At 42.4% G+C, this 288,358-nt stretch overlaps 1 protein-coding gene, 2 long non-coding RNA genes and 1 pseudogene across 3 annotated transcripts in view; 2 read left to right on the forward strand and 2 right to left on the reverse strand.

Annotated features, from left to right (window-relative positions):
• The first annotated feature begins 21,967 nt into the window (after window positions 1-21,967).
• PHLPP1 (PH domain and leucine rich repeat protein phosphatase 1) lies at window positions 21,968-234,479 on the forward strand. Its single transcript, XM_042961325.1, has 17 exons — window positions 21,968-23,597; window positions 125,810-126,006; window positions 132,608-132,733; window positions 152,634-152,800; window positions 178,795-178,941; window positions 179,767-179,997; window positions 183,991-184,193; window positions 186,002-186,062; window positions 188,894-188,989; window positions 192,325-192,480; window positions 202,179-202,379; window positions 205,853-206,015; window positions 216,215-216,345; window positions 221,159-221,263; window positions 228,798-228,992; window positions 231,260-231,488; window positions 232,368-234,479. The coding sequence occupies exons 1-17, from the start codon at window positions 22,058-22,060 to the stop codon at window positions 233,514-233,516; spliced, it is 5,097 nt and encodes a 1,698-aa protein (XP_042817259.1). The 5' UTR covers window positions 21,968-22,057; the 3' UTR covers window positions 233,517-234,479.
• LOC122232308 lies at window positions 211,769-221,237 on the reverse strand. Its single transcript, XR_006209641.1, has 4 exons — window positions 221,081-221,237; window positions 219,903-220,000; window positions 217,444-217,587; window positions 211,769-212,903 (listed from the first exon to the last, which is right to left on the reverse strand). It is a non-coding gene; the product is annotated as an uncharacterized LOC122232308 (long non-coding RNA).
• Window positions 234,480-239,617: 5,138 nt separating the features above from the next.
• Window positions 239,618-241,663, forward strand: LOC122232401 (annotated as a pseudogene).
• A 34,178-nt stretch (window positions 241,664-275,841) lies between these two features.
• LOC102968846 overlaps window positions 275,842-288,358 on the reverse strand; it is a 16,025-nt gene continuing 3,508 nt past the window's right edge. The window contains exons 2-4 of the long non-coding RNA XR_006209940.1: window positions 280,442-280,605; window positions 276,931-277,022; window positions 275,842-276,464 (exon numbers count right to left, since the gene is read on the reverse strand). This is a non-coding gene — a long non-coding RNA (uncharacterized LOC102968846). The remainder of the gene's footprint in view (window positions 276,465-276,930; window positions 277,023-280,441; window positions 280,606-288,358) is intronic.

A 288,358-nucleotide genomic window follows, 5' to 3' on the forward strand; every position in this document is an offset into this window, starting at 1 on the left:
TTGTATTTTGGGGGGTAACTACCCAATAGCGTGATTCCTAGATCATAGGGTAGTTTTTTTTTTTTAATTTTTTGAGGAACCTCCGTAGTGTCTTCCACAGTGACTGTACCAGTTTGCATTCCCAGCAATAGTGCAAGAGGGCTCCTTTTTCTCCATATCCTTGCCAATACTTGTTATTTCTTGTGTTTTTTGATTTTAGCTGTATTAGTTTTCTTGGATTGATGTAACAAAGAAAATACTACCAACTGGGTGGCTTAAAATGACGGAAATTGATTCTCTCGCAGTTCTGGAGGCTGGAAGTCTGACATCAATATGCTGGCGAGGCTCCAGGGAAGAACCTTTCTTGCCTCTTCCCAGTTTCTGGTGGTTGCTTACATCCTCGGTGTTCCTCAGCTCAGAGCTGCACTATTCCAATCTCTGCTTCCGTAGTCACTTGCCATTCTCCCTATGCCTCCCTATATGTGTCCTGTCCTCTTCTTGTAAGGACACCAGTCACATTAGATTAGGGTTCATTCTAGTGCATTATGACCTTGTCTTAGTTAATTACATCTGCAAAGACCCTATTTCCAAATAAGGTCCCTGTCTGAAGTTCTCGATAGACATGACTTTGGGGAACATGGTTCAATGTACTACAAATGCTATGAAGGAAAATAAAGCAGGGTGAAGGGATAAGAGTGAAGAGGTGCTATTTGAATAGGGACAGGTCATTCGGGGGCAGGCCTACATGAGTGAAGGAGAGGCATGTTGCCATTCATCCAGGGGAGTAGCCCCCCGTGGGGGAGACATCACAGCAGTGCAGCCATCCAGAACTGGAGCTTGTTTGGTGGCTTCAAAGGACAGTGGAGAGAGCTGTGTGGCTGGGGAGAATGGGCCAGCAAGGGATGACAAGGTGGGGAGCCGGAGAGGTAGCCAGGAGCAAGATCGCTTGTGGCCTGATAGACTAAGATGAGGATTTTGGAATCTGCCTATCTCCTGGGAATTTAGTGAGGCTAAAGGAGGTATGATTTCTTACCCACTGAGGACCTGCTGAAAGGCACGTGGAAATTCCAGCTCTCCTCCCCCTTGCTTCCCTTGCCCTCCTAGCCCTAAGACGGCACATTAAGAAAGTTCTCTCTCTGGGTTTGGTGTGACTGTCATCTCCAACTGAGTTCTTTTCTGCTTAACTGGTCATCTGATGAAGGATCTAACATTTTCCATCATTGAAGGGACAGCATTTTAGGGCTTGTGTCGGATAAACTCCAGCAAGTAACTTTTCCTAAGGAGGACACTTGGTAAACCAGGACACCTGCAGAGCAAGGTTAGCTAGTTGGGTTGGAAATAAACCTCTTGTCCTGTAGTCTGTCCTCACCCCTGGTCATCTCTGAAGCCCTTCCATAAACACTGGAGGAACATGGCTTAGATTCTAGACCAGTCTCTTATGTCTTTTATTTCCAAAGTGGCCCTGTGATTGATCTAAGTTAACGGACTTCAGATGTTCACATAACAGTTAAACCTCATCATTGTACTTTTCGTTTGAAAGACATTTTAATGCGCAAAAAGAAGTGTGAGACGGTATTACGTACGAATACATTGCCCACAGGTGGATCGTCCTTCTATCCCCAGGACTGTTTATCAGGCATCATAGATGTTTGCAAATTTCTTTTTTTTTTTTTATGTTTATTTCTTTTTGAAAGAGAGGCGTAAGCAGGGGAGGGGCAGAGAGAGAGAGAAAGAGAAGGGGACAGAGGATCTGAAGCAGACTGCAGTGACAGCTTCTCTGCCGACAGCAGTGAACCCGATGTGGGGTTTGAACTCACCAGCCACAAGGTCACGACCTGAGCCGAAGTCGGACACCCAACTGAGTCACCCGGGTGCCCCTAAATGTTTGTAAATCTCTAATTGAGCGGTGTCAATTTCATCACTCCTCCGTTTGTGTTTAAAATATGCATTTCACCTCCGGCCTGGCTGGAAGGAACATATGAGGTATTGCTAATCAACCCTCGTGCTGCTAATTTAGAAGGTGTTGACTCTGGGATTCATGTTTCTCGTTGTTAAAAAGGCTCCAACATCCAACGGGACCACCAAAGCACACAAAGACCTCAGCCTGACTGCATCCCAGAAGAAGAAGCAGAGGACATCTGAGTACACTGCTTTCCCACGAGTCAGGACCAGCCACGCCCCCTCCCCCAAATATGCATACATTTTAGCTCTTTACTGCTTTACAGAAGTTTCTGTGATCTGTGTGGGAAAGCAGCCATGTAACAGTGGCACTGTGGGGCACTCCCCAACTTCTGATCCTGCGGGCTCGGGAAATCCTGCTCTGCCCCCCGAAGAGTAATCTGGTTGACGCTTCGGTGGGAAACTGCTAAATACACCTGCACAAAAGTGTTTGCTAACCAGGCTGTTTGGGGTTCTGTTAATGGACTTGTGTGAGCTTTTTGGATTCCAAATCAACACCGTTCTTTTAACCATTCGTCCCTCCGATGTGTCTGAGGTGGCAATGTCTGGGAGGCAGCAATGTGGGAAAACAGACACATGCAAATGGGAAATTTCGGTGTCGTGGTGGGCTTTTGAAAAATACAAAACTAGACTTTCTGTTCGTCTTGCCTCCGTTTGGAGAGTGTGGACGTGTGTAGGAAATTTATACTAGAAAGAGAAAATGTTTATGAGAGGTTAGGGAACATTTGCTACCAATTGTACTTTTAGTCCTGAAGCCAAGCACTCAATTTCACTCAGCAAAATGAAATAGTCAAATCTTTCTTGAGATTTAACATAATATTTGGTATTTTGAATGTAGCCTTTGACACGCCATTTTGTTTGTTTTCTCGTGCTTCCTTCTTGTTTGGGGTCTCAGTAACGCCGCAGCCAATGACAGGCAGCTGATCACCCGGGAAATGCAGCCAAAAGGAAGATCCTAGCCAAGCCATGAACTTTAGTCCAAATGCTCATCTCTGACACAGACAATGCCAGCCCTTGTGTGGAAAAAAAAAAACCCACAACAACCAGGGACAGAGCTTTGTATGGGAATGGTAATGACAATATGCCCTAAGATCCACTTTCTTATTAATGCAGGGTTTGTGCGACGGCACCATGAAAGACAACTGTGTATTTACTGAAAACAGGGTCACAGTCATTGTATGGTGTCCTGGAAAAATACAAGGTCATTCCAAAACCCAAAACCTTTTTTAATTTAAGGCTTATTATAGGGTGTGAACTTAATCCTTAGATTACAATACCCTCTTTAGAAATTTTTCATTGTTTATTCTAATGGTCTGGGCCTCTTTGACCCTCTGAGTACTTGACCTTAATCATTCCCTTTCCCTCCCCATTGAAACTCCTATGTTCCTTGGTTTTCTCTGCTGCTCTCATAATGGAGCCTTTTTTCTCTCCTGACACTCTAAATGGCACTTAGGACATGTTTATCTTCAAGACCTCTCTTTTACTGCTCAGCACCATTTTTCCTATAGAGCTCATTCTCTTCTAGTCTAAATAATTACAAAATCTCTATTGCGAACCTCGTCCTGCCTCCCAAGCTCCCATCTCTTGTTTTTGATGGCCTGAACATCTTGCCTCTGCTGCAAATGATACTTGATTTTAAACCCAATTTATTTCTCCTCTTCCCTCCGTCCAACAAAACATATGGTCCCTCTGATATTTTTATTAAAACAATTTTTTTTAATGTTCCTTTATTTTTGAGAGAGAGAGAGAGAGAGAGAGGCAGCACAAGTGGAGAAGGGGCAGGGGGAAAGGGAGACACGGAATCCGAAACAGGCTCCAGGCTCTGAGCTGGTAGCACAGAGCCCGATGCAGGGCTCGAACCCACGAACCGCAAGATCATGACCTGAGCGGAAGTCAGACGCCTAACCTACTGAGCCACCCAGGTGCCTCTGGTCCTTCTGATTTTTAAAAATTTAATTTTTGTTTTCATCAGTGTTATTCATAAACAGCCAAATAGTTTTACTTCATAAACTGGCAGTTCCCTGCTCCCCCATTTTCTTCTCCCTAAAAGACAAATGCTTTCAAACATTTTAACTATTTATTTTGGTATTTCTTCCTCATCAAAAAATAACCTAAGTTGCTACTTCTTGCGTTTTTCCATTGGAGGCATTATAAATCTTACCATTAGTATCACACGCTTACACTCTCTGTCCAGGCATCCTCCCTGAAGACTGAAATCACAATTTTGGTTAGATCAATTTTCAACTATTTTTTGGACGATGTCATATTGCTGAGTAACGTCATATTTTTAAGACTACTCATCCTATCTTTTTTTTTTAATGTTTTATTTATTCTTGGTAGAGAGAGAGAGAGAGAGAGAGAGAGCATGAGCAGGGGAGGGGCAGAGCAAGAGAGGGACACAGAATTCAAAGCAGGCTCCAGGCTCTGAGCTGTCATCACAGAGCCTGACATGGGACTCGAACTCACAAGCCGTGAGATCATGACCTGAGCCAAAGTCGGACACTCAACTGACTGAGCCACCCAGGCACCCCATCACCCTATCTTATTTTAAAATGTTTATTTATTTATTTTTGAGAGAGAGAGAGAGCAGGGGAGGTGCAGAGAGAGAGAATCCCAAGCAGGCTCTGCACTATAAGCACAGAGCCTGATGTGGGGCTTGAACCCACAAACCTTGAGGTCATGAAACCAAGAGTCAGATGCCCAACCGACTGAGCCACCCAGGCACCCTGACTTGTCCTATCTCTTAAAACTTGGTTTCCCCTGAAGTTAATAGTTGTCTTGGTTTGGGGACGCCTGGGTGGCTCAGTTGGTTGAGTGTCTGACTTCAGCTCAGGTCATAATCTCCAGGGTCATGAGTTTGAGCCCCCTGTAGGGCTCTCTGCTGTCAGCACAGAGCCCACTTCACATCCTCTGTCCCCTTCTCTCTGCCCTCCCTGCTCAAAAATAAATAAACATTAAAAAAAAAAAAAAAAGAATTGTCTTGGTTTTTCATTCACTTGGTTGTCTTAATTACCATGAATTACCCAAACTCTTTCCCGGGAGAGCAAGTATCTTCTCATTGTGTTGAAACCCACCAGGAAATTTACTAATTTTATCTCCGGAGGAGGCTTCTGAACTTCTTCACCCTGGACAGGCTGCCCTCCGGGACTTTTTGGTACAGCTGCTGGTATGGAGTTTCCCTTGACCGTCAACCTGGGGATCTTCTTCCCCTCCCCTGAGCTGGGGTCTTATGTTTTCCAGATCCTCTAACTTCCCTATTTCTTGGTACATACATCTCTTCATTTCACTATAGCGCATTCTTCAGGAGGTTCCTGAGAAAGAGAAAATGGTAGATAAAGTTTGCAGGACTTTGCATATCTGAGAAAGTATCATGACTCTGTTTTGCCTTTGTTCATTCGTTCATTCATTCGTTGCTTCCTTCCTTCCTTCCTTCCTATCTATCCTGAGTTATAATTAGTCATTTGACTAATGCTAAGATGGGAGTCATTTCCCTTTGGAAATATGAAGGCATTACTGTCTGCTGCTTTGCTCCTGAGAAGTCTGAAGCAATTCTGATTCCTCAGACTTTGAATATAACTTTTCCCACACTATAGAACCTTTAGGAGTTTTTTTTTTTTTCTTTGTACTTAATGTCTTGAAATCTCATGATGATGCACCTCAATCTAGATCTATTTTTTCAATCTACCATGCTGGGTACTGGATGGGCCCCAGAAATCTAGAAATTGACGTTCTTTGATTCTAGAAAAGTGTCCTTTATGATTTCTATTCTCTGGTATTTGGATATTAACCCTTCTCTAATTTTCTTCTCTGTTTTTTTTTTCTATTTCCTCTACTTTTCTGCCAAGCTTTCTTTCGAAGTTTTCATTTCCTTTGTCCTATTTTAATGTAAAAATCTCTTTCTTGTTTGCGGTTTCTTTTTTATGCCTTCTTGTTCTTGGTTCACACAGGCAATATTTTCTCTTCTCTGATGACACCCAGGAGTCCTTTTTAAAAAGTCTGTTTCCTTTGAGTTGCTCTTTTCAGCTTGCTTCCGTTTTCTTGCGAAAGTTTTCCCTCGGGTTTGATTCTCGGCTGTGCCTTCCTCCACCTGTGTGCACACAGCTCCTCCATGGTGGACTTTGCTGCAGAGCAACCTGGCTGGGAGTCGGTGGGTATTCTGGGGGACGTTTGCCAGTTGCCCCTGCAAAGATCTTTCACGAAGATGATAAGTTCGGCTGCCAGAGCCCCGGGCAGGGGCTTTGTGAGAATCAAGAAAAGGCAGCTTCTCTGAGAGTCAGCTCTGCAGAAGCAGGGCTTGTTGATTAGATAGTACCTTCTGCAGAACGAGGAAGAGGTGCACCTGCCTCTGGGCACAGCCCTGCACCAGGGCACACGGCCGGTGAGCGAAGCAGGAGCTGGATTTCAGGCTCACTCACTCCTTCAGCCAGGTGCCCTGTGCAGGGCTGACCATGTCCCACTGCATGTGATAGTTTGGGGCCTGGAGGAACAGGACTGGGAGGACGTGTAAAACTTCACCCTAATCCCCACTTCAATCGTGCTACTAAGCTTGTTCCACATCCCAGAACTCTATTTAATCTATTTCCAGGGAATAAACTCTGAAGAACAATTAGTCCCACTCCTGGTGAAGTGCACAGGAGATCTAAATGCTATCACTGCTTCCTGAATAGACTGGCAGTGTCTTCTTTTTAAATCCAACATTTATTCCTTCCAAGGAGAGCCTGGTGTCACCAGCTCTTGTGTTTTTAGGAAGTTCTTCATTGCAAAGTATGGTGCTTCTCAGATTTCCCCACTGCTGGTTTAGGGTTCAGTTTCTTAGTTCTGCTAACTCAGTTACCACGCATCCCTTAGGTGTTCAGCTTCCAAAATTTTATTTTAGTGCTTTGCTTCTTCCTATCTGTCCCTACCTATCTGTCTGTCTATTTCTCTATCTTTCTATTATTTATCTATCATCATTAAAGTCCACTACCACTTTAGTGGGATTTCTTGAGAGATGAGTATTAAATGAGTATTTTTAGTCTGCTTTCTTGTGCCAGAAATTGATCTTGTTTTTACTATGTTGTATATAAGGTAATTTTGTGACTGTTTTTTTTTTTTTTCTCTCAATAGTTTCTTCCTTATATTTGTCCTCTTCCATTTCTTCTTGGTCTTTTCATGGTTTCCACCCAGGTTGAGCATGCGGTGACCAGTTTCTGGGGCAAATGTACATGCGGATGGTTGTACTGTTAGACAGCTGCACTGTATTGTTAAATCATGCTGCACATAGTCAGTGTAGATGATGTATTTGTCTTATACACCCGACTACCTGGCCAGTTTGCTGACTTTTGCACTGTCCTTGAATGACTTGGACTTTGTCACTCTTTGAAATGGGCATAGAAAAAGCATTGCACTTCTGTATTTGCACACTGGAAAGAGAAGACATCGTGTACCTACTAATGGGTACAAGTGCACTGAGGTGCCCTTGATGGCTTTTACCGAGAAGTCACAAAGGGGCCAAACTTTATTTTGGCCACAAGCAGGAGGATTTCAGATTTTCTGTTAGTGAACTTGGTCATCCAGCATGATGAATGGAACCAAGGGATCACAGACTTTTATGGATGAGAGAGTGAAATCCAGAGAGGTAAGTATCACACAGTAAATCAGCTATAAGCTCTGCTGGGCCCCTTCCCTTTGGCATGACCAGTCTAGTCTCCCAGGACTCAGCATAAGCTCATTTCTCCTCTGGGTAGGCTTCTTCACTCCCAACCTTCCTCTCTCGGCTGATCAGGGGTCTTCACCAGATGCTGCCGAAACAACCAGTGTTTACCTCCGTTACTGAAGAGAACATTGTTTTCCCAGACGATGTGGGTCAATTCTTATTCTTTGGCTCCCTTCAGATGATAACACCCTTCTGCCGAAACATCCTTCTTTTAGACAATTACATTACTACACAGTTGGCGAGGCGGCCGTATACCTTAATCACCTGGATTATTGAGCTGGGGTAGTTTTGGGGTCTCCGTAGCAATATATTTACACCTTAGTACAGGCTATTTCTACAAATTTCAATGACTCTTTATTTGCAGAGACTTTGTCCTCAAAGTTCGTGAGTGAAAGAGCCAAATCAGAACTGCCTATGTCCTGGTGATGTCACTTATCTATTTCCCAGATTTGTTGGGAGAATCAGGTGAGATGATGTACGTGAAAACACTTTGTCAACAGAAATGTGCTATAAGGATGCAAGGCATTATTTTTGGAGTACATCTTATTCTTTGTCTATAGTCCAGACTGAAAAAAAAAAAAAGTTAGATGGATTAGAAAATGAACTGTAATTGGAAAAAAAGTTCTATAATTTAATTGACCTTTAGATATAAATTTAATGCAAGCTGACTTACTATGTACACAAAAGAACAACAGCTAGAGCTTTGTTAGTTATTTTTTCCTTCTTCCATTTTTTTGCAGTGGGCTTGAGATTTTTTCATCCGAAAATGTCTGCTCCCTCCCAATATTAATGAAAAAAATCAGGCTTGTTTGTGTTCAGTCCTACATAGAAATTATGTTCATTTTGAAACAATAGTTAATTTAAAATAGAACTGATGTATACTCAAATACCCTAAAATACTCTAATACTTATTTTTGAAATTCTAGTGGTTCTCTGTCCCTGAGTCTTTTAAAATGCTAGATTATGAGTCTCCAACCTTTTTTAAAAAATGTAAACACACTAACATTTCCTTTTTCTCCCTGTGTTTTGGTATCACTATTAATTATAAATCTCATCAATCATATCTGATTAATAGTATTTATGTACTTACATTTGAGGAGGGGAAAATATGAGATCTTCCATGCTATTATCCTTCAGTGCACTTTGCCTGATTCAGATCTAACATGAATTGATTTCACAGTTAGGTTTTTACACGTTCAAGCACCAGAGGAAAAGCAGGTCATAATTCTAGATGATGTATGTTAATATGAAAGTGTCAACTTTCAGAACACGGAAAAGGCATAATTAGGAAAGAATTTTTCGTTCTTTGCAGTATTCTGGGGGCAGAAAGCCCTCTTCTAATTGTCAGATTTTGAGTTTTTCCTATTTTTCAATTTTAAAAACTATATCGTACTCCAATCCAGTGAAGGAAGCACCTACTTCCTTGTGTCCTCCTTCCCTCCTGCCTTCCCCGCCTCAATTCCTCTCTCACTTACCAGCTGGCATTATTCTAAAGGACAGAACTGAATTCCAGTTGGAAGTTGATTCCTGTTGGAGAGCTGGGCATACAGTTTTACAGGAGCAGTGCTTGTTGCTAGCTGGGCATTTTCCCTTCCAAAGTTGTAAGATCCATATGGATGATGTGGTCATCGCTGTATTCTTCATACTTATCACAGTGCCTGGTATCAAACTTCCCAGAATGAGTTAATCAATATAGCTGCTGTCGTCACAATTTAGGGAATCGTATTGTATTGCCCAAAGTCAATAAATACAATTCATTTTGAGTCCAGATCTGTAGGTTCACATGGTGCTCAAACAAGGAGAAACAGGGGCACCCCGGTGGCTCAGTCGGTTGGGCATCCGGCTCTTGATTTCAGTTCAGGTCATGATCTCATGGTTGTGAGATGCAGCCTCTGTGCCTCAGGTTTCACATGGCATGGAGCCTGCTTGGGATTCTCTCTTTCCCTGTCCCTCTCTCTCTGCCCTTCCCTGACTCACACTGTCTCTCTCTCTCTCTGTGTCAAAATAAATAAAGAAACATTTGAGAAAAACACAAGGAGAAACAAGTCCTGGTCCATGTGCTTTTGTACAGAAAATTTCTCTTTCAGAAAAAAATGTGGAAATTAAGATTCATGGACAAAATTGCAAGGTGAATACCATTCGACTTTCTCTTCAGATTTTGCTGCCTATTTGGGCGTTGTCTCCAGATATTCCACCAGTTTTGTTTTTCCCTGGGTCTGCCTACCTTACCCAACGCTCCACCTGTCTCCTATCTCACCCACCCAGAGCCCAGAGTCGTATGTAATTACAGTGTTAAGTAAATCCAACTTTCCCATGTCTTAAAGACAAAACCTTTTATTAAAGGATTATCTGTAAAGTACTCATATCACACAGATCTACCTATGGGAAAAATTGTAGTTGCTTTACAATCTTTCTATCGCTTGGCATTGTCTCTTAATTTTAGCCATTTTTTTAAAAAGTTTATTTATTTTGAGAGAGAGAGAGAGAGAGAGAGCACGCACAAGCAGGGGAGGGGCACACGCAGCGTTGAGCCTGATGCAGGGCTCGATCCCACAACCCTGGGAAGGTGACCTGAACTGACATCAAGAGTCAGACACTCAACTGACTGAGCTACCGAGGAACCCCAATTTCAGCCGTTCTAAAGTATGTAGTTTTGATTCACATTTTCCAGATGAGTAATCCTGGGGGGCACCTTTTCACATGCTAGTTGACTTTTTGCTTATCTTCTTTTGTTAAGTGCCTACTTAAGCGGTTTGTTGTTTAGCCTGTTATTTTTGAACAGATTGTCTCTTTCGTATTGATTTGTAGGAGTTCCTTTTACATTCTGAATATAAATCCTTTGTCTCCCCAAGGTCTGTGGTTTGTACTCTCACTCTCTTGATGATGCCTTTGGATGAGCAGACGTTCTTTTGTGTTTTAAAAGCTTTGCCTATCACAAGGTCATTTTCAGAAGTTTTGTTATTTTAACTTTCATATTTAGATCTAAGATCCATCTCAGATTAAATTTTTGGTATGCTGCCCCATAGCATTTTAATTATAGCCTAAGAATAATGAGCTCTCTCTGTCTTTCTCAAAGACCTTGGTCCTCCCATCTATTACTTTATCTGAATATAGTCACTGCAACTCCGTCTAGGTAACTGGAGAAGCTAAGGAGATGTTCTAGGGAAGGAAAGCCTTTCTTCTCAAGTCCTCTCTCTTAACTGCCCACTGTTGCAGGTTTGAGTCTAGGTTCCAGGGGAATTCTTATTCACAAGCATGAGGCCACTGTGCAAAAATTGTAACTTGTTTAGAAGTTGGGGAAAAGTCAGAGACTAGATTTTCTGTTCCAAAACAAAAATGAGCCAAAGTTAAAGAGACAAGGAAGACTTTATTTAAGGCTCTATTAATAAGGTAATATAAAACAAGTAATATAAAAGAAGTTCAGCCTGAGCTCACCTCCACTAAAGGAGGGGACAGAAGAGTTTTTAAGGGCTGAGATGAGCAAATGAGAGAGTACTGGAGGATGTTAGGCCACCTGTATTTGCAAATGGAATTTTCCAAAGGAACAATAAATTTCTTACCTTTTTTTACCATAGGAGGTCGTTTTGCAACTTGGAGCAAGCCCCCCCGCTCCCCACCTCCGCCCCCACTGAAATTAGGCTCTTTCCTTCCCATAGAGACTAGGAGATAACTCCACTCTCTCCTTCAATGACATTTCAAAGAGATGACTCACAGATCCTTGAGAAAAACATTTCTGGGTTGAAAAACTCACAGGAGGGTTTAGGAAAAGATTGACATACATCTTAGAGGGGTAGAGAAGCAACAGTTTTGAATGTTCTAAAGAAGAACTCTAAATTGGGGCACCTGGGTGGCTCAGTTGGTTGAGCGACTGACTTCGGCTCAGGTCATGATCTCACGATTTGTGAGTTCGAGCCCCGCGTCGGGCTCTGTGCTGACCGCTCAGAGCCTGGAGCCTGCTTCGGATTCTGTGTCTCCCTCTCTCTCTGCCCCTCCCCTGCTCATGCTCTGTCTCTCTCTGTCTCAGAAATAAAACATTAAAAGAAAAAAAAAAAAAAAAGAAGAGCTCTAAATAAAGGGAGGCTGGGGGCCTGCAGTCAGAAAGAAGCCTGTCTCAAGTTTAGTTCAGCGGAGGGAATCATTAAGGTTGTCCTGGTCACCTTCTGGTCAGGGACCTGGTAAAGATACTATTAATAAACGCGTGCTGGAGTTACCACCTGCTGCCTATGCCGACTGCTTTACCTGCCTGCAAGTTGGATGGGCTTTGCGGGAGCCCCGCCCAGCTGGGGAGCTGCTCTGGGAGTTGATGGTTGTCAGGACTGGACTCCAGATGCTGGGTGTGCGTTTGAGACCTGTGTCCCCAGGTGTAGAACGAAAGACCCTCCGGTCCTCTTTGGTTCTGAACTGGACGCCATTGGCCAGATGTGTTTGCCTGGAGTGAGGACTGAGGGCCTCAGTGGGTGGCACCGTGGAGGTCTGTGTCCTTCTCCGAAGCCCTACCGCCTTACCTGGGCTTGTCAAAACAGCCACGTCCATGGGAATCTCAGGAGCATAGGTGGGGCTTGAGCCTGTTTTTTCCTGTTTCAGCTCCGCTCTGTCTCCTGCACTTTCTCCCTGCCAACTTTGTCACTCATCTCGGGGCCTAGCGAAGTTTTACCTCTTGTGCAAGAGAGGTAGTGAATCTGGGTATTTGCCAAACGGAATCTGTGTATTTGGGGAAGGGAAGCAGTAAGCGAATCAATGAGGAGAAGTAAGAGAGATAGTTCTGGTTGTTCCAGGAGCCTGGCATGAGCCACATGGTCAGGCTGGGGTTGTGCCTGGATGGGAGAAGACGAAGGTAACTTACACTCTGGTCCTGTTTCCTCCAAACTCCAGACAGGCCAGTTCTGGACGGTTTATCTTTGCATTACTTACTTTAAACCAAAATATGGGGGGGGGGGGGGGCGGCTCTTGGGGGAGAAGCCCCAAAAAACCCAAATACCCAAACACTCCTGGGATTTCTAGGAGTGTTTCATTTGACTGTCAAAAGAAAGTATGGTGGTTGGGGAGGGGTGGGAAGAGGGGGGTGTCAGGGCTCCCCCTTGCTGCTAAGTCAGATGCTTAATTGACTGAGCCATCTGGGCGTCCCTCCTGGGGCTCATTTTTTAATCACGTTCAAAGTGATTGGCTCTGCCAATCAGGCTTGGCCCCGCCCGCCACCTGGGTCCAGTACGGGTTTTGTTTTGTTTTGTTTTGTTTTTTTAAGTACTCATTTTTAACGTAACAATACAGAGGAGTGAGGGGCAATTTTGAGAAAGAAACAATAGCGAGGCATCTGGGTGGCTCAGTGGTTACGCGTGGTCATTGGACTCTTGGTTTCAGCTCAGGTCATGATAATACAGTTCATGGGTTCAAGCCCGTGTCGGGCTCCTCAGCTGGCAGCACGGAGCCTGCTTGGATTCTCTCTCTCCTGTCTCTCTGCACCCCAACCCCCTTCCCAGCTCATGCTGTCTCTGTCTCTCTCAAAATAAATAAATAAACTTAAAAAAAAATGAAATGCTGCTAAATTGTGGTAGAAAGATGGGGAGATCAGAAAAGATGACTATGGTGAAATAGGCTATCACCATATTCTTATTTCCACAAGGAAGAACGGTACAAAAAATAGCATAAAAACACTGAGGGCCAGTAGTGTCCTGAACCCAATCATTAATTCACTTTTCACAGAGCTCTTAAATAAATTATGGTTCTCCAAAATGATGCATTTTTTATTTAGAAATTAAAAATTGTGGTGAGTTTTTTTTTCTTTTAGTAACATGGAAAAGTATTTATGGGATAGTTTTGAATGAGAAAAGCAGGATAAAAAAAATTGTAGCTACATTATGATCTCTACTACATTAAAATGCATTTAAAAATCTGAGAGGAGGGGCGCCTGGGTGGCTCAGTCGGTTAAGCGTCCGACTTCAGCTCAGGTCACGATCTCGTGGTCCGCGGGTTCGAGCCCCGCGTCAGGCTCTGGGCTGATGGCTCGGAGCCTGGAGCCTGTTTCGGATTCTGTGTCTCCCTCTCTCTCTGCACCTCCCCCGTTCATGCTCTGTCTCTCTCTGTCTCAAAAATAAATAAACTTTAAAAAATAAAAAATAAAAAATAAAAAAAAAATAAAAATCTGAGAGGAAATATGTGAAAATAAGTAGGAGTCATTGGATTGTTTCGTTCTCCTTTGCGTCCTTACAGTTTTCAGTATTGTCCAGACTTTCTATAATGAACTCTTAGAATTAATATTCAGGGATCTTAAATTAGGTTTATAGCTTATTGATTGTTTTAAATTATAAATAACATTTTATTTTATTATTTAAAATTTTTTTAATGTTTATTTATTTTGGGGAGACAGAGAAGACAGCATGAGCAGGGGAGGGGCAGAGAGAGAGGGAGGCACAGAATCCCAGGCAGGCTCCAGGCTCTGAGCTGTCAGCACAGAGCCCGACGTGGGGCTTGAACTCACCAACCAGGAGATCATGACTTGAGCCATCCAGGTGCCCTTATAAATAACATTTTAAATGAATTAAATAAGTGATGGGAAACTTAACATAAGTTTAAACTCTTAATTGTGGACAAAATGTAGAAATTCAGATTGTAACAAAAACCTCACAGTTGATTTTTTTTTTTGGAAAAAAACACCTTTGTTATGAAGTATAATATGAATAGGATAGTATATAAAACACAAAAGTACAACTGAACACATTTTCTAAAAAGAGGGACCTAGATAACCCAAGACAGAACACTATCAGCCTCAGAAGTCACCCTAGGCCCCTTCCCATTGCTCCTGCCTAGTGGTTTTGTGCCATTACTGCCTTTTCCTTTTGTTTAAGTTTTACCACATAAACTGCCTCCCTAAAAAGATATAGATTTGTTTAGCTTATTCTTGAACTTGATATAAATGGAGTCATATGGTAAGCATTCTGCCATGCCTGGCTTCTTTAATCAACATGCTACGATTCATTCATATTGCTTAGCATTGTGATCATTTATTCACTTTTGTTGCTGTGTGGGTATTTCAGTGTAGACTATACTACCACTGATTCATCCGTTCTACTGTTGATGGACCCAAGTTCTGGTGTCACTGACTGCAGCTGCTGTCAATATCCTTGTCAGTGTCTCCCGCTACACATGTGCTCACTGGGACTGACGTTCTGTGCCCTGACCTTACTTTGTGCTGAGATTTCTAGCCATCTGTGACTATACAAGAAAAAACTGGTAAAGACCCTGGAGTTTGGGAATCCGAAGCCATGGATCTTGTTGTCATAGACTGGTTCCTACTGATGACAAATTCCGATTTCAAAGGACTGACAGCCCAGCAGTTTTCTTAAATGTCAGAATAAACCTGCTGTTATTTTCAATGCATTAAAACTTTTTTAAAATGGCAAGAATAAGTCTTAAAAGGCTCCCCCCACACACAAATTAATAGCATCTAAATGTGAAGCTCTCTGCTTTTTGACTAACAAAAACATTTGCCAATGTTCCAAATTAGACAATTTTGTTTTTAGCCAGAATCAGAAATATATATTTTTTTGAGCCAGAAGAGACTTTAGAGACACTGTCTAGTCCAGTCCCTTCATTTCATAAATCAGTAACTGAAACCTCCTTGAGGTTGGAGGTCTTCCTTAGGTCATACTTAACTAGTTTGTATAGGGACTAGAATGAGGACTTCGGACTTCCAACCTTAGACATTATTGAACTCCTCTAAAATGTTACACGTAGCTACCTTTCAATTATGGAATGTGTAGAAGGCTGAGAATGTTACTCTGCCATTGTCACCATCATTATATCCAAACTTACTCATACACCCCACTGAGCATGTCTACTTGATTTTCCTGGCACCCCATTGTTACCACCGAGGTATGGTAAGATCACACGCATTATATGGTACTGGTGCAGTGGTTACATTTTGTAGTATTTTGATCTACATGGCAACAGATCGTTACAAATTGTTGAATTCTGCAAGGTGATAGCTCTGCACTTACCTAACCACATATTATGGGCTACAGAATGGAAGAGCGCTAGAGAGAACTCTTTGCAAGCTCTAGTGCTGTGATTACCAAAGGCTAGTCTGAGATCTGGCACTGGTTTGCCATGGTATTTTTCTTGATTTATGGTAACACGAGGAAAAAAAGGACAAAGTAAGGAATTTTCCATAAAGGGAATTTTGTTTGATTTGAAGAGACTACCTCTTTGTTCATGCTGAGACTTGTCATTCCTATGTTTTTCTCTGTGTTAAAGTGCACTTTCTTTAATAGTATTTTTATGGTATTTATAGTTTAAAAATATTTTCTAGGGCAATGCTTACAACTCTTTTATTCGCTATTATGTACTCAGACCTAGCTTAGTGCCTGATGTAGGAGACCCAGTGAATATTTAAATGAATGAGTAAAAGGTTGAAATCCCTAGTTTGGTCATCAATCTTTGGGGGTGGTGGGATTTTACGAATCCCTGAAATTTAGAAGTCTGATAAATTTCAGACTGTGTCTCCTAGGGAGCACTACAAAACACCTAGTGTACTAGAGTGTCCCCACCCCAAATTGGTAACTACTTGGTTCGTGAGAGGGTGACCGTATTTCGAAATAGGGTCTTTGCAGATGCAAAGTTAGGATGAGACCATAATGGGTCCTGGTCCAATGACTGTTACCCTTATAAGAAGAGGAGTTTGGACGCAGAGACACAGGGAGAAGGCCATGCAATGACAGGTGCCAGAAAACAGAGATTGGAGGATGCACCTCCAAGCCAAGCAGGGCTATAACTGGGAGAAGCTGGAACCGGGAGGCAAGAAAGGAGGCCCCCAGAGCCTTCAGAGCAAGCTTGGTCCTGCTGACACCTTGACTTTGGACTTCCAGACTCCAGAACTATGATAGAATAAACTTGTTGTTTTATGCCATCTAGTTCAAGGTACTTTGTTATGACAGCCCTAAGAAACAACTATATCTAGGAGTCCAGACTGGTGGGTGTGATGGGAAGTAAGGGGAAAAAGGTAAGATTTCTAGGAATTGATTGTGTGTTCCAAAATCACTCTGTTTTGGGACAACAAAAGAGAATACCCATGTTACTTTTTTAGGGTATAATTAATGGCTATAAATATAGGGAAATCATTATCTGGAGACTACTTTTCTATTTTTAGTCATGGAAGATTTAGGGGAAATGCTTTGGGATGATTTTGGAAAGACTTTTTTTTCTTTCTTTCTTTTTTTTTTTTTTTTGTTAGACAGGAATCTTGATGGAAAGAGATCTTAGGCATATGGGACAGACTAGAATCCAAAATGAGTTTCTAAAAAGCTGAGTGTAAATCGATTTTTAAAATTAATATATTGTAAATGTGTAAATATTATAAAGGCCCACTATTTAAACAATTGTATAATGAATTCCTATGTAAGATAAAGAACAAAGAATGCTTTGGGAAGAAATATTTTTACACTAATATGTAACTAATCTATGTAGATTTCCGTATTTCCCATTTGCCTGAAACAAGAACTGTTTATATAAAAGAAAAGAGTAGGTCGAGGCAGCCGGGTGGCTCAGTTGTTTAAGCGTCCAACTTTGGCTCAGGTCATGGTTCCTGACCTGAACTCATGGTTCCTGAGTTCCAGCCCTGCATGAGGCTCTCTGCTGTCAACACCTGGAGACTGCTTCAGATCTTCTGTCCCCGCTCCACTCCCCAACCTTCCCCTGCTTGTGGGCATGCACTCTCTCAAAAATAAATAAAATTAAAAAAAAAAAAAGAGTAAGTCAATTTTAGCTAAAGATTTAAAAAGAATGATAATGCTTTTATATAAGCTTCCTTAGGGCAGGTATTTTTGTCTAAACTAGTTACTCAGGGTAAATGGTACCTACACATACGATTTCAATAAATCTGTTCCAGAAGTGTCCCAGGTGATTTACATTGTTCCTGGAAGAGGGGGGCTTACAAGGTCTCTATTTCTTGGTCTAACACTTCATTGTTGTGCTGTAATATAACACATTTGTTTATTTCTGTGAGGCAGGATGTGAGATATAAGGAAAAGACAAAGAATCACGGGACTTAAAACGGTGCACTAAAATCTGAAAATCTATCAAGTGTATTTATAAAGTGGACTGCCTAAGATGACAGTGACAATCTAAGTTCTTGATAGAGTTCAAATGGTAAATTTTGTGAGGGAGGGGTAAGGCTTTAGAGGGAACAGAAGGTATCTTCCTGCCAGTGAGCAGGGAACATACGAATTCAGTTTAGCCACCTGGGGCCCATTTAGTGCACTAGAGCAGTAATTTGCTAAATGGGTCCCTCATAGTAAAATAGAATGAGTAAATAGTGAGCAATTTAGGCATGGTAAACCACTAGTAGCTCAAGGGATATAAGAATGTGAAACTATAATTAGATCCCTTGTTCATAATGTACTAACTAAATGTATTACATTGTATATTGCATCTTTCTGAGTTTATTTCTGGACACAGCTGAGCCCTTAACAATTCAGACGGAAACCATCCCAGCTATCAATTCATGCTTCCATTAAAATTCCAACTGCTTATATTAGAAAAAAATTCCAAAGATGGTTTCTTTTATCTTGGATCTAAGGATGCAAACAGGATTAACCTAGATGCAAAACACAGCAAGTCAGTTATAAATCACACAGCATAAAATAAACTGTGGCTGTAAATTGAAAATTATGTTCTCTTTTTCTATACTTAGCTGTGAAAATATTTTAACAAGTTGGCATCAGGGTTTGCAACTTTTACATCTGTTGTTTCTTTTCAGGATTATCTTTTAGCATTTTAAGATGTGATTCTTTGCAAAGTGTGGCTTGTCAGAAATGTGGTATTAGATCGTAATTTGGAACACCTTAAAAAGGGTAGGGGGCATTCATGAGTTATGCGGTTTCAGGATACTGGCCTATTCTCCACTGTACTTTTAGTAGGAGAAGCTGCTATTTCATGGGTGTCTGGAAAACATTTGTCCTTCACTGAAATCCTTTTCTTATTCGAAGAAATCATATAGTGTGGGTTGGCTCAGATGGTCTGGATGATGTTCCATGATACTACCAAGTTCTAAGCACAAGTTTCATTGCCCTTATCTATTCATTGCCCTTGTCTATTATTTCAACTATGAGGTTCCAGTTGATCTAGTGGTTAAGGGGACTGTCTACTCATTACGAACTCCCATTTTCTTTCTGTCTCTCCTCTCACCCCCAAGTTTAGTAACTTTATTGAAGGTTTGGAGGTGGAACAAGGGATGGATCACACTGTGAACCCTTATTCTTCTGTTCTTCCCTCACCTCTGATTTTTATTACGCTGGGTACAATGGAATATGGCATCTTTCAGACTATAGGCACTGTGCAGGAAATCGTTTAGCTATGTAAGAATTATATTCTACCTTCTTTCTCTTCCCTGCCCTATCCCCCAACACAGGATTTTTTGTTTTGTTTTGTAGGCTGGAATGTATATCTTTTTTTCTTTATGCTGAGATACTTTAACCTTATTCATTATTTCCCTCCTCTTCCCAAATCGGTAATTCCTCACAGCTGTAGGGCAGGAGTGTATGATGACTCCCAACCCCTCCCACCTCCAGTACTTTGGACACTAAATTCTCTGAGCTATGCCTTTTCTTTAAAATTTTCCCCCTTGAAAAGGAGGTGTTTTGGTTATAAATACCTTCAAAGATTAAACAAAATTCCTAGAGGATAAAAAGGCAGTGATTGCATAAAGCTGAATGACAGGAACCAGAGCTAGATTAAGTACGGTACTACAATTTCTTAGGGTGCAAATGGACATTAGGCCAATAGTGACCGTATTTATGATTAGAATAAACGTTTCCTGAGTTTGTTATACTAGCTAAACAAATATACCTCTAGAAAGCAGCTAGCTATATGGGAGTTAATATACATTTCTTCAATAGCAAAAATTAAACAGGTTTGTAGGAAATCCACTAAGGAACTAATGAATATAAAGACTGAAGACTGTGTAAACAGTCTATGTTTTAGCATTGAAATTTAACATGCCTTTTGTTTTTTAATCATATTAAATACAAGATAAATTAAAATACCATTCTTTTCATTTCTAGAACAGTTTGTGTTAGGAGCTACTCAAGGCAACATATGGATTAGTGTAGTTGAAATTTGTCTTCAGTATCATTACCTTTTTTCTGCCTCTTTGCTTTCTTTCAGAGACAGATCCTTCAGCAAGTACCCAGTTTCATTACGAAAAAATTCATCCAACGGTAGTCTCTTTGTCTGACTTCCTGGACAAGGTCAGTTCCCCTTGTATTTTTTGTCTTTTCCCATGGCACCTTGTATTTTTCCCTTTTCTAGATCGCTCTCACTTGTTGACTTTCTTTGTAATCTATATGCTCTGTGAAGGCAAGGGCAGTGTCTGATTTTTTTTTAGTTGCTTAACAGTGACTAGTATATAATATGTTTATAGTTTTTATTAAATTAATTGACATGACTATCTTATTTCTTTTGGGAGAATGTGCATTCTCCCTATTTTTAAAAACATGGAACTTGGTTCTGTTGATTGAAATGAAATGCAATAAAAATTAGTTTCATGAGGCCAAGGGGTAAGACTTCAAAAGAAAGATATAGAAAATAATTCTCAAGACTTTCCAGCATCAAGAGAAATATTTATTTTCATCCTGGTAGCTTCCTCCATTCCTCTTCAGTGAAACAGTGTAGGTAACCTAAGTATGGCTTTACTTGCCCTTACCAATTTCTATTATTTCAGCGACAAGTTCCAGCTGATTGTTTTAAAAGATTTTTTTTTTTTTTTAAGTTTTAAATAATCTCTATACCCAAGATGGGGCTCAAACTCACAGCCCGGAGATCAAGAGTCTCATGCTCCCTTGACTGACCCAGACAGGTGCCCCTGATCTCCCTCTTTTCTCTCCTTGCTTGTTTGCCCCCACCCCCTAATGTCCCTCCAGGTTTACTAACCTTATTGAAGTTAAGGGAGGCCCTGGATAGAGGCAGTTGACAAGTCTCACATGTGAAAATTTATAAAAATAAATCTGGGGGAATGGTAATTCAATTACAAATGTTTACTAAATTCTTTTGAATAGCAACCTGTTCTGGTCTAGCCTACAATATTGTTTAAATCGATGAGAAAATGCAACTTTTCAGACCACAACTAAACATTGTAGGAGCAGAAAACGTTTTTTTTTTTTCTTAATGTTTTAAGAAAAACCAAGGTAAGACGTAAGAGGGAACACACAGGACCGATCTCATATCCCACGTCTCCAGTCCATTTCTTCTCCTTTCCACTGCTTTGCGTTGTCGTTAAGTTACTTCAAACTTTAAGGTCAATGGGAAAAAACAAGACAGCAGCCCTTTGCCTTTTCCTTCCCGCATATGGCTGTGGAAGAGGATAGGCTCCAGGTTGCACGATTTCGAAAACGCGTATTCAACAATTGCCCATTGGACTTTGTCTTCCCCTGGACTTGAAAAAGTGGGGAAAGTGAGGTTGGCCACTTTTATGGCCAGTTATCCTGTGGTGCTGTGGGCGTGTTTTTGCATCTCATACAATGGGTGGAAGTGAGAACCAAGGAACTGGGACCTTCGTACCGGTTAGCGTCCCTCAAAGCCCTCACTTTAAATTAGCAGGGAAAACGAAAGTCTTCTGGGGAGCGGGAATGGGCGGGTTGGGCACAAATTAATGAACAAGAACATTCCCGGGCACAGAGTTTAACAGCAGAGGGCACAATACCCACTGCCCATAGCCGGCGGCTGGCTGAAGGAGGGGCATAAAATAAGGAACTCTGGGGCCTGTGGTTCGCCCTGTTTCCTTCGGCTTGTTCGTTCCAGCACTAGAACTACAACTCCCAAAGTGCAGCGCGCGTCTGTGTGTGTGTGTCTCCTCTCTCTCTCTCTCTCCCTCCCCCCCAGCCGGCCTCTCTCCCAGGCATCGCAGGCACCTCCCGGGATACTGCCCCCGCCCCCGCCCCGCCCTCGTACGCACGCGTCACGTTTGTTTACCCTGAAGCCCCGCCTCTCCGCCGTCCTCCAGCTCTCTCCACTTCTCCCAGGAATGCCGTCATGCTAATGATGCATATTCATGAGGCCCTCGTGGAGCTCCCGCCCTGCCCGCCGCCCGCCTTCCCGCTCCCGGCGCGTGATTAATATTCAATGAGCCCAGCTACGCGGCTGGTTCGCCCCGGCAAAGTGGGGGGAGCGGGCGGGGCCTGCGCTCCAGAGCCCGCGACCCGGGCGGGGAGGGCGTGTGTGGGGGGGCGGTGGCGGCTAGGCGGGCGGGCGCGCGGAATGGAACACCGAGACACCGACGGAATGCTCCGAATTGCCACATAATCCCCTGGAACGGCCGCGCGGAACGCCATTGGCTTCTCCCTTCTCCCCGCGCCGCCGTCTCCCACCTTCGCCTCATCGCCTCCCTCTCCTCCCGCTGCCTCCGGAGCTGGGGGGGAAGCGCGAAGCCCCACTGCAATGGAGCCCGCCGCCGCGGCTACGGCGCAGCGACTCCCAGAGACCAGCAGGGAGGACCGAGCTCCGGCTCCCGCGGCGGCGGCGGCTTTGGCGGCTCTGGCGGCAGCGGCCGGGGGCGGCCGGAGCCCGGAGCCCGCGCAGACCTCGGCAGCCCCGACCGGCGGGGCGCGGGAAGAGGCCCCCGGCGAGGCGCAGCCGGGGCCACCGCCGGGCCGGGCGGGAGGCACGGGTCGCCGGCGGCGGCGCGGCGCGCCCCAGCCCACCGCCGGCGGGGCTGCCCCGGTGCCCGGGGCCGGCAGCGGCGCCAACTCCCTCCTGCTGAGGAGAGGGCGGCTGAAGAGGAATCTGTCCGCGGCCGCCGCCGCCTCGTCGTCCTCCTCGTCGTCGTCGGCGGCGGCGGCGGCCGCTGCCGCCTCGCACTGCCCCGGCGCCGCCGGCCTCTCTGCCTCCTGTTCGGCCTCGGCGTCCCTGTGCACCCGGAGCCTGGACAGGAAGACGCTGCTCCTGAAGCACCGGCAGATGCTGCAGCTGCAGCCGTCGGACCGGGACTGGGTGAGGCACCAGCTCCAGCGGGGCTGCGTGCATGTCTTCGACCGCCACCTGGCCTCGACCTACCTGCGCCCGGTGCTCTGCACGCTGGACACCACGGCCGGCGAGGTGGCCGCCCGCCTGCTGCAGGTGGGCCACAAAGGCGGCGGCGTGGTGAAGGTGCTAGGCAAGGGGCCCGGACCCGCGGCCGGCGCGGAGCGGCTCCCCGACGTCGGCCCCCGGCTCGCGCCTGCCGAACCCCGGGACTTTGGGCCGCCGCCGGGGAGGAGCGGGCTGGCTGCCGTCGGGGGCCCGCCGCGCGCGCCTCCCGCGGACCTGCAGCTGCGGGGCGGCCCGGGCGGGTGGGCACGCCGTTCCTCCCGCGCCAGCCCCGCGCCGTCTGACTCCAGCCCGGGGGAGCCGGGCGCCCCGCAGTCCCTGGACGGCGCAGCCGCGGGCCCGACCTCCGACACGGAGAGCTTCAGCCTGAGCCCCAGCGCCGAGAGCGTGTCCGACCGGCTGGACCCCTACAGCAGCGGCAGCGGCTCGTCGTCGTCGTCCGAGGAGCTCGAGGCTGATCCGGCCCCGTCGGGAGCTCCGGGCCAGCCCCGCCTGCCCGGCCGCTCTGCGCCGTCCCGGCCCGGAGCGGGCGGCCGGCCGCCTTCCCCGACGGCCTCTCCGCCTCCGCTGCAGACGAAAGCGCCGAGGGCGGCCGATGGCCCGGGAGGGGCCGCCCGGGACCGGCCGAGGGAGGAAAAGGCGGCTGCAGCCTCCGCCCTCGGCCGCCCCCAGTCGACCCCGGGTGGGAACGGGGCGGCCCCGGAGAAAGCGCCTCCGCCGCCCACCCTGTACGTGCAGCTCCACGGGGAGACCACCCGGCGCCTGGAGGCGGACGAGAAGCCATTGCAGATTCAAAATGACTACCTCTTCCAACTGGGATTTGGGGAGTTGTGGAGGGTGCAGGAGGAAGGCATGGACTCGGAGATTGGCTGCCTCATCCGCTTCTATGCAGGTAAGGGAATCATCTGTATGTTGACGTGCGGGCTGTAAACGCTTCCAGATCCCGAGGAGTTGAGTGCCAGCCAGGAGTAAACGCGGGTCCTCGGGAGTCTTTGTTGCTTCTTTGCAGCTTTCACGGACCATCTGTGTAGTAGTATGTCGAGCAGTTTTAAGACCTGAGACTTGCCGTCAGTCTTGAGGGCTCAGAGGTTGGGAAGCGATGTGGAAACGGTGGCACAGCCACCAGAAAGTACAGGTGGCAGGTACTTCTGAGAACGGCGGTAGGACTTGATGTTAACAGGGAGGGCACTTCCTTCAAGCCTCCCCTCCTGGGCACGTTGGGTTGGAGGCGGTTTGGGATTGCAGGTAAACGGTCTCGTGCACACAATACCGACGGGGGCGGGGGGGGGGGGGGACATGAGCAACAGAAATGCTCTAGGTCACTCTTTGTGCAGTTGTCCCCGTTTGCCATTCTCGCATGACTCCCAGGAGCTCCTTTCTCGTCATCCGGTTCAGCTGTCATGCTGTCATGCTTATTTGCCCACTTTAGTCCTCGCTGGCAGATAGGACCCCTCTTCGTGAGACTTTTTCTCCAGAGCTTTTTCTGCTTTATTTCGGTTTCACCTGCAAGTTTGATTCTCCCATCAAAAGTGATGTGTCATTTCTTTTTCTCATTTCTGACTTACAGCCTTTCTAGCTAGATCTGACCATGACTGTGTGACTGGCCGCAGGGATCACAATAATACTTGAAGTGGTTACCATACCTTGAGATGTGATCTAAAATCTTCCTCATTCATTGATTCTTTTTCTTTCCTTTTTTTTTTTTTTCCAGTTCCAGCTTAAAACTTTTTTACTTTTCTCTTTATTTTTTTTCCAGCTTTTGGAGATACGACTGACGTGTTAGATCTAATTCTTACTAGGGGTGACTAATGTTTCTCTTTTGATTAAAGACTTGGCAGATACCAAATTAGGGAGCTATACATCCTGGGTGTTATATTTGAGGTTCATATTTGTTTGCATCTTTGCATGTTTCCTTTATTTTCCTTTCCGATTATGTTCTTAGTGATGAGAAATTTTATTTAAAATAAAGTTAGCGTAATAAAATTAGAAGACTTAACTCTTCCCCAGCTTTACAATTCTAGCGTATAGGTGCTGGTGGAAAAGTAATCCTATTTGTAACGTGATTAATCTGTTGCCATTCTTTCTAATTTAATGTTTTTTGGTCCAACTGGTGTCTTAGTGGCAGTTGAGTCAATGAATAAATCTTTACTCCCACACTGAAATATGCAAGACCAGGAGCATTCCGGTGAGGTGTCTTTTTAAGTTTCACTGAAGTTTTAATATAACTGAGGTGGATTTCTGATGGATTTTTGTCTTCTAAAGAAAACCGTATCATGATATTATAGCATTTGTGGTATCTGAAGATAACATCTCAACTGAAAGACATGGCTTTAAAAGTTTATGGCCTAGAAAATCAGTGATTTTTTTTTTTTTTTTTTTTTTTTAATGTAGGAACAACAAGTGCATCCTTATCTCCTGGAGCTCATGTGTTTTGTAAAATACTGTTATTTTACAAAAGCATTAACTGGTAATCACACTTGGAGTGAGAATACTAACATGAGAATGATAAATGCCCTTATCACCAAGCCAATTACATGGAATGAAATATATAGAGAGGAGGGGATATGTAGAATAAACAGTACTGAACATTTTATACATAAAAAGCTCTGTGTCTCTTGTCCTTGTGTTGATCATGATAAATGTCTATGGGAAAGGTTTTGGGTGTCCTAGTCATGAAATTTAAATCTTTGATTCCCTTAATTACCTCTTCAAGTGTGTCTAAAATATTCTAAGTGATCTACAGTGGTTTTTGTTTTTTTTAAGCTTATCAATCTAGAAGTGACAAATTTTCTTTCTGGTTAAGTCAAATTTCTGGTGTGGGCATTTTGATCTTTTTTGTTTATGAAAAGCAGCAGTTTCTTGCTTCATTTCTGTGTACACAACATAAATACATATATACTTCTGTGCATGTGCTTGTCAGAATGGCTAATAAAATGGGGCGTCACACGCGGTATCCAACCTGTCCTTGAATATGAAGCCTGTGTACAGGTGTCCCAAAAGCAAGATGCTTGTTATAGAGGTGTCTGGTTGTTTGTTTTTTACACAGAGTTGAGCCTATTTTGAATCCAAGGTAATACATAAAATGTCTCTGTTGATATGCATTTGCCACAGAACTAAATTGCGCTGATGGTACTTGAACTTTTGCAAGGAAGTTTAGTTATTGATGAACAAAAGGGCCTTGTTATAAGGTGGTCTTACTTATTATGGGAACACCGTCAGGACTTCACAGGCAAATGAGGGTTTGTGCCTCGCTGGAGGAGATTCCTAGAAATTACCCTGGCAGTCGAATGAATGTAGTAGGACACCCAACAAGAACGTGTTACATTTTGGTAGTATTTTTTATCCTTAGGAAAAAGAGAATTAAAGTTTATTTTAGATAAAGGTGTTGCATGCCACATTTGTTTTTATAATTCTAGGTATGACTTTTAAATTTCTTGCTGTGTATCTTTTTGTTTAGGTGTGTAGTTGGAGTTAAGGATAGATTAGGAAGTTGCCTTTGAAGCATTTTGAATACTTTCCTGTATTTAAATTGAACTCATTATCTGCTATCTAGTTATCTAGTCAGCTACTTTTTTTTTTTTTTTGAGAAGTTCTTGTTCAACAGAGAACTTTCATTCTTTTGAAGGTCACCTTTCAATGGAATTTTAGTATTTATAACTTGACTCAAGTTATTCTTCAAAGTCTTTGAAAGGCATTCACAGTTGCTTTGAATATTTAATACTTATTTGGGTAAAGTAAAATGGAAGTCTTTAATGAGGTATAAGGTGTTGGACGAAAGGTGCTATCTAATTACAGAGTTGTTAATGAAAACTTAGTTTGAAAATTGTATCTTTCAAGCATTCTTTAAGCTGCTGATTTAAAATATGACAAAATTTAAGTGGCTGTATATGAAGTTACTGGTCTTAAGTATTTTAAGTATGTTAACATTTAATTTCCTCTTAAAGTTAACTATCTTAAATTTTCCTTGGAAGAGAGTAATTTTAGGTTAAAAAGTTTAAAAATTTATGTGGCTTGACGTAAGTTATGGACTTCAAAACATTAATGAGCTTTGTGTTTTGGACTCCCCAGGGAGTCTGAGTGATTGGCCAAGGGCAGTGTTAAACTATATATTTTTTGACTCTGTTCTGCCACCTTTTAGATTTAGTGGTTTAGCTATTTCAGTTCCAATTGTAATAGTGGGAAAGGGTGTTGGCAGAATGGAGAGCACACCCACTGTGCCTAGTGAAATCTTGGACAAGATGTTTTTATGGGACTTTTGGGATTGCTCAGGAGAACAATCTCCTAACCCCTCATATTTCTTCTCTTTTTCTCTTTTGGGAATGGTCAAACCTTACATGGTTTCCTGCATGGAAACTGAGAAGGGGTGGTTCAGCATTAAGCTGTAATATTGACCAGCAGGCTCTTATTACTATAATTACAGCAGTATTGAGTAACGTGCTATGAACATGTGACACCAATGTGTGCTTGAACAGTCCTTTCAATTTTAAGAACAAAGGGTTTAACTTTAATTTTGTTGTTTTAGATTTACATTTTATATTTGTTTTTGGTATAAACTGTATGCTATCTTTTCCTTCGTAACTGTGGTTTGAGAACATCTATTAATATGTTGGGTTTTATCATCTTCACAAATTTTAAAGGGCTTTCACATGAATTATCTTATTTGTCCTTTCAAAAACATTATTAGGGAGGAGTCGATGTCAATCCTCTTTTCAGAGAGAGAAACATGCACAGCGAGGTTTGCCTCTTGCTTGTGGTTTTTCAGTCCTTGGCAGAGCTGAGTATATAGAGAGCTGGGCTATTCTGTTTTGCAATTCATATCACTTTCCATGAATCGATGCTGAATTTCATTTACACTTGAATTTTTCAGTTGGTTAGAAGCATTCAGAAAATATGCTATTTTTGTTGGTAATGAGGTGATATTATCCTCTAGTCCAAAGTGGTATTCCTTATGAAATATTGATGGTCTTATTTTTTTTTATCATGCTGCCTTTAAACACCCAGAGTACCAAGACTGGCAAATTAGTAGGCAATACAGAAACAGTACTAAAGTGTTGTCAATATTCTGGTTGCAAACAATGATACTTGCATTTAAGTTGCTAGGAAATGAAGTTTACTTAATGACTTAATTTTTTTATCTGACCATGCCTTATCTGTTAAACAGTAAATCTTCATGGGGTCTAGAAAATTAACACTTCATCTGAAAAGTGGATAACTTTTCAGGGTGGAGGTGTGACAGACAATTCAGTTCCTTTAAAATATAGCCTTACTTGTAAAGTATTGAAAATATACATCATAAAAGGTTTGCTTAAGTCTTTTTAGAATAGAATTACTGGTACTTTAGTGATAGTGCTTTTTTGGTGTTACTATGCTATTGTTATGATTATTTTTATAATTCATACATTATATAGAGCTAGAGAGTAAGCTCTTCTCCCTGAATTTCATTGTTGCTTCTGAAACTTCTAAAATGTGTGTCTTTTGTGCTGGGTGAAATAATGCAGGGAGAGGAGATGTGTGTAAGTTAGTTTGTAAGGTTTCCGGGTTAAAAGTTGTATCTTTTTGTTGCTATGAGATTGTTAAATCAACCACCTTAAATGATTGGTTACCTCAAGGTCATTATTTTTTAAAGTGTAAAGTGTTTTGGTTTCTTGCTCTTTTTTTTTTTTTTTTTTTTTTTCGAGAGTCCTGCATTTGATTTATTGGTAACATAACAGTCATTGACATTCTTTATGATCCAAGCCTGGTGTAATACTTGGCATTTTAGTTTAAACATTTGTTGAATTGAATTTGTGGAATTTTGTTAAGCAGCTGGTGGTGCATGCCCTGATTCTTCAGCCTTCCATCCTGTTTGGGTCCCCGGGGATGCGTTAAACACACAGACACGCGGAGGCATTTCTCCCATGGCAGCAGATTTTAGATGTGCCACATACTATTAATATCTACTCTTTCACGTGAGTGAAGCTCTGTGTGGATTTTAAGAGAGCAGTTCTCTCTCCCAAGTTTTCTTAGAGTTAACAGGTGTTTTTTTTTTCCCCCCTTCTTTTCAAAGGCATCTCTTACCTCAACTTTGAGATGAACTTAATGAGACGTCTGTCAAATGAGGCATCTTAGATTTAATGATTTTGTTACGTGCCAGGGTTGAACACAATTCAGTTTATCTGGACAGGAGACGGGTTTAATTGTTGTACTGTGAAAGTCAGGAGATCTTGAAGCCGCTCAGGAGAAAAGCTTTTTCCTTTAAAAAAGATGCCTGACATTTTGAAAAAGGGAAGTTACCAAAATGTCTGGGAAAATGAAGCCTTTAAAAAAAAAAAAAAAAAGAATCCCACCTTCTAAAACCCACTCCACCTCTTTAATCCCAGGCATCTGGTGCAGCCCTGGTAATGAGGGCCTTTGAATCTGGCCTCCTGTCCCTGTGCTTCTGGGGCAAACCCTTTTTTATACTTACCTTTGGTTTTCTAAAGATAGTATAATTAAAACAAAAAATTTGACCATGTGGATTCTTTAGACATATTAGGTATTTACAACCTAAGTCTGTGGTGACTGGTTGTGTTTTGATTTGTATGAGACTTCAACTCTAGGCTTTGGGAATTTTTGATAAATTTGAAGCTCAGAGATCTGGAAAGAATAGATTTTAGTGATATTTGGATTAAAAAACGTTAGGATATTTGGCTAACTATGAAATAGCAACTCCTCTAGGTTGAGTGATACCGTACTTTAGAATCCAGCATGATGACAGTTAGGGGATTACTGAAGTGTTATTACACTTTGATTTGGAGGTAGAATGGTTTTGTTGTATGCCTCGTGTGTAACATACGCCTGGTGTACCTTTCAGTATGTTTAATGAAACAAAGCATAACCTTCCAAGAAAGCCAGGTTCTTGCTGAAACAGTTGTTTCCCTGTTGTATTTTTACATTTGAGATTGCCTTAATACATTGTAAAATGTGTTTAAAGGTAAAATATCTTGTTCGGGTACAAGTCCGGGAGCTTCTGAGTTTGGAGACTCGAGGTGCTATTAGAAAAGGAGTGGAAAAGTCTATTTGTAGGTTGTACACATTTTGTAAGTTTGTAAATATCAGTATTTTGGCAAAAAAGACCCCAAAATTCAGAACTTTTGGCATATACTTTCCCAAATGAAATTAGTGTCATTTCCAGTTATATGAAAGCATTCAGTTGAAGACTGAGCACAATTTGAAATAATTTTGCTTTAGACCATTTAAATAAGGAGTGAAAAGTCTTTTAGAACTTTGAGGTTTGAGATGATTTGAATTGGTTGATTTTTCTTTTTAGCTTTGTTTTTTTTTTTCCCCTGCATTCTTTTCAAGCAGGAAGAGTTTTGTATTTTTTGCTATTCCTACCGACTCATACATTTGTTAAAAAATTAGAGAATGAATCTTTTCATATACCCTCCGTTAACAACATGTTAGAATATTTGGGCTTTCTTTTCAAATATGAGGCATGTTTTTGAATATAGTGATAATATGATCTGTACTTGTTTTCATTGCCTATTCAAGAATTACTTTGATTTTTACAGTCCGTTCACTCCTGACACGTAGTCCAAAGAATGAAATTTTATGCACAGAACCAGTTTGGTTTTTTATTTTGTCAATGATGAGAAATATATTCCTTAGGAGTTCTGTCTTTTTCCCATTCATATATCTTGAGAGCTTGTATGCTGGTGTCTTCGTCCTGAATGGGTGCTACATTATGGTTCTTGAGTTGGGCTGATGTGTCCTGGGGTCGGGTGAAAGTATCCTTGTTTGTTTGTTTTTCAAAAATAACTTTTGGGAAAAAATTATATGGTTTTATCTCACACTGTGAGAAAAGAAGGTGTATAGTTTAAGGAAATTAGTCTGAAAGTTGGTCTGACTTTGGGTATTCATTTTCTTAACCTATCCTGGGCGTTGCTTTCCTGATGATGAGGTTGCAGTGGAGTAAGCGTAAGATCTTTCTCAACTCTTAACATACTGGGGCTCCATTCGAGAACCTTTTCTTCCCATTAGGAAGGCTAAAAGTTGTAGTTGTTTTGTTTTATAAGACCTGCCCATGGGCTTAAAAGAGTCAAATCTCCTGCATTTTGTCAGGGAGAAAGGAATCGACTTGGACCTCATATATGCAAGATAGCCTGAGGTTGACAGCCAAAGGAGACCACCTTTTTGGTATAGATTCGGACAAATGACAGCATAGGTAATGTTTGGTTCATTCTCTCTCCCCGTCAGCCTTACCTCCCAACCTAGACCTCAGCGTGCTGGAGATGATTTAAAGAAATACATCCTTTTAAAAGTTAGAGTTGTTGTTGTTGTTTTTTTTTAATGTTTTATTTTTGAGAGAGAGAGACAGACAGACAGAGACAGAGCACGAGTGGGGGAGGGGCAGAGGCAGACACAGACTCCGAAGCAGGCTCCATCCAGGCTCCGAGCTGTCAGCACCCAGCACCCACAGATGGAGAGCTCCTGACCTAAGCTGAAGTTGGATGCTTAAGTGACTGAGCCACTCAGGCACCCCTAGAGTTTTTTCTTAAGTTGGCATATAAAGCAATAATAATCATAATTCAGCTTATCAAGTTTACTGTAACGATAACTCTGTATTTGAGGTATTCAGATGTACAAAACTTACCGGATCGTTAGCTTTAATTTTTGCTGAGGTGTGTGCCTGTCTCCTTGTGCCTAGAGTCTCGGGAGAAAAAGCACTTAAAGAAAATGGAATTTTTGTGTTGTTATTTTGATTAGATGATAGACTTTAGGATCCCACAGAGATCCTAAGCAAGTCCGTAGAGGTTAAGTGTCTGGTCCAAGATCATTGATCAAGTAAGTCATTCTCAGAATTAGGAATAGCACTCATGATTTGGATTATCTGTCCATTGTTCTTTTTCTCACCGTACTGCCTGCTTACGAATTTATGGTCTTTGGATCCTCCTTATATTTAGTATTCAAAATGAAAGTGAAGAAAAATGGAGTGTACTTACCACATTTGGTAATTTGGCTTCTCTGTGACTTCAAGGTGTTTCTGGTTTCATTTCATTGTCATCAGTGCTTTTGAGAGGCTGCCCATCACTTGGACAGACATAAGGGTGGGGGGCTTTTAATGGAGCTGTTGGATATCTTAATTGCATAGAGGGAAATTAGAATGTTACCCTTTGGGGGATTTAATGATAGAACTTTAAAGTTGACAGACGGTTGGCTGAGAGGACTTCCAGTACTAGAAAATCAGAAAAGCGATGGTGATTTGTCTAGTACTTTGAAATTGAAATTGTTACAATGGAACTGTAAAAAGAAATCATTGGCTTTTAAAAAATATTTGGGAAAAATTTTAAAAAGAGATTTTGAAGAAAAATTCTCATTTAAATATGTTCATTGGAAAGATTCAGTGTTCGTTATATTCTTTATTTCAACGAAATTTCTAAAGATGCCTTCTCACAATGAAAAGAGCGTAGCTTATTCGGGTACACACACTCAGTTCTACTTTTGTCTCATATAAAGAAAAACCAAAACAACTGACTTCAGTAATCTTTGGGCTTTTGTCGTTTGTTGGTTTTGGAAGTCTTTATCATGAAATCTCCTGTTTTGAATATCTCCTTTCTCTCCCTAAAAGAGGGGGAGAGGGAGAAGAACAGAGAAAGAAATTCCTGCTCCTGTTAGCAAAAAGACAGTTTGTGAATATTTTTAGGGGTATGAGAAAGATTTCCTTCTATATTAGGCTCTATTTTAATTTAAGCATTTACCTTAAGCAAAAGTTTTAGCTTTCCTTATAGGGAAGTTAATCTACTGAGTCAATTAATTCCTCAAAGATGACTGTTCATTTTTAATATGAGGAAGGGAACTTTTTAAAGTGCAGAAGTACAAAAGGGCGAAAATACATTGCATCTGACATGTAGAATATGTACTCCAGATGCTGAAACAGAGGAGAAATTTCTCTTGATGGTCTCTTGGAGAGGTGGTATGGCCGGGGGCAGCTGACATTCAGTTTTATGTAATAATGATCTCTCCTTATGGGAGGAAGTAAATTCTGTAATTGAAGGACACTCATTCTCTTATCCATGCCCCACACATGCGTTCTGCATTGAATGTTGAGGCAGGATGTTCATGGGAGGTGGTAGTCATATTTACCGATGGGAGGGAGGGGTAGGTGGGTGGGGTAAATACACTTGGGAGAAAAAAATCTTGATTTGAAAAAATTTGCCATTCTTAATTACGTGGATCATTTTTTTCACATCTTAATTGTAACTTATTTATGTTGTGAGTGGCTTATTTATATCCCTTTGCTCACTTTTTATTTGATATTTGCCTTTTTCCTACTGGTCTATAGATTGGTTTTGGGGGGTATATTTAGGGAAACTAGCTTTATTTTGTAAGTCACTAATATTTTCTTTATCCGTTACACTTTTATGTCGGTCTTTTCCTCTAGATATTCAGGGTTCTGTGTCATGCTTAAAAAGACTCCCTATCCTAGGATTAAAAAATGAAATTTCCTGTATTTTCCTGTGGTATCTTACAGTTCTATTTTCTCTGCTGAAAATTTTAATCGGTTTAAGAAAGATAGGAAGTAGGGAAGAAATTGTGTCAATACTTTTTATTGAATAGTTGAGTTATTTCTTCACTGATTTAAATGCCACTTTTCCTCAGTTTGTCTTTTAACTGAGATTAGAATCTATGATATAGGACAGTTTAGGTTTAGAAGCTATTTTGAATTTGTTGAAGAAAATAGGGAGAAAGAGAAGGATGCTTATCTGATTTCCACTACATTTCTTTTTTACTCCCTAATTTCCCAGTAGCAGATTGTGACCATTACTTCCAGGACTCATGTGCTTCTGGAATATGGATCTGTCAGGATTCTCTTTTCCTGTGGATACTTTGTCATCCTGAAGTAGCTGGGATGGGAGTGGGGTCAGCTGGAATATAAAATGCTGATGTAGTGGCGCCTGGGTGGCACAGTCGGTTAAGCGTCCGACTTCGGCCAGGTCACAATCTCGCGGTCCGTGAGTTCGAGCCCTGCGTCAGGCTCTGGGCTGATGGCTCGGAGCCTGGAGCCTGGAGCCTGTTTCCGATTCTGTGTCTCCCTCTCTCTCTGCCCCTCCCCCGTTCATGCTCTGTCTCTCTCTGTCCCAAAAATAAATAAAAAACGTTGAAAAAAAATTTAATAAAAAAAAAAATGCTGATGTATAGACACATGTATAGATACACATGTATATATGTGTGTCTACAAATGTATGTGTAAGTATTTGTATAATATACATTATATACATTGCAATATACACATTGCATTAGGGAGCATTCAGGTGCTTATTTATGCTGAAGAGATTCCTTTTTTTTTTCCTTCTGAAGAATTTCTGGGGACTACTCTGAAGGTCACTGTGGAGCACATAGGATTTATCTTTTGAATATAGAAAAAGGAAGACTAGCATGTTTATCAAAATCAGTAACAGCTCTGCCAGTGGTGCTTTGAGGTTTTCCTGAGTTGGACTGAGAAGGGGTTTCTGTAGGTGGCCATGAATTGAGATGACAAGGACATAATGTCAAATAACTCTGAGCTGAAAATGGTGTAACGGGACCAGTGTCCTAATGGCAGTCCTGGCACGTTAGTGCTATAGGTAAATGAAGTCCCCGGAAAGATGAAATAGTTTTAGTGGGTCCTAAATGTCAAACCTAGACAAGTCAAGTTGGAACATCTACCACCTGAGCAGGCTCTCATGCTCTAGTGACCAGTTCTTGGTCATGGGACCACAAGACAAAAATTGTACTACCATTGCATTTCGTGGCCTTATCAGACCCTCTTTGTTGGAGAGCTGAGATTCTTCTCTGTAGGCTTTTAGCTGTATTACCCAAGTTCAAAGTTGTCTTAGCTGGAGTGGATTCCGGACTTGAACCCATGAATATTTAAGGAGAAAATCTCCAGACCCATTGCCCTAAAATACTAAACGAAATAATGATGCCGTTGCCAAACTTATTTAGGTGTTTACAAGTAACATTTCTTCCACAATGACAAACCAGATGGCATTTTTTTTTAATTTGAAGAAACAAGTGCAAAGAATTAAACTTCCTCAGCATAATTGTATCCTACTATATATAATGTTCACAAAATTGAATAATATTTTGTTATTTAGGAAACGTTTATATCCTTACTACATACTAGGCAGTGTTTTAAGTCCTTTGTATATATTAGCTAATTTAATTGTCATAACAACCCTACGAGGTAGACCGTGTTATTACTTCAGTATTACAGATAGAGGAACTGAGTCACAGAGCTGTTTAGTAACTTGTCTGGATTTGTACAGTGAGTAAAGCACAGGCAATATTCAAGTCCAGGCATCTGACCCCGGAATCAACTCCTTAGTACCCACCTTGTTTTGCTGAATGTGGAGAACTTGTCCCTGATGACCTTCTGGGGCCAGCTTGAGCATATCATTGTTCAGGAAACACGGATTTTGAAATAGTTAAGGCTGGACTTGGGTTCTGCATCTGCTGCTGCCCCTAGGGCTCCATTGGCTTCTTTCCTTCTCTGTTGAAAGAGGCAATACCTTAGTGTCCCATGAGGTTGTTGAGCAGATCAACTGAAATCTGTGGAAGTGCCTGACACAGCGGTACCGGCTGTTATGAACCGAGCCCTAGTCTTGGGTGGGAGGAGTGCTGACTGGGGACTAGCCACCTGGGTTTGGCTGTGGGCTTCTTTACTTGATGGGAAGCCTGTAACGAGCCCCTTAACCTCCTCAAGCCTCATTAGAGAAAGAGGAGGAGAAAAGTGATAAAATAACTCAGTCTCAGAGAACTTTGTGAGGTTCAGATTTGGTGATACATGTGGAGGTGCTTTGTAAACTGTGATAAGCTACACAAATATAGTGTGGTTCTATTATTTTTAGCAACGGTGAACTGCCACAAACGTTAATTAGACTTAATTAGGGCCCATTAAGGAAGATGGGGGACCCTGGTGCTCAGTGACAGTGGCAGACCATACACTTTTCACCCGTCCATCCGTCCGTCCAGCCATCCAGTAATTATCTACCAGGTCAGAAGTGCTTTGGAATCAAAGATGACTGATTTGAATTTTCTAGGATCCCTTGACATGCTTTCCATCTTGAGAGGATGTTTCTGGAAACAGCAATCCCGCCAGCATTTCCACACAAAGGTGAAAAGCGTTCTGGTGGAGGCAGTGTTCCCAGATGACTGTCGTAGCAGTGAGCGAGGAAGGCTCCTGACTCCACTGTGTGAGGCCCCAGCGGGTCCTTGAGCCAAGTCTTGAAGGACCCGAAGGACTAGGCTGTTGTCTTAATTCTGGGACCCTGAATTGTTTGAGGAGCAGCCATAAATTACTGGTTCAAGGTCCAGTCAGACTGAGTTTATCCTCTAAGATTTACTAAGTACCTTTCCATCTAGGCATCTGGGCCTGTTTATCCACTTGAATTATTTGGGCTCCATTTGGTATCAGAGTTTGTGAGGATATAAATTCTGGGTTAAGCAAATATGAATTTTGCTTTTCTGAAAAGGAAATGCAAATGTGCACATACTTGATGTTGCCCTGAAGCCTGGTGCAGGGGTCCTGCAGTACATTTGAAAGACATTCTCTTATTTCTTATTTTAAGGCCTGTGAGGGTTTTGCTTTCCTCAGATTTATTGGAATTATGGGAAATGTGATTATCTTTTGGAGTCGGTTTTTTCTTTTTAATTTTTATTCTTTAAAATTTATTTATTTATTTATTTATTTATTTATTTATTTATTTATTTATTTAACTAGGTTCCACACCCAACGTGAGGCTTGAACTCACGACCCTGAGATTAAGAATCGCACGTTCTACCAACTGAGCCAGCCAGGTACCCCCGGAGGCAGTTACTTTCTTTTACTTTAGTGACACATAGTAGACTGCATTAATGTAAAATTTGGACGATGATGAGTTGGTCATTATCTGAGAATGTTATTTTTCACTGTGCTCAGTCTCCACTGATGAAGGAACTTTTTAAAAGACTTCTTGTGTGGACTAGGAGGAAACACAGTTCTGAAGTGTTCATGTAAGCAAAAGCAACATTAGCTCTTGAATCCATGGCTGGAAAGCTTGTACTATGCATATGGCAAGTTAAATCTTTACTAATGGCCTGTTATAAATTTTGTTTTAAATAGAAGGGAAATAAATGTCTCTATGGAATATTGTCTCATGTAGTAATGTGAATGGCATCACTGGAAAAAAGGTCTTCAGTTGCTTTTTGGTTTTGTTTTTATTTTTATTGAAAAAAAATTTTTTTTAATGTTTTATTTATTCTTGAGACAGAGAGAGACAGAGCGTGAGCAGGGGAGGCAGAGGGAGAGACACACACAGAATCCGAAGCAGGCTCCAGCCTCTGAGCTGTCAGCACAGAGCCTGACGTGGGGTTCCAGCTCACAGACCGCAAGATCATGACCTGAGCTGAAGTCGGACGCTTAACCGACAGAGCCACCCAGGCGCACGTGTTTTGTTTTTAAATTATGATGAAGACCGTGGTAAAAAAAAAAAAAAAAAAAAAAGTTATTCAGATCCTGTCTGAAATAAGTCATGTTTCTAATTCAAATGAAAATACGAATTCATACTCATCAACATCGAGGTTAATCACCTGCCAATGTGTATTTTCCACTGTCATTAGCACCTTTTTGCCCTCTGTGACACAGGTTTACAGAGACTTCAGTTATCTCATTGGAGTAATATCAACACCTGCCAAGCTGATTTTATGGGGGATATTAACAGAACCATTACGTTACCATCAGTGTAATCAGAAGGATAATAGTTACTGGTCCTTGTGATTATAAAGCAGGTGCTCAAAATCCCTTGCTCTGTAACCAAAGCAGTAAGAGGGACTTAGTGTTTTTAACCACAGTCTGACTGGTATTGTCTTAGTAATACATGGTGACAAAAGTTCTGTAAACAGATTATGTTGGAACTTCAGAGGATAATGTCATTCTGAAGATACCACGTAAAAGTCCATTTCCAGAAGTAGGGTTTGTCCTGTAGTTAGTACAGTCAGAATGCTTGTTTTCTACCCTGAAACTGGTGTGCAGCTTCTAATAGAGAATTGGGACCTGTCATTGCTTCCTGCTTTTGGAGATATGTGTAAGGTCTCCCACCTCCACCCCTTCCCCACAACTGAGCAACAAAACAAAAATGATCGCTAGCCTTCCTGGTTCTAAGAAACTGACAGATTAACGCCAGTCGCCTCAACCTTCAAATAATGCTGGTGGATAAAGGAAAGTGTTGTTCATTTGTCTTTAAGGTACTCTCATAAGCACAACTATGCGTACCCCTTTGTACAGTATCTTTTTACTTGTAGAAACATTTGTGATATTGGAGTAGACTTAACCAGAGGTGTCTGTGAATAGTTACTGAGTCAGAATCTAGTGAATGTGATAATTGAAGAAATCCCTGCTACCTATAGCTTTGCCAGGCTTCACGGGTCTAAACTGGGTGACAACTGCATGGCTATCTGAGGGGGAGGGCATAGAATTGGAGCATTGGAAGGGACCCTGGCATCTAGTCCAGTTTCTTTCCTAGCCTGGAAATCTGTACTTTCCTGATTGATGGTCATCTGGCCTGTGTTGTGGACTGCCTACTAGGTACTTTATTCCAGGATCATGTTGAGTGAAGCTTTGCTCCTCGAGCTGTGACCTATGGGCTAGCATCATCAGCATCTCCCAGGAGTGTGTTACAAATGCAGAATCTTAGGCCCCACCTCAGACCTCGAAGAAGTGCTAGCATTGGGGGCGCCTGGGTGGCTCGGTTGGTTGAGTGTCTGACTCTTGATTTCAGCTCAGGTTGTGATCCCAGGGTCGTGGGTTCGAGCCCGGTGTCGGGCTCTCTGCTGAGCGGGGAGCCTCTGCTTGGGATTCTCTGTTTCTCTCTGCTCCCTCTCCCTCCCCTTCCCCCCCCTTCCTCCCCACTCCCCTCTCTAAAAAAAGAAAAAAAAAAGTGCCGGCATCGGATGAATTGGGAGTGGGAGAGATTCGTATTGCAGGAAGGAAATCATTGGGAGCTTGTGTGGTTTAGAGAGATACTGAGAGCAGCAGAGGGAGAAAAGGAGTCGTGCGAAGATGTTATCCTCAGACTCAGTGGCTAATTGGCTGTTTCGGTGAAAGAAGCTCAAAGATGTCGCGTGTGCAGTTTGATGAGAGAATTGTGTCAATTCATGACAGTAGTTCATATCACTAGTTCAGTAAGGCTGAAGGACCACGTGCTAGAGTTAGGGGTTGGTGATGTGAGAATGAACGAAGGTGTGTCTTCTGTTAATATTTACAAATATTTATCAGATGAGGACTGATTTTTGCAGAGGATGAGTTTGAAATGGTAGTACATGTGAAAGTGACTAAAGCCATCATTTAGCTGATTGAAGCACCAGGCTCACCACCCAGCTCCCCGAGTTCAGTGGAACTTCTTTGGTTTCTGCCGCTTACAGTATGTGCAGTAATTTTCAGGAAGGTGATATAAACAGTATTTATTTACTTGGTTTTCTTATGACTTTTTTTTTCACATTCAATCAAAATAAATGCTAGTGCTGGCTGTGGCTGTGGGCAAAAGTGAACAGGTCTAAAAAGAATGTTTATATTAAATTTATGAAGCTCTCAGGATGAACGCCTTTTGAATGTAAGACTTTCCTATATGGGGGTGTGTGTGTGTAAATTACATTAACAATTGTAATAACACTTGAAATACCTTAATGAAGACATTTACATATGGCCAAGGGAACACAGAAACCCTGTAAACAGCTCTCCCTGGAAGTAGAATGCTTTGGAAGGCTCCATGGGAAGGATTCCTTTTGTGAATGGGGGATGAGCATTGCACGACAAGGGTGTGTCAGGAACTAAAGCATGGATGAAAGGGCACCCTGTGCGTAGGTCCAGTAGTGAAGTGTTTGGTGATGAGGTTAAAGTGGTAGGAGGGGAGACTGAAAAGGAGGTTGGGGCCAGATGATGAACGGCCTCACATGCCAAGGATTTGACTTGATAAGCAGTGGGAGCTACTGAGCACTTTAAGGGTGTGTGTGGGTAACACAGGTTTGTATTCTAGGTCGTTAACTGGCAGCTAGCTGGAGGATGGATTGGAGAGGGAGCAACTAGAAACGTGGATACTGCCTTAGCTGGGCCTTTCGTAAACATTTTAACGCACTGTGTGACCAGCTGGAGATCCAAAGGAAGAATGGTGTCGCCTCAAGGAGTTCAGCGAGAGAGAAATAATTGCAATACACAATACGTCACTTTTGAGGTTTGCGCGGCGTGGTTACCAAATAGGAAACTAACCTGGTCTGCTGCAGTTGGGTGGGTGGAGAGGATTTTGAATATTGGGAAGAGTAGACTAGCAATGGGAGTTGATGGGATAGGGCATTCCTGGTAGGGCAACCAAGGGGCTCCCTGGGAGCTAGATGAGAAGGATCTGGACTAGGTCAGTGCAGACGAAGAACTGCGGAGTGGGAATTGCTTAGAATGTAGAATTCTTGGGTCTTATTGAATGATTATATTTTGGGGAGAAGGAGTAGTACAGGATTTATTATTCATTCCAGAACTCATTTGAGTATGTCTTCCACGTCAGGAAGTGGGTCACTGTATCCCATGTCAGGGATATAGTGTGCGTAAGACGGACAGGGTTTGTGTGTCAGGATCACTTGGAGGTTTCTGGTTTGACTGTAATCCCATCACCCAACAGGCAGAACACGGGAGCAGGAATTGGCTTGGGGGAGGGGGGAGTTGGTGGATTGATTAGATCTGGATGTGTTAAACTTAAGGTGCCTGAGGACATTCAGGTATGTCTGGAGAGAGCTCAGGGAGCATCTGTTGTAGGCATTCATTGACGTGTTTGGATTGAGTGATGGTGCTCGGCAGTGGATGGGGTGAGGAGAGGGCTGAGGAAGCAACTCTGAGGAGTGCCTCTGTTAAAACCTGGGAGTGGACTATGTTGACTCAAAGACTTCAGATATAAAAGACACCTACTGTATGACTGTATTTATATGAGGGTCACTTAACAGGCAAAACGAATTTTTGGTGCTAAGTGATAATAAATAGTTGTTTCCTTTCAGGGGGATATTGATGGGCAGGGGCTTGAGCCATCTGCTGTTGGTAAGTTCTTTGTAGTTTTCTGAGTTTTAGTTCCTGGTATTTGAATGTACCATTATGGTTTGCGTGCTTTACTCGATGTAAGTTAAGCCTCAGCAGAAAGAAGGGAAGTGGTTCCGAAGGAAGAGGCTTGAACATAGTTTCTATCCTAAAGGGAAAGAGACCGGGGAAGGCTAAGGATGATGCATGAGTTGGAGAGGGAAAAATAAAGGAAAGTCCTGAAGGAAATAAAAGGGGTGATATCATGAACACCGATGGAAGAGTTAGCTGTGGGTGGTAGAGGGCCATCTATTTCTTTGAGTCTGGGTAAAGAATAAAGATTCATTTAAGTGAGAGTTCAGGAAGCTGGGCCTTAGTGTTCTTAATGAATTGGCAGGTAGGGGAAAAAGTCAAGTCTTGGTATTTCTTGTAATATGCACCTTACTATACTGGGCTGGGTTGGGAGGGTGTTAGTGAACCAGAGGTGCAGGAAATGATCACCAAACTTGGCTTTGCAAGTTTGATAGTGCTTGTATCGGGCAGGTTTGTTTGTTTTGCACAGTTTTGGTTCCCCCTGCTCCCAATCTGTAAGAGAGAGAGTGTGTGTGTGTGTGTGTGTGTGTGTGTGTGTGTGTGTGTGTTGTGGGAGAGAGGGTAAGTGTATAGATATAATGGTCAGAAACCTTCAGAAAAGTTGGAAGTACTAAATGACAAAGCGGGGATTGTATCTTCTGTTATGTCCCCATTTCCATTCTGCTCATAAAGTCACTCGTGGTGTAATAAAACTTCTGAGATAGGTTTTTTTTTTTTTCCTTCCTCGTCACCTATAAGATTATACTTGCAGAGATGAGAGCTGGTTCTGAAGACACATTTTCCATTCCTAGATTGTCAAAGTGACTTGTGGCTTGAATCTGAACATAAAGTGAGCATGAAGACATGATAAATGATAAGACTGGATAGGTATAAACCAGATTGTATAGGGGACAATTATTGTTAAGTAATAAATATTGTTAAGAAACCATATCAAAACTATCATTTTTCTTCTTGTTAATTGTAGCAAGCATAATTTTTGCTTGCTTTTTTGTGTTCAGTCTTGAGCTAGATGCTGAGATTTCAAATTGTGGTTAACCAACAGTTCGGTTGTTCTTAAGAATATAATTCCCAGATATTTACTTTAATCTCTAGGTCATCTGGTTATTTTTATATTCCAGTTGCAAAGTTGGTTTCTATAACTTTTTAATAAAGATGTTGGGGTGCCTGGGTGGCTCAGTCGGTTAAGTGTACGACTTTGGCTCAGGTCATGATTTCGTGGTTCATGAGTTCGAATCCCGCATCAGGCTCTGTGCTGACAGCTCAGAGCTTGGACCCTGTTTGGGATTCTGTGTCTCCTCCTCTTTCTGCCCCCCCCCCCCGCCTCCCGGCCCTCATGCTCTGTCTCTCTTTAAAAATTCATAAACATTAAAAAAATTAATAAAAAAATAAAAATGTCCTGAGAATAGAATAGAAACTCTTGAGAGAGAATCATAATTGTTAACTCTTCATATCAAACACGGTGAATTACCAAACAGCAGTAATATTGGGAGAAAGAAGAACCATTGCTTTTGATTTGGAGAACCTGGTGGAAATGGCAGCAGAGTTGTTTTTATGGGTTTTTTTGTTGTTTTTTTATTTGCTTGGGAATTTTCTATTTTGGGGGTTGGCAGTTGTATATTTATGTTTAAAATTCACTGATCATTGTAATAGAAACTTTTTATGGGATACTTTTTTTTTTTCTCTCAGTCAATTCAAACGGTTGCAAAGTGCTTGCTTCCCAAGGCATGAAGTACTTTGAAGGCTGGGGGAAAAATGAATTGGACAGATCCTCTGCCTTTTTAGAAACTTCAGCCAGATTGCACAAGGACACAGATGATCATAAAACAGAGCATAGTAAGACAGCACAGGGAGAAGGCTCCCTCCTTTCCTCCTTGCAAATAATTCTTGAAACTTGTGCCCACTACATGCCTGTCTTTAACAAGATGGACATGATCCTTGCTCTTGTGACTTCATAGCAAGGAGGAGACTTGTCAAACACATACCTATATAAATAACTGTGGTATTTGCCATTAAGGAAAAATATAGTTTTTGTTGTTGTTGTTGTTGTTTGCAGTGAATCCTGGTTCACTCAGGTTTAAGCTGAGACCTGAAGGATGAATAGTGGTTTGAGGGTTTGGGGTATAGGGTACGGTGAAGAGTGTTCCAGATGGGGAAACAGTGTATGTGAAGGCCATGAGGTGGAGAGCCCAGCATATTTAAGGGCCTTGAGGAAGGACCGCTGTGAGTCTGGTATAGTGAGTGGGATTGAGAGTATCAATAGGCAAGGCTGGAGAACAGGCCGGATCATGGGTGCATGTGGTCTGGGGTCAACTTTTGGTAAGTTGAGTGCTTTGGTCATCATAGTTTTTTCTTCCCACTTAAATACAAAATATGTAGATATGCATATCTGGCTGCAAAGGCCTTTTAGACCATAGTTAGTGTTTTGGAATTGATTTTAAGAATAATAGGAAACCATTCCATTGGGTTCTCAAAAGATATTTAGCTCTCCTTCTAGGATAGGTGTCAAATGATAACTATCATTTTGTAACTTTCCTTTGTCTTATCAGTAGGAAGGATAAAGGGAGGATAAAAGTGACTCTGTCTTTTCTGTATTTAAGTCTTCTATCAGGATACACCAAGAACGGCCAGTTTGTCAGCTTTCCTGTGTACCCTCCCTACATGTGCTTTCTTTCTCTTTCTAGCTTTCCCTGTGGCCACTCACTTCCTTGCCCTGCTATACTGACTCTGCACTGAGAAATTTATGTGCTTTCAGGAAGACATTCAGTGAGATTTTACCTGTTTAGGATTTTTTTTTTTTTTTTGTACACTTTTTATCCATAAATGAGAAGAAAGGTCCTGGGGTCATTTGTGCACAAAGTCAAATTTTCAATTAAGGGCAGGCTCATGAGTTTCTTTATAGGTGTTAGTGAAACTATTACTTTCTCCCATTTTTTTTTCTCTTGGTCATCTTTATCTTTTGCATTATTTTCCCACTTTTGATGAGATCAAGTGATAGTAAAACAGAAAACAGGTAAAAACAGGTTTTTAATTGAGGGTTTTTGTTGTTAGGGAAATTTCAAAAACATTTTAAAAAGTAGGCAAGATAGTGTGATGAACTTTTGTGTACTTTCTGCCCAGCATTAGCAATTACCTACTTGTTTTATCTGGAGTCTCTTCCTTCTGCCTTGATTGTTTTGAAGCAGATTCTAGGCATCTTCTCATTTCATCTTAAGTATCTCTAAAGTATAAGCACTCTGTTTTAAAAACAACCATGGCACTAATTTTGTTAAAAAATTAATATTCCTATCTTTCAACAAATACCCAGTGCTCAAATTTCCAACTGTCTTAAATTTTTAGTTTGAATTATGATTGAAATGTGGTCAATACGTTGTGATTGGTTTTTATGTTTTTTACATTTCTTTAACTTTAAATTTCTTCCCCCCTGAAGCCTCCCCCTTTCACTCTCTTCCTCTTACAATTTAATTGTGGAAAAAACCAGGTTATTTGTCCTCTAGAGTTTCCTGCAGTTTAGATTTTTGTGACTACATCTCTGTGGCATTAACAGGAGTATATTTAAAGTTTGGGTATATACTTTTGATTTTTTTTTTTCTCCTTTTGAGTTTTGCTTAACTTTAGCTTGATCAAGAGAGTGAAGTGGGGTCTTTTGGAGGACTTAGAAAAAAGGTGCTAAACTAGTGCCTGTTGAGCCATATGTGGCTCACAGAGCTGTTTTGTTTGGTGGCTGCTGTTTGAAATATTTTTAAATTAATTGCCACCAGCTAAATACTATAAAGTTTCACATAAATATCAAGATTTCTTCATCCTCTCCTCCTCCTCCTCCCCCTCCTCCTCCTCCTCCCCCTCCTCCCCCTCCTCCCCCTCCTCCCCCTCCTCCTCCTCCTCCTCCTCCTCCTCCTCCTCCCCCTCCTCCTCCTCCTCCTCCTCCTCCCCCCCCTCCCCCCTCCCCTCCCCTCCCCCCTCCCCTCCCCTCCCCTCCCCTCCCCTCCCCTCCCCTCTTCTTTTCTTCTTTTTTAGTCCGGAGATGCGGGCATACTAGGCGTCTATGGCAATGTCCACGGGTATAGCAGATGAGTGGTGGCAGCTCACTTCAGAGAGTGCTGTCCTTTCCACCATAACCCACGTGCTCCACTCATGGTTTCCTGCCTGGCCCCAGTGGATTGGTGGGTTTGTGAACCCCAACTTAGAGAAACAGGCATTGCTTTCATCTGTGTGGTATTAAATTCTACACATGGTGGTTTACTTCTGATTTTTTTGCTACACGTTTTACTGTTCAGCTGGTGTTTGGGCTATTTTACTGTCTAACAATTGATGTTTGTTCAGATAATGGTCAGAGTGCCAGCTGATGTTCCCATTGTGCTTTGTGTATCCATCATAAGACTTGTTCAGTGCATTGTCTGAATCTATTCTCATGCCCCTGTGAAAACTGCTGTTTACAGTTTTAGAATCGAACAGAATGCTTGGCACATAGTAGGTGCTCAATGAATTCTTATTGAATGCGTGACAGAGGAAAGAAACCCAAAACTACCCCATAGAGAAAACACAGGAAGGGAAAAGAATCTAGCAATGCACATCCGTGTTTCACATTTCATTGATGTTATTAGTATCCTCTGTTTCTTCCATGGGCATGTATTATCAAGCGTGACTGTAACTGTGGTGTGTGCAGTGTTCCACACTGTACAATATTAGAAATAACTTCGACAGATGTACAAATATTTATCTCATTAATAACATGAAATCGGTGATAGATTTCTTAGCAAGAGATTTCAATTTCTTTGTGTTTGGAGAACACGCTAGTTCCGCTTTCCTATTTTGCCTTAAGAATTTGGAGTTTAATTCCTCCTTTGGTTTTTGTCCAGTCTTAACACGGGCAGGGAGCAAGTGTGGAGAAGTTAAGGAGTACAGCACGGACAGAGCTGTAGTTTGTCTGTGAAGGTAGTTTAGGAAGTTGAAGGTAGTTTAGGAAATGTACCTGGTATAATTTGACAATGTTTTTATAGCTGGCATTTGGATATTACCAAAAACAATAGTTGAAAAATACTTTTGGCTGGCTCAGTCAGTAGAACATGTGACTCTTGATCTTGGAGCTGTGAGTTCAAGCCCCGTTGGGCATAAGGCTTACTTAAGAAAGAAAGAGGGGTGCCTGGGTGGCTCAGTCGGCTAAGATTCTGACTCTTGGTTTCAGCTCAGGTCATGATCTCAGGGTTTGTGGGTTTGAGCCCTGTGTTGGGTTCTGCACTGACATCATGGACCCTGCTTGGGATTCTCTCTCTTGTTCTCGCTCACTCTCTGCCTTCCCAGCTCTCTCTCTCAAAATAAATAAATAAACTTAAAAAAATAAAGAGGAAAAAAATAATGCTTTTATATTTTAGAGTTTAATCTTATTTGTGTTGTAACAATGCAAACTTAAAAAATTATAACTGAGAGGGTTTTTTTTTTTTTGGGGGGGGGTATGTTAAGCCTGTCTGAACTTTTCCTTGCTTATTGACAGACAGCCCTTTTAAAAGAGTGTGGGTGAGGTCAGGTTCTGTACACTTTGACCCCAAGAGAATATTTAATTATCATGAGTAGAAAACAAAACCCCCAAAACAAAAAAATAAATACGTGTTACTGGTAGCATGTTCTAGCACAGTCGAAATTCATTTTTCTTGGTGATAACGTTAGAGGAGGTAGTTTGGGTGACCCTAAACTATCAATAAACTGAGATGTCTCTGAGAAATCTGGCTCATTTTGCACATTTTTAATTGTGACCTGGAAAGAACAAATGGTCCTGTTCAAAGTAAGGAGTTTCCGTTTTAAAGACCTTCAGTGGCATTTGTGGGAGAAATGATAAACTCCTATTGAAAACATCTGGTACCTGCACGTGGAGCATTACGGGGACATAGAGGGTTTTGTTTGGATGATTTTAATAATAGCAACAACGGCAATGCTAGCCCTCTACTAACAAGAGGCTTTATTTACATTTTTAGAAGCAACTTCAACATTGAAATGATGATCATCACTGGACCAAAGCTGTGAGGAATTCTGATTAAAAGAAAATTTCTTAATGTTACCGTTGCCCTTTTTAGTTACTGTATTAAAAAAAGTTGGTAAATGTTAGCTAAGGTTTCTTTTCTACATAAAGATAAAAGGGAAATTATGAGTCTTTACAGTTTAGAGGATCTGATCTATGTTGAAGATTTGAAGCTGAAATACTGGGCTCATTTTAAATGAGCTGGGTCAGAGATAGACTGGGTCAGAGATAGACGACTGGGTCAGAGGGGTTAAATCTGGACAGCTGACTGCTGGCTTCCATTCTGGGCCTCTGAGGGGAAGACTAATGCATGCTTAATGGATTGTTATATGTTAATAAGTAGAGGAAGATAGTTGGAAGAAAAATTGGGATTTTCCCGGATGTTAGTATTCACTCCCCGGCTGTTAAATAGTTACGTTTTATTTATGCAATTTGATTTTCTCTTCTACCTATTGCCTGTAACAGCCTTTGAAGATTGTTAAGATGAACACTACTTGAACAATGTGCTTTAAATAGCAATTAATTTCGTTCGATTTTGCCCAAATAATTTTAGCTTTGTGGCACTGTTTTGTTTAAAATAAAATTGTTGTGAGCTACTTTAAGCCTGAAGACAAGTTGGGAGTAATAAATATAAGGAACACCTGTATTACTGTCACTCAGCTTTGTTGAATCTAACATTTTGCTGTATTTGATTCACATGTGGTTGTTCTTTTTTTTATGCGGTTACCTGTGTATGTCTTACAATCTCAGCAACCTGACGCCTGTTTTGTGATACTCATTCCTGCACATATTCTGTCTTTTCATATTATTATGCGTGGTGGGTTCAAATTAAAAAAAAAATTTGCTGGTGTATAGAATGCAATTTGTTTTTGTGTTTTGATATTAAATCTAGCAAACTTGCTGAGCTTTTTTTGTTGTTGTGGTTTTAATAGTTTGTATATTGTTTGAATTATTTTGTATGGTCAACCATTTACCTTACAAATAGTGGTGGTATTATTTCTTTCAGGTCTTATACATGTGATTTCTTTTTCTTGTCACACTGGCTAAGACTTCCAATACGGTGTTGAAAGAAAGTGGTAACTTAATTTGAATTTTGAATTCATTTTGCCATTTAATTTGATTAAGTTATGAGTTGATAACCTTTATATGGTTAAGAGTGTTATGAAGTTTGTTTTCTAAATCATGAAAAATTTATTATTTTCTGTATCTAAACATCTTATGATATTCTTTTTTCCTCCCTTTTATCTATGGAATGTGATGCATTATATATTTAGCTTTTTCTGATGTTAAATGATCCATGAATTCTTGAAATTTTAGAAGTTACCTTGAATTTTATTAGCTAATATTTTATTAAGTAGTGTTTTATTTATGTTTTACAAGTAGAATTAACTTGAACTTCTCTTTTTGAAGTGTTTTTGTTTGTTTTTGTTTTCTATTTTGGTTTCAAAGTTATACTGGCCTCAAAAGGTGAATTGGGAGTGATCCCTTAAAAAAATTTTTTTTTGGAATGGTTTGTGTAAGATAGGAGTTACCAGTTTGTCCCCTGAATGCTGGTGGAACTTGCTTAAACCTCTGGACCTGATAGCTTTTAGACTGGTGTTTCAATTTATCTAATGGCTATAGCTAGATTCAGGTTTTCTGATTCTTGTTGGCTTAGTTTTGGGAAGATACTGTATATTTTTGTGGGAAATCTTCCATGTCTGTATTTCCAACATTACTGAAATCTCTGCCAGATTTGCAGTGTTTCCTTTGTATGTGCCTTCTCTTTATTGTTGGTCTAACCATGGATTTGTAACTCTTATTTGTGTTTTGGAAGAATCAGCATTAGGTTTTGCTGAAACTTCTGTTCCCTTCCCCCATATTTAATTAATGTATGTCCTTATTTTAAATTCTGTCAATTGGTTTTTTAGAAGTTTCATTTTATTCCTAACTAAAGTCAGATGCTTAGCTAATTAATTTTCAGCCCTTTTCTAGGACCATTTGTTTTAGTTTGGGCTGTTGTAACAGGTACCATAGACGGGGCATCTAAAGAACAGAAGTGTATTTCTCACAGTTCTGGAAACTAGAAATCTGAGAGAAGGGTGCCAGCATGGCAAGGGTCTGGTGAGAACTCTCTTCTAGGTGACAGACTTGAATTCATGTGTCCTTATATATCAGAAGGGAGAGGGAGCTCTCTGGGTCTCTTTTATTAGGGCACTAATCCCATTCATGAGGGCTCCACCCTCATAATATGACCACCTCCAAAGGCCCCATCTCTTAATTCCATTACATTGGGGATTAGGTTTGAATACATGAATGGGTGGGGAGATACATACATGGTCTATAGGAGACCATAAATATTTCCTTAATACCACTTTATTGGCATCCCATAAATTTTAATGAACTGCTTTGGTTTCCATTGATATGCAGTTCAGTTCTAAATATTTTTTAATGTGATTTTTTTTTTTTTTAAATTTCATGAGCTATTCGTTGTTAACTTTATGGCATAATTGACAATTATGCCATGGGCAGTGCTTGTATGACACTGATTTGTTGGGATTTATTGAGGTTGACTTTGTGGCCTGGTGTTTTTTTTGTTTGTTTGTTTGGTTTTGTTTGTTTGTTTTTTTTTTTTTGAGAGAGTGAGTGAGCACAGGCAGGAGAGCTGCAAAGCCAAAGAGGGGCAGATGGGGAGGGGCAGAGGGAGGGCCGGAGAAGGAGAGAGAATGTTAAGCAAACTCCATGCCTAGCCCAGCACTGGAGCCCCACACGGGACAGGGGCTCACATGGGGCTCGATCTCAGGAACCCTTCACAAACCTGTGAAATCATGACCTGACCTGAAATCAAGAGATGCTCAGCTGACTGAGCTGCCCAGGTGCCCTGGCCTGGTGCCTTTTTACAGTTGTTCCATGTCTGCTTGAGAAGCAGGTGTAGTCTAATTTCTGGGTGCTGCACTGAAATCTGTGTTCATTCGATCATGCTTGTTAGTTACGTCATTCAAACCTTCCATAACCTTACTAGTTTTTGAGCGTTCAGTCTATTGATGGTATGTTAAAATCTTTCTCAGTGATTGCGAATTCATTAAATTTCTCCTTTAATTCAGCTGATATTTCCTTTATATATTTTGAGACTGTTGATAAATTGTTGTTAAAATCAGAATTTTAATCTTTCTCTCATTACCTAGTAACTTTTTATTTCTAAAAAGGACTTTTGCCTTAAAGGACATTTTATTTGATGTTAATGTGATCACACTAGCTTTCCTTAACATTCTTTCTGTATTGCTATTCTTGTCCTTCTTCTAAATATCATATAGCAGGCTTAAAGTGTAACCTGAGAATCTTAAATTAAGTCTGTTTATTTACATTTTAGTCCATTTATTTGCTTTTAATTTTATGCTCCCTCTCCTATTTAGATTTGATATTCTTTTTCCTTGATAGGGTTTTCTTTAGTTCTCATTTTACTTTTTGTTTATCTGGAAGTTTTAGATGTGTTTCATTATTTTAGTGGTTACCTTAAAATATTTAACTTGAACATGTGACCTAAAAAGTCTGTAGTTAATCACCATTCCAAAGCAGTATTTCTTTTTTTGTGTATTTTTGAGGGCAAGAGTATGGGGGAGGGGCAGAGAAAGAGGAGGACAGAGGATACAAAGCAGGCTCTGTGCTGACAGCAGAGAGCCCAACAGGGGGCTTGAACTCACGAACTGTGAGATCATGACCTGAACCAAAGTTGGGCACTTAACAGAGCCACCCAGGCACCCCCCACCCCACCCCCAAGCAGTATTTCTTTGCAACAAACAAAAGCCCCAAAGACTTTAGACTACTTTAATTCTGATAACCTTTCTCTTGTTCTTCATGTTAACTTTTGACTGGTATCTTTGTTCTTATTTTTACTCCTGAAATTAGACATTATTTTATTTAGTTAGCACATGCTTAGATTTACCCACAGACATACTGGTACTCTCTATAAATATGTAAGTTTTTGTAACCTCATATGATCAAACTCCAAACGTTTGGGGTTTACCAAAAAAAGGACAGACTTACTGCCCCCCCCCCCCCGTTATAAAAAATGGTACATAGTTCTTGTCAAAAAAATATTTGTTGCGATTTGGAAAAGTATATAGGAGAAAGAATAAGTTTCTGGAAATTCCAAGGTAACACTTAATACTTGGGTTAACTATTTAGCTTCTTCCTTTCAACTTCACTCTTTCCTTCCGGTTTCCGTCTTTCCCAGTTTCTGTCTTTCCCATTGTATTAGCTTCCCAGGGCTGCCATGACAAAATACCACAGACTGCATGCCTTAACCTACAGTGATCTTGGTTTTTTTTCTCACAGTTCTTGGCGAAGTCCAAGATCAGGCGGTCGGCAGGTTTGGTTTCTCCCGAGACCCTTCTCCTTGGCTTGCAGATGGCTGTCTTCTTGCCGTGTCCTCACATGGTCCCTCCTCTGTGCACTTGGAACCCTAGTGTGCCTTTGCCCAGATTTCCTCCTATGAGGGTACCAGTCAGATTGGATTACGGCCCAGCTCCAAAGCCTCATTTTAACTCAGTCACCATTTTAAAGGTCCTATCTCCAAATACAGTCACATTCTAAGGTACTGGGGCCTTAAAGTGTCAACATGTGAGTTATGGGGGAACACAGTTCAGCCCATAATACCCACCTTCCAGCTTCTTTCTTTTGGCAAATGATTTGTCGATTGCCCCTTGTGCAGATGTGGGTTCACTGGGACTGTAGTAGTGAATGAGACAGAAGTAGTTCATATCATCATGAAGCTTATTTTATAGTCTTACGCACATCTAGAATAATTTCTCTCCCTCCCCACTCTCATCCATTTTCTACCTGTCTCCCTACCCCTTTCCTCCATACATACACATGCACGCACTGTACTTGTTTTGTGATCATTCCTGAAACGACTACCTTTTGCATAGAGGAAAAAGCCTTTACGGTCTTGAAAACCTAGCACTTAATATTTTTATAGTTTTTTAAGAGCTTTGCTGAGATTCAAATTGTCTCTAGATTTCTAACTACTGACGTTTTGTCCTTTATATTTATGCTCCTCCTTCTTTTTCCTTTATTTCCAGCTTCTTATGCCACTTGTCACTGTTGTGTAAAGACTGGATTCTATAGTTTCATTGGTCGTGACGATGAATGTCTTAGGTTGTTAGAAGCTACTGGGAATTCTTCTCTCTTTTGCAATTCATTAATGCGTTTACTTTTTGCTGCATCTCAAAAAAGCTCTCTCCCCCACCCTCCTTTTGGAGGTGTAGGTGTCCAATCACCCCATTTTGGGTGGAGGGCCCGGGCCGAAGAATATAAAGAACGAGAAAATGAAAGGATTCAAGTACAGTAGAGGGGGGAAAAGAGACAAATCTGTGGAGTTGATTGTGTGTCTGTCTACTGTACATACTATTTCTTGGGTACCCCCGATTCCTCAGGTGCCCAACGCGAGAGGTGAGAGCTGCATCTTGCTTTTAAATACCAGCTTAACTGCCATTTGATTTTCGAGTATGGCAGCTCAGATGCAGATACTCCAGAGTGAATCTTGGGTTGATTCTTAGAACAGCTGCACCTCTGAGATGTGTAACAAGTTTTTCATAAGCCTAATAGGCAGGATTGTTCTGGAAACATTTGCTTTTATTATTATTGTTTTAAAAATAAGTATGAAGCATGGAGTGTGCTTGTGGGAGGAAGGAGGTAGTCCACTTTCCTTGTCTGACCACTGCTTCCAAAATAATGTATTTGGGGCGCCTGGGTGGCTCAGTCGGTTGAGCGTCCGACTTCAGCTCAGGTCGTGATCTCGCGGTCTGTGAGTTTGAGCCCCGCATCGGGCTCTGTGCTGACAGCTCAGAGCCTGGAGCCTGTTTCGGATTCTGTGTCTCCCTCTCTCTCTGCTTCTCCCCCTGCTTGTGCTCTATCTCTCTCAAAAATAAATAAACATTAAAAAAATAATAATGTACTTGTATGAGACTCTATAAAGTAGTAAAGCTTGAAGTTACCTCAGAATTTGACCTCTAGGTAAGAGATAATTTGGACTTCTTAAAAGGGTGGATTAAATTATTATATCTAGCCAACTTCCTCCTGAAATGTTTGTCTAAGAGCAAGAACAACATCAACTCAAGGGGAGAAAGGGGGAGCAGTAGGGGACAGTCATCTGGCCTTGTTAGTGCAGTCCAGCTCCTTGGGAAAGGCTTTCATTTGTGTGCTGCCTAATTATACTGTAAAATAAAAGACTGAATCCATTAACTAGCCAGGCCCTTTGTGTAGCTCCTGAATTCCTTTAATTTAGCGGCTGCATAGAAGCTTTATTCAGAGCATTCATAGTCCTGTACTATCTTTCCTGTCTAGATGCCAGGTCCTATTCATGGTGTTCTCACTGCAGGAAGTTCTCACATTCATTTGAGGGTGGATGAAGGCTGGGGAGGGGGGCGGGAGGGCAGAGATGGGGGGAGGCAAGGACTGTGTGGATCTTTTTCCCCCTCCATTTCCTGCTCTGCTCCTTAAAAACAAAACAAAACCAAACCCCAAACAAAAAGCGAACTCAAGAAGATAGCTATAAGGGAAATTCTCAAGTGACTCAATGGATTGATAACTCCTGGTAAATCACAGAAAAGTTGTGTCTGCCTCTGGCATCTATTTACAAATAGTACTAAAACACCCAGAAAAAAACATTTCGGGTCAGATGAGGGTAGGAGGCATTGGGATAATAGATGGCAGTCTGTTCCAAAGGATTTACTTCTTTTAACTGAATGTGTTTTAAAGGACTTTTTTGGGGGCGGGGGGAGGTATAGAATAGTTCTTAAGGTTGTATTAGCACTCAAGTGGGGAGTTGACACAGAGATACAGGAGAGGAGTTCAAGTGAACATCTTAAAATCTAAACAGGAACATAAAGAGGCCAGGGGCTGCTTTATATCCCCTCCTTCTGTAGCATTTTTAAAAATAAGTATGACTTTAGGTCTGGTTTCTAAAATGTGACCTTTTACTAATAGATGCCGAATTGTTGCTTATGTTTCCAATTTTCTAAATAAGTATGCACGCAAGGAAGGCAACTGAAATGACCTGAATTTTGGTTTGTTTTGTTTTGGGATGCTGGTGGTGGTGGGAAATAAATAGAGGGACGATGAATGTAGGTGGACTCTTGAGGGTAAATAGTGCACCAGTTTTGAATTGCCAGGATATTACCTTGATTAATGATGGTTCTGTAGCCCAAGGAAGTTCGATGTTATTGAGTTTTGTTTGCCTAGAAACCTTGGTAAATGGAATGGAGTTCTCAGGGGGTGGTCAATGTTAGATTCTATTCTGGTTACACATTTAGTGTCTTTCAGGCCTTTTGAGCATGTGGTATTATTTTAAGTTTCTGATCTCTCACTGTCTCAATAGACCCTTACTGAAGCTGGCCGTGCAATTAAAAAACGAAACAAAATCAAATAACCCCTCGACAACCCGTGATCTCTGTCAGATCGTCAGTAGAAAACAGGAGTGAATGGGTGGATAGAAAATAAAGGAAAGTGAAGAATGTAGTTTCATGTTGTGCTGTGTTTTGTATTGTGAAGTACATTTTAAAAAATTGTTAACACAGGGAGCCTTAGTGGCTGGCTCAGTCAGTTGAGCGTCTGACTCTTGATCTCAGCCCAAGTCGTGATCCCAGGATCATAGGGTTAAGCTCCGAATTAGGCTCCTCATGGAGCGTGGAGCCTACTTAAAATTCTCTCTCCCTCTGTCTCTCTTCACCACTCATGTGTGCTCTCTCTCTCTCTTAAAAAAAAAAAATCGAACACACAGGAAAAATAGCTATTTAATATGATAGGAAGAAGTCCTGACATGTGGAGTCCTTGACTGGATGTGTAGGAAACCACGTAATAGAATGGAATCAAGACAAAGAATTGAATGAACATTCATTAGTTTCCATAGAAATAATTCAAGAGTTTTCATTTTTGTTTTTTGTGGTAAGGTGGGAATGATGATGCGTAGTAATGTTTTATGACGTTTAAGTATGTAATTAGGAAGTTGTCTTTTCCCTCTATGGGAACTGATAACAAACAGGTTTCTGGTTAAATTTGAAATAAGTGTTATACCAGAGATTTTCCAGTATACTAGTGTATAGGTATTGAAATAATTTATGAAAGAGAGCCAGGTTGTATTTTCATGTGGTATATTCCCAAGCATTTTTGTTTCCATGCCTTAGGAAAATAATTTTTGAGATAAGTTCATCATGTTTAAATTACCCTTTTCTGCATTACCTTTTTCTTTATCATTATTTGTATTTGCTAATAAATGTTATAATTCGTGAGAAATTTTATCTCCGCTAATTTGTATACCCTTTATAGCTATTCATGCTGTGATGGTTTTCTTTTAGGATATGTGCTTAAGTCTTAGACTTAAACCTCATAAAGTGTGGCTTTTGGGGGTACTAAGTGGGCACCCTACCACTACTGCTTTCTGTTGGCTTTCCAGTCTGATGATGGGGATGGGGGGGGGTACCAAAAGCTCTCTTTTATCCATTGTTGTATCCCCACTGCCCAGAGCAGACACCCCAGTAGGAGTGGTGATTTTGTTTTTATATTCATTTTCACTCATCCTTTGTTTTAAATTTAGAAAAATTAAGACATAAGTGGGAAGACATAGTTAAAACTTTTTTTCTGTTTAATCTGAAGCGGTCCTGTTGAAAGATTTTTTTCATGGGACAATTGTCTTTATTGTTACTTTTTTCAGTTGTTTTTAAAGATGTCTAGAAATCAGTTCAACTTAGTAAGCACCCGTGAGCCAGGCACTTAGGAAATAGAAGTGAAAGAGAACATGGTTTCTCCCATTTTGAGTGGAATGTTTTCATATTAATGCCGGGGTTTTTCCAGATTTTTCTTTATTTCATTTCATTGAAGTTATAGTTTTTGTCACAGTGAATTGTTCAATTTCCAATGTAAAGTGGGAAGATTTTGTCACCTTCAGGAATAATTGTCTAGAACAGTGGTTCTCAAGCAGAATATAGGTGTCCCCCAGAGGATGTTTGGCAACCTCTGGAGAAGTACTGGCTGCCAGTACTTGGGGGTGGGAGGAGGCTTAAACCAGTGGCATCTAGTGAGTAGAGGCCAAGGTTGCTGCTAACCTTCTATAATGCACAGGACAGCCCCCAACAACAAAGAGTTATCTGTCTCTAAATGTCAACAGTGTTGAAGTTAAGAAGCCCTGATCTAGCAAATGCCTAGAAAGAGAAAATGAAGAGCTCTGAAGTAATCCCACAAAATATGCCTGTCTACCAAGAACTTTGAAGGAAAAAGCTCTTACAGGGAGAACACTGAGATTCCCAAGACCTTAAAAAAATGCCCCCCAAAATACAAAATAATAATAATTGGAAATAATAATAATAATAATAATTGGAAAAATAGTGCCGTATGAGGTAACTTACATTTTTTAACAGCTCTTTTTCTACTGAAGGAGAGTTGACACACGATGTTCTATTAGTGTCAGGTGAGCAACGTAGTGATTCAACAAATTCATGTGTTCTGCTGTGCTCACAAGTGCAGCCACCATCTGTCCTTGAGGTACCTCCGTTAAACTAAAACCGCCTACAGAGTTGGAACTTGTTTTTATTTTTTCTCCCACATGTATGTACCTTCTGTTTATTCCAGGTGTTGTTAGGCACTGTGGACAGGATATAAACATGTAAAAGACTGGACGCCTTCTGCCCAAAACCTCACGTGGGTATCGTAGCCGTGCTCTGATAGGTGTATGTGCCAGATGCTGTGGGAATAGCCAAGAAGGAATGAACGTCTCCGTTGGCAGATACGCCATTTTCATAGAAGACGTGACCTTCGACTGATGAAATTATGTTTCATGTGTGAAGCAGATAGTGGGATTTTGCCAGGTGAAGAGAGTAGGGATACTGATGTCATTTTTGGAGGAGGGGGAAGCTTATGAAGGCCCTGAAGCACTGAACGACTGCGCAGAGTTTGGGAAAAGTGGTTAGTGTTATGCGACTGGACTGAGGTCGAAGACCGTGTTGGAGGGGATGGAAGGAGACAGGTTGGAGTCGGCAAAGTGGGAGTGGGATGTGAAGGACCCCGTCTGCTATGTTATGTAGCGTGTGGGCTTGAGTTTGTAGGCATGAGGGAACCTTGTAGGTGAGTGACACAGTATTCGTTGTAGAAGGCTTACTTTAGGGCAAGGGTGTCTGGGTGGCTCAGTGGGTTAAGCGTCTGACTCTTGATTTGGGCTCAGGTCATGATCCCACGGTCATGAGATCGAGCTCCCTGTCAGGCATCTCCGTGCTGAGCATGGGGCTGCTTGGGATTCTCTCTCTCCCTCTCTCTCTCTGCCCCTCTCCTGCTCATTCTCTCTCTCCCTCTCTCTCCCTCTCTCTCCCTCTCTCTCCCTCTCTCTCTCTGCCCCTCCCCTGCTCATTCTCTCACTCTCAAAATACCTTTTTTTTTTTTTTTTTTTTAAAGAGAGATTACTTTAGGGCAGTATGAGAGGGATAGAAGCAAGGAGGCCATTTAGAAGATTGGCTGTTTAAGTTCATTTGAGAAAGAATGAGGCAATGGGAAAGGGGGATAAAGGGGGCCAAGTTCAGAGCTGCTTAGAAAAAGAACCTTCAGGATGATGAGGATTTAAGAGAAAAAAAAAAAAGAGACTGGATTCTCACTCCTATGGAAATGAAGACTATAAAAGAAGAAAGTTTGTGAGACGGTGCCTGGTGTTAAGGTATTCTACCTGCTTCCACTTACACCCGAAGCCCAGAAAGGTCAAGAATCCTCTTGAAGTTCATACAGGTAGGTTTGTGGTCAGGTGAGCATGCAACTCTGGGCTTTTCCCACAATATACTGCCGAGCATGGCCGTATGGGCTGTGTACTGCACAACCTCAGGGGCCCCAGTCACAGAGATGAGGCTGTAAGTGCTAGAGTTCGGTGCTCCATAGTACTTCCTCCTTATGCTGAAAACACAAGGGGCCTGGCTGCTTTCAATAAAATTTCAGTAAAATGCACTTTTATTTAATCCTTACAATAGCATGTTTAGATGGGTATAATTACTGTAAAGAAACTGTGAGATGTTAGGAAGTCTGTGAGCTCCATTTTGGATTTGTTGAGCTTGTTGACCACAGTAGTGTATTTGGAGTCGATCTCTTACTGAAGAAGAGAAAAGACATTGTTAGGGTCTTATAATTTAACTGACCCATATAGATACTGTTTTGGAATTAAGGAGGAACCGCTTAGCAAATTTATTCTTAGATGAAGCAAGGTTTGTTTTATGGTGGAAGCTCTCTTAATTGACGTCACTGTCTACACTTTGCAGCATTGACTGCTCCTCACTAGTGTTTGAGGCTGGGAGGCTGTTTTCTGGTTTGCCTGTGCGATTCTGCCGTGTTGGTTGAGTTGAATATTATAGCGGCTCCATTTTCCAAATATGTCCGGGGTTTGACGTCTCTCCGCCGCTCCTTAGTTGGAGCTCCTTAGTTGAAGTCTGGTCGTCTCTGCCCTGGATTTATGATGAGCTTCCTAGCCCCCTGTCTCCCTGCTTGCACTCTCCCAACCAGAACGATCCTGATAGAATGAAAGTCAGTACATGGCACTCTTCTCAAAACCCTCCAGTGGTTTCCGTCTCAGAGGAAAAGCCAAAGTCCTTACTGATTTCCAGGACAGTGCTTGGCTTGTAGTGGGCTCTCAGCATTTGCTGAACAAATGAATGGCTCCCACTTTAAAGAAACAGAAACTGAATGTTTTAGAGAGTGCATTGTTAAGTGTGGTTTATGTAAGAACCATGAGTTTATACTTGGCTCTACATCAAAAGATTGATAAATGAGTACACATTTATGTCTTATGTTAAAGTGTAATTGCTTAAGGTATTTATGTTTTCATTTGAAATGTTTTATCATTTTCATAGGCTCTTTTTCAAGTATTAGTCAAGGGAATCTAACTCATATAAGAAGTCTTCTACAATGTGGTGTGTATGAAGAGTTTGATTAGAGGAAAATAACTGAGGGCTTGTTTTAAGAACAGTAATTACAATAACCATATTTATTGAACCCTTGCAGTGTTCTGTAGGCTGCATGGGCTCTTGGCACACTTTGTTGGCCTCTAGTCCTGTTCCTGATGGAGGTGTGAATCCTCTTTTCACTGCTACCAAGAATTTGATCAGGTTGCTGTCAGGAAATGTGTGTAGCTGTGTTCAGGGGCTGTGCTAAGGGTTGGGGCTTTCAAAGGTCATTAGTTACTGATTGCAGTATAAACATTGAAACAGGGCACGCCATACCCACATTGCCAGCTGTCTGGATGAACTTCACCTTACTGGGCATATGGCATTGTGTACTGAAACAATTAGATTAGTGAAAGAGTAGTTTCTTCAAGTTAAAGTTTGGCTTTTTTTTTCTCTCTGCAACTTTGCTTGGAGAAAGTGACTGCTTTTGGTTTCTCTTCAAGTCCACTCTTCTGGAGCTGGGCGCTGTCTCCTGTTCTTGATTCCCAAGGAACCAAGCAAAAGCCTTTTGTTACCTTCCTGTAACGAGCCCTTCAGCCAGCCGGCTCCCCCGGTTCTGTCCTAACCACTGCAGCTGTTCTGAATGGCTTTCTCCGGGGGAGCATGCCCATCGTCCTCTGTCTAGAGACTGGCCTCTCGCTTGTGCCGAGTTGCTTGCTCAGCTGTCCCTGTTCTGTGGAATTCCTTTCATCCTAGCGCAGCAGGCATCCCCCTCACCTGTCTTGTCGCTCCCGCCGACTGTGCGTGAGGCCAGGGGGCTGTTGGCAGGCATAGAAACGTTGGGGCATGGGGCGCCTGGGTGGCGCAGTCGGTTAAGCGTCCGACTTCAGCCAGGTCACGATCTCGCGGTCCGCGGGTTCGAGCCCCGCGTCAGGCTCTGGGCTGATGGCTCGGAGCCTGGAGCCTGTTTCGGATTCTGTGTCTCCCTCTCTCTCTGCCCCTCCCCCGTTCATGCTCTGTCTCTCTCTGTCCCAAAAATAAATAAAAAACGTTGAAAAAAAAAGTTAAAAAAAAAAAAAAGAAACGTTGGGGCAGCAGTAGGGCACATAGGGTGCACACTGGAACCTGTGCCAGGGTCCTGTCTATAAATTTGGCTGCTCCTGGAGGTGCACAGGCTGCTGCCTCTAACCTTTGCTGAACTCTTTCCCTACCAGGTGTTACACAAACACATAAACAAATAAAATGTGTTTGGCTGTCAAAGAAGACTTTCTGATGAGAGGGAGCGCACTGTGTTTTGCCTTTAAGCTAAGAGAGGGTCATAGTGCCTGGGGGGCTGTGGTGGAATCACCTACTCTGGATCCACCGTGTCAAAAAGTAGTGCGGCTCTGACAGAGGTCAGAAGACAGGAAAGCTCAGCTATTGCAGCAAAGGGTGATGGAAGTCGTTTCCCTTCTGATTTGCTGAAGGGTAACTGAATGCCACGCACAGTGTACCAGATTCCACCAATAGTAATTAAGAGAGGAAAAATACAACTTGAGATTTTAATGTTTATAATGTGTGATAGAAAGCACCAAATGTAGACTTTCTTGGATCCCTCATATGTGTCACTAGGCCCAGAATATTCTCGAAATTAACACTTGACAAAGTTTTGTTTTCGTGTGAGATAGATAATAGCATTTTGAAATAACTGACGTAGTGAAACAAGCTAACAAGTGGTTTTTTTTTTTTTTTGAAGGCTATTAAGGTTTAGATGTTTTATATTCCTTTCTTTGTTGTCTTCTGGATACATGATCATTCTAAATCCTTTAATTCTGTGTAGATCTAGAAAAGCTGAAAACTACTGCACTAGTGAGAATGTCCAAAATCTGATCCTGTCACGCTTTGTTAGCTCATTGGCTCATTCTTTTCCTTTCTTCAGGTTCTTAACTAATACCAGCCTTCTATGTAGGTAACTCCTTTCCCTTCAAAGACCCCATGGGGCATGAAGAAGGAAAAGTTTATATACAACATTGCTTTACAGTGTGCTGGCAAGATAGTTTGTAACTACTTTTATTTGTTTAAAGTGGGCGTTTACTGCTGGGGTTTTCTTAGAAGGTATATTCTCTGAAAGTCTGTCTTCCTATTTTCCCTTAACCAATTCTTTTTTGCCACTTCTTTACATCTGGGTAGGGAAAATGGAAACATGATTTGTGAGAATATTTTTTTTCCTTCTATTTGTAGTCACTGGGAACTCAGATTAGTGTTTCCTTTTTAATTTTTTTTTATTTTTTAAAATGAAATGTATTAGACTAGCTTATGTTATACTAAAAAATAACTCCTAAATGAGATAGTGGCTTAAAATAATAAAGGTTTTGGGGCGCCTGGGTGGCGCAGTCGGTTAAGCGTCCGACTTCAGCCAGGTCACGATCTCGCGGTCCGTGAGTTTGAGCCCCGCGTCAGGCTCTGGGCTGATGGCTCGGAGCCTGGAGCCTGTTTCCGATTCTGTGTCTCCCTCTCTCTCTGCCCCTCCCCCGTTCATGCTCTTTCTCTGTCCCAAAAATAAATAAAAAACGTTGAAAAAAAAAATTTAAAAAAAAAATAATAAAGGTTTAATTCCTGCTCATATTATATGTGTTTGTTGTGGATTAGCAGTGTGTAAGGTTGGGGGTGGGATCTCTACATCATTATTACTCAGGGATCCAGGCTGATGGAACAAACATGGTCTGGAACCAGTGGCCATGCAACAGGGAGAAGAGAGCTCTAGAGGGATTCAGCTCCCATGGCTGCAGTGACATGACCCATCTGACCACACAGGGGCCAAGAAGTTAATCCTATGTGCCCAGAAGAGGAGGCCCACACCACTCAGAATGCCTTTTTGCTGCAAGCAATGGGCAGCCTGAATTAAGCAAGCTTAAATCATAAGGGAATTTAGGATTTCACAACACTGAGAATCCAAAAGTTGATGGGGTTCAGACCCCAGGTAGTGTGATCAGAGTTCAGTGCTATCATCAAGGAACTGAGTCCTGTCTGTCTCTCACTTCTGCCATCCTCAACCTGGAGCTTGCTCTCAGGCAGTTCCTGATAGGACTTCCGGACACGATAGTCTGTAGAAGAAGAGGCCCAGGAAGAAACTGGTACTTTTTCACAGGAGATCTTTCCCAGAATCTCCCAGCTGGATTTCTTGTTTCATTGGGAAGACTGCTACATGTCCATTCTAAACCAGATACCGTGGTTGGTTTAGAAATCACAGTCTACGTGTTGGAGCTAGGACTGGGTCAGCGTTACCCTGAAGCACATGGCTGTCAGCAGAAGTGGATCCTTAAGCAAAAGTGGGGTTCAGCGAAGAAGGGGAATGTGCAATGAGCTACCACAGCGTGTGCCACATTCTTTGCAGTCAGTATACATACGGTTGAGGCTTTTGTCCCTGGAGGTGGTGAGAGATCTGGGTGAAAGGTGGTACATAAATGGGAGACTTGAGTGGACAAGGGGTAACCTTGACTTCAAGACCTCTTCCTCAGATAGTTCCGCAGATGCAGCCTATGACTGTTTCCTTTTGTTTTGTTTTTTACAAAAGTCAACACTGTATGCATAAAGCTACAGTAAGTGCCAGATAATGCATTACAGGAAATACAAGACTCGGATGCATCGTCTGCCTAAACAAAAGGAAACCTACACGAAACACACCAGAAATGGGCCATTGCTTCTCTTATCTCTCCAACAGTTGGGTTTTGGCTTGGATGAGATAAAACTCAAGTGTGAATTTAATTAGCTTTTATTTCATTTCCTGCTCTCTATTAAAGATGTATTAGTAATGTTGTAGTGATTTGTTCTGCCGTGTTTCAAATAAGGCTTGGTGTTTCTTTGAAGTTTTGAAGAAGTGGTGTTCCAATTTCTTATCTCTCTAGTGCAGGCTACACTTGTGATAGGGCGACCCATTTGTATGGGGTGGCCGCATTTAACTTCTGAAACCTTTGTTTCTCTTCTGTTCCCACAGAGTTGAGCTTCGGTCTTCTGTGTGGCACCTGAGGCACTCGGAAAGGGTGCCGTTGCCTGAAACTTGCAAGGGGCTGCTAGAGGTGTGCTCTGTCTCTTCATAGCTTTGTGTTTGCTGTTTCTCCTTCTAATTCTGTAGCAGGACTGCCCCGCGCTTCCTCTGTCGGCGGAGAATACCTGACTGCATCTGTGCGCTGGGCTGCCCAGTGCTTTTTCCCAGCTTTGCATTTTAGCTTTGAGCCCTCCTTCCGGGCTTGCTCTTTTACCTGCTTACAGACCTGTATGAACAGCTCACCTCTGAGTATTTCCTGCCAAAGCCTTTTCATCTTGCCTTTTTGGCTCTGGACCCTTAAGGTATTTGTTTTATGAGCAAGGCTGTTTCGTTTTTGTGTTTAGGGTTTGAAAGAAGTGTTCAACTAGTTTTCCTCCATGGAAAGTTCCAGATTATGGACACTTCCAAATAAATCCTTACAGATAATGGAATGGTGGGGACAGCTCACATTTTGACCCACTGAGCTGTTTTCTGCATGTGTAAGATGCCTTTTTCTCTAAGTATTTGAAAAATACAAAGAAAATTTATTACACTTTGGATGGTAAAATTATTTGATTATAGTGGTAAACTCTTTTTTTTTTTTAACTTTTAGGGTATATTTAGCAAAGTAAATCATACCGTTGGCATCCAATATTTTAATAACATAGCTTTTAAAAACAGGGGAAAAAAGAGTGGAATACCTCATTCATGGCCAGGAAACTGACGTTTTGAAGATGAGGAAATGGGTACAGGGAGGCCAAGTAACTTGATGAAGATTATGTGGCAAGTAAGTGGGCAACCTTTTGTGCTCAACCTTGCTATTATGACATTAGTTTCTCCTTAGTCTTTTCCTTTAGCATTTCGTTTCCCTTCAATATAGTGTGCATTTCTCGTTTTAAAAAAGTGAGGGGAAGGTTAGAACTATATATTTGTTTTTTCTTTTAGGCTAGTGACTATTAGACTTTTTTCTTTATTTTTAAAGATAAAAGCAAAATCTTTATTCCCCAGTGCATTTTTGGGTAGTTACAGAAGCCCATAATTACTGACCAAAGAGGGGGAAAATCTCGTTTCTTTTTGCTGAAGTAGAGCCTCTGGCATCTTAACTTTCTAGGTATTATTTGGTGACTTGGTCTGAGGCAGAGATGAAGCATCTTGTTAAGCTTATTACTTTCCTCAGTAAACCCATTGCAGAAAAGAAAATTTGAGATAATGACCATACTTGGACTTTGCATGTAGAAAACCCTTACCAATAGCATGAACTATTTCCCTGAGATTTAGAAGGAAGGAAGGAAGGAAGGAAGGAAGGAAGGAAGGAAGGAAGGAAGGAAGGAAGGAAGGAAAGCTCTTCATTTCTGAAAATTCTTCAGTTTTAAGAATGAAACCTTATTATTTTCACATGAAAACCAAATGCAAATTAGCTTCTTTTCACATGGTGATTTCAGTGATGGGAGGGTTGTAAGGTTAAGTCCCTGTGCAGAATGGAGGCTCTTGTTGAATCCAAATCTTTCCAAACCAAGAAAAAAGGAAAATTTGTGTCTGATGTATGTGTATGTATATATACATACACACATACACACACACACATAAATATATATATTTACAGAAGCAACGGTGATGTTTGTATGTCAAAATAGGATTTATATGGGAATGTTTATTGGTAGAATTTGTCAGTCTATTTTGTGGGAATTATAGAAGTTGTAGCAAACAGTTCTCAAGATAACTTATCACTGCTTTTTTTTTTTTTTCCCAGTCACATAAAGACCGAAAAGTGATTTAGTAGATGTGAAATTCACATCAAAGGTCTGAGTGCTTGTAATGGTGTGGAGTCTATCAAATGGGCATGTCATTTCATAAGAAGATTGCTGTCGAAAAAGGCAAAGCTAAAACGAATTGTTTTGAGACCTCAAATAATAAAAAAGTTGGGAAGATGTTTTCTTTGAAAGCTTAAAAAAATTGCCATTCACCTGTAAAAGTAAAAGCACTTTTGGTTCTTAGGCCACTTTCTACTCTTTGAGATTCTGCTGTGTTTGCAACTAAAATGTTTTGAGTTTATTTACAAACCTATTTCTTTGAAAATGCAACAGAGTGAGAGTGCATGGAGAAGAGAGAGATGGGAAGAATTAGAGTTAGCTCCACTGGTTATGTTCTCATTTGTATCTTTGGCTTACACAAAGATTTTGTGAAAATCTCTTGGACATAGGAAATATTTTTAATGTCAAGATCTTCCTTGAAATGTAATCTTCTGATACGCTTACTTTCCCTTGACTATGCATTGTTGGCTCGGATCAAGAAGTGATTAAAAAGGACTAATTCTATACTTTGCTTGCAAACCCACAAATGTATTGTATACTGGTTTTGGAGGTCACTTTCTTTTACCCTTATGTACAGACCCAACTTCTACTTGTTGGTTACTTGGATCTTTTATGGCTTAAGTATTTGTCTATTACCCCCCCCCCCCCCCCCACCAGACTACTTTCCTTTTGGAGTCTATAAAAAAAGGATGGGTCGAACTAGTAATTTTCCCAATCTGGTTTTTAAAAGCGAACCATTTCAGGTACATGTGTTCAAAGTGAACAGCCTTCAAAATATTCAAAATAGTGAAATAATTGGGAAATCCATACAATTAATTGTTCAAAAATTTCCTCTACCCTTTCTGATGCTTTTACCCTGCCTGGTCATTAGAATTTTAGGTTGTCAACAGTCTAGCCTCTCAAATATATAAATCTAAATAGTAAAATGATGTTATTTTTCCTTTGTTAGAAATTTCAGCTTTATCTTTCAGTTTAATTATGTTTTTGATGTTGCTTCAAACCTATTATGTATATACTTATACGTGTGTTAGGAACATCAGTGTAATTCTGAAACATATTAGAAACTTGAGAAGGTGGGATGAAACTGGGATTATCCATCCTACCCAAAGTGATCTTAACTGGTTCAGAATTGGTGATGTTACAGAGTTTCTATAACTGGTGACTTGACTGATACACTTGAGAGTAGATTTTTTCTTGGGCATTGAAATCGTTACTATACAGTTTGTCCTTCTTCCCTCTTTCTCTTTAGCTCTCTTTAACTTTGGGAAATTGAAACCCAAACCAAAGAAAATAAAACCAGTACAAACTGAGAATGAAACATTGTTAATAACTAAGTTCAGCTTAGCTTAAGTAGATACAATGATTCATCTAGCTTTATAGTCTTCTAGTTGTTGCCAGACCTGAACCTTTTTGCCATGGGTTTCATACTTGTCTGTTTCTATTAAAAATGATAGTAGCACCTCCAGATAGTTGCAGTCTGGCATTTCCAGGGGCTGGATGCTAGTGGTCCCAGGATTTACAGTGTTTGAGGAGCATAGTGTTTAATTAAAAAAAAAAAAAATTTTTTTTTAATCTTTATTTTTGAAAGAGAGAGAGAGACAGAGTGTGAGCGGGGGAGGAACAGAGAGAAAGGAAGACACAGAATCCAAAGCAGGCTCCAGGCTCTGAGCTGTCAGCACAAAGCCTGACACAGGGCTCGAACTCACGAACCGTGAGATCATAACCTGAGCTGAAGTCGGACGCTCAACTGAGCCATCCAGATGCGCCCATAGTGTTTAATTTTTAAAAATTATTTGTCCTCATTTTAAAAATGAGATTATTGCTGGTGTCTCTCTAAAGGAAGCAGAGAGTCTGGCAAAACCAAGCCCACATTCCTGCGTGTAGCGGAGCATAGCTGCTTTCTTTAGAGGATATACATCATCTCCTGATGGCCAGTTACACTGGCCCCTTCAGTTTATATTGCCTGGCCCCATAGGCATTTTCAGCTTGCAGTTCTGCAGATTTCTTGCTACAGGTGCTTCCCCATTTTTATGGCAGTAGATTTTCTGCCTTTATTGCTGCTGATTCTGTGCTTACTGTGGCTTGTGAACTGGTGGGGGAAAAAAACCATGATTTTGGGAGCCAGATATAATTGGTTCCGAATCCTAATTTTACCATTTACTTACCTGGACATAAGTAACAAGTTTTACATGTTTTAGACAAGTTTTGCAGCATCCCCCTAAGCTTCAGATTCCTGGTGTATGTAATGGGTATAATTCCCACCCCATGGGGTGGTTGTGGCCCTCAGTGTAATGTTCTCTTACCCTCTTCTGTTTTTCTTCTGCTACTTCCATTCTCCTCCAGTAATATGTTTTGTATTATTTAAAATTTTTACATTGTAAACTAGGTAACACCATTTAATCGTGTAAGAAATCCAGAATTATGGGAAAAGCAGGCTGAATATAAAAAAAGATAAGTAGTCTTTTTTTATTATTAGTCATCTGCTTCGTAAAAGTTGATGAAATTTGCACAGTGACATCCATTCCAAGGCAATTTTCATGAGGACGGGCTGCATATCTCTGGATTCTCTGGAGATGAATAAATCTTAAGTTAAAACTTTAAAAGCAGTACAGCATTTCTTTTAATATTCAAAGTATGGTGATTGTTAAGTAGTACAATTTTCAAAGCAAGGTGCTAAAAGAATATGAGAATTGAGAATATGAGGCTATCAGCAACATATAAAAAATATAGGCATTCTACAAATTTGAAATAGAAATACTGAATCTATATTTCTGTAAGCATGTTTTTAAAGATGGAGAAAACAGAAAAGTGCCCTGGACTCTGTTTTTATTTATAATCAGATGATCTAAGATCTAACAAAGATCTAATAGTTTTCATTTAGTGTGTGATTACTTAAGTGATAGCATTTATTATCTTTAATAGCAATTAATATTGATTTTCCCTTTATAAATTATAGATGCTATGAGAGTATTCTGACCAGCTAAATAGACACCTGCCTTTATTCTGGAAAATTAATTATCTGTGTTTGCAAAGCGGTGGCTTTGATGTACTTTGAGTCTAGCCCAGCATACTCTTTGACAGTGGAAGAGACGGACTGGACTGGGTATTGAGGGTCGCACAAGGAATGATGGGCTCACCCTGAGCTAAGACTTGGGTCTTCTCCATTCAGTTTACATTCTTTCTGTAACTCTTTAGTAACTTTAAAAAAAAGTGTCTTTCTAGACACCATTTCTGTTCTCTTGATGTTACAAGACTTTCATGTAGATTCATACTTTGAAATCAAAATTTAAACATTAGAGCAGTTCTTCCATTTTGTGACTGGGCTTTAGAATTGATCCAAGTAGGATATACATTGCTCAGGGGAAGTATCTGGTGTGCATCTGTAATCTGTTTGAAAATGCTGAAACTCTGTTTCTTACTTTGCTATAAAGGTTGTGGGAGAGGTGTCTGTGGGGAGGAGTTCTTCTTGTTTTTACCCTGGAAATATACATTGTAAAATAAGATGATCTAAAACAGCTGTTACTTTTTAATGCCCTTTAATACCACTTTGCAGCTAAATCCACAAAACCTACCAGCCCAAGATTCCACTAAGCCAATTAAAATTTCTATCCAGAAATTTTCCCGCTGTGACGTAGTTACTCATTTTTTGTTCTCTAACAGTTGGTTCTGCCTCCGGGATATGCACGTGCTCGCACATTGCCTGGGGCAGCACCACCCTGTGTGGACACAGTTGGACCAAAGTGGTTGCAGTAACTTGCCTGCCACCCTCCTCCACTGCTCTGAGCATTCTTTTCTGTCCACAACTCTGTGTGCTTCTCAAGTCGTTACGGTGTAATGGCCTGTAACTGTGCTCTCTCACCTCCTCTGGAATTCAGGAGGAAGATCACGAGTGATTTCCATGTAGATTGTAAGCGGGGCCCTGGACATCAGCCGTGGCTTCTGCCCTTCGGGGTGGTACACACATCTTGCCCACCGGAGGTCCTGGGCACGGCTCGTTCAGCCTCTTACTGCCTGTACCGAACCGGCTCTCCCCACCTCACCCAAGCTCTTTGGCAGGAAGAAGGAAGGTGGAGGCTGCTACCTGACTGCCTTTTCTGCCCCATCCCCCCTCAGATCTGACCCTTTCTCACTCTGCAGAGTCACCCAGGCTTTGGCACTGCGACACTGTTGTCTGGGGGCTCTGTGCTTTTCTCTTCTGCATGTCCTTCCCTACCTACCCCCCCCCCCCCCAACTCTTGATAGCACGCCTCTGTTTCCTCCAAATATGAGTGGCACTGAGATGCTTTTCCAACTGAGTAGATCTAGATTCTGTCCTTTCAGTGCATAAACATTTAATCGTTCAAATAGCTTCAAAACAAAACAAAATCACTTTCACCTTCAGCTGCTGGTCTGTCCTCTATCCCTCTATTTTTTGCTTGTTTTTAAATAAGCACATCCTTTTTAACTCTTCTTTCTTCTCAAGTCTCCTATGTTCTCAGCCTCATCCAATCTGAGTTCTGCCTCTGTCTTGTTATATAAGTAATTTTCTTGAAGATCAACAAAATGGGCGTGGTAATAATACTTGTAGGGTTGTTGGGAGGATTAAACGAATTAGTACTTGTGAAACTCTTGGAACAATGTGCTTGATATGTGGTAATGTTAGCTTTCGTTATTATTATCTGCCACGTCCACAAATGTCATTGTCCCATGTCTTCTTTAATTACTGACTACATTTGACACAGAAGATCATCTCATCCTTTTAAAATGCTTTTCCTGGGGTGCCCGGTGTCTCAGTCGGTTAAGTGGCCGACTTTGGCTCAGGTCATGATCTCAGGGTTTGTGGGTTCAAGCCTCGTGTCCAGCTCTGTGCTGACAGCTCAGAGCCTGGAGCCTGCCTTGGATTCTGTGTTTCCCTTTATCTCTGCCCCCCCTCCCCTCAAAAATAAACAAACATTAAAAAAGGTGCTTTTCCCTTCCCATGGCTGCTATGACACTTTACTATTCTTGTTCTTTTCTAGTGTCATTGACCATTTTTAGCTTCTTCATTAACTTCTGTTTCACTTGTCCTTTAAATGTAAATATTTCTCAAGGATCTCTCCATCTAAGTGTCCTTCCCTCAAATTGCTGTTTGTGCATTTTGATTAATGCTATTACATTCTCTGAGTCATTCAGGATTGTTACCTTGAAGTCATCTAAAATTCTGTCTTCTCCTTCATTTCCTCTCTGCAGATCTAGCCCTTTTCCCCCCAGTTCCTGTTGATTGTACCTCTGTCATTCTTGCATAGCCTAGTCACGTTCATTGCCACTATTCTCTTTTAGGTTTCAGATCTTTTAATTTTTCCCTCCCCACATTGCTACCAGAGTTGCTTCTTTAAGGTTCAGGTCTGATGTCATGCCCCATTGTTCAAGTGGTGCTTGTATCATAGAGAATATACAAATAGATTCATTTAGATGTGGGAAGAAGATAATGAAAGCTTGTATTTATGCTTAAATTGAGCTTCAGTAATAGTTGATGTGGACATTGACATTGGAACCTTCATTGGATCTATAAGGCATTTATTTTATTATGTGCCTTGAAACATCTTAAGGGAAGAATGAAAGGTGATTTAACAGCCATCCATTGTTTATTTCATTTTAGCATATTGCAACTGATTACAGTTTACATGTGCCTCCCTAAGTGGGTATAGGGAGTGAATTCATGTTTAATAAGCAAATACTCTCAAAATGGATAAATGACTTATAAAAGTTCCTACGAAAAAGGAGATTGAAGATAATGTTAATAATGCATGATGAATAAGTTTTAGATGGGGTGGGGAGGTAGAGTGTTTCAGTCAGAACAGTGTATGGGAACTTGGGAATGTCATTCTGGATTTGGGGCAGCTTAACATGCCTTTGGTGCTGCATGTTGGGTGAGAACCTCCTTTCTTCTGGCTTTGTGTTTGCTTGTATGGGATGGGCATTCGTTAGGGTCCTATTATATTCCTGGCCTCACTAGGAACCCTCACCTACTCTTTCCTAGGGGAGGAGGAGTGCCTTGTCTTTCCGGAGTGTGGAAAAGGGAACTGGGCGTATGTCTAGTTCAAGCTCATTATTTTCTGCAGAGAGCCCGCGTTCTGCCCTACCTATTCATGCCATAAGTTTTACAGGCACAGGCCTCTCCAGGAAGGCTTATGGCATTGAGCTGTACCTGTGACCAGGTAGGTAAGCTGGCTTAATTCTGTGCTGAAATATTAGTAAGACCACTTGGCTAGCCAACCTAAGCTACCTTTTCCATCCTGGGCTTTATTAGTAATAAAGCTGAATTACATATACACTTTAACCCCGTCTGTCTGACTTTGTTTCTCGCTGGTTCTAAACTTGGGGAAGAAGGGGAAGCCTCCATCTCTAAAATCAAGTTACTAATGACTAACTCTGAGAGTTTCTTTAAAAGTTTATTTACTTTAAGAGAGCGAGTATGAGCAGGGGAGGGGTAGAGAGAGGGAGAGAATCCCCAGCTGACTCTGCGATGTCAGCGTAGAGCCCAATGTGGGGCCCAGTCTCGAAGCAGGAGATCATGACCTGAGCCAAAATCAAGTGTTGGATGCTTAATGGACTGAACCACCCAGGTGCCCCCTGAAAATTGTTTTATAAGGATAAAGGATATAAAAAGTGAAGTTTTTGATAAATAAACTGTCTACAAATGTATAGATATTTATAAATATTCATTAGAATGGAAAGTAGTAACGAGCTGGGACCTGTACTTTTACAATTGCCGTCCACAGATTAAATCCTAGCTCCTGCCAGCCACCCCTGCCAAGTCCCTGGATTATGGGAGGTGGGAGGGGGGTGAGTGCAAACGGCAAGTGAAAAAGATCTCACTTTGAATATTAACTGGGTTATCAGGCTCTAAATTATACTATTATGGTATCACAGAATATGGGCCTGATGAAATACCAGATCAAGAAAATTAATTTTCCAACAGGAATGGGGAAAGTTGAATAATTTCAAAGGAGATTGCCTCAGCTTTTCAAAAATACCACAGTGTTATTTGGCGATCTCTCAGTTAATGAGCAGTGGGAAATGTGCTTGCGTTGGAATATGGGAGCAAAACTATACTATTCCTACTCTCACTTGAGAAAGTCTTAGAATTTTGGAGAATACACTTGTTACTGTATAAGACTAGAAATAAAACCATGTGCAGTTTTTCTGTTGGGTTTGATCCTTTCTTCCATATATGAAATGATACAGCCTGTACATGGCAAAACCCAGTTTAGTTTTTGAGGGTTTTAGATGAAGTGATTTAATGCTTTGTAGCATGACTCACCTGTGGCATAAGCATGAAATCCTACGTAATGACTCATGAGAATTGCTGCTGCCATAGAGTTTTAGAATCCGGGGACTGGACTCTCTCTGAGAATATATTTAATTGCATTTCTAAGTAGGTAAGTAGGTAACAGCTGTTTGAATCTGGTAGTAACGTGTTTGGGGAGAAGATCGAGTGTACCGCTGTTATGTTAGAGAAATTGTGCTCCTCCTCCCTTTCTCCTTGTGGTTTAATAGAATACAATAACAAGGACCTAATCAGTTCAGGGACCAGCCCATTTAAATCTGGCCCTCTTCATCCACAAAGTGGCTTGGAATGAAAGATGCTAGTTAACCACACAGAATGTAGAAAAGAGAGCTGGTGTGTGGCCCAAGTCCTCTTAGGGCTCCTGGGAAAGAGATGAGAACCCACTGGCACCTCTGTATCTGGGAAAAGGGGCATTGCTGAGAAGCCGTGTTTTGCAGATCTGTTTGATTTCAATTTTGGGGAGAAAAGCAACAACTATCCAGTGAAGTCTAAAGTTAAAAGTCTGAGAACTGCAGTGTAGTAGTCAAAGAAGCCACAGCGTGGATGAAAAATTTCAGCTACTATGAATAAAGAAAAGCAAAAGCAAAAATGACAAAAACAACATTGTCCGCCCCCTTCCTTAAGCCCTAAATCAGTGGGTAGGCACCTTGGGAACCAAAGAGACTGAACACAATGGAGAAGATCCCTGAACAGAACCAGACATGACCTCTAAGGCAGGAAGTACAACTTGAGCCTCTATTGAAAACAACTCAACAATGATACCATTGGCTACGGACGGAGAAGGGTGTTTTAGAACTCTTTCAGATATGAGTTTAATAATTACGTTACTCTGTAAGCCACAGAAACAGCACAATGACAAAAGGCTCTGTAATAACCTTACCTGTCTGGAATATAGGTAAAAATAGGAAAATAGGCAGAAAATTTCTCTGAATATCCCAAATTGATGATCGTAAACTTTACCTAGCTCAGATTTCATTATGTTTGAATATGATTCTAGTAAGCTTGATTATGTGGCTATATTAGAAATACACGGTTGAGAACGAGGCTGCTGTAGGCATTTGCAGTGACGGTAGCAAGTAAGTATGTGGGTGGGGATGAAAATTATATGATTATCTAGCTATGAAAAGGGGGATACAAAACTGTCAAAAGCAAATACAGGGATTTAAAAGTTGTGCCCTAATTAGGATAACAGCAAACAGTATATATCTTAGTAAGCCTTTAGGTATCAGAATTACACTTAAGTTATTTTATAGAGGTTAAGAAAATGGTTTATATGCTGTTCTCTGGGAAGAGTTTGTGGATGTGGATATGGCAGTCTATTAGTGATGTCTACGACCTTCACTGATCATCATGGCTGAATAGAAGATAACCTTTTGAAAGTTTACTACATCATTGTGTAAAATGGTTGCTAATAATAATAAGGATGATGGTAAAGATTGAGTCTTAAAAGAATAACTCCAATGTCTAGAAAACTCTTAAGAACTTGTCATTCACGTAGCATTCTATACACAGTTTTAGAGATTGTCTAGTTGAAAGAAACAGAAGATAGTCATGTGATTTGAAGTTGTAGGTTGGGTTTCAGTGCAATGTTGGATATAAATCTTGACGAAAATTTGCAGTATTAAGGCGTCAGAAATCTAGATGTAGGAAGGGTTTACAGAGATTTCATGTAACCCCTGGTTTCTGCCAGGCTGTTTTACAAAATTTTGAAGCCTATCGTGTTAGAAGTAAAAATTATTGACAAGTTGAAAAAAGTGATTTTTGGTTTTGAAATAGATAGAATAATTAGCTGTGATTGCTGTAGGGAGGGAAGATAAACACCCATGATTTTAAACAAACTTTTGTTTGATCATGCTAGGATTCAAAAGCATACATTCTGTCTTTCTAAAAATCATCTTTTAAACTTTCACAAAAATGTCTCAAAGCTGCTTTATCTTCCATGTACCAGGAAAAATAGTCCATTCCCATTTATTATCTGGGTTTAATGTCTCCTTAAAAGTTGTTTTGTGTTTTTAAGTCAATTTACAAATACTTTATAGAATGATGAAGGGATAGCGAGAAATGGCTTTATTAGGACTCGTTAACCGCGATTTAAGCATAGCAAATCCAAGTCCAAAATGGGTAACGTTCTTTGAAAACAACTGCTCCTCAACTGTTACGCAGGAATCTGGAAATACCCATGTTGTAAGTGTTGATTCCAGATTTCAAATATTTCTCTAATAGCTTATCATTCCTTCCTGTTCTTCTTGCACTTGCATCATCAAATACCATGCCTAAAGAATTTTTGAAATCTTGGACAACTCATAGGTTTGTTGAAGAGAAAACCCATCATCTTTGCTCCATGATTGCAAAACATTTTTATTCCCAGGTTTGTAAATGTCAGTTGGCACGGTCAGTCTAATGAATATTTTTCATTTTCATGTCATGTATTTCCTTTCAGTCCCCCATCATCAACATGTCAAATTGCAATCTACTGATGAACCATATGGAGTAAATTTTATCACATAAACATCACAATAAATGAATGAATACTGGTACAAGCCCTTTTAGCAAAATGCTGTGGTCCACGTTGTTGGAAAATATTGCATGATGTAGCCCCCTTCCTGTTGAATGACTTATCGGATGAGAATGCCATACTTTTTGTACTTAGAAATCTATTGTTCGTGAATCAATTCTTGAATATGAGAAAAATCCATCTACACTATATTCCATTGAAGACTTATAGTCTGAAATTTTGCTTCCATGGTTAATTTCATCACTGTCATTGGAGTCTAGACTGCTGTCATCTGTCTCTGCATTCCTCCTCTGATTTGTCTAATTGTGAAATGTCTTTGTCATTTTTATTCTCTTTGCCATTATGGACAGACAATAATAATTTCTCAGTTCTATGCTGTGTTCAATGAAAGCTAAAAGCAGACGACCAAGTTAGTATCTTCAGTCTAGAAGTTCCTTGAAAGATCATGTAATGCTTTGAGCAGTACATTAGAAAACTGAAGGTTGACACAGTAATAACAATGTATTTCAGTGTTTTTAAATTTTTTTGTTTATTTATTTGAGAGGGAGAGTGTTGGAGGGGTGGGGGGAGGGGGGAAGAGAGAATCCCAAGCAGGTTCTGTGCCATCAGCGCAGAGCCTGATGTGGGGCTCGAACCCACAAACAATGAGATTGTGACCTGAGCTGAAACCAAGAGTTGGACACTTAACCGACTGAGCCACCCAGAAGCCCCCAATGTGTTTCAGTATTAAATCATCCTTCTCTAGATGATCCCACTATTCTTCTGTTATTTTAGTCTTTTTTTCTTCTCGTGCAAAGTTGGGAATAATTGTTTAGTAGTAGTGAAATAATCTTAGGGTAATTTGTAAGGGTAAAACATCTTGCAAATAGCAAACTTTCAAGATACAGGAAAAATAAGATCACTAAGATCCCATAATGTATTTTAGATTTATAAAATAGTCTGCTGAACTCATCTGGTAATTTCAAGATAAAATGAATTTTATTCTGTTTTTGGAAAGAATGGTAAAGGGGGCGCCTGGGTGGCTTAGTCGGTTAAGCACGCGACTCTTGATTTTCGCTCAGGTCATGATCTCATGGTTCGTGAGTTAGAACCCTGTGTTGGGCTCTGCGCTGATAGCACGAATCCTGCTTGGGATTCTCTCTCTCTCTGTCTCCCTCCCTCCCACCCTCTGCATCTCTCCCACTCTCTCTCTTTAAAATAAATTAAAAAAAAAAGAATGGTAAAAAAAAAAAAAAGAATAGGTAGATTTTTTCTTTGTTATTTGGAAGACCTCTAAGAAAGAATAAGTCATGAAATACAGTCCTTACAAATAGTTAGAACTGCTTGAAAAAGAAACTCAAAAACTAAAATTTGGTCCAATGGACCATGGTGGTTTGACGCGGGCCACTCAGGATGGTAGGAATAGCAGATACATCATGGAATCCGAGGAGAAGCAATGGAGGCCAGAAACAACATGAGCAAAAAGGTCTGGATTTGGTCACACTGGCAACTTTGGGCTGCTAGGTTTGAGAGTGTCCTTTCAGTTTAGTTTCCGTGGTAGTGCTCGGTGGCATCTGTTCTCAGGTGTCGCACACTACTTTTTTTTTTTTTTTATGTTTCATAGATTTTAGTTGGCTGGAAAACCTCAAGAAATATAACGGGACATTTGTGTTAGCCAGTCCAAGTCTCAGAGTTAGGTAGAAGGTGGGACGTTCTCAAAGCCTTTCAAGACGTGTAGTGTAGCTTGGAGCTATTGTACATCAACAAATTATTTATTTATGTACTTGGCGCTTTCAGCGGGCTCGCCATGGACCCTGGGATCATGACCTGAGCCGAAATCAAGAGTTAAATGCTCAACTGACTGAGCCACCCAGGCACTCCCTTACCTAAGATTTTTGACCTTGGGAAAGTCACTTGACTTCTCTGAACTCCCATTCTTCATCCACAAATGTTGCAAAGTTGTGATATTTAAGTGCCGTGATAAATGTGAAAGCATTTGACATAGAGGTCACTGAGTAAATCACCTCTTCCCTTACCCTTGACTGAGCTAATATTGTAACGATCCCTACCCTGTCCTTTAAAAGAGGCCCTCCACCCCACATACACGCACAGTAAATTTGAAAATTGTCTTGAGAATTTGTAGTACCCATTGAGATGACTATTTAAGGTATAGGTCCACCTGTGTTGTTGTTCTACTATTTACAAACCTTGCCCTTCTCATTTGTTGTCACCAGTCTACCTACGTTGTGGGCTAATTCTCTCAGGCTATAAAAGCATTCATGTTTTTTTTCCATGTATAAGCAAAACAAAACAATATGTCAAATGAATTGCAAAAGCAAAATTCAAACAAAATACCTTCCTCCGGAACCAACTCCTAAAAGCTGCATTCAGCTCAGATATATCTTTGGAAGCCTAAACTCATTGCTTCTCTTGGCATTACCGCAGGACGTCCCTACAGAACCATAGCTTAACATGATTAAAGCTATATCCACTTCAGCATGTACCTCTTATATTCTTGATCTCAGTTAGGGGCACTGTCATTCACCCAGTTGCCCGTGGTAGGTGTAATTTATTGAGGTACGATTTGTGTACGGTAAATTGTACCCATTTAAATTATATAATTTGATCAATTTTGATATATACATACCTGTAAAACCACCACCATAACCAAGATAGGAAATATTGCCATCAGCCTGAGAAGTTTTCTCATGCCACTTTGCAATCATTTCATCCTTCCTCTGCCCTTGGCCCTAGGGAACCAGTGCTCTGCTTCAGTCACTATAGATTAGTTTGCATTTTCTATAATTTTGTATAAATGGATTCATAGCTGTATCAGGGTTCACTGAGAAAGAGCACTAATAGGATGGATATGTAGATAGATGCTGTATATATATCTATAGATATAGAAAAAGGTTTATTTTAAGAAATTCGTTCACATGATTATAAGGGCTCACAAGTCCAAAATATTTAGGGCAGGCCAGCACAGTGAAAACTAATGGAAGAGTCGATGTTACAGTCTCGAGTGTGAAGTCTGTGAGGCAGGCCAGCAGGCTGGAAATTCAGATAGAAGTTGATATTATAGTCTTGAGTCCAAAATCTGTAAGGCAGGCTGGAGATTCAGGCAGGGTTTCTATATTACAGTTATGAGGCAGAATTCCTTCTTCTCTGGGCAACCTCAGGTTTTGGTCTTATGGCCTTCAACTCCCCATAACTGGATATCATGTGTTATACATTTCTTCAGAAAGGGCTTTTTTTTCCCTCCTAAAGACTCTCTTAAACTTTTTTTCCTGTGTTCAAGCCTTTGTTGTCTTTGAACTTCATATTGAAATATCTTTCTCATTGATGTTTTATGTATGGTGTCTTCCTTCTCCAATCCAATTCTGTAATTCTGAAAGTTATTATTCTTAACCTCAATCTATTCATGGTACTCCCTGCTGAAAAATCCTCAATTATTATCCATTTCCCAAAAATCGTCTATGTCTAGGTGACATCTTCTGATGGAATGTCCATATTACTGAATAGGGCTTAGAGAGCAAATCAGCCAGTTTTCTATATAAAGGAATGATCCCAAACTTGGAGGACTTAGACATGATAACATTCCGTTGTCATTATTTCTTTTATTAGCTTGTACTCCTTTTAGTGCCTTGTTTTTCATATTCTTCCTGGCTCCTGACCTAGACCATTGTGACATAGGAAGTATTTGTGTATATAAACCAAACCTGTTTTTTTGGTTTGGTCTGGTTTTGGACCTTTTAGGAATTAAAAGAACAGTAGTGGAAATCATTGACTTGAAGAAAAGAGTAGGTAGCCAATAACTTTTTAATGCTGTATTATTTTTTAAAACTCCGTTTTATATGTAGAGGGCCTAATTTGAAGAGAATATTTTGGAAGACTAAATATAGCCTTCAGTTTAATTAGGAAGTAACTTGTTGAATTGTCAGTGGAAGATGTGTTGAAGAGAATGATAAGAACATCATTGAATTTTTTTGACATGTTGTAAACCATGGCTATTCAATCAGAACCTTGCTGTTTTGGTTTGAGACAGGTTTCTAGGCAGCAAGATTACATATTTTTAGGAATGTAGAAGCATGTGTTCAAATTGAGTTTGCTCTTTGTATGATTTCTATTTTATTTTTTTTTAATTTATTTTTTTTTTTAACGTTTTTTATTTATTTTTGAGACAGAGACAGAGCATGAACGGGGGAGGGGCAGGGGCAGAGAGAGAGGGAGACACAGAATCGGAAGCAGGCTCCGGGCTCTGAGCCGTCAGCCCAGAGCCCGACGCGGGGCTCGAACCCACAGACCACGAGATCGTGACCTGAGCCGAAGTCGGACGCTTAACCGATCGAGCCACCCAGGCGCCCCTATGATTTCTATTTTAATGTAGGTAGCATTAACGCTCTAATAGGCATCTCATAAAACTATTTTATGACTGTTACTCTAGATCACACACCAACTGAGTATCCGGGAGATAGAGTAATTTAACCTGGAGAGTAACTGTGTGTTAGTATATTGATTTAGTGTTTACAGCTTGATGATACGGTATAGATTTCAAGTCATTCTTTAATGTTTGCTCCAACTATGCTTTGGAACTATTTTAAATTAAACCTTCTGCCTCCTGTGGTCCCATGAGGTTAGCTGTGGGCTTGTGTATCGTTACCTCCAGAAGTGAGAGTTGTTGGGGGGGGTGGTGGTGAGAGATTCAAAGGTGCCTTTAGAATTTGTAATGATTCTGTTGTATTCGTTAAGTAATCCGATCCTGTTGTGCTCCTATTAAAAACCTTCTAAAGGTTTCCCATTGCGTTTAGAATGAAATGCAAACACCCTTTCAGCCCTACAAGCTACTGCTGGCCTCTCAGCCTTATCCCCTGTCCCTCTTCCTCGTATTAGCGTGGCTTCAGCTACTGCCCTCTGAGCCTTCAAGTTCATTCCCTCCTCCGGCCTTTGTACTTATAGTCACCTCTGCCTGTAATCCCCTTCCTTCAGACCTTCAGATGCCTTTTTCAGTTCTCAGATCAAATGTCATCCCCTCAGAGAGGTCTTTGCCAGTGTTTCCTCCTCCCCAGTCACCCTATTCGATTACACTATTTTTACTATCTCCTTAGACTCCTCACCATCCCTCTCACTGGTCGGTAATTGTCAAGAGAGTTTGCGCCTTGCTGTTTGGTTCACTCACTGCTGTATCCCCGTGCATGGAGGGAGACACAGGGTGGGGACTTTGTAAGCATTCAGAGGGATGAGTGTTCCTTTTTAATTCTCCTCCCTGAAATAAAGTGTTAAGGTAAAAACAATATGCGGCTGATTCATAAGATTGTCTGTTTAAATTACTCAGTAATTGATTCATCTTTTCACTACATAGTTCAGAATTCAATTATGGTTACAAGCAGATCCTTTCTCTCGTGGCTGGGGCCAGTATGCAGATACAAGATCCTATCTTTTATTCCGTTTGTCAGGTCATGATTTCTCTCAACTCTTTAAAAGAGATAGCTGAATAATAAGTTTCTTTTTTTTAAAGTTTCAAGTTTATATTTTAGAGGCTTTTTGGAAATCGCTGAAATGTCATTAAATCATGTGCCCTGGTTTTTTATTAAATTAAATTATGGATGTGGCCGGGTGGTGGATTGAGAAGATTCTGGCCTGGAGGTCAGGAGGCCCAGACTCTGGTTTTAGTTCTGACAGTAGCCAGCTCTCCACATGAGTCTTTTGGCCCTAAGTTCCCTAATTTATAAAATAATAGGGTTGACTGAAATGATCTTAAATGTTTGTCTTCTTTTGGGGCGCCTGGCTGGCTCAGTAGAGCATGAGACTCTTGATCTCGGGGTCATGAGTTCAAGCCCCACATTGGGCGTAGAGCTTACTTAACAACAACAACAAAAAAGCCTGTCCTCTTTTAACAGTGTGTAATTATGTAATTCCAGTCATGAACCAGTTATTTTTTTTCACTTTGGGGAATTTTTTAAGTTGTATGGGTATGTGATATATATGATAGTTATCTAGATATCAGTAACCTTTTGCAAGAATGGAAAGTCAAATTTGTTTAATTTAGCAGAACATGAAAACGTCTGAAAGATTCAGAAGTAAGTGCTCTGGTTTATTTCCCTTACTTTTTTTTTTTTTTTTTTTAATGGTAGCAGCTGCGGTAAGAAATACTATACATGCTTTATTTGGAAGTATTGATTTTAAAAGTGACAATATTTAGTATTTGCATGTATAATAAAGGTTTGTTTTTAGGATACTAGTTTTGGCCTTATCACTAAAGGCACTCAGTCTTTTTCTTTGGAAATCACTTAAGAATTTTATAATTTGGCATAATGTGTCCTACTTTAACATACCAGTTTTACTTAAAGTTCATACACTTCTTCATTGATGTTAGATACATAACAGTTTTGAGAAATACTGAGGAGCGCCTGGGTGACTCAGTCTATTGAGTATCCGACTCTTGGTTTCGGCTCAGGTCACGATCTCACAGTTCATGGGTTTGAGCCCTGCGTTGGGCTTCACCCTGACAGTATGGAGCCTGCTTGGGATTCTCTCTCCCTGTCTCTCTGGCCCTCCACCACGCATGCTCTCTTGTCTCTCTCTCTCAAAGTAAATAAACAAACTTAAAAAAAAAATACTAAGAATACTGTATGTTTCAGTCTATGTTCTGTAGCTCACTGGTCCTCAGACTTTAACATGGGCATCAAAATGGACTAGATCTAGGATATGTTAAAACAGAGATTGCTGCCCCATCCCACGTTTTGACGGGGATGATGACTTGCATTTCTAACAAGTTCCCAAGTGATGCCAATGCTGTGGGTCCAAGACTCACACTTGGAGAACCCTTGCTGTAGTTTGTGAAATCATTTGTACTCAATGGTGACATCGTGGTCCAGAGGAGTCTAGGTTCCTTCTGATTGTAGAGCGATGCATCTCAACAGTCCCAGGCCCCTTTCCCTCTTTGCCTTGTGGTTGTTTGATTCCCTGTTATTATATGGTAGCTCAAAACCTTTCCAGCCTCCTGGTAAGTGTGATACCTAATAAATCGTTAAATGCAGCCGGAACCCTTAACAGTGGCATGCTGCTGGTAACTTAACGTTTTGGAGTGTGTGTTGAAATGGGAAAACATGCATTGAGAGGTGATGGGCAATTTCCTCTTGTCTGTTTGACAACACTGGCTTTAGAATCAAATACTTTGGCCCAGAGATTTGTTCTAGCACTTACTGGCTATTTAAGTTTGTGAAAATTATGTAACGTTTCTGAATCTTAGTTTCCTTATTTATAAAACAGGTTGATAGTATCTGTCTTATACGATTTTCGTAAGGACTTAATTACATAAGGTATGACTCAATAGTTTGGTGGTTTCATAAAAGGTCATATGTCTGTATAAATGGTCATAACTCCCATGTAGTTGTGGATGGCGTTTCTCTCAGGTAACCATGCGTGTCTTGCCTTTAGGTGAGTTGCTCACCCAACCTGCCTGAAGGAGCCTAGCCATGGGCAGTAGACACTTAGCTGTCTACTATGTTTGCACAGATCCCACTTCTCTTACTTGTTTGGAAATGCTGTGTCTTGTTCCTGTCTAACCTGGCTCTATATCCCTGGGCACTTAACTCTGGTTTGTGGTGCCCACATCAAGCCCTTCCTGCTCTCAGGACCTGTTGCAGCCTGTTTCTCTGACTGTGATCCTCAACCGTATTCCAGGGTGATTTTATGCTCCTCTTTCTGGCTGTATATAAGTACATATCCCAGTGTGTTTACAGGCATATAGCTCCACCCCCTACCTGGGATGAGATGGTTTTTTTGTTGTTGTTCATGAGAGTACCCACTCTAATCTTTAAATATGTCTTCCAAAATGTGTGTGATTTTAATTTATCAGATTTAAGGGACAGAGTTTTCTTGTGCATTTTAAGTGCCAGTTTTCAAACTGGGTGTCCATTAGACATAGAGCCCAATGGAAAAAAAATCTGATTTACTATATATTCTCTTAAAAAGTACCTATAGTCACCAGATTTTAGTTAGCTTAGAATATATTGGGGAAATTTTCAACTGTGAGTTCTGTTGATTGGGGTGGAGATCCCCTAAGAAATGGTTTTGGCCTCTAACAATGTTTGGTGAGAAAGTGCCACTTCGTCCCGTCACAGATTATGCTTGGTGGCAATGTCAGGGGTTCACTGACTCTTCGTTGTTGTTCTACATTCTTTTTTTGGGACATGACCATGAATTCTTTGTTGTTCCAAGGCCTGTTGTGATGATGTGCTTTCAGCCATATTTATGATTTCATGCTTTTCAGAAACAGAAGAGATTTGTCTTTGTTACATATTTACACAAACACTTTGCTTCCTACTTCCTTTTCGGTGAATCAGTATTCATCTGGCTCAGTGGGGGTGGGGGTGGGAGTTTAGCAAATACATGAGTCTGAACAGTTGTCTTCTAAGCATGATTTTTGCTTGCATTTGTGAGCACGTGACAAGCCTAATATACTGGACCAAGTAGAAATCACGGAGAGAGAACGGAAGCATCATTACAGACTACCATTTATGGAATTATGAAAAATATATGTTAGGTGTGTGGAACAAGACGCAGTTAGTAGTTTTACCTGATTGAATTAGGATATTTGAATATTGGTCGACTAATCCAGGATTGGCACACAATATTATCACCCACAAAGATATGGTTTAGTATGAAGCGTTGAGTAATGCATAATGGAGTTCTCCCCGCCATTTAAATATTCTTGCTTAAAGCTCTTTTATTATTGTGCAGGCATATATACAAATTTAATTTAAAAGAATTCAGCTACATTCACTCCATCTTTTGTAAAAACTATGCATGTTGTATATGTCAAAGAATTTACACATGAAGAAATTTATAAAGGTAATTTCAATGTGATTTTTGTCCTGTTCTTCACTAATTTTATCATGTATCCCTGAGTAAGATACAGCTAAGAGTAGGAGAAGAAACAGGGTAAGTACTTTTAGTGTTGTTGAAGGTGGTATAGCAGAGAGCAACGTGGTAATTTTTGACAGATTAAGATCAGATGTTTTTGGAGCAAAGTGCTATTTGCTTTTTGTACTTCCAGTGGTCTGCTTTTTGGCATCTGTGCTGGAGTAAAATGAATTTATTTGTTTTTAAAATGTTTCAAACACTTACCGTGGTTTGGGTTCATTTCAGCTCTTATAAGCAAATAGCTTTGGTGAAAGTTTATGAGAATCTCTTAAGTAGGTTGGGGAACCGTGAAATATCATTCTTGCCCGAAGATGGAAATGGGATGGAAATGGTACCCACCAATGGTACTCATGGTAAAACTTGATGTGTTAGAATCAAGTTGTTTTCAGAGTTAAAAAAATAAATAAATAAAGGTAAGGTGAGTCACCTGTAGTTACTAGATTGTGATGCTACGCCCCACAAGCCTTTAGATAAATGCTGGGTTGTAATGGTTATTGCAACAAGAAGCTATTGTACCGCACGCATGAAATGAGTATCTTTTCTGATCCATGAATACCACCATTATCAAGGGGACACTTGAAGCTTGGAGAAAGCTTTTCTTTTTTTTATTTTTTTTTATTTTTTTTTATTTTTTAATATATGAAATTTACTGTCAAATTGGTTTCCATACAACACCCAGTGCTCATCCCAAAAGGTGCCCTCCTCAATACCCATCACCCACCCTGCCCTCCCTCCCACCCTGCCCTCCCTCCCACCCCCCATCAACCCTCAGTTTGTTCTCAGTTTTTAACAGTCTCTAATGCTTTGGCTCTTGGAGAAAGCTTTTCTTATGCGCTTCATTCTTGACGCATTTTTTTTCCCCCTCAGAGCAGCTACAGATTTATGTTTTAGAACATAGCCTAATAACCTGTGTCTTAGTCTAATTGAATCGTCTTTCATACAAGGTAAAATGAGTGACGATAGGCATGACAGTGCCCATAACAGAAAGAAAAAGGGAATACTTATACTTGTTTTTTAGGAAACGCAGACTTCTCAGATTAGGTTAGCTCTGTCATTCCGGGCCCGACAGCGAGTGGAATCCGGGCCACAGGGAGAAGGGGCCCCCTGCTGCACCAGCAACTTCAGATCCAGGATCCCAGTCTTCAAGACTGTTAATCTTTAAAATGTGAGATGATGGGAAGAGTCTTGAAGGTCCTCTTATTCTTTGACTACTCTCTCCTCGGCCTAGACTCTATATAGAAGCAGACGGACAGCACGATGTCTCTAAAGAAGTGTTTCTCATTTGGGTAGTTTCGTGTCGTAGGGGACGTTTGGCAACCTCTGGAGGCATTTTTGGTTATCACACTGGGAAGTGGCTCCCGGCATCTATCATCAGTGGACAGCTAAACATCCTACGGTATGCAAAATAGCCTCTCAAGAAAGAATTATGCACCCCAGGATGTCAGTGGTTCCATGGTTGAGAAACCTACTGCTAAAGCATCATGTCCAAGAGAGAAACTGAAGTTTCTAGTGTGATATTCTCACCCCGAAGGGTAGTTCTAAGAAAGAAAGCAGGAACAGAATTCTAATTTTTAGTTCCTGCCTTAGAATGAGGTAGTAGAAATTGTAAGTCCTCACAGGCATCGTGGCCCTTATCTGCAAGTCCTCGTATTTAGAAGGGAGAGAAGGTTGTGGACTCGGATAGTTCCAGTGCAGGCCGTTTGAGTGAGTGGTGTAAATTCAGACTTCTAAAGCCACCCATTTGTCTGTGTGCTAAAGAAATGAGGGAATCATCACCCCAAATACCTTATTTAGTTTGCAGAACGGTATGTAGCCTGCTTCAGTATGTGGTACATCGTTGGATCTGCGCTTTCCTGTCATTTCATTCAGTCTCCATGCGGCTTTTTCAGAGTGAATTGGATCAGAGCACAAACCTACTTTCGCTGACACTTAAATCAACGGAAGATTATAGGGATCTTTTTTTGGAATTTAGTAATTGTGGTTTCTTTTTTGACGTAGTTGCCATAATCAAGAAATTAAAGCATGGCCTGCTCAGGGCAAAATGAGTCATGAAGTCAGAAAATATATAGATATTTGTGGAAAAAAGATTAATATGACATAAGTGCTAGAGGAGGAGAGAATAATTTGAAAACTCATTATTTATAACTCGAGGCAAATAAATCAGAGTTCCAAAATTATGTTGTTATAAAACATGGGAAACCAGATAATTGGTATGTTTTTCTGTTTGATTCTCAATTTTAAAGGACTCTAATTGATGTATTGTTTATATTGTTCACTAAATACAGTGTTCAGAGGATAGGGAGGGAGTAAAGGAAGCATGTACTAACTCAAAGACGTGCACTGCTTCTCCCCCAAAACGATTATAATGCAGTGGCTGCCAATGGTGATGTCACAGTCAGTAGATAAAGAGCCATTTGAGACTGTTTGTAACCATCATTAGGACGGAGAGAATTTGTGCAAAATAGGAAGCTGTGTTAAGATTCCTACTGTGTTCCTCTGTTTTGTTGCCTTAAATGATAATGTTCTCAACATTTAATTTCTTATGTAATTTACAAATTATATTTAGTATCATCCAGGAAAAGAGAGAGTACTGTTTATAGGGGGCGAATCAGTTGCTCTGTTTGCTAGAATAGAAGCAGAAACTCGAAGCAGTACTTTGGGAGTGAGATAAGGAAAATAATCCTGGTTTCTGACTTCGCAGTGTGGCTAGTAGATGGCGTTGGGCAAAACTGACCTACCTAGATTGTAAATTTTAATAGTGTTTACAGATAAGGAATATTCCCTTGGGGAAAAGAAAATGCCACGAATGTAGACTTCAATGATATATGGGCGAGGGAGGGGGAACTTGTTTCTGGTCAGGAGGAGCCTCACTTAAAACTAATTTTCCAAATGCCAAAGGCCTTCAGCTGTCCCCTGTACGCTGCTGTTTTGCCAAGATTTTGGCATGACTTTTCCCTGGATTGTTGACCCTTCATGATGGATTTGGAGCCTAAGTTAGAAAGGAGTATGCAGTCTAACACTTATATTTTAGAGACAAGGAAACCGTGCCATCATTTGGCATGGCAGAAGCAGGCAGTGCAGGGTGAAGAGTGGTAAGCAGGGAGTCTAGAGGACTAGGTAAGTTAGTCTTTGAATTGAATATTATCTCAAGAGTTTCAATCCATAGCTTAGTCCCTGGCCCATAAAAAGTGCTTAATCGGTAACTATAATAGTTTATAGGTAATCATAGGTAAATACTTATAGGGAGATTACTATGTTCTAAGTATATCTTTTATCACCCTCCTCCTCCTCCTCCTCCTCCTCCTCCTCCTCCTCCTCCTTCTCCTTCCTCCTTCCTCCTTCCTCCTTCCTCCTTCCTCCTTCCTCCTTCCTCCTTCCTCCTTCCTCCTTCCTCCTTCCTCCTGTCTTAGATCAGGCCATCAATTTGAGAGAGACAGAGAAAGACCAAGAAATGAGAGAGAGAAGAAAACAAATACCAGTACAACAGAAAGAAAACTAAAGTACACTGGGCCAGGCTTTGTACATTTTAGTTCACTTAATCCTCATAACCACCTTGTGATTTAAAAAGTAGTATTCACATTTTATGGATGAGAAAACGGAGATTCAGAGATATTACTCAATTTATAGTAAATGATAGAGCTGGGATTTTATCCCAAGGTCTGGAGGATTCCAAAGCAAGCCTCTCTCTCTCCGTCTCTCCGCCCCCCGCCCCTTTCTCTTTTTAACAGTATTCCATATCTCTGTAATTGAACGGGTTTACTTATAGAGAAATGCCAAAATAGTGTTTGTTTAAGGATCTGTTTCAATAAAAACTTGAATTTTATTTGGAGGAACAGATGAAAAAAAAAGGGAAGAGTTTGGGCCAGATGTAGAGATACGTGAGAGAGAAGGTAGCATTTGGGGTAAATACAGTGAGTGCCTGGCAGTGGTGAGCCACTGTAGGAGGGAAACTTCAATTTAAGATTTAGCCTGTGGATGGTGAAAGCAGGGCCACTGCGTACAGATGTTTCTGCTGTGCACTGTGAAACTCTGATGCAGTCTGTGGTGGGGCTTCCTAGACTTGTGCCGTGGTCGGGGGCGGGAAGTACAGTGGCTTGCGTGGTGAACATCTGGGTGTGAGCTGTGAGGGAAGAGCAAGCGCCTGCCGTAGGAAAGAGAAAGAAATACCTGGAAGCTTATAAGAGTTACTAAACAAAACAAAAACAAAACAACTTGATTAACACTGAGCAAAGGACTTGAGTAGACATTTCTCCAAAGAAGATATACAAATGGCCAATAAACACATGAAAAAAAATGCTCAACATCAATAATCGTTAGGGAAATAAAATCAAAACACAATGAGATACCACTTCAAACTCATTAAGATGGCTACTCTAAAAAAACGCATTGACAAGGATATGGAAAAATTGGAACCCATGTGTGCTGTTGATGGGCATGTAGAATGGTACAGTTGCTATGGAAAACAATATGGCAGTTACTCAGAAAATTAAAAATAAAATTACCATATGATCCAGCAATTCTGCTTCTGAGTATATGCCCAAAAGAATGGAAAGCAGGATCTCAAAGAGATGTTCGTACAGCCACGTTCATAATGACGTTGTTCACGATAGCCAAAGATGTCTATCGATGGATGAATAGATAAACAAAATATAGTATAAACATACACTGGAATATTATTCAGCATTTAAAAAGGAAATTATGGGGCACCTGGGTGGCCCGGTCGGTTGGGCATCCGACTTCAGCTCAGGTCATGATCTCACAGTTTGCGAGTTTGAGCCCTGCTTCGGGCTCTGTGCTGGCAGCTCGGAGCCTGGAGCCTGCTTCAGGTTCTGTGTCTCCCCCTCTGTCTGCCCCTCCCCTGCTCATGCTCTGTCTCTCTCTGTCTCTCAATAATAAATAAACGTTAAAAAAAATTTTTTTTAAAGAAGGAAATTTTGACACATGCTATAACATGGTTGAACCTTGAGAACATTGTTTTTGGTTTTAGTTTTTAGTTTTCAAGTTTTTGTTTAAGTTCCAGTTAATGTACAGTGTAATATTAGTTTCAGGTTAGAATGTAGTGATTCATCACTTACATATAATACCCAGTGCTCAACACAAGTGCCCTCCTTAATACCCATTACCTATTTAACCCATTTTCCTTGACCCACCTCCCCTTCAGCAACCCTCAGTTCTCTATAGTTAAGAGTCTGTTTCCTGGTTTGCCCCGCCCCCCTCTTCACCTATGTCCATCTGTTTGTTTCTTAAATTCTACAAGAGCGAAATCATATGGCATTTGTCTTTCTCTGACTGATCGCTTAGCATAATGCTCTTTAGCGCCACCCAAGTTGCAAATGGCAAAATTTCATTTTTTTCTTATGGCTGAGTAATATTCCATATAGTCCATATATTGAACCTCGAGCACATTGTTTTTAGTCAAATAAGCCAGTTACAAAAGGACAAATACTGTATGGTTGCATTTATATGAGGCGCTTAGAATCATCAAATTCATAGAAAGTACAATGGTGGCCCCCAGGGGTCGGGGGGAGGGAAGAATGTGGAGATGTGTGTAATGGGTATAGAGCTTTAGTTTGGGATGAAGAAATTCTGCAGATGGATGGCGGTAATAATTGTACAACAACGTGAATGCACTCAGTGTCACAAAACTGAGCCCTTAGAAACGGTTAAGATGGCAAATTTTGTGTTGTGCGTTTTACTGTCATTAAAAAAAGTTAACTGTTCCCATAAGCTTTACTGTTGTCTTCTCTGTTTGCCAAACTTTTCATTTAAACATACATTTCTCTTCATCAATATTAAGGGGAAAAACAGTCATCTGTAATTTCAGAATGCTATTTACAAAGCAGAGGCATAAAATGTTGACTTTTCCCACAGCCACCTTTGTTAGAATTACTTTGGAAAATGGTGCCGGTGGCCTTTTGATTCACAGTCTATTCTGACTTGTTCCTACTAAATGGCCTCTTCCAGAGGTTGCATAATTGCCAGTTGTGACGAACAGGTAGTGGCATTTTGTTTTGTTTTGTTTTTGTCCTTGTGCCTATGGATGGTTTGTGTTAAGTGTATTTAGTATAAAGCCTCTTACTAATAAGATTGTAACTAGTATTTGGTCACTTAATTGAAAAAGTTGGTTAAAGCAGAACATAAAATGTTTGAAGGTTTTTTATATTTTCCTCCTGCTAGACTTGGGGGTGTGTGTGGGGGGGTGTGGGCTACCCCTAAAAGCATCATTTTGAAGAAGGGCTCTGAGAAGAGCAAAGAGTAACAATTTCTAGTGTTATAATCCTAGGCTGACAGGTAGTTCCAGGAACTAAATCGGGAACAGAACTGTTATTTGACTTCTTGCTACAGAACCCGGTGACTAGATTTTTATCAGGTACCACCTCCCCCCACTATTTACAGTTTCTTCTCCACAAGCCTATTTTAGTATTTTATTAACTGATTCCCTTTATCGAGTCTCTCCGAAGCCATCAACTTAGTTTTCACAGACATAACTTTTCCTTTTGCATTCCTATTTCCCTGACTATGTAAATGTGAATATAATTACAATGAGCGCCACAGGCTTGGTTCGAACCCGCCACTGAGCAGGTAGGGGTAGAAAAGTTCTGTGATCCTGTGGGGACCTCACCGTGCCATGGGCTTCACTGGTGCATTCTATTGAAGGAATGGAGGCTTAATGTGGTTAATCTGGTGGGTAGGTTAAGAGGAGATTGGTTAGGAGAGCATTTTCTCTGTCCAGAGTCTTTCTCAAGTCTCCTGCTGTTGGGAGAATGTTTCTCGTTATACCAGCCCTCAGCCTTCACTCACTGCCCTCCTGTCATGAACATGTCTAGTTTGTTATTTGATATCCTAGTAACTTGCCAATGAAGAGGTTATGCCATTCGCATTTTCTCTCTGTTTAAGGCTGTGGTCTCCTGGGCTCAGCCTAGAGGTCCTTTTATGTTCCTTTGCTTTAAATTCCTTCCCTTGAATCCGTTGCTCCAGAGAACCCGAGGCAGTGTCTCTGGGAGCTGGGTCAGCTTTCATTGCCTTGGTGTTGTGTAGTTTGGCACACTTGTGTTTTCCTGTATGAGCCGGATACTGGGAGCGCAGGAAGCCAAGGTGGGAAAGCGAGGACTGGAACAGTGGGAAGAGGGAGGGATGACTTTTGTCGGAGAGGGCCAGACGAGGCAGGGCCCACAGTGGATGTGTAATCTTCCCTAATCACCTCGGTGAGCCTAACATGAAATCAGCCCCTCCCCTTCTCCCTTCATACTGGAATCCTGCCTTCTGGCAAAAGGTAAAAGCTTTTCCCCTCTGTGTGCTATTTATAACAGAGCATCATTTTAAGTGATTCAAGTGAGCCTTCAAAAGTAGATGGGTAGTGAGAGGTAGGTAGGTTTGTTTGTTTTGTTTAACCTAGGGGCTGTTCTCGTTCAGTCTACTGTGGTGTGTCACCGTAAATTGTAATTAAAGCTTGTTACATCTTATGTGTTTAAAAACACCAATCTTAAGTTTAAAATAACCGTACCAAGCCGATGATAAGGCACAGCTTCTGTTTTTGATCCTGGATGGATAAACCTAAAACAGACAGATTTATGTGAAAGATATTCTGGATTCCAGAGAAAAGATGATTTACTCAGGGTGGCGGCTGCTGCTGCTGTTGTTGTTGTTGTTGTTGTTGTTGTTGTTGTTCTTCTTCTTCTTCTTCTTCTTCTTCTCCTCCTCCTCCTCCTCCTCCTCCTCCTCCTCCTCACTCAGGGTGGCGGCTCCTCCTCTTCTTCTTCTTCCTCCCTCCTCCCTCCTTAGCAAATTGCTCTCAATTTTTGAAATATGGTTAATCCCAATTATTCTTTATGTGGGATATAGTCATATAGAAACTTCCAGAATATTTTGGCTACTGTCACCCTCTCTTTCCTTTTGCAGTCAGTAGTTATTGTAAGTGTTCGTGAAGTACAAGCTAATGGGAATTTGGCCCTTCAGAAAAATCACAGTGCACTAAAGAATGATTTTTCTGGAGTATCTGAAATTTTACATGTCTTCCCCCCCACCCTTTCTGTTAGCATCTTTGTATGCAGAAACTTCATATATTTTATATTCCTTTTTACTATTTGTATTTTTATGTTTATTTCTGTGTTGTGCAAAGGGAACCAGTTCTTCCAGACCCTTCCATCTGGGTGTTAACCAATAAGGAGAGAGGAAAAAGCAGCTTTAACCAGCTATTGAGGTGGCTGGCTTTATTTCCCATCACTGGAGATGTTGATGTTGTGGCAGGGAAGCCCATAAAGCTGAATTAAGCGAAGCCACATCAAGACTTGTGTCAAGGCAATAAACCAGGCAGGGAGGGCTGCTCTGATACCACGTCAGATGAACACACGTGGGCATGTGGGAGAGGAAGATTAACTAAAAATACTTTAGGAGTCCGAACTATGCTGTGCAATTTCTTTCGTTAGTGAATATATGTAAGACTTTTTGTTCGTTGTTTTCATAGAAACAAACATAGCAGTGAACATTTCCATATTAGTAGGTGGTATTGCTATTCTGAGAGAATCACTGCTTGAAAAGTCTGAATTGGCTGTGTGTGTGTGTGTGTGTGTGTGTGTGTGTGTGCACGCGCACGTGTGTGCACGCGCACGTGTGTGCACGTGTAGTTATATATCCATCAAATACATTAAGCTGTTTTTGAATGAAAGCAAAACAGGGCCTTCGTTTTTGAAGCACATACAAGTACATCTCGGATTTCATAAAATACTGATTTTTTACCAGAATTTTTAGGATGTTTTACAAAAGGTTTTATGCAGGCGTGAAATCGGATCCAGCTCCCTGCCGTGAAAGGTGTAAGTGCGGCAGGAAAGCCCAACACCAGGAGGGGTCCACACCCTCCACTCTTCATCGGTGTGTCTTTACTCAGCCTCAGACCTTCTGAGCCTCTGATGTCTGGTCTCTAGGTACTGTGGTCCTGCTGTCTGGCTTCTGTTCTTTTGATGCCTCAAATCCCTGATACCCATTTGGAGCATAGGTTTCTTCTTCTGTGGTTGAGGGAATTCTGACTGATGAAGGTAAGTAGTCCCAGGCTGCACTTGAGGTCAATTATGTTTATATATAATGCATGTGCACATACATATATACAAATACAAGAAAACTAAACATAACGTACAAACTCAAATGCTGTTCCTAGCAACAACCTAAATTCTCTGGTTTTTTCTCTTCTTTATTGTATTCCATATGTCATTTATTGTGGTTGTAATCTTATGTGTAAGTGCACTTCTTTTCCAGCTAATTTTTTAGTAAATTCTGTATGAGGCTAGTGATTTTATGAGCTATGAGATGATAATATTAGTAGCTAGAAATAAGAGGAAATATGTTGCATAATACAGGGTCACTGCCTTCATGGTTTTTTCCAAAGAATTTGGAAAGGCAGGACTTTATAAATAAGAAAGTTATATATAGGTACACCTTACCTGTTTGGTTGTCAGGCACTGTTATCAGTTGTAAACGTAACCATAAGCCAGGTAGCCTGCAAAAAAGGCCTCTGTGCATCCCAAATAGACACTGCAGAATTTAAGTAAAAGCACTTGGGGTAATTCAGAAGCAGCAGTCATAAAGTGGGAGCCAGCCAGCCTGCGCCTTCAGGAGTCCCTGAGGACATTTTTATGAATATCGTTTATTATACTCTTACATATCCTTTAATAATGATGACTCAAGACCATCAAGAAAAAGTATTCACTGTTTATTTGACTTTTGACAAGGCAGGACAAATTATGGTACATTCCAAAGTATTGAGATAAACTTATTGCCAAAAGAATAAATTCTTGGACATCTATAAACTCAGTAATCTAGAATATAGAGTGGCACATGTTCTCCACGTTTAGGACAGCCAAGATATTATTGTTACCAACTACCAGTATTTAAAATGTTCCAGAGAAAGTCCCGGGCTTTAAGTGGGGCAGGAGAAGTTACCCACAGTACCTGGTGGTTTGCGGTGCGAAGAATCTGGGGCCGGGAAAAGTAGTTAGGTGGCCGTTGCCATAGTTGAGGGGCTGGTGGGGAGTTAAGGTCAAGAACTGTAGCCTGGGTGTAGATGTGGCTAACGGAGAGGAGGGGATGGTGTGCAAGAGATTCCGTGGAGCCTGCGGGGTGAAGTGGCCAGCTGGATAAGGATAGCAAGAGGAGGGAGGATTTAAAAGTGACCCCAGGTTTTGCAGTTCTTAAGTCTGGGAGCATGTTGTTTACGACCACAGAAACGGGACAGGTAGCTGATTCTGCAGGGAGGGAGACTGGTTTTGTCTTCCTGGTGCTGAGGTGAGGAGCTGGTCGGAGACCTGGCCGCCTTTGGCCTTGAGAGCCTGGAGCTCTCAGAGCCTCTTTGTAGCTGTTCCCAAGACACGTGGTGACAGGCAGGCTTTCATTGTTGCGCTTAAAAATTATTGGTTGGTTTGTAGTTCTTTTGAGTTTTGTGGAATGATTTGATTTGCTTGAAAACAAACTTTGTTCGGGTAAATAGTTTTTACTTTCAAGTAAAAAGTCAGTCGTTAGACCTCCTCGTGAGCTTGGAGAGTGGGAACAGAAGCCGAGGCAGGCTTGCTGGCCTCACGTTGCTGTCAGGTCCTGGGTTTTCTGTTGAAATGTTCTGTAAAATCTCCATTCTACCCTATGATATTTATTTTAATATAATTTTTAAAATATAAAGGTATTAATAATTGCTATCAATCCAAGTTGAAGAGTTTCCTACCATGTTTCTCTTGTGGTTTTGTGTGGCTCTTTGAGGTTTTTTTTTTTTTGTTTTTTTTTTTTTTTTGAAGTGAGCTCTGCACCCAACATGGGGTTTGAACTTACAGCCCTGAGATCAAGAGTCACCTGTTCTACCTCTTGAGCCGGCAGCCAGATGCCGCTTGCTTGGCTCTTCTTGCTTCTACATAGCTATGCTTTGCCCCTGAGTTTTAAAGGGAAATACAATTTCTTGCCAGCAGTGTGACAGTCCTTTTGGTACATCATTGAATGTTCTTGCTGTGTTACTTCCATGATCTTCATGTAATTATCCTAAATTAGTAGAGCATTATGAAATTCTGTTAGGAAAGCAAGATAATATAGCTCCTATCATTGGAACTTTTTTTGTGGCTGGATTTATAATAGGATAATAGGGAATGCCTGAAGGGACTAGTTAAGACTTTTGTCTTTTTAGAAAATGGTGCTTTTTATTGAAATGGCTAATTAATCACTGCGGATATTGTCATTAATCCAAGTGGTTAAGTAGGTGACCTTAAGGGAAGTCAAGTCTTCGGTGACTTGGATCAGTATCTTTAAAAAAATCTTTTTTTAACATTTTTGTTTTTGAGAGATGGTGACAGAGCACAAGTGGGGGAGGGGCAGAGACACACACACACACACACACGCACACACGCACGCACGCAGAATCCAAAGCAGGCTCCAGGCTCTGAGCTGTCAGCACAGAGACCAACACACGGGGCTCGAACCCACCAACTGTGAGATCATGACCTGAGCCGAAGTTGGATGGTTAACCGACTGAGCCACCCAGGCACAGGATCAATATCTTTTAAAAAAGTTACTACCCTGCACATTAGTGAGTATACTACTTTTTTGGATTGAGACATTTTCTTTTTCTGAATAAAGGAATTATAAAAATAACTTTTTTTTTCTTCAGTCTGAATATAATCAGCTTAGATTCCTAGAGCGAGGGAGAAGATTTTGTTATTACAAACTTAGCACCCGTTTTTCTAATCAGAGTGATTAAACGAAACCTGTCTTTCCAGGCTGCAACCTTACTTCAAATTAATGCTGCAGAAATAAGACACTACACTCAAGGGGGGTAGACTTGGAGAGTTTCCTGTCTTTCAAAAGTGCTGGAGCCTGAAGGCAGTTTAGAAAAGAAGTATTTTCTCAGGAATAATTTATTGAATATTTAATGATTTTTCATTGTCAGAGTAGAGCTGTATTTGTTAGTGCATATATGGTCCACAACGCTGACGTGAAACAGTTTACTTTATTGCTGAAGTCCTTTGAGTATAAATGACTTTTCATAATTTTTTCAAGTGGCATCACTTTTTCACTTGGCAAAATCTGATTTTGTTGCCCTTTTCTGACCGACTGCTTTTGTTCTATTGTCACTTTCTTCCGCCTCTTGCCTTTTTATCGATGTATTCTAATGCCCTCTATAAATATTGGCTTCCCAAACCTAATGCAAAGGAGCACCCATTGATGAACAAGTTACAAGAAAAAAAAAAAGTCTTCCTTTTACTATCAAGCTCTGAGCTTGAATTTGTTTTTTAGTAACAACCCCAATAAGGGTTTTCTTCTTAAGTTTCCCTTTTTTCCCTTACCTCTCTTTTCAAAGTGTAGCTTTCCCCCTGTATTTGACATTTGTGCCACACAAAGAAACACTTTTGCATTTAAGAATAAAATTTACTTGTGGAATAGAAATGAGAGCATAGTTTGATTAGAAAATCTGTATAAGATTTATCCGGTGAATGTAGATTGCAGGGGGGTACTTGTCATGACCTTCAAGTCACCTAGATATTTACATAGAAAAATCAGTTGTGAAAAGTTTTTTTAATAATGTAGACGGGATTTTGTGTATTAAGAAATACAGCTCTCAGACACTTTCAAGGGACTTTCTAACAGCAGTGAGCACATATAAGAAAGTGGGTGAGCTTTAAGATTTCTCCTCTATGACACGGAGATACTAACATCTGCTTGCTGCATAGTGTTGATGGCAAATCACCTTCATTCATTAAGTACTGTGGATGAGGAGATGTGCAAGACAAGCCCTGGAGAGCGTTCCTGAGGCGATGTCTTGGCCAAGCTTTGTAAGATGAGAAGGAAAGTTAATCTGGTGAAGGAGGTAAGGAAGAACTTTCTAAGCAGAGGGACATCAGTGACACGTGCAAGCACGTTAGTGTGTTTGGGGTCCTGCAGGTGGCTCTAATGTGACTAGTGGAATGGAAAGTTACCCTAGAATGTACAGAAAGACGAGTCTGCAAAAGTCCGTAGGGACAGGGTCCTGAAGAACTTGCTCTGTCATTGCTAGTTTAGATGAGGCACTACTGTCCAGTGTTGGATGTCCAGCATGGCTCTGGGTTGGATCCTGGCTTTATCTACTCCTAACCTGCTGTGACCTGGGCCAACTCTCTTGATCTCCGTTGCCCCATCAGCAAATTGGAGTTGATAATTGTACCTAGCTCATAGGAGTGTTATGATGATTAAATTAGGTCAGTGCTTGAGAGTGTTGAGAGTGCGTGCTCAATAAATGCCAGTTCCTGTTGTTGATGATGGTGTGGTGGTGATGTAATTATTGTTACTGTCCTCTAAAGGCTGTAAGGGAATCATTAAAGGGCATCGGCCAGGAGAGTAATTGATGACGTTAGCAGAGTGGCGGGATGAGGTGTACTGGATTAAGTAAGACGGGTCACAGTCTTTCATCTAGGAAAACAGAATGAGGGCCTGAACTTGAAGCAGTTGGCAAGGGTAGTGGAGGGAGGGAAGGATGGAGTAGAGAGATTAAGAGTGGAGACTTGGCTAGTGATAGATTCGATATGGAGAAAAAAACCAGTGTGTCCAGACAAACTAGCTGGCTTAAGGTTTGAGTAACAAATGGGGGAAGCCAGAGAGAAAATATATGAGGAGGAACAGTTTTTAGGAGATGAGATGATGAGTTTAATTTGGGGCCTGTTGGCCTACTTTTGGGTCTTAGTTTCTCTTGTGTCCAATCCTGTATCAAACGTCAGTTTTACAAGTTTGGTTTCCTGATATGGATGAGTCTCTGTTTTGCTATCCACATGCCTAGGGACCTTTGCCATAACTCACTAATTTGCTTTCCTGAAAGATAGGTTTTGTTAAAGAAATTCTATTTTAATTTTTTTTTTTTTTTTTTTTTTTTGAGAGCATGCTTGCATGCTTGTGAGTGAGGGGGAGAGAAAGAGAGAGAGAGACAGAGGGAGAGAGAGAATCTTATGCAGGCTCCATACCCAGTGAGGAGCCCAATACGGGCTCGATCTCATGACTGTGAGATCATGACCTGAGCTGAAATTGAGAGATGCTTAACCAGCTGAGCCACCCAGGTACCCCCTGTTAAAGAAATTCTAAATCAGCACTTTTATCCTGGGGATAAAAGTGGCTCTCTTTAAGCCTTTTGGAACTTTGGGAGAAAGGTCATAAATACACAAGCATATGTTTTTGTGGATAGTTTCATTATTACCATTTTAATCTACAATTAGCAATTTAAAGTACTAATTTTTTACACAAATCACTTAGATTTTATTTATTTAGCTTTATTGTTGATGACAAAAAAGGATGAAGTACTCAAAACTGGCCCTTGTTTTGTTTTTGGGTTTATTTTTTTTAAAAAATAATATTGAAAGGGGACTCTGTAGGCCTTGGTTCGTGGTGCTGGGGAGAATTAGTTTCTTAATGAGTATCCCTCATTTTACTAACATAAAACCACATTAGGGATTAAGTGGGTGGAGTAGAAAACAAAATGCTTCTCTTGACAACAGAGTAGAGAAAATGGAAATCAGGGACCTTGCACTACATAGCCCCCCAACTTCTTCATTATCTACCGGTTCCAGTTTATTTTGGAATCTGACTTTATAGGGGCACCTGGGTGGCTCAGTCGGTTGAGCATCCGACTTCAGCTCAGGTCATGATCTCGTGGTTCATGTGTTCGGCCCTGCGTCAGGCTCTGTGCTGAGAGCTTGGAGCCTGGAGCCTGCTTCGGGTTCCGTGTCTCCCTCTCTCTCTGCCCTGACCCCACTCATGCTCGCTCGCTCTCTCTCTCTCTCTCTCTCTCTCTCAAAAACAAATAAACCTTAAAAAAAAATTATATTACTTTCAGGCAGGGGTTAGCAAATTTTTTCTGCTTAGGGCCGAACAGGAAATATTTCAGGCATTGCAGGTCATACAGATCTACTGTATACTCTTACTTGTTTTATTTGTTTCTTACAACTCTTTAAAATTCCACTTTAAAAATTTAAGGACCACTCTTAGCTCACTGACCATACAAAAACAGGCCACAGGCTAGACTTGGCCATTGGGCACTAGTTTGCTGACCTCTGCTTCAAAGGAGCTTTTTCAGTTGAGCCCTGTGAGCTCCTGAAATAAATGTAAGTTTGTCTTCCGTCCCTTCCTCTGGAAGGTATAGAATCCCCTTCTCCTGCCAGTGTCTTGTTTCTCCTCCCTACTCAGACTTTTAGTATGGCTTGTCTGCCTCTTCCTTGCTAAGTTCCCCCTCTAACCCCTCACTGCCCTGTATTGCCCTGTTGCCTAGATTATTGTAGTAATTGCCTGCCCGGAGGTTTCTCTGTTTCCAGTCTGTTAGTGGTCTCAGATGTCCTATACATAGCAATTAAAATAATGTTCTGGAGATACAGTTATACTGTGTCATCTTTCACTGAAGGTGTGTTAATTTCTTATATGAACTGAAACTGGTCCTTCTTTGAAAGGTTACCAAGCTTCTCATACATGGAGCATTTTTCCTATTTGCTATGTGAGCCCACTATTTATTTATTTATTTATTTATTAAAAAAATTTTTTTAAGCTTTATTTATTTTTGAGAGAGAGAAAGAGAGAGACATATAGCGTGAGTGGGGGAGGAACAGAGAGAGAGGGAGACACAGAATCCAAAGCAGGCTCCAGGCTCTGAAATGTCAGCACAGAGCCCGACGTGGGGCTCGAACCCACACACCGCGAGATCATGACCTGAGCCGAAGTCAGACGCTTAACCGACTGAGCCACCCAGGCGCCCCTGTGAGCCTACAATTTATAAAGCAGGTTATATCTTATGATTACCTTCTGGACAGACCTAAAATTGTTGATCAGAATGGGTTTTGTTGAAGTACACTGTTAAAAGTAAATTCCAAGTCTGTAAGACTTACAGGTGGTATTCAGAGGCTTTTAATGATAATAGAAATGTGAAGTGTCAGTCTCTACATTTTATAGTTATATTGGCAACAAACTAATGAGGAAGGTAACTGTTGTTTTTACCATTTTACAGGGAGGACACTGAGACTGAGGTCAACAGAGTGACGGAGTTAGGACCCAAACCTAGGCTGTCTGGCACCAAACCTAGGCTGTTTTGAACCATGGTGCTATATTGCTTCCACAATGAATTAATAGCTAAAAGAAAGACTTTGAACCTAGTAGAGGAAAGGAAGGAATCGTTCAAACATAGCTTTAACCTTCATCCCTTTCCCTGCCAAGGTCCCAGGTCTCTTTGTATTTTGCTGTTTTGCCAAATAGTTTATGAACTTGGCTGAACTTTATAGATGGAATTATTTGAACATTTGAAATAGGGAAGAGTTGAAGGTTATCAGAACAGAAAAAGTACAGCTCCTTTCCTGAAGCATAGTCAGGTGCCTTTACATAGAATATGCCTGGGACTCTCTCCATAGGCAAAGAGAAGAGAAAGCATTTGAACATGATTATTCATTGTGAAAATTTGTTAAAAACATCAACAAAGCACAGTTTTGGTCAGCCATCTGCTGGAAGATAGAAATGAACTTGTTAAGAATTTGCAGTTGTCTCAGAAAACTGTTGATTACTGTTTTGTTTTTGGATTGCATATTGTCATCTGGATTGTTAATTGCTCGGGAAGAGAAATTCTATTTTCTCTTTCTTTTGCAATCCACGCCTAAATTGTCCTTTCTTAGAATTCTGTACGTAGGCAAGTGATCTATGAATGTTGGCCAAGTGAGATACAGATATTTGACCTTATTGAACAGTAGTTAACTTTGATCTTTACTCATTTGTTTCAGTTAAAGCCTCATACTTAAAGAGAACTGATAAATAAAATTCTTACTTTCTAGTCTGTTTAAGAATATTCTTTTGTAACTAAGACACTTTTATCATAGTAAAACGGATCTTTTTTATTTTAAAACTTTTTAAAATGTTTATTTATATTAGAGAGAGAGAGATAGTATGTGAGCAGGGGAGGGGCAGAGAGAGATGGAAACAGAATCTGAAGCAGGCTCCAGGCTCTGAGCTGTCAGCACAGAGCCCAGTGTGGGGCCCAGACCGATGAGCCACGAGATCACGACCTGAGCCAAAGTCAGACACTTAACCTACTGAGCCACCCAGGCGCCCCCATAGTAAAACGGATCTTCAGTATTAGCCAGTGATTCACTGTTACACTGTTTTTTTGATGTTTATTTTTGAGAGAGAGGGAGAGCGAGCAGGGGAGAAGTAGAGAGAGAGGGAGAGAGAGAATCCCAAGCAGGCTCTGCACCCTCAGCGCAGAGCCCAATGTGGGGCTCGAACTCCCGAACCGTGAGATCATGACCTGAGCCGAAACCAAGAGTCGGCTGCTTGACCGACTGAGCCACCCAGGCACACCCTCACTGTTATAATTTTTTATTGGGGCCACTATGTGGAAGCACTGAACAACTTCTCTGCTGCAGGTTCTCAGGATACAACCAAGAATAAAACAAAGATCTGTGTCTCGTAAAGTGTATATTCTAGTGGAGAGAAAAGGTAAGAGGCATAATGCAGAAAGAAGTCAGTTATGTAATATAGTAAGTGATAGGACAGGGTAAGGGGGTGCCAGCATACTGGGAGGAGACAGGCTCTGCTATTATACATGTGGGGTGGTTAGGGCAGGCCTTTACTGTAGTTTGAGGAGACTTGAAGGAAATGAGGGAACAAGCCAAGTGGTTAATTAACTGCAATGCTTGTCACTTCCTCTAATCTTATTACCACTCTTCAGCTTGCTGTAGACAGACCATGATGAATTTGAGTCCCTATTTTATTCCACCAGTTACAATCTGTGATGGTTTATTTAGCGCACATTGTGGAATTTTGACATAGCTTATTCTACCCTTTGCCACCATAATCAGAGCAAATACATGAAGGCTTTAGATTTTGTGTTGCATAAATGTTAATTTATTTGGGTCAGCTCTATAGTTTGTGGTTTGATTATTTGTAGCAAGGGCAGTCTTCATGTTTTAAAACTAGCTCTAGGGGCACCTGGGTGGCTCAGTCGGTTGAGCGGCCGACTTCGGCTCAGGTCATGATCTCACGGTCCGTGAGTTCAAGCCCCGCGTCGGGCTCTGTGCTGACAGCTCGGAGCCTGGAGCCTGTTTCGGATTCTGTGTCTCCCTCTCTCTGACCCTCCCCTGTTCATGCTCTGTCTCTCTCTGTCTCAAAAATAAATAAACGTTAAAAAAAAAAAAATTTAAAACTAGCTCTGAAGATATTTATATTAGATAACAGGGTACGTGGTGGTCTCAACTTTTTTTTTTTTCCCTCTAGGGCTGATCTACTCGTAGTGCAAACAGACTCTCACCCTTAATGTCTTCCATTACACGCAGTTAAGATTACCCCCACGAGGGAGGTGAAGTGAGGGTGGTTGAAGAATGGAGGCACTCCTCCAGGGGGTCATAGAAACAGAGGGGAATGACCATCTCAGTTGTGACACTTGCCTTGGTTCTCATTGTTTGTTTTATTGCATTGAGAGTTTGTCTTAACTGCTTGTGATCCTAATAATAACTTATTGAGTGAGGGACTTACTTTCTCGAGTGCCTTGGAGGTGTTAGGTGCTGACCGGGCTTCTCAAGGTACCTACATTCTTTGCCTGGCTTAGTGAGTTTTTGTAAACATTCGCAACCTCAATCCTTAGGGGTGAGGCTCTCTTGTCACTGCTGGTGGTAGACGTACCAACGGAGAGAAATTCGGCTGAAGTTTATTTTATGAAGTTTCTTCTTACTGTCTGCTTTCACTTAACTGGAAATAGCCCTTCTTGGTATTTGTGCACATTAAGTTGCGAGTTGAATTAATGGTAATTTCTAATGTAATTATCCAGAGCAATTCATTCTTAATGGGGGGTTTGCCAAGGTGACATTTTTTTTTTAATGTTTATTTATTTTTGAGAGAAAGAGAAAGACAGAGTGTGAGCAGGGGAGGGGCAGAGAGAGGGAGACACAGAATCCGAAGCAGGCTCCAGGCTCGGAGCTGTCAGCACAGAGCCCGACGTGAGGCTCGAACTCACGAACTGTGAGATCATGACCTGAGCCGAAGTCAGATGCTTAACCGACTGAGCCACCCAGGCACCCCGCCAAGGTGACGTGTTTTACGTGGAAGGTGTGGTTTGGAGCTAAAGAGATGCATCAAGCACGGACTGTTTTTATATAACATACAACTGCACTACCAAAATTAGTCAGTGCTACAATGGAGACAAACATGTCAAAAAGTAATTATAAAGGACTTGGGTAATTTAGTGTTTGGGATCAACTACTGGGGTGATCTTAATGTTTATGTTAAAAATTGGATCCCAGGCCCCTGGAGTTGGATGGCCTGTACGGTCTATTGTAAAACTGCTGAATGAGCCAGGAGGACTGTGTTCTAGTTCTCATGTTTCTAGAACAATTAGTAAAAGAACATATTACGCCTTGTATCAGTGATGATGATATTTACTAAACTTAAGAGCTTAGTAAATTTCAAAATATTTGTGTAAGTTTTATACCCAGATTTAAAAAATTGTCAGTACTATACTTTGTAAAATAAGTTATTTCTAAATTATGTTATTGCTCGTTTTGCTCATAGCTGACTGTGGGGAGGGATACTTCTCTGCAGGTGTGCTCAGATCTCTCTAGTTATGATAGCTTGATGTCTAGTAAAAAGTTCACCTTATTGAATGCTTTTTGTGATGCCGGACATTGTTCTAAACGCTTTACATTAGTCTTGCCCTCACAGCAATCTGGTTTCATATAATCTTCCTTTCACATCTATGGAAATTCTCAGGGAGGTTAAGGGTATTCATTCATCGATTCATGAACTGTGTTTTGAGTGCCAGGCATTGTTCTAGGTGCTGTGGATAAGGCACCGGCAAAACCATTAGAAACAAAGCCGGGCAACAACAACAGATCTACCACTAGGGGGTTGTTAAGGAACTTGTTTGTCTGGCTCCTAAAGGACAGAGCTGGGGTTTGGACTTCGACAGCCTGACCCCACAGCCCATACTCTTCATCACTGAGCTGTGTGGGTGTCCCGCTTGTTTTTATGTCCATAGTTTCCCCTTTTTCTTACCAAGTCATAGGCATTTACCTTCTGTCTCAACAGCCTTTAGCATCTCAACACATTTTCTCACCTACTTCTTATCTTCCCCACATCCCATCATTTATATTTACCTTTCATGTCATGTCCACATTCACGTACCACGAAGCTGTCATTCCTGGTCTCCGGGAACACTGTTACCTTTGTGTTGTTTTGCTGAATGTCTGTACCGTTTATATTTTTACTTGCTCTCTTTCCCCTCTCCCCATCTTCTTTCACGTCTTTTTCTTTTCACCTTCCGTTTCGTTCATTCCCCCGACTGCCTTCCTTCATGGACCAGTGTGTTCACTAGCACCCAGGGGCAGAGGAAGTTTGGGGGAGGGAGCAGAGGGGAGGTGAACTACCCCTTCTTCCCATTGTTGGTTGGAAGAGAGGCCAGAGAAAAGAAGGGTAAACTCAGCACTGGTTGGGGAAGGGACAGACTACGTGCCCAGGGAGAGAGGGAGAGTGGCACATTGAAGAGCTGAATCAGATCAGCACAACAGCAGAGCCAACCCAGGAGGCAAATGAGAACAAACCCCAAGTCTCCTTAAGGGGCTGGGTGGAGGGGGGGGTGGGGGCGGCATTGAGGAAGGGAGTAGATTAAATGCCATGGAGGGGAAAGAGCACAGTGGAGCCTGAACAAGTGGGGATGAACCCTCTCCCAGATAGAATATGACTGTGAATCTTGATGATCGAAGCTGGTTTAGGCATTGCGGTTACAGTAGATGTGGCTCTAGAACATCTCACCGCCATGTGGAATCGGTGGAGAGAGGTAGCAAGACGGACTACAAAATGCAGCTGAATCAGAATCACTTGACTTCTCATCTACTAATTAGGGCTAAATATCTTAGCTAAAATACACTTGAATACTGGTTGAATTAAAAGGAATTTGGTCTCATTCTATAATTTTTTTTTTTTTTAATGCACACATGCCTCTTGTCCTCCATCTTCCCACTGTGCTGCTAGGCACTACAAGTGTGGAAATGAATGAGACTGTGTCCTCTGTAGTCACTTGGAACTTAGTTGGGCAGCTTTTAAGGTTGTCTGAGGAATATAAACTAGGTAGAAACCTACTAATTATGCCTTTTGGATGGGAGAGTTCAGACTGATGAAGTTCAAATGAAAAACTGAATTGGGGTAGGAGTTTGGGACTGTCCTCTCAGGCAGGGAGAATAGCAGGAATGAAGGCAGGGCAGTGTGGACAGATAAGTGTGGAGGGGAGCCTAGTGAGGGCTGGGTGTATGGTGAGTGCAGAAGATGAATTGGCAGAATAGCTTGGAAAACCAAGAAGGCATGCTGCCTATGCCTTAATCACTTATACTTTTGTTTTTATGTATTTTATGCCTTGAAATAGTCTCTCTTAAACGAAGTCAGACTTAAAAATAATCTCAAAACGTTTAGTGTTGGAAGAGTATGCTCTCAGGATATATTAAGGGTTCATATTGGTGTTAACACTTGGTATATGCTAGAAATTAATTTTTTTTTGTTGGAAAATTTGTGAAGGGCCTGAGCAACCTGTTTGTTTTCCCTTCCAATTTTTTATTTAAATTCTAGCTAGTTAACATACAGTGCAACATCGGTTTGAGGAGTAGAATTCAGTGATTCATCAATTACAACACCCAGTGCTCATCACAAGTGCCCTCCTTCATACCTACCCGTCATCCATCTAGCCCCTCGCCCACCCGCCTCATCCCATCAACCCTCAGTTCTCTATCTTTAAGAGTCTCTCATGGTTTTTTTTTCCCCTCCCTTGCCCCAACCCTCCATATGTTCACCTGTTTTGTTTCTTAAACTCCATATATGAGCGAAATCATGTGGTATTTGCCTGTTTCTGACTGACTTTCTTCGTTTAGCATGATGCACTCTAGCTCCATCCACGTCGTTGCAAATTTGGCAAGATAGAAATTTTAATTTAAATATTTGCTCATTAGCTTTCGAAATCAAATTGCTTTTTTAAAAAAGTAAATCTTTTACTGAAATACACATTCAAAAAGCGGCACAAATCTTAATCACCAAGTTACTAGTTACTACCTTTACCCTCTGCCTTTAAAATAACCACTCTCCTGATTTCTAACAATGTCAGCTAATTTTGCCTGTTTTGGACTGTGTATAAATAGAATTGTATCATTGTAGTTCTTTTTTTTTTTTTTAAATGTTTATTTGTTTTTGAGAGGGAGAGAGACAGAGCGTGAGCAGGGGAGGGGCAGAGAGAGAGAGAGGGAGACACAGAATCCAAACCGGGCTCCAGGCTCCAAGCTGTCAACACAGAGCCTGACGTGGGGCTCGAACTCATGAACTGCGATATCATGACCAGAGCCAAAGTCGGACGCTCAACCGACTGAGCCACCCAGGCACCCCTGTATCATTGTACTTCTAAATTGCATTTCTCCCCAATAACTGGGTTGAGCACCTTGCATATGTTTATTGGCTCTGTAAATATATGTGTGTATGTGGGAGAGAAAGATGGGGGGAGGGTCAGTTTTTTACTGGGTTGTCTCCTTAAAACACTTATTTTTACTAATTTGTAGAGTTGTTTTTTTTTTTTTTATATATTCTGAATGTGAGTCCTTACTTACCTACTCATATGTGTTGCAGATACCTTTTTCCCCATTCTGTGGCTTGCTTCTTTCACTCTTAATGTTGTCTTTTGATGGCAGACATTCTTAGTTTTAATGTATTCCAACATGTCTACCTTTTCCTTACAATGATCCCTTTTTGTGTCCTACTGAAATCTTTGTCTATGTTAAGGTAATGTCGATATTCTCCTATGCTAATATCTACTTACAGTGTGAGATAGAGGTCAAGAGTCCCCACCCCCCCCCACCCCTTCCTTTTATCCATTTGGATAGCTAGACATGCGTTTTTGTTTTTGTGTTTAAGTTTTAAATCATTGGAAATAAAGTATTTCAAAATGTTTTACCTAATTCAGTCTCCTCTGAAAATAGTTTTAAGTGGGTTAAAAATGTTCTCTTAATACAAATAGTGATTGTTCTGTTTGTCCTGTTTCTGATAGTCTATAATATCCTAAATTTCGAACAAAATGGCTTTTTCGCTGCCCATCTGCTTTTCTTCATCTATCCATAGAGAAAACAAAACAAAAACTCAAGCTCAAGAGTTTTATATACATCTTTGCCCTCAGAAGGACATGTCTTTTTGTTGAACACAAGAAGTATCTCTTACACTTTTTGAGGTAGTCATTAGGTGTGTCTATGCCTATAGAGATGAATGGAGGATTGGTAGATAAAATTTAGGCAAGTCAATCAAGAAAACCAGTAATTTCTTTTTTTTTTTTAATTTTTTTTTTTAACGTTTATTTATTTTTGAGACAGAGAGAGACAGCGCATGAACGGGGGAGGGTCAGAGAGAGGGAGACACAGAATCTGAAACAGGCTCCAGGCTCTGACCTGTCAGCACAGAGCCCGATGTGGGGCTCGAACTCACGGACCGCGAGATCATGACCTGAGCCGAAGTCGGCCGCTTAACCGACTGAGCCACCCAGGCGCCCCGAGAAAACCAGTAATTTCTATTACGTGACTCCTTTCTATTTCTTTCTAGACTGATTTTTTTTTTTTTTAGTAATTCCGAAGTGAATTTATTGATAGACTCAGAAGGAAAGGAAATCTTGTATGTTATTCCTTCCCATTATTTATTATTTATACTTTTTCCTTTCCCCTGCTTTCCCCATTTTTAGGCATAGCACATAAAATGATCATAGCAGTGGGACTGGTGAGCAAATATATTATACTTTCAAAATAGCTTATTATTTAGTTAGTTGACTCTTTTTTGTAGTTGCTATTTGTATTGGTTCCAAGATTTTGAGAGAACCCCTTTCTTCTGAAAGATGATAATACTTCTGAGGCAAACATACTGTAGGGAAATAAAAAGATGATAAATAGTAATTCTGTCCTGTATTATGTATACACTAATTCTGTCTGTAGTTAGACTATCTAAATGTTGTTTACAATGTTGAAATTATATCTTTGCAGATTAGTTTCACATTTGTTTTGAAATCCATAATTTCCTATTTATCTAAACAGAACTTTGCCCTCAGATCTTAGTGTGAGATTATATTCTTTAACTCTAAAGCTCTTAAGTACAGTTTTATTTTCCCTATAAATTTGTTTGGGATTATCTGAACTGAAGTGTTGTCTAAAAGAGATAAGATAAAGAGAATCAGAACCTGTTTGGGGAAATGCCAAGAAATGCTCAGTTCATCAGGAATGAATTCAAATCAGTATGTTATTTATCCAAAAGTAGTCAGCTTGTAGTTTCAAATCCTTTTCACACAAAAAGCTGCCCTTGTTCCTTTTCATAATGAAATCTGGTTTATTATAAGATGAATGTATTAATTAGGTTTTCCATTTTCAAGTTAATCTTTAGGGATTATTGTATGCAACCACGAAATAATTTTCTTTTTTATCATTTGAAAAGGAAACTCTCACATCTTTGGCCAACAAATATATGCTAATGTAACATTATTGGCAAAATACGAGGTGGTGATGAGTCCTTATTAATCATAATCCATCTTAGTTTGTCTTGGAAGTTATATTTTCCATGAATTGTATTTACCCTGAAACTCAAGGACACCAAATAAGGGGACTAGGCTAAAATTTTAAGTCTATTTCAATTGTGTGTATTGAGCAGTTAGTTCTTCTAAGGCTTATGATTTCTGGGGCAGAAGCATAAACAAGAAGATACCGTTTTGTACACATAGGTTGCAAACAAACCTAGAGCCAAGGCATTTGTATCTTTGGATAACTCTGAGGTGAGAATTCAGAAATAATTGATTCAGTGGTGTCTTCCCGAGTCCTCCTCCGCGGTGTGCGAGGAAGGGAGCGGGGGAGTCCAGAGTGGTGAAGAGGGTCCAGTTGTGCGATGATGACACGTTAGCTTGGCTCCGGCCTGCATTCACTTGGAGAGGTGAGAAGTGATTTGTCCTCCTGTTGGGACTGGAGACATTCATCTCCCCTTCCACTTGCACCTACAAACTGAAGGCCTCAAATAAAACTGAAGATGTAAATAAGCAGAGGCCGATAGACAAGAGGTGGATGAATGAGAAACATTTATTTCTTCTAAACTCGGGGTAAAAAAGGTAGTCATACGGCTAAGAAGTTAATAATGCTTTTCACTCCCTAAAGGAGTTTGTCACCATTAACAATGATAAATACGGAAATTGAAGGGTGGTTTTGGCATAAGAAATGCATGGTTTTTGGTCATATTTGTAGTCTCTTAGTTTATACTTGGTTGTCGTTGATCACTGCAGTCTATAATTTTGTATCCATAACTAGTAATTAGTTTTCCTTTGCTCCTAAAAATACAAAAAGGTTTAAATTTGCCATTTTGTGTATGAAGGACAAGTTATGTACAGTCCGTCAGCTAAATGTTCTTCCTCTTTTCTATCCAGTTTTTTATTAGAAAATACAATATGTAAATTGAATTTTTCTCATCATTGGAAGTGATTTCTTATTTTCTTATTTCCAGTTAATTTGTGTAGACAATGTCTACTGTGTGTTTGTCATTGACCTAGGCCCTCTGAGAATATAATATAGGTGAATGGCATGATTCTTGCTCCTGAACTAACAGAAGATAAGAAAGTTAGTAATTTTAACATTGTATGAAGGATGTTTTAGGTATGAAGTGTATGTAGAGTGTAACGGGAAGACAGATGAGAGAGAAATTAATTTGATAGACAAAAAAGGCAGAAATGTGAGATATTTAAGCAGGGCCTGAAGGATGGATAAGAATTGGTTTTCTGATTTAAATACAGATGTTAAGACAATATGTGTTTTATTAGAATTATGTAGGCCGAATTCCATTACAACAAATAAAACAAATCTGAAAAACTCCTCTCCCCTCAAATTTCCAAATTCTTGTCTGTAGTCTTCTTAGATTAAAAACTATTCTGTTAAATAAAGAAGTTAAAATAATTCTTAGTAAGGTTTTCATAAAAAGAATTGACTGGACTTGAGACAGCTTTGAAAATATCTGGTTCTAGTAGTGATCCATTTTAAGAAATTTTAAAGAAATTTTGGTGTGATTGTAAGAAATCCATGGGGTGCCTGGATGGCTCAGTTGGTTAAGCATCAACTTTGCCTTAGGTCATGACCTTGCGGTTCAGTTTCAAGCCCCACGTGGGTCTCTGCTATCAGCACAGAGCCTGCTTCAGATCCTCTGTCTCCCTCTCTCTCTGCACCTACCCCCATTGTGTGCTCTTTCTCTCTGTCAAAAATAAAGATTTTTAAAAAATTCATGCTTTCTCTGAAAATAAGTTATTAATTCATTTTCAGATTTCTGTTTACCTTGCGTGTAACGTATGTGTATGTGGGTTCTCTTACGATTGATTCTATTGGCTTGGAACTTTTTTTTCCTACTTAATAGCTGCCAGGCTTTATCTAGCACGTGTAATGTAATCTACAGAGTCATTCTACGTGATATAATTTTTAATTTTTACTCATTGGTAATTAGTGAATTAATTTTGTTAGTGTTAAGAGCCAAGCTAAGAATAAATGCCATTTAAAACTGCTTATAATTGTTAATATGAAAGGCTCCAAATTCCAAATGTGAAACCCAGAATTAATATAGAAGTTTTTATGTGGTTAGTCTGAGAAGTTAGTGATTTTAGAGTAGAGGGAGGAAGGCTGAACAGAAAGAACCAGAGATAATATTTGGGGGTTCAGATGCCTGAAGACAAGGGAGCCTGTGTGACCGGGGGCATGGCCAGGGCAAGTGAGAGGCTGGTGTGTCTTAGAGAGTTAGGAGAGGGCCAGGTCAATAGAAATTGCTAGGCTATCACGGACTTGGGCTTTTGCAGCCCTAGTCATTGAAGGCATTTGAGCCGAGGAATATTATTCCAGGTGCTGTGTTGATAGCAGACTAGTGTGAGGCAAGGACAAGCAGGAAGGCCAGCTCGCAGGCTATGGCAGAAATCCTTGAAAGAGATGAGGGTCATACATCTGGTGTAGATGGAAGTAAGGTTGATACGTGGTTTGAGTTCTGGATATATCTTAAAGATAGGGCGGAGGTGGAGCTTGGATTGGATCTGGGGTGTGTAAGAGAGAAGAGTCCAGGAATACACCACGGGTTTTTACCCGGGATACTTACTGGATGGAATCGCCTTTCCCAAAGATAGGTTAATCTTGGAGAGGGGGGAGAAGACGTTCAGGTGGATATATGGAGTAGACAGCTGGACAAAGGAAATGAGAGTTAGAGGCAAGAAGACTGGGCTGGATATAAACATTTGGGAAGTTACAAGTCTGATGTGATGAGCCCATTCTTTGGATTCCATCCATGCATGTAATCATGTAATCGTCACACTAATATATGCAAACTTGTTAATAGTTCTCTAATGCTAAGTACTTTTCTAAAATAATCATGTTTGTTTGGAATCAGTACCTCATGTGATTCCCCAGTACATTGTACTTTTTCTGTCATGGTTTCTATCAAAGTATGTTGTACTTTCCTGGTTATCTTACTAGACTGTAAGGTTTTTGCGGGCTGGAACCTGATGTCTTGTATGCCCGCTACAGTGTATAGAGGTGCTTATGTAGATCATACAAAACTCCATTTAATATGAATTGAAATTTAGTAGGACTGGATTATAAGTGTAACTAAATTTGCATTTTTAAGAATATATATGTTACATGAAAGCTAGAAACCACCACCTTTCCATTTTTACACAAAACTTTGTTGCCGCAAACAAAAAAATAACAAAAAAATTTTCCTTCCTTTTCTTTATTTTCTCCCTGAGGGGGTTACCTTTAGGGAGACAAGGCCTAAGTGATATCAGTGGAAATTAAGTTATAACCATGTAACTTTTTTTTTTTTTTTTTTTTTTTTTAAGTAGGCTCCATACTCAACGTGGGGCTTGAACTCACAACCCTGAGATCAAGAGTCATGTGCTCTACCAACTGAGCCAGCCCATCGCCATGTACATTTTCAAAGGACTTAAAGTCATTAATTTGAGAGAAGCTCAAAATAGCTCTACTATGACTATCTTTTTCTGTCCGAAGTTGGGTATTTCTGAAGACATACACAGGGGTAAACATCGGAAAGGTTATAAAAGTGAAAATGTCATGTTTTTCTTTCTAACATTAACTTTGACTCCTAACCATGATCCTTAATTATCATGCCACAGTTTGATGAGTAGGAAGGAACATTCTTCTGATCTTTAAAAATTTGCTTGATTTTAGCAGATTGCACATGGGAATGATTAGTACATTCAAAAGACACAGCTCGTGCAGTCCTCTGACCTCTTACAGAAGAAAATAGCACCAGTAACAGGTATAGTAACACTGAAGGCACTATCACCATTATTTACAAAAATAGGGAGCATTAAGGAGCTACCCTGTATACAGCTGGGAAAAAGTATCTGAGGAATAGTTAATGTGTAAATCACAGAAAGCTCTAGGACCTTGTGCCAAGAAAGACCCTTAATAATCAGGTAATCCAGTTTGTGTGTGTGTGTGTGTGTGTGTGTGTGTGTGTGTGTGTGTGTGTGTGTGTGTTCGTTCCCCTCTTTATTAGGAGTTGGATTGGGGGAAAGATGGGATTTAAGACCATTGAGGACACAGTTTGTTAACCAGTGATCTAATCTGATTTTCCCATTTTCTGTCCCCATTTGAGAGATAAAGGCCTAACAAAGTAAAATGACTTCTCTCAAGTCATGGAGCTAGTTAGTGGCAAAGCCAGGTCTAGAATTCAGGATCTGACTTTCAGTTTAATCCTGCCTTAATTCTCATTTTAGACTTCAATGTTAATATTTTCTTTAAAGTAATATCAATGTATTTATCATTAGGCTTTATTTAAAACTATGGGGACTCTCTTCTGTATACTAAATTAGGTTTTTTTGTTTTTTGTTTTGTTTTGTTTTTTTCCTTTCTAAATTCATGAGAGACACCAAAAATCAATACTGTGCCATGAATGAAAGCACACACTTTTGGTCTGGGTTGAGTTTTACTTATCTCTTTGACTGTGGAGTCAGAGGCTGTATATTTTTTTGTAGGTGAAAAACTGGACAAAACCAGCCCAAATATAGGACAAAGCCCTGGGATGTGCTGGTTGGAGTGTCTAGGTTATCGGGCCTGTTCTCATGCTGTTGGGCCAGGTCCTGGCAGAAGCATGACCTTGGCATGCTCTCTCTCAGAGCTGCTTGCTGTGCTGACTTCACCGATTTATCTTACGAAGGCATATGGTACCAGATGGTATTGACGGCCACTCCAGGGACTTCCACATTTTACAGACACCAACTAGAATCCCCCTTTTTGCCTTTTCTTAACTGTAATGATAAAGTTGACAGACATCGCCACCATTTTCAATACAGTTTTTTAAAGTGCTTTTTTATTAAATGAGATAGCTTATGTGAAATAACTGTTAGCTTTATTTCCTCTTCCTACTCCTCATATACTGTGACAATTATACAAGCTTGAAAGATGAGTAAGTCATGGCTGCTGCCTTCAGGGAGTTGGTAGTCCTATAGCAATTGAGGGTAAGGTGGGGGGAAGGTTGGGATAAAGATACGAAAATAGTGGTGTGGGACCCTCCGCCCTTGGGAAGTGGGACCGGGGGAGGGCTTTGCAGAGAAGTCATCGTTTGAATTGGGTCTTGAAAGATAGGAGCTTACCTGGTAGAGATGACTGGGGTAGAGTGCCACTGGGAGAAGTGCTTCGTAACATACAATTCCCTCTCCCTCTGACCTTCCTCATTTCTTCAGTTTTCTTTCCTCGGTTTCCCCCCTCCTCCTCTCTAACAAAGGTATATTCACTTGCCAGACACATTTGTGAGTTTCTGATGCCTAGTATGGTAGGTGGTAATGGCCCCCGGACTTGTCCACCATGTCCTAATCCCCAGAACTTGCGAGTGTTACCTTATTTGGACAAAGGGTCTTTGCGGCCGTGATTAAGCTAAAGATCTTGTGATGGGATGATTATCCTGGATTATCTAGGAGAGCCCTAAATCCAATCACAGGTTTTCTTACAAGAGTGAGCAGAGGGAGATCTGAGACACATAGAGAAAAAGGTGAAGTTGCAGACAGAGATTGTAGTGATGTGGCTAGAAAGAAAGGGATGCTGACAGCTCCTGAGCTGGAAAAGGCAAGGAACAAATTCTCCCCCAGAACATCTGGAGGGAGCACAGCCCTGCTGACACCTGTTTTCTGGGGGCCACTGTAACATATTATCACATGCTGGGTGATTTAAAATGACAGAAATTTAGGGGTGCGTGGGTGGCTCAGTTGGTTAAGCATCCAGCTTCAATTCGTGATGTTCTTGATCTTACGGTTCGTGAGTTCGATCCCCGTGTCGGACTCTGTGCTGACAGCTCAGAGCCTGGAGCCTGTTTCATATTCTGTGTCTCCCTCTCTCTGTACCTCTACCCCACTCGCATTCTGTCTTTCTCTCTCAAAAATAATAAAATGTTAAAAAAATTTTTTTAAATCTTTAAAAAAATGACAAATTTATTTTGCAGGTCTAGAGGCTAGAGGTGCTCCCTCTGAAGCCTCTAGGGGAGGATTCTTCCTGGTCTTTCCTGGTTTCTGGTTTTGCTGGCAATCCATGGTGTTCTTTGGCTTTGCAACTGGGTCACTCCAGTCCCTATGTCTGTTGTCACATGCCCATTTTCCCTGTGTGTGCCTGTCCAAATTTTCCTCCTTTGTTTTTTTTAAGATGAGGCTGCAGCATCCCTTATTTTAATTTTTAAGTTTATTTATTTATTTATTTTGAGAGAGAACGAGAGAGAGAATGGAAGAGAGAGAACCCCAAACAGGCTCTTTGCTGTCAGCACAGAACCCAACGCGGAGCTCAATCTCACGAACCATGAGATCATGATCTGAGCTGAGATCAAGAGTCTGATACTTACCTGACTGAGCCACCCAGGCGCCCCCAAATTTTCCTCTTATAAGGACACTGGTCACTGGATTCGAGCTACCTTAATCCAGTATGATCTTATCTTCACTTGACTGCATTTGCAAAGACCCTATTTCCATATAAGGTTGCATTCACAGGTGCTGGGGGTTAAGACTTGAATATATCTTTTTGGGAATGCATTTCAACCCACAACAGGGGTTGTGGATGGCTGCCACAGTGACCTAGAGAATGGAAACAAAGGAACTAACTGAGAGTTTGTTGTTCACTCAGCAAAAGATGACAGCTATTGGATTGGGATATATTTGGGAGATAGAACTGATAAGAATTGAAGACAATGAGGGAGAGAGGGAAATTGAGAATGAATGGCTTTTCTACTTTGACATATATATAGTTGCTAGTCCCAGGTAGTTAGAATGATTTATAGTGATGACCTTGAATACATGTAAGTGATTAAAAATTGTATTGGCATTTCTTAGCATGTCTTACAACTAATTGAATGTTAGGTATACTATTTTTGATGGTAATTTTTACCCTGAATGTTGGTTACGTGTGTTTATGCTCAGTAAGTTTGCTCTGTTCAGTGTTTTATATCTAATGGGCACATTGTTTGTACATGTGTTGGCATTTTAGCTCACCGTCTCGTTGGTTTGTTTAATTGATGGATGCTAGCTTCATTTAGAGTTTTAAATAGGTACCAAAAATATGTAAAATTGTTGAAAAAATATGTAAGACTGTGATAGTCTGCAGGTTAATCTTCATGGTTTTTAAATCTTCTTCGAGTACTAAGAGCTTCTCCTGAAGACAGTTAAATAAACAATGAGGTTTGTTTAACTTTGAAAGAAGTTTTTTTGACTTAGAGGGAAGTGATCTGCTAACACTGGCACAGTCTACTAATGGACCAATTATTGGTCTGTAGCCAAGCTATTGCCCTACTACAGGCAAAAATCATGGAATGCTTCATGTATCTTTATTAGTTTGAATTTCCAGATACGGTGCGTAGAGACACGATACTTTCGTCGGCTGGGGCATTTGCCTTAAACATTTAAAGGTCAAAATGCCGTGTTGTACCTAGCAATCTGTTTAGAGCTCAGCTAACACTAATTGCTTGATCTTAGGGGGCACTTCATGATTAAGTTTTATCGTAAACTTAATAATATACTCACCACATTGTATGGAGAATGCACGATGGCATACCGAACAAGCGTAGTACTGTAACTATTTAATTATCAAGTTTTGAAAAAGAACTGTAAAACCAAAGAAAATTAGACTTGTTCAGATGAGGGATCAATAGTGTAGTAGGTGTCCTCCCAAACTTCATGTCCATGCAGAACCTCAGAATGTGACTTCAGCATCTTTGCAGATGTAATAAGTTGAGGTCATATTGGATTAAAGTTGGCCCTAAGTCCAAAGACTGGTGCCCTTCCAAGAAGAGATGCACACAGAGACACACAAATAATGTGATAGGAAGACAGAGGCAAAGATTGAGATCATGCTGCCACAAGGCAGGGAGTGTGAAGGATTACCTGTAACCAGCATCGAGGAGAGAGGCATAGGACAGCTTCTCCCTCCAAGCCTTTGGAAGGAATCATCCCCACTGACACCTTGATTTCAGACTTCTGGAGTCTACAGCTGTTTCTGTTGTTTGAAGCTACCCAACTTATGGCAGACCTAGGCATGTGGGTCCATAACTAATACAAATAGTTTAGGATTCCAAGAGTAATTTTCACCAAAAGATGGATCATTGCTACTTTCAGAGCCACTCTACTTGCTTTGCAGGCTGCTGCTCAGAGCCCCTCTTCTGGAGAATTGGCTGCCATTATGTTATCTGCAAGAAGCGTGCCAGCATCACTTACCCTTGTAGGTCGTAAGAAGGATGGGAGGCTTAGCAACCTACTAACGCCTATTGGTGTTCCCAGTTTTAGAAGTTTGCTTATGCAATATGATAGCAATTTATTTCAGTTCTAGTTAGGGTGAAACTTTGACTTGAATGTAACTGCGTTAGAGACATTTTAGCTACTGCAACAATCAACCATATCAATCTTACTCTTTAACACAGTACAAGTTTCTTTTGTTCTCATGATCAAGTCCATTGCTGATGATTCTGGTCAGGCAGCTCCATTCCAAGTGACTCAGGAACCTGGGCTCCTTCCATCTGGTGGCTCACCACCCCCTTGAGCCTCCTGAGCATTCTGCTGGACCATCTTCAGCTGGTCAGTGGGTGAGGAGCCTGTGCAAGAGGATGTATGGCATAGGCAGACCCGGAAGTGGCTTATATATTTCTGCCCACATTTTCTTGGCCAGACTAGTTGCAAGAATCCAGCAGAATTCCAAGAGAGGCTGACAAATGCAGTTATTATGTGTGCTCTAGGATGATGAAATGGGATTGTTGAAACACCCAACCAGTTTCTACCAAAATAGCATATGTAATTGTGCCACGAATGTATACAAAATAGTGTTTTGGTGCACTCATATTTTAAAAATCATTTTAATATATTTGGTAACCATGAAGCTTTTATCTTATTGTTTTGGATGTGGGATTTAGATTTCCCAGTGTGTGTTCTAAGTCACTCAAACTCCCCCGTGTTTTGAACAATGACATTTTATATCTTGTTGCCTTACTAAAATGAAAACTTCTCTTTGATCATTTAGATTTGACAGGTATGACCTGGAATCATGTTCCATTACAATATAATGTTACTTCTATAAATCACAATGAAAATGAAGAACTGGTTTTAAATTTTCTTTTACGTTTATTACTATTATTATTTTTTAGTAATCTCTATACCGTGGGGTTTGGACTCATAACTCAGCACTCAAGTGCAGCATGCTCTTTCTCGTGACTGAGCCAGCCAGGTGCCCCTTGAATTTCTGACATAAGGTTCCACAGTACCTGGACGCTGATGTTCCTCAAAAGTTTTTGTTCTTGTAGTAACTTTATCTATAGTCTGAAGAATGAGCTAGCAAATACTCTTTTCCTTTCGTCAGCAAGTTTTGGAGACAGATTTTGCTCTCTAGTTTCCAGGAACACTAAAAGCGATCAATGGACATCATTCCTGCTGTGGAATGATGGCTTGTAAACGCCATTATTAACACCTCCCTTCCTTTACTTAAAAAATAACTCCCTTGATATTTCTAGAAAAAAAGTTTGAAATATTTGGCTGAGAATTCCAGGCAAATGTTTTCCTTTGTAATATAAATTAAGAATTATTAGAAGCTAGAAAGTTTGTTTTGAGCCACCTGTTTTTTTCTTCCATCCTGTCTTTCCCCCAAACATATAGCTATAGATTACTAGTTTTCGTAATTTGAGCCGTGTATGTTAAGAAGTGGTTTTTCCTTTGGCCCGAACATAGGTGTATATTCATCGATGCAAGAGTTACTTGTTGAGTGCTTAGTCTGTTCCAGATACTGTGCTAGGCTTTGGACCTGCGCTTAGGAAAGAGCCACCGTAGACTGTGTGTTTGGCCTACTCCGGAATTTACAAGCCACGGGAAGGGGTGAGTTGAAGGAAGTGTAAAGCCCAGGAAGACTGGAGTTCTAGGGTTCTAGAACCCTCTGAAGATTAAAGGACTTACTTGTGAATAAGTGACCAAGTCACCAAGGAATTAAATCAGTACCCTAGATCTGAAAGATTTATTAAATATGCTTTCATGATAACAAACAGTATAAAATCCATGACAGTCATTTACAACTATTTTCATTGTGGTTGCCTGGGAATTTCATTATTATTATTATTTTTTAATCCATTGCTAAGTGTTTTGCCGTTCCTCGTAGTCACAGCCAGTTAGTGACTCAGTGCAGAGTAACCTCTCCCTCTGACTTTACCCCTTTGGTAAAAAGTTATCCGGGATTGGGAAAACAATATAGAGTGCTGGATAAAGTCAGAATGCTATTTGCCTGTGTACAAATGTTAACAAATGTTTTCATCAGAAAAATTAGATTTTTTTTTCCTCTTTCTTTTGCTTGTGTAGTCTATTTTCTTTTAATCATTCTTTAAAAAGCAGAGACTTCCCATGTCGTATTCAAATATATCTACTGGTATCAGCAATCTGAAACCTATTTCCATATAGAGAGTGGGTGTGGGTTCATTTTTATTAATAGTGTGGTTTACTGTGCTTTTGTTTCTTTCATATGTTCTTAGGATGTCTGTAAAGGTCACTCATTCCTTTGGGGGAAAATATTCAGTAGTGGAAGCATACTTATTCTTGCTCATTTTGCTTATTTTGCTGATTTATAGCTGATTTAGAGTTGCTGCCTGGGAAGAACTGGTAAAATCAGGCTCTTTGATTCAGCAATTCGTACAATGAAAATTTGGAAACAGTCCTCAGTAATGAAATGAGGAAACAAAAGATAATTTATAGCATATCTTGCAAGTCTTTAAGATACAACGACTGACAACTTGGGAAAGTGTGTAGTTGGAAGAGGCAGGACATAAGATGGTGTGTATGTTATAAGTATATAAATGATCTGCAAATAAAAAATTGAAAAAATTCACCAAAATTGTTTGTAATACTACGAAGAAAGTAGAATTAGGTTTATTTTGTTGTTTTTTACTACCCTTGCTTCTAAACTTTGGATGATTGGGCTGCATTTGAAATAGTAACAGAAAATAAGTGAGGACTTTGTGGATTTTGTGTGTTACTCTGAGAAGGCTTAAAATAAAGCTCATCAGGTTTCCCATAGTTACCTATAGGTAAATTATAGGAATGGGCCAATTATGGGAGGTTTTGCGATTTTTTTTCTTGAGATTCCTAATAAGTTGGAAGGATGGTCATTATTTGAAATGGGTGAGTTTCAGACATTTCTGAGGCGACGTTTGTACACAATAAGTTTTAAGGTCCATTTTGGAACATCTGAATCTGGACTCAGTGTCTTTAGTGTGAACAACCTTGTAGGGGAAAAGGTAGGTAGCTAACTATTACGTAATGCAGTAGAGAGGAATTAGGAAATTGCTTTCCTCTTGGAATCTTTGTTTTTGTTATAAAACTTAAACGTTACGGACATGTGTTATAAAGTGGAACATCAACCCTAACCCCGCCTCCCAGAGAGAACTGCTGGGGATAAGCGTTTTGAATCACATTGGGTCTGAATGTGATGGTGTGGACATTGCTCTTTGTAACCTTCTCAAGTCATCTCGGCCAAAGTCTGTTCCTACCAGCAAAGGGAACAAACGTGTCGGGTCTTTTTTTTTTTTTTTTTTTTTTTTTTTAACTAGGAAAGTGGGGTAGTGGTGTGGATTATCCCCAAATCATTCATGCGTGAGTTTAGAATTCTTATTTTAGCATTTACTTATGAACGCATGCACGCCTCTTTGGAACTTCACAACCCTCCTAAGAAAAGCCTCTCACAGGGAAAACTTAGCTGGAGTGATGGAGCTGTCTAGCCTCATCACCCTGATTTCCACACCCACAGCAGTACGCATCACCTCTGACACAAGTCACAATTTTATCTAAAGGAGGGAGTGAGTATGGTTTTTCTTTTGCGAGCTCTTATGGGTATACTAGACCTTAGGCATTCTCAGACTTAATATTTAATCCTCCCAAGGCTTCCGAAGCCTCCTGATAAATAGTAATTTGTAATGATTCTGAGGCCTAAATTTGAATCAAGCATACCATGAGGCCTGTTGCCCGTTGTTTCTGAGAAGTTCAGCTGTTTCTCCTCACTCGTGGTGTTTCATGCTTGAATGCTTGTTGCCTTATGACATTATCCTTTGTGGAGAAGGATGACAAAAATAAAGCCAGCTGGGAAAGCAGGTGACGAAAATTCTCCCGTCTACCAAAATGATGGTTTTTAGCCAGAAAATAGAAGTTGTAGGTAATTTGAGAATGTTGGATGTGGCTGAGGCTTAACAAACCTGCGGACCTGAACAAGTCTACCATGCACCATAATGGAAAGGACAACAAAAAGTTTGTGAAACCGTTACACTGATTTTTCTAGCCAAGGAAAAAAATCACTCATCCAATGAGAAAGAAAACTCAAGAGAATGTTGAAAAGGCTCTCAAGGTATGGTCTGATTCTGCACAGAGAGATGAGACTGCCATTTCAGGGAGGGAACAGATGGCAAAGACACTGACCTGACAGGTGAAGGTTGATTTGATGACATTTCTCAAATGCGTTTTCTTTGCCAAATGTGAAGTTAATAAGGGGAGGCTACACCAGCTAACCACGTATGGCTCCTGGAACGGAACTGAAGACACACATAAAGCAGGGAAGGGTTATGTACTCTGTGAATTCAAGATTGTAATGAAACCCACCTTTGAAGAAAATACCTTCTCTAAATATACATCCCAAGAAGAGACGTGAGCAGCAGGTATTCTGACAACAAAGGAGTAATTTTGATGATGGAATGGAGGGAACTTTAAAGATGTCTGAGAGATGAATCAAGTTCCTTGTGAGGACAGGAAGTGAGGGAAGAAAGAGGGACGAGCGGGTATAAAGGCAGCACCTGCTCTCTCATTCATTCCTGGTTGCCTTTGTCATCCTTTTCCCAAATTGATGCACTTGCTTCCTTGGTCAAGGTTTATCAAGCAAATGCTGACGATCACCTGGTTGAAAAAACATTGTTAACCTAATGCTGTAACCCAGTGGGTCTCATGGTGGTCCTAGACCCACAGCATCAGCAGAATATCCCACCCCCACCTAGGATTACTGAATCAGAAACTCTGGGTAATGGAGCCCTGCAATCTGTTTTTAGCAAGCCTTCCAGGTGATTTTGGTGCATGCTGAAGTTTGAGGCCCTCCGCTGTAACTTGTCTTCCTTCATTCAGCATTTTCTTGTGGCATTTGAATTTAGTATCGCTTGTTATGTATTACGTAGAATGTATGTTGTAGTAATCATCTTCATTACTTCGACTTTTTGGATTTTTTTAAGTTCATGGTTAATTTTACTATAGTTTTATTTCGATTTTGCTTTGGTGGATTTTTTCAAAAATTATATTGGCTCTGTGTTTACAGCATCTATAAGAATATGAAGAGGTAGCTCACATTTTCCAGGTGCTGTTTTAATTAATATTATAAGGGAAATTGTAAGCTCCAGTGGTATTCAAGAATTTAGAGATTAGAGAAACGTTCAAGGCATGAGATTGCTCAGGGAGAAGAGTCTATGGTAATTTGGGGGCTACAAATAAACCTAATCGAATTGAGTAGCTGTCAGTAAGAAGCAAGATTTATTGGGCAGTTGACTTTATATATTTTGATCTGATACACAAATTAACCCTCCCCAAATCTATTTAGCAGCTGGTTGTCATTTCCATTAGCTAAAAGCAGCTAGTCTTAAATCTGTTTCAAAGCTCCTGCCAGCACGTCTCGCTGAGCCTGTTTAGCGTTTCAGCTGTGAGACCAAATTCCCAGGTGCCAGTTCAGTGCTCAGGTCTCTAGACCTTGTTATGGGCTGTTGAAATCCTTCTGCCAGCTCTTGAAATGACCCTAGGCAAGTAATTTAATTCAGTCTTTCTGTCACTGAAGGTAGTCAAGAAGGATTTAAGGATTTATATGCAATAAGAAACATGCTTTAGAGTTTCGTCAGTCTAAGCTCTAAAGGTAGAGAAGGTCAGGTGAGGGTTGAATGTTTTCACTTATTCCTGACCATTTCCAGCTCTAGGGGCATGGTCAATTCTTCCATTGGTTTTTATGCAGTGATCAGGCTCTCTTAGGTTTTGGTGCCGTATCATCATGAATACTAACGTTCTCTTAAGTTGCGGACGTCGTGATTGCTTTATATACTATTCTTATTCTTGTTTGTTAATATTTCTGATTACAGTAGACCTTTACTATTTGTACAAAGTTCTGTGGATTATTTTAGGGGAAAGTGGGTTATTAAAGTAATGCTATGTTTGGGTAAATAGAACTGACACCGACTTAGTAAAGTTGTATTAGTTATTGCCCCAAAACTTCATGGCTTCAAATACCACACATTTATTCTAGTTTCTCGGAATCGGGAATTCAGGAGCAGCTTAGCTGGGTGGTTGTGGCTCAAGTATCCTGAGGTCCGCCGTCGAGATGATTTGGGGGCAGCGGTTCCGTGGGCTTGCCTGGAGCTGGGGGATCTGCTTCCAATATGGCTCAGTCACGCGGCTGGTGAAAAGGGGCCTCACTTCCTTGCTGGCTGTTGGCCGGAAATTTCAGTGCCTCACCTTGTTGGCCTTTTCGTAGGGTCTCCAGAGTGTCCTTGTGACAGGGCAGCTGGTTTCTCCAGAGGGAGTGATCCTAGAGAGAGAGCAAGGAGGAGATTAGATGCCCTTTACGACCTGGTTTCAGAAGTTGCTTCACTTTTGCCACATTCTCTTTGTTAGAAGCCAGTCACTAAGTACTGTCCACATGCAAGAGGAGTGGAGTTAAGACTCCTCTCTTGAGGGGAAGAGTTTAAAAGAATTTTATGGAGTCTTTTTAAGCCACTGCAATGATAGACGTGGTTATATATTTCGCAAAGGCATGTAATTGGCAACAGGCAAATTTGTACTTACTTCTCTGCTGTTTCAACGGTCTTAGAGTTAAAACAGGTGTTTCTGTTACTCTGTAGATGTTCCTGAAAATTTTCCTGTTCTCCACAATTGTAAATGAGAAATAAAAGTTTACGGGAAAATGCAGTTGGAAGGGGGTAGGACTCTAAGTTCATGCATCTTTATAACCAAAATACTAACAAAAGTAACGATGGGGCTGCAGGAGCTAACCCAGGCAGCCCAGGCAGGCTGGAAGTTGAGTTGCCTTAAGGAATATTAAAAATGCACAGTAACAGAACAGTAGTAATGCTGTCTTGTGGGTGCAGAGACGGTGTATTTACTGTGGGTTTTTCCCTTTGCTGTTGAAAGTTAGAATTCTACCAATCTGGCTCCTTTTGCCTAGAGTAAATCTTTATGAACCAACATAATACAGCATGTTAAAATGACACCAGTCCTCTATTTACAATCATATGAGCTCATTGGTATTAATGAATCACATACTGTAGCAGAACAGACCGTAGTTTCCCTTAAATGAATAAATACTTTGAATCATTTATTTAGTAAAATTCTCTGCCGATAGATGAAACTGAAGTAGACTGCAGTAAACATTGCTGTGGTCAGGTCTCTATCTCAGCTTGAAATACTTGCTTTTGCTGTCTATCTTTCCTCCTGCGTCATGTAAGAAATGCCTTAAACCTGCAGGGAATTAGAGTAACATTGCTAAAGTAAAAGTTTTCACGACCGATCCAACTTTGAATTGGCAGGCATTGGTCACTTGGTGTTGTCAATATTTATTGGAGCATGGGACAGTTGGAATTCCTCCGAAATGAGAAGTTTGAGAGTTGGCAGGGAGAGAGAAAATAATTCCTATGTCATAGAATAAAGAAGTCTGACGCAAAGGAGGGTGCACGTGGCTGATTGCCTAGGTGTAGAGTCTTATTCATCTCCATATTCCCCGGAGCCCTGTTTGGTACACAGCAAGTCCCGAGGGCGTGTGTGATCTGGAACACCCAGGGAGGGAGCAGACAACAAGGATATTGAAATTCACTCAGAACAAGACAAGGAGGGGTTTGATTCAGGCTGGGATGTTTAGGGCTTTCCAAGGACAGACTGATCTTACCATTAGGCTCCAAGACTATTCAGGCACTTTGGGAATTTTTCTAACTAGAGAATAAAAAACCTATCTCTGTTGATGTGTCCATACTCTTCCTCTCTCTCTATATATATATATCTATATATCTATATATATGCACATATATATATAGATATATATATCTATATCTATATATACATATATATAGATATATAGATATATATATCTCCGGGATATATAGTCCACTCTATCTGGTGATTTGTTCTGGGACTTTCTGTAGGATTTTTGTGGAGTTGGGAGAATTGAAGGGCTGTCTTTATGTACCCCTGTTGTCTTTTTCATTAATTTCTACTCACAGATCTACATAAATGTGACAGGTTAACATGTGTCCTCAAAGCCATTCCCAGATGGGGCTAAATAAAATGTCTCCTTTGCATTCATTAGTCTGTATGTAGGCTTGTGTGTGTGTGTGTGTGTGTGCCCATGCACACACACGTATACATATTTAGATCAGATCTCTCGTTAGCCTGTGTTACTTTATTACATTTGTGGAGATTGGAGTTTCGAAATCTAGTAATCTTGCGCTTCTTTCCGACAGGAAATGTCTGTCATGTAGAAAGGAGCTCTTAGCCTGGGAGTCTGAGCGTTTTCTTTCTGGGTGTAAATGAACTAGTACAGAAGGGGACAAGCGACTGACTGTGGTCTGATCCATCATTGGCAGCCTTTGGCAAGTCGTGTCTGATGTGAAGTCTCCTGGGCTTCCTATCTCTTTGTGGGGCATTAGCATCTGGTGACTGAACAATTCAGCGGGGCCCTCAGCTCCCTTGCGGGTGGCAGCTGTGTAGTTGTTTGCTGGGCACCAAGTTTAAATAGCTGAACCACTGTTACACTCCATGCTGGCCCGGCCCCAGCAAAATTATGTAGTGTGCAGTATCTATTTTATAAAACATTCTGATGTACCGGGAGAAAGAGGAAGTGAAATTCAAACCTGCTGGTTTTGTTATTTCTGCCCAAAGGTATGTATTGGGATGGTTCCAACACGCTGGATCTCTTGAGATCTATTTTTGGTGCTGGTGCTCTTTTCGTTTCCTTCTCCAGTAGGTATTAGACATCTACCAAAACTACTTGGTATTTATGTTAGTTCTTAATATTCATAAGAATATAATGTCTCTTGAATATGTTTCTTCTGCTAGCCTTTGGCAACTAGGCAAATTTCCAAGTAAATAGAACGCTTCTGGCTTGGGTCCTATGCGAGGACACGTGTCTCTCATTAATTTATTTCTGAGAGTGGGTTTCGGTCCTCTTTGATACTATACATTCAATGTCTACAACTGGCAATGTTTTTCTCCTTGTTTATAACGCTGTGACACGTGAGTCACAGGAGTTCTCCCATCTAGTTGATGGGACTTGTCTGCAAGTCATTCTGCCAGATTCATTTCCAGCTTGGAAATAAAGACTCTTAAGATCTTTCCCAGTGCCCTCTTTGTCTCCGAGGCTCAGTGCATCTTCCTGTGTCTCTGTCTTCCTGAGGCACAAGAGGCACCACTCACCAACCTTCATAGAATTGGCATTAAGTCTGTCTTTGAGGACTTAACCATTGCCACCAAGTAGTATTTTCTTATTAGAAAAGTTACTTATTTTCCATCTCCTTAATAGTACGTGTACATTGAGTCAGTGTAGAAGGAAGAATGTCATCAGTTAATTTCATTACAACAGATTAGTTTCATTAAATGCCCAATCTTGAAGGTTATTTTCCTATCTTGGTCTGTAATGTTTTCTTCCAAGTGTACTGAAATTAACTCGAGCCATTTATAAAAATCTTGAAGTCATCCCTTTTTTAAATGTAAACAAAAATGGTGGAGGATATAGAAGAAAATAACACTTGGGTTGTAACAGAGGAGTTAAAATGGTCGTTTCCTTGGGTTTTAAGGAAAAAGCTCTTCTTCGCCCAAAATTAAAATGCACGTGTGAGGTAGATGTGGTAGTTCTTACCATAGTTGTATTACTGCACATTTCAGACTCTCTCGATTATAAATTAGGTCGTTGCCCATAATTATTCTCTGTGGTCCAGGTGGTTTATCTGGTATGCCAACGAGTTGAAAACTCATTTCTTTGGACTCAGATGTTTGCGTGTTTGTTTCAGGAAAACCCCACAGCACTGGTGGCTCTGAACGGATTCAGCTCTCAGGAATGTATAACGTCCGTAAAGGCAAAATGCAGTTGCCGGTGAACCGATGGGCCAGACGCCAAGTCATCCTGTGTGGGACCTGCCTGATGGTGTCATCTGTGAAAGACAGCTGGGCCGGAAAGATGCATGTTCTGCCTCTCATTGGTGGAAAAGTAAGTTTAAAATGAACAAAACGCTAACGGGTTCCCCAGTGTTATTAAGCTCACTTTGAGCCATTTCTGTAATACGGGGTCCATGGTTTTCACTCATCTGAGGTCTTACTCAATTCCTGTTTTGCTCCACCAGTGGGCATTGTTGAATGGTGGAGTTGTGGAAAATGGCCACGCATTGGCTCACGCGAGGCCCTGGTGACGATCACTTTATTGGTACATGCATCTTATTTACAGACCTGAAACAGAGCAACTAAAAGTCAGTGTTATATTTTAGGCTACAGATGAGAAGTTATTCTTTATTAGCAGACATCTCTTGATATCTTGAGTGTATCTTGTGTCGGATAGAATAATGATCCTTAAGTCCGGGGCTTAAGGATCATTCAAGCATTCTTACCAAAGGTTAGACTCTTTCTCTCTTGCATGAATCTTTGATCCAACTTTGCCCTACCTCTCTGTTTATTTTTGTTTAGTGACCAGTGAAGTTAGCATTTTTTAGTTTATCAGTTTAGCCATTCATAATTTTTGAAATTGAAATGTTACCTCGTTTCAGAGAAGAGCTGTGATATGGCTGATAGTTATTCCCAACATTGCTAGCTGCTTTTCTTTGGGCATGTCAATTATTTTATTCTTATCATTTATGAAATAGAACCAAATTGCTTGGGAAAATGTTACATTCTTTTTTTTGCCATGTCAATTTATTAATTCCCAAGTGTTGGTAGATGTATCATTACCATAATTATATGTTAGTATTTCCTGATTTTTAAATGATAGGATAATCTTTTAATAAATGGGAAGGCAAATTTGGATGAAGAAAAGGGTGTGTGAAAATTGGGGGCATATTAAGCAAATATTTTCTTTACTGTTTTCTTCCCTGAATGGGCATGGGAAAGACAGCAGAACGTGGAGGATATAAATAGAGGGGAAAATAAAACACCACTTTTGTTGAAGTGAACTTTTTAAAATTGGCAAATATTTGATCTGTTTATTCCAGGGATTAGGAATGAATTAGGTAAAATCAGATGTGTGCAGTAGTAAATGCCGTTATTATTCACTTGCTATGTAGCAAATTCATTCTTCATTCATAATTTAAAGTAGTCTCTCCTTATGTGAATAGCCCATGTCAGTTCCCTACCCGCCCCTCTGCTATTAGACAGTCTAATCCTAAGAAGACTAATACTTGATCATTTAAAAAAGATTCTGGCCAGGCTGCAAGGTACATTTAGATCTATTTCAGTCATCTATTTTGAAGCCATTACTTAACTTTTGTCTGAGCATTGAAGAGTTACTGGTGTCTTATTACTGAAGATTTTGTCCTTTGGATTGAATTCTGAAAAATTGGTCATTGTTACTACTCCAATAGGTCATCATTAAAAATGCATATTTGATGTTTGATGCCCTGTTAGGTCAACAGTCTATTTCTTTCTTCTCTATGATGTTAGGTGTTTGCTTAGGCAAATTTAATATAACTATTTATTAAATAACCTCTGTGGGGAAGCCACTTTGCTTGGTGCCCCAGAAATACCAAGATGGATAAGTCATCATCCCTGCCTTTGAATTGCTTATAATTTACTATCCGGAGACGAAGGATGGACACTATAAAATCTGCTCTAAGAGAGATGCAAAAAAGTAGTGCAGAGAGATTACATTTTGTTCTGGGGGAACCAGGGAATTCTGTGATGAAGGAGGTAGCAATTATGGTGGAACTTGAAGGGTGAAAAATCTTTTGACATATGAAGGAGATGGCCAGAAAGATTATTGTGCTCAGAGAAGCTGAGGCAGGAAAGTAGTGGAATGTTCAGATAAGGTTCAGAAGATCAAGTTATAATTAGCATTTTCATTCAGGGCTAGAGACTTGTCTTGTTTCCCAGGCCTGTTATTGGATGGACTTCTACCATTGAATGAATTGAAATGGCTTCCTTTTCTCACAGACAAACCTTGTAAAACCTGTTTTGTACTATGCCTTTAAAAATAATTGAGTATGTCGAAAAACAGTCTTTTAAAACCTGTTGACCGAGTTAGGGAAAAATAACTCACTCTTTGCCGTCTGAGTTTTCATTAATGTGTATCTGTTCCTTTTTTCATTCTGCTCATTCCGTTTTATTCTGTTGAAGGAAAAGCTAAGAGTAAAGGGAAGGTTTTTGGTTTTGTTTTTAAAATATTTATGAAGCAGAGCTAGAAATGAAGTGTGAGATAGATTGGCCATAACCTAGCAATAATTGCTGATAAATCAAACACAACACTACTTGAGCATGATCATTAATTCACATTTTCAAATGTCGAATTCCAAATATAAAGCTAAATGAAGCACTCTTAAAATTTCATTGTTGGGGAAAATTATTTAATAGATAAGTTTCTATTCATTGTGCAAGTATTACATTATATTTAATTTATCCTGTAGAATTTAACATCGGTTTTTAGATGTAACATTTTAATATTTTACTTAATATTTGTTAAATTATGATGCATAATAAATTGAATAACCATTTACCTACTGCTATTCAGTTTAGGAATCACAGCCATATAAACACCAATGTTTTCTACCTGTGTTCTCTTTACATCTGCCCCACTGGTATCCCCCAACCCCAAAGGTATCCACCCATTGTCCTAGAATATGTATTCATCATTTTCTTTTTTAAAATAAGTTTTATGATGTAACTATGTTTTGCTTGTTTTTGATCTGAATGAAATTGGTATCATACCATGTGTGGGCTTCTGTGATTGAATTTTTTCACTCAGTATTATGTTTCATAATAAGATTCTATGTTGCTTTCTGTATGTGGTTTTCATTTCTGTATAACGTTTCCCTCTGTAAGTGTTCTAAATTCTCATAATTTCTTAAGTAATTTTCCTGTTGGACATTGGGTTGCTTCTAGTTTTTTGTCATTATAAATGATTCTGCCAAAATGGGCTTATGTTGATATACCTCCTGGTACACAAGTAGTTTTTCTAGGACAGTAGTTCTCAGAGGTACTGTGCCCAAAGGGGACATTGGATGATATGTGCAAGTGTTTTGATTGTGAAGTGATTGAACAGTCAACGTATCAGTTGATGTAAGCTAAATTATGCTATGGTGACAAATCCCCCCCAGATGTCAGTGACTTAAATTTTCTCATTCCACTAAACGTCCACTGTAGATTGGTAGAGATTTCTTTTTTCACATAACTGTACAGGGACCCAGCCTGCTCTGCTCCCTTATAACATTTGGAACATGCAACCTTCCTTTGGTGCTTAAGCAAGGGAAGAGGTAACTGGAGAGTCACAAACTGGCTTTTGTATATTTGGATGCAGAAGTGGCACATGCCACTTCTGCTCGTGGCTCATTGGCCAGAACTAGTCACATGACTTCACCTTGATTGCGGAAAGTCTGGGAAACGTGGAAAGTAGAGTGTTTGGTTAATACCAATATATTTGGTGCTAGGGGACACTATCGGCCTTTACAGGGCAGGGGCTCAGTGAAAAAAAAGTCACACGAAGTATTAGTCCTGCACAATGTACAATGAACTGTTTAATTCAAAATCCTTAAAATAAACTACTTCCTTGAGAAATACTGCTCTTAGATACACATTTAGGGGTGCAGTTACTGGACTATAGGGCATATGCACATGCTACAAGATGATGTCAAATTGCTTTTCAAAGTTGTTGTACCATTTTACACTCACATCAGTGTACAAGTGTTCCTGTTTCTCTGCATCTTCACCAAACTTTATGGAGGTATAATTGACAGACATTAAACTGCACATTTTGATGATAATTTGATAACAGTATAGCTAGCTAAACACACCCATTCAACCATCACCACAGTGAATAAGAATGATCATATCACCCTTGAAAGTTTCCTTGTCCTCCTTTTATCCCCCTTCCTTCCACTCTTTTCCTCATCCTCCAGAAATCACTGGTCTAATTTCTGTCTATATTGATTAGCTTAAGTCCCATTAAAAAATATTTTGTCTTTAGTGTATAGAAATACAGCTGGCTTTTGAGTATTGATTTTATATTCAGCCACTTGGCTAAATTTTCTTATTTATTCTAATATACTGTCTATAGAATCTTTGGAGTGTACTATGTAGCTAATCATGTAATATTCAAATAATGACAATTTTTTTCTTCTTTAATACATATTTGTGTCTTACTGTAATGGCCAGGACTCTAGTATAGTATTGAGTAGAAACAGTAGATACTTGTCTTCTCAGTGATCTTAAAGAGAGTGGTATATCATCATTAACACTGAAGTTTGCCTTAGATGTTTGATAAATACACTTTGTCAGCTTGAGTTGTTATTTGTGTTCTTAGTTTGCTGGGAGTTTTAATCATGAATGATGAATGGGTGGTGAATGTTACCAAATGCTTTTTCTGCAGCTGTGGGGATGATCATATGGTCGTCTCCTCCTCCTCCTCCTCGTCCTCCTCCTCGTCCTCGTCCTCGTCCTCCTTCTTTTTTTAATGTTTATTTATTTTATTTTTGAGAGAGACAGAGACAGGATGCTAGTGGTTTAGGGGCAGAGAGAGAGGGAGACACAGAGTCGAAAGCTGGCTCTAGGCTCCGAGCTGTCAGCACAGAGCCCAACACGGGGCTCGAACCCATGAGCTGTGAGATCATGATCTGAGCCAAAGTCAGACACTTAACCAACTGAGCCACCCAGGCGCCCCTGGTTTTCTTCTTTAATTTGTTAATGTGATTAACGATTTTATAGTTCCAATAATGTTAAATCATCTTGCCTTTCCTGAGGTAAATCCAATTTGTTTTTGATATAGTTTTTTTCCTTCTGTATTTCTGGATTGTGATGCAACATTTTGTTCAAGATAAGTGTTCATAACTGAGACTCGCCTATAATTATTTTTTTCTGTTACTACTCTGATCTGTTTTTGGTTATAGAATAATTTGTGGTATTTTTCTTCATTTTTTGTTGGGTGGATGAGTTTGCACAAATTTGGAATGTTCTCTGTCTTGGAACTTTGATAGAATTCATCTATAAAATGATATGGGCCTGATATTTCTTGGGGAAAAGTTTGTTTATTCAGTTTCTTAAATGATTATAGGACTATGTAGGCCTTCGGTTTTTTTTCTTTCTTGATTTAGTGTTAGTAAAATGTATTTTTCTGAGATTTTGCCACAGAATTGTTTATAATGTTCTTTTTAATCTCTGCTTAATCTGTAGGCCTATCTCTCTTTTCATTATTAATGTTATTAATGTCTGTCTTCAGCTGATATCATGAACTAATATCTGTTGACATTTACTTTGTTATTAGCCTTTTCAAAGAACCAGTATTTTGTTAATGTTCATGTTCTCTGTTGTATATTTGGTTTTCATGACATTAATTTCTGCTTTTTGATGTCACCTTTATTATGGCTTGAATTTATTCAGTTTTTGGTTTGGTATTTTTGCCCCTAAGTTCTTGAGACATGTATCAATCAAAATAATTTTCTGCCTTCTTTTCTAATGTGAGTATTTAAAATTATAAATGTTCCCCTATGTACTGCTTTTGTTGCATTCCATAAATTTTGATATGTATTTTTTTAATCGTTCAGTTCTAAGACTATCTAAATGTCTATTATTATTTTTTTTTTTACTTAGTTGTTTGGAAGTGTGTTACTAGTTTTCTAAGTACACTTGGATTTTATTTTATTTAAAAAAAAATTTTTTTTAATGTCTTTATTTATTTTTGAGACAGAGAAAGACAGAGCATGAACAGGGGAGGGGCAGAGAGAGAGGGAGGCACAGAATCCAAAGCAGGCTCCAGGCTCTGAGCTGTCAGCACAGAGCCCAACGCGGGGCTCAAACTCACAGACTGTGAGATCATGACCTGAGCTGAAGTTGGACGCTTAACCGACTGAGCCACCCAGACACCCCAGTACACTTGGATTTTAAATGGAATTTTTATTATTGACATCTAACTTTTAATTGCCTTTTGGTCCCAGAACATAGTCTGTGATACTGATCTTTTTGAAAATTCTTACTCTTTATGACTTGTGATCAGTTTTGTAACTGCAGCATAGGAGCTTGTGGAATACCATGTTACTTTATTGTCTGGACTTTTCCTGCTTAGGAAGCATTTACTGGGAGTGGAAATTTGATTTGACTGTATCGCTGCCTTATTAGGACTTGAAAGTTCTTATGATAGAGTTTTCTTTCATGTTAAACTCAATCTCACGTTAAATTTTTAAAAACTTACTTAACACGCTTGAAGACCTCTTTTTAAAAAAGGTTGTAATGCAGACTAATACAAAAGTCGCTCAAAGTAAAAATCCTTCTGCAGTAAAAATCCTTAAGTCTTAAGTAAAACTCCTCCCAAAGGAAGGAAGAACCCCAGCAGCCTATTGTGAGGATATAGAAAGATAAGAAAGGGCGTCTGTTCCAATCTAAACAGGAAGAAGAGAATTTGACTACTGTGGGGAAATCTAAAGAAGATAAAACTCCCCATTTTCGATTTCCTTGTAATTCAAGTTGGTTAGTCAGACTCGGGAACTTACGTGTTTTAGGTATTAAGAGGAACATATATGGGGAAAGATGCAAATCTGTGTAGGCTCACTGACCTAAGGTATGGTTAATGAACTATGTAAATGGTCTGCTTTCCTGATGTGTTTTTGTCTCTGTTTTTATAGGTAGAAGAAGTGAAAAAGCACCAGCACTGTTTAGCATTTAGCTCCTCTGGACCCCAAAGCCAGACTTACTACATTTGTTTTGATACATTCACAGAGTATTTAAGGTGGCTTCGACAAGTCTCCAAGGTAAGTGCTTACCCAAGAATATTTTTCAGCCTCTAGCTGGCTAGAGTTGCTTTCTGCTTTACCCAGTTCCAGAGTATAGTATTATACTTAATATTTTTTTTAGTTTTCTGAAAGCTCATTTTGGCTGAAAAGTAGCCAACTGAAAAATTTTTAAATTGTGCTTCATTTGCTGGGTTCTGTTTATCCCTAAAAAAAAAAAAAAAGAAGAACTCAGTGGGTAGACTGGCATTACTATCTTAATGTTGTAGATAAAGAACGTAGACTAAGAATATTTAAGGGACTGGCCCAGGGTCGGACAACTGCAAAACCACAAAATACCCAGAGAAGTGTTACAAATTTCCCCTCTTCCTCTATTTTTTCATTTAAGTGGTTTAATCTGTGCCACTCCCTTTCACCTGTCCAACTTCTGCCTTTCAAATGGCTTAATTTCTTTTCACATCGTCATTTTCTTGACTGTTTAATAGTCTCCTACTTAAATGAGATCACCATGACCTGTGAAACAGTATACCTGTGTGTGTGTGTGTGTGTGTGTGTGTGTGTGTGTGTGTGTGTGTGTGTGTGTAATGGAAGCCAGAATAAATGCTGGTATTTCAGGTACTCTGTGTGAAGATGATTTTTACATCACATTTATAGAATTATGTGTAAAATGGGTGGGTTGCAGTACTTTGTGCCTTGGTTTTGGGTGTGTTTATGAAATGATGAAACCTCTCTTGGGTGTAGAAACATTACACTGGAATTTGCTTTCATATTTTTTAATTTATAATCCAGTTTGCTATCCAAGTTCAGTGTGATCCCAACTGCTGTATGATGTAATTGTTTATCAAGTGAATGAATAGGGAATAACTTTTGTCAACAGTTAACAGAAAATTCGAGAATAATGTCTAGAAAGACTTCTTGAAATACTGGCTACATGTGAATTGTCAAGTAAAAGCTATGTTCTCTGATGACGCAATGCACTTAAGAACATTAGTGCTTCCTCCTTTTAGAGAAGAAGCGATGGGCAGAATGTAGATTGATAGGGACTCAGAAGATTCTCCCCACCTGGTTGGCCAGTGGAGGTTCTAATTGCATAGGGCAGCATCCTGCTAGAGAAAATGGGAGGGATGACGCTTCTTTCGGCATGCCTGTAGAATTAATGTGCTATTAGAGGCAATGAATACATCTGCATGGTCGTTTTAAAATTACTTTTGTGGTCGCAAATGTGAGGAGACAAATATTAAATAATACTGTGCTTTTACATTTAAATGGTTACATGGGTTCAAAGCAGTAAGTCAACGGCCTGCACTCTGTTTTATTCGGAATAAAATGCCAAACTGTGGTCAAAGTACATTGAATTTTTTTTCTGTATGGAGATGTTGATTGATGGACGTGTTTATTTTAAATGTTTATTTTTGAGAGAGAGCCCATGTGCACACGTGGGGGAGGGCGGCGTGGAGACAGGGGGTCGAGAGCAGGCTCTGTGCTGGCAGCAGTGAGCGAGATGTGGGGCCTGAACTCGTGAACTGTGAGATTGTGACCTGAGCCACCCAGGCACCCTGAGATGTTGATTTTTTTAAATAAACTTTTTATTTTGGAATAATTTTCTATTTAGCGAAAAGTTATACAGATAGTACAGGGAGTTTCCATGTGGCCCCACCCAGTTTCCCAGAGATCTTACGTTACCATGACAGAGTTGTCAAAACTAAGAAACCAACATTAACACGTTACTCTGATCTAAACTTCAAAATTTATTTGGATTTTACTGGCTTTTTCATTAGTGTTTTTTACTAGCATTTTTCATTCTCCTGTCCCAGGATTTAGTCCAGAGTACCACGTTTCATTTGATTGTCATGTCTCCTTTTTCTCCTCTGGTCTGTGGCAGTTTTTCAGTCTTCCGGTGGTTCATATGACCTTGACACTTTTGAAGAGTGTTGGTCAGGTATTTCCTATAATGTCCTATGTGGAGATGCTTTGACCTTTTAAACCAAATGCAGTGTCATAGTCAGCTGCTTTACATTCTTTTTGGAACAAGTCAGAGGTATAAGTTCTTAAACATGGATAAGGATGTGAGTAAACAGGTAAATTATCAAGGTTACCAATGACAATTGTTTTGATTAAAACAATAATAACAAAAAGATTAATAGGTATTGAGTTTAATTAACATCCACCCAACTGATAAGTCACTGTTCTAAAGATAGCCAGCATTTATGAAGCACCTTCTGTATGTCAAGTATGTGTTTTATGCACTGGGATATATAGCAAAGAACAAGTCTAATTCCTCTCTCTCGGTAGCACTTACATTGGGGAAACATGATAAATAAGCAAACAGACAAGAAAGAAAACATCAAATAATCACAGAGCTATAATACAAGTTATAATGACAAAGAATGATGAAGAATAACTTTTTTTTTTAATGTTTATTTATTTATTTTGAGAGTGTGTGCACATGAGCAGGAGAGGGGCAGAGAGAGAGGGAGAGAGAGAATCCCGAGCAGGCTCTATGCTGTTAACTCAGAGCCCCACGAGGGACTTGATCCCGTGAACTGTGAGATCATGCCCTGAGCCGAAATCAAGAGTCAGACTCTTACTTCCTAAGCCTCCAAGGCGCCCCTAAACTGGAACTTCAATGAAAAGAAGTATCCAATTATTTGAAGACCTGGTGGGAGGAGCTTTCCAGGTAGTTGGAAAAGATGGTGTGAAAGTCCTAATACTAGAAAAAGGGACATGATGTCAGGGAAGGCAGGGATTTTAGGTTACAAAACAGGGTAAAGACTCTGGATTATATGATTGGCATAATGGCAAGCCATTTGAAAGACTTCTCTTTCAGAAAGTTACATAATCTGACACTGGCTGCTGTGTAGTGAATGGATTATGGAGGACAAGAAGAGAAGCCAGGGGTGGGGTCTGACTGGCAGGAGGCTCTTGTGGTATTTTCCAGGTAAGAGGTGAAAGGAGAGATGGAGAGAAGTGGATAGATGCATTTGGGGATGTGTTTTGAAGATTGAGAGACAGGATTACTGATAATTACATACAAAGCATGAGGAAAATTTTGGGATAAAAAATGCCTTCTAGGTTCTTGATTTGAATTGCTAGGTAAATTGTAGACTCATTCAGAAACCACAGCACTAATTAGACTATATATGCACCTTTAAAGCAAAGGCAAAATACAGTTTTTAACCTCGAAGAGTTTGTTTCTAGAGAGACAGCAAAGAAGTGAAATGAGAGACAGCAAAGAAGTGAAATGAAATGAAAGTGAAATGAAACTAGAATGAAAGATTATGAAATGCCTCTTAAAAGAGGTGTGGAAATTGTTGATTTCTAACTGGCAACTGTAAATGTCATATGTTTGACTCTCTGCTGTTGCTGGGTGGCTGACATGCCATCTTCATAGGATAGTGTATTTGTAACAAGGTACTGTCTCTGATTATCCAAACCATGAATAGATGCACCCATCAGGACTCTCATAGGAGAGGCGGGGGTTGGGGGAGAACTGTGGCCCAGGATACATGATGGTGGCAGGGTGAAGTGTTGGTGTGAGTTTTCCTCTTCCACTGATTACTACATTGCCATTAGAAAGTGTTTGATATGTAATGTAGCTACAAGAGAAGATAATTCACAAGCATATCCATCCACAACAAGACTCAGCTTACATCTCACACAAGTGTCTGTGAGTGCTTCCAGGAGGGTGGGGGGGGGGTGGAATTTAATTACCTTAAGTTACTAGTGTTAACAAGTAGTTAACTAGTAGTTAACTGGTATTAACTAGAATGAATTTGAATTAGAACCTTAACCTCCTTTCCTTTCAGAAAGGCTCTCAGTGTTTGGAGAAGTCAAATGGTGTGGGAATAAGGAATTTAGGTTTCAAACTAAGGTAGACACGGGTTCCACCATTCACGGACTCGGTCACTGTAAGTTTCTAAATTTTAGGCTTTCTCATTTGATAAAGGGATTAGCAATAGTACCTCCTAGGGCTTACGTCAGAGGTGGACATGATAGTCTTATACCAACACATAGTAATTCTAACTTTGTGTGTGTGTGTGTGTGTGTGTGTGTGTGTGTGTGTATGAGAGTGACTGACTAAATACAGAAATAAAATAATTTTATGGCCATCATTCCTGCTGTTACCATTGATTGGCCAATCTTTTTTTTTTTTTTTTTTTAAGTTTATTTATTGATTTTTGTGAGAGGGTGAGTGAGCAAGCAGGGGAGGGGCAGAGAGAGAGAATCCCAAGCAGGTCCCATGCTGTCAGCACTGAGCACAACATGGGTCTCGAATCCACGAACTGCGAGATGATGACACAAGCTGAGACCAAGAGTTGGGTGCTTAACTCACTGAGCCACCCAGGTGCCCCCCCAGACAATCTTTTTATTTAAAAAAAAATCTTTTTTAATGTTTATTTTTGAGAGAGAGAGACAGAGTGTGAGTGGGGGAGGCGCAGAGAGAACGGGACACACAGAATCCGAAGCAGGCTCTAGGCACTGAGCTGTCAGCACAGGGCCCAACGTGGGGCTCAGATTCACAAACTGCGAGATCATTACCTGAGCCGAAGTTGAACGCTTAACTAACTGAACCACCCAGGCGCCCCCAGACAATCTTTTTAAAGTATTATTTGTTTTTATGTATATTTTAAGGAGATAAAGACACACATATGCTTGCTTTATCTGAACAAAGGACCTTCTGCTGTTCTTGACAACCACAGGAGCCTTTTGGGGTTAACACAATTGAGGATGGCAGACATCGGAAAGAAAGATTTCTTCCTGAAAAGTCAGGGGTCAGGGACAAAGGGCAGAACATCTTAGTAAATGCAGATTTTAGATACAGTGTCTTTCCTTTCTCTAGTCTTACAAACCAGATACACGTTTTTAGAAGTTGTTAGGGTTAGTGAATGGAAGGAGAAGTCAGTTGTAAGGGGCTGGTTGAAGAGGGTAGATATTATAGAAGAAATCAGTGTGAGAACCCCCTATTCGGATATGAATTACATGTAAGACAGGGCCATGCTCTTCTTTAAGCTTCGAATGTGGAGGAGAGTCCTGTGAGCATATCTTCTGCTTTAATTCAGCATCCTGGGAGAGTAGGTTGGGGCTGCTGGAAGAAGGATGATGCAGAAGCTCGATCCGTTGGGGCATATGTGCTTGTGGGGAATTTGGCATGGTCAAGGGTGACTCTCATAATGGAGGTTATGAGAGGTATTGCTCATGTCTGGAGGTATTAGGAAGTTCTACAGCTTAGTCATGTTCAGGGTTACTATGGAGATTTTCTTCTTTTTCTTTTCTTTTCTTTTTTCTTATTGAGAAACAAAGCCTTCACAGAATGGATTGTCTTTACATCCTGATGTTTACATGAGATTCATTTTGAGAAGGATATGAAAGAAAAACAAACCAAGAACAGAAAGAAATATCTACATTTCTGATTTTTTAAAAAATGTTTATTGATTTGTTTTGAGAGAGACTGAGAGACAGCGGAGGAGGGACAGAGAGAGAGGAAGAGAGAGAATCCCAAGCAGTGTCCATGCAGTCAGCACAGACCCTGATGTGGGGCTCGATCCCACCAACCGTGAGATCATGACCTCAGCCAAAATTAACCGAGCCCCCCAGGCGCCCCCCATCGTAACCATTTCTAAGTGTCCAGCTCAGTGGTAGTAAGTCCATTCACATTGTTGTGCAGCCATCGCCACCATCCGTTTCCAGAATTTTTCTCATCTTGCGACATTGAAACTGTACCCGTTATGACCTGAGCCAACATCAAGAGTCAGATGCTTAACCGACTGAGCCACCCACGTACCCCCAAGTTTCTGAGTTTTAATGACCATCCTCACCTCAGTCTGAGTAGGAGGACAAAGAGAACCAATTCCAATGATTTTTAAATTAAAATGAATTAGATAATTAATTTAAAAGGAAAATTCTTTATTTTCACCTTATGCTTCTGGATCTTAGCTAAAAGAGACGTATTCATCTTTGTTCTAATTTGTTTGATTTGGGGAACATTTATAAAAGATTATTAATTAGAAATGTTCTACCAAGATAGGCCCTTATATACTTAATATTTTTAAAACTTAGCACTTGGTATTGCTTGCAAAAATAACACCCAAGACAGTCCCAATAGAGTTTTTATTTGGGGTGGGTGTTAGCAGCAGATACCATGAAGAAAACGACTCCTTTGGGAGGATGACAATATTGATTATAAAATCATCCCTAAAATATTAATGCACAACATGCTTTAAAAATTCAGTAAACATCCTGTTGTAACATCCTGTTGTATGCAGTGTAAAAAAAGGGCTCTGTTTGCTCAGCATGGGTACACGTAGCCAGCACGTTTTCTGAGTGGGGAAGAAGGCTGAAGGGTGGTAGCCGAGGGAAGAATAGGAATTTGGAAGAGCTCCTGTGAAATGTACGAGTGACATTGCAGAAATGCTGACCTTGATGCCCATCTCTGTGGCCCGCTTTTTGGAGCATGTTAGTTTTAGACATGTTGATTAATCCTGTGACTTCTTTTCAAAGTTGGTTTCTATACACATCTACAGCCTAAGCATACTAACTCTTTAATTATGCCGTAGTCACTTCTGCAACACTGTTCCACCTTAAAGTCTGTTTCTCCATTTCAAGGAAGATTTTGAAAAGGGGGATTCAGATCACTGATTTGGTGGTGTTCGTGAATGTGTTTTTTACTTTTTATTATGGAAAATGTCAAACATTTAGAAGTAGAGACAATAGTAGAGTAACACCCACATACCTGTGACCCAGATTCCACAATTATCAATCGTGACCACTTGTGTTGCATGTGTATGTTATATGGTCCATCGCTATAAATTCATGCCCCATAAGGCCCCAAGTGTCTCTCCTTGTCAGTGGCTAGCAGTTGCCAGTGACTATGGCTATCACAGTGCCCCTCTCTCCTATCCTTCTTCCACCGTGAACCATAGTATTTTAATTCTAGGCCTCTTGTTTTTCTTTTCTTTAAGTCACTGTGGTGAACCTTTGGTTCCTTGATATGTTGGGTTCACTCTTAATATGCATGGTGTAGGCAAGTCGGGGCCACGCGTCATGCTGAATTAAAGATCACAAGAAGTGATGAGTAAATATCACCCTTTAAATAAAAATAACGTATATGGTGAATCACAAATGAACTTTTTCTTTCACGTGCTTAAAGGGAATGTTTTATTGTCCGGGTTTCACTCAAAGAATACTTCATTAACTACTTGAGTCAGATTACTCTAGTGTAATGGGATTAAGGTTTCCAGTATGGAGATTTGTGTCATGAGACCTAGCTGCAAGGAGCCCTATAAGAGTAGTCACCTTGTACACACCATCTGAAGTGTAGGTTAGGGGATGTGCTGCTTTTTTGTCCTCATGATTTGCCACCTTTCTTTTAGGGATGTAACTGTAGTTGCTTCCATTGGGATCATAATGGTAAGAGGCTTTGTTCTCAGTACGGTTCTGCTAAGGAGTCCAGGGCTTAACGGCATGTTTTTGGAAACTCTCACTTCACATTTTATGCCCATTTTTTAGATAGAGCATTTAGGGCCATTTGACCAAGAATAATTTAGTAGATGTGTGGTAGAATCTTAAGTGAAACCAAGTGACATGGGTTTTAGTTTCTAATATGTCCCTGCATCCCACGGAGATTGCTCTCATACAAACTCTGTAGTGAAGAGATGAGAAAAGTTTGGAAATCCAATATATGAGCTATTTGGGTACAGGAAGTCTTCAAGGAGGTAATGGGCAAATTGAGTTTTGAAGGACGAATAGGAGTTCACCACAAAGACAATAGGGAAGGGCATTAAAATTTTTTTTTAACATTTATCTTTGAGAGAGAGAGACACACACAGAGTGTGAGTGGGGGAGGGGCAGAGAGAGAGGGAGACACAGAATCTCAAGCAGGATCCAGACTCTGAGGTGTCAGCACAGAGACCAACACGGGGCTCGAACTCCCAAACCGTGAAATCACGACCTGAGCTGAAGTTGGACGCTTAACCGACTGAGCCACCCAAGGGAAGGGCATATAAAGGAGAGGTATAAATGGGGCATCTGCATCGCTCGGTTGGTTGAGCATCCAACTCTTGATTTTGGCTCAGGTCATGATCCCAGGGTCGTGGGATCGAGCCTGGTGTCAGGCTCCTTGCAGAATGTAGAACCAGCTTAGGATTCTGTCTCTCTGTCTCCCTCTCCCCCTCTCCCCCACTTGAACACTCTCTCTCTCTCTCTCTCTCTCTCTCTCTCTCTCTCTCTCTCTCTCTCTCAAATTAAAAAACAAAAACAAGGAGAGGTGTCAAGTATGTACAAAGGCACAACTGTGTAAAATGTGAAAATGTAGCCATATCTCAGGTGTCTGACAGTATGAAAAAGGGAAAGAAACAGAAGCTAGATAAAGTAAAAAAAAAAGTGCTGGTCAGTCTGCCTTGTTTCCTGCTAGTTCCATGTCGTTTCCTGGGGAAATTGATTATGAGTTATTAAATATTATAACTAACTTTCCAACATAGTAATGGATTTGTTACATAAAAGTTCACATTTTTCAATCTTTCTTTATTATAGATATGATGAGCAGCAGTTTATGACATTGGGGAACTTAGAAATTCTGCTTTGAATTTAAGCTGAGGGTGAAATATTTTGGGTTCCATTAAATTTTGATTTTGCAATACATAATACTGTGATGAAGTTAGTAAAAATATTAAACTTATCTCTTTGTGGTTATAAATATGCTTCGTCTTATTTCCACATTGCTGATCCTGTCTATTCTTTTTTCTCCTGTGGCAACTATGGGTTCTGAATCCCAGTTAATATATTCCTAAAGAAGGGTTTTTTTCCCTTGAGTTCTGAGTCATTTCAGTTTAAAGCCATTTAATTTTATTTTCTCCAAAGTTTTATAATCCAGTTTTGTACGAGCCAAAAAATACCTAGTTTGCTGACCATAACAACAAAAGAGGCATACTTTTGCTGCTGGCTTATACATTTAGCAGTTTAAACTGGTCCTGTGTTCCCATCTTGCCTGCTCATGTCTTCTCACCCCCCTCCGCTTTTTTTCCTAGCTCTGTTGGAGTTGTCACCTGCTCTGGGAGATACTGGGAGGGAGGGACGAGAGAATGCCACCCTTTCTTTATGCTGGGCACCCACTTTTTTCCTAGGCTCTACTTCTAGGTCAGGACCTCTGCAAACAGAAGAGGTATGTTCCTCATGTGGATTTTATCTGTATATTGTTCTTACCTTCAATAAAAGACACTCTAGGTTTCAAGTGAGGAGCTAACAGGTGTGTTTTTAAGTTACAACGTATTATTTTAAGATTGGGAAGGGCACTTGCAAGGTAGTCACCAAAAAAGGCAATATTACTTGTCATTTTCTGGAATAATTACCTTAACCATTATTTGGTATTTTCTTTGAAAGCGTTCTTTAGTTTTACCTTAAATTGTAGTCATCGTGAAGTGCTCTTAGTTCAGAGACTTAGAATTTAAGATTAGAAAAGGACCTTATGGATTCCCAGACTTCCTTCCCTCCTAAAAACCGTCTATAGTGTTTCAGAGACCTGTAGTGCCTGACCAGACAGTTCTTCCTTAAAAGTGAGCTGACGTCTTTATTCCTGTGGCTGCAACACAGTAATCCAGTTTTGCTGTTGGGTACAACACCAGATCTGCTCTCTCACCTGTTTGATAACCTCTGAATATTAAATTTATCATCATTTCTGTGCCCTCCCCTACCCCTTAGCAGTCTGTTTTTAGGACGAACCTCTCTGGTAAATGAGAAAAGTCTCTCTCTCACTTGGTTCTCCGGTCCCTTCTTTAGCTTCCTTGTGGGTGTTATCTGTTGATATACGTACTTACAGATACCAGCTGATGAGCACGGAGTATGTGATATTTTCCTTGCTTTAGACATTATATACAACATGAATTAGCTATTCATTTATGAGGTCAACACCAAAATAAAAAGAATTTTTGTTTCCCCTCCACCCAACTGGTTGATTTATTTTGTTAATAAGATCATTTAGGGGTGCCTGGGTGGCTCAGTCGGTTAAGTGTCCGACTTCGGCTCGGATCACGATCTTGTGGTTCGTGGGTTTAAGCCCCGTGTCGGGCTCTGTGCTGACAGCTCAGAGCCTAGAGCCTGCTTCAGACTCTGTGTCTCCCTCTCTCTCTGCCCCTCCCCCACTCATGCTCGCATGTGCGTGCTTGCTCTCTCTCACTCTAAAATAAACATTAAACAATATTAAAAAAAAAATCATTTAGCCTACTGAATTGATCTAGTGGTGACCACAATAATGCAAATAGTAACAACTAACATTTTGTTAACTGTTTCTATGTGCCAAGTACTCTTCTAGATGCTTTATAGTAGCCTTATGAGGTCTTTTACTCATTACATCTCTAGGATGTCATTGGGCTTTACAGTGAGAGCTAGTAACTCTTGATATACTGTCACATCCCCATTTTGCAGATGAGGGAACTGAGCTATAACGTATCCAGCACTGCTTTGTGCAGGAAGTTCTGCTCCCTGGCTCTTTTTTCTTTAAATGTACTCCCAATGTTTTACAGTGGCCTGAGGGGACAAAACAAATCAAGACTCAAATGACAACTGAAATTTGTTGAAAATATCAAAGGGAAGTACTTCACGTACACAGTTGTCAGCAGAATCCAGACAGCTCAGTGGTCGAATAAAAGGTGGTTTGTCAGGCAGCGTGTTGAATGGCTTGTGCTGCTAGGGACACAAGCATAGGCTCTGTGCACTGATCGTTGACCTTCTTAAGTGACGATCAAGAGATATTTAAGAAATCTTGATTCAGATGCTTTCTGAATCACCCAAGGCAGATTACATTGATATGGTATTGACGAGGCTACTTGTCTAATTCTTCAAAAACCTGTCAAGTATTGCTATATTAGGAATTTACCATATATGATCAACCACATCTCTCTCTGGTCATGTTATATTATTTTTTAACCTTTTTTTCCTCACTTGTTAATTTTTTTTTTTTTTTATTTTTAAGAGACAGAGAGAAACAGAGCGCAAGCAGGGGTAGGGCAGAGAGGGAGACACAGAATCTGAAGCGGGTTCCAGGCTCGGAGCTGTCAGCACAGAGCCCGGCATGGGGCTTGAACTCGGGAACGGTGAGATCGTGACCTGAGCTAAAGTAGGACACCCAACCGACTGAGCCACCCAGGCGCCCCTGGTCATGTTATGAAGTTAAGTCATCTGAATCTGAGTATTTAGAAAATACTCAAGAGTTTAGTTTCCATTACATATTTGCCTAGATTGGAATATCCCAGTATTTGTATTGAATTTCCTATAACTACTCTGAAGAGTTAAATTCTTCTACCCACTGGTCTGGTTTATAATTTCATAAAGTAGGGAATAGTGGAATAATTAGAAAAATGTCATTGACCTCTCCATGTTAAATATACCGAGCCTTGTATGTTAGACTTGGAACTTAAAATACAAAACAAGTAGCTAATTTCTGATAGTAGAATCATTTAAGTATGCATTTATGTTACTACTTTTTCCAGAAAGTTAGAATTTAAGTATTTTTGTGGTTGGCTGTCTTTTCCCCGTGGTCAGGGAGATGCCACTTTCTCAGGTGGCCTCTTTCTAAAGGGACTGTTTACACCTAGTTTGCCAATAAGGAAATGAGGAAGGAACTCTGAGTTCAGATTTGCTCCCCACCCAAGCCAAGCCCTGTTTTTCTGTTGTTACTCAGAAACACAATGGGGTTTGTGTGTGCGGAGGGGAGATAACTGCCTGAGTGACACGGGGGCCGTCCTGGGAGGCTGACCGTGCGTCTCCTCAGAGCCTCAGAGTCTTTGGCTGCTGCTTCTGGCTCCCAGAAAGGTAGTGCAGGCCGTGCCGTGAGCTCCCCGGATGGATGCTGTGGTTCTGTCCGCTCTTGGTGGTGATGGGCGAGTCTCTGCCCACGCGCCTGGGAGACCTGTCCATTTGGTCAGGGGAGGGGAATGTGGGTGTTGGGGTTGTGGCGGGAGCTCTGAGGTTTGCATTTTCGGCTCTGTGTGCTCTCATCACACTACCGTGCATACCTCCTCAATGACAGTTGTGTAGGTGTCCGCGTCTCAAGAGACCAAGCTTTTGAAGACACAGAGTGCGTCCCTCCAGGACCGGGTGTGGTGCCTGGTTCATAACGGCAACTGATAATGATATGGGGAAGGATTCCCCGCCCCGTCTCCTCCACTGCCCTGGCAGAGAGCGGGCGGGAGCTGAGGCAGAGCTCTTGTTCCACATTTCTTGGTGTTCTTTTTTCTATACTGTGAGAGCCTGGCGCTTTAGTAGTGCTTTAACAAAATTGGCACCGTGGTATGCTCCTATTAGTGAGTGTTAATGGCTCGTTGTTTATTATTAACTGTTAGATTTTATTAATGTACCAAAGTTTTCTCCATCTCTTAAACGCATTTTGTAAAACGGTAGTGTTAGTACAGGATCAAGTAAAGAGATGTCACTGGGAAAAGGTCGGGTCAATTTAAGGCATTTCTTATATATTTGTAGAAAGTTTTTTTAAAAGAAATGATCAATCGCATGTTGTAGAGCAGTGATAGTTTGAATTTTATTAATATTGGAAACTGGTTCGATATAAAGCGTTACAAAATTACTGATGAGGATGAAAGTGAAAATAAGTTGCTAGAATGCTTAGCTAATAAAGACCAGTAAATGCCTGTCTGAGTTTATGTTCTCCTACATCATGCCTTCCCAAAGCATTTTTAAGGGGGTGAAGATTAAATAAAACTAGGTCAGTTAAGAGGTTAAGAATTTTTTATAGAAGTGTAGCAAACTCCCCAGAGACCATCCCTGTAGCCAGGGCGTGGTTTTGCAGCCACTGGCGGCTCGGCCAGAGCAATTCGTGACTTATTATGCCAGTTTATAGCAGCCTTTTACTTTACAGCAGCAGAATTACTTCTGCTATTTCAGCTGCTTTGACCAAGCCTTTCAGGGTCATTTTGCTTCACTTTGAGCATGTTTGGCACATAATAAGGATAAATAGTACTCCACTAAAGTATAGTGGTAACGACAACAGAAAAAACTCCCATGACTGTTTTTCTGAACTTTCCCTTGCTAATAAAAGGTGTTCGCCCACTCCATGAACATCAAGAATAATGGGAATAATGCAGAGGACAGTCCTATTGCAAGGGAGGATGATTATGGCAAAAGCTTAGTGAGGATAGGTTAGGATAGGAGAGAGATGTTAGTTTAGAAACACAACTCAGCTCAGAGCAGGGACTAATTTTGACAGAAGCGTCCTAAAGACTTGCCAAGAAACAGCCGAGGAAGGTGTTGAGCTGAGTAGCATGTTAGAAATATCTGGAAGCCCAGTAGGTAGCCTGAAAAGTTTGCTGTACATATTACCGTTTTTATGTTTGCCCTGCAGTGTTCTTTGGGGGAAATGTTTTGAGGGCCAAATTAACTTTTTTTCTTCACCACACATGTTTACAAGTAACGTGGAAAAGAAGACAGCCTGAGAAGGTGGTTGATTTCATGTTTACTTTTAATGTGTCTTCTGGAATGTGTAGGGTCGTGGGGGCAAATCCCATTGAATTCATCTTTAAAAAAAAACACTTTATTTTGTTTTATTTTAAGTTTATGTATTTTGAGTGAGAGAGAGAACGCATGTGCACGCGCACACAAGCGAGGGAGGGGCAGAGAGAGGGAGAGAGAATCCCAAGCAGACCTCTCACTGTCAGCGTGGAGCCTCGTGTGCGGCTCAGACTCACAGACCATGAGATCGTGACCTGAGCCGAAACCAAGAGCCAGTTGCTTAACCAACTGAGCCTCCCAGGCGCCCCCCTGACTCTATCATCCTTAGAAAATTGTCTCGCCGTTAATCCAGACTAGCACCGTTTTCCCTATCCACGGTTACATTGAAGTAATCTTCGAAAACCTGACAACTTGGATCCCTTCACGTGTAGTTCGTGGACGGTCCGTGAGCCGCACACCTTCTGTAATTTTCTGCCTTGGTCTAATCGAGCCACATCTGTGTAACCGCTCGCCGCGGCAAGAAGAGTTGACCGTGCCGTAGCCCTTTCTTCGTCGTCGAGGTTTGTACCACGTGTCGCTATGGACGTTGGTCGGGGGATATACTAGGTCTGCAGAGCCTCTCCTGATGTTTTTAAAATGAGAAAAGGGGTGTTATTTACGGCAGCTCGTTAAATTTGTCAGGGCAGGTATTTATTCCACTTCCGTGATGAGGGAGCCAAAGGACAGACAGGTGAAGTGACTTACCCCAGAGCCACATGGCTAGGAAGTGGTAGAATTGTTATGCCCTGAGTATTTTGAAGACTGTGCCCGGTGTCCTGTGTGTCACGTTGCTTGTGTCTCCTCTTTGTGTCTTCCACTGTCTTGATGTCAGGAGGTGCAATAGAAGTACAGTGGCTTTTGCCAAAAGGATTTTATACTCTAATTGTGAGTTCCTTTGAGGACCCTTTCCATGACAAAGCTTTGAGGCGATTTCTGCTTCTGCCTGTTTCTTTCACTTTCTTTCCAGATTTCTGTAACCCTTTAAACTTTTCCTGTCACCTTTTAAAATACAGTTAGGTGCTCACCAGGTGGCCTCACCGCTGCCCAGGTGGACAAGCTGTGTAGATAGGAGTGGGCAGAGCCCGTGGTCAAAACGAATGGTGCCCCCCACCTCCCAGAGCTTCACCCCTTCCTTCCCTATAGGTTGCTTGTGGTCCGCAGATGGTCTCTGCTTCTCTTCCGAAGGACTGTCTCCTGTCACTGCCATTCCTGAGGCTTAAGGTTATCCTAGGGATGACATCTGATCCTCTTTGGTCAAAGGAGTTATGCTATTGTTTTATCAGGAGCGTCCTAAGTACAGGCCCCCATTCAGACTCGGGTTCTGCTGCCGCTTTACCCGTGTGACCACGGGCACACTCTGTGCCTCAGTTTTACCTTAATCTTTGAAATGAGGATAAACCATTACTGTACTGAGTTGTTGTAAAGATTACATATGATGTCTGCAGCAGCTAAAAGAGTACCTCTCACAGCTGAAGCACCCCCAAATGGTCGATGTTATTCTTGTTTTCACTACTTTAGAAAAAGAGTAGGGGCACCTGGGTGGCTCAGTCAGTTAAGCGGCCAACTTCAGCTCAGGTCATGATCAGGCTTGTGAGTTCGAGCCCCACATCAGGCTCTGTGCTGACAGCTGGGAACCGGGAGCCTCTTCGGATTCTGTGTCTCCCTCTCTCTCTGCCCCTCCCCTGCTCACTCTCTGTCTCTGTCTCTGTCTCTCTCTCTGTCTCTCTCAAAAATAAACATTAAAAAAAAAAGAAAGTAATAAAAGGCTACTTGCTCCGAGGTGTATCCAGGTGGCTTTTTGATTTATTACTTATTTAGGTCTTTCTTGTGAAGGATCTTAGTTTTAATAGGTGCTATGTGTGTGGGTAGTTCAGCTGGTAGTTTTTTCATTTGGGGTTCAAGCAGAACCTCTTGGTGGCATGGTCTTTATGTGCCCAGGCTGGTCTGGGTGCAAACACTTATGTTTCCCCTTTGTTGCAGGGACCAGGCAAAGGTGCAACTTGTGGTAGCTTTTGAGGTCACCCCGGCAGCCCCCTGCCCGGCTGCCTCATTTCTGTTCTTGATACAGCTGTTCCCAGCTCCGCCACGGCTCCCACAGACTGCTCGTGTTTGTGGCAGCCTTGTTATTGCGGTTTCTTCCCCCTTGTTTCCAGCAGCAACAGCTTGTGGTCCAGAATGAGGAAAGGAATCAAATCCCACTTGACATTTAATCATTATCTTTAGTTGCCCAAAGAGTATTTAGTGTGATGCTTCAGTCGAAACAGAATTTGTCCTCTTCAAAGTAGTCTGTCTCCGTGTGAAAGAATACACGAGGTGGGTTAGATGTGAGCTGGTGATGAAGGAAGGGCTATAAAGTCTAGTGGCCATTCTTCTGGCACATACTTCTCTGAGGTCTCACTAAGTGCTGAGCATCGGTGTATCAGTGAACAAAATAGGCAAGAGTCCCTGCCCTTGGGGAGCTTCCGGTCTAGAGACAGAGACTTTTCAGAACCTTTCCACACCTCCCAGTTCGCTCACGTTAAAAGCCAGAGTGTTTACAGTGCCCTAAAAGTCCCTGAAGGATTTGCTGCCCACTACCCCCCTCCTCCCCCCCCCACCTGCCTTACCTTTCTGATCTCATTGCAGGCCATTCTCCCCTTACCTTACTGGTCTCCATGCTGTTCCTCGAACATGCCAGGCACATCCCTTTCTAGTTTGTAGGGCCTTTTCGCTTGCTGCTTCCTCTGCCTGGAGTGTTCCTCTAGACAAATCCTTTCAGCTACCTTCTTCATGTCCATCATGTCTAAATATTACCTTTCCAGTGAGGCCCGCCCTGACCGACCTATTTAAATATAACCTACCACCTTTCCAACAATCCTGACCCCCTTTTCCTTGCTCTATTTTCCATAGTATTTGCCAGTTTTTAACATATAGTTTACTTATTTACAGGATCTAAGTTTAAAGAAGGCAGGGATCTTTATTTTGTTTACTGAAGGCATGCCATGTGCTTACCTAGGTCAGTTAATTGGCACATAGTAGATATCCAGTAAACATGGTGAATGAATGAAAATGAAAAGTATTGTGGAAAAAATTATGAAAGGTGTATTAGTTTCCAAATTAACCAAACCTTGGTGGCTTTAAAGCAACAGAAATTTATGTAGTTCTGGAAGCAAGAAGTCCACAATCAAGATGTTGGCAGGACTGTACTCATTTTGAAGGCGCCAGGGGAGAATCCATTCCTTGCCTCTTCTAGCTTCCGGTGGCTCTAAGCGTTCTTTAGCTTGTGGCCCCTGTTACTCCGTCTCTGCCCCCGGAGTCACATGGACTTCTCTCTGAAAACTCCCTCCACCTCTCTCTCTTACAAGGACACATATAATCACACTTAGGGCCCATCTGCATAATCCAGGAGAAGCACCTCCTGTCAAGATTCTTATCACATCTTTCGTCATACAGGGTAATATTCACTCTTGCCATATGAAATAATATTTACAGATTTCAGGGATTAGGATGGGGAAATCTGTGTTTCGTTCTGCCCCAAATCCTTCTTGGGGCCACCATTCAGCCCTCTACAGTGGGTTAAGGGTTAAGGGGTTACAGGAGGAATTTATGACCCCGGGATACCACCTAGTGGAACACTGAATGCCCAGAAAACCAGAAGACTGCTCTTACCCGTTTTCTTCTTACTGAAATGTTAATTGAAGTTACATTTTGTTTTCACATTTCACATTAAACACACGTACACATGCACAGAGAAGAGCACACAGGATGATACATACATATATATATATATATATATATATATATATATATATATATGTATGTATGTATATTTACACTTATTTATTTTTGAGAGACTGAGACAGCACAAGCGGGGGAGGGGCAGTGATAGAAGGAGACACAGAATCCGAAGCAGGCTCCAGGCTCTGAGCAAGCATTCAGCACACAGCCCGACGTGGGGCTCGAACCCATGAACTGTGAGATCATGACCGGAGCCGAAGTTGGTCGCTTAACCAAGTGAGCCACCCACGCGCCCCGAGCACACAGGATAATATTACAATTTCCGTGTACTTGTCTTCCCCAGTTGTTAACATATTTCCGTATTTCCTTCATATCGTCCGTTGTCCCTCTTATAAGGAAATAATCATTTCAGATAAACTCCAAATCTCCTATCTTGCCATTCTTATGTCCTTTTTCCTCCCTACCCACATAGAAGCAATCACTGTCGGTAATTTGGCACGTGATCAGTGCATGGTTTATGTGGTTAAAAGTTACCTCTCTATAACTATTTGTACATAATATACGGAGTGGTGTGTGTGTGTGTGTGTGTGTGTGTGTGTGTGTGTGTGTGTGTGTGTGTGTTCTCTCTCTTCCAGCTGCAGAATATGTAAATCCCAGAGAGGGCCTCTGGTTAGCCTACCTCGGCTCACATGCCAGTCAGTACAGTACCTGTTGGATCAGTCCGTGGGCTCGGTCGATGGGGTGCCCTGATTGCTCATGCCTACTCCCCCTGCGGCCTGGGGGTCAGCATGCTTTGTCTGCAGCTCCTGTCAGGGTCTCCCGTGTTGGAAGGATTGCCATAGGAGCAGGTGGGGAAAGGATTTGGGGCAGACGAAAACAAAGATTTCCACTCGAGTTTCAAGTTTGAGCTTGGACATTAGGTCCTCTAGGAAGCCTTCCCTGACTTCCAAGATCATGCCCTGTCCCTTGCACTTAGAGCTCTTGTAGCTGTTTTCATGTGGTGCCTTCGTTTCCCCCTCCTTCTCTGGAGGTGCGCTCGTGCAGGGCAGAGACCGTGTCTGCCTTGCTGTTGTACCGCAGGAGATGTGAGGTGCGGCGGGCCCTTACGTGCTCACCGTGTGTGTACCTTACTTCCTTCGAGCAGGTTGTGTGGTGCATTTGCCCCTGCCTTGTAGGACCATTACATGCCCCGTGGCTCTTTTTACATCTTTTGGTGTATATGGGTGATTTGGCCCTGACTGGGATTTTCTTTTTTTTGCATGTGTGGAAAACAGTTTCTTCTCTTTCTTATTTCATAGTGCAAACTCAAGGAAAGATGTAATTGCTAAAATGCAAACTCATACCTCCTCTGTCAAGTCTTTGAGTTGGGCCCTGCCGGGCCTTTGCCATCCCTGCCTCCCCTCAGCTCTCCTGTGTGCTCCGTAGTTTCTTTCTAACCTCAAATGTGCCATCAGCAGAATAGGTTTTATGCAGGCTTTCTTCTGAATACCTTCTGAGCATCGGGAGAACTTGGATTTCAGTAGATAGAAGCTGCGAATCATTCTACTTGGAATGGGTAGTAGGGATAATATTAGTGACGGTCCTGGCAGTCACCGTTGGCTGAATGCTGCTTCTGCGCCGGCACGTAGGTGAAGGTGTCGTCCTGATGTCTGTGACACAGGTGAGAAGACTGGAGCTTGGAGGGCTCAGGGATCTGTTCAGGTCCTCTCAGCTCCTAAGTGGGGGAGCTGGGAGTCCCGGTCCTGAGGACCACGCTCTGCGTCCTTCTGTAATTGGGAAACAGAAGGCTGGAGTCTGGTAACAGAAAAGGACATCAGACTGATCACAGATGAGGAGTGCAGTTTCTGCCATAAAGCGGTGGTGAACATGAAGAGCAGGAGGGAGGATGAACCCAGAGCTTAGAATAATACTCCCATGACCTCTGCGAGGAGAGAAGCAGCCCAGGTGTGTGTAAGTGGGGCTGAAGCCACATGCCCAGTCATCAAGTGGCACCACGTGACCTGGAATTGTGGAGAAAGCGTTTGAGAAATTCAGGGCATCCAGCACCTTCTCTGTCTCCTGCATGCTAGTTGGTCTGCAGACCTGGGACTCTGGCCACGGTAAGAGTCATTTAACCGGGAGGACTTACGTGGAGCAAAGCACAGAGAATGTACGAAGCTCTGTGGGAGAGACAGCCAGAGAAGTCGAGAGCAAGTACGCAGTGGAGTCTGATCATATGCTACCGTTGTTATTAAAGACGTGTACGAGGCCATCGACGCTGCTTTCTCTATTTGTGCTGTTTTAATTCAGTGTATACAAGGGCTTTGATAGGTTCCGTCTGGATCTCAGTGTCTATCTCCTAACCTTGTATTTCCTCTAAAGTCTTGTATTGTTTAGCTCTGAATTCTCTTACCACGAGTGTTTTCAGGAACTTAACCCCTACAGTGGGAGGAGATGACTGATACCCCTGAACCCGATAGGATAATCTGTGCTCTTTGCAACCTGTCTCCTATACTCGGTTACTGCGAGTACCTTCCAGGCAGGGATGCCGTTTTCTGCCTTTACAGTACTTGGCTCAATTCTGTGTTAAGTAAATACTGGTTTATAGTTGGGCTACGCGTGCCCCGTGCGCAGTGGGCCTGTGTTCCCAGGGGGGTATCGTGTTTCTGTCCAGAGAGGGCGTCTGTGGGATAAACGGATGGTATTAAATCGGGCTGGGTTTTATCCCCTCCAGGTGGCTTCACAGCGCATTAGCTCAGTGGACCTCTCGTGCTGTAGCCTGGAGCACCTGCCTGCCAACCTCTTCTACAGCCAGGACCTCACGCACCTCAACTTAAAACAAAACTTCCTAAGGCAAAATCCCTGCCTACCAACTGCCAGGGGGCTCAATGAACTGCAAAGGTAAGCATACCGCAATGGGTAGATGATTAGAAAGGGGAGAGGATGTCAGCCTCTGGTTGTTTCTGGAATATTCTGACCTAAAAGCCCACAGTGTATAACTCTTCTCTTTCAGAGGGCGGGGTAATAGGACTTTATTAAAGCAAGGACATTATCAGTTTTACTCTGAAAATTTTTTCAAGGTCCCTGCCTTTGAAACAAGTGATTTATGATATTCATTAACTGGATGGATCTGTGTAAGAAGAATATTTCTCTTAAAAACACTTCTGCTTCTTAACCTGTCTGTGGCAAGTTTGTTATTTGGTGTCTTCCAAACTGCAGAGGTTCAGTCAGATTAAATTATTTCTTTTGAAATTTATAAAAGTTGAGGTGTTTTTTTTGTTTTTTTTTTTTTCTTCTGTGAAAAGACATTTCCCTAGCAGTTTACGAACTAAGGTTTAAATCCACTAACACCATGTCCTCTGGGTGATTAGTGTTGGCTTTCAAGAGTCAAATGTTAGAGGCGCCTGGGTGGCTCAGTCAGTTAAGCGTCTGACTTCGACTCAGGTCATGATCTCGTGGTTCTTGAGTTCGAGCCCTACGTCGGGCTCTGTGCTGACAGCTCAGAGCCTGGAGCCTCCTTGGGATTCTGTGTCTCCATCACTCTCTGCCTCTCCCCTGCTCACTCACTCTCTCTTTCTCTCTCTCTCAAAAATAAGTTTTAAAAAGTTTTAATTAAAAAAAAGTAAAATGTTAAATGAAAAGCATCTGCTCCTTTGTAACTGGGGAGAAGGGACTTTATTTGAGTATACCTAAAGCAGGTTTAAGAATTTACTAGATTCATTTCTTTTTTAGAGCAATGATCATTCTTTATTCTGTGGTAAATTAAGCCTCTGATACTTACATGTTTATTGCAGATTAATGAGACTATAACTGCAGAAGAATGTAACTTTTAAATAAAAAATGAATTTTTCATTTTTTCTAAATGACTGCTAATGATCCCAGATTAAACTATGGTAACTTACCACTGTGATTACGTGTTTGTGGTTTTTAACATCCAGAAAGAATAACCTAGTAAATATTTATTATAAAGTGTGTGCAGGTATGTAGTTGGAAAAGAGAAGAGCATTCTAATTGTCTTTTCAGATTATTGTGAATAGTCTTCTTTGATCCTATACCAAAACTTGACAAGTGGTCATCTCTTAAATGTTGGTTCCGGTATGGAATCCAAAACCCTGTCGTTGAACTTTAAAAAATTCTTTTACATTAGGTTCTTTTGGTCTTTCTTGCACTTTGAATCCTTGCCCACGTATCATTTTACTGTATTAATTGTTGGCCATTTGGAAAATTCTGGATCATTAGATAATGAAGATATTACAAACGTTAACACATTTTATTGTGCAATTTCAAGACCAGGTGTTAATATCACCACTGATCTTATCAGAAAAATCTTTAAGTATTAGGAAGCTATGAAGTTCACGGTAGGAACAAGTCTTCCAAAATTTTGATTTTTATTTTGGAAGCTTGACGGCTATCCTTGGCAACGAACACTGTCAGTTGTTTCTCCTGAAATGACCTTCTCACTTGAGTGTTGTAGAGAAACTGTCTGCCAAACACCCGGGTCTGGGTAGCGGGCTGGGCAGTTGTCCTTCCATGTAACAAAGGTATTCCAGGAGTTATTAACTCGTTTGGCTCACAGCTCAGATAATCATGCACGTGTTTTCTTTGAGATAAGCATCCTACTGTGGTACACAGCAGAGATGCCTTTTACATGCTTCCTGTTTTACCACCAGAAGATAAAGGAGAGGTGTACTCAAGGGTCGAGATGCAGCGCAAATAACTTTTTGTGACATCGTGAAGGACATTTTTAAGGAAAAAGAACATTACAGACTATTCTTTGCCTTGAGCTGAAGTACAGTTGACATCTCTTTGTTTCAGGTGTACCACGTAGTGGTCTGACAGCTATATACCTTGCAAAACTATAGACGCTAATATATACGTCACCACAAGTTACCCTTTGTCACTCTTCGAACTGCGCACTATTACAGGATTATTGACTCTATTCCCTGTGCCGTCTACAAATATTTCAAGGAGTATTTTTGCTGTGATTGCCTGGTAGAGCCGAATACAGTGACACGTGGCAGGCAGGTGTGGTACTGACCTGGTTATTTAGGCAGTAAGAACTCCCACCAGGATGTTTCGCTCAACTACCTCCTTATTGTTCCCTGGAGCCAAAGGATACAAGGAGAGGAAACCACAGTGAAATCCTTGAACTTAGGTTTTTATATGCCCTAAGTATTGATAATAATGTTTTTACTGACATTATTCTAATAAAGTTACTATGGTTTTTATTTTTGCCAAAGTGTCGACTGCATTGTGATTCAGTCTGTTTTTGAGGTTTGAAATTATTTTGAAATATTTTTGTGTATTTCATAGCACTGCAGGCTTCTGTAACTTTCATTACAGAACATCAAGAACTCCTAAGACACCAACAAAGAGGCATTAGAATTCATTCAAACCATTGCTTTTGTTTTAGAGATGAGTGGAGGGAGATGTTAACTGTCAAATTCCGATTAATGGTTACGTCCTGTGAGGCAGTTAGGGGGTAGGATTAGGGAATGGTCTGAAGACGGTTTCAACGATATTCATAGTATTTCTTTCTTTTTTTTTTTTTAACAATTTTTTTGTAATGTTTATTTATTTTTGAGAGAAAGAGACAGACAGAGTGAGAGTGGGGGAGGAGCAGAGAGAGAGAGGGAGACACAGAATCCGAAGCAGGCTCTAGGCTCCGAGCTGTCCGCACAGAGCCCGATGCGGGGCTCAAACTCATGGACTGTGAGATCATGCCCTGAGCCAAAGTCAGATGCTTAGCCGACTGAGCCACCCAGGTGTCCCCGTAGTATTTATTTCTTTAAAAAAAATTAGATGGGGGTGGGGGAGAGGGGGAAATGGGTGACGCGCATTGAGGAGGGCACTTGTTGGGATGAGCACTGGGTGTTGTATGTAAGCGAAGAACCATGGGAATCTACCCCAAAAACCAAGAGCACACTTTGCACACTGTACGTTAGCTAATTTGACAATAAATTATATTTAAAAAAATAAAATAAAAATTAGGGGCAATTTTGACAAAAAATGTTAATATTTGGAAAAGCTGAATAGTGGATACTTGAATGATCATTATTATTTTCTGTATTTTTCTATTTGCGTGTTTCATAATAATTTCAAAATTAAAACCTAAACACAAAATCAAAGTGCTTCTAATTCCACGGGGGGCTGTGACACTCCCAAGGAGCCAGCATTTGTGGACTAAACACATAAATACGCAGGTGAACAGATATTTGGGCCGTTGTCCTGCCTGTTAATTAGCTCTTTCCGAGTTTCCTGATTGGCCCTCTCTATCTGTTGATGCTACATCGATACATTTCTCTTCTACCCTTACTTCTCCTGTGCTCCCCGTCTCTCAGCACACAGCCTCTCCACCGGCTGTCAGAGGAAGGACTTCCCTCTCACCTGGACACGGCGGGGGCTTTGCGGAACGGTGGCCTTCCTGTCATTTTCCTGCTGCAGCCCACACTCTCCAGTTTTCTTGCCTGCTGTTTCGTACATTCCTTGGTTTTGTCTCATACTTTAAAAATTTAAACTTTTTTTCCACCAAAGTAACGTTCTATGCAGATTTTTTCAAAGATCATAGTAAGAAACTTACAATAAGACTTACATAGAGTTCTTACGATAAGACTTACATAATAAGAAATAGGTGCTTGGACCTACAGCCTGTCCTTACGCCCCAGTCCTGCTCCCCAGGCAGCCGCCTCTGGGTCTTTGGCTCTTTTTGCTGTTTTCCTCCATCTTCTGAAATACTCTGCATATACTGCCATTTTAGCATTTTTTGTTATTGGGCATTTTTTGTTATTGGTTTGTGTATATGCTGACTTATTACATGGAAGGGGAAGATTTCACCCTTTCTCATTGTCAGGCCATGTGCACAAACTGCTGCTTCACCCATGACGAGGTGTCAGCTTTGGTTGTCCTTATCGTGAGCATGGAGCTGTGGCCCACAGCTGAGGACTCAAACGCAACAGTTCCGCTTTCTTTCTTGTGCTGCCTGGAGTGTAGCCTCTTGCTCGTGTGCTCTCCTTTTTCTCTAGCCTTTCTAAGTTTTCTGACAGAACTCTAACATTCTTCTTGACACCTTTTTCTTCGACACCTCTCCTGGAGTCAGGGTGGGGACTTGCCTCGTAGGCCTGATGCACAGCTGTTGTCCTGGGGTGACCTTCTGGCATTTTCCTGGTAGTTCCCTTTTTGTCTCCCCTGTGTTGGACCTGTAGTTTTCTGACATCTAGTAACTTGAAGAAAGACTTGGTCTACTCCCTCTTTTTAATGGAGTATCTTCCTGAGAAAGGGGACATGGTATTAGACCATGTCTGAAAATGCTATTTTCTCCCTCTTGAGTTGGCTGGCTTGTAGGTGGGAAAACAAGTGTCCCTAGAATTTTGAAGCCAGTGCACCATTATCTTCTAGCTTCTACCGTTGCTATTAAAAAGTGTTACACTATTCTGATTCTTCTCTTTGCACGTGATCTTTTGTCTTTCCTGTTTGTTTGCTTGTTTTGTTGGTTTTAGACAACCTCCAAAAGATCTTAGGATATTCCTTTTATGGGATTATTATCCTAATATCTCTATTAATATCAGCCATTCTGACGAATACTCGATCTGAAAAAAGGTGTGTCTTTCAATTCTGGAAAATGTTCTCATTATGGTGTTTTGATAATTTTCTCCACTGCCTTGTTTTTCTCTTTTCTTTCTCTGAATTCCTGTTAGTTTGGGGGGTGGGGGGAGGACTTCCTTGTTTGTCTTCTGATTTTCCTTTCCCTTTGTCTTAAAGCCCAATTTCTTGATGGGTGTTCTCTGCTTCATCTTAACTCTTTGGAATTTCTGCTGTCTTTATTTTTCAAGAGCTCTTTCTTGTTCGTTTTTTCATTTGTGTGCATTTTAATAGCATTCTGTCCTTTTTTTCCTGGGTGCATTTCTTCTGTTTCTGAGGACATGAAATTTATTTATTTACGTATTTATTTCCTTCTTACACTGCCTTGATTTCTTTTTTTCCTGTTTGTGTAGGTGTCTGACTTTTGCGCCACAAATGTAACTATCTGGTGATCCTTTGCCCTCTGTTCCTATTTAATGGTGACTCACCGAAATGTGAATCGGGTGCCATGACATATGGGCAGGGTTTCACCGCCATACAGCTTCCCTGCCATGGCTCTCAGGGGTTAGGCTGTAGTTTGGGGAACTTCCAGAGACAGCACCTGCAGCTCCTTTCCACGTCAGTTTTACTCCTGAGGAATCCTTTGGTCTTCTCTGTGCGTAATGTGTGCCAAGATTCACGAAGAAGAGTGGGGAAGAGAGCTGGAATCACAGGGTTTAGTGTATGGATTTTTAATTGATCCCCGTTTTCAGAACAGTGTTTTCTATTAGGCCCGAGGTCTCTGCGCTGGGGACTCTCCAGTTTCTTCCAGGGAATAAATTATCTTCTGCTGGAAACAGGGAGGGGGTTTGGGGTCTAACTCCTCCTTATAGAAGCTTACGAAGTCTTTTTGCAGAAGTAGAACAAAAACACGGAAAAGGCACAAGTATGAGTGTATGCTTTGGTGCATTTTCATGAAGTGAGCACATCCATGTAACCAGTACACAGATTCAGAAATAGAATATTCCTGGCACCCGGGAAACCCTCCTGTGCCCCTCCTCTAATTACCCTAAAGATAATCACTCTCTAGACTTTTAAAAAATTTTATTTTTATTTTTATTTTTTTGAAGTATTCATTTATTTTTTTAAATTTACATCCAAGTAAGTTTAGCATCTAGTGCAACAGTGATTCCAGGAGTAGATTCCTTAATGCCCTTTGCCTACTTAGCCCATCCCCCCTCCCACAACCCCTCCAGTAACCCTGTGTTCTCCATATTTAAGAGTCTCTCAGGTTTTGTCCTCCTCCCTGTTTTTATGTTATTTTTGCTTCCCTTCCCTTGTGTTCATCTATTTTGTATCTTAAAGTCCTCATATGAGGGAAGTCATATATTTGCCTTTCTCTGACTAATTTTACTTAGCATAATACCCTCTATTCCATCCACATAGTTGCAAATGGCAAAATTTCATTCTTTTTGATGGCCGAGTAATACTCCATTGTGTGTATGTGTATATATATATTAGTATATATATTAATGTGTGTGTATATATATTAATGCATATATTAATACACACACACTACATCTTCTTTATCCATTCATCCATCGATGGACATTTGGGCTCTTTTCATACTTTGGCTGTTGTTGATAAGGCAGCTATAAACATTGTGGTGCACGTGTCCCTTCGAAATAGCATACCTGTCTCCTTTGGATAAATACCTAGTAGTGCAATCGCTGGGTCCTAGGGTATTCTAGTTTTAATTTTCTGAGGAGCCTCCATACTATTTTCTAGAGTGGCTGTACCAGTTTGCAGTCCCACCAGCAGTACGAAAGAGATCCTCTTTCTCTACATCCTTGCCAACATCTGTTGTTGCCTGAGTTGTTTATATTAGCTATTCTGACTGGTGTAAGGTGGTATCTCATTGTGATTTTGATTTGTATTTCCCTGATGATGAGTGATTTTTTCATGTGTCTGTTGGCCATCAGGATGTTTTTTTCTTTTTTTAATTTTTTTTAATTCTTTTTTTTTAATTCTTTTTTTTAAACGTTTATTTATTTTTGAGACAGAGAGAGACAGAGCATGAACAGGGGAGGGGCAGAGAGAGAGGGAGACACAGAATCTGAAACGGGCTCCAGGCTCTGAGCTGTCAGCACAGAGCCCAACACGGGGCTCAAACTCATGGACCGTGAGATCATGACTTGAGCCGAAGTCAGACGCTTAACCGACTGAGCCACCCAGGCGCCCCCAGGATGTCTTCTTTGGAGAAATGTCTATTCATGTCTTTTGCCCATTTCTTCACTGGATTATTTGTTTTTTGGGAGTTGAGTTTGATAAGTTCTTTACAGACTTTGGATACTAACCCTTTATCTGAAATGTCATTTGCAAATATCTTCTCCCATTCTGTCGGTTGCCTTTTAGTTTTGCTGATTGTTTCCTTTGCTGTGCAGAAGCTTTTTATTTTGGTGAAGTCCCAGTAGTTCATTTTTGCTTTTGTTTTCCTTGCCTCCGGAGACGTGTTGAGTAAGAAGTTACTGCGGCCAAGGTCAAAGAGGTTTTTGCCTGCTTTCTCCTCAAGGATTTTGATGGCTTCCTGTCTTACATTGAGGTCTTTCATCCATTTTGAGTTTATTTTTGTGTATGGTGTAAGAAAGTGGTCCAGGTTCATTTTTCTGCGTGTCGCCGTCCAGTTTTCCCAGCACCACTTGCTGAAGAGACTGTCTTGATCCCATTGGATATTCTTTCCTGCTTTGTCAAAGATTAGTTGGCCATACGTTTGTGGGTCCATTTCTGGGATCTCTATTCTGTTCCATTGAGCTGAGTGTCTGTATTTGTACCAAAAAAATTTTTTTTTAATGTTTATTTGGGGGTGGGGGGAGAGAGACAGACAGACAGACAGACCATGAGTGGGGGAGGGGCAGAGACAGGGAGAGAAAGAATCTGAAACAGGCTCCAGGCTCTGAGGTATCAGCACAGAACCTGACACGGGGCTTGAGCTCGGGAATGGCGAGATCATGACCTAGGCTGATGTCGGACATTCAGGCAACTGAGCCACCCAGGCGCCCCTCAGCTTTCAACAGCCTAAATGAATTTTGCCTGTTTTTGTACTTGATACAAATGGGTAGTGTGTAGTGATGTCCAGCTTCTTTCCTTTGCATTTAAAAAAATAATACATATGAAGTTACATATTATCAGCTCGTACTTTATAGTGAGCAGTGTAAAGCCTTGACTTTGGTTAAAGCGGAAGGTTTTTCAGTTTTACACTGCAACAAAGGTTTCCGTTTTCCTCCCGTTGCTTTATGCCCTGGGGGAGATAGAGTGAAAGGGGGTCTGAGCAGTTGGTGTGCGGCTGTTGTGTTGCCCTTTGGAAAACAAATGGGCTTTAAACCGATTTTTTCCCCACCACATACTACTCTGAACCGTTCGTCCCCTACCCCCATTGTCCAAGAAATATTTTACTGCAGAGTTCTCAAAGTCATAAATTTGTAAGTATGGTATATACGGGCACACACCAACACACACATACTTTGTGCTAGGAATTGAAATCATGTATTTTTACAACTTCTATCTATTCTCCAGAAAGCTTTACTATAGCTATTCCATGTTAATACAGTTAATATGGCAGATTTGAGATACGCCATATGTGGAGTTGCTTATTTGTATTTGTGTGTTTAGGAAATTTGTGCTATAGATATGTGGATATTTCGTATTTCACAGTGGATATGTGAGAGAGGTACCAGAGGGGAACTTACTGCATTTCTATCTAAGCCTCAAGGAATGAATTTTTAGATTCTCAGACTTAGTTAGGGCAGATATCCAGGGAGTTACTTTAAGTACGATGCATTTATAACAGGTCAGAGTTCTGAGACTTTTTCTCCTAACCACATGCCCCCTTAATTTGTCTTCCTATTGGAAATTCTTGCCTGAAACAAATGAGCTATTTTCACAGAACATTTACGTTGGTATTTGCAGCAGTATTCTAAATCTGGAAAGATGGCTTGCTGATGTACACACATAGGCCAGCAGTTTCAGAGGGAAAACATTGTTCTTGGAACTACCACTGTTTGTTTTTCCTTTATTGGCATTGGAACTCTTCAAGTTAGTTTTCAAAATACAGAGGAGAGGCAAAATCAGAGTAATTTTTGGTAGTTTAATGGTTTATTTCCTGATTATGTATGTTACTGTTAATTATAATGCATTATTGACCTCTACTTTGTTAATAGAGAGTACTTCACATACATCAACCAGAACCCCATTTAGATGACCCAGATGGTATTACTACCAACATTATTATTACTCTCAATGGATAATTTTTTTAAAATACAATAAGTTTCTTTGTGAAGTCAGTGGAGAGGACAACTTTTTTGCTGGTTATTTATTTATTTATTTATTTATTTATTTATTTATTTATTTATTTATTTATTTTTGAGAAACAGAGAAAAAACACAAACGAGTGGGGGAGGGGCAGAGAAAGGAGACAGAGAATCCCAAGCAGGTTCCCTATTGTCAGCACAGAACCCGATGCAGGGCTTGAACTTACGAACCAGGAGATCATGACCTGAGGCTGAAGAGTCAGACGCTTAACCAACTGAGCCACTGAGGTGCCCCAAATTTAGTTCTTTTAAAATGGTCATTTGTTAAAGTTTAATGGGTAGTAATATTGCACCGAAGAGTCTAGAGTTTGTAAAGGATGATAGAGAGTTCTTTTATGCTGATATCCAATGCAGTGTTTACAAAGAGCCGTGTAGAGAGCAAACTCAGAAGCAAAGTTTGATAGTAATAACTTGTGTATGCACGTTTCTGTAGCTTTGTCCATGGTGTTTGGAAAGTTTGCCATTTCAGTTGACTTAAATGTCTTCATCTTAGATCATTTTAATTTACTAATTTCTTCTGCCTACCACTTTTTTGGATAAGCCTGTGTTTTAGTAAGTATTTGACGTATTGTTGGTAATTAAAACACACACTTCAACTGCTTCATTCTACATGTTGGAAATTAGACAAATTATAAAAGAATTACTCATATAAGTACAAATTGATTCTAATGTTTCAACTGTGTTAATAGCTGGTGGTTATCTGTCACTTCCATTCATAAATAAGGGAAGTAAATCTGATTTCCAGCTCTTGCTGTTTGCAGGTGAGTTGGTATAGAAAAACAAAGTTAACACGGCCAGAGGGCCAGCAAGTTCTAGGAATGGAGTTGGTTTTTTTATAGGAGGATTACTAACGTTAATTTCAGTGGAAGCTGGGGTTTCAAAATACTTGGTAAACCACGTATGTCTGCAAAAAATTTTTTTAAGATCTTATTTTTAAGAAATCTCTACACCCAGTGTGTACTCTACCAACTGAGCCAGCCAGGTGCCCATGTCTGCAAATTTATTAATATACTTTTTACCATATGTGATCCTGAAATAGGCAAACAAACAAACAAAACCTCTCAAATTTACCACTGACTTTTTCTCCCCCCCAAACATTCTTCTTTGGATAGTGAACTTTGTTGCTGTTTTGTTACTGTGCTCGGTTTCACAATATTTTATGCAATAGTTAATAGACAGCCTGCTCTCATGAAGAGGCAATGCGTAGGAATAGCAGTTTGCTTCGGCTTCTAGACATTTGTTGTTGCATTTAAGTTTTGCCTGAGTGACTTTACTGAGACTTTTGTAAGAGCTGACTTCAGCCTGGCACCTTTTTAACTGCTTTCTGTATTTATCTTGTTTGCTTCAAATTCCTAGAGAACAGGGATCTGTTCTTCCTCAGAGGGAGGACCTTTGCCAGGTGGGCCGTTAAATACATACTTGGTAAACAAATGAATATGTGAGCGAATGGTGGTGGGACTTATCTGTATTCATTGAACTCTGTGTTAAGAATACACCACTTCCAGGGTTAAGCATCCGACTTCAGCCCAGGTCATGATCTCACCGTTCGTGAGTTCGAGCCCCGCGTTGGGCTCTGTGCTGACCCCTCAGAGCCTGGAGCCTGCTTCGGATTCTGTGTCTCCCTCTCTCTCTGCCCTCCTCTATTTGTGTGCGCGCGCGCGCGCGCTCTCTCTCTCTCTCTCTCTCTCTCTCTCTCCCCCTCCCCCCCTTCCCCCCCACCAAAATAAACATTAAAAAAAAAAAGAATACACCACTTCTTTGCAAAAGTATTTGTAGCAGCTTGTAGAAGCGAAGTGTTTCTCTTCGGTTGAAGGTAAGATGAGAGGACAGCCTGCTTGGCGAGGTGATTCAGGAAAGATTACGAAGAAAGAGATTCTTGGGGTGCCTGGATGACTCATTTTAAACATCTGACTCTTGATTTCAGCTCAGGTCATGATCTCAAGGTTGTGAGGTTGAGCCCCACATTGGGCTCCATGCTGGGCACGGAGCCTGCTTGAGATTCTCTCTCCTCCCCGTGCCCTTCTCCTGTGTTCACTTCCTGTCTCGAAAGAAAGAAAGGAAGAGAGAGAGAAAGAGATTCTTTAGAAGGGATTTGAAGTTGGAAAAGGAAACATAAGATTTTATTTATTTAAAAACTTTTTTTAACGTTTATTCATTTTTGAGAGACAGAGACAGAGCATGAGTGGGGGAGGGGCAGAGAGAGAGGGAGACACAGAATCCGAAGCAGGCTCCAGGCTCTGAGCTGTCAGCGCAGAGCCCGACGCGGGACTTGAACCCACAAACCATGTGATCATGACCTGAGCCAAAGTTGGACACTTAACTGACTGAGCCACCCAGATGCCCCAGGAAACATAAGATTTTAAATGGACAGTATGATATTGGACTTCCTAAAAAAAAAAAAAAAAAAAAGAAAAGAAAAGAAAAAAAAAATCTATGGGTCTATTCACCATTCTCTAAACATACTTCACATTCACCTTGCAAGGAATGTGCCGCTCCCTCTGCTTTTCACCTGCCAAACCCAGGCTCAACCCAGTGAATCCTCCTTCCCTTCAAAGCACATTTGTAGTGACTTTTGTTTCTTGAAGCTTTTATTTCCCCTTTCCATGTGACCTTTGCCTCTTCTGAACTGTTAGCTTTCTCTGTACTTAATGCACTCACCAAGTATACCTTTTCTAATAAACATTTGAAAGCTTCAAAAATTGCCATCTATGTAAAGTCCTTGAGAATGGAGGTAGTTTCCTTATCTTTGTCTTCCCTCTCTGCTGTCCCCCCATATTTAGCCAGAGATATAATATATAAAATCATATATATATGATGTCATATGACAAGCCTCTTAATAAATATGTGTTGAATTTGTTGGTTCTCTCACCACCAAACCACCAAAGATAATCAGAGAAATATGATCTTAAAACTTTCAGAAAAGAGCATTGAAAAAAATGCTTTGAACAGTGGCACCTTTGGTGTATTTAGTGCTTGGGTGACTATTTGAAGGGGAGGGTAATCATTTAGAATGGTTGTAGATCTGTCACGTTATACCACATAGCACCTAGAGATCAATTTCAAGGAATTTAGGAGTAAGCGTGTAATTGTGTCCCATAGGCTGTGTTATAAAATCAGTATAATGCAACTTAAGGTAAAGATTATAATTACCTTTGGGTCAAGGAGAGAGTGAGTTAAAGACTTGGAGGAAAGAAGTGATTTAATCTCTGTTTAGATGTGAACGGTGTTTTAGCTGAAAAGTGTAATAAGGGGGACAAGAACGAGCAGCGGCTTTTCAACTGGGAGAACCGTGGGGAGAAGGAATGAAGTTGAATTGGGTATACAAGTGTGTGGGCGGAGTAGAATGAAAGTTATGAAGAAATGAGCGTTGAAAAACTCCTAATTATGCCTGGAATTTATCAAGCACCTTTCTTCTTGGAAAGCTCAATTTTCTACATTTTCAGTCCCCACGGAGGGGAAAACAAATGACCTTACTTCCTACTCTGTTCTTTTGGGGATCTTGGCATTCCAGAGCTACAAAGTTACTCATTTTTAATTACTTACCCACACCAGAAGTTCACATTGCCAGGTGTTTAAAGAAAGATTTTAATATGTTGTTTTTATCAGTAATTTCTGAAAACTCGCTTTCTGTGGGAGTAGTGATGACTCACTCACTCACAGCAGAACCAGGAGTGGTGTGCTAAAATCCTTTGGTAGCCCATTGGCCAGACCTGGAGCTGCAGTCCTTAGCCCGACTGCAGCTTCTTTGAAGATGTGCCGTCACACAAAATATACTACAAGCAAACAAGAGCTAAGTGCTGGAGAAAGGGGGTGGCTGGTGTGTATTCGAGAACTCTTAGCACCTCTGCGGCTCTGGGACGAGGACCCTCGGGAAGGATTTCCACTACAGGGGTGTGGCGAGGTTTGCCCGAGGTATGAGGAATGTCATAGACTGTGTGGAATGCCCTTCCCAGCGCTGGAAGTGCCTTGAGTACACAGCTTTGCTTTACAGATGGAATTTTGATCCTCTTGGGAAGCTTTCCATCTCACACGACTCCCGTTTTCCTTCCCCGTCAAAGGGAAGCCTGTACTTGGTGGTTGGGGCACTGATACCGTAGCCTTTGGTCTTCCCCTCGGTGTGGGCTCCCAACCTCATTTCTGAAAATAATAGCCGATTTTCTTCTTCCCTCGCGTGGCGCACGTAGAAGAGGGAGCTCAGAAAGAAACAAAAGATTTCTTTATCAGCCAGACTGTATTAAATTACAGTTGCCCCTATTGACTTCTTGGGATCCTTTAAGATGTTTAACTTTTTTCCCCCCCCCCCACTTAAATAAAAAGAAAGAAGGGATCTTCAGAAGCCTTGGCTTGATTCCAGTGAGGCTATTGTATTCTGGCCAATTCCATTCTTCTGTTCTAGTCAGCTCCTTGCTCTGCTCTGCAAGCTGTAACTCAAGGCAGGCGGTTAATATTAAACACAATATTTGTAGTATTTGCTATTCCGAGTGGAAACCAACTTTTCAATCTGCAGAGCTCTTAGGATGATGATAAGCGTGCAGGGAGAAGCCAACCGATGCTTATTTTGTGGTTTTTAATGATGAAGTGCCCGCCTTGGGAACATGATTACTGTCCTTACTGATGACTTCTGGAAAAACAAAAAACAAAAAAACCTTCGGTTGCCAGTGTGAGAAGACCGAAGGAAACCAATCATGCCCCTCGTCCTCCCTCCCTTCTCTGCCTCAGGTCACACACGACTCTCTCCAGCTCACTCTGGAGCTCCTTCTGACCACGCACTTGTGTCACTTTTGAAAAGGAAAGACCCATGAGAGTTGCTGTTATTCCCAAGAGTGCCTGTAATTTTGATGTCACTCACCGTGCTCTCCATGGTAACAGAGCCGTGGATGGGAGGAGTCGCACGCCTGCTGTCATTTCCCACGGGTGGGTTAGGATGCTGGTGCCAGAGCTGGCAGGATATTTCACAGTGGCTTCTCTAAAGGAGGGCACACCCATCCCTCTCTGCTGATGTCTTTGGGACGTATAATTAACAAGAGAACCCCGGGGAAAGTCTGACTTTCCAAATAGTTTTCTTTTTTCCGATTGTAAGATGTCTGTCACAATGCAGCCTTTTTTTCACCCCACGTAGAGAGGTAGGATGGTGTGCAGGGTGTGTGTGTGTGTGTGCACGCGCACGGGGGAAGCACAAGGGAAGCAGAGGATATCTGATTTATATGATAGACAAATCCATGCATCCTAGCATAGACTGTTTCACTCCTTTATTCACATTTTTTTCATAGGTAAATAGCAGTGTCTTCATCTGGAACTCGAGGGGTGCTCTGTGCTTAATCTTTAAGCACCCTCTACAAGCCGTTCTTTCTGTTTAACGCCGTCATTGGCTTCATGTTTCCCAAGCCTACCCTTTAGTTTTTGCCCTCCAAATCAGTGTTTCTCAAAATATGATTTACGAAATGCTTACATCAGAATCACATGGGGTATTTACAGGAAACAGAGATGCCTGGTTTTCATGCCATCCCTGCGGGGTCAGGACCTCTGGTGATAAGAGCCAGGAGAACTGCATTTTTAACAATGCATGCGACATTTGAGATACTGTCCTGCTACCCGGTTCTCTTTGAATGTCTTCTCTTCCAGTCCCCATCTCCCCATTGAACTCTTGTGTCCCTTTGATAAAAGTGAGTTTTCTTTTCTGTAGATACTCGGGATTTTTCCCCCCAGTAAGTTTTCATCTTATGCTTTGTATTATAGCAGCTTTGCTCCCAAACTATTCATAAGTTCCTGGAGGGTGAAAACCATGTGTGATTCACATTTGTATGCTTCACACACCTTTGTGCATAATAAGAACTCAGACAACGTTTCGTCAATGGATGGTTCAGACTTTTACTGCACCTGTAAACTTTTGGGTGATGGATTTTTTTCTGTTACCTACCAGATATGCTTGGTTTACTTGTGATGTGAGCTTAAGCTACTCATGACCTTAGCTTATGTTTACTTTCTCCTTTGATAATCTGATATCTTTGATAGAGATGCTATCTGGTTTTCATTTTTATGTATCTTGTATGACTCAGCTGGGATTTTATCCAAGTATGCTGTGTAGATCTTCTCTTTGTCTTTCTTCCGAGACGTGGAAATAGAGATGTTTTCTGCTTTTTGCAGAAATAGTTTTACATTTTTTGTTCTTTGTCCTACTTGATAGTGCTTAAGATTAAACATCTCTTGAATAATGTTGCAGTTGAATTGGCTGTGGGCAGATCTGTTAGTAAGAAAGTGAACAAAATGTTGTCATGGATAAATTGAATAAAGAAATTATTTCATAGGAAAGGTGTGTTTAACTGTAACATAATAACTTACCTCTTGTTTGTGTTTTCGGTGATTATATCGCCAGTTTATGAAAGAAACAGAAAGTGACAGACTTATGCTGCTTGTGATTCAGTTTTCAAGAATTTAGTTAGTGTAGGGTTACTATAGATTACTGTAGATCTAGTGACTGCTATTTCCGCATGATTGCTGTCCTGTGATTTGGAGTGGTTTCCTAGATAATGTACTTGACTCATGGGAACCTTCACTTGCGCGTCTCCCCCACCCTGCCTGTGGGTAGGAGCTCTGTCTTGTTGACTACGTAGGTTAACTTGGCCTAGGTCTGGCACGAAGTAAGTAACCAATAAGTGCCTCCTGTTTGAATTATTTTATAATTATTTTAATGTTTGTTGATTTTTTCTTTGGGGGGGGGGGAAGCTGGGTAAGGACAGAGAGAGCGAGAGGGAGACACGGAATCCGAAGCAGGCTCCAGGCTCTGACCTGTCAGCACAGAGCCCAACACAGGGCTCGAACCCACAAACCATTAGATCATGACCTGAGCTGAAGTAGGACGTTTAACTGACTGAGCCACTCAGGCACCCCAAATTATTTTAAAGGAGGATTAAAATAGCATTGTCTCTCTTTAGGGAATGCTTTAATTTGCCATGATAGCAACATGTTCAATGTAATTGTGGCCAACACAGAGTGTTCTCTATTTCCTCGATTATTGTTTTGGAAAAACTATGTCTGTGAGTTGTAGCTTTAGTATACTTATTCTGTGGCAATTCTTAAGAAAATTTTGCCCAAATACTTTTGTGGCTGTAAATTTTCATTTTTATCCAGGATATGCATGTGTTTGTTTTCTGATCATATGAAAAGGTGATAAGCCTGTTTAGCTTGAACTGAGAGTCATTTATGGTGATTAGGATTAAGATGGGATGGTTTCTGTTTATTTTGGCTCAAGTGTTAAGAAGCTGGTTGTGTGTACCTTAGCATTTGTACATTTGTAAGTGTGCTGAACCTCCCAGGAAAGCCTGGCAGGTACTCACTGGGTCTGAGTCCAGTGACTCGATAGGGACAACAGGAAAAGTCACTGCACTAAGAAGCGGAGAAGTCACCAGTGAGAGTTCAATTCCAGGGCAGAAGAGGTTGCGGGTGTGAGGGCTCAAACGAGCTGACTCATGCTTTCTGAAGAGTAGGTGTTCCCAGCACTTCTGAAGCAGGCCCAGTGACTCAAATGTTTCTCATGCTACTGCAGCCACAGACAAATCCGAGAGGAACATGGGGCAAAAGATATTCTTTCTTTCCTTCTGTATCCAGGAAAGGGAGACTTTGAAGTCTTTTGCAAATTGTTTTGCTTTCTTACATAAATAGGACAGCACTGGTTGCCGTATGTCGTACCTGGATTAGGGCAAAAATATTAAAACATGGCTGTAGGACGAAGTTCATCAACAGTAAAGTTCTGCTCTAAAGGAGTCGGAATTTAAAGTCCATGGAAGATAAATTAAGAAGTTGCTGACTGACGTCTCTCGCACTCGCTGCCTTAACTAATGCTTCTTGAGAGAAAGTGCATTCAGTACACATTTTTGTTAAAAGTACTTTGATAAAGCATAAGAGACTGTTAAAAACTGAGAACAAACTGAGGGTTGATGGGGGGTGGGAGGGAGGGCAGGGTGGGTGATGGGTATCGAGGAGGGCACCTTTTGGGATGAGCACTGGGTGTTGTATGGAAACCAATTTGACAGTAAATTTCATATATTAAAAAATAAAAAATAAAAAATAAAAAAAAATTTAAAAAAAGTACTTTGATATTCTTTCCAAGATTTGTCCTTCTATAGAGAAAAAAGTTACTCTGTCAAATGAACTGTTTAATTGAAGCATTTTATGCATTCCAGACTACAAGGTGGGCTCTTAAGAAGAACAACAAAGCAGGCATTTGATTTTATAAATTCTCTTGGGAGAAAAGAAGGAGATACAAAAAGTAAATGTAACTTGTTTTTACCTAAGCTTTTCTCTTTGGCTATTTTGTTTGAACAGGAATAGGCTTTCTCTTTTTGCTCACTTTGAAATTTATTTACGTTGAATGAATATCGAAGAGGGTGATTTATTTAGTAAATGATATTGGCATACTTAGCTACTGGACAAAAAAATGTTAGACCCCCTACCAAACATTACATGTAAAAATAAATGTAAGGTGAGGTAAAGATCTAAATGTACAACATACAATTGGGAAATATCGGAGAACTTTTATACCACTCTGGGGTGGGGTAAGAGGACCTTCTCAAGCAAGGACTCCAGCAAGGAAAAGTTGGCCAAGTTTGAGCAAATAAAAACTGAAAATTAGTGAATGGCTCACGTCATCATCAACGGAGTGGGGGGAAATGAAACAGGAGGCTGGGAGTGTCGTGTGACGAACATGACACTCCGCGTGGCAGTTAGTACTCAGGGACCCCCTGCAAACTGATACGTTAAAGACTAGTGACCCAACGGAAAAACGGGCAAAGGATGTGAAAGCGTATTTCAAAGCAGATGAACCTCACAGAAAGATACACTCCTCTGAGAAGTACAAGTTGGAGGGGCCTGACACCCCTGTTTGCCCCTCAGGTTAGCAACAGGAGAGGGTGCTAACGTTAAACGCTAGCGGAGGCAGCATGGAGGGAAGCCCTCTCCCACGCGGTGGGTTGGGGGTACGCGTTTCTTCAGCCGTCTGGTCATTTTCCAGTACCTATCACAATCTAGATGTTACCTACTCCCGGACCCATCGGTTACACTTTTAGACATACAGGTTTACAACCCCTTACCCCAAACTCTTGAGGCCATTTGTGTTTCGGATTTCAGGGAGTTTCAGATCATTGAAGGTAATGTGGCACATATATTACCTATTATACCAAACCTCCAGTCGGGTTGGGACTCCAGAAACAGACACCTTGATGTTTCTAAAGAGAACGCATTCCTGCCCGAATATTCACGCAGGTCGGCTTTTGTCACCACGTGAATCCGAGAACGATTTTTGAATTTTCAGAGCCTGTTGGATTTCAGAATTTTGGATAAGTCATTGGGCACCCATAAATACTGCAAAATGAAGGCACCGAAGCACAAATGGAAATGCTGAATTTTTCCTAACAGCAAAACAAAAACAAAGAAACAAAAACCGGAGCACTCCTACTCTGTCAAAAGAGTGAGACTTGACTGTCTCAAAAAGGTGATTTGTATAGATGAGAAAACAAGTCACGGAAAAAATGCGTGTGGTGTTACCCCATTCAAAAAATAGGGAGGGAGGTTACTTCCTATTCATGTATGTGTTTTATGAGGAGGAAAAGCTTTGGAAGCGTGTGTACCAAACTTGACCCTGGTTATCTCCGGGGCATGGGATTTGGAAGGAAGTAGAGACTGCCAGTGTGTTCTTTTGTATGCTTCTCTAGTTCGACTTGTTAAAATGATCATGTGTTATTTTGGTAATCGAATAAAAGCAACCATCTTACAAGCTCATCTAGTGAGTATTCCAGAGCACTGAGGGACTGGCAACCCCCATTCCCCCCACCCCCAGGTCCGTACTCAGTACTCCGAGCCATTAGGGAGCCTACTTTTCATAATTAATGGAAAGCAGGAGACAAGCCCAGGGCGAGGCTCACGACTCCAGCTCTCACGCGCGTCCTTCATTACTTAATATCGGAGCCTAATCATTTCCAAAGTGTATTAGCATGTTCCCCCACTGGGAAAAAAACAAGCTAAACATGGACTGTTACCATGAAATGGAAATCCAGTCACCAGGGAACCTTTTTTCTAATTGACCCACTTGTAGTGAATAATAACTCCAGAAAATAATATTGATTTTTCTCTGTTAGAATCATTGAGCAAAACAAGTATGGTTTCCTCTTCATGAGTGCGGCGCGTGCCTTCTAGTTAAGCACAGTTGGAATATGTTTGAAAACGGGAGTACTTCCTCTGTACTGTGATTTTATCTTATGGTCAAAATTTCCCAATATATCCTTAGTTCCTGAGAAGAAAATCACTAAGATTTAGATGGACCTAAAGCTAATTATTATGCCTCCAAATAGGCATCATGCTGTTTCAGGAGGGGGAGGGATGTAAAAATTGGCAGTGTTTGTATTTGTTTATTGTTCTCAACTTAGATATCGTGCAACACTTGCTTTTTCCTTCCTGCCCTTGGAAGACGTGGCTCCACTTAATTTTGTCAGGAGCGCTTGCTCCCTGGTGGCTTTTCAGAAGCCAAGATGAAATAAGCTTACAGAGCTGTGGTCAATCTGTGTGAAAGGCCTACGTATCTATCTAACAAAGGGAAGGGAAGTGGTTGTGGTACTTTTTAACCTTTCAGTTGAAACTAAGCACCCTTCCCTTTGGTGGAGAGAAATCATTTGTTTGAGGGAGCAGCTTGGAAGATCCTGTATCTGGAAATGTTGGTGACTGAGGAAAAAAATCATGTCAGGCTGAGTGTAGGCTAACGCATCATGCTGCTGTCTGGATGAAGGTGGAGGCTAGGCGAGCAGTCACCACAGTTCCCTCGGGAGCAGTGTCACGACAGGTGCTGTCCCGTTGTGCTGTTGGTTAGTTACGGTGTGAAATGGAAGACAGAAAGGAAAAATCAGGAACATTAATATATCAAACCCCTTGACGGCAAAGCGCGTTTTGTGTCTAGATACAGGATCATTGGTTACTGTACTTTTGGTTTTATAATGTAAACGCACAAGGAGATGCAAACGAAAGAAGTATCCCCACGGGGCACCTGGGCGGCTCAGTGGGTTCAGCGTCTGACTTGGAAGGCTCGGGTCGTGATCTCGCAGTTCGTGAGTTCGAGCCCCGCGTCGGGCTCTTTGCTGACAGCTCGGAGCCTGGAGCCTGCTTTGGATCCTGTGTCTCCCTTTCTCCCTCTGCCCCCTCCTCCCCTGCTCACGCTCGCGCGCGCGCTCGCTCTCTCTCTCTCTCTCTCTCTCTCAAACGAATAAATGGCAAAAAGAAATTTTGTTGTAAAAAAATATCGTCAGTTTGGCAGAGCAGTGACAGTGTCAGCTGCATTCTAGCATCTTTCCACGCGTGACCTTCCATCACTTCAAGGCCCCCACCCTTTTTTTAAGTTTGTTTTATTTATTTGTTTTTAGTAATCTCTACACCCACCATGCGGCTTGAACGCAACACCCTGGGATCAAGAGTCCCGTGCTCCTCCAACCGAGCCAGCCGGGTGCCTCTTGCACTTTGTTATATGGCCTTTAGGATACTTGTTTGAAAGGGACTTCAGGTTTTCTCTGCGAACGGAATTAAAGCTTTCCGTCTGTGTAGATTCTCAAGTGTGTTTTGTTGATTATACTTTTCTGTGACACTCAGTACTGAAAAACAAAAGTGTGCCTTGGAACTCTGGGTGAAGTAAGACCTGAGTTCTAAAAGCCCACAATGCCCATTGCCATTAGCTAACTGTAATATTATAATCCTGTACCTCTGACTTTAAGAATTAACTAAAATTACTCTTCACTAGACTCAGGATAGATGTTAACTTGATTTTTCCCCCTACTTTGAGCTCTGTTATAGAACAGATGGACATGAGTTACAGCTCTTTCCATAAAGCAGATTGCTTGCTCTGCAGAGTGAAGTCAGTCTTTGCGGTTGTTGGGTAGTTGTGAGCCCTGGGCTGTGTCTGAACTGGTTTAATGGAATGGCACATGGCGTTCAAAATAACCATGTCCTCCATTACCGACAGTGCTACCCTCAGTGGGAGATGCGAGGCCGAAAAAGGAGTGTGTTCCATACTCTGGTCTGAGACCACTCTTTGACCTGTGACTTAGAATTATTAGTAATTGATATCGATTTGTATTAAAGTCTCTAATAAGATGTGATAAAAGAACAAGAGAGATGAAGAGTAGTAGTGCTGATGTTGAAAGGCAGTGTATTCAGGTTGTATGTGATACTTACCTGATTTCTCTGAGCCTACTTTCTTTCTTTGTCAGCGTGGAAACAAATGAAGGAAAATGACCTCAGAGGCCCCTCTAGTCTCACTTTAGATAACTGAGACATGAAGAAGATACATCCACTCTAAGTAACTTTGTTTAGCCTCAGCACTGTGTATGTGTATATACTGTGTGTGTGTGTGTGTGTGTGTGTGTTATGTTACATATATATATAACAGATGTGTTTAAAAAACAAACTACAGAGTTTCTTGTCCTTTAGTTTCTAAAATATCAAGAAAAATCATTCCTCATTAACTGCTAAACCAACCACACTATAGTTTTTACAATCATTATTAAAGTAATTTTTATTAATCTTTTAAAAATCTTTATTTATTTTGAGAGAGTGAGAGAGAGTGCAAGCAGGGGAGGGGCAGAGAGAGAAAGAGAGAGAGAGAGAGAGAGAGAAAATCCCGAGCAGGCTCCATGCTGTCAACACAGAGCCCAGTGCAGGGCTCAGACTCACGAATCAGGAGATCATGACCTGAGCAGAAACCAAGAGTCGGATGCTCAACCAACTGAGCCACTCAGGCGTCCCAATTTTTATTAATCTTAAATTTGTGATGTTCTGATTCTCCTCTGCATACCTATATTGAACAGCTTTGAGAAAATATCTGTATACCTGCGTGGATATAATGTAATTTCATTTTAAGGATTTAATTTTAAGGTTTAAGAATGATATTAGTTTTAAAATGAAATTATTTGAAGTATTTTGACAAGTATGTATCTTTCCAAAACTAGCCTGTTTTTTTTAAATCTGGGTCTGCACATTTGATAATTGATAACAGAGCTAAAAATCTTATTTTGTAGGAGACATAGAGATTTTCTAGTCTTTTCTTCCCTAACACTATGTTATCACCTGGATCCCTCTTCTACATTCTCTTTGAATGAAGGTAAAGGGAGGAAAGGTCATCCACTCCCCATTTTGATTTCTCTCTCTTTTAACTTAACCATTGCCTCTAGGTGTCTCTTCCCTGTTTTAAGACCTAAGAGAAGTAAATTCTAGGTGGGCCTTCTTATCTTTCTCTGAAGGGGTTCTTGAATTGGCAGATGCTTGTAATCTGACTGCCTTTCACATCTATAAAGAAAAAGTGGAACTCTAAGGAGAGTAAGGGTTAGAGTTTCCAAAACAAATGAATTTTAATGTGTTCGGATCAAGAACTTGAGTTCTCAGAAACAATACACACTTTGTTTGCTAAACAAGTCTGCTGGACACTGTGTTCTTTTCTGGGAAGAATTTGGGGGATGGGCTGCAGCAAGAGTAGTATGAGGGGTGTGGGGAATGTGATAAGAAGGAAGGAAAGACATTTAAGATATTTGAAAATCAGAATCGGTGCTTAAAATGTACAGGTCTAGGGCGAGAGTATAAATGGAGGCCCACCCCATATATGTAAATATTTATTATAATCAAGCTAATAAACTGTTAAATAAAATATGCTCTCTCCTCCTACCTTAACAGACTTGCAAGCGTAGATTCAAGTTTAGAATCCTCAGACCCCTTGGGATTCCACACATTCTGAGCTGTCAGCACAGAGGCTGACGCGGGGCTCGAACTCGTGAACCATGAGATCGTGACCTGAGCTGAAGTCGGAAGCTTAACTGTCTGAGCCATCTAGGCTCCCTGAAATTAATTTTAATAATGTTATCTAACCTAATATTTCAAAATTACTACCTGTTCTAAAAATTATTAACTAGTTTATGTTCTTTTCAGTGTATTTATACTTGGAGAACATCTCCACTGGGACCAGCCATTTCAGGTGCTCAGTGGTCATCTATTACTATTGCCGTTTTATTGGATGTGGAGACTCCTTGTTTTGGGGGGCGGGGGGGCGGTGCGCTCTTGGTCCCCAGGACTGAGGGCGGTTCTCTTTATCATGAGGTCTGGTAGTTTTTATCATTGAATTGATGCAAAGAATAATTGCACTTTGTAGTTAGAGCTGGCACCAATTTTGAAATGCAAATATATATACCTAAGACGATGGAGGGTACTTGTTAGGAGTTTTTTATTTTTGTGTCTCTCTTTTTCCGTTTAAGCTTGTCAACTGCCTTGTACTCATTCAACTTGTACTTGTGCTGCTTTCCTTTGTTGTCAGAAGTGCTGTGGTTCTAGTAAATTTGTTTGTAAAGATGAATATACCTCCCCACCCTTCCCCCCCTGTTATTGACTAATACTTTTCCAAGTCATAAGTACTGGAACTGTAATCACTTCATGCCTACTTTCTGAAAAGCCTTTGTACTCCATTGTGTTGGATAATGTCTAGTGGGTCTTTTTCCTTCCTAGAGGGACTTTTTTTTTTTTTTAGGTTCAGTTTAATTGCATGTGTATTTTTAAACTGTGGCCAGTTCTACCAAGTGAGGAATCATATCTAGAAAGTAGGATACTGTTTTTGTTTGGACTAGAACAGCACTTTCATCTATTTCAGGATAGAGTTGGCAGATTTAGAAGGGGAAAAAAAAAGTCACCCCAGTTAAATTGGAATTTCAGAAAAACAACAACAACAATTTTTTTTCTTTTCTTTTTTTTTTTTTTTTTTAGTATAAGTATGCCCTGTGAAATATTTGGGGCATACGTGACACTAAACACTTATTGATCTGAAGTTCTTATTTAACTGGGCGTTCTGTATTTTATCTGGCAACCATATCTTAAGACTCCTTTACCCTCTCAAAAATTGAAGAGTTTTTATTTATGTGGATTAAATCTATTGATATTTACAACATTACAAACTTAAACTGAGAAATAATATATATTCTTTAGAAAAATAATAAACCCATTCTTGTTAACATACGTGTTTTTTATGAAAAGTAACTTTTAGGGGAAAAAAGGTAGAAGACTGTCATTGTGTTATATTTTTGTAAATATTTTAATGTCTAGCTTAATAGAAGATCGTTGGATTCTCCTGTTTCTGCGTCCAGTCAGGTGCGCTATCACAAAGACCTGTACCATCTGGAAATCTCCACTGGAAAAGGAGAATGGCAAAAGACAAGTAGCGTCTTAGTATTGTTATAAGGTACTTCTGACCTTGGGAATCTCTTGAAAGGGTCTCAGGACCCTCTTCCAGGGTCCTCCAGCCATTGAGAACCTCTGAACTAAGAACAATAGAACCTGTGACTCTAGCTTGTAGAGTATAGATCATGGATAATTTAATCGGAATAGAGGATAAGTTTTTTTTTTTTAATTGACATACTATTAGGTCTATACTCTGCCGTTTAAGGAAACAGCTATTATAAAAGAAAAATCAACCTAACACTTTTAACCTGTCAAAGAGGCCCTGTGTCACTTTTCTGTTTAGAATAAACTTTACGTTGCTACCTAAGACAAAGCTTAGTATTTTTTATCATAGAATTCAGCAGATAGGTCACATGACAATTTCCTTAAAATGCTGATTGGATTGAATTGGATTTATTTTTAAGATGTGTGTGTCTGTTCTAGGCATTGTACGTGCTGCCCCGTATTTAGTCTTGGGTGGTTTTATGAGTAATCGGCATAATTGCAGTAACTAATCTGATTCTCATCTCAAATAAAAAAATGGAGAGGTTGGCAGTGGGCCAACAGGTTTCAAACACAGACAAGTTAAAACTTAAAGATGAGTTCTTTAATTGCTTGGACAATTGAGAAAATGAAAGAGCCATTCACAAAAATGGAATAGGAGAAGTGCTGGTCTGGGAGACAGACAGGCAGTTGAGTTTCCACTGGAAATGTGGCAGGGTAGCTCAGGAGATAGGAGATGGCTGTGGTGGGTTAGAGAGAGCTCCTCCCAGAGCAGTGAAATGATTTCTGAGGAAGGCAAGGTAGAGAGAGGGAAGAAACTGACAACAGCTCTGTGAGCACTATTTATACCCTTGGGGTGGGGAAGAGGAGATGAAGAAGAAGAAAGAAGGCAACCCAGGAGGAAGGATTTGGAGAGTGTTGGAAGAGACCGGGTGAGGAAAATGTCCTGCAAGTGAAATGACAAGGGCTTTTCAGGAAGGGGTGTGTGGTTAGCGGTATCCAGTGTTGGCCTGAGATTGAAGAATGGTAATTGGTCCTTAAATTGGGAACTATGGAACTAGGTTTCCCGAGAGAGTGTGTAGTTTCGATAAATTAATTTTTTATTGCAGGTGTGTATTTGGGGAGAAGTGAAATGGAAGGGTTTTTTGCTTGTGTGGGATAACACAACTTAAGAAAGGCAAGACTGCAAGTCCCTTCCCTCTCTCCATCATCACTTACTGGTGTGTTAATGGAGCTGGTCCAGGAAGAGCTAGAAAACTTACTCCAGCAGAACTCACCTCTTCACGCATTCAGTCTCATTCTAGACTGACGAGTTTGTTTTTATTTTGGGTTTTGTTTTAATGTTTATTTATTTTTCAGAGAGACAGAGCACAAGCAGGGGAGGGGCAGAGAGAGAGGGAGACACAGAATCAGAAGCAGGCTGCAGGCTCCTAGCTGTCAGCACAGAGCCCGACGTGGGGCTCGAACCCACCAACCGCGAGATCATGACCTGAGCCAAAGTCAGACACTTAACCACCTGAGCCACCCAGGCGCCCCAAATTTGTTTTTAAATATAATGTATATATTTTAGGTGGAACACTGGCCTTAGAGTCTGAAGAGGTACACTCAGCTCTGCTGTGCACTTGACCTCTGAGGGCATGTTTCCTCCTTCGTTGAATTGGATTAGATGACCTGTGCTAAAATTATGTGACGTTATGCATCTGTCACATTTGTCTTTTCTTTCCTTTTGTTTCGTTGTGATAGGTTCACCAAGTTGAAGAGTCTTAACCTTTCCAATAATCACTTAGGGGAATTCCCATTAGCTGTCTGCAGTATTCCAACCCTGACTGAGTTGAATGTGTCCTGCAACGCCCTTCGAGCAGTCCCAGCAGCCGTCCGAGTTATGCACAAGTATGTACTTCTTTTTTCTTTTTTAATCTTTAGTTTTGAGAGAGAGACAGAGCAAGAGCAGGGGAGGGGCAGAGAGAGAGGGAGACACAGAATCCGAAGCAGGCTCCAGCTCTGAGCCGTCAACACAGAGCCTGTTGTGGGGCTTGAACTCATGAACCACGAGATCATGACCTGAGCTGAAGTCGGACGCTCAACTGACCGAGCCACCCAGGCGCCCCTACACAAGTGCGTCCTTTAAGCCCCACCACACTGTATCCCTCGGAAACCCCCGGGAAGCTGCATCGAGCTGCAGCACGTGAGATTAGCCAACCTGTTATGTTGGGTGTGTAAGTCTTGACCCCAAATCCAGAGAGCAGGGTGTTGGGCAGAGTTCATGTCTTAGCTTTTACACTCTTTAGAGTCGTAAAATATTAAAATATCCTTGTTTAGAACTGAAGATCCCCACAGATGAGTATGCCTACCCATGGGACAAGGGCTTCCTTTCTCTTTTTCTGACTTCTGTTGAGTTCTAAGAATTTAAAATAACAACGAAAGATGGGTATTTGGGCTGATTCTCACTGCATTTAGCTCACGTTGTTGCTATTTGTACCTGTCCAAGTTAGGGAGATTGGTCATATTTTGGTTTTCAATAAAAGATTAAGATACTTAACTCTGATCTTTTCTGTCTGGTATATTACTGCCTCAGGCGCTGCCCTTACGCATTTTGCAAAAGATCTAGTTCATTTTCTTTTTCTAATAATATGATCTATACCTGTGGAACTGGTATGTTGATAATAAACATGTAAAATTTACACGTTCTCTTCCTTATTCTGTTTTCTTTAACAGCCTACAGACATTTTTGTTGGATGGAAACTTTCTCCAGGCCCTTCCTCCTGAGTTGGAGAACATGCACCAGCTTAGTTATCTTGGTCTTTCTTTTAATGAATTCACTGACATTCCAGAGGTTTTGGAGAAATTGACTGCTGTGGATAAACTTTGTATGTCTGGAAACTGTATGGAAACCCTGCGGCTACAGGCTTTAAGAAGAATGCCTCACATTAAACATGTGGATCTGAGGTAACTAATTTTAAGAAATCTATCCTATTTATAAGTAGTTGGCTTAGATCTGGGAGCGGGTCAGAGCTGTGGGGGTGACATTCTCAAGCAAGCTGGTTGGTTGGTTGCAGTTTCTGGTGAATGAAGACCCTGTCACGGAGAGCAAAGTGGATGTTTTTTCTCTTTGTCCTCCTTTTCTGTGGTGAGAGACAGCTAATGCCATTGAGCATCTCCTTATTTTTTTTTCCTTCCTTGACTTCCCTAATGTAATATAATGTATTCATTAAATTAATTTGCTTAACTTATTTATTTTAATTTCCCATTTTTCTGTCCAGGTGGCTCTGCCCTTAGTTCATTGTTCTTTACAAAAATACAAAACTCATAATCCCTCGTTAGGCCCAAGTTTGACTAGAACCTCCACTCTCACCCCTTGCAAGAGCAAGGAACCTGCATTTTGAATCCTGATCGTGCGCAACTCCAACCAAAACCCACCAGCACGGTCCTTGCCACATTAAAGATTCAATCGTCCTTTAGTACGTGAGGATCAGTTTTAGTAGCTAATATACAAAGAACCGGTATACAAGGAGGGATCTATTCTAAATTTCTCTTTCTTAAGGAAAAACAAAAGCCTGTCATGGGACTGAGTTCCTGTAAAGCAGCATATCAGGCTTAGAGGTCTCATACTAATTTGCCCAATTTGATACTTTTTTCAGCCAAACTAATCCCCCCATTGTCCAGAGGTCGATGACCACATAGTCATCGTGATAGATCTTGGGCAAGATACTTAATGTCTCTGTGCAGCTGTGTTCTCATCTCTAAATTATAGTTAGTAACAGAAGCTAAATCGTAGGGTTTGGGAAGGAATTGAGTTAAATGCCTCCTACTCCCAATGTCTTATGTGTTGTTATCTTACCTGATTGAGGACGCCTTCCTCCTCATGGAACTCAGCTATCATTCTTGGCGTCTTCACGACTCCTCATTTGTCAAGGGTGTTTCTTTCCTCACCTTACTCCCCACTTTCCTCTGTGTTGATAACCCTAGGCCCTCACTCAGAGCTGTCGATTTTTGTCAGTGTAAAGAAGCATCATCTTTGGTCCTTTTCTTCCTTCATACGGTCTGACCTTGGAAACCGTTTCTTCCAGTCCCTCAAAGAATGGCTTCCTTTTCCCTCTCCTCAGACTAAAGAAATCAAGCCTGTTGCACCTGGGGAAGTGTTGGTTAGCAGTTTGCGAACCGGTTCTTCATTGAAGGAGGACAAATGGTAACCCTGGATCTGAAGTTGAGAACTTTCTCGAATGTGACAGGAGGAGACACTGAACACTTTGTCTCGTTAACTTTCTTTCTAAATTGTCAACATTATTTGTCTCTGAGTCACTTAGAGTTAGAAAACTTTCGGTCTTAAAGAATTTAAGCCCTTTTAAATTGAGCCACCTAGATTTCTAGTTCTAATTGGATCTTTTTAGACAAGATCGGTTACAGGATATTTAAATACCGGAAGCAGACACGGGACCCTCTAAATGTTGAACGGTTGTGCCTAGGTAACTGCTTTCCTCCAGGCCTCTCTCTACCCCTCCCTGCTCACTCTTGCCCGCATTCTCTCCCTCAAAATAAATGAACTTGAAAAAAAGTGTCTAGCACAGAGCTCCTTCACCACAGATAACCAAGCAGCACTGCTGTGCTTGATCCTTGTTAGCCAGTGTTAGCAGTTGGTTGGTACTTTAATTGACTGACCCGTCCTTGCAGCCTCTCGAATGCCCTGCTCTCCCGCACTCGTGTGTGGAGCTCTCCCTGTCTCGCTCTTCTCTTCAGTCCAGAGGCCATTCTGCCCTAACTCATGCACTGCTTTCTTCGCCCACTTACAGCTGTGAAATTCTGCCTCCCCTTGCCATTCGGATGAGGTGCTTCATCCTGGGTTGCGCCTTTTCTGACCATTCTGTGTGTTTCATGCGTCGGTTATGGCACTCGCCACATACTTACAGTCTTTGTATTTTAAAGCATATGATTTTCCTCGCTCAAGTACTAAATCTCTTGACAAACACCTTGTTTTATTCATCTCGTAGTGACACAAGCCATAGGTCACCATGCTAATCACCACCATACCTTTCACTGTTTGCAAACTATGGGCACATACATTCATTTGACTTTCTCAGCTGCCTCGTAGGACAAGTAAGGTGCAATCCCCGTTTTACAGATTCGAATTAGGCTTAACCAGAATTATAAAGTGACTTGTTCAAGGTCCTATGCAATGAGCAGCAAACAGGAACTAGAATATGATGCTGTTTCACACTACCTATCTACACAAAGTAAATCTCAGTGAATGTTTATGAAATAAATAAAATGGCTGTGTTAGCTGAGGGGATTATTGAAAGGAAATTTTAATCACATTTTGCCTCTTTGAAAGTTCATCCTAAATAATTATATTATTGTGTGAGCCTGGAAACTTTTGATATTTGAATCCTGGTAAGACTTGGCAATTTTAACTGAACATTTCCCTCTCGTTATAGATTTTCTTTTGCCTCCTCATTAAATAAACCCTTTAATTATTTTAGTGTTAATACATTAAATTACAGGAGGGAGCTCTTTCAAATGAAGATGGTGATGCCACATTAGGAAAGTTACTTACAGTGTAAATTAGGAAGGACATGGGACTTTTTTTTTCAACTCCTACAGTCTGTTGTATCCAAAATGAGACTTTTTAAAAAATTCTGTGTACATAGTCTAGTAATCTCCTGAGCATTTGGAAATAGGCAAATTGCTGGGTTGAGGCCAGTTTTTAAATCTTACAACCTGGAATAAAAAAAGAAAAGCAAAAAACAAATCCTGTTGGGGACATTTAAAGAGGCCATATGCTATGCTTACAGATTGACAAATCCCAGCTCTTTGCTGTCTGTCACTCATCATTGTGTTCCAGTGACTTTATGATATTGCTAGTAATAATTCCGTTTTCATCATTTTATTTTATTTTTTCAAAGGGCAGAAATTCACAGCCAAGAGCCTTTAGCTTTTTCCTAAGCTCCAGCCCTCCTGTTAATGCTGTTGTAGCCCACGTGCATTATTTCAGCACTTTGTTATGAGAAGTGCAGGGTTCTTGTTTGTTGGTTGGTAAAGGAGTTGGGGGTAGCCTAGCAGACTAGGAATTGAGATTTCCGTCTCTTTTTCTCCCTTTTGAAGTTAAGTGTGTCTTCATTCTACTGATTCCTAGTCCCCGTTACTACTTCCGTATCTTCTTGGGAGCATCTCATCTGTGGCCACCTCAGTCCGTCAGCTAGCTGGTTCTCCTGGCGGAGGTTCTGCCAGTTTTCCCCTGTGCCTTGCTCTGTCCTAGATTTGTCGTCCTTTGTTTTCTACTTTCTCAGCGAATCCTAGATGCCAAATGTCAGTATTTTCTGTGCTCCGCTCTTTCAAGCAATATTTTAATGATGGAGATAGTTTTGGCAATCAGTCCTCGGTCTAAGCCAGCCAGAAATCCAGATGTTTGCATTTTCATCTCTGGTGCATATGTGGCTCCCATTCATTTCCACACACACACACACACACACACACACCCCTCCCGCCTTCTCCCTTAAATTCTGCTCACCTCCCTGCTCACGAATCCTTTCTCCTTCCTTAAACATTCACTCTAGTTGTAATGTGCCTAATGGGTTGGTCTGGGTTGTGTTTCTTGTGTTCTTTCAATCAAATTCTGTGGAAATAAATGATTAAGTGGATTTTTTTTCCCCTCTTGCAATGAATTAAGGTAAAATCAATGTGTGTGATTCTCTTCCAGCCTAAGTGGTCCAAAGTGTGTTTCAGAATATATTGCCAAGATTAAGACCTTCCTGGAGTTGTCGCTAAAAATAGCCAAAGAATCTAGCCAGTTAAGGAAGTCCAGATGCAGAGATGTAAGAAATGATGGAAGACTGTAACATAGTGAGGCGTGCATCCCTTCTCCTTAGCTCACCGTATCAGGGTGTGGCCATTTATTTCTAGCATTGCGGTTAATTAGAGTCTCTGTTTGTGGCCTTTCTCTTCAAGACTGAACATAATTAGGAAGCTAATAGCAGATGAAGTGGACTTTCTCCAGCACGTCACTCAGCTGGATCTGCGCGACAATAAGCTTGGTGACCTCGATGCTATGATTTTCAACAACATTGAAGTTTTGCACTGTGAAAGGAATCAGCTGGTGACATTAAACATCTGTGGCTACTTCCTAAAAGCACTCTATGCCTCTTCTAACGGTATGTAACATACACCACATCAAAGTTTCTCTTTTGGTTCCAAGAATTTACTCAGCAACATCATTGCTTTGATGTGATGATGCCTCACTTTGATTTTGCTTTGCCCGTTTACTAAAATAAGTGTCAAATTTTGCTGCGATAAAAATAATAAAAGCAGAATGCTGGTATGGTATTTAAAGGAATCAAAACAGGAGATTTTATAGTTTCGAATTTGTTTTTCTCATATTGTGGTATTTAGGTAAGTTACTCCCACTTTTGATTTGGCTCCTCTGCTTAATGGGCCTTAATAAACTATTTCTTGGACTACCTTGTTAGGATAGTAAATCTGGAACCGTGATTTAATATTGGAGAGTAAAAATGAAAGGAAGTTCCATTCTGGACTCTATTCAGGGTCTCAGATTTCATGTTCCACTAACAAAGGAGCTAATCTTAAGAGAGACCTGAATTATATACCCACAGGGACACCACAAGTCAAGAGTCTTACTCATTTAATGAGGTCTCTTCTTCAGAATCTAGAAATCATGACATTTCTAAAAAAGAAAAGATCATATGGACATATATTTGCTAACAGGAGGATTTTGATTCCCTGCAATCAGAAAACTGAGTGAAAACTAGTATTTAGTACTCCAAGTTGAACAGTGTTTATCAAGCACCTGTTCTATGCATCGTGCTGTGCAGGAGTCCTAAAGGATAGGGGATTTTATTTTTTAAATGAGTTAAATATTGTCATCTCACTGGAAAAACCAGCTAGACCTCAAATAGCGATAAGTCTCCATCACTGAATGGTTATAGGATTTGGATAGCCAGAAGGCACAAAGTGGGTGTGGAAGAGGAAGGAATCTGAATGTGGTCTGTTCGGCAGATGGGAGAAGACAGGGAATTCTGAACTCCTAGGTGCCTGCTAGAAAATGGTAAGAAGTAATTATGGGACGCATGGCTTTGAAGCTTGTGCAGTAAGCTGTAAGAACCCGTGGAGATTCTTAAGAGGAGGGACACATGATGGATGCTGTAAGACTGTTCCCGTGAGAGTAGAGTACAGAGTGTATTTATGGGAGAAGAGTGGAGTCCTCGCCATCCTGCTGATCCCCGTCAGTGGAGTGGTTTTCCTGGGAGCAAATGGGAACTTGCGGTCAAGACTACAGATGTTGATTTGACCCTCATCTGTTTAGAGGTGGTACCTGGAACTGTGGAAGTAAGGTAACTGGGAAAGAGAAGGGAGCTGGCACCAACAGCAGACTTACAAAGCCCTCACAGCTGGTGTCAGACAGGTGCTGAACTTGTGAACGACACGGTGTAAGTGTTTGCAGAAGCAGAAGGACATCTAGGAACTACTCTGGGAAACAAAGCCCTAGGTAGATGGTGGTGTCACATTTCATACAGTTTTGAGGAAGGGTTTTCAGATTTGAGTAGAGGAAGTCATTGCTGACCCTTGAGAGCGCTGTTTCACTAGAATGAAGAAGGCAGAAGCCAGATGCATTTGGTTTTCTGAAAGGAAATCTAAATGTTAAAAGTTAATCTTCTAGGTAAACATTCAGCATGCATAACAAGAGGAGAACCACAGTAAGTGGCTGGGGAAAAGGTAGGAAAATAGAACGAGTGGTTTATTTCAATCTCTGAATAAGATCTTGTGATTAAATTGGAAGTTCTCTGTACTTTCCTGTAGTTTCCAAGTTTAACAAATGGATGTATTGTACTTCCTAATGTAAACAATGGAGAATAAAGCGCAGTAATGAGTTCTGTATACAAAAAGAGTCTCTGTGTGACTTGAATGGTAATGTCTTTGTGGTTTTTTTTTTCCTGCCTCCTAGAACTTGTACAACTGGATGTTTACCCAGTTCCAAATTATCTGTCCTACATGGACGTTTCAAGGTAAGAAGCCAAGTCCTAGAGCACACTAGAGGCTGCTTGAAAGCTAGTTAGATGATCCTGTCTGAGCTTCTGCCTAAAAACTTTTTACATATTTTGACTGTAAGTATTACAAATTAAATTCAATAGTTTTACTTGTCCTCTGAAAAATGTATGTAAATATCTGTCAGTTAAAATAATATTTGTGAAGTATACCTAAAAAATAGAAGAATCAAGGTATTAGGTCCCCATGGACCCAATTTGACCACCATGTTTGAGCCTGAAAGATTAGTGAGTTGAAGCTCTATGGCTGGAAGGTCTAGGGGTTCTTTAATTATATTAACCATACCTTCTGTCTTTCGCTGAAATGATGTTAATTTCATTTTTTTTAAATATTGTGCTATGTTTCTTTGATTTTTTTTCCTTCCCTCTGTTACTGTGTACCTACATCTTAGCAACTAAGCCTCCCAGGGTAGGATTTCCATACAGCCTGCTTACTTAGCTCATTTGCAAACGGGCAGACCATGTCACCTTTTATACAAATTCACTACTGCAATGTGTCATATTGACCCCAGTTCCCACAAATATTATAGTAGACTTTTTCCGGAAGGCATAAAACATGTATGTATACAAATTAGACTTTAATAATCTTAACACACAAAAATTGAAATTTACTTTTAACATAATTCCAAAGGAAATATCCAAAATTTTCTGAATAGAGGAGCCTGTGTGGCTCAGTCAGTTAAGTGTTCGACTTCAGCTCAGGTCGTGATCTCGTGGTCTGAGTTCAAGCCCCACGTCAGGCTCTGTGCTGATAGATCAGAGCCTAGAGCCTGCTTTGTATTCTGTCTCTCCTCTCTCTGCCCCCTCCCCCACTCATCCTCCTTGCCTCCCTCCCTCCTTCTCTCTGTCTCTGTCTCTCTCTCAAAAATAAACATTAAAAAAAAAGAAAAAAGGAAAACTTTCTGAATAGCCACAGTACATGACCCGCTCACCAAGTGCTAATTCATTTTAGTGTATAAAATCCGTTACAACTGCCATGTAATTGCTCAGGTGCAGAATTTGCCTTTCGTCATGAAAATACACAAACCTAGTTATTTTAATAAGGTTCTCAATCAGAATTATGTAAGAAAGTGTCAGATTTATTACAATTACAATTTTATCATAAATTTGTAATTATAAACTACTTTGTGAGTAGTGCTATGTGCATTTTTTCTACTAAATTCATGTCAGGTTTGTTTAATAAAACTTTTAGTCAGATTATTGCATGATTAAATTGTTATTTTTTCCTACCAATCTTGAATGCTGCATTAACTTTTAAATGAGAATGGTACTAGAGTGGGGTTTGCATGCATGAGTGTATATAAATACCTTGAACAGATGTATTGTAAGAGAGTCAGAGTAAATCTATTTACCCTTTGTTTACAGGACGTAATTAGCAAATGGTTCCCATTAAAACCCCTGACTGAGACTGAATTGGAAACCCTGTCTTGCTTTTCCCTGAATTCTGTCCCTTAAATGCTGCTCGTCTTGCTTTATAACTCTTATGTCCAGACCTTCACTATAACACGCTCTGCCTCATTCGCCTCCCCAACTATCCGACTTGCTCTTGGAGAACCTGATTCCCCTGACGTAACTCTGAGTCTTTCCCTTCCTCCTCTTCTGTATTCATGTCAGGTACAGGAACTGAGCTGTCCCCCCTCATGGTGTTTACTAGGTCCTCCAGAGCAAAGTCCCTGGTTATGTTTGGTCACTTCTGTGAGTCTTATTGCTGTATAATGAGGTTCTTTACAGCGAGAGGGACTTTCACTCTCTTATCCTGGGAAGATGTTGTAGGGGTTAACTATAGGAAAATAAACAAATCGTGTCTTCTGGCCTTCAAAGCCAGAACCATGTGTACCTATACAAACACTGAGCAGAAAACAATGCCACCTTTTCTGTATTTTAATGGAAAAGGTAGTATTCTTGAAAAATTAAAGAGCATTATTTTTAAGTCACACACAAGGCCACCACCTTTAATATCCCACCTGTTTTCACTTTTGCTCTAATACAGTCCCATCCCAAGCATCATCTTTTCATGGAATTGTTCACCTGCTCATAATGTACATAGCACTTTACATTCTTTGTGCCTGGTCACTTCACATATTTAAAAAAGAAGAGAAAAGGCTACTCATCATCCATGACTAGGGAGGTACTCATGGTAGTAGATTTGTCTAACAAGTGATCGGTTCGTTTAACAATAAAGTCAGCATTAGTTTAGTTCACTCGTTACTGGTAATTATGATTACCGTGTAATGCCTCAGTTAATATTTTCAAATAAAAATTCTGACTCTTAAGAGTCAGTGTGCCTTTTCTCTGCTGTCATTTCTTTCCTTTTATCTGTGATCCCATGGTACCTACGAGAGTAGAGAAGCATTTAAAAAATGTTAAGTGTAAAAAAAGTAAATTGGAAAATAAAACTATTTTATGCCATTTGACTTAATTGAAAGAATGTGTATGTTTACTTGTTCATTTGTTTTTTCCAATATAAGACATCTTCTTGCTAAACTTGCATGGGCTTATAAACTTTTTAGGATAGCAATTCCAAAAAACATACCTCTTTTTTTTTTTTTTTTTTTGAAGACTTTAGAAATGCTGTAGCTGTGTCCTTTTCTACTTTTTCTTTTTTTCCTATTCCTTGTCACACTTCATCTTGTGAATATAAAGTGAATATACATATCCTTTTGGTTAATACTCACTATACTTTGGTATTTCATTTAAAGTTTTATTCTACATAATTATTTACAGTTTCAAACCATATTTTAGGCCAAATTCCAATCAACAACAACAACAAAATTGTATATTCTTATATTTAGGAACTGCTTAGAAAATGTGCCTGAGTGGGTATGCGAAAGCCGAAAGCTGGAAGTTTTGGATATTAGTCATAATCAAATATGCGAACTTCCTGCACGGTGAGTATTACAGATCAGGTGAGAGGGTCTCAAATTAGATCAGCAGTTTTTAAGTAATTTAGCTTATTATTGTGAACTCCTACAAGAATTTGTTTTAAAGCTTCATTTTTAATATCTTTTATCTCCTATGGTGTCTTTGAATTACAAACTTTCTTCATGCAGTGGACGATAGAGTGAGACTTCGTCAACCAGGCTTTCCAGAGCCATGCGGGGCCGTGCTTAGGGATGTTTTTAAATAAGCTGTGTTTGAAAACTCAGCCAACAATACGATTGCTTCACTTCTGTAATCTCAGTTCTTTCAGAATCTTCCACTTCTGTCTGTTGACTTAACATGCCTGCCTTCCCCACAAATAATTTTTGGTTTTCCTCAAACATAACCTTGGAAAAAAAGATTATTAGATCATTAAACCTAGAAAGAGCAAACTAGATTCTCTTTTTCTTGGTATGAAAGAAAGGTCCAAGGACTTTTCTTTCCTTCTCTTTTCTCTTAATGTAAATTTCGTAAATTTTCATTTTAATGGCAAGATTTGTAAAACAGCCATGTAATGATGTCTAAGGCCATTGATACAGATACCTTCAGGTGAACTAATTCTAGTACAAAATAGTATTGACTGTTAGTGACTAGCCATGGATTAATAACAAAAGGTAGGCTATTCCAGTGTTATCCTATAGAATTTTCTGTGATGATGAAAATGCTATTTATCTTTTATATGAGTGTATATCTCTTCTGTCCAGTATGGTATGCACTAGTCACATGTGACCATTGAGATTTAGAATGTTCCTCATCCTTGCGTATAAAATATACACCAGATGCAAAATATCTCAATACTGTATATTAGTTATATGTTAAAATAATAGTTTGGAGATATTGGGACAAATAAAATGTAAGACTGAATTTGTTTCTTTTCACCTTTTTTACTGTCGCTACTAGGACATTTTAAATGACATCTGTGGCTTGCATTAGATTTCTGTTGGTTAATGCTGTTAGAATATAGATCTCATAAAAGAGATCTGGGTTACATTTCAATCCCTGGAAAGCTCAGTTAATTTTACTTTGTTCCTTGGCCATATGTTATACCTGGAATTTCAGTTCTATTTGAAAATGCTTTCTGCTTTAGAGTTTTGTGTTGACTGACCCTGTGTAGCCCATCTCCATTATCAAGATGATTTTGATGGTGTGCCCTGTGGATAGCAGTGTGCATACGTGTGAGAGACAGACCCTTTCAGAAGACAAAACAGCAAAAACCATAATAGGCTATTACTAATGGGGGAAAATTTTGTTGGAAAAATCTTGCAATGTTACCTTTCTTCTGTTTTCTCTGTTCTCTTCCCCACTTCGACCCGCCCAATCCAACAGATAGCATGTTGGCATTTAAGGCCTCTGTTTCACGGGAGGCTCCAAAAAAACATTCTGTACACAAACCCAAAAATTAAACAAACAAGATAACTGATATTTTATCCAGTTTTCTCCAAAGTTAATTCATCCTTGATTGGATCTGCATTAGTCATGCTTTTGGGGGATCTAAATGGATGTTTATTCAAAATAAATTCTAAATGCCCTATTGTCAAGGAATTAAACAGCCTGTGTGTGTGTGTGTGTGTGTGTGTGTGTGTGTGTGTGTGTGTGTGTATGTGTGTAGTGTGTGTGATATGTGGGACAAAAAGAATACGTATCGTTTTCCTATTTGTGGTGTTTACTTGCACACTTTCTGTCAGCCCTATCATTGATCTAATATTCAGGCAAGACAGCAATTCATTAGAAGTTGATTTGATATTCAAGCTTTGTTTATCTAAGCCATGTATGTGAAGAACTTCACCAGACAAATTAATATTTAAAAAGTGGAAATGTACTAAAAGGAAAACAATGCTTAGATAGTATCCAAAAGAATTTAGCTAAGTCCAGTAATTAGCAGTTAAGACTCATACTGTAGTTATAAAATCTCCTTTATTTGGAAAGATCAAAATAAAGATTTTCTCACCGGTCCTTCAGATATTTATTTGTTTAAGGGTAAAGTAAGTGTGTGTGTGTATGTGTGTGTGTAGTAATAAATTATACATTCTACCCTCTAAGAATCCTGAATTGTACCCCAGGCCCAGTGAGACAGTAGAAATGGTGAAGCAAGTCCTGAATTACTGGTGTCAGGTGCATGACAGAGACTGCCCCCTGTAGTAGCTGTGACTGAATGGCAGTCCTGGATAACCTGTCTTGTTACACTGGTAGCTAAGTCTTCAAAGTCGGGCAGGCCACACCCCTTTCGTGGCCGCCTGTGCCGTCACAGCACTGAGACAGGTCGGTTGCATCTTTGTGAGCGAAGGATCTAGCTTGATTCTCGGTGAATAAAGTTATACCGTAATGTGGAGTGATTGTAACAGCTCTGGCCGTCCGTGAGTGAGGTCAGAGTGCTAGAAGACAGGAGGTGGGGTGAGGCAGCCTCACTCTTTGACAGCAGTGTAAGTGAATTCTCACTCCGGATGATCCTGGATGCAAATGATAACTTCTCCTTCCCACAGGCCCCACACTTGTGTGTTTCACCCTGGGGCCCGTTTTGTTCTCTACCACTGTTGGAGAAGTCTGAATTGGTCATAAAACGGATTTGTACTTGATCAAAAAGTATTCAACATTTGTTTCCGTTTTTGATAACCCCTGGAAGAAACACAGCCAAGGTTCCAAACAGCTCTCTGAGTCTCGAGAGAAAATAGTGGATTAAGTGTGTTTTCTTCTCTTTAGGAGAGGGTCTCTGTTCGGCCTAGGATTAAACCAAAGAGGAGGGAGTGAGGAAACGGAGAAATAGTTGTGATTGTGAAATGCAGATGAGGAAAAACGTAACATTTTATCTGTTGGCATTTGTAAAAGTTTAATTGGATAGAAGAATCCTCGTTTAATGTGGATCCTATGGTTAAAAATTGATCGACTGTATTTATTCAGAATCTGTTGTGGGTAAAACACCCGTGTTCCAGGGCAATACGAGAAACAAGGCCTACCGTGGGAAGCCTACGACCTTTTAAAGCTCGCCCAGTGAGTCTAACAAGGGTAGACTGTTCTCTTCAGTATCTCCTATGAAACTTGTTTTCTCGCTTTCACTAAGTAGAGCTTCTTTGTTAAATACTCCTGCTCATAGGTTTTCTTATTTACTTGTTTGTTCATGCAGTATGGAAAACACTGAAATGTAAGAGCTCCAAGTTTGAACTTAGGCTAATGTGAATTTGCAGTTGCTCTGAATGAATTTGTTTCTTCGGAGAGCTTGTTTTAAGTACTCGACTCCTGTTCACTTTTTGTTCTTTGTCCCGAATTAGCTCTCAGTGAGTTTCCTTCTGTCTTGTCCCCTTTTGTGCAGCTTATTTTGTAACGGCGCTCTCCGGAAGCTACTGGCGGGACACAACGAGCTGACGAGGCTCCCTGAGAGGCTGGAAAGGACCTCGGTGGAGGTCTTGGATGTACAGCACAACCAGCTTCTGGAGCTGCCGCCGAACCTCCTGATGAAGGCCGACAGGTAACGCAGCTGGTGTGTTTCGGTTACTGATCTGAGTCGCCGAGCGAGCGTCCCCTCGCCAGCAGGCCCGTCTTACGTGGCAGGACACCGTTTGTGTGGGTTTTCTGCTCATCTGCCCGAGATTTACGAAGAGCACGGTTTTGCCAGCCACGTCTCTGTTGGGTAGCGTGTGGAGTCAGGGCAAGAACCTGGACTCAAGAACCTGTAGGTTCTTCATTAATTTGACTGCTTTCCGGAGAGAACAGCCTGGAGTCGTTCACAAGCACGTGTCGTGGGGGTGTAGCCGTAACACGAGGGTAAGTCTGCCGCTGCTCCGACTTGTGCGGCTGCGGCAGTCTTAGCCACATTCTCTCAGGCCTCTCTGGTCTTGCTTTCACGTACTTGTGACTCTGGGCAACGGCCATCGTTTCCCTAGGGTTTGCTCAGTTCTCGTTGTTGTTTCCTAACCAGTTGTTCTTACCTTTACCACGGTTTTCCCCTTGCATTTAAATTATTTCCTTTTGAACAGACTTTTTCCAGGTAGCTTGTTATGTTACACTAAGTAGTTAACGAAATTGTTTTGATGTGAGGAGGGGGTTAAACATTAAGTAAGAGTGGCCACATGCAGCACTTTCCTTAAAGAAAGCTTTAAGTCAACTGAGTGGTAACTTACTTGGGAACATCTTGTTTGCTTCAGAGTCCTTGTGCACCGTTCTAAAAAGCTCCTAGCCTGATGGCCTGCATCATTGTGACCGCTGCTAATGTTTATTTTTAGTGGGTGACTGTGACCTTAGAGATGACATAAAGGATTGAACTTCTAGTATACCTCATGAGAAAGACAAAAAAGTTAATTTTGTGGTGCTTTTAAAAAAGAAAATAATGATGGGTCTTTCAGCCTTAAAATAAAAACTTGAGATGTGTTTCAACCTGTGAGATTTTTCATGGGCAAAAAGAAGTCTGGTTCTCCGAAAGTGAATTAGATACCTGACCATGTGTACCAACTCCCTGTGCTTATTCTTGTCATAATACTCACCACACACTGTATTATAATTTCTTGTTTACTTGCCTGTCCCCACTCTTAGATCACAAACGCTGTGTCCAATGCCTGTGTCTTAATTACAGTGTTAGCCTCAGCATCTTGCAGTGTGTTGGGAATAAAACAGGGTGCTGAACAAATACTTATTTAATGAACAAAAGAAAATTTAAGGAATTTTAAATACTACCTTCACCTGTGGATTTTCATTTTTCTTCTATGTCCTTTAAAAAAAAAACTTTTTTTTTAATGTTTATTTTTTTGAACAACAGGGAGAGAGAGAGAGTGAGTGGGGGAGGGGAGACACAGAATCAGAAGCAGGCTCTAGGCTCTGAGCCATCAGCACAGAGCCCGATGCAGGGCTCAAACTCATGAACCATGAGATTATAACCTGAGCCGAAGTCGGATGCTTAACCAACTGAGCCACCCTGGCGCCCCTAAAAAAAACCCTTCTTAATCAAGAGACAGCTTATAGTGAAAAAAAAAAAGTACAACCCTTCAGCATACTGCTCAGTGAATTTTCATATGTGTATATGCCCCTGTAATCATCGCCCAGATCAGGATAGAGAACATTTCTAGTTCTCCTTTCCTTTTCCTTTTGTTCTTTTATCCTCATTTTAAAAAACATTTGTTCTTTGTACCTAATATAAGTTATAATGAATTCCTACTGGAATAGTTACAGAGAAATAATGGAATTGTGAGAAAATGGGATTGTTAAATTGTAATTGACCAGTGCTCTATCATTCCCCTGACAAAGGAGCAATATTTCAAGATCATTTAAAGAATTATTCTTACTTTTGCGTTCATATCAAAGTACAGTTAACCCTTGAACAACAGGGGGCGCCACCCCCCCTCCCCCCCCCCCCACCCCCGGCACAAAAATCTGTGTGTGGGAGATGCCTGGTGGCTCAGCCGGTTGAGCATCTGACACTTCGGTTCAGGTCATGATCTCGTGGTTTGTGAGTTCGAGCCTCTCATCGGGCTCTGTGCTAACAGCTTGGAGCCTGGAGTCTGCTTCAGATTCTGTTTCTCCCTCTCTCTGCCCTTCCCTCACTTGCACTCTCTTTCAAAAATAAACATTAAAAAAGTGTTTTTTTAATCTCTGTGTAACGTTTGACCCCCTAAAAACTTAACTGCTAAAAACCTGTTGACCAGGAGCCTGACTGATAATGTAAATAATCAGTTAGCAAACATTTTGTATGTTATGTATGTATTATATACTGTATTCTTATGATAAAGTAAGCTGGAGAAAAGAGGTATTAAGAAAATCATAAGAAAGAAAATACATGTATAGTACTGTATTACATTTTTAAAAATCCATGTATAAGTGGATCCATGCAGTTCAAACCTGTGCTGTTCAAGGGTCAACTTTGCAACGCACAGTCTTTGGGCAACTGTAGACACATGGTTTTTGTTGTCATGAATACGGTGGGATTTGATCTCTTTCCCTGTGGAGAATTCTAAGTTATGTTATAACCTTATGTCCTCTTTCATAAGGCTAACTAGGCAAAACTTGGGTGCGGTTTTATAATGAGAATCTACTTGTTCTCCTGGGCGTCTATACTGAATCTACAGAAACAGATAGATGGATTCAGATTTAGGAATCTTTGAGTGAGATAAAATCATTTCTGGATCTGGCCAAGTCTGATAAGTTCATGGCTAATAGAGTAGGTAAATAGTGCTGGAACTCTCCAACAGATAATAGTGAGTCTTTATTCATTTTTGAGGATTTGATTTTAAAAGGACAGTTCTGGATATTTTTAATTCCCTAGAAGCAATCAGTGAGCAGTCCTTCAGTCTCCTTGGTGCTGGGGCAGACCTGCAAACATGTCCCTGAGCGGGAGCTCCCAAGTGTAGTCAAGGAGACTATGTTTTTGTGTTCAGAAAAGGATTTGAGTGGGACATCTGTAATGTAGATTCTCCCATCAGTGATTCTGCTTACTGGTGACTTTGTGATCCTGGGCAACTCGCTCTGAATCTAGGTTTCTGCACGTTGCATATTCTGGACAGTTCCCAAACAGAATCTGTAGTTTGGAAGAGGAAGGATTGTGTGAACTGGAATATTTCTAGTAAAGCAACATGGAAAATTAGGAGCCACTGAAAGAGGACATTGCTGTCATGGAGAGCGTAGGCTGAGCTAACAGCCTAAGCTAAAGGCATTTAGGCAGAAATCCCCATAGACGGAATAGATGGGTCTATCCAGAGCCAGCTGCATTTTGGAAAATAGGAGCTGCTGTCAGGGGATTAACCAGCCTCTGTGCATCCTGGGAGGAGGGCAGGCCACGTGAAATGTATTTCTGGCACAGGAACGTCCTGGAGTAAAAGGCCGGGAGAATTACTAGGAGCAAGCATCCTCCTTTATTTTATGAGAGAAAAGCAAATGACCAAAAAAGGCTGAAATGAATTTTTTCAAGAAGACATATTTTAGTGCCTTTGTTTTCCAACCACCATAATAGCCACCTCTCCAGCATAGTGTGTTATTAGTCATGACTCTGAGTCAGAAAGAAAAGTTAAGAGTTTTGGTCCTCACAGGCAGATTGGCTTATGAAAGGGATAGTGTGAAGCTGCCGACTGCTGTTTTTGAACAGTGTTCTTGTGTTACTTGTTGGAAGACAAGAAACGCAACATTTTATAATGATTCTCACTGAACGATTTGCCACTTCTTAACGAGTTAATACTTCTTCCCCTTTCCAATGTCTAAATAATGGAGGTTTTGTCATCTAAAATTTTTTTTAATTGACTGGGGCGTAATCTACATGCAGGAAAATGTGGAGATACTGTATATTTGGTTTGATGAGTTTGGGGGAAGGAATAAACCAGAACTGACCGTTGCAGGAGGTCAGCCCAGAAAACACAAACTTCAAAATATGAAAGTGGGTTTTTGAGAAAAGAATCTCTGTGACTGGCTTCTTGCAGGTGACTTCAGTTGTGCTTGGTTCTAGTTTGCACGGTCCAGGCCCACATCCTGCAGTCCTGGTACCTGCAGGGTGCCGCGGGGCATTGAAAGTGCCTGACGTCGGTGTTGCCCTCAAGGGGCTAACAGTCAAATGCAGACTCTAAAACCACAGCACGGTAAACCGTAATGAAAGGTGGGTTTCAGAGGGTAAGAGGCAGGAAACTGATACGGGTAGTTTCAATGGAAGCTCCCGGAGTGGAAGAACAAACAGCCTGTGGCTGCCGTGCGATGCAGAGCTGTTTGGTAGCAATGAGACTTTGCTCCGATCCTTCTCTTCAGTTTGCTCCGTGATACAAATCTTACAAATATGAGATGCTCCTTGTTTCTTTCTTCGTTTTGTGATAATAAATTACTGTTGCCAGCTCCGTGTCTGGTTATATAACTGAGGAGAGGGCCTGGATACAGGTCATCGTAAGTTCTAAGTGGTTTCGCTAGCGCTCTACGTAGAACCTGTGCCTGGAAGCTGTAAGAGAACTGTCAGAGAAGCCTGCGTCACTGGACACAGAGCCAAAGACTGAACTTTGACTCCCTTTCTTGTGAGTTTTTCTTTAGCTCTGAATCTCGTCTGCTAAAACCAATGTCATGGTTTTAATTACATGATATTGTCTGTTAAGTGTTACAGCTTTAGAGTGGTGTATATTCATCTTCTTCACCTGGTGGCGGGAGGGTATCTGGTAACCAAATGAGAGAAGGGAATGTGCTTTAAATTAGGTGACTTTTTTTTTTAATGTTTATTTATTTTTGAGAGAGAGAGAGAGAGAGAGAGAGAGAGAGCAAGCTGGGGAGGGGCAGAGAGAGAGGGAGACACAGAATCGGAAACCAGCTCCCGGCACTGAGAGGTCAGCACAGAGCCTGATGTGGGACTGGAACTCACGAACTGTGAGATCATGACTTGAAGTTGGCTGCTTAGCCAACTGAGCCACCCAGGCGCCCCTAAATTAGGTGACTTTTAGTAATATCTCTCTCTTCCTCTGAAAACTTTAGAGCAATTTTATTAAAGTTCTTATAGCTTGAACCAGCAATGTTAGCTTATGAGTTTACTCTCTGTATGCCTCTTTGAGTTTTGTTTATTTTGACTTGCTTTTCACTGGCAGCTGTGTCAAAAACTGTAGACAGATATGAGATGCTATGGACCTTGTGTTGCTGAGAAGCTGTGATTTTGTGTCTTATGATGAGGGCGGGATTTTGTTCTGTGGGGTGAACTGGCAGTATTCTAATCCAGATCTCACTGGCCAAGATCTCCCAGCTTACCTCTTTTTGCTTAGAGTTGGAGATCTCCTTGATGGAAGCCCCCAGGAGAGTTTCAGATCATCAGTTTTTCATCAACAACTGGGCAGGGTGGGGTAGACAGTCCCCCTGGGTCACTGGAACGAGTGGAGGGGGGACCACCACCCTTCTGTTCCTGAAATCTTGGTGATGGCCACCTCCCCATCCATCTCACACCTGAATACTCTTTTGATCACAGGAGAGCTGCTCCTGAATTCGGCTGGTCTAGTTAACAAAGTCGCAGCTGACCCTTTAAAGGACAGTTGTAGATTCCTGCTGTGGGTGGACATTAGGATCTGTTTTTATCCGTGGTTGGAGCAGTACAAGGTACTTTCAGGGGGGCAGTGGGGAGAGTGTATGTGCGGATGAAGTACATGGTAATTATTAAATACCCTGAGAGTATTAGTCACATTACAGACCATAAGTTTTAGTGACTCAGAACATGTGTAAATATCAACGGGACTAAACGGGAACAGAGAATTTGGAGAGCGTGATCAATTGACCATGACAACTGGTGCCTTTTGGCAAAGACAGATATTTCTGGCATTTTTGAGAGCTAAGGTGCCTACACTATTTTGTTTAAGTGAAGGGAGCTAACTGGTGAAGTACTGGTGTTTTGAGAATAAAATTAAAGTGTTTCTCAAAGTGTGTCTTCAGAATGCCCTGGGTAACTTATTGAACATGCAGATTCCTGGCCCTTACCTCAGTTCTGCTGTCTCAGTGTGGCTGATCATCAGAATCCTTAATTCCACAGATTTTTGAAGCCTTAACCTGACTGACTTAATCAGCGTATCTGGGCATTGAATTCGAGAATCGTGTACCTTCCGATAGGAGGGTGCAACATCACTACTCTGTGTTTTTGCCAAAAACGTACCACCGTGTTGTAATGATAAAATATCAAACAAATGTAAGTTGAGAGACCTTCTACAAAATAATTGTCTAGTACTTTCCAAAAATGTTAAAGTTGTTGAAGACAAATAAAACTGACTACAGGAGGCTAAGGAAGCACGATGACGAAATGCAAGGTGGGATCCCGGATTGGGTCCTGGACCAGGTGGAGGACGTCAGTGGGATAATTGACGAAGTTGGCGAAGGTCTGTAGATGAACTCGTAGCATTGCATCACTGTTAATTATAACTGTACTTCTTTTTAAAACTAATTCTTTTCGTGTTCTTGTTCAACAATTCTTCCATCTGTATACCTTTTGTTCCTTTACCTCGTAGCCTCGTGGCCTTTAGTGCCCAAGCCAGGCAGATTTCCCTACCTTTTGAAACAATAGTTCTGTTAGACTGCATGCGCTTTTTCTCCACTCGGAATCAGCACTGTTAGGTGGTATTGCCAGACAATAATTGTGGTTTGTTTTTCGAATTGAAGAGTGGAGTATGGCATTAATTTAGTGGGCTCCTCCCAGCACTTTAAGAAATTAAGTAGGATGGAAAATGTCACTGCAGGATAAAGTGAGACTAAGTAGTGATTGTTCCATGAAACTTTTAATTACACGTGTGTGTGCTGCATCTGTGTTGGGTGGTCACGTAAAATGTCCTTTGTACTCTCGGTTACTGTCATGAAAGTTTGGAAGCCCTTTACGAGCTACCAACCTTATGAAGACAATGAAGTTGGTAAAAGTGTTATGTTGTGCAGACAGATGATAAGGAATTTAGAGGGTTACGCACTTCCTGGGACATTTGGGGGCCAGAAATCAAGTCTTTGTCTAAAAGTAGGAAAGTTGCTGGGCTCAGGCTCAACCTTTTGGATTTTTAACAGAGTACAAGTCCCGGGCCTGATCTCCAAAAAAACACTGTTAAAGTGCAGGCAGCCTGGTGCACCTACAAATAGGGGAATCGGTTTCACCACCAAATCCCGTGCTTGGCTTCAGTGGCAGACTCGGCTGTAAAATGTAAGGGTGTGCTGGAAATTACTGAAAAACAAACAAAAACAAAACAGGATACAGAGCCTAGATGAGCCAGAGCAGATGGACAGAACGTGTCAGGGAGGAACAGAGCGACTGCTCAAGAAGCAGGAAGTGGATTTGTCTCTCCCTGCTGTTGTGGGCAGCCTTCCAGATGCTTTAGGGCAGAAGCCGTACATGACTTTTTTCTCCACAACTTCTGTACTTTCTGCTAAGAATGGTTTTTGAATCTGAGTTGTCTTGAAGTGCTGTGTGCATTTGGTCGCCACACTGCCCGCAGGTGTCCTGCTCGACCTCCAGCATTTTTCACAAGGAGGGCCTATGAAAATGTCCTCAGGAAAATGTGTTATTAGTACTGTTTTTTAACATTTGAATTTTGGAGAGACGTGTCCGGGAATTGCGGACTCTGAAGATTAATGAGGTCTGGGTTTTATTTCTGGCTCTGCCATTAATTACTTTTTAACAATTGCCGAGTAATTTGACTTTTCTCAGCTTGAGTCTCTGTCTTCTGTGAAATATGAGAGCCATCTCTGGGGGCTGATGGGAGCATCAAATGAAATAGAAAATAGGAAAGAGCTGTGGCCTCAGCATAGCACCTTACAAATGAATGGAAAGCAGTCCTGTGTTACTGCCTTTTCTCTCTTTAGCAGAAGAGGGTTGCCTGGTAAAGAGGATTATAGGGATGAAACCTTTCTCGGCACACGAGACCGTGTTTTCTACAGTTATCACAAAATCTATAAGGGAAGGAGCTTGAGGTTATCACATCATCTTGACTTGAGGCGAAACTCAGTGCTTTAGGAATTTTTGTAAAAGGATGGGTATTGAATTGAGTTTTCTCAAGACCATTTAATCAAAAACTTTTTAGCCCGATTGTCTGCTCTCTGGCTGTTAGCTAACACGGTGATTCAACCAGGCCCTTTCAGTTCAAATCAAATCCTTTGGAACCAGCCCATGTAGTTTTAAGTTCGTTTCATTTCCTGGAGGGGTAGGATGTAAGGGTTTTTTTCCCCCTTACTTTCCCATAAAAGAGTATTTGGCTCCTTCACTGCAGCAAATTTCAACAAGATGAGAGTCTTTTTGGAAATCACGGTCTCCTCCTCATTCACATGGTGGGAGGGGTTTCAAAGTCCCTCTGGCAGCTTTCTAGGTGAGCATTCACTAGGCTGTCTTTTTTCCTTTCCGAACAGTGTTCCCTCTTTTTTCTGGCCTGAAGACAGGTGAACATTCATGAATTCTCTCTTCCCTTGTGTCCGTAACTGATATATTCCCTAGAGAGTTATATTTTAATGAGATTGTCATATAATTTACCCCCCCCCCAACCCCAGTCCATGATATTTTAGGGCAATGCATTGCAATACTGAAGAAATTCTTAACAGGGTATTTAAGTCAGGTGATATAAACGGGACCTAACGAACCAGACTCGTAAAAATACTTTAAAGAACTATGGTGCTGAAATTGGTTTCCTTCCTAGTTCAAAACTAGTTTCAGAAACTGCATGAATGGCCTTTATTTTCTTCCGTGTGGCACACACGACTATAATTTCCCATGACTATTTATGGTCTGTACAGCCCTTTCTAACTTCCCTTTTTTTTTTTTTTTTTTTTAAATGTCAACTGAATACGTGTTTCTTTAATGGAAAATGTTCTATTTTGGGGATACTGCTTTTCCTTAGACAAGTAGTGGAGTTGGACAGTGTGTATAAGTATGTGTGGGGGGGGTGCAAGATTGGGGAGTATTAGTGGATTGACAGCTTGGCGTGACAGTCCTGGGGATGACTCCTCAATACAAAGCCTTCTTTTTATCCAGGATTAAAAACTGCCATACCTCATATTGCATATTCTTTTTTTTAAGGAAGATTTTCTTCTTTTTTCTTAACATATGGCAGAATGGTCCTGAATTGGATGCCGAAAGTTTCAAACCTAGGTGGTTTTGAAACAAGAGAAAGGTGGTTCATCAACAGGCTTTTCCAGGTGGGGAGGCAAGGCAGCTTTGACCTTGGTAACCACAGGGGAGAGTCTGACGGGCTGAACACTCGCCGTGTTGCGGGGGCTACAGCTTGACAGCGGATGGAGCACACGCCGCAGTCGCGGACACGCGTCTGCAAAACGCGGTTTGGGCATCACACTCACCGTGTGATTTAGTTGTATTGTGACCTCATGTCTGATTGTCCTGTTACCCTAAGGGCCCTTTAATTTAAAAATAGGCAATTGTTTTTCTCTTCCTGAAGACAGAACATTAACTTTCCCGTGCCACCTTCCCTTCCACTCCCTACCAGCTGTAGAATGAATGCCCTCCTCTCACCTTGGTGCTTCCGTAGACGTTGATTTTTACCTTTTCGTGTCTAGCACGTATCGATAGTTACTGTGTTCATCACAGAGCGTGGGGTCACGTATCCACATGCAGGCGAGGAAAGCCAGGGTTTATTTTTAAATGCCTGTTTCTAAACCCAGTTTAGAACACGCCAGGTATCAGTCAGAAAAATTCCAGATGTGTTGCGGATTCTGGACCAGAGCTCTGGCTTATCAGTGGGATTTTGTTGCATTTTGTCATTGTAGCCTGAGATTCCTGAATGCGTCTGCCAACAAACTGGAAACCCTTCCGCCAGCCACTCTGTCGGAAGAGACGAGCAGCATCCTGCAGGAGTTGTATTTGACAAATAACAGCCTCACAGATAAATGTGTGCCCTTGTTAACAGGACACCCCCACCTAAAGATCCTTCACATGGCCTATAACCGGCTTCAGAGTTTTCCAGCAAGGTAACGGAAGGTCACAAAGTGTTCTCCGGTGCATTTCTGAAAGTGGGTTCACAGGTGGAAAGGCAAAAGCTAAAATGTTTATTTCCCAGATAAAGTGAAGCTTGTCCCTCCTGAGATCACAGTTGTCTTTCATATCAGCTGTGATTAACATTTCCCTAAAGAGAAATGTGTTCGCTTTTCTCCTGTGAATGTATCCACGGACCCAATCACTATGGCATTCTTAGGATTTTGAAATAAGGTATTGTTATTTCGTGGGCATGTTTTTCCTTTTGGTTCTTTGTAACCAAATTATCATTCTGTTTAATTAACCTAATACGGTAGGTGGGAATTAGAACGTAAACCAGGAACCTGACGGTTCTTAAGTAGCTACCAGTCTTTTATTTGTGCTGTGGTATAAAAAGCCCCGGTGGCCTATGCGACCAGAGACACCATGTCATATTACAAATAACTTCTGGCTCTCAGAATATTCCATTTTTAATTCTGTTGTAGTCTGAACTTGTAATTTGGGGGGGCAGTGGCACGGTGTCTAACTTGGGGTGAACCTACACACCCAGCCTGCCACGAAGGAAATACTCCACGTGCGGGTCACTGGCGTTTGTCCATCTCACAAGTTAGGACCTGGAACACACACACGCCCAGCACAGAGGCGGCCGCCAGCCCCTTCTGGTATTCTGCTGCCAGCTCCAGCTGAGCACCGGGCAGAGCGAGAAATAGTGGCACGGCGTCCCTCTGCCGCCCTCAAGGCTACGAGCCTATCGAAACCTCACTAAGTGAGGAAGGCCAAATACGCATGGACTTAAAGTATTGCTCTGGGTTTTTGTTGTTGTCGTTGTACATATTTATTTCTGTATTGTTTCCTCTCGTTTGATATTAATGATTAAACCTTCTTTTTTCTTCTATGTACTTTACTTCTGTGTACTTTTTTTTTTTTTTTTTTTTTTTTTTACTTCCATGTACTTTTACTGTGTTCATAGTATTTTACTGTGGAATGAGGAGATGATATTTTTGGAAGAAAACATGGCAATCACCTAACAATAATATCTCTGAAAGAACTCCTCATCCTATTTGAGAGGCAGATAAGCCCTGCAGGAGAAACTACCACTAACTCAGATTTCGATAGTAGCCTCCAGTGACCATGCCACTTGTAATCACCCTACCTACGGAGAATTTTTTCTGTACCTCATAAAAATGCATTTTGCTACAATCTCTGTCTCCCTATGGACTGTGATGTAGCACAGGTGCCCCCTAAAGACCCCAAGTTCCTCAAGAGTCAGGACTGTGATTTGTCACCTTCAGTGCCGTGTATATATGAGGTCTGGTCTGGGGCAGACACTCCACGGATGGTTTCCCAAATTAGAGAACATGCTCCAGCGGTCTCGTCCATTGGTCACCTTCCTTGTATGTGGAGGAATGGAAACTTGTTTAAGTTCTTTCTTGGGCCCGATTTCTATACTTTTGGTCATTTTCCATGCCCCATTACTCATGGATTTCTCCATATTTCTTTCCAAATATGATAACAGCATATTCAAGTAATAGTCTCACAAATTCAGGCAGTCGGAGCTCAATCCCTTCACAGTCTGTGTACACAGTGTTGTTTGTAGCATATCCTGATCCCTGCTCAGGATATTAAAAGACCTGATGTCATAAAATGAAAACTTAGTTCTTACTGTATCTTCGGCATATATTAATTTTCAAGATAAATAAGATAAATTTTATATTTGAGAGATGACAGAAGGAAAAGTAAATAAAAGGATTTCTTGCTAAATTTTTTTTGAAGGCTTCTTATGACAAATGAAACCATAACAAACAGAAGAGATACCAACAATTGTAAACTACATGATTCAAAGTTTGAGTTATACTTACTGGAAATCCTGCAGTTTTTGGAGCCCAGCATCACCAGTAGTAGAGAAAGGGTCAGAGGAGTGGTAGATGCTATTACAGGATTGTAGAGGTGCATGGTTTTTTCCCTCCACATTTGCAGAAAAGGCAAGAAACCCTAACATATTTTCTTTATTTGGTTACTATAATTATTGGTTAATATTACTAAGATCAACTATAGATTAAGACTGAAAAATAAAAGACATTCTTTTAACCGTTTTGTTTGTTTGTTTGTTTTAATGTTCATTTATTTCGAGAGAGATAGAGGGAAGGGCAAAGAGATAGGAGAGAGAGAATCCCAATGGGCTCTGCTGTGTCAGCACAGAGCCCAGTATGGGGCTTGAGCTCACAAACTGCAAGATCATGACCTGAGCTGAAATCAGGACTTGGACGCCACAATAAAAGACATTCTTAAACAAAAGTGTTCAATGTATTAGGACGTGTTATTAAAGTAAGGTTAGCAAGAGTCCTCCTTGGCAGATATTTAACAGGAGGTGAAAGGAATTTCTTTTGGGCACGGTTTGCATTTGGGCCCTGCCAGGTCCAGAGATGGTCCATCACAAATGATGTCACAGGAATCTGGGGAGTGGGGTTTTGGGGAAAGCATGTCTTCATATGAGCAAACGCCCTGGGCTACGCTGCCTCCCCTGACCTTTCAGAGCCAATACAAAGACAAGTCTTTCTCTCAAACTGATTTTTTTTTTTTTTTTTTTTAACATTTATTGTTGAGAGACAGGGAGAGACAGACTGTGAGCAGGGAAGGTGCAGAGAGAGAGGGAGACACAGAATCTGAAGCAAGTTCCAGGCTCTGGGCTGTCAGCACAGAGCCCGATGTGGGGCTTGAACTCATGAACTGTGAGACCATGACCTGAGCTGAAGTCAGATGCTTAACCCACTGAGCCACCCATGTGCCCCTCAAACTGAGCTTTTTTAAAGCACTTCCAGTGGATTAATGCTAACTTATTATCCCACTTGAGTAGGATTTTTATTGGCGTTGAGACTAAGCTACATAGCAAAGCGATTGTTGCCAGGATAACTTAATTCACACACAGTTTTAAGAGGAAAGAGACATCCATTTTTCTTTTTTTGCTAATTTGAACAGTTGAAGTTAATAGTTTTTGTTTTATACTAGGAAAGGAGGTGTTAAACTACTTTGATACTCAAAACCAGTAGTGAAAATGGTCTTAAAATTTTTTTTTAATTTTTTTAGGGAGAAAGAGAGAACAAGCAGGGGAGGGGCAGAGAGACAGGGAGAGAGAATCCCAAGCAGGCTCCGTGCTGTCAGTGCAGAGCCTGACACGGGGCCTGATCTCACAACCATGAGATTGTGACTTGAGCCAAAATCAAGATGGAGACATTTAACTGACCGAGCCACCCAGGCGCCCGGGTCTTGTTTGTTAAAATGGTGATTACAAGTGAATCTTTTATTTTTTAATTCCAGTATAGTTAACACACAGTTATATTATACAGTGAATCTTTAAAGAATCTTTAGGTTCGTAGTAAATTCCCTTTTTATTCTTGTTATGTATTATTATTTTTTAATTGCCTTAGGATTATTTTACGACCTGCTCCCCCTTGGATTTTCCTTTCTTTAGTAAAATGGCAAAACTGGAGGAACTTGAAGAAATTGATGTCAGTGGGAATAAACTGAAAGCCATCCCGACCACTGTCATGAATTGCAGGCGTATGCACACCGTGATTGCACATTCTAATTGCATTGAAGTCTTTCCTGAAGTGATGCAGCTCCCAGAAATCAAGGTACGTGGTCTGACTCCGTAGCCTCCAAGAGCAGGTCACAGGAGAGAATTGCTTTGTCTAATTCATCAGTTCACGATGTCTGCACCTTTGTTGGATTCAAGACTCTCGGTTGACGTTGCCCCATCTTTTCCAACCACTGGGCTACGCTGCCTTGTCAGCAGAGGGAAAAACCAACAGCGATAAATAAAAAACACAGGATCAGGAGTTGGGAAAGTGATACTCTGGGCTCTGTCCATAACTAGCTGTGTGAATTGAGGCTAACCATATAGTCACCTAACTCTTTCCCATCTAACGATACTTGTCCTCCTCATTTCCAGGGTGGTTATGAGGCTCAAAGCGTATGTCACTCAAATGCCTGACAGCAGTTTGAAAAAGTTAACAAACTGCATGCTCCTCCCCCAGACTCACGCGATTAAATCGTATCCACCAGCACAGCACCCAGTTAGTACTAATTCCCTTGATAGATCCCGCATCGTTCCCATCCCCAAACATTCATTTCAATTTAATGAAACTAGCAGAAGAGCTGTTATTCCCATCTGATGTGAGGTGCTGGAAAACAAAGGGATTTGTGTCCATGAAGACCGTAAATTGGCGGCAGAAACAGTCTGCAGTTCGCGACTTCTGACTCAGGGTAGATCATAGGATGAAACCAGCCTGCCAGAATGAAAGCCGCGTAACAACCTTTTAGTCATGATTTTTGGTGCAAAAGTAAGGAGTTATTTACATATAATGTATTTTTGCATTTATACCTTAGCATTTCTGATCGTCAGTTTTGTGCGTAGTAAGAAATAACTCCGTGGTTATAGACTTGGAGCACATTTTAATCTCCTAAAAAGGAACCAAAGTCATCTTTCTTGGCCACCCTCCAGGCACTTTCTGTTATGATCTTTATGTATCAGATTTAAGAAATTACGTAGACGTTTGAAGACACTTTATTTTTTTTAATGTTTATTTTTGAGAGAGAGAGACAGAAAGGGGAGAGGCAGAGAGAGAGAGAGGGAGACACAGAATCCGATGCAGGCTCTGGGCTCTGAGCTCTCAGCACAGAGCCTGACGTGGAGCTCGAACTCATGAACCGTGAGATCATGACCTGAGCCGAAGTCAGACGCTCAACCGACTGAGCCACCCAGGCGCCCCACTGAAGACACTTTAAGGAGCATGCATAATCTTTCACTACAGTGGTTTTTATCCATTTACATGGTTGAGGTATATACAAGTCATTTTCTAAGTATGTGCATGCTTTGGGCCATGATATATTTTACCTAGAGCACACTATCACTTCGTACATCACTGGCATTTTAGAACATTGGTTATAAGCTCATAGGCATAGTTTACTTCTGCTTTCCATATAGTACCTTTCACAAGGGTGAAGAGGCAGGGCTCTGAAAGGAAACAGACCTGGAATTTTATTCCAGCTAAAAGTTCCTCAACTGCTTCATTTCCTCATATGTAAACTGAGGGAAGACGAGTCCTTCCTTTGCAGTCTTGCCGTGAGGATGAGGGAAATCCTCCGTGTGAACATTTGGAATAGGAGTGGCACACAGGAAGAACCCTGTAATGTTAGCTATAATTAATACACTCCTGATGTGGTTCAGCTGTGATCATATGCAGCAGCTATTCTGGCTGATGACCATCAAAATCTGGAAATTTGTTACGTAAACAAATACTTCTTTGCCTCCAGCACTGGCACGAGGTTGACAGCTAAGCTTCCCAGGGCTCCTGTCCTGCCCATTACTGGACACGGGGGCTGTGCTACGACAGGGACCTATTAAACTGGTCTCTGTGCGCCGTGCCCGGTGGGGCACCAGCTCGAGAAGGGAAGAGTCGCAAGAACAACCTCCCGTTTGCTGGTCTTACTTTCTGCACCTGTCTTTTAGTGTTTTCTTACTCGAAATTGTAGATGAGGCTTTTTTTTTTTCCCCCAAGTATCTGGTTTAAAGTACAGATAACAGATAGACATTTAAACTTTTCAGGCTTTAACTAGATTTTGCAAAATCTGACTCTTCTTCTGTGAAACCGAATCCTCTCCAAGACCCTTGCTTGCCTTCCTGGATTCTAAAGTCGGTCGGCGCCTTGTAAATCTGTTTAACGCCTTCCCCTGTTGCCTTCGCTCTGTTTGACTTTATCACTCCTTTAAAGGTTTTACTTGTGGTATTGCTTTTTTAATGGTTTTCTTTCTTTTGTTCTTTGACTTTTCTTTTTATCCCAGCTACTATACCTTAGCATTCTCCGCATGTTAACAACATCCGGTCTTTACCATGCAGCGCTTCCACTACCAGCAGATAGAGGTTTTGTTGTCGGGGTTTGCTCTGGGATGGGAGTGGTGGTGGGCACCCTCTCGCATCCTTTATGTACAGAAGTATCCGTTTTGCGGCCCTGGGCAGCTAGTGTCGAAAAAGTAGTAGATCTGTTGTTTTAGAACTCTGAGCTGAAATGTCATTGTCTCACATGAGAATATTTTAAATTGCTGTGTAAGCAGGTACACGCATTTAAACCAAGAAAATTCTTGGTAAAAAGAGTTGCTGCATCTCAAGTGATAAAACACCTGGGCGCCTCTTCACCGCAAACTGAGCTCTAAATTAGCATGTTTTTAATGTGAAAGAGATCATTTTTATCCTCAGTTGAAACACTCGGCCTATACTAAAATTTCATTGTTGAGTTAATAACCCTAGATTATATTCCTATTGCTTCTTGAAAGCAAAGTGCCACAATTAAAGTATATCATAAATTAAGATCCTTGCAGTTATAAAACCTGAGCAGGTAACATGATTTAAAGAGGGACGGGCCCTGGTATATTTAACTAGCTTGTTCTCTCCATACGGTCTCATCTTGTAAGACGTTAAAGGAAAGTGCTTATTCACAGCTTTGTTACCGAAGCTTCAAAGCCAATTACTATTTAAGAGGGTAAATAAGTTCCCCTACTAAAATATATATGCTAAAATATATTTTTTTTAACTTGAGGAACTAAGCCACTATTCTTGTACCCCTAAAACAGGCTGTCTGCACCCTCCTCTAATCTTGGATAAAATTTAGGTGTGGCCTTTTCTCATGTTGGTACATTCAGTGACATCTGCTCATCCTCCAGCATCAATTTCTGTACTTGGGCAGGAAGGTCATAGAAGTTGGTAGTAGGGGGGCGCCTGGGTGGCTCAGTCGGTTAAACGTCCGACTTCAACTCAGGTCACGATCTCACGGTCCGTGAGTTCGAGCCCCGCGTCGGGCTCTGGGCTGATGGCTCGGAGCCTGGAGCCTGTTTCAGATTCTGTGCCTCCCTCTCTCTCTGCCCCCCCCCCCCCCCCCGTTCATGCTGTGTCTCTCTCTGCCTCAAAAATAAATAAACGTTAAAAAAAAAATTTTTTTTTTTTTTTTAAATAAAAAGAAGTTGGTAGTAGGAAAAAGTATCCTTTCAGAATTTTCCAGTGAGCCCACGTGGACCCAATGCCAGAGCACTTTTGTTCCTTGGTTTTATTGTCTTCCCCTTTGTTTATCTCTTTCAAATTAGTCGTCCCTACCTCCAGTCCTGTATTCCTGGAGCAGGTTGTGTTCTATTCTGGTTCTAAAATAGACAGGCTTTGTCTGGATGTAGATCAGCTCTCCGTGGGCTAGACAGGAAAACATGATCCCAGAGTCACCACATAAGCCAGACTCTGCTCGCTTAGTCCTAGGCCGAAGTCTGCACTTGGGCTACTAGTGGCTGATGAATCCAAAAAGCAAAAGTGACCATGAATACAGTGCTCGGTTCCCCAAGTTCTTAGGTGAGTAACCTCCAGTTGTTGATTTATTCTAACCCTTTTTGCAGTGTGGTTTGAGTAGGTAAAACAAACAGGTGATACATATGGTGAGTGAAATTTGTAGTGTAAACACCATGTCAGCGATTTCTTTTTTTAATTTGACATGTTCCTGTGGCATCTTGATTTTAATTACTGGGTGAACAGTGTCTTTTAAAGTGTTTGAAATTTTCTGCAGATTATTTCCATGCTGTACTGTGCAGTAATAAACTACTTGGATAAGTTGAGTGAACTCACCTCTAGGATCTGTGTTCTTTTCACGGGGAAATGCAGCATGAAGTATTTTTAATATGCCACTCTTGAGAACACTGATTACAGGAAGCTGAATATCCCTTGGAATCAAACTCTGTTTGCTGTTGTTTGTAAGGTGAGGTGAGAGAGAGAGAGAGAACCAGTTCTGTGATAAAGACACAAAGAACATGGGGAACTGCTGGGTCAAATGGATGAAAGAAAAGGGATTAATTCTTCGGAAAGTAGGATAATGCAAATGAAGACAGATCAGGGACCAGTTCGGTGTCAGCCCGGTAGAGTAGCTGACCTCGCAGACTTTAAAGGTCATGGAGGCATTTGTCCTGTGTATCTAAAAACCAGAACCTGGGAGCAGTCGTCACTAGGGTTCTAGAATCTGGGTCAGTAATAATTATGTAGGGGATCTTCTAACGTGCCAGGAATCTTGTGTCCATTTCTGTGTGGGGCAGGGCTCCTGACAAGGGCAAAGGAAAGGGATGACGCAGCGTCTATAGACCACAGGTGGCCGTTCATGCCACTCTTCTCCCTGCCTCACTCGTGACAGAACAGCAGGGAGCCGGGACTGCATATGCTCTTTCAAAACTGGAGTAACGAATTAAGTCAGACTAGTTTGTTTGATGGTTTTTAAACTCTAGTTGAAACAATTATTTCAGCAGATCCTTTTAACTTCAGAGCCATGTCCTTTCCAACAAAATGCCGCGTGCATCGTATGCGGTGGGGCATGGATACGTGCAGATGAACGAAAGGAGCGCTCGTGGCTGAGTCCTCAGGAAGTAGGCAGTGACGTGGTCACCGTCATGCTCTTCAAAGTCTCCTGCCCCTAAGGCTGAAGAGAAGTGAGCTGATAGGCCCAGAAGTCTGGGGTATGGCCTGAAATCACAAGCAAATTTCTCTCAAGTCTCCTCTGCAATCTAAAATCACACACTCCTTTTGCATTCTGCTTTTTACCATTTCTGTTAGTTTTCGTGTAAACATAAAGGCCCTTTCTGTCCATCATCTTTGAGTAAAACTGAAGCCCACAGAAGCATGGGCCAGGTGCCCTGTAACTCTGTGATATACCTACCACTGCATCCTTCCAAAGGCACACATAACCAATTTTAAGAAGTAGCGATGGAAAGGAATTGCTCAGTTTATATAAAGAATGCATTCGTTCCTTCTTTTTTTTTTTTATTTTTATTTATTTTTGTGGGAGAGCGCAAGTCGAAGAAGGGCAGAGAAAGGGAGACAGGGGATCTGAAGCGGGCTCTGCACTGACAGCAGTGAGCCCAGTGTGGGGCTCAGACTCACAAACCGCGAGATCATGACCTGAGCCGAAGCCAGACGCTCAACCGACTGAGCCACCCAGGTGCCCCCTAAAGGATGCCTTTTCTTAAAGCCAAATTTTGCAAATAATTTAGTTTCAGTGTTTAAAGGAATTCGTGTTTGGGGAAATGGAATACTATTTGGTGGAATGAGGATTTTTTAAAAGAAATTTTTACCCTGATTGTTGTTTTTATCAAATTATTGCCAATAGAGGTGTTCTAAATCTAAAATCCAGTTGAGAAAAATCACAGTATATGTAAATATAGAGAAGGAAGACTTATTGAGCAGGGAAGGGGCAGAGAGAGGGGGAGACACAGAATCCGAAGCAGGCTCCAGACTCTGAGCTGTCAGCAGACAGCCTGATGCAGGGCTCGAACTCACAAACCACGAGATCATGACCTGAGCCAAAGTCAGACACTCAACCGACTGAGCCACCCAGGCGCCCCTATATAGAAAAATAGAACTCCAGCTTTGGGTTTGGAGTCTGAGTATCTTTGACAGGTTCTCACTGGCTCATTTAGTTAACAAGTTTACTTAGATATATGAACGTCCTACAGTAATGACCACTTAGTCTATACAACATCAGGAATAACTATAGTTTAAGTGTTTCAAGAGAATCTGGCTACAAGTTACATAGTGAGAAACGATACATGTGTGTATTTATTTTACTATTAAGCTAAAAGGCTGTGTCTCCTAACTGTAAGAGAGGGAGGTAGTACAGACCACTTCTACCTGAGACACAGTCTCTAGCTTACCATCTGGTCCCTGCCTGCCTCTCCGCCATCCCCAGCCACGCCAGTCACTCGTGGTTCGTGTCCTGGTAAGCCGTGTGCTATTCTCTCTCCCTGGATGCCCTCCTGTTTTCTCTGCCTCGTTATCTTCGCTTCTTCACAAAAATCCCCTCCTGGAAGGCCCTCTCGGAAGCCTTAACCTGTCACACCCGTGCACACTTGTACCTATTACTGATTCGCAGCTGGAGGGAGAATCATTTCCCACTCTGGCCTGGGAATTCCCCAGGGTGGGGACTGTGATGCCGTCTCTGTAGATCCCTGACGTCTGGCTTATTGTCTGCCACCAGGTAGGTGCTAAATCAAGGCTCTTTTGGATGAACACTTGCATTTATTTGCTTCTTAGGAATTCGTAATGAAAATTAGTGAACCTGTTCGGAGGAAAATCACAGTGTATGTAAATACAGAGAGGGAAGGCTTTATAAAAGATGAAAGGTCTTCTTTTGCAACTCCCTAAAAGGTGGGGCGGTTTTAAACAATATACATTTCTGAACAATTACAGAAATAATTACATCAGCAGCTTTTCCCGCCGTGAGGGCACGGGAGTGCAAAGGTGATTGGGAGTGCCCCTTTGCGCTCTGGAGGGCCGCGTGGCTGCGCTGGTGGCCTGGCTGTGGTCTGAAGGCTGAAGCAAGCGGTTGCAGAATCGCTCAGGGTTAGCAGGTGACTCTGCTGTTTCCGGGCAGTCCAGGCGATTACTGGGGGGATAATAGGTAATACGCTGCTGTGAAAAGTGATACGCCCGTGTCTTTGGTAAGGTTCTGTGAGGAAAACATAATAAAGATATCAGAGCTTTGGTGATAATTATACTTAAATGTCGGATCAGTTCTCTTTAAGATGCACTGATTATTTTCCTGTGCTCTTAGCTAAACGTATTAGCGGTCTTTCCCTCTAAATCTTGAGTTCCTCCAACTATGAGTTATCTCACTTTTTCCAAGGGTTGGATAATTCTGTTTTGAGTATTCTTACCAGAATTTTGTACTATAGCCAAGTAGTTTTTGTAAGCTATGTCCTAAAATAGGCCTGAAAGAGGGAAAGGTAACTTTGTAGGCTGATTTAACATTCTATTTAGTAATGTATTTTCAAGAAAATTTTAATGCATTAAACAATAGAGAAACATACATTAAACGTCATGGAATACGCAAGTACTATTTGTTTTCTCCAGTCTCACCCCCAAATTTTCTGTTTTCCTAGTGGTAGCCATTACAACCACTCAGTCAACAAGTGTTTGTGGAAGACTATTAAAAGAATAAGGAATAGAGCTTGTAAGTAGAGCACTGACTGTTTATGTTAATGCCAGTAGGTCAGCGCTGGGAACCAACACCCTGTAATTTTCATGATCAAACCTCCTCCAATGTATAGAACCATGAAAGGGTATTTCTCTCCTTATCTGCCATTATGCTATTTACTCCAGACTGAACTCAATCTCAGCACGCGTATCTCCGTTTCCATCCTAGCGGATTGAATTACTGGAGGATCTTCTCGGAAGATTCGTTCATTTCTTTGTTCAACAAATAATTGTCTACTAATTCCCAGGCATTTGTGGGCATCTGTTCTCTGTGCTGCACTAAGGACATGGGGGAGGAGCCACCGGCCCTGTTCTCTAGGAGCTCGTAGTCTAATGGGAGGAATAAGTAAGCGGAAACTTTGAACGAGGGGTCCTAGTGGAATTGGCGTCGAGTTGAGACTGACAAGAATGGGGCAGATTGTGCCAGGTAAGGGGCGAGGAAAGCCTGAAGAGTCCCGGTCACAGAGCAGTATGTGCAGAGCGCAAGTGAGAACATGACACACGCGGGAACTGGAATTAACTGTGACACCGCTGAATATAGAGCGCAGGGAAGCAGGTGCTGAAAGGTGGAGATGAAGGGCCTTATTTGACAGGCTGAGGAGTCTGGTGGCAGATTGGAAGGCAGTAGGGAGTGACTGAAAGACAAGCCCGAGTGCGATCAGATGGGATTAAGCACATCACAGTCCCCCTGACAGCCCTGTGGGGAGTGGGCCGGAGGGAGATGAGACAAGAGCAAAGTCAGGACCCCCGCGGTCCCAGACCTCCCTGTAGAGGCGACAACACTGTGGGACAGGGCACAGGAACTGGCTGCAGTGAATTAAGGGCCTTGGGGGGAGGGGGAAGGGGGAGAGACAGAGGGACTTGATGGTGGTAAGCACCACTTCTGAGAGGATTATTTATAAAGACAACGCCAGCATTGTCGTCATAAATAAACACCTTACTGAACTCATTTTATAATTTGGTAATTTAAAGAATGAGCAATTTTACACCGGCAGAGCTATGAGTGTTTAAATCATTAGGTGAAATTAGAAAACGATGCCTATCAATTTCATAAAATTCCATAATGTTCTGAGATGTCTACAGTCTTTCCCCATAGTTCATGCTCTGACCTTGTTTTTGTTTCTGTCAACCACCCGTTCTAAGTTACGCACACCAGCCAGTCCTCAAGCTTGTGTTTCATCACTGCCCAGCACATAGCACTGGCAGCATTTGCCTTCTCTGTGCTGATGTACACGGTCTATCCTGATGGAACAGCCCATCTTTAGTATTCTCAGTATTAGCGGTTTTTCATTACAGTCCAGTTGACTATTGATGCAACCATTATTTATAAATGGAAAAACAAAACAAAAAGATGACCACCTCTCTATTGATGTTTAGGCTCAATGAATATATGTCTTCTGCCATTAAAGGTGCTAGGAGTCCAGATATGGAATAAGTGATGAAATTGTATCTACATTTATGTTTTTTTTAAATTTTTGTTTATATTAATAAGAAAAATTGGATACTAACACTGGTTATGTTAGGGCACTACATATAAAAGGCAAGTTTTCTAAGCTTTTCCACTTGTCCAACTTTTTATAAAGTGGTTACAACACTCTCATAATACAAAGTAATTAAAATTACAATATAATTTTATATCGTTGCTACTGCTTGAGAGCAAGGGTATAAAACAATTTGTGTGGAAACATTGCATTATTTGAAGTCAGTTGAGAATATTTTTCTCCAAAAATATAGGTGTTCATTCGGTCTCTGTCCCTCCCCAATCCATAACAGATTTAAGTTAAAATTTTTTCCAAAAAAGATGATTTTGTCTGCTTTAAAGATTCTGAAATTCTTGGATACAATTTGCCTTTCAAACCATCTTAAGATTTTTAACAGGCTCTTGAGGCATTTTCTGAAATCATAAGAAGGTGCAGCCTCAAGCTGGATAATTGAATTCTTCCTACCCCTTTCTGCCAAATAGTGGATTACATGTTCTTTTCTCCGGAAAAATTGCCAATTACTCCTTTTCCCTCTTGTCGATGGTGAGCCACCTTCTCCTCCGGTTCCCTGCTCTCAGAACACAAACGCAGCACCTCTTTTAGGGCTTACCTCAGTTTTGTGAGAAAGGAGGTATTATCCCCATTCGCAGATAACACAAGTTTTGTTCTAATCAACATGCTGACCCTTTTTGTCATTGTTTTCGAGTGATTTTAGGCAGGAGCTGGTGGAAGATCTAGGTACTGGATGCCTGGGGGGTGGGATCCTTATTTGACTCCTGCCTTTTTCCTTGCAGGCGGCAGGCAGGCCCAACAGCTAGTCTTTTACCAGTTTCTTATTGAGCTTCTTTTGAATTATCTTCTCATTTTGAAGGTGTCCCTGCCTTCCTCATCTTGCAGGTATTTTGATTTAAGGAAGCCCCTTCAAAGTTCCATTTCGATGTTGACTCTACCCCTTATGGCCATAACAGGTGTGGAGATTTTGTGAGCAATCAGAAAAACTATCCTTGGGATTTTCAGCTAATGCTTGTTGTTTTACATGTAGAGATAAACTTAAAAAGATAACGAGGGGGAGAATAAAGAACATGGGTTTTCTGTGTTAACCAAAGAAAGTGAACATTTTAGCTGCAGATAGCAGAATCTGTTTTAAATGTTTATGGGAGGGTAGCAGACAATCTTATTTTTCTGCACTTGGCCAGCATAGTCTAGTGAATGGCAGGCTGATTCTCAAGCAACGGGTAGGAGCATAGAGCCACCTGAACCACTTGTCTGGGCCATCACTTCCGGTTTCCCCTTCTTGTTGCAGTGCGTGGACCTGAGCTGTAATGAGCTAAGCGAAGTCACTTTACCAGAAAACCTGCCTCCAAAACTACAAGAACTAGACCTGACTGGAAACCCCCGACTTGCCCTTGATCACAAAACCCTGGAATTGCTGAAGTAAGTATCTCGTGATGCCCTGCAGCCCTGTCCACGTTCACGGACAGCGCGATTTGTAACTCAGTGAAAACATTAAACAGTATGAAGTGCCCGGTGGCTTCTTAGCTGTATCTACACACATTTGGAGCGATTTGTGAGTCCATAGTTCACCAGAATGGAGGGCCAAAAACAATTTCAAACAGTTGGATACTCAAGTGTCCTTTCAGAAAGTCTTTGAGGAAGTATCCAGGCAAAAAGAGAATGAGAATAATGAATACAAAGGAGGGGGGGGTGGATATAAAGAAAAACGCGGAGGAGAGCCATGAATAACTAAGACATAAACTTACATCTCAGTTACTGAGGATATGGTGTGATGCTTAATGCAAATGTTAGGAAAGGATTGAAAGAGATGCATGATGTGGGAAAAACTAACAATCTGGTAAAATGCAGATGGTTTAAACAAAACTGGGAGTGTGGGATAGTTAGATCCTGCTAAGTTATCGTGTTTGGGGAAAGAATTCATTGATACGGTGTCGTTCTTGATGTCGACAAAGAATTGCAGGTTGAAGTTCACTGGGTAAAACATTAAAGGAGGAAACCTCATTAGAAAAAAACCGTCTTTAAAAATTTCTTCTCACACAACTCTAAATGTCTGTCAAGAGAATTGTGCTTCATAATTGAATATTATATAGCCATTAAAAACAATGCTGTAGGGGTCCGTGGGTGGCTCAGTCAGTTGAGCGTCTGACTCTTGATTTTGGCTCAGGTCATGATCTCACGCTTCATGGGTTCGAGCCCCACGTCCGACTCTGCTGACACCTCAGAGCCTGGAGCTCCCTTCAGATTCTGTGTCTCCCCTCTCTGCCCCTCCCCCATCCATGCATGCACGTGCACCCTCTCTTCTCTCAAAATAATACACTTAAAATGATGTAGAGTTAAAGATCCCTACGTATGAAGTTCAATGAGAAGAATATTTACAAAATATTTGTATGGTATGTTCCCACTTTTTCCAAAATAAATTTGTGTGCATGTGTACACCTAGAAAATGCCTGCAAGGATATAAAAATGTTAAAATAGTGTTATTCTCTGGATGATAGGATTATGGATGGTCATCATTACCTTCTTTAAACTTTTCTGAATTTTCTTGCAGCCAGCTTAAGTCTCGGACACTGACACACGTTAGTCATTGTGTTTGCCTTCTATGCTTAAGCCCTGTTGTGCTGTCTCCTGCTAAAAGTCCTCTTCCGTTGTCTTAGAACAAAACTGAAAAGGAGGAGAATTTTAAAAGAGCAGTCATTAATATTATCCTAGGTGTTTACTGCCAGCTAAAATCTGAATATCGCTCGAGGCGATTCCTGGATGGAATTGGCCTAGTTAGTGCCTGTTTGTTTCAGGTACTGATTGATTTCAGTCTATAATTGAGGAGTACTGCCTAAGCAGAGTGTCCTAGGAGAGCTGCAGGGGGTCTAGGCGCTCTGTACTTTTTCTCAGTTAGTGGAGCCTCGGCCCAAATCCTTGAGTCTGTCCAGACCTCAGCTTTCTCCTCCATATGATGAGGAGGAAGTCCTAAGAGACTTCTAGAACTAAGAGTACCTGGATTATCAAAATATATTTTCATCTTAACGCAGCTAGATTTTGAGTATTTTTATAAATATATGAAATTTTGCATAAAACAATTATATCAAAATTAAGTTGAATTTGTATTACACACCAAAATAAATTAAAGCTAAATTAAAGAACTCTATAAAATGAAATAATTTCTAAAAGTAAGAAAAAAAATCACATGAATATATTCACAAGCCAGAAAACATCTTTTTCTGTCCAAAAGTGGGAGGTGGAGGTGGGGGTGGGAGGGTGGGGATCGCAAAAGTAGAAATCAATATATATAATTGGTTTTGATATTTCTAAGTATTTAAAAATACTTTGTATACACAAAAGTTTGAAATCTCTTTCCAGGAAAAAAACCAAGAGTAAATCTAAAAGGCAAATGACAAACTAAGAAGAAACAGTGGCAAAAAAAAAAAAAAACCAGGAAAAATACAAGCATTAATATTCTTGTTAAAAAATGTTCTTAGAAGAAAAGTACTCGAACAGCAAATAAGTGAAGGAGGTTAACATTTCACAAAAGAAGTACAGATAGTTGCATGAAAATGTCATGTTCAAACTTACTAGTATATCAAGGAAATATTATACTTCCCCCCTCAAATTGGTGCTGCTGGAGTACTGTAAATTGAATATAACTTTTCTTAAAAGCTATGGACTCTGTGTATCAAGCCTTTAAAAATATTCATATACTTAGATCAAGGTTTTCTATGGCAAAATTCATTCTAAAAAATAATCAGAACTGTGGTATTCATTTTAGGCACAGAGGTGATCATCAATCTAATTATATTTAGGATGAATATAACGTGACATGGGAAAATGTTCATGATGTAATTAGAAACAAGATGCAAAACCACATATTTATGATTACCCCACTATTATCCGTAAGAAAAATCTATTTGTTAAAGTCTCTGCAATGGACATGTTACTAGACTGGCCTGAGCTACTACAGAGCATCAGATGTGTGTTCTAAGATTTAAAAAAAAAAAAAGAAGACATGGGCTCCTGGGTGACCCAGTTGTCAGACTCTTAATTTCGGCTTCTTAGGTCATGACCTCGCAGTTCGTGGGATCAAGCCCTGCATCAGGCCTTGCGCTGAGAGCTCAGAGTCTGCTTGGGATTCTCTCTCTCTCCCTCTCCCTCTGCCCCTTCCTCACTCGTGCTCGCTCACTCTCAAATAAGCTACGAAAAATAAATTTAAAAAAATTTAAAAATTTTAAAAAGGAACAGACAATGAAATCACAGTTTTTCTTTTAAAGAATTATTTTGAGAGAGAGTTCGCATGGTGTGGGGGGGAGGGGCAGAGAGAGAGAAAACCCCAAGCAGGCTCCCTGCTGTCAGCGCAGAGCCTAACACGGGCTCCACCCCAGGAACTGTGAGATTATGACCTGAGACGAAATCAAGAGTGGGACACTTAATCGCCTGAGCCACCCGGGGGCCCACATAACACTTTTATGTAAAAACGATGCCTTCTGTTTCACAGCTGGGAGGCTGTGGCTTCTTAATAACTTGGAAGAGCTTCCGTATCTACTGTATTTCTTGTGCTGTTGGAGGGATGGCCTGTTTATTCTGTGTGAGACCCGGTAAGGGCATAGGCTGACGCTTCTGCGTGACTGTGACTGAGCTCCGGCTCGCATGTTCTCTCACACTCCTCGGAAGATGTGCAAGAGTCAGCGTTCAGGTCGTTTGGGACAGCTGCTCAGCCACCCTGTATCAGCTGGGCAGAGAAGGAGAAACCCCTGCTTCACTGGGAAGCGTTTGGGGGGCGGGGGTAGTTCAAGGATTGTTTTTTTTTTTCCGTTCATACTCAGGCCGGGAAGTGGCATTATTTCTTTGAAGGCTCTGTGTTCTATAATAAAAAGCATAACTGTCTTTAGAAATGAGCCTTCAGTTTTTCTCTGGAATTCAGAAAGGCAGCAGAGATGCAGTGAAACCCTTAGTGATGCCTTACTAAGAAACCCTTTGCATGTGCTTACCGTTGTGCATGGGTGAAATCTGCTAGCAGGGTCCCATGAACAGCAGATAACGGCAGACTCATTCAATGCCCCTCTTTTCTTGGTAGGAATGACAACTTCTGAAAAGAGGATAAATAGCCCTGCTGTAAAATAAGGTATTAATCTCATTTCAGGATTTTCCGTTGGTGCTTTTTTGGCTTTTGAGGATAAAGGGAAGAGCGAATGTTTGCTGCCGATTGAGAGTAGAAACTTTTCTTTCACGAAATATTTTTAAATTTCAAAGAAACCGCCACCAGCTATTTCTAAAATCAAAGTGAATGCAATTAGATATAGATTTCCTTCTTAAAGTTGAAGGGTTGTATTTTGGAGTTAATGAATGCCAACAGATAAATTCTTGGGGTCATGACAAAAGCGTTTGTGTTAAGAGACGACACACATGATTTTTCTCTTAAGTGATAGAGGGAGAAAACTAGTAGCAACTTATAAGTGGGATTAAGTTCACCATGCGGTAGCCAGCCTTTTTAAAAACCTATTTCACATCTGCAGAATTTCCTGTTTGGGGGCACAGAATGCTTTCTAGTAGGGTGGATTTTAAAAACCCCATTCAAGAGTTTACGCTTTTAGTATTTCAGTCTTGGGTCCCGTTGGGCCAGTTGTGGCAAGTGAGATGACTTCTCTCCCAGTTTAAATCCACATAGTTCATGTGTGATTTGTTGAAATACCCCTTCCATAATTTTATGGTTATTAGTCTTAGCATGAATGGCCGTGCGAGTGAGGAAAGAACCGGAAGCTTCGGGGATGGCAAGTCCTCAGGATTTGTGAAACCTCTGAAGGGGCGAAATGGGCAGAAATTGGATTTGAGGATGAATGTTGCAGAATTTGCTCACAGCATTCAAATACAGTATAATTGTGGCTTAGATTTCTTACTTTTCAAATCTGGTGTTCATGTTGTAAGACTACACCCAACGTAATGTTTTCTTTTCTCGTGCCGAGGTTGAGAGGGGTCCTTCTCGCTCCTGGGAGACAGCCGCCATCTAGGGCGATGTGTAAAGGTCTCTAATAACCACCCTAGGACGCTGACGAAAACGAGTTTTCAGGCTCTGTCTATATAACGCTCCTTTGCTTTCGCTTTGTTGAGTAGCTAGTTCTTCTGGCTGATAAAAGATTTCAGACACATTAAACACAGGAGTGGTAAGTACCTGGCGCTTAGCAGACAAAGGTAGCAATTCACACATTATTTGATTCTAACGATTCCCGTCTCTTCCTTTTCTCGTTAGTAACATCCGCTGTTTCAAGATTGATCAGCCTTCAGCGGGAGATGGATCTGGAGCCCCAGCTGTATGGAGCCACGGCTACACCGAAGCTTCAGGAGTGAAAAACAAGTGGGTGAAACTCTGGAGTGAGAACCACCTCCCCCCCACCTCCTTTCTTTAGTGGGGAAGATGCCCAGTGCTCGCACACACTTTCCTCGGGTAACGTTTACTTGAACAGGAGTCCCCAAAGCGAGGCCACCTCATGACTTACATTTGAACACTAGGTTAAGCCTTGCTTGGCATCACACACTCTTCTCTTTGTGAGATGTTGCTAGGATACGGCGTAACTGACACATCACGTCTGTGTGAGACTCCAGTGTTGGGAGAAGACGTGAGTATTGAAATGCATCCCTGCCCTTTTGAAAAGCCTCTTTATCTTTCTCTGAAGCCTGTTTGCCAAGCAAAACAGGGGCTAGTATTAAAGGAGAAGTAGCCTTGATTGTCCATATTCAGTCACTTCCGGTATTGATTAGTCAGGGTTCTAAGAAGCTAGTTTTTACAATCTAAGTTATCCTGGAAGGAGTTTCATGTTCATTCCCTGTGACATCACCTGCTGGTCCGGCCACCGGCACTTGTCCGTCTCAGTTTCTTTTCCTTCCTTGTCCTACATGCAAATATTGATTTTCCTGAGAATTGTAATCAAGCTCTTCAGGCTTGCTTGCTTTTTATGAAGAGGTATTAGTAATTAGTACCAGAAAGGGAAACAATCCTATAAATTAGAATAGTCATAATTAGCTAAGGTATCAGAACACAAAATATTGGGAACAGGGAAAGAACCAAGTGGAACACGATTCAGTACTACCTAAATTAGTATTCAACCCTGGGTTCACATCAGAATCAGGTAAGGAACTTTAAAAAAAATAATCTTCAACCAAGCCCAGTATTTCAGAATGTTTTAAAATCTCCCCCAGGTGATTTTAATGTGCATCCAGGAATGGGAACCACTGACTAGCTGAATACCTTTCATGGAAAATAAAAGGTACAATTGTGGTTGCCATGCGGACTGCTTTCTTCTTTTTTGAGATAGAAAGTAGAATCAATTCAAGTTCTGGGTCTGACACATTGAGCCCTTCTTCTTCCCCTAAGGGTGTGCCCTGGCTTTGTGCGGTCCAGAGAATAGGTCTAGTCCCCATCTCGGCGCCTCTGTTCCATTTGCCTGATAAAGGTTGTGCCCGAGCTTTGGTTGTCGTATTCGTTCTGTGTATTTTGCACTGTGTTATCATTGTATTTGGGGGAGAAATCCGTATATTCCTTTATTTATTTATTTATTTTTTTTTTTTTAACATTTATTTATTTTTGAGACACAGAGAGACAGCATGAACAGGGGAGGGGCAGAGAGAGAGGAAGACACAGAATCGGAAACAGGCTCCAGGCTCTGAGCTGTCAGCACAGAGCCCGACGCGGGGCTCGAACTCACGGACCGTGAGATCATGACCTGAGCCGAAGCCGGCCGCTTAACTGACTGAGCCACCCAGGTGCCCCTAGTATATTCCTTTAAAGCACCCAGAGTTCCTTTCTGGAGATCTTTTTAACTTAGAAGACCTTATGTCTTGGTTATAATCAAGTGTTCTAATTCTAGACCGCTGTGTGAAACCAAAGGTTGGTTTTGAAACATCTCTGGATATTAAAACTATCTACTCGTATGTTATAATGAAGAAAGGAACCAACTAGGTTTTTTTTTCCCGTATAATTCCCCCTTCTGTGTTACTTTTAAATATGTTGTTATATTGAAGTATGACATAGGTGCAGAAAAGTGAATAAGCATACAACTCTGGGAATGGTCCTCAAGTGAATACATCTGCAGACCACCATCTAGATTAAAAAATACAATGTTACCGGCACCTCAGTCAGAAGTCCTTGTCACCCCTGGTCCTCCCTTCATTTCCCCTTGCTCTTTTACCCTTTGGTTTTGCCAGAAGTCTCTCAAGCGTTTTGTTTTTGTTTTTGTTTTCTAATTGTAAAGAGGTCATGTAGGGGCACCAGGGTGGCTCAGTCGGTTAAATGTCCAACTCTTGATTTCAGCTCAGGTCATGATTTCACGGTTTCCTGTGTTGAGCCCTGTGTCAGGCTCTGCACTGGCCTTGGGAGCCTGCTTGGATTCTCTCTCTAACACTCTCCCTCTCTGCCCCTCCTCCACATGTGTGTGCATACATGCGCACACTGTCTCTCAAACTTAAAAAAAAAAAAAAAAAGATAAAGTGGTCGTGTAAACAAGGAGCTTGCTGCTTGCCATCTTGAAGGAAGGAGAGGAGCTGTCCCTGCCTCCCAATCTCAGATGTCTGTTCTCTTTTCTCCCTCCCCAAGGGGTGCAGTGTTCCCTCCCTATCAGGTCATTTCAGATCCTTTGGGGAAACCCAAGCAGGAGCTACAACTGGGTAATTTAGATTCTTTCTCAGACTAAAGAACAAACAGGAAACCTCAGTAGAAAAGAATCACTACTCTATTTTTGAAAGATGTTTTTATGCACCCCCATTCTGAGTAGCAAGGGGAGCTTACAGAAGGAAGGTGGAATTATGAGTATTAAATTTTACTTTGCTTCAAATAGCCATATAACTTAGGATGACTTATTAACAAATGGAGGCAAGGATTACAAAGTGCTAAGAGCCAGGCTACCTGGCTTTGAACCTGGGCTTCCTACTTTTCTGCTGTGTGACCTTGGCCAGTTATGCAGCCCTCTTCGGCTAAATTTCCTCAACTCTCAAGTGGCACTAGAAATCCTACCTGTCCAGGGCACCTGGGTGGCTCAGTCGGCTGAGCGTCCGACTTCAGCTCAGGTCATGATCTCACAGCTGGTGAATTCAAGCCCTGAGTCGGGCTCTGTGCCGACAGCTCAGAGCCTGGAGCCTGCTTTGGATCCTGTGTCTCCCTCTCTCTCTGCCCCTCACCCACTCGCATTCTGTCTCTGTCTCTCTCAAAAATAAACAAATATTAAAAAAAAAATTTTTTTTTAAATCCTACCTGTACTCATAGGGTTATTGTAAGGATCCCGGGTCACACGTGTGTGCAGTACTTGGAACAACGTCTGCCATATGGTAAAACCCTATTTAAGTGTGAGCTATGCTTAAGGATAATGGTTATTACTGCTATTCATCTCCTAACTCCTTGAGAGCTGGGATTATCTTTTCAGGTTCAGATCTCTGTCTAGGCATCATTCGTATCAGGTGCTTAAATGTTTATTATTATCTAGAGAGTAAGAAGTTACCTACATTCAATAAACTTCACCCTGGTAGGAGCATAGCTCTGCAGGTGCTGATGAACGGCATTATGTAACCACAGTCAGGGTACGGAGCCGGTCCATCACACCCAGAATTCTCCTGTGCCCCTTGTTGTCATCCTTCTGCTCACCCCAGCCCTTGGCACCTCTTGACCTGTTTTTGTTGCCTTGGTTTTGCCTTTCCTAGAATGTTGTATAGATGGAATTATAGAGAATACAGCCCCCTCGGTCTAGTTTCTTTCACCTAGCATAATGCATTTTATATTCATTCATCTGTGATGCCCCATGCTCCTTTTATTCATAGTTTATTCACCATTCGAAATAGATTTAGGATATCTCAGGTTTTTAGCAAATACAAGTATAAATGCTAGAAAGAGTTGCATATAGGTTTTTGTGTGAACGTTACATTTTCTCTTGTGTAAATACCTACACGTAGGTTTATATATTTCATTTTGTAAGACTGCCCAATTCCTTTTGATAATGGCTGTACCCTTTTGTATTCCCAGCTGCAATGTGTGAGAATCCTAGTTGCACAGCCTCACCGGTGCTTCCTGGTATCAGGTGGTGGTGGCAGTGGTGGCCATTCTAACAGTGATACCTCGTTGTGGTTTAATTTTGCCTTTCATGATGACTAATGATATTAATCATCTTTCCATGTGTTTATCATCCATCCATTTTGGTGAGAATGTATTCTTTCACATTAAATAGAGCTGAATGTATTCCTGTAGACACCCTTTATCAAGTTAAGAAAATTCTCTTCTAATCATAGTTTGCTAAGAGTTTTTATAATGGGTATCAAATTTTGTCATAGGCTTTTCCTGCATTCAGTTGAGATTATCATATTTTTGTTCCTTCATCTGTCGATATGGTAAATTACATTGATTTTTGAATGTTGAATCAGCGTTGCATTCCCAGGATAAATTCTACTTGGTCATGACATATTACCCTTTTTATATGCTGCTGGATTCAATTTTCTGGTAATTTGTTGCTCATGTCTATATTCATGATGGATATTAATTAGCATGTAGTTTTCTTGTGATGTCTTTGACTTTGGTGTCAGGGTAATGCTGGCCTCATAGAATGAGTTGAGGAGTGTTTCTTCTTTAGTTTTCTTGAACAGTTTGTACGGAATTAGTATTTCTTCCTTAAATGTTTGGTAGAATTTACCAATAAAAGCCATCTGTGCTTGGAATTTTCTTTGGTTTTTAACTACACATTCTGTTTCTTTGCTATGGGATTATCTATTTCTTCATGAATGCACTTTGGTAATTTGTGTCTCTTGAGGAATTTATCTCTTTCATCTAGGTTTCAAATTTATTGTCATAAACTTGTTAATATTATCCTTTAAAATCTGTAGGATTTGTAGTAATGGCACACGCTCTCTCCTCCTGATATTGGTAATTTGTCCTTTTATGTATCAGTTTGGTTTAAGATTTATTAATTTTATTGATATTCTCAAAAAAAAAAAAAAACCCAGATTTTGGCCTCATTGATTTGTCTCTATTGCTTTTGTGTTCTAGTTCACTGACTTCTTGTTTTTATCTTCTTCTTTTTGTTTTGCTCTTACTTTTCTAATTTCTTAACGTGGAAGCTTAGGTCACTGATTTGAGCTTAGAACATCTAATATAAGCATTTAGAGCTGTAAATTTCCTTCTAAGCAATTCTCCAATGTGATTGAAGAATGTACTTTGTTTTGTTGTTGTTGTTTTAATATTTATTCATTTTTGAGAGTGAGAGAGACACAGCATGAGCAGGGGAAGAGCACAGAGAGAGGGAGACACAGAATCTGAGGCAGGCTCCAGGCTCCAAGCTATCAGCACAGAGTCCGACACAGGGCTTGAACTCACGGACTGTGAGATCATGACCTGAGCCAAAGTCAGATGCTTAGCCTACTGAGCCACCCAGGTGCCCCGAGAATGCACTCTGAATGACTTGAATCCTTTAAATTTATTGGGACATGTTAGTGGCCTAGAATATGGTCTACACTGGTAAATATTCTCTGCATTTGAAAAAATGAGTATTCTGCTGTTGTTGGGGTAGGGTGTCCGTTAGGTCAAGTTGGTTGATACTGTTGTTGAGGTCTTGAATCTCCATACTGATTATCTACTTGTTCTGTCAATGGCTGAGAGACCATAATTATGGGCTTGTCTGTGTCTCCTAGTTTTATCAGTTTTGCTTCATGCATTTCAAAGTTGTATTAAGTGCATAAACATTTGAAATGTCATAGCTTTGTGATGAATGCACTGATCCTTTTCATTATGAAATGACTTTCTGTAATCTTTGTTCTGAATTATACTTTGATATTAATGTAACTACTCCAGCTTTCTTTTGATTGGTGTTAGCATAGTAGGTCTTTTACCTTTTTAAACCTATTTGTCTTTTTATAAAATTCAGTTAGGTCTTGCTTTTTTTTTGATCCAGTCTGACTTTCTTTTGGGATAGTGTTTAGACCACTTTTATATTTAATGAAATTGATATGGTTAAATCGTATCAGTTTTACAGATCATTTTAAATGATCTTTATCATTTGTTCATTGTTTTCTATTTGTCTCTTCTGTTCTTCTTTATCTCTCTTCATTCTTTTGGACTATTTATGATTCCATTTTGTTTAGTGTTTGTAGTAAAACCTTTAACTTCTTATTTGAAGGTAAACTGTAATACTTCACATATAAGAACCTTTCAGTGTGTGCTTCCATTTCCCCTCTCCTGGTCTTTGTGCTGTTGTCATGTTTTACTTCTGTTATAAACCCCAAAATACATGGTTATAATTTGTAAATAGTCATTTTTAAAGCAGTGTTTCTCAACTTCAGTACTGTTGACGTTTTGAGCCAGATAATTCTTGATAGTTGGTGGGCAGGGGAGGGAGGTGTTTCTGTGCACATTACAGGGTGTTTGGCAGCGCCCCTGGCCTCTACCCGCTAAGTGCCAACAGCACCGTCGCTCCCAGCTGCGACCATCAAAGATGTCTCCTCGGGGGTAATTGCCCCCATTGAGAACCACTCTTCTAAAACGACCTTTAAATAAGTTTTATATTTACTCATCTATTTGTCATTTCTTGTACACTTCATTCTTTTATGTAGATTCAGATTTCCATCTGGTATTTCCTTCTGCTTCATGTATTCCTTTTGTATTTCTTATACTGCCAGTCTTTTTTGTGGGAAATTGTGCATCTGAAAAGGTCTTTCTTGCACCTTAACTTTTGAAAGCAATTTTCACTGGTTTAGAAATCCAGGTTGACAGCTTTTTTCAAGGAGTACTTTAAAAATTTTGTTCCTCCACCCTACTTGCCCGCCTTTATTCCTGATTTTCAGTAATTGTTACACTTTCCTTTCATTTTCTTTTGTGTGCTATTTGTTGAGTTTCTTGTATCTACAGCTTTACAGTTTTTATCAGATTTGAAATCTTTTCAACCATTAACTTCTTCAAAAGTTTTCCTGTCTCTGCTCTGTTGAAGACTTCGGTTCCCTGTGCTTGAGGTTACCCCGCACTCACTAATGCCCTGAATTTTTATTTGTCCGCCAGTCCTTTTTTCCCTCTGGGTTTCATTTTGAAGAGTCTGTGGGCCACGGTTAAGTTACCTGGAAACAATGGGATTTGGGTTCGAGACTCTGCAGGCCTCCAGAGCAGGCTCCGCCCGAGGCCCTAACCACCCACCCCCCTCCTCCAGAATCTTCCTCCAGGCGATCAGCTGGGCAGGCTTCAAGCTCGCTCTCTGACCTGCACTTCTTATCATCCAGTGTCTGAATACTGTTGTTTCAGAGGTTTTTTTTCCCCTGCCTTTTTAAGTTGTTTGGAAAAAGATTAAAAGCGTAAGAAAAGGTCCCATTGTTTTAGTTGTTACTCCATTTTGCCCAGTGTGAAAGTTCTCTTTAATAAATGTTTTAGGACCGAATGTGAACCCGTGGATTCAGAGTCTTGTATTATCCCCCATACTTCCTCTTCTCGGGTTTTTCACTGCCATTTAAAAATAAAATCAGGGGCACCTGGGTGGCTCAGTCGATTCAGCATCTGACCCTTGATTTCAGCCCAGGTCATGATCTCACCAACCATGAGATCGAACCCCATGTTGGGCTCTGCACTAACAGCGCGGGGCTTCTCTTTCTGTCTGCCCCTCTGACCCTCCCCCAGTCTCTCTCTCTCTCTCTCAAAATAAAGCTAAAATCAGAAGATAGGGGCTGGGGGGAGCCAGGTGTGAAGTATCAATGTTTATGATTCTTTGCTTTACAGAAAATTAGTTGATATGAATCAGCTGGGGTGACTTTACCTTAACTTATTCTTAACCTGTCCGAGGTCCTGAAGGAGGAGACAAGGCTGTTAACAGCGTGGGTCTGGGCAAGGCAAGATGACTTAAGACGTCTTAGCCTTAGGACCGATCACTCTTGCTTTGCAGGTTGTGTGTCGCAGCCCTGTCGGTGAACAACTTCTGTGACAACCGGGAGGCCCTGTACGGGGTGTTTGACGGGGACCGGAACGTGGAGGTGCCCTACCTTCTCCAGTGTACGATGAGTGACATTTTGGCCGAAGAGCTGCAGAAAACCAAAAATGAAGAAGAATACATGGTCAATACGTTCATTGTTATGCAAAGGTGAAGCACAGTTCCTGCCGTGTGTTTTCTTGCCCTTCTCGTGAGCGTTTGCCCAACAGTCTCAAAGCACTGTTGTCACATGTGGGTATTCAAGATGCACTCAGGTGATCTGCTTTTGCGTAAGCATCGGGGACACACCGTGTTCCGTTTGAGACATACTGATGTTCAGACAACTTTGTAGGAGGCCGAGTCAATGACAGGAATGTAGTTTAGAGCTTTTGGTCACCGTAGAAACTGGAATGTTTTTCGTAACTCATAGGGATGAATGTTTACAGGCGTCCCCTCCTTCAAAGAACTGTGCCTTCTTAGGTCACTTTAATGGCTTTGTAGGTTGTGAAGGAATTGCCTATTAATTCTGTCCTGCAAACACTCGTGCGGGACCGGGAACCAGTGTGTGAAGGTCAGGAGAACAAGGATGAGCTTTTCTCTTCCTCTCCTTTTTCTCTCGCTGGTTTGGAGCAACCTTTAAAAAAATTCTTTTTAATGTTTACTTATTTTTGAAGGAGAGAGAGAGGCACAGAATCCGAAGCGGGCTCCAGGCTCTGAGCGGTCAGCACAGAGCCCGACGCGGGGCTCCAGCTCATGAACCGCGAGATCATGACCCGAGCCAAAGTCAGATGCTTAACCGACGGAGCCACCCAGGCGCCCCTGTGGAGCGGCCTTTAAAGTCACCCTGAGTCATAAACAGTGCCTCCCGAAGAGCTTGGTAGAGGCAGCTCCAGCGAGGGGTCTTTGCTCCTAGGCTCACTTGCAGATTCTAGTGGGCGTGTAGCAGTAGCAGCTAAATACTGGTAGCAGCTAACAATTAGCGAGCCCTTAATACGTACCAGTCCTCGCATCACATATACTTTACCCAGTGAGACACTTAGTGTGACTGTTCTTACTTGACTGATGGGAAACTGAGGTACAGAGAAGTGAAGCCAGCTTCTCGTAAGGGCTATTAGAGGGGCAGCCAGAATTTGACCTGGGGCAGCAAGACTCCACAGAAGGTTCCAACCGCAAGGCACATCTATCTCCTTCTCTGTTTTTACCATCGTGTCCCAGGAAAAAAAGCACGGGTGTATCAGAAACCGAACGCCCTTCGCACCCCCACCCGGAAGAGGCCTGCTTATAATTTTATAGCCAGGCAAGCAAATAGGAAGTAAGAACTTAAGGACCTTAAACTCTGGTTCCTAGCTGTGCCTTTCACAAGTACCATCGGGTTTCTGGCTTTGCCGAGAGGGATCACTGTGCCTGTGAAAGGGAGAAAGCAGCCCAGCTGGTCCCGGGGGTCCGCAGGCCGGAGTTCAAAGACCTAAACTGTCAGCCCATCTCCGGGGTCAGTTGTATGCCGCTTCCTTTCCCTGTTAATAGGACACGGCACACACAGTCATCTTTTCCGCCCTCGGGGAACTGGGTTTTTGCGCGTGACATCCTGACGCCTTCGAGTGGGCAGCCCCAGTTTGGTTTCCATTGCTGGTACGGCTGCTCCATGTGGGCTGAAGGCGGGTCTGCCCTCGTAAACAGAGGAGTCTGTCCGGACCTTCTTGCTGGTGCAGAAGCAAGAAGTCAGGAGCCCAGGAGGCCTTGCCCTCTGCGGGGCTTGTGGTAGGATTTCTTGGCTCTCTTTGTTGGAGCTTGTAGGTGCTTTGTGGACTCAGTCTGTGGGGTGCGGGGTGGGGTGGGGGGTCATGAATAAAAGGGTTTATCACGAGCACTTTGGAGCTTAATTACTAGAAAGGCCTTCCTATGAACATTCTGGAATAGATAATACTGGCCCACGTAAGACAAGAACGTGAACGGTCCAGTAATTAAAGGCTTGTCCCGGAGACGTCCTTGTAAAGTCCAAGTACTTTTGGGGCACACGCGTCGGCGTATGGTTACACCTGTCTAGTGGTCTCTTCGGTTTCCTCTGCTGGGAGCAGAGAGGATGTAAAGGGGTGGACGGAGAGCAAAGAGGCCCTTTTCCTGCTGTCCCTCGGGGTGTGGTAAGTAAGGGAGCAGCAGGCTGGACGCGGCAGGACAAGGGTTCCTCTGGTGGCAAAGTGACACCCCCTCCCCACGCCCCCAGGTGTGAGCACACACCTCAGGGTAGGGGTTGTCCGAATCCACGGCCCTTTTCCTGGGAGAAGCGGAGCAGTGCTTGCTTTGGTGGCAGAGGCTGAGTGGAACCCCCAGGTTCCAGGTTTCCTCCCGGCCCCGCCCGGGGCGCACGGCCCCTGCTGAAGGAGCGGAGCTGCTGTGTGATGCGTCGTGCGTGGGTTTGACTCCCTCTCTCTGCATTCCAGGAAGCTGGGAACTGCTGGGCAGAAACTTGGAGGTGCTGCCGTCCTCTGTCACATCAAGCACGACCCTGTGGACCCAGGAGGGTCCTTCACCTTGACCTCCGCTAATGTGGGGAAGTGCCAAACGGTTCTCTGTCGGAATGGGAAGCCGTTGCCTCTGTCCAGATCATATGTCATGAGCTGCGAAGAAGAACTGAAGAGAATTAAGCGGCACAAGGCCATTATCACCGAGGTGAGGAGGGCACCGTTTTCCTCGGGATGTCGGGGAGGAGGGGGCCAGGGTCAGGGCAGAAACCAGCAACGTTCCGAATCCACGGTGTCACAGAGCAACTCCTTTGTGGGATAGGTCTGAAGGCCTAAGGTACAGGGTGGCAGAGCAGTTCTCCATGGCCTGTGTCAGAGGCTGTGCCCAGTGCTTGGGGCCCTTGCCTCCCTCTGCTGATTCCTGCAAGTGCCCCTGTGCAGGGGAGCGTGAGGGCGCTGCCCCTGAAGTCGGTCCTCGGCTCTGCCGCTCGTGGGCTGGGCCTTCTGAGCCTCTGAGCCTCTCATCAGTAAAGGAGGAATAGTAATGCACCTGTGTGTCTTCCAAGGCCAATGTGAGTGCCAACGTAAAAGTAGCTAATTGTGATTTCGGTTCACACCTCCTGTTCCCTCTGAGTGGTTTCTAACCAGGGGCTCCTCCGCACCTCCCCCACCCCGGACATTTAGTCGCCTCCGAAGAGGGTTCTTTTCATGCCTTTGGCAGGCAGTAGGTACCGGCAGGGGGCCCCGCGGCCTCCAGTGCCCGGGACGGCCCCATAACGCAGAATGATTGGGCCTCGGTGGTGACAGTGCCCCTCTTGGGACACCCTGGGAATCCTGCTCCCCCCCCCCCTCACCCCAGGATGGTGAGCGCACACTGCATGTGTGGAAAACGGTGCGGGGCTGCAGAAGCCAGCCTGCCCACGGGACGTGTGCATTCCCCCGTCATTGATGAAACCCCCAGAACCCGGTAGACAGTGGGGAAAGCTTGCCGTTCCGGAGGAAGAGACGCATCCCACACAGGCCTTGAGTAGGGCCGGCGGATACTCCCCGTCTCCTTAACGTCGATTCGCCCCCCCCCCCCCCCCAGGACGGCAAGGTGAACGGAGTGACGGAGTCCACGCGCATCCTGGGGTACACCTTCCTGCACCCCAGCGTGGTGCCGCGCCCGCACGTGCAGTCCGTGCCCCTGACCCCCCAGGACGAGTTCTTCATCCTGGGCAGTAAGGGCCTGTGGGACAGCCTGTCCGCCGAGGAGGCGGTGGCGGCCGTGCGCAACGTGCCCGACGCCCTGGCGGCCGCCAAGAAGCTGTGCACCCTGGCGCAGAGCTACGGCTGCCGCGACAGCCTCAGCGCCGTGGTGGTGCAGCTGAGCGTCGCCGAGGACGGCTTCTGCTGCTGCGAGCTGGGCGCCGGCGGGGCCGGGCCCCCGCCCAGCCCCGGCATCTTCCCGCCGGCCGCGAGCGTGGCCGCCAGGGACCGGCCGGCCGACGCGCTGGGCGTGCCGTCGTCCAGCAGCGGCATGGCCTCCGAGATGAGCAGCGAGCTGTCCACCTCCGAGATGAGCAGCGAGGTGGGCTCCACGGCCTCGGACGAGCCGCCGCCCGGCGCCCCGGCCGAGAGCAGCCCCGCCTACGCCAGCGAGCCGCGCTGCGCGCTGCACCCGGTGGGCCTGGCCCACGCGTTCCAGCGCCAGCTGTCCAGCGCCACCTTCTCCAGCGCCTTCTCCGACAACGGCCTGGACAGCGACGACGAGGAGCCCATCGAGGGCGTGTTCACCAACGGCAGCCGCGTGGAGGTGGAGGTGGACATCCACTGCGGCCGGGCGCGGGAGAAGGAGAGGCGGCGCCCGCCGCAGGGGCCGGCCGAGGCCAGCGACGAGGGCATCGTCATCAGCGCCAACGAGGAGGAGCCGGGGCCGCCCAGGAGGGCGGACCCCGCCGCCGCCGCCGCCGCCGCCGGGACCGTGGGGCGCCGCCGGGCCAACGGCTCCGTGGCGCCCCAGGAGAGGAGCCACAACGTGATCGAGGTGGCCGCGGACGCGCCTCTCCGCAAGCCCGGGGGCTACTTCGCGGCGCCGGCCCAGCCGGACCCCGAGGATCAGTTCATCATCCCCCCGGAGCTGGAGGAGGAGGTCAAGGAGATGATGAAGCAGCAGCAGCAGCCGCCGCCGCCGCCACCCCTGCAGCCGCCGGGCCCGGGGGACCAGCTGCCAGACTGCTGTGACACGCCGCTATGACCCCCCCCCCCCCCCCCGGGCGCTCTTGAACAAATAAACTAACCCAGAAAGACTGAGTTGCAAGAGTCTCCCAGGCTCACGTTAAACCAGGGGTTCACTCCACGCCCTCTCCCGCTTTCCCACCCTGTCTCGGCACCTAGTCCTGGGCTCTCCCTCTGTTGGTCATTTTGTTTAAATAATCACCACTTTTCTTCTAGCGATGCTTTACGTTTAACTTCTTCCCCTAACGTATCAGATGTGTAAAGACAAAGAACAAAAGGTTTAATATATTACAGAGAGACGGTTAATGATAATGTAATATTTTTTAAAATGGCTTTTTCTTGTTTTGTTTGGAGGGCAGGGTGCGTTGCCAGTGCTAAATGATTTAATAATATTGTAATTCTGTATTTCTTTGGGGGAAAAGGTTTTTGTTTTTTTGTGTTTTTTTTGTCTTGAAAATGATAGACATTTGTAGAATATGGAGACTAACTCCTAGGAGTTGCTTTACTCTGTCAGGTGACTTAAGTCACTGGGATTCACTAATTTTCTCTGAGAGAACAGTTGATTGAGAAATTTCTATTGTAAATAGCTCAGTGCTGTATAGTGACGCTTCAGACGTTTTGTAGTTTTGGCGAAAGGACAAGCCTGAACGACTGACTTTTCTCTTCCTCGCCCCCCTCCTAACCTGCCTCCGGCTCCTTCGGTGTGGAGGCTGAGAGCAGCCAAGGGGCTTCTGTTCCAACCGGGTGGATCTCAGGCCACTGGAAACTAACCTGCACACAGGGGCCTCTGAGCCGTTTTTCTTCCCCTCCCGTCCCCACCCCCTTGCCCTCCGCAGACACTTGGTGTGTCCCTTACTGCTGCCACAATCAGCATGACTGTAGAGCCTTCAACTAGATCATTTACATACCGAGAGTTCTATTAAAGCAGAATGCACAAATGAACATGTCATAATTTTTGTTATAATAAATATGAAATTTACAAGTATTGGACCCATCTGCTTTTGTCCCAGGAGCCAGGTGGGTCTAGAAGATGACGGCCGGCTTGGGTTTGGAACGAATGGATGTGACTTCAGGGCTATCAGATACTTTTGGCTGGTGCTGTTTGTTTTTGAAGGGAAAACACCCAACAGGTTAACCTGCATTGAATGAGCTACTGGAGTCTGCCCTGTGGTTAATGATACAAAGAGCTGATCTTCAAGCCTTTCTGCTTCCTGTTGTTATCACCTGGGGTGGACGTTAAGAGAGGGGGGTGGACAGAGGCTATACAGAGATCCCTGGAAAACTCCTCCCACAAAGCCGAGTTCCTTTCCAATTCTCCCAGGGGCCCCTTGACCCACAGGAACAGGTTAATAGACCTTCGCGTGAACGGGGAAAGTCAGGAAGTGGTTGCCTCACTCTCCTTCGCTAGCAGAAACAACGTTGGCACCGTGGGATCCACTAAGAAACCCGGTATTGCCAGCTGACTTACTGGCCCCATTTAGAGACTATAGCGCCTCCCTTCACCCCCACCCTGCGTCTTGTGCACCGTGTGTGGAAGGTGCTGGTGGTCATTCTGTCTCACGGGGACCAGCTTCCCAGCCACACCTGTCTTCCTTTTCAGGTCTGCCCTTGTGTGGGACCTGGCTGGTTCCGTGACAGGACAGGGCAAATAGTATTTCTCAACCTGTAGACTCGGTGAGGGGCAGTCTGTTCTTTCACTGGGGTCCAGATCAGTGGATCAGCCTGGTCTTGGTGATGTCCATGCTTCATTCCGCGTCTGGCTGCATGTACACGTGCTCTTTGAAAACCACCAAGGCAGTAGAAGGATGTGCCCATCTTAGCCCAATAAGGGACCCAGGCATCAAGGGACTAGACTGCCCAAGCCCAGGCAGAGCTCTCCGTTCTAGACAGGAAGCAAAACCGGCTCAGGATCTACCAATCCAGACCCTTCTACCAACGCCTTGCCTTCTTCAGGCTTTGCCCCGCCCCAGGGGGATCCGAGCACACTTGGAAAGCTCTGGGATTTCACATGAGCGCCTTATTATTCGCTACAGAAGAGGGGGCGCCGGGGCCTGTCTCTGGAGCCCGGACACCCACCTGATCTGACCTGGTTTCTCTTGATTGCTTTTGTCACAGCGCCACCTGCTGGTGAGATCAGACTCTGGGTAGAAATGGGCTTACTCGGTTCTCGGTTCTTTATCCTTCCTCCACTCTTCCAGAAGAAACAAAGTTACTTATCATTTTCTTAGGAGCTTCCAGAAAGCAATCCCAAGCACCCAATAGGCAGAGAAGCTGCATTAAACCTTACTATGGCACCAGGGCAGGTCGGCCTTGCAAGGTGGGAAAAGGAGACGCAGACGAATCAAAAGGTGTAACCAGAATCTCAGCATGAATCTGGGAGAGAGGAAGTCAGGCTCCAACATCCACTGAGCTCCCCATTCCCCAGGATGAGAGAAACACAAATCCATGATGTGTGTTAGGTCTTCAAGGCCCACATCCGAGACTCCGCTCCCTGCTGGCACGGCCCAGCACGGAACGACGGAACATTCTCGTTTGTGAGGACTCCCACGTGAGCACTGGTCAGACGGCACCGTGAGTTCTCACCCGCTACAAAGAGAATTTCGTTCAGTGTGGGATCGCCTCCCAGGGATCGAACCAGATAATGTATTTAAAGTAATTTGTGGAGAGGAAAGCCTTATACAAGCGGAAGTATTGTCGCGGTTGTGAATGAACCAACGACGGTCACCGGTAAGAACTGGGAGCACAGCAGAAGTACCTTTTGAAATTAAAAGCTCTCAGAGAAACGTCTGTTGGAGGGGTCACAGGTGGCAGAGATGAGGGAACAGTAGAGAAAATCGGCTTTTCTCATTTCTTGCCACTAAATCTCATTTTGCTTTTAGTTCATCCTCCCACAGAAATTTCCTGCAGATTAACCTGTGCAAGCTTTTCAGTGTCACTTTCGTCACCCGTCTCTCGTGAACTGGTTCTTACCGCCGCATATGTGAAAGAGGACAGTAAAAGGCTGTCCCCATCCCGTGCCAAAACACAACTGCAACCGAATTCAGGCTGACTTGGGCACACCTGCTGTCCTGATCAGTGAGTGACAGCACGAACGACGCGAGGCAGGCAGAGCTCTGGACCAGTAACAGGAAGCAAGTCCCCGGTCACCGCAACCCCCCATTCACTCAACAGTCCAGACGCAGGACACGCTCACAGGACCTCAGATGCAGTGGGGCTTGGGGGTGGTGATGGCCGGGCCAACCACGTGGGGTCCTGAGTGTCTGAGCCAGAGGGAAGATGGACCAAAGACCCTGCATATTGTCCCCTCCCTTGTAGAAGACTAAGGTTGAACATTTGACAGGAGGAAATGGGCAAAGGGGTCCCCGAGGCCACCTTCCATTTTCTAGGCTGTGGGTTAGAATAGAAAGCCATGCTGTCCCTTGCCTGCTTGTTGGACTCTGATTAATGAGTCCCTTCATTTTATTCCAAATCAGAAACACGGGGGTGCCTGGGTGGCTCAGTTAAGTGTCTGACCCTCGATCAGCTTGGGTCGTGATCTTGTGGTTTGTGGGCTCGAGCCCCGCATCGGGTTCCATGCTGTTTGCATGGAACCTGCTTGGGATTCTGTCTCTGCTCTTCCCCCGCTCGTGCTCTTTCTCGGAATAAATAAACTTAAAGAAAAAATTATCCAAAGCAGCGTATATCCTGTTCAAAAGGAGAGTAGCAGGCAATTTTCTGTTATCTGCTTATGACCAACCAGACTACGGTAACGGTCATTCCTCTTCTGAAAGAGGTGGAATTAAAACTGGCTTTCACCTGAAATTATAAGGAAGTTCTAGTCATTACCATTATTTGGATCTTATTCCAAAGACTGTACTTTGCCCTAATTACTAGTCTTCTCTATTGAAAAACGTTGAAATGTCAACAAAGATCATTTTCCCAAATGTTGTGCCTTGATGTTGACTCTGTGAGCTCATTTAATAGGTCATTGGCTTTTCTGGGTCTTTAAAAAAACTCCATAGGGGCCCCTGGATGGCTCGGAAGGTTGAGCGTCTGACTTCGGCTCAGGTCACGATCTCACAGTTCGTGAGTTTGAGCCCCGTGTCGGGCTCTGTGCTGACAGCTCGGAGCCTGGAGCCCACTTCGGATTCTGTGTCTCCCTCTCTCTGTCCCTCCCCTGCTCACTCTCTCTCTCTCTCTCTCTCTCTCTCAAAAATAAACATTAAAAAAATCTTTTAAAAAAGAAAAAAGAAAACTCCGTAATTAACAGCAGCTTTCCATTTAGAAATCGTGCCGTAAGCCAGCGATACAACCTGCGCGCAAACTTCACTCTTCCATTTGTTTTATCGTCTAGGATACATTTGAAGAACTGCTTGAATATTCCTCTCCCTAGAACGTTCCGGGAGGCTAAAAATAGCTCTTTAAGATCTCCAGTCCAACACAGCGAGGCAGGAAGAACCTGAACGCACCTCCGGCGCTGACGCCTCACATCTACAGCTATTTATAGAGCAATTCCTCCTGGAGCCGAACTGACGGCCGACTGAGCAGCTTCACCAAAGACAGAGAACAGCAAGAGAGAGAGAGAGAGACACGGTAGCGAAGCGAACCCCAGCCCGACACCAGGAGCTGCAGTGGGGACACTACCGAGGGACCATGAGCAGATTCGTCTGCGGTGAAGCCCAGAAAAAAAAAAAAGCCACAGTTGAAAAGCGCAATGAAAATACAAAGGAAGCAGGCCCGGAACCCCACGCAGTGGCGGCCGGGGCAGAGAGGCTGTCCCCCGTGTTAGTGCCGACGGGAGCAGGGGCTGGGTGCCCTCGCTGACCCGTCACCCCAGGGAGTCGCCGGCTCCTCCTGGCCCCCACCGGCCCCAGCTGTCCCAGCAAGAGGCCACCCGAGGCGCACGCGGAACAGCCCTGCGCAGCACTCACTACAGCTCCCAGCGGCTCACCAAAGCGACGCGGGTGCAGAGCGCACTGCGACGCTCCAGTCCCGGGCCACGTGGACCACAGAGGACTCACCCGGAGTCCCGTCTGCGGAACCCACCCCCCACCCCGCCCCCGCCCCCCCCCCCGGGAGCCCCGGCCGATGCCCGCCTCAGCTCGAGCCGCATCGCCGGGCTAGCCCCAGAACGGAGTGCTCCAGGACCCCCAGCCTACGACAGCGACGGCTCCCGCCAGCCAGCCAAGGTCACCGGGCACAGTCCACCCAGGGGACCACCGTACGCAAGACCATTCCTCCAGGGTTAGGAGAAGCAGGGGCGCCCGGGTGGCTCGGTCAGTGAAGGGTCAGACTCCTGATTTCGGCTCAGGTCACGCTCTCATGACGCGTGAGTTCGAGCCCCACGCGTCCGGCCGTGCACTGAGAGCGCGGAGCCCGCTTGGGATTGTCTCTCTCCCTCTCTCTGCCCCTCCCCTGCTTGTGCGCACGCTCTCTCTCTAAAAAAATTTTTTCAAAATTGAGGAAAAGTAGCTGTTCCACCTAACGCATAGAAACGAACACAGAAAGAAAAGCAAAATGGACAGAAAAACATGCTCCAAAGAATAAGACAAAACCTCAGAAAAAAAGAAATGAATGAAATGCAGATAGAAACAATCTCCCAAAGAATTCAAAGTAATGTTCACAAAAATGCTCGTCGGGATGGAGAGAAGAGTGGACGTGCCCAGTGAGAACTTCAACGAAGTGACAGAAAATATAAGAAACACCAGTCGGGAGTGAAGAAGTTGGTAACTGAAGTGAAAAATACATTAGAGGGAATGAACAGATTAGAAAATGCAGAACAGACCAACGATCTGGAAGACGGGGCCCTGGAACAGCAAAAAGAACAGCAAAGCTGAACAAAAAGAAAAAAATGTAAATGACGACAGGTTAAGGGATCTCTTGGACAATGTAAAGCAAGCAAACATTCGCATTATAGGAAACCCAGAAGGAGGAGAGAGAGGGAAAGGGGCAGAAACATCATCTGAAGACACACCAGCTGGAAACTTCCCTAACCAAGGGAAGCAAACAGACGCGTGGGTTCAAGAAACAGAGAGTTTCAAACAAGATGAACCCAAGGAAGTCCACACTACGACACACGATCGTTAAAATGCCAAAGATTACAGAGGAAGAGAATTTGAAAAGCAGCAAGACGAGAGATAACTGCCGGCGAGGACAGCCACGCCAGAGACGGATGGAACCGTTGCCGAGTTTATCGTGAGGACCGTCTCGATGATCCCAGTGACCGAAATGACGCCACCCTTCCAACCTGGGAATCTTTTTGTCTGAAACTCAACAGACCGTAGACTTCCAGCAGAGAAAGGAATCTCTTGTTCGGGCCTTGCTTCTGCTCCGTGAGACCCTGTTAGCGGCCCTGCTGGACGCCGCTTATACTCTCCTGTGAGCACCAGAAAGTTTGAGATGTTTTTCGGATGAGGAAAGGACCGGGTGAAGGCACTGACCTTTTTGGTTCGGAACCAACACGGGACGATTCTTCAGACAGCGTTAGAAAATGTGACGGTCCGCTTCAGAGAGGCTGTGGAGAATGCGGTATGGGTCCGAAATGCCTGGGGAACCAGGAAAAGTTCATACCTGCCTGTGTGGTAAACTATTCCCAGACCCCCTGCGCCTTCCCCTCCTCCTTCCAGCTGAAGAACAATATAACCCTTCCGGGCCAGGCACGGACAGGTGCTGGCGATCACCATACGGCTCTGAAAATGGACCTCAGAGGCCGGTATCCGGGTTCTCTGAAGGCTACTACTGTTTTCAAAGAGTGTAATCAGACCTTTGAAACTCACAAGTCAACTACACCCCTACAAGCAAGAATCCTTGAGCCGGAGATACACATGGATTCAAGGATCATTCATGACAACAGACTAGAAAAAGAGACACTTTGGGAGACTATCCTCGACTAAGACAAGAATTTGCACAATGTAAGCTTGAAACAAAGTCCAAAGTGACGTAAACGGAGACATCTGGCAGCTCCCGGGTGGCTCAGTCGGTTAAGACGCCGACTCCCGATTTCGGCTCAGGTCACGATCTCACAGGCTCGAGATGAGGCTCTGTGTTGGGGTCAGTGAGGAGCACAGAGCTTGCTGGGGATTCTCTCTCTCCATCTCTGCCCCTCCCCTGCTCATGTTATCTCTCTCTCTCTTTCAAAACAAATAAACTTTAAAAATTTTTTAAAATAAAAAAGAATTGGAGACATCTTGGCTGAGAGAAAAGAACCCCTCCGGTGCCTAATAAAGTTCTCCAGCCCGCGGCTTCTGGAAGTGGTGAAATCCGTGGCACCAACTGGTCCTTCAGATGATACACACTTTCTCCACTGCTCCCTTGCACACCCATAAGGGAAAGGATGATTTTAAAATCAGAGATAAATAAGATGTGGTTTTGTAAGCACAGTATTTTCTTGACTATATTGCATATGCGTTTCAGTTAACAGCTAGTTGGATGGCTTCTGTTTATAAACGTGTGTTTTAGAAATGAATTCTTGATATTGACAATTTAGAAATGTTCAGTGTACTTCTGGGGACCGATTCTTTCCTCCTCGACTGTGTACCTCTCTCCTCCATATCCTGCAAAGCATAGCAATTGGGAGCCTTTAAAAAGTGACAAGATGTCCTTTTATTCATTACTGTCTCTCGATCCTGGAGAGATCAGGTTCTAATTGCTTGTTTCCATGAATTTCGTCCTAAGCCTTGGATCATGGAAAGCAGCAGCAAGAAACTATCCTCAACTCAAAACTTCCTAGGAAAATCATAAAGTTGGCTCATTCAAAGGGTTCAGTTGGGTCCATTAAGTGATTGCAGGAGGTAGCATATCAGATGATTCAGTTATATAAAAGAATACCTTCATTGTAAATAGGAAGCTTTTCTTAATGTTTTATCATACATATGGTATTCAAACTCACCATACTATGCTGATTTGTGAATAAGGATTTTAAAACTGGTAAAAAGAAATAAACAAAAGCAGCATGAGAGAAGGAGCTAGTTATATACAAAGTAAAACCCCACAAAGCTATCGGCTGATTTTTCAGCAGAAAGTTTGCAGCCAGAAGGCAGCAGCATGATAAATTCAAAGTGCTGAAAGAAAAAAAAAAAAAAAAAACCCTACAACCAAGAATACCTGGCAATTCTCCTCAGAATTGGAGGAGAGGTAAAGAGTTGCCCATACCAAGGAAGGCAGGGAGGGAGGAAAAAAATAAAGGAGTTCATCACCACTGAACTGGACTTACAAGAAATGTTAAAGCACTTCTTAAATGGAAAAGAAAAGGCCATAATTATAAGAAAATTATGAAAGGAAAAAATTTCATGAAAAAAATCAAATAAATAGTAAAGGTAGCAATCATTTATGAAGCTAGTATGAAGGTTAAAAGACAAAAGTAGTAAAAATCAACTCTATCTAAAAAATTAGATAAGAGGACCCACAACCTAAAAAGATGTAAAATGTGACCATATACACATAAAACATGGACGGGGGAATAAAAGTGAAGTTCTTTTAGGATATGTTCAAACTTAAGTGACCATCAACTTAATACAGACTGCTATATATATTTATATATATATTTTATATATGAATACAGGCCGCTATATATTTATATATGTACATTTAAAATTTTTTTAATGTTTGTTTCTGAGAGAGAGAGAGAGAGACAGAGCACGAGCAGGGGAGGGGCAGAGAGAGAGACACCCACACACACAATCTAAAGCAGGGTCCAGGCTCTAAGCTGTCAGCACAGAGCCCAACGTGGGGCCTGAACCCACAAACCGTGAGATCATGACCTGAGCCGAAGTCGGACGCTTAACCAACTGAGCCACACAGGCACCCCTATATGTATATTTTATATGTGAATTTCATGGCAACCACAAACCAAAAACCTATAATAGATGCCCAAATATTATAGGAAAGATAGCCAAGCATAACCTAAAGAAACTCATCAATCACGAGGAAAGAGCAAAAGGAGGAGGAACAGAGAAGAACTACAAAAACAACCAGAAAACAACTAACAAAGTCGTAAGACATGCATCCTACCAATACTTAGGTTGGATGTAAATGGTCTAAATGCTCCAATAAAAGACATGAGGTGTCTAAGTGGATAAAAAAGGAAGGCCCACCTATAGGCTACTTAGAAGAGACTCACTTCAGACCATACAGATTAGAAGTTCAGAGGGAAAAAGATATTCCACGCCAATGGGGGGAAAAAAGATGGGGTAGCAATACACATTTGGCAAAAAAAAGAGTTCAAAACAAAGAATGTAACAAGAAAGTAGGGCATTAAAAATAAAAGGATAAATCCAACTAGAGGATATAATAATATCCGTGCACATAACACTGGTGCACTTCAAACAAAAATATTAACAGACAAAAAGGGTGACACTGACAATAATACAATAATAACTTAGGACTTTAACATCCCACTGACATCAATGCACAGATCATCCAGGCAGAAAGTCAATAAGGAAACAGTGTCCTTAAATGGCACATTAAACCAGGTATACTGAACAGATATATATAAAACGTTCCATCCAAAAACAACAGAATACATCTTCTATTCAAGTGCACATGGAAACTTCTCCAGGATATCTCATGTTGGCCACAAAACAAGTCTCAATAAATTTAAGCTTTAAAGCCTATTAAACATCTTTTCTGAACACATTGGATGAAACTAGAAATCAATTACAAGAAAAAACTTGAAAACATGTGGAGCTTAATGACATGCTGCTGAACAACCAGAGGAAAAATGAAGAAACCAAACAGAAAACTTAAAAGTACATGGAGACATAAATGAAAGTGAAAACACAACCCAAAATCTTTGGGACACAGCCAAAGGTTCTAAGAGGGAAATATATACCAATACAGGCCTGCCTGAAGAAAAAAGAAAAATCTCAATCTAAACTTACACGTACAGAAACTAGAAAAAGAATAAAACCCAAAGTTAGAAGGAAGAAAATAATACAAGATCAGAGCAAAAATTAAATGAAAGAGACTAAAAACAAAACAAAACAAAACAAAAAAACAAAAAACAATAGAAACATTGTTAGAGAACATAGAACATATAATCATAGAGTTATAGAACACAGAGCTGGTTCTTTGGAAAGATAAATCAAATTGACAGCCAGACTCATCAAGGAAAAAAAAAAGGATGACACAAAATCTGGAAAGAAGTAACAACCAACCAACACCGCAGAAACACAAAGAACTATGAAAGACCTACTATGAAAAATTACCTATCAACAATTGGACAACCCAGAAGAAATGGATACATTCCTAGAAACATATAATCTTCCAAAACAGAATGAGGAAAAATAGAAAATCTGAACAGAATGATTACCAGTTATGAAATGGAATCAGTAAAACAAATCCCAACAAATGAAAGCATTCACAGGTGAATTCTACCAAGAATTTAAAGAAGAGTTAATACCTATTCCTGTCAAACTATTCCAAAAATTAGAAGAGGAAAGAAAGCTTCCAAATACATTCTATAAGGCCAGCATCATCCTCATACCAAAACTAGACTACAAAAAAAAAAAAAAAAAAAAGGAAATGACAGGCCAATATCCCTGATAAACATCAACTCAAAAATCCTTAAGACAGCAATTCACCAATACGTTAAAAAGATCATTCACCACAATCAGCGCAATTTATTTTGAGGATGCAAGGATGATTCAATGTCCACAAAATCAACATGATACACGTTAACAACTGAAAGATAAAAATTATGTGACCGTCTCATTAGATGCAGAAAAAGCATTTGACAAATTCAGTATCCATTCATGATAAAAACTCTCAAAAAGTAGATTTAGTGGGGACATACCTTAATATAATAAAGGCAAAAACGTGACAAAACCCTAGGTAACTCTATGAAGAAAAACAGAGCTTTCCCTCTAAGATCAGGAACAAGACAACAATGTCCACTCTTGCCACTTTTATTCAAATAGCACTGGAAGTCCTAGCCACAGCCATCAGACAATGAGAAGAAACAAAAGGTATCCAAGTTGGTAAGGAAGAAGTAAAACTATCACTATGGCAGGTGACATGATTCTATATGCAGAAAACCCTAAAGACTCCACCAAGAAACTAACAGAATATGTGAACTGAGTAAATTTGCAGTATACAGAATGAACATACAAAAATCTGCTGTGTTTTTATATAAAAACAACAAAGTAGCAGAAAGAGATACCAATGCCCTTTATAGCTACACCAAAAAGAATAAATTACCTAGGAATACACTTAACCAAGGAGGTGAAAGACCTTTACTTTGAGAACTATAAACACTGATGAGATAAACTAAAGACAACACAAATGGAAAGATATTCCATGTTCATGGATTGGGAGAGTATTATTTTTTTAAGTTTATTTATTTTGAGTGAGTGAGGCGGGGTGGGCGGGGGGGAGGGACACAGGAGAGAAGCAGAAAGAGGGAATGAGAGAGAATCCCAAACAGGCTCCACAACGTCAGTGTGAACCCCAATGTGGGGCTCGAACTCACAAACTGTGAGATCATGATCTGAGCTGAAATCAGGAGTCAGACACACAACCAAATGAGCCACCCAGGTGCCCTGGATTGGAAGACTATTATTAAAATGTCCACACTACCCAAAGCTCATTGCAATCCCTGTCAAAATACTAATAGCATTTTTCACAGAACTAGAACAAATAATTCAAAATTTTGCGTGGAACCACAGAAGACCTTGAATAGCCAAAGTAATCTTAAAAACAAAGCTGGAGGTATCCCAGTTTCAAGTTTCAAACCCCAGTTTCAAGATCTACTACAATAGTCAAAACAGTATGGTGCTGGCACATAAAGGAACATTTCAATGGAATACAGTGAGAGCCCAGAAATAAACCCACGGTTCTATGGTCAATTCAGGTATGACAAAGGAGGCAAAAATAGCGGGTGGGGAGAAGAACAGCTCTTCAACAAACAGTGCCGGGAAAACAGGACAGCGACATGCAAAGTGGATCACTTTCTTCCACCAGACACAAAAATAAAATGGATTAAAGACTTAATGTGAGGCCTAAAACCAGAAAACTCATGGCAGAAAACATAAACAGTAATCTCATGGACTTTAGCCTTAGCAACGTTCTAGATCGGTGTCCTCAGACAAGGAAAGCAAAAGCAAAAATAACCTTTTGAGACTACACCACCAATAAAAAGCCGTGCACAGTGAGGGAAACCATAAAAAGGCAACCTACTGAATGTAAGAAAATATTTGCAAATGAAATATCTGATAAGGGATTAATATCCAAAAAATATAAAAACGTATTCAACACTAAAAAAAATAAAATCTAACTAGAAAATGGGCAGAGGACCTGAATAGACATTTCTCCAGAGAAGACATACAGATGGCCAAAGGCACAGGAAAAGACTCTCAACCTCACTAACCATCACGATACGCAGATCGAAACCACAATTAGGTATCACCTTCCAACAGTCAAAATGGCTGGTATCAAAAAGACAAGCAATAGGCGTTGGTGAGGATGTGGAGAAAGAGCAAGCCCTCGTGTAGTTTTGCTGGGAATGTAAACTGATGTAGCAACTGCGGAAAATAGTACAGAGGTTCCTCAAAAACTTAAAATAGCAATAATACGCGATCCAGTAATTCTAGCCCTGGCTATTTACCCAAAGAAAATGAAACCACGAATTCAAAAAGATACATGCCCCCCATTTTTATTGCAGCATTATTTATAAGAGCCCAAGTTATGAAAACAACTTAAGTGTTGATTAATAGATGAATGGCTAAATATGTGTGTACACGCACACACACACGCGCACACACACACACACACACACACACACACACACACAGAGGAATATTACTCAGGCATAAAAAAGAATGAGATCTCACCATTGGTGACAACATGGGTGGACACAGAGGGCATGATGCTAAGAGAAAGAAGTCAGAGAAAGATAAATACCATATGATTTCACTTCTATGTGGAACTTAACAAACAAAACAAATGAAGAAACAAACAAAAAAGCAGGAACACAGCCACAAATGCAGAGAACTGGCAGTTTCCAAAGGCAACTGGAGTGGGCATTGTAAAACGGGGAAAGGGAGTGAGAAGCATAGGCTTCCTTCCGGTTGTCAAATGAAGGTGACAGGGATGCAAGGTCCAGCGTGGGGACTACAGGGTATTCTAATAGCGCTGTGTGGTGACAGATGGCGGCTACACTCGTGGGGAGCACAGCATAACACGGAGCCATCAAATCGCCATGTTGCACACCTGAACCCGAGGTAATACTGTGCGTCAGCTAGGCTTCAAGAATGCAAGGATACTGCATTCTTTCATCGGAAATATCATTACCACGACACCAATAAAAGACGACTAAACCTTGCCGGTTAAAAACTGGCGTTCATGGTTTTTTAAGAAAAAGGTAATACGTGCGCATTTACAGAACATTTTAGACACGCAGTAGAATCCCACAACTTAGAAACAGCATTGTTAAAATTTGAGTCTATTTTCATTTAAGACTTCTTCTCTATGTGGGCACATATTTTTTAATGCTTATTTTTTGACAGAGAGAGCAGGGGAGGGGCAGAGAGAGAAGGAGACAGAGGATCCAAAGCGGGCTCCACACCGAGAGCAGAGAGCCCGAGGCGGGGCTCGAACTCACACACTGTGAGATCATGGCCTGAGCCGAAGCCAGACGCTCCCGCGCCCCGAGCCCTCCGCCGTCTTGCACCCTCCGGGGCTGTGGAGCAAGAAAGGCGCCGGTTCAGGCCGAGGGCCCCACCTGGTGCGCCGCTCCAGACCCCCTAGGCCTTGCTGCGTCTCTGGCAGCACTGATCTTAGACCTTCCTCGCGACCCTAAGTGCCTCAGTTCCCCGCACGTCACCCACGGTCGGTCGGCCATCTCCGGCCTCTTCCTTCTCTGCTCCCAGCCTCCGGGCCCCTCTGCCGCCCCCACCCTGCTGCTTCTGCAAGTTCAAGGCCCTCTTCTCGGGCTCTGCCCTGGCACCGCTCCCTCCCCCGGAAGCGCGCGCAGCCTCTCCCATTGAGCAACGTGAAAATGGACGACCGTCCCCGTTCCTGCTTCCGCGGTCCGCTCTCCTCTCTCCTTCCCCTACGTCCTGCCTGCCGTCCCTCCCCCGTGGCCTGGAGGCTGCTCAGCAGGGTCGCCGGTGGCCTGGGGTCCGGCTTCCAGGGACAGTGGCGTGTTACAGCCGCCAGTGGCCCTTGCTGCCCACAGCTGACCATTCCTCGGATCAAACTGTCCCGTCCCCCATCGCTCTCGCTTTGCCTTTGGACGGGCTTCAGACGGTTGCCGCTGCACGTTACGCAGCACGCCCTGCGTGACCCAAACTTTCGGCCCTCGCTGGTCCCTTCCCCTCTTGCTCACACTGCGACCTGGCCCTGAGCACTCGCCTCGCGTCCCCGTGTCTGCCCCTCCTCTCTGCCTCGGGGACGCCTGCTCCCGGGACTCAGGCACCACGAGCCCAACCTGCCCCAGGGCTGCACCTCCTGTAAGCCCGACCGGAGTGGAACCTGTCACAGGTCACCAAGTCCTGTCGATCCTGTCTCCTAAACCCGCCTGAGCAGACAGATATTGGATACATTTTTTTTTTTTAATGAAGACAATTACTTCATATTAACAAAAGGAACGCAAAGGAAATAGAAGAGGGTAAAAGGGTAAAGAATATTTGACCTAAGACTGGATTAAAGGGAGACAAGGGGTTCTGATCCAATGGCGACCCGGGAAGGCCCCGACCTGCCCTCCCCTGCAGACACAGCATCCCCGCCGCTATTTGCAGAGCGACTCCCCCTGGAGAGCGGGAGGCTAGCAGGTTCCGCGAGCGACAAACAGACCGTGTACAGTACAGGGGTGGGACCAAGACACCCTAATGGAGGGAACCTCTGCCTCCTATTCTGTGAGCTGCAGCGGGAGGGGACACCACTGAGGGTCTGAGGGCACATTCGCCTGCTGTGGGGCACAGAAAAAGAGGCGCATTTTAAAAGCACGTGCCCATAACCCTGTCAAAACACTGGGGGGGGGGGGTTACTGGACCCCTCTCCAGATCAGAAAAGCTGGCAAGCAGCATGGCAACCGCCCTGACAGCACAGACAAGAGCGGGTCTGGGTGCCACATGTAGCCCACGCCTCTGGGAGCCCCCAGCCCCTAACCCACGCCCCGAATTCCCCGGGGCACAGAAAAGCACGTGTGGTTCAAAAGAGCAACTAAAACGTAAAAGACGCAGTACTAGAACTCCGCCAAATGGCAGGGGAGCCGCTGGGACTCTCTCCGGGTCCCAGGGGCTGGCAAGTGACACGGTTTACGCTCCCCCCTCTACCGTGATAGGGCAGACAGGAGCGAGGGTTGTGCACCCCAGCCGGTCTAGCACGTCAGTAAACCCTGAGATCCTAGCCCACACCAGCCACAGCGGTTCGGCGGGGGGAACCCCAGCATGGCTCACATAGGAACACCACCGGTCAGCAAGCACTACGGCACCAGTGATCTCACCGAAGTGACACAGGTTCGGAGAACCTCAGAACATTCCAGGCCTGCATCGCTTTGACTCCAGGTGCCACGCCAAGGCAGCCCTTGGCTTGCGCCCACTTCAGCCTCAGCTGTCTGACCAGGGCACCCTTTGAGAGGAGAGCCACAGGAACAGCCCCACCCCACACCAGCTCCTGCCCATCCCACTCTGGCAGCCCCCACATGGAGTGCCCGAGGACACATAGCCCATGACAGCCACAGCTCCAGCCAGCCAGTCACCAAGCACACCGTCTACACAGGGGACATTGGTATACAAGTCATTCCTTCAAGCTTAGAAATAGCTATTCTACCTAATTCATAGAAAAATACATAGTTAAACAAAATGAGGAGACAGAGGAATGCGCTCCAATTGAGACACCGAGACAAACCTCAGGGAAAGGGAAAAAAAAAAAAAAAGCTAACTGAAATGGGGATCAGCAATCTACTTGGCAAAGAATTCAAATTAATGTGTGTGAGGATGCTCACAGGATGGAGAGAAGAGTGCAGGAACTCAGCGCGAACTTCAACGAAAAGATGGAAACTAGTAAAAAAAATAGCCAGAATTGAAGAACAAAATAACTAAAGTGAAAAATATGCTACAGGGAATCAACAATATTAGAGGATACAGAAGAACGGATCAGTGATCTGGAAGACACGGTGATGGAAAGCATCCAAGCTGAATAACAACAACAAAAAAAGAATTTCAAAAAGGAGACTAGGTTAAGAGATCCCTTGAACAACATCAAGCAAACAGACATTTGCATTATAGGGGTCGCAGAAGAAGAGATGGAGAAAGGGACAGGAAAATTATTTGCAGACAGAAGAGCCTGAAAATTTCGCTAACCTGGGGAAAGAAACAGACATCAGGTTCAGGAAACAGACTTTCAAACAAGATGAACCAGAGGGGGTACAACCCCCAACATATAAAAATAAAAACGTTGAAGATTAAAGATAAAGAGAATTTTTAAAGCAGCAAGAGAGAAATAACTAGTACATACAAGGAAAATCCCATGAGGTTATCAGCTGATTTTTTTCAGCAGAAACTTTGACTAGATCATGCTTGTCCTTTCTGGCCTGTAAAGTGCTGAGAGGAAAAAACCTACGACCAAAAATGCTCTACTCGGCAAGGTTATCATTAGACTTGAAGGAGAGAGAAAGAGTTTCCCAGACAAACACATGTTAAAAGAATTCATCACCACTAAACCAGCTTTACAAGGAATGTTAAAGACAGTTCTTTAAGTGGAAAAGAAAAGGCCATAATTAGAAGAACATTATAAGAAGAAAACATTTCATGAGTGAACTCAGACAAACATTAAGGAGTAGTGCAATCACTTATGAAGATTAAAAGACAAAAGTAGTAAAAGCAACTATCTAAAAGAAATTAAGGAAAATCACTAAAAATATGGAAAATATGAAAACATACTTAAAACATGGAGGGTGGGAGCAAAAATTAAAGTCTCCAAACTTAAGTGACTATCAGCTTGATATAGACTGCTATATATTTAGAATATTACACATAAACCTCAAGGCAACCACAAACCAAAAAACATAATAACCTCAAGAAAAATAAAGGAAAAAAAGCCCAGTATACCACTACAGGAAGTCATCAATCATAAGGAGAGCAAGAGAAAAACAAAACAGAGAACTACAGAAACAACCAAAAAACAATGAACAAAGTGGCAAAAAAAAAAAAAAAAAAAAGTACATACCTCTTAATAATGAGGTTAGGGACACCTAGGTGGCTCAGCTGATTGTTTGAATCTTTTTTTTTTTTAACTTTTATTTATTTTTGAGAGACAGAGTGTGAGCAGGGGAGGAACAGAGGGAGACACAGAATCCGAAGCAGGCTCCAGGCTCTAAGCTGTCAGCAGTCCTGACTCAGGACTCGAACTCACAAACCACAAGTTCATGACCTGAGCCAAAGTCAGACGCTCAACTGACTGAGCCACCTCAGCGCCTCCGAGTGTTTGACTTTTGATGTTGGCTCATGTTATGATCCTCGGGTCATGTGATTGAGCTAGACAGTGAGCATGGAGCCTGCTTAAGATTCTCTCTCCCCTCTCTTCCCCCTCCCCCAGTCATATGCAAGTCTCTCTCTCTCTCTCTCTCTCTCTCTCTCTCTCTCTCTCTCTCTCCCCCCTCTACCCCTCTGCCCTACTCATATGCAAGTTCTCTCTCTCTCTCCCCCCCCACCTGCTCCTCTCCCCTATTCGTATGCAAGTTCTCTCTCTCTCTCCCTCTCTCTCTCTCTCCCTCTCAAATTAAAAAAAAAGTTTTAAAATTATGATTAGGTTAGATTTAAAAGGTCTAAAAGCTCCAATAAAAGACATGAGGAATCTGAATGGATAAAAAAGGAAGACCCATCTATAGGCTGTCTAGAAAAGACTCACTTCAAACCTAAAGACACATACAGACTGTAAGTGAAGAGATGAAAAAGATACTCCATGTATTTGGAATCAAAGATGACCAGGCGGGCAATACTTAGATCAGAGAAAATGATAGGCTTAAAAAAGCAAAACAAAACTGTAACAAGAGACAAAGAAGGGCATTACATAATGATAAAGGAGTCAATCCAACAAGGGGACGGAGGATTTAATAACTGTAAATATCTATGCACACAACACTGGAGCACCTAAACGTAAAACAGACATTAACAGACATAAAGGGAGAAATTGACAGTAATACAATGATTAGGGGACTTTAACACCACACCTATATCTGTGGCTAGATCATTCAGGCAGAAAACCAATGAGGAAACAGTGTCCTTGAAGGACATATTAGACCAGAGGGACTAACAGATATATAAAACATTCTACCCGAGAACAGAATACACATTCCTTTCAAGTGCACAAGGAACATTTTCCAAGATGTACCACATGTTAGGCCACAAAACAAATTCTAATAAATTTAGGAAGATTAAAACCATATCAAGCATGTTTTCTACCCACAACCAGTATAAAACTGGAAATCAATTACAAGAAAAAAACTGGAAAAAGCACAAACACACGGAAGCTAAACAACAATGATACTAAAAACCAGAGGGTCAGGAGCGCCTGGGGGGCTCCATCAGTTACATGTCCAGCTTTAGCTCAGGTCACGATCTTGCAGTTTGTGGGTTCAAGCCCCACGTTGGGCTCTCTTCTGTCAGTGCAGAGCCCACTTCAGATCCTCTGTCCCCTCCCTTCTCTCAAAACAAACAAACAAACATTAAAAAACCCACAGTGGGTCAAAGAAGAAATCTAAGAGGAAATTTTAAAAAAGGAAAACCATGGAAACAAACGAAAACACAAAAACCCAAAATGTTTGGGAAACAGCAAAAGCAGTCCTAAGAGGAAAATTTATAGCAATACAGGCTACCTTAAGAAATAAGAAAAGTCTCAAAGAATCTCACCTTACACCTAAAGGACTAGACAAAGAAGAGCAAAAGCCTAAGTTTAGTGTAAGGAAGGCTATAATGAATATAAGAGCAGAGAGATTAAAAACAAACAAACAAAAACAATAGAGAAGAGAGAGGAAATAACAAGGACCACAGAAGGGCAAGGAAATATGAAAGACTCCTATGAAAAATGATATGCCAACAAACTGGACAACCTAGAAGAAATGGATACATTCCTAGAAACATACAATCTTACAAAACTGAAGCAAGAAAAAAATCTGAAGCAGGAAATCTGAACAGAACAATAACTAGTCACAAAAATGAATTGGTAACAAACTAAAGTCCAGGACCAGATAGATTCACAAGTGAATTTAAAGAAGAGTTAACTGCTAGTCTCATCAGACTATTCCAAAAATTAGAAGAGGAAGGAAAGCTCCCACATATATTCTACGAGACAAGCATCACCCTAACACCAAAATCAGGCAAAGACATGGAGATGGAGGAGGAGGAGGAGGAGGAGGAGGAGAAGGAGAAGACGACGGATGAGGAAGAGACGGATGGACGACAAGGAGGAGACAGACGGACGATGAGGAGGACGAGGAGGAGGAGGAGGAGGAGGAGAGGACGGATGAGAAGGAGATGGATGGATGACAAGGAGGACAAGGAGGAGATGGATGGACGATGAGGAGGACGAGGAGGAGGACAGGGAGGAGGATGGGGAGGACAGGGAGGAGGATGGAGAGGACGAGGAGGAGGACAAGGAGGCAGACCAGGATGGGGAGAGGACAAGGAGGAGGATGGTGAGGAGGACGGGGAGGACAGGGAGGAGGACAGGGAGGACGGAGAGGATGAGGAGGAGGAGGAGGACAAGGAGTAGGAGGACGAGGAGGAGGACGAGGAGGAGGACAAGGAGGAGGACGACGAGGAGGAGGAGGACGACGAGGAGGAAGAGGACGACGAGGAGGAGGAGGATGACGAGGAGAAGGATGACAAGGAGGAGGACGATGACAAGGAGGAGGATGATGAGGAGGAGGATGACGAGGAAGAGAAGGATGACAATGAGGAAGAGGATGAGGAGGATGAGGATGAGGAGGAGGAGGATGAGGATGAGGAGGAGGAGGATGAGGAGGAGGAGGATGAAGACGAGGAAGATGAGGACAAGGAGGATAAGGAGGAGGACGAGGAGGAGGACGAGGAGGAGGAGGACGAGGAGGAGGAGGACGAGGAGGAGGAGGACGAGGAGGAGGAGGAGGACGAGGAGGAGGAGGACGAGGAGGACGAGGAGGAGGACGAGGAGGACGAGGAGGAGGACGAGGAGGACGAGGAGGAGGACGAGGAGGAGGACGAGGAGGAGGAGGAGGAGGACGAGGAGGAGGACGAGGAGGAGGAGGAGGACGAGGACAAGAAGGATGACGATGAGGACGAGGAGGAGGACGAGGAGGAGGAGGACGAGGAGGAGGAGGACGAGGAGGAGGAGGACGAGGAGGACGAGGAGGAGGACGAGGAGGACGAGGAGGAGGACGAGGAGGAGGAGGAGGACGAGGAGGAGGACGAGGAGGAGGAGGAGGACGAGGAGGAGGAGGAGGAGGAGGACAAGAAGGATGACGATGAGGACGAGGAGGAGGACGAGGAGGAGGACGAGGAGGAGGACGAGGAGGAGGACGAGGATGAAGAAGAAAGGAAATGACAGACCATGAACACATGAATTCAAAAATCCTCAACAAAACATTAGCAAAGTATATTCAATAATACATTAAAGGGATCATTCACCATAATCAAATGGGGTTTACTTGGGGGGATTCATGGATGGTTCAATATCCACAAATCAATGTGATACACCACATTATTAAATTGAAAGATAAATATTATATGCTCATCTCAATACATGCAGAAAAAGCATCTGACAAAATTCAACATCCATTCATGATCAAAACTCTCAACAAAGTAGGTTTAGAGGGAACATACCTTAACATAATAAAAGGCCCTATGTGACAAACACAAAGCTAACATCATATTTAATAAGGAAAATCTGAGGGCTTTTCCTTTAAGATCAGGAACAGGACAAAGATGTCTGCTCTCACCACTTTTATTCAAAATAATTCTGAAAATCCTAGCCACAGCAATCAGACAAGAAATAAAAGGCATCCAAATTGGTAAGGAAGAAGTAAAACTGTCACTATTTGCAGACGACATACTATACAAAAAAAAAAAAAAATTCTATGGGGTGCCTGGGTGGCTCAGATGGTTAAGCATCCAACGTCAGCTCAGGTCATGATCTCATGGTCCGTGAGTTCGAGCCCTGCGTCAGTCTCTGTGCTGACAGCTCAAAACCTGGAGCCTGCTTCAGATTCTGTGTCTCCCCCTCTCTCTGACCCTCCCTCGTTCATGCTCTGCCTCTGTCTCAAAAATAAATAAACATTAAAAATTTTTTTTCTTAATTCTAAAGGCTTTACCAAAAAAATATTAGAGGTAAAAAATGAATTCAGTAAAGTTGTAGGATGTAAAATTAATATGCAAAAATCTGTTGCATTCTTATAAACTAATAACAAAGTAGCAGGAATAAAAATGAAGAAAACAATTCCATTTACAATTTACAAGTCCATTTACAATTGCACCAAAAAGAATAAAACACCTCAGTATCAACTTAACCAAGGAGGTGAAAGCCCTGTACTCGGAAAACTATAAACATTGACGAGAAAAACTGATGACAGCACAAACAAATGGAAAGATATTCCATGTTCGTAGGCTGGAAGCATATTGTTGAAATGTCCACACTACCCAAAGCTATCTATGGATTCAATGCAATCCCTGTAATATACCAATAACATTTTCCACAGAACTAGAACAAATAATTCTGAAATTTGTTTAGAACCATGGAAGACTTCAAAGAGTCAAGGAAATCTTGAGAAAGAATAAAGCTGGAGATATCACCATTCCAGATTTCAAGATCTACTACAAAGCGGTAATAACCAAACCAGTATGGTACTGGCACAAAAACAGACATAAGAAACAATGGAACAGAGTAGAGAGTCCAGAAATAAACCCACGCTTCTGTGGCTAATTCATCTATGACAAAGGAGGTAAGGATATACAAGGAGGAAAAGACAAGTCTCTTCAATAGATGCTGCTGGGAAAACTGGACAGCTACATGCAAAAGAATGAAACCAGACCACTTTCTCTTACCATGCACAGAAATAAACTCGAAATGGATTAAAGACCTAAATCTCGGCGTGAAACCATAAAACTTCTAGAAGAAAACAAAGGCAATAATCTCTTTGACATCAGCCTTAGTGACATTTTTCTAGATATGTTAGGGTTAGGGTTAAACAAAACAAAAAACAAAAGCAAAAATAAACTAATTGGACTAACAAAATATAAAGCTTTTTCACATCAAAGGAAACCATCAACAAAACAAAAAGGCAACCTACAGAATGGAAGATTTTCAAATGACATATTTGATAAGGGATTAATATCCAAATATATTTAAAAAAAAAAACCTTTTATAACCGAACACCCCAAACCCTAAATAATCCAATTAAACATGGGCAAAGGACCTGAATAGACTTTTCCCAAAGACAACATACAAATGACCCACAGACACATGAAAAGATGCTCAACGCCATTAATTATCAGGGAAATGCAAATCTAACCTACAATGAGATACCACCTAACACTTGTCAAGATGGCTAGTATCAAAAAGACAAATATATTTTGGCGAGACTGCGGAGAAAAGGGAGCCCTCCTGCACTGCTGGTGGAAACGTAAAACGGCACAGCCACTATGGAAAACACTATGGAGGTTCCCGCCCAGATTAAAGTAGCAATACTACAAGTCCAGTAACTCCACTACTATTTACCCTTAGAAAATGAAAACACTAATTTGAAAAGATATATGCATCTCTAGGTTTCCTGCAGCATTATTTATATAACCAAGATATGGAAGCTACCTAAGTGTTGGTGATAGATGCATGGATAAAGAAGATGTGGTATACGCGATGGAATATTACTCAGCCATAATAAAGAATGAGATCTTGCCATGTGACAACGTGGATGGATCCAAAGAGTATAATGTTAAGTGAAATAACTCAGAGAAAGACAAATTCCATACGATCTCACTTATACGTGGAATCTAAAAATTAAAGAAACAGACACAAGAAAAAGCAACAAACAGACCTACAAATACAGACCTACAAATACAGACCTACAAATACGGAGAACCGGTGGTTGCCAGAGGGGAGAGCGTTGGGCAAAATGAGGGAAGGGGAGTTAGAGACACAGGCTTCCAGTTTGGAATCCATTGCAGGGATGAAAGGTACAGCATAGCAAATATAGTTAATGGTATCGTTTTAGCATTGTAAAGCCATACTTGGGGTGAGCACAGCATATCTAGTGTTTGAATCACTGCTGTACTCCTGAAACAAATGTAACACTGTGTTTCAACTACACTTCAATGGAAAATAAAAATGAAGACAAGTTAGTCTTCTCTTCTCCAGAGGAAGAGAATTTCAAGGACAGGAAACTACACAAGCAAAGACCTGAAGGGAGGGGCACAGGTGGGATATTCAGGGGGAGTGGGCATCAATAGCATCCCTCTTCTTTGCCTCCCTCCCTGTTCTGTCTGAACCAATGGTGAAATAAGACAAAAAGACGCAGAAAAGGAAAAAGGATCATTTTTACTAAAGCAGGTAAAGGAGAATGTGGTTTAGTTCACTGTGGCTTCTGATGATTGAGCCCCATCATCAGCCAGATGACTGCCCCCCAGTAGCACTTGATGGAGGTAGACCTCCTCTGGTGCAGAGAGCGCCCTCTGCAGGGCACGGCTGAGGTAGATATCCTCCTTACTCTAGCGCAGAGGGCGCCCCCTGGTGGGGACAGCTGAACTAGACCTTCTCCTTGCTCTGACGCAGAGGGTGCCCCCTGGTGGACGCAGCTGAGAACTGGGGCTCCCCAGGGGAAGGGGAGAGCTCAGTACAAGGGGACAGAGTGCCACAGCTGGAAGAAGGTTCCTACTGGCTTCAAGCCAGGGAGATAGAGTTCAATGGTTAGAGCTCAGGGACCCAGGGCAAGAGGGTGTGACATGAGCCCACAGATGTGGGCAAGGTCAGGGGGTGTCAGAGAAGGTCAGCTCTTTTCCAGGTGGCTGGCAGAGAGATGGGCATGAGGCAGGTGCTTAAAGTTTTCTCCTGCCGTTGGGACCTCAGACAGCACTGGTACAGGTATCAGGTTGAACCATTTTCAGTTGTTGTTTTGGTAGAGTAAAAATTGGTTGCATATCCACCATTTCCAATGGTTCAACTTAGTACATATAGTCCTTCGGAGCTGTGGACAATGTCCTGCAGAGCTAGCTCGCCGCCCCCACGCTCCTGGCTTCACCCTGTGCTCCAGGGTATGTTTATGAAGCGCCTATGAGTGACTCTGGTTAGGCGTTTCCCTGTATTTTTTGATTTGCTTATTGTGTCCAGCACAGGCCATTTCCCATACTCCAAGATCAATAAATATCAAGTAAATCATCGAAAAACGAGTGGAAACTGCAATCTGGATGATTAGCTGATTTATGCCTTTAATGAACCTATGTCACTGTCCCCACGGTGGGCAGGCACCCAGGAGCTCACCGCCGCCATCTCGTTTCTCACGGAGCCAAAGACAAACCGGAATAGCACCCTTCAGGAGTTGGCCCGATGAGCAGGCATCTTCTGGGCAGATAAAACTGATGTGGCCTGATCGTAACAGGCTCCACTGGGACCTGTGGCAGAGCCCAGGGGGAGGCGAGTGGAGACAGCTGGCACCAGAGGGGCTTCCTGTGCCACCAACACAGCCTCATGAAGGGGTCCCTTTCTGGCCTCTGCTGGCTGAGGAGGACATCTGGGGACGGCTGTGGTCTCCCCAGCACGTTGTGTTCAGCCCACGGGACACACCGGAGGAACGACTGGGTGTGGAACAATCAGAACTTCCCATTGTTTGTTTGCATTGTGTGGAAGCCGTAAGGGTTCACACTCATACACGGTTTTAAATAAGCGTCAGACACGGCCCCAAATGTTTAACGTACAGCAATTCACGTCATCTTGACGACGGCACTCAGAGGTAAGGACTGTCATACATGCAAGAAGCAGCTGAGGCTCAGGGGGATCCAATGGTCTTGACCATTTCACGGAGGAGGCAATCTTCACCATGTGGTCCACGCATGATTACTATACTACACACACACACACACACACACACGCACGCACCACAACCGGCTCCAGCTTGGTTGTTTTGTTTGTTTTTTACTAGGAGGTAAAGGTTTGTAATGCTTGGCTTAGAACCTTCCATGTGAATAGGAGGCCGGGGTCGCCCGTGAGTTCTGACCCACAGTGGGAATCTGGGCAAGTCCCATGGGCCCTGTGGACCTCAGTTTTGTTTTGTTTTTTTTTTAATTTTTTAAATATTTATTTTATTTACTTTGTGTGTGTGTGTGTGTGTGTGTGAGAGAGAGAGAGAGAGAGAGAGAGAGAGAGAGAGAGAGAGAGAGATAGGCAGAGAGAAAAAGAATCACAAGCAGGCTCTGCACCGTCAGTACGGAGCCCAACTTTGGGGCTCAATCTCACGAACCATGAGATCATGACCTGAGCTGAAATCAAGAGTTTAACCACCCAGGTACCCCTGGACTTCAGTTTGTCACAGAAGGCTGTGGACACAGTGATCTTGGGTCATCTCTAGCTGTCACCATTCCCAGGACAGCACTGTGGCAGTGGATTAATCCCCGTGATGAATCACTGGTCAAACAAGAGCTTCAGTGAGGGGCAGCGTAGGTGGCTCAGTCAGTTAAGCATCTGACTCTTGGTTTCGAACCATGATCTCATGGTTCATGGGTTCGAGCCCCACATTGGGCTCTGTGTTGATGGTGCAGAGCCTGCCTGAGATTCTCTCTCTCTGTCCCTTCCCTGCTCATGCTCTCTCTCAAAATAAACAAGACTTAAAAAAAAAAAAAAGAGCTTCAGTGAGGGTAAGTAGCAGTTTTCTATCGAGCTTAGCGGCCTCACTGGAAGTGCTTCGGGGATTAAATCCATAATTTGGGACCTTTTCATATTAGAGGGATATGATTTGCAAAATTAAGCTTAAAAGAACAGGAAGAAGGTTTGGAGTGTTGGGGGGTGGGGGTCTCTCCTTAGTGACACAATCGTGGCCTCATTGCCCTAGTGAAATCCAGGGGAAGGGAGGCTCCCTCCTCAGGAGAACAAGTGGAGTATGGGATGGGGGTGGGGTATACTAGGGGAAGATTCAGGAGATCACAAAACAGATTACAGAGCACTGAAGAGGTCTCCTCTCTGTGGAAGAAAAGGTCTGTCAAGTACCATACAATCTATGGATTGAGAGCAGCTCTTATATAGAAGGGAGAAATAGAACTGAGGTAAGGCTTTAGCACAAACCATTTCCAGGCAAGTTCTGGTGCCTTCCATTACCATCTTGTAGAGCATACTGGAGACAGAAAGGAATGCAGCCAGACCTTCAGAAAGTAGGGGACAGAATGAAAGCCTGCCATTTGCAACAACGTGGATGGATCTGGAGGGCATAATGCACGTGAAATAAATCGGAGAAAGACCAACACCATATGATTTCCCTCATATGTGGAATTTAAGGAAAAAAAGCAAAAAAAAAAAAAAAAGAGAGAGAGAGAGAGAACAAAAAAGACTCTCAAATATAAAGAACAAACCGATGGTTACCAGAGTGGTGGGGGGTGGGGGGTGGGGTGTGAAATAGGTGAAGAGCATTAAAAGTACATAATAAGCACTGAGTAATGTATAGAAGTGTTGAATAGTATACACCTGAAACTAATATTATGTTAATGATACTTGAATAAAAATTAAAGAAAAAATTTTGAGGTATAGGACAGGTTTGCACAAAAAATATTTGGGACCCCACTTAGGAACAGCTTTTCCATTTGGTGGATTGTTTAATCCTGAAAAAGGTTTAAAGTGGTGATAAGAGCAAAGTATTCACCTTTAGGGATTTCGGGTCCACTCTTGTTTACAACATTCTTTTCTAACTCCAAGATTTTATTTATTTATTCACTCTTATTTAGCACATCTTTACAGGCAGCATGTGGGGGGGGGAGAGGGGAGGGAGAGAGAGAGAGAGAAAATCCCAAGCAGCCTCCACATGGTCAGTGCACAGAGCCTGATGCGGGGCTCGAACTCCTGAAACCGTCAGATCATGACCTAAGCCGAAGTCGGATGCTTAACTGACTGAGCCACCCAGGCGCCCCTAATTCCAAGATTTCAAATGGGCACCTCTCATCTTGTAAGTTCCTTGAAGAGACCCTGACTTACCAGTATTTGTATCTCAGGGGCTTGCCGGGCACCTGGCACGTTATAAGCTTCCAAATTACCTTTATGTATAAAAGGATGAGCCAACCTTGCAAACACCATAACCTTGTTGGCTTTTTAACTGACATTCTTATTTTAGCACATCTTTACAAAGGTCCTGGAAGTGGAATAAAGCTTCCTCTTGTCCCAGAAGCCATGGACACATTTTAAAATGTAACCGATAATGATTTTTCCCCCTGACTATAAAATAACGCACACAAAAGTTGGAAAAGATAGGAACGTTAATGAGGAGATGGCCCTGATCTCATTAACACATTAACATTGTTTTATTCCCTTCCAGGTTTTTTCCTAAGCACTATCTTTATTTTTTTTTTTTTTTAATTTTTTTTTTCAACGTTTTTTATTTATTTTTGGGACAGAGAGAGACAGAGCATGAACGGGGGAGGGGCAGAGAGAGAGGGAGACACAGAATCGGAAACAGGCTCCAGGCTCCGAGCCATCAGCCCAGAGCCTGACGCGGGGCTCGAACTCACGGACCGCGAGATCGTGACCTGGTTGAAGTCGGACGCTTAACCGACTGCGCCACCCAGGCGCCCCATAAGCACTATCTTTAAATGCGACTGTAATTATGCTATATTCCATAGCCCTTTTTTCATTGTGTTTTAAGCATCTTCCTTGTATCTCTGCATGTGGGTATTTAATAAGTATCAGAAACTCATCCTGGCAACACAGAACTTCTGGTCTTCTACTCCGAAGGAGTCTTTTCTTAGTTTTTATCACGAAAATGTCAAAAGCATCCATGCAGTTGCTCTAGCCAAACACCCAGGGATCATCTGGAATTCTCTTTCCCTCACCACTTCACCCAGCCCATTCAAACGTTCTGCTTCATCTAGAAAACACATCCCAAACCATCCTGTCCATCGCCTCTGCTCCTCCGAACTCATCTGAGCTTCCAAAGAGGCTCCGTCATACTCCCACCCTGTTGGGGAAAGTGATCAAAAACACCTGGCCACTGACTGACCCCTGAGCTGGACCCGGCCACGTGGAGGCTCCTCCCCTCCCCTTGGGAGTGTGGGTTCCACTTGCCTTTCCGCTCCCACAGGCTGCTCCAAGGACATAGCCTTGAAATGGTGATGATGGAAACACCTGCACAGTACATGTGACTGAGCCCAGTTAGGGCCTTTTATAAACAAGGTTTGCAGGGCGGTGTGGGATCTACTCATCTTGCTGTTGCCCAAGACAAGACTCATTTGTAAGTTTCCTTTGCTATTGTTCTTTTTAATAATGTTTATTTATTTTTGATAGAGACACACAGAGTGCAAGTGGGGGAGGGTTAGAGAGAGAGAGAGAGAGAGAGAGAGAGAGAGAGACATACAGAATCCGAAGCAGGCTCCAGGCTCTGAACTGTCAGCACAGAACCAGACTCTGGGCTTGAACTCACGAACCGCGAGATCATGATCTGAACTGAAGTCAGACGTTTAATCTACTAAGCCCCCCAGGCGCCCCCGTCCTTTGCTATTGTTAAGATCACCACCTACCAACATGGAGAGGCCTGCTTCTTTCCTCTGTCTCTCCCTGCCCTCTGCCGATGGGGGCTGATGTCAGGTTATACCTGGGAAGCTCCTGAGAGGGTTGTGAATCGACATCCCCCCCCAATCCATCTTCCCACAGAACCATCATTTAAAAATGTAGAAGACGCTGCCACCCACATGCATTTCTTTTGGACTGTATTTTTTTTTTTTTTAATTTGTAACGTTTCTTTATTTTTGAGAGAGAGACAGAGCACAAGCAGGGGAAGGGCAGAGACAGGGAGACGCAGAATTCGAAGCAGGCTCCAGGCTCCGAGCTGTCAGCACAGAGCCCCACGTGGGGCTCAAACTCATGCACCGCGAGATCACGACCTGAGCCGAAGCCGGACGCCCAACCGACTGAGCCACCCAGGCACCCCTGTATATTTTTTTTAATCAGAAAATCAGGTGCATCAGGTGAGCAAGGGACCAGTTGGGGTGCCCACCTGATACGCCCTTTTGCTGTCAGCTCTGGCCGCCCTCAACCCCCTACTGCAGCCATCCTCCGTTCTCCTCCTCCTCCAGACCTGAGTTCAGGGCTCACCCAGCACTACTTGTCCGTACAGCCGTTGAAAGCACAGACCGGGTCAACCTCGCCTGAGCAGCTCCCCCCATCGCAACCCCACCGGCGCCATAGTTAAAGGCGAGGGCACCTCAGGGAGGGCTCTACGGTCATCCAGCCACACCCAGATCTAGACCCATGGGGTGTTGGCAGGAGACCAGTCCACAGCTCGCGGGCACACACCGACTTCCCAGACAGCACGGTGTCATCCCTCCTTCCCCCCCCCCCCCCCCCCCCCAGCACAGGAGACAGTCTCACACTAGATCCAGCAGCTCTCCCACCGAAGGAAGTGCCTTCCCGGCCCAACTTGGGCCCACGGGACAATCCCGCTCCGACTCCTGGAAGCCCAGGGGGACTAACGGCACCCAGGCTCTAGCTAGTCCTCTCAGCCTCCTGGGTTCCCCATCCTGGACTCCACTCCCCAGAAAGATCTAGGCTTCCTCGACTTAGTGTGCTTCGCACAATAGGCGCCCAGAGCGGGTAAGCAACAAGCCAACACAACCCACCGACCACACACACGTGTTCACACATAGAACAAAATGCAGGCACTTACTTGCTTCCTCCAGGCCAGTCTTTCCCCGACAGCTGCGAGTTGAGTCCCAGGAGACCCACACTGCTGGTTTCTCGGGCTTCCCCTGAAGAGCAGCCTCAGCACGTAGCTCTCTCCCCTGACCCAGCCCGACGTCCAGCGCCCTGCTGTAGGGGACCCGGCCCCTCCAACTGAGCCCCACCGGCAGGAAATACTGCCTCTTTTGAACACCATGGGGGGATGCCCACGGGCTGGGTCCTGGTGCTGGGCTCCTCAGAAGGCAAACAGTGCAGATACCGCCTGTGGGGTGCACACACGTGGCTGGGGCGTGGGGGCAGTAAGTGGGGTCCCGACGGATGAGCAGGGAGAGGACAGGTGGGATTTCCTGAACATCACCGCCTCCAGAGCTGCCGCCAGTCTTCACGTCTTAGAAGCCAGATCTCCAGGGAATCTCGGGAGTCCTACAGGTGGCCTGCATTGAATTTTAAAGCGGAGGGGATTTTACACAAGGAAGTTTCTATTGGAAACTGCTGTTGATCAACTGGAGGCTCTGGCCGCACTGGAAGAGGCCCACAGTAGCCACTGAGTGGCAGGTGCTGCCTTTATATGGCCCTTGATTCTCCAGTTCAGCACCATTTCTTTCACGGCTGTCTTACACACGGTCTGCGCCACTCACTTACATCCTCTGCCTGACCCCTGCAGGCGCGTCCGTGACCTAGTGAGCATGCGGCTACCAGAAACCGGAAGTCAAAATGGCGCCCGCCTCAGCCTTTCCCGGAAGTCCACGCCTACTGGGTGTGGCCTGCAGCTCAGGCACTGGGCGCGTTTTAATGAATGGAAGTGTGATCGTAGAAGATAATGGCAATCGTTATGGATTAACAACAACTGATTACATTAGCTTGTCGTCACTTTATTGTTTATTCAAGTTGCTTGCAATTTACACTAGAGATCATGAGGAAATGGGAAACATGACAGGCATTTTGGGGAAGAGAGATGTAGGGGTCAGACAGGATGCCACAGAGGAGAAGGTAACTGTGACACCAGCATGCCAAGGGGAAAAAAAAAGAGAAAGGAATCAAGTATGGAGGGAAACAAGGGAGCCCTGTCGGCAGCGCTTTCTACCGAGGGTCTCTGCCATGTGCTGCTTCACCGCTCTTTCAGTCACTGCTCAGCATGTCTGTCTTCCTTTGCTGTAGCTGTTTCCTCGATGGCCCTCAATTTTTTCAACTATGCCCCCCCCCCTTTTTTTTTGGCATCGAGCTGAGAGCTTTCCTCAAAAAATCTGTGCCTTCGACTTTGCGTTTTGAATGAAAATGTACACGAATGCCTGTTTCGAGCCTGCAAAAATAAAGGAGCCCCCAACACACACAGTCTGCAGAGAACAACTTAGGCATCAATCACGGTCTATTTAAAAAGATATGCATAATATTTTCTCTTAAATCATGCAACGCATTTATTATACTAGACTTTAACGTCTCATACACAGGGTACAGTTCCCATGCAAAGCTTAAATGATCCTTCCAACATCCCTATGTGAGCAACAGACACACTTCATCTGAAAGCAGTCAACTCCTTGATGATGTCTCTGATTTTAACAAGCATAAGTTTATGAGCGTGATCACAGTAAATACTCTCAACTACCACAACTGTAAATTATGTACCACTTCCTTCCAACCTCAACTATCACTTTCCAAAGGTAGTATTTGCCTAACTAAAAGAAAAAAAAAGATGTGGAGACCACACGGGGCTCCTAAGGAGGAGTATCCAGGGGCCTTCCATCACCCTGGAATGAAGCCCAAACTCGTCATGAGTGCCCGAGGGTCTGATATGACCCTGTGACCTCCCCACCATAGCTCGTCCACCTGCACCTTCACGCACAGCCTCTAGTTCAGGGTTTCTCAATTTCAGCACCGGTGACGTTTTGGTCCCAATATATCTTTGTTTGTGGAGGATGTTGTGGGACGTTTAGAGCCATCTCTGGCCCTCTCCACGAGCTGCCGGCAGCACCCTCCCACACTGTGGCAACAAAAATGTCCCCAGACACTGCCAATCACCCAGGGTGGGAATCAGTCCTGTCGGGAATCACTAGTCACACCCCACTGAACAAGCCATACATCTCCCCATTTAGGCCCCTTATTAAGGCTCTCCCCCAACCTCACTCTTGCTTAGGCATTGTCACGTCCGCCTCCTTCTCGGTTCTGACCTCAGTTTAGATGTCATCTCTGCAGAAGGGTCTTCTTGACCAATCAGACTGAGGTGGGCCCTCCAAAGTCACCCTGTACTACATCACTGCATTTGAATTTCTCCATATCCTTTATTAACACGTGAAATGATCCAGCTTATTTGTTCACCATTCTCTCATTGGGCTATAGTTTCATGAGAGTAGACACTCGTCTGTCTTCATGAAGAATCCTGACTATGACCACCAGTACCAGACATATCGCAGGTATGTGACAATTATCAAATGGACACACAAATGACTTCCTTCTTCATTACTGGGAGCTTTTTTGACAGTCAAGGAGTGATGGCAGAGGGGGTTGCAAAATGCTCGGGATAATTCCAGGCCATGATTATTTGAGAAAGTCTGGGGAGACTTTGTTTTGTTTTGTTTTTTAATTTTTTAAAAATGTTTCTTTATTTTTGACAGAGAGAGACAGAGCACGAGCGGGGGGAGAGGCAGAGAGAGAGGGAGACACAAACTGGAAGCAGGCTCCAGGCTCCAAGCTCTCAGCACAGAGCCCGACGCGGGGCTCGAACCCACAGACCACGAGATCATGACCTGAGCCGAAGGGAGACTTTGTTTTGACAGCATCCTATAGCCTCAGCTTTCTTAGTCTGGTGAACTAAGTGCTGGGGTCCCAAGGGAGTGACCCCCACCGATCCAATTTTCTTATCAAGCAGGTTCCACGTGGCCTTCCAGGCTCTGACAGTCCATATCTGTGACAACCCAAGCAGAAGTGAAGTGGGTAGAGAGAACAGTCACATCTTGGAGAGTTTATTGACTTAAAGGGAGCATTGAATGTTGAGTCCGGAATAGGAAGCTAATCCAGGAAAAAGGAAGGAGCCCTGCGGGGAGCTAAGGTGTGAGAGGGTGGGGGCCACATTGTTGGAGGCCCGGATGACCCTCCCTCTGAAGCAGCATGGTCCCCCATCCTCCGGACCCCCTCGGTCACACACACTCCTCCTTCACATCTCACAGGATGCGTTTCTGGGGGGGGGGCCCAACCAGCCTCTTGATTCTCTTCTCTTTGCCAAAACACAAGCTAATTCCAGCTCTTTCCTACCTCTCTGAAGCTGCTGATTCAGTGAGTCACTTTCTATCCTCATTGTCTTCTTTGCTCTTGGCAGACTTCCTTACAGAAAAAAAATCCTTTGCAAGATTAACATTGACCACAAAGGATATGCTTTTCTACCTTTTTTTTTTTTACATCTCATTTTTCAATCTCAATTGATTTAATCTGTTGCAACTACAACTCATTACGATTAAACATTAGAGGCAGAAGCGTGGTGGGCGGGAGGCAATATTGCTAGAATATATATCAAATATTGAAGTTTTCAACATAAAAATAAATCACTTTATTATTTTCGATAGTCATACAGCTGCTCAAAACAGCACCCTCCCGGGTGGCAAAATTGAGTATCGATTAGTAGAGAACACGTGCCCGCTGAAATTGACTGAGCTGAGCATCCAAGACTCTTTGTGGCTTTTTTCCCTAGAGGGAGAAACCCAAGCAAGAGTCTGTGGTTCTCTCCCCAACAGCACCGGTGTGTGCCAGGCTGGGGTATCTGGTACTTGGACTCACAGGAATTTGTCATTTTTATGGCTCTGTGACGAGCCAATGCTGAGGAATGCTCTGGTTCCAGCTGCTTTTCCACCTGGATAGATCTCAGTGACCATGCTCAAGAAGTACATTGGAAAAGGAATTGGAAAATCACCGAGAACAAGATTCCAGACTATTTTATGAAGGCTCCATTAAACTGTCATATACCCACAGCTACCTTCCCCCACACACACCCCACAGCCCCACACACAGGATGCCCTGGCTACAACTCAGCACTAAGAATTTTGAAATCTCGATAGAATATACTAGATTTTAAAAACTGCTGGGAGGCTTTTTGCCTCAAGAAGCTAAACCTGGTACGTCACTGTTGAGGCTGACTCTGATATGAAATCTACTTCCAGTACATAAATGTAAAGAACCATTTTGTTCTAGGAAAACTAGGAAATGTGCTGAATGCATACGTTTAGATGAAAAACAGAGCCTTCCCTCTGGGATTATAAAGCCAACCCCCACCTGTCCCAGCAACACATGTGCCCCGTGTATGATTCTCCATGCTTACACACTCATCTGATGGGAACTATCTCCAGGGGTGTCTCTTTCTAGCAAGTAATTTGAGACACAGCAAAAATCCCCTCATTGCTCAAGCCAATTAGATGGGATTTTGGTTGTTGAGATGTGAAGCATGTTAAACCTACAGAAATTCACTCAGACTGACAGCTGGGGTGGGGGTTACCCCTTGTCTTGGTTTCCTGGGGCTGCCATGACAAAGTGCCACAACCCAGGTGGCTTGAAACAGCAAACACTTATCCTCTCATAGCTCTGGAGCCTAGAAAGCTGAAATCAGGAGTCAGCACGGCCATGCTACCTCCGAAACACGTAGGGGAAGACCTTTCCTTGCCTCTTCCGCCTCCCGGTGGTTATTCGCGATCCTAGGTATTCCTTGGTTTATGGCCACAGCGCTCTGGTCTCTGCCTTTGTTACATGGCCTTCTCCCTGTGTGTCCGTGTCTCTGTGTCCAAATTTCCCTCCTTTTAAGGACACTAGCTATACTGGATTGAAGTCCATTGTAATCCAGTAACAATTTCATCCTAACTAATTACATCTGCAAAGTCCCTATTTCCAAGCAAGGTCACATTCTGAAGTACTGAGGGTTAGGACTTGAACGTATGAATTTGGTGAGGGGCACAATTCCACCCACAACAGGGTCTTTCCCAGGAACTCCTGTAACGACACCCTGCTTGCTCTCAGAAACAACCTGGGCAAACTCTGCGGGGAGTCGAGAGGTCGAGCCGTGGTGGTGCCCTCCTTGCGTACTTGGATCGGTGATTTCCGAGTTGATGAGTTACACGTTAGGGACCCATCTTTAATGAGACTGTACCATGAACTACCGAGACTAGAACCTGCTCTGATTCATGCCAGTGTCACCTGCAGTGATGCACGAGCTGCGGAGCCCGGGGGCGAGCTAGACTGCCAGGAGACGCCCCGGGGCCAGGGGCTGTCGCAGAGGTTGGAAACAAAGTGCCCTAATGACAGCTGCCACCCCCTGAGACGACTAGGATGTGCACATGCCCACGCCTGCGATAGCGTTCCAGCAGGCGACAGGAAAGGAGGACATGGCCAAAGCCTGGAAGTCCTCCGTGCCCTTCAAGCCAACACAGCTTCAGCATTCCTGCAGACACCGGGGGTGGGGTGGGGGGGGGCGGATGAGGACCCTGGGCTGGGTATGTCCACACTGGCAGGGAGTGAGGGGAAAGGTGCATTGAGGCCCGAGACCCCCTCCCAGAAGGGTGAGGCGAAGGGCATGATGGGGGATACGTAGGGTTGGCTCTGTCGCCAGCCCTCAGTGCGTCTACTGAGGCTCCACAAACCCAAGTACGGCGTTGGGACAAGAGGCAGGGGCTGGGACCGGCGTGGGCACCTGGAGTTGGACTCTGCACGGGGAGGGGGAGGGGCTGGGTCATGAGCTGGGAAGGTCAGAAGTCAGGGCGGATTAGGGGGCGCGACGAAGTGACAGGGGCTGAGAAAGGCTGCTGCTCTGGGGAATGAAGGGTGACTGCAACACATCCCCAACAGCACTTTGGAGACAGCTGAGACTAGAACAGCATTTCCGGGGGGGCTCTGTGCTACCAGAAGCGTCGGTGTATTTCCCGGGCAGCGGCCCTCAGCGCTGGCTCCATGCGAGAGCTGCTCGCGGAGTATTAAAAAATAGCCATATGCCAGAATCCCACCTTCAGAGATGCTGATTTAATTGGCCTCGGGGTAGGACTCACATGAGTATTTTGTTATTTATTATTTATTGTTAAAGCTTATTTATTTATTTATTTTGAGAGAGAGAGAAAGCGTGAGCGGGGGAGGAGCAGAGAGAGGGAAGAGAGAGAATCCCAAGCAGGGTCCACGCTGTCAACGCAGAGCCCGATGCAGGGCTCGAACCCACGAAACCATGCGATCATGACCTAAGCTGCAGTCAGATGCTTCGCTGAGTGAGCCCCCCAGGCGCCCCACACATGAGTATCTTCTAAAGCACCCTGGGTGATTCTGTTGTGCAGTCGGGCGGACAATCACAGTTATGGAGGGACAAGAGAAGAAGATGGAGAGTCCTCTTATCAACTCCGGGTGAGGAACGGACTCCAGCACCACATTTCACGGTAAACTGAAAACCAGAGCACTAACTATTCGTAAAAGAACAAGTTCTGACAGATGCATCCACCTCTGGGGCCTCCTTTCGGAACAGAGAGGACCATCCTGGCAGGGCTGTCCTGGCACTGAGCCAGCTGGCCCGGAGGGCGAGGCCACATCCCTGGTAAATGGGCACTTCTTCTCCGAAAGTCCACGTCTGTGAGGGTGGGTGGTGACGCTGACGAGGCCAAACCGGAAAACAGCACCAGCCCCGGAGGGGCACCCACAGAGGTCACCAGCAGGAAGACAGATGGGGCCCGGAGCAGGTCCCCGAAGGCACCTCTGGCAGAACACCACAGAGGCACCCGTGGGGGTCAAAGGTAAAGGGTGAGAGGGAATGGGAGCCTCTCCTGGAGCTCCGGCCCTGTGGGTGGGTGACCCCCACAAAGAGAATACCCCCATCCCACTGCTGCTCAGGAGGTAGGGGCATCCGGCCATCACTTCTAAATTGTAGGGCTGGTTCTTACACACAGGGAAAATTAATTAACCTTTTAGCCTCAGTGGGGTGGAAAAATACCAAGTCATCACGCAGGCTTTCCAAAGGTTAATTATTTCACATTTCAGCACCTCCCGGAAGCACTGAAGATCCTCATCACGGTTTCTTCGCCCGCCCTGGATCCTCTCTCTCTGGTATTCACTTAAACGGAATTTCAGGGATCTACAATAGCCGAGCTGGCTTGAACTTGGGGACTGACACATAGGAAGGCACCAGAGGGCCTCGCGTCAGTTTCTCTCACCGAGTTGCAAGTTGAAGGCATCTTACAGTAGAGGGGCCAATATTTATACAGCGCCCTGTGGTTTATGAATCACTTGTTTATCGTCTCGCCAAATCAGTAAATTCTGAAGACAGGTGTAAGTAGATGTGGACCTCGTACCGTCCGCGCACTGTTGGATACCTGAGGCCTCTCATCTCCAGACCACCTTACAGTGAGAGATTTTGGGTGCGGGAGGAACTAACTTCTCTTGATGGAATTCAGGTCAGAGCTGCCATATTGAGAACTCGGAGTCTAAGGAAGAGTCCGGTTTTACAGACTGGCTCATTATGGCATCACCTGGGAAAAGTGCCGGCCTCGTGGGTGTGTGACCGGACGGTGCTATGGGGCCCCACGTTCAGGAGGACTCTGAGGTTAGAAGGATCACGCACTGGTTGAATGTTCTCCCTTCACCTTGAAAAGATTTTTTAAATATTTATTATTTACTTTTGAGAGAGAGAGAGAACAGGAGGGGCAGAGAGAGGGAAACGGAGAATCCCAAATAGGTTCCGCAGTCTTAGCCCAGAGCCTGATGCGGGGCTCGAACCCACACGCTGTGAGATCATGACCTGAGCTGAAATCAAGAGGTGGACGCTTAACCAACTGAGCCACCCAGGCACCCCGACCTTGAATCTTTTTTTCGTAATTTTTAAACAAGGGCTCTTGCCTCTTTATTTTGCACAGGGCCCTGCAAATTCTGTAACCAGTCCTGCCCAGGAACGTCTTAAAAATGCAAAATCTCAGGCCCTTGCCTGCACCTTCTGATTCAGAATCTGCATTTTAACAGGATCCTCGGGTGATTCACACGCACGTGGAAATCTGAGCAGCGCTGCTTATACCACCTTGGAGTTATCTTCCTAGACGTTAGTACAAGAAGGTGTTATTAAGAAGAGATAAAATATTCTGTAAAATACATGCAGGACAATGAAAACTCTGGCAACCTACAGATTTTTTTTAAGTAGCCTTAAACTTAGTATCTTGGAATATGCAATAGTCTCAGGTTGTTTCAGAAGACTCACACCAAACAGAGACCTTGGCACAGAATACTTGTACCCCCACAGGTAGTTTTCCTGGGATTCTAATTCTCCTGGAGCCTTGGGAAAGCCATACACCAGTCCATTTTGGAAGTCGCTGAGATCATCCACTTGTGCCTTGGTTCTCATTTTGCCGTCCCAACACGCCCGAGAGGCATGGCTCTCCCACCAGGCACCAGGGGGCTCTAAGAAAGGGTGATGATCCCAAGTGGCTGCCCAGGCATCTTGAAAGTCGGGGGAAGAAAGACATGCTTCAACCCTTGGCACTCCAGCGCTCACCCAGCTGAGAATCACTGAAGGAAACGTCTGTCGTATTTTCTGGGTTTGAGATCTTTGAGTGCATGGTGGCGTCTCTCAGCAGAAGAGCCCCCTGGAAATGAAGGACATGGGTCTCCCTCTCTCTCTGCCCCTCCCCCACTCATTCTCTCTCTCTCTCTCTCTCTCTCTCTTTCTCTCTCTCAAATAAATATTAAAAAAAATTTTAAATAAAGCAAAATAAAATAAAAAGACAATACCAACATTTGATGAGATTTTGGAACAATTAAAATTCTCAAGTACTGGTAATGGGAGCATTTCCCAATGAATTTTTAGAATCAGCGTGCCAGTTAAAAAAAAAAATACTGGCATCTTAATTGAGATTACTTTAAATCTATAAACCAGTTTTGAATAAATGACATTTTAACAATATTTAGGCTTCCTCTTCATGAACTTTATATATCTGTCCATTTGCTTAGGTCTCCTTTGACTTATTTTTTTCCAGTGATGTTTTATAGTTTTCAGTGTGGAGGGTTTGAACGTCCTTAGACTTCTTCCCAGGTATCCGATGTTTTCTTGACCCGGTTGTAAAAGCCGCCATTAAAAAATATATTTTTTCTAGTTACTTCTGCCGGTACAGAGAAAGACAATAGGTTTTGGGCATTTGGAATCCAGCAACTTAGTTAATGACATAGGTCTCGTGCCTGATCTCCTAGGGCACTAACTCAAATCTCACAATGACTACAATTTCTTTTTGAAATTCATCTACCGCGTTTTAAAATTTTGAGATGCATGTTAGCTAAGCTCCATCAGTGTGCGTGTACGTATGTGTGCGTGTGCACAACCGTGCTGTATGTGCACGTCCCACTTACTCTTATCAGGCGCTCTTTGGTCTCCTGCAGCCGTTGTGTATCTCTGCACAAGTGTCCCCATGGTTCTGCTTTCCATCCTGTCCCCGCCGGGCGGCCTCACGTGGACCTACCATTCTCTGTGGGTGTCACTGGCGAGTCTCCTTAGTGACAGGAAATCTCACAGGTGGTGAAAGACAAAGGAGTCTCTGGCCCTGTGGACCTAAGTGACAAGGGCCCTCAGGGCCCTGGGAGCCCCAGGGGGACCTTCTCTGTCCTCTGTTCTCTATCTCAAGCACAGGGACACCTCAGTCCACCAGTCTGCTCCTCTTGGCCTTCTGGGGTCAGGATGACTCTGGACTATTTTTACTCAGAACTCTGACAACACCTGTGGAGTTTTTTTTTTCCATACCAACGATGTCCCCAAATCTCTGGACATCAAGTGAGTGCCCTAATGTTGAATTCAAGTCTGACACCGACTACCTGAAGTCTGTGGCAGATTCTACACATCTAAGGGCTCAGTCCCGAGACTGCCCCACTTCAGACACCAGTCAAAAGTCCTGGACTACCCATACTTCTGGCCAACCGGCTATGAATCAGGGGTTCCTACAGCCCCCCTCCTCAGGTTGGATGGTTTGCTAGAACTGCTCACGGATCTCAGGGAAACACTTCTGTTTACCAGATTTATTATAAAGGAACAGCCAGGAACAGCCAGGTGGAGGAGACACACAGAGCAAAGTGCGGGGGCTGGGGTGTGGGGCTTCCGTGGCCCCTCTGTGCATGACACTACCCCAGCACTTGATGTGTGTGTGTGTGTGTGTGTGTGTGTGTGGGCGCGCGCGTGTGCGCACGCGCGCCCCAATCCAGAAGTTCACCAAATCTCTCACATCAAGAGTTTTTACAGAGCTTAATCTCCAGCCCCTACTACTCTTCATGGGGGCTGCTAGGTGGGGCTGGGAGTTCCGACTCTCTAACCACTTGGTTTTCTAGTGACCAGCCCCATCCCGGGTCTTTCTAGGACCCAAAACATCCCTTGGCAATCTAGGAACGGCATTCCAAGTCACCCTAGTAGCGTAAACCAAGGTGTGAGCAGAAACAGCTCTTCAGGAATAACAAAAGACATCCCTACCACCCAGGAAATTCCAGGATTTTAGGAGTTCTGTGTCAGGAATGAAGACAAAGGCCAAATACATTTCTTATACCACAGAGCCTCTGCCCAAGCACGTGGTCACTTCTTTTCTCCTTCAGGAGAGACTATGGACCCCTCAATTTCTTCTCAAACTGTGCCCTTCTGGTTCTTGCTCTGGGCTCTGTGTCCAATTCCCAGTAGATGACTCTGACTTTGTCATCTCATTCCCAATGTCCTCTCAATCCCAGCAAAACTCATTCACGCCGAGTCACCCGCAGGTCCCAGCAACACCTGCTCGGGTGGGCAAGTGCCTCAGAACTGAGTGTGGAGGAGAAGGAGGCCATGTTCAGGTCTGAGGTTCCAGCCAGCGTGGCCTCTCTTGGTGAACTGGCCTGTGGCTTATCTGTCGGGCACACCGTTAGAAGCGTGGCAGGACAAGGCACTGATATACAAGCTTTGTTATTCATCTTTTTCTTTCCCTCCATTTTATGGAAGTAAGCAGGCTCTGAGTGGCCTCTCCCAGGGAAGGTTTGGTGATAAATCTATTTAATGTCAGTGGCTCTGTTTCTTTTGGAACTGCTTGAGGGGATCCCTTTACGGGCTTCGAGAAGGGAAAGGAAAAAGGTGAATAGGGTCAAGACTAGCAAGCCCTCAGGTCCCTGGTGAAGTGGCAATATTCAGAAAGGATACTTATGTAGGGTGCCATATTACCCGGCCAACTCTCTGGACACTGGAGTTGCCAGTGAGGCAAGGGGTTTGGGGCTTTCAGGCAAAGCATGGCTGGCTGGCTGCTGACTTGGAGACACCATGCAAGCTTGGGCACCATGCAGCAAGTAAGACTTAAGACAAAGGGCTCTCCCAGGTCCTCAGGTTTGGCCAAAAACATCAGCAGCTCAGTCCCAGGCTGGAGGATATGTGGGTGTGGTGAGGAGGGAGCTAACGGTTTCCCACTAGCTTGGCGGATGGAGACTGTTATGGGTTGAATTGTGTCCCTTCAAAAAAGATATTTTGAAGTCCTAACCTCTAGTACTTCAGAATGTGACCCTATTTGGAAATAGGGCCTTTACAAAGTTAAGTTAAAAAGTGAAGTGGAACACCTGGGGGGTTCAGTTGGTTCAGTGTCTGACTTCTGATCAGGTCATGATCTCACGGTTCCTGGGTTCAAGCCCCAGGTCAGGCTTTTTGCTGGCAGCGTGGAGCCTGCTTCAGATTCTCTGTCTCCCTCCCTCTCTCTGCACGCCCCCCCCCCCACCGCAGTCTCTCTCCCTCTCTCTCTGTCTCTCAAAAATAAAACATTGATTTTTTTTTTTAAGTTAAGTTACAGAGGCACCTGGGTGGCTAAGTTGGTTGAGTATCCAACTCGTGATTTCAACTCAGGTCATGATCCCAAGGTCGTGGGATCAAGCCCCCCATCAGGCTCTGCACTGAGCAGGGAGCCTGCTTATCTCTCTCCCTCCCTCTGTGCCTCTCCCCAGCTCATCGGTTCTCTTAGAAAAAAAAATTAAGTTACAAGTTAAAATGAGATCACTAGGGTGGGCCCTAAGCCAATATGACTGTCTCCTTAAAAGAACGGAAATGTGGACACAGAAACAGGGGCACAGGGAGAACACCACAAACTCCAGAACTGTGAGACATTCCTATTGTATAAGCCACTCAGCTTGAGGTACTTCATTACGTCAGGCCTAGGAAACTAACAGAGATTCAGAATTGGATTTAGGGGAAATTAAAAACATAGCATTTCTTACACCCCAGTGAATTTGTGAACTGAGGTTCCCACTAGCTAGTGACAGGAGAGCTAATTTTCTGAAAGTCAATGTGGTTTTATGGGAAAAGTTCCTAAAACTGTACAGTATCCTTCAGCTGTCCATTCAAGATTATAAGGAGAGGAGGCTTTCTCTCCTCTAGAAAGCCTTTCCCCCTCCTATAATCCTTACAAGATCGCGCTGAGGTAAATTCCATGCTACTGACAAGGAGCATGGCAGCCAGACAGGGTTGAGGCCAAGAACACAACTTTTGATTCTTGGCCCCAGGGACATCCCATCATTCTTCCTGAAAGAGAACTTTCAGGAAGTTCTTTCCTCTGTGGTCAAAATCCTTCAGGTTGGAATTTCTCTTTATTGTCAGATTATGATCCAGTCTCCTGGCAAAAAAAACAGAGACGAAAATAAATTTCCCACAGCTATACTGAACAAAGAAGCCACCGTTATGACGGCAGAATGAGAAAAGCCTTCCTTGGCCACTATCCATGGGAAGGTGACCGGGGCTCTTGGGAGGTCAGTTGCTCAAGAGGAGCCAGTCGGATTCCAGGCTTGGTAAGGGAGCTAATGCAGGCTCAGTGGCATAAATAAAGACATGGTTTGCGTGGTCTGTACTTCACCAGAAATAACCATGCTTGGTGTTGAGAACCCAATTCTCTTGGGGCTCCCCCACACTAGTGTTATGTTGAGAGCACAGGCAGGAGGAACTCGGTGCCAGGAGCCAAGGCGTATGAGGAAGGTGCCGTTCTTGGTCTGGACAGGAGTCCAGGCAGGGAAGCAGATAACCCCACCAGGTGAAGGCAGGCTTAGGTCTTACTTGGGAGGTTCCAGGTTCTAGAATGCAGCCGGGGAGGGACATTTCATGCTGGTTCAAATGGAGCTGTCACATAAGGGGTCCCAGAGTGGCAAACAACTGTCCCAGAAAGTATTAACACCAAAGATGGACGGCCACGGATGGAGCCTGTTGGAGAATGAGAGAGAATCACTTCCTAAATTCTAGATTCTCGATGCCCCTCACTGCACATATATTTTCTAGTAAAATTATATTTCATTCATTTAATTTTTAACACAGGGCACTTTGAGGTTGTGGCAAGTTTAAGGAAATCTTTTTTTCATAAACAATAACAAAAACAGTAAGAATAGAAGCAACCAGGGAAATTGAGAACCATGAAGGTTCTTACAATTTGTCATGAGGCCACTAGGGGGCAGAGGAAGATAGCTATTTGGAGCCACTAAAAAACACTGCAATCCCAATCCTTTTTTCCCCACCACAAAATGCTTGAGCAGAAAAGAAAAAGTATAGTACAAACCAAAAATGGCTTTGCTATTATTAAGAACTGCCAGTATTCTGAGGTAGCTTCTATTTCGTATATAGAATGCTGACCCTACTTTTAACTACAACTCAACCGGTCAAAATTCAACCATACCTACGATTCGGCGCCGTGCTTCTGACCTCGCCATGAGGACACCCCAGCAGATGTATGTCATGGTCAATGCTCTCAAAGAGCGCTCAGTCAAGCTGGGAAAAGGAGGAACACACAGTTGCCATTTAGGGTTGATACGGCTGTTTGCTTGGCTGCTGCCATTTGATTTTGAGGGATTCTAAGTCCAGCCTATGTCCAAGTATATCAGCCTCAGGTACAGCCTTGTTTTAGTCTCAGAAAAGTTTGAAGGTGTTACTACACGACAGATCTTTTCCACTGCAACCATTCCTGTCTCACAAAGCACAAAGGAAGCAGATAATAATGAGTGGGAAACCAGTCACCAGGCACAGTGGAAGAGCCCTGGGAGGTACCTGTGTTAGTGTTTCACAGCTTGTGAGAGCCCCTTAGTTAATTATCTTAGGCAGGGAATTAAGGATTTGATGCAGTGATCTTAGGGGTGAATTAAAGCATCTCCCCAAATCCCATGAGGTCTATGGGATAGATCCATGATCTATCATAGAGGGCCTATGATGTCTCCAAATCCTATGAGGTCAGGACAAAAGATAACATCCCATTCAAAGAAGGTGAGGCATTGAAGACTTACTTCTCCAAGTTCATTCATTCAGCAAACATTTATGAGCTCTTTGCTAGACCTGATGAGTGCCTGAGGGGCTTCTAGAGTAACTGAGGACACAGACACACAGTCTCCAAACAGAATGCTGTTTGAGATGCCATAGAGATATGGACAAGGAGCTATGTGAGCAGAGAGGAGAGGTTCCAAGGCTCAGCTGAGAGAAAGGGGCCCAAGGAGGCTATGTAGAGGTGGTGATGTTTTTAGCTGATTTGACTATCCCCAAGACAACTGGCAATAGCAAAAATAAAACGACCGTGGAGGGACACTTCTGTGTTCCAAATTGCACAGGATTCCCACAGAGAACAAGACAGAACAAAACAACATTTTCCCTGTGGAAGGCAAGCTTACAATAAAAATAAAAAATTACAAAGCACTAGAGGACACAGTCACCATGAGTAAAAGTGAATGTCCACACTAAAAATAGCTTTCAGATAATACAATGTTCAGATAGAGTGCATAAAGTAATGTTTAAAATTAAAACCGCACACGAGAGACTAACTAATGAGGATAAGTATGACCAATGGGTTTGAAGAAGAGCCAAACGGAACTTGTAGAAATGAAAAATGGGATCGTTTCAATGAAGCACTTGGTGGATGGGGCAAGCAGCAGCTTGGGACACAGCTAAAGAAAGAGTCTGTAAATTGGAAGAAGGAGCCAACAGGAGATAGAGAATACTAAAGAAAGCTTAAGAAGCATGGAGGATAAAATAACAAGAGCTATCTTACCCTTAATAGAAATTTCAGGCGAGGCTAGAAAGATTGAGAGAGCGGCAAAAGTCAAGGAGAAACTGGCTGAGATTCTTTTTTAAGTTTTTTCCGAATAGGGAATCCTGAGCAATATAAATAAAAATAAAGGCATGCCCAGACAGATGAGAATGAAACTGCAGAAATTAGCAAGGGAATAAAGGATTTAATCTCTCTGGATTAAGAAGCCAGAAATCAAATCACAAAGAAACAGGCTTACCCGCAAAACAACAACAGTCCGATTGAAAACAGCCTTCTCAGTATCAGCTATAGAAGCCAGAAGACAACGCACGTGCGGACAGAAAACGTAGACTTCAAAGCCTAGCTAAGCTGCTGTTCGAGAGCAAGGACAAAACAGAGACCTCTTTACCCAATAAAAATGGAAGGTTCGCCCCTAACAGATCCTCCCTGAATGAAACACTAAAGAATGCACTTCAGAGAAAAAAAAAAAATAAGTTGAATCTAAACGAAATGAGAAGGATGCAGAAAGGCCATCTGTTTTTCCCTCTCATTCTTCTCCCTGAATGCACTTCCTCTATTGCCTCTTAGGCCTCCTTCCTCCCAGGTGGGAGACTGGAGAGGCTGCCCACAGATTACATCACCTCTGTCCACCTACACATGCATTCTGAGTGCCTCTGGCTGGGGTTCTCTACCAGCTCACCACTCCTGGGACAGGAGGTGACAGCCAGAGGAACCCCAAAGTGCATCAGAGGGCCCCCAAATGGTATACTACAGCTGAGGCTTATAGAAGGGGCCGCACTTTCTGATTTTGTGAGGGAATCTCCTAGGTGTCCAGTATGTGTTCCTCCAACCCCTGCAACAGCATCCCATGGGTCGAGGTGGGCCTTTTTGGGGGGGTCTCTCTGAATCTGACTCTAAGACAGAGATTCCGGATGGAGTAGTTTATCTGGAAGACAATCCCAGGAGATGCTGGCAGGGGCACAGGGACGTAAGACAGAGAAGAGGCAGCCAAGAAAGCATGTGGTATCTAACCAGCTACCTCTGGGGGTGACTGAAGCTTGAATCTGCTCAGAAAACTCTGGAAGTCAGTGAGAGGCATACACCTCAGAGCAATCCCACCTGAGGGGCAAGGGAGCTGGGGCATTTATACACCAACTCCTATTCACCATTGTTGGGAGTCTGCTCCCGGGGGCATCAATTTCCCAGCACTCTGGCCTGCTGCACAGGTGGGAAAGGGGGCTCCAGGTCAAGAGAAAGTCCTCAGGACACAAAATGAGGTGTCAGCAGTTGGAATTCCAGCCTGTTAGCACTGAAGGGGAAAGACAAGTGTGTGGGTGGGGTTCAGGCAGCACCTGCTATAGCACTTTAAGTCAATGCCTTTAGGAGAATGCACTTTTTTTTTTTTTTTTTTTTTACAGGCAGAAATAAAAGACCCCAACAAACTCAGGGCCATGACTCGCTGTAGTCCTCAGAGGTAAAAGGTGTTTGAGAACTTTCCGTTGCTCGCTGGCGGTTTCTAAATGAACGCCTGCCTCCAGCTCTGAGTTGTCTGGCAAACACTGGGAGGGGTTGCAGGCAGTCTGGAGCTTTTCACTATCATTAAAGTGACAGAATCTAAAAACACCCAAGTGTGTGATTCGTCCACTGGCCTCGCTAATGGCCTGGCAGGCAGTCCGGCAGGTAGACACGTGCTCAGAAAACCATGCAGGTGCAGCTGGCATGCACACAGCGGGTGAGGAATGCCAAAGAAGCAGGAAATTCAAGATATTAAACTTCTGGCTGATTTAAAGTACAAAAAAAAAAAAAAAGAGGACACATTTCATATTACTGGTATTTGCCCAGATCTGAGTACTATAAAAAGAACTAGAGAGGAATAGAATTAGAAACCCACCTTTTGGCACTCCTAAAATAAAGTGGAATAAAAAGCTCTCGGGAGTGACAGGAAGAATACCAGGGCAGATGGCCTTACACACTGCAATTTAGCCCTGGCAGTAACCACAGTGGGAAGACCTGTCCCGTCCCACTGAATGACTTTAATGACCCTGCCCTTCCTCTTCTTTTGTTCATTTCTATGGTTTACAATTTTATTTTAAATGCCTGGTATTTTATAAGGTCTCTAATAGCTTGGACATTCATTATTTGCAAAGGGGTTTTGCATTCAGGTTGGTTACCTCACCTATAAAATAAAGATGCTAACTTTTGTGCCTCCTCGTTTCGGCCTCTTAACTTTCTCTGCCATTCTTTGGATGTGAAGAAGAAGGACTGCTGTTGAGGGCCCCACATCTGTCTTGGCGGCTGTTAATGAGACTGGCATAAAAAGCGGAGATAGTTCCATCCTTCCTAAAAGAGAAGAAAATTATGTAGCAATATCTCTGTACCTGAGCTGAAACAGCCCACAGTACTTGAGTGTCTGTTAGACTTTAAAATCAACTGCAGCTTTATCCCTCCATTCCATCCATCAGTCCATCTTTTCATCCACCCACCCATTATTCCATCACACCAGCCAGCCAGTCAGCCATCTTTTCTTCCACCCTAACCAACCTTCCATTCATCTATCCAACCAACCCCAGCAGCCTCCCTTCCTTCTTTCTAGATTCCATTCCTCCCTCCCTCCCTTTTCCTTCCCTCCTTCCTTCCTTCCTTCCTTCCCTCTTTCAATTAATGCATCTCAAACAATCACCCATCCATCCATCTATCCATCCATCCATCCATCCATTTATCACAACCATCTAATACCTACTGAGTATCTCTGGGATAACTAAGCACTGAAATATGGAGATAAAAAATAATCTTACCCTCAGTAAGTTTATCCTTTAATAACACTTTCAAACAAGCTATAAATGGGGATAATCTATTTTTCTTCTTTTTATTTTAACGGGAATCCTTTTCTCTAGAAACATTCGTGAATCTTCCCACATTCAGTGGTAAGCATGTTCACAGGAAAGTGGAAAGAGAATTCTTGAGGCTTTCACTGCAGTTCAGTGTGGGGCCCTCAAGCAACTGTCTTTCCAGGAATGCTTTCTCTTGTTGGTTAGCCCCTCCTTTTGAGGACTTTTATTGGATATTGTAGATGACCCTGTTCACTTCTCTGGTGGAGTAGGAATGGAGTCCAAGCCTTCCAGATGTCTAGGAGGGCTCTGGGAATGTGCATGGCAGGTAGAATGAGCCCTTCTGGGCCACGTGTTAATCAACGTGGCCCAGCTTCACTTTATTGGCTTGGCAACTGCCAGAAAACCTCCTAACTTCCCCAGTCTCTGTTTCTCCATATAGAGTTATCATGGCTCTGCTGGGTTTCGCACATATTGTGTGCAGTCTGTAAAAAGGGCTTTCAAAACCGCCAACTATTAGACAGAAGTATTTCTTTTTAAAAGTGCTTATTATTTCTGAATTACATAAATAATAAGGGTTGACAGTAGAAAAATCAGGAGATCTGAGGAAAAAAACTAAAACAAACAATCATAAAACCACTGTAGTCTGACCACTCGATTTCCCTGAGATGTGTTTGCTGACTGGGAAAGATATGGACGATAAGTATTCAAGATGAAAAACCAGGTGCTGTAACAGGATATATGCTACTGGTCCTGTTATTAAAGACTATATTTTCGTATATATACATATAGCTGCGAGGTTATTTTTTTATTTCTTAATGTTTTTATTTATTTTTGAGACAGAGAGAGACAGAGCATGGGCAGGGGAGGGGTAGAGAGAGAGGGAGACACAGAATCCCAAGCCAGGCTCCAGGCTCTGAGCTGTCAGCACAGAGCCCAACGCGGGGCTCGAACTCACGGAGTGTGAGATCATGACCTGAGCTGAAGTTGGACGCTCGACCGACTGAGCCACCCAGGCGCCCCTGTAAGGTTATTTTTAATTAACTTTACTTGTAATGTTAATACATAATATCAGAAAAGTCAGACGAATAAAAGACAAAACTGATCCCGACCTACTATCTAGCTATGGTCACTGATGATATGTTGGCATATTACCCTTACAGAGTTTACTTACTTTTATATTTCTATATTTTACAAATATTGTACCAGACCATACATGCAAATATGTTACTTGCTTTTCCATTCTATAACAAATGGCCAACTTTCCATGTCAGTACATATACTTTGTGGTATTTGAATTAGCTTTGAGTATTCTGTCCTATGGATGTATCACTGTCTTACGGGTATGTCATCATCCCCTGATGTTGGGACATTTAACATGTGCGTCTTCCAAAAGTTGGGAGTGTTTCGCTTTAAACAGTATGTAATCAAGACCCTACCAGTGAAATATCTGTGCCCATACATATTGCCAAATTGCTTCTCAGAAAGGTTGGACTATTTATTCTCTTATTGTAGCATAGGAGAATCCTCACTACCCCCCGAGAATAAGAATATATTTATTTAAGTGTAAACTGGTAACACCTTCATGCTTTCAACAATCAATATACAGAAAGAGAAGTTTGGAAACTCTAGAAGGAGCGGAAAGGAGAGTGGATAACTCCAAGCCTTATCCCCATCAGTCTAGGTGCTCCACGGGTAACCTTGTGAAGGCAAAACCAAGGAAATACAAACATAAATTCGTATCTTCCAACCCTTTAGATAAAAAGGCAGTAGATTAAATACACTGCCCTGAACCTTGCTTATTTTTATTAATGGAATACTGTAGAGTTCTTTCCATGTCAATACTGATAGCACATCTCCTCTTTTTTCACTGCATAGAGTTCATCCCAGGGAGGCAAGTAAATGTGGTAAGAGCCACCTGTCGCTTCCATTGTTTTCTATCACAAACAATGTTGCAGTGAACAATCTCAATGCATTGTATGTTCTCTGTGCACATGTGCAGCTATAGAAGTGGAATCATATATTTGCAATTGCTGACAGGCCACATCCCCCTTCATAATGGATATGCTGAGTCCCATCCCCACTAGCAATGTTCCAAGGTGCCTGCCCTTGCACAGACTGGCCCACAGAGTGTGGTATTAAACAGGAGGATTTTTGCCAATTCAGTGGGTGAAAATGGTATTTCGGGGTTGCTTTCTGTGAATATGGCCCATATTTGCTCATCCTCCTCTCCCTTTCCTTCCTTCCTACTTTACTTCCTCCCTTCGTCCCTCCCTCCCTTCGATTTCTATGAGTTCTTTATGTATTAGGAAGAAGAGTAGGCCTTTTTTGGTCATGAATTACAAAACTGTTCTTTCCATTTTTCATTTTCTAAAATTTAGCATATGGTCGTTTTTTCCTTTCTGTGCAAAAGTTTTAAAAATATAGAACATATTAGTCTCAGGGCACCTGGGTGGCTCAGTGGGTAAAGTGTCCAACTTCGGTTCAGGTCATGATCTCACGGTTGGTGAGTTTGAGCCCTGCATCGGCTCTGTGCTGACAGCTCAGAGCCTGGAGCCTGTTTCAGATTCTGTGTCTCCTTCTCTCTCTGCCCCTCCCCTGCTCGCGCCCTGTCTCTCTCTCTCTCTCTCTCTCTCTCTCTCTCTCTCCCCCTCTCTCCCTCTCTCTCTCTCTCAAAAGTAAACAAACATTTAAAAAAAATTTTTTTTTAAATATAGAACATATTAGTCTCACTGTGTCCCTGGATTTTGAATCTTGAAATGTGAAAGTGGGATGTTCTTCAGGAGAGAGTACATCGTAGGCGTCTAGGAGCCCATTTGCTGGCTGAGACCCACAACCTGCCCCAAATCACACACGGGGGCTGTATCTCCTTGGGTTATCAGAGGCTGGCTGCCTTTTTCTTTTCTTTTTGTTAAGCCTCATTTCATGGGAACAGGAACGCTGTAAGTATCTCACAAATCCATTTAGAGAGAACAGAGGGAACAGAATCAGGAGTGGGCTTAGGTCAGGGGAAACATAACACCATCAGGCCTCTGCAGTCCTCCCCGCCCCCAGCTGGCTGGAGTGACTTGGGGCTGCAGTGCGCGGACCGCTCACAGGGGGCAGCACTGCTGAATGAAAGCAGACACGACACGCTCAGATTGTGTGGAAGCGTGTGAGCACACTTCAAGTGATTTTAGACTGCCCTGATCCCAACCCATTGATTTATAAACCACGTCCTACAGAAATGCAGAGATCATTCCACATCGCCGAGTAAGTAAGGATGTGCGTGGGCAACATTTCCTGTGTATCTTTGCCTTTCTTCCCGGCTCTGATGCAGCGTTCTAGGAGAGTCCTGGGGGGTTTAAGAATCCTGCAAAAGGATTCTAAGTCCAAGAAGCTTGCACGCTGGCCATAGACCCTCAGCTCCCTCAGCCCGGTCGTGTGCTACCAATGAGAACACCCAACAATGAAAGCACTTGGGGTGCCAGCCACTGCTCCAAGCACCTCACGCGGGTGACTTCACTTTATTTCCACAACCACCCCCTGCTAGTACCGCTTCCCACAGGTGGGAAAACAAGGGACAGAGAGTTTAGGAAACTTGCCCCAGAATCCCCCCTAGTGAGTGGCAGAGCTGAGATCTGAAGCCGGTGCAGCCTGGCTGCCGGGTACATGTCAGCACGCAGAGCGGCCTCCATTAATTACAACCCAAAACCAGAGAAAATATGACTTCAAGGGAAGACGGGAAAGACAGTCACAAAGAAACACAGGTGCAAGAAACAGGCGAGGAAGGCCGCTGCCTTCCCATCCGGGGGGGTGCTGCTGCTGCTGTAAATCCCCGGCCAGTGTGAGCACCCCGCTTTGTGCTGGGGAGCAAGCGGGGCTGGGAAAAAGGGACCCCCGGATGCCAGGCTCAGCACTTGGCTCCCCTAGCTCAGCGACCTGGGGCAAATAACTTTCTTTTTCTTTTTTTTTTTTTCTTATAGTGGTGAAATATACCTAACACAACATTTACTGTTTTTGTTTGTTTGTTTTAAAGTGCACAATTTAGGGGCACCTGGGTGGCTCAGTTGGTTAAGCGTCCGACTTCGGCTCAGGTCATGATCTCACGGTCTGTGGGTTCGAGCCTCGCGTTGGGCTCTGTGCTGACAGCTCAGAGCCTGGAGCCTGTTTCAGATTCTGTGTCTCCCTCTTTCTCTGACCCTCCCCTGTTCATGCTCTCTCTCTCTCTGTCTCAAAAATAAATAAATGTTAAAAAAATTTTTTAAAAATAAAGTGCACAATTTAGCAGCGGTAAGAGCATTCACAATGTTGTGTAACCATAGCCATGGTCCATTTCCAGAACTTTTCATCACCCCAAATAGAAACTCTGTACCGGTAAACAGTGACTCCCCACCCCCACCCCCCCCCCCCCGGCCCTTGGGAACACCTGTTCCACTTTCTATGGCTACGAATCCGACTACCCTAGGCACCTCATGTAAGTGGAATCACGCGGTCATTTGCCCTTTTGGGCCTCGCTTATGTTGTTGAGCATGTTTTCAGGGCTCCTCCACGCTGAGCACGTATCAGGATTTCACTCCTTATTCAAGTTCAGGAACACTGTATGCATATACCACGCTCCGCTTATTCAGCCATCTGTGGGTGGGTTGTTTCCACCTCTGGGCTGTTGGGAACAGAGCCACCACGAACGTCGTTCTACACGGATCAGCCTGAGACCCTGCTTTCGATGTTTCGGCATCTACACCTCACAGTGGAATTGCCGGGTCACATGGCAAGTCTATGTTTAACGTTTTGAGGAGCCGCCAAACTCATTTTATTTTTAAACAGGAGATTTTTTTTCCCCCCCTCACTTAGGATCCTGGACATAAATAGGCTTCCTAATTATTTCCCGGGGCCAACAAGCAGAGTTTTCCAGCCCCTTCTCCAGGAAGCAGCAGCCCTTCCAATGTCTCGTTCGCTCGGGGCTCAGCTCTACCTTCCGCCCCCAGGGGCCCAGTGAATGGAGTGCAAGCACCTGTTCGTGGGTCCTTTCCTCTCCTCACCTTGACTTTGCACCAGCCTGTGACCCAGCGGACCCCACTTCCTTCTGCACGTGTTTCCTTTATAGTCGCTCCCTGTCTACAGTGTAAGCTCTGTGGAGCAGGGACATTTTTTTCCTCTTACCTTCTGTTATATCCTCAAAGCCTAAGATGGAACCTGGCACATAGGAGGAACTCAGGAAATACTTGGCACCGAAGACAAAGTGCCGTGTGCTTGCATAGCCTTTCTATTCATGGTCTCATTTAACCCTTATAACACTCTGCGAACCCCACTTACCCCTAGGGCCAAAAAACAGTACGGGAGAGTTTGAATAACTTCCCTAAGGTTACATGGCTACTAAAATTTACATTCTACCTGTAATCCAAGTGATAACCACACAAACGTGTGCCGGCGTCGCTGAAGGAGACCAGTTCTCTTCAAACGACCCACAAGCTATTCTTGAGGCCCTAAGGATGCCGCCCCTGCCAGTGGGCACGCTCCTGCCCCTTCCTGAGTCTGGACTTGAAGACCTGCGGCATGACTGTCTTCCGACCCCTCAGCGAGGACCTCCTTAATGCCCCACACAAAGCAGAAGCCAGGCAGTGACAGGTCATAGAACTTTCCTGACGGTGTGAGGATAATGAAAGCACCAACCGGAAAATAAATTGGCAACACCCTCAGGCTCAGACCTGCACCCAGGGCTCCTCATCGTCCTGCCCGTTCTCACTACCGGCCTGGTCCCTGGTTCCCCACAGAGCCAGGCAGCCGGGGCCACCACTGAGGTCCGGGCGTCCCCCAACCTCCGTGTTAGTTCGTTCCGCCGCCATAAGAAAGCACCGCAGACTGGGTGGCTTAACAGGAATTGATTCTCCCACATTCCTGGAGGCTGAAAGTCTGAGATCAAGGTAGCATCAGGGTTGGTTTCATCTGAGGACTTTCTCCGGGGCTCGCGGATGGCCACCTTCTCCCTGTGTCCTCACACAGCCTTCCCTCTGCGTGTGTCTGTGCACAATCTCTTCACGAGGGCAGCACTCAGATTGGATGAGAACCCGTCCAACTGACCTCACTTTAACTTAATGATCTCTTTAAAGCCCCTATCTCCATATACGGTCACATTCCGAGGTACTGGGGGGGGGGGGTTAGGACTTCAACACAGGTGGCGGGGGGAGGGGGCAGACAATTCAGCCCAACAGGACTCAGCCCAAGGAGTACACTTCTGCACTTTGTAGGAACGTAAGAATCTGCTCCAAGTTGTGCCGATCTCACTGACGTCCTCCAAAGAGGACTGCTAACAGATCCATTCTTCTCAGCAACTCCAGTCAAGTGGGGAGTTTGCCCAAGTCACAGGGTTACGTATAAAAGGAAATGGGGTGCCTGGGTGACTCAGTCAGTTAAGTACCCAGCTTTTAGCTCAGGTCATGATCTCACAGTTCATGAGTTCGAGCCCCGTGTCGGGCTCTGTGCTGACAGCTCAGAGCCTGGAGCCCACTTCAGATTCTGTGTCTCCCTCTCTCTCTCTGCCCCTCCCCCACTCGCTCTCTGTCACTCTCTCTCTCTCTCTCAAAAATAAACATTTAGAAAAAATTTTCAAAAAGGAAGTGTGTGTCTGGTGGGGATGATGGGTTGAAAGGGCCCACCAAGCCATAAAATCGTAAGATTTTCTATTTCCACAGTATTTCCACAGAATACCAGTTATGAGGTGGTGTGGAAAGGGGGGGAAGGTCGAGGTGCCACACTGGAAATGGGGGTGCACCCTCAGTTCAGAATTCTGCTCATCCTAGAATCGAAGCCCCTGATTTTAATCCTACGAACAGAGCCACTGCCCATCCTGAAGGGGCAGGATGCCTTGCTTCACGTGTATCCGTGCGGGACCACAAAGCACGGCTTTCTTCCTCTCCTGGAACCATAAATTGAGGCCTGTTCTACACTCATCTGCTCGCCAGCTCTTGGCAGCCTTCTCTGGACCTCGGGGCTCTTTGAGTACTTCCAGTCTTTGTTCAAATAAGCAGCCTTCTGATGGCTGGCCCAGATGTGAAGCCCACATCTGGAAACTATCCCTTGTCTTGGCCCAGGCGTTCAGGTCTGGGAGATGTGTGAGTGTCGGGTACGCCCACGCCCTGCCTGGAGATCCCCGCACAAGGTCCTGTGCAGGACAGAGGTTTTGGAGGCTGGCAGCTTGGACTGGAGACAGTGTGTTGGGTTAAATCCCAATGAGAAGTCAGTTGGAAAATGCTGGGACCTGCCAACACATGGGCGCCCCATCCTAT

Source organism: Panthera tigris, chromosome D3 (genome assembly GCF_018350195.1).
Source record: "Panthera tigris isolate Pti1 chromosome D3, P.tigris_Pti1_mat1.1, whole genome shotgun sequence".
Classification (NCBI taxonomy): Eukaryota; Metazoa; Chordata; class Mammalia; order Carnivora; family Felidae; genus Panthera; species Panthera tigris.

What these genes read in the sequence shown, in the direction of transcription:
- PHLPP1 (XM_042961325.1), top strand. Translation starts at nt 22,058, where the DNA reads ATGGAGCCCGCCGCCGCGGCTACGGCGCAGCGACTCCCAGAGACCAGC. An exon ending in TGCCTCTCATTGGTGGAAAA is followed by an intron (nt 126,007 to 132,607) that starts GTAAGTTTAAAA and finishes CTGTTTTTATAG; the next exon opens with GTAGAAGAAGTGAAAAAGCA. An exon ending in ATATGCGAACTTCCTGCACG is followed by an intron (nt 188,990 to 192,324) that starts GTGAGTATTACA and finishes CCTTTTGTGCAG; the next exon opens with CTTATTTTGTAACGGCGCTC.